Below are 288358 nucleotides of genomic sequence, written 5' to 3' on the forward strand. Positions count from 1 at the left end.
TGTTCATCAAAGGTATTGGTCTAAAATTCTTTTTTTGTTGTGTCTCTGCCAGGCTTTGGTATCAGGATGATGCTGTCCTCATAAAAAGAGTTAGGGAGCATTCCCTCTTTTTCTATTGATTGGAATAGTTTCAGAAGGAATGGTACCAGTTCCTCCTTGTACCTCTGGTAGAATTCGGCTGTGACTTCGTCTGGTCCTGGCCTTTTTTTGGTTGGTAAGCTATTAATTATTGCCTCAATTTCAGAGCCTGTTATTGGCCTATTCAGAGATTCAACTTCTTCCTGGTTTAGTCTTGGGAGAGTGTATGTGTTGAGGAATTTATCCATTTCTTCTAGATTTTCTAGTTTATTTGCATAGAGGTGTTTATACCATTCTCTGATGGTAGTTTGTATTTCTGTGGGATCGGTAGTGATATCCCCTTTGTCATTTTTTATTGCATCCATTTGATTCTTCTCTCCTTTCTTCTTTATTAGTCTTGCTAGTGGTCTATCAATTTTGTTGATCTTTTCAAAAAACCAGCTCCTGGATTCATTTATTTTTTGAAGGGTTTTTTCTGTGTCTCTATTTCCTCCAGTTCTGCTCTGATCTTAGTTATTTCTTGCCTTCTGCTAGCTTTTGAATGTGTTTGCTCTTGCTTCTCTAGTTCTTTTAATTGTGATGTTAGGGTGTCCATTTTAGATCTTTTCTGCTTTCTCTTGTGGGCATTTAGTGCTATAAATTTCCCTCTACACACTGCTTTGAATGTGTCCCAGAGATTCTGGTATGTTTTGTCTTTGTTCTCACTGGTTTCAAAGAACATCTTTATTTCTGCCTTCATTTCGTTATGTACCCAGTAGTCATTCAGGAGCAGGTTGTTCAGTTTCCATGTAGTTGAGCGGTTCTGAGTGAGTTTCTTAATCCTGAGTTCTAGTTTGATTGCACTGTGGTCTGAGAGACAGTTTGTTATAATTTCTGTTCTTTTACATTTGCTGAGGAGTGCTTTACTTCCAACTATGTGGTCAATTTTGGAATAGGTGTGGTGTGGTGCTGAAAAGAATGTATATTCTGTTGATTTGGGGTGGAGAGTTCTGTAGATGTCTATTTGGTCCACTTGGTGCAGAGCTGAGTTCAATTCCTGCATATCCTTGTTAACTTTCTGTCTTCTTGATCTGTGTAATGTTGACAGTGGGGTGTTAAAGTCTCCCATTATTATTGTGTGGGAGTCTAAGTCTCTTTGTAGGTCACTAAGGACTTGCTTTATGAATCTGGGTGCTCCTGTATTGGGTGCATATATATTTAGGATAGTTAGTTCTTCTTGTTGAATCGATCCCTTTACCATTATGTAATTACCTTCTTTGTCTCTTTTGATCTTTGTTGGTTTAAAGTCTGTTTTATCAGAGACTAGGATTGCAACCCCTGCCTTTTTTTGTTTTCCATTTGCTTGGTAGATCTTCCTCCATCCCTTTATTTTGAGCCTATGTGTGTCTCTGCAGGTGAGATGGGTTTCCAGAATACAGTACACTGATGGGTCTTGACTCTTTATCCAATTTGCCAGTCTGTGCCTTTTAATTGGAGCATTTAGCCCATTTACATTTAAGGTTAGTATTGTTATGTGTGAATTTGATCCTGTCATTATGATGTTAGCTGGTGATTTTGCTCGTTAGTTGATGCAGTTTCTTCCTAGCCTTTATGGTCTTTACAATTTGGCATGTTTTTGCAGCGGCTGGTACTGGTTGTTCCTTTCCATGTTTAGTGCTTCCTTCAGGAGCTCTTTTAGGGAAGGCCTGGTGGTGACAAAATCTCTCAGCATTTGCTTGTCTGTAACGGAGTTTATTTCTCCTTCACTTATGAAGCTTAGTTTGGCTGGATATGAAATTCTGAGTTGAAAATTCTTTTCTTTAAGAATGTTGAATATTGGCCCCCACTCTCTTCTGGCTTGTAGAGTTTCTGCTGAGAGATCAGCTGTTAGTCTGATGGGCTTCCCTTTTTGGGTAACCCAACCTTTCTCTCTGGCTGCCCTTAACATTTTTTCCTTCATTTCAGCTTTGGTGAATCTGACAATTATGTGTCTTGGAGTTGCTCTTCTCGAGGAGTATCTTTGTGGCATTCTCTGTATTTCCTGAATTTGAATGTTGGCCTGCCTTGCTAGATTGGGGAAGTTCTCCTGGATAATATCCTGCAGAGTGTTTTCCAACTTGATTCCATTCTCCCCATCTCATTCAGGTACACCAATTAGACATAGATTTGGTCTTTTTACATAGTACCATATTTCTTGGAGGCTTTGTTGATTTCTTTTTATTCTTTTTTGTCTAAACTTCTCTTCACGCTTCATTTCATTAATTTCATCTTCCATCGCTGATACCTTTTCTTCCAGTTGATCGCATCGGTTACTGAGGCTTGTGCATTCTTCACGTAGTTCTTGTGCCATGGTTTTCAGCTCCATCAGGTCCTTTAAGGACTTCTCTGCATTCGTTATTCTAGTTATCCATTCGTCTAATTTTTTTTCAAAGTTTTTAACTTCTTTGCCATTGGTTCAAACTTCCTCATTTAGCTCAGAGTAGTTTGATCTTCTGAAGCTTTCCTCTCTTAACTCGTCAAAGTCATTCTCCATCCAGCTTTGTTCCCTTGCTGGTGAGGAGCTGCGTTCCTTTGGAGGAGGAGAGGCACTCTGATTTTTAGAGTTTCCAGTTTTTCTGCTCTGTTTTTTCCCCATTTTTGTGGTTTTATCTACCTTTGGTCTTTGATGATGGTGACATACAGATGGGTTTTTCGTGTGGATATCCTTTCTGTTTGTTAGTTTTCCTTCTAACAGTCAGGACCCTCAGCTGCAGGTCTGTTGGAGTTTACAGGAGGTCCACTCCAGACCCTGTTTGCCTGGGTATCAGCAGCGGTGGCTGCAGAACATCGGATATTGGTGAACCGCAAATGCTGCTGCCTGATCATTCCTCTGGAAGCTTTGTCTCAGAGGAGTACCCGGCTGTGTGAGGTGTCAGTCTGCCCCTACTGGGGGGTGCCTCCCAGTTAGGCTACTTGGGGGTCAGGGACCCACTTGAGGCAGTCTGCCCATTCTCAGATCTCAAGCTCCGTGCTGGGAGAACCACTACTCTCTTCAAAGCTGTCAGACAGGGACATTTAAGTCTGCAGAGGTTATTGCTGTCTTTTGTTTGTCTGTGCCCTGCCCCCAGAGGTGGAGCCTACAGAGGCAGGCAGGCCTCCTTGAGCTGTGGTGGGCTCTACCAAGTTCGAGCTTCCTGGCTGCTTTGTTTACCTACTCAAGCCTGAGCAATGGTGGGCACCCCTCCCCCAGCCTCGCTGCCACCTTGCAGTTTGATCTCAGACTGCTGTGCTAGCAATGAGTGAGGCTCCATGGGCGTAGGACCCTCTGAGCCAGGTGCGGGACATAATCGGGTGTGCCGTTTGTTAAGCCCATTGGAAAAGTGCAATATTAGGGTGGGAGTGACCCGACTTTCCAGGTGCCGTCTGTCACCCCTTTCTTTGACTAGGAAAGGGAATTCCCTGACCCCTCGTGCTTCCTGGGTTAGGCAATGCCTTGCCCTGCTTCGGCTCATGCACGGTGGGCTGCACCCACTCTCCTGCACCCATTGTCCGGCACTCCCCAGTGAGATGAACCTGGTACCTCAGTTGGAAATGCAGAATTCACCAGTCTTCTGCGTCGCTCACGCTGGGAGCTGTAGACTGGAGCTGTTCCTATTTGGCCATCTTGGCTCCACCCCCAACTTTTTTTTTTTTTAATTTAAACTTCTGTATCTATTTAGTAAGTATATTTCAAGTTATTCATTCTCCTTGTCTTGAACATATAGATTGTTTTGCTTTTCTGTTATAATTATCCTGTAATAGAGTTTCAAAGATGTCTACTATTACACATGTGGAGAAGTTTCTCAAGGTTATATACTAATTGTGAAGAGCTTGTTCTTGAGATAATTATACTCTAATACAGCTAAACATATAGATGAGTATTTTTAAATAATCAGATGGCAATTGGAAACTTTTTTTTTTTTTTTTTTTGAGATGGAGTCTTGCTGTGTCGCCCAGGCTGGAGTGCAGTGGCATGATCTCGGCTCACTGCAAGCTCCGCCTCCCGGGTTCACGCCATTCTCCTGCCTTAGCCTCCCGAGTAGCTGGGACTACAGGCGCCCGCCACCATGCAAGGCTAATTTTTTGTATTTTTAGTAGAGATGGGGTTTCACTGTGTTAGCCAGGATGGTCTCAATCTCCTGACTTCATTATCCGCCCGCCTCGGCCTTCCAAAGTCCTGCGATTACAGGCATCAGCTGCCACACCCGGCCAGAAACTTTAAAAGAAGTAGTAACTTGTGGTAATAACGTTCATCTCAATCCACTAAAATCCAACTTCATTGGATATTGCTAAATCACTTTCCAAGGTGAGTGTTTATGCCAACATATATGTAATGTAAAAGTATATGAGCTTCTGAAACAAACAATAAATGTATTTTCAACTTCATCTTCTTTGGACAGGAGTTCTTTTGACTAGTAAAGCCATGTTAGTAAAGACAGCAAGTTGTGTGGTCTTACATGCTTTCCATTCTCAACTAAACTGTTACATTCTTGTTTCTTCTGTCTTGAGAATTACTTAAGTGTCTTTATGTACTCAAATAAATATACCTGAAATTTTCTCAATTATTAATCTTGTATTTCATCTATAGTAAAAGCTTGGACATGATCTAGTACCTAAGAACTCTGCTATGGTCTGAATTTTTGTGTTCCCTCTTTCCTCAATTTAAGCATTGAAATCCTAACTCCCAAGATGATGGTGTCGGAAAATGGGGCCTTTTGGAAGTTGATCAGGTTATGAGAGTGGAACCCTGATGAGTGGGATCATTGCCTGTGTAGAACAGGCCAAAGAGAGCTCATTCACCCCTTCCACTATGTGAGGACACACAAGAAGGCATTGTCTATGAATCAGAAAGTGGCCATAACTAGACGCAGAATCTGCCAGTACCTTGATCGTGAACTTCTCTGGCTTCAGAACTGTGAGAAATACATTTCTGTGGTTTATGAGCCACCCAGTTTACTGTATTTTTTTAGTAGCCCAAAAGAAGTAATAATTTTTAGGTGTTTTGTGTGAAAATTATTTGTTCTTTTAAAGACTATTACTGTAAACTTATGTTACAAGCTTGTCAGTGACAGTTCTCAACACAGTTTCTCTCTTTATTATTTGAGTACCACATTTGTGGGACATTATATTATTTATTTGCACATATAAAATATTCTTCACGTGTATACCAAATTGGCAAGAAATATGTGTCTGTAAAATAAATTTTAAAAATGTTTTTATGAGCAAAATTAAAGACAAAATCCACACCTTACTCTTTAATAAATTATACTCCAATACAGCTAAACATGTAGATGAGTATTTTTAAATAATCAGATGGCAATTGAGAACTTTAAAAGAAGTAGTTATTTGTGGTAATAACATTTATCTCAATCCACTAAAACCTAAATTAAATCACAATAAAGCTTAGCAATGTAATGGTATCAAATTGGGTGGGACACATTCTTTTCTTTCATAAATGAAATTACTGCATACTTACAGTATGAAATACATCTACTGAACATTTCAGAAAATATTGCATCTTATATTTTCTTTAGACCTATTTTATATATAAAATTTACTGTATTTGGGGTTTGAAAACAAAATTTGCACACAAACCAGTAGTTTTTATAATCATAGAACAGTAATGTTTGCATTTTATTATAATACAACCAAAATATACATTTAACAATTTTTAATTATTTCATACTACAAGACTACATTTCTTTTAAAATAGCAGAATTATAAATTCAAAATTGATTGCTAACCACTGGCAATACCAGAATTAAATTACATGATTAACTATGGCATCTGACAGATTTTGCCCTTTCCCAAAAATCGTCTATCTCAAACACTTTCCATAAATACTTTATACTACAAAATATTTAAATGAGAGGTATAAGTCATGTGTATGATCCTGTCTTTGCACTCCTAATGTATGGAATCTGGGAATCGATTTTATTTTACCTGACTTGTAAGATGAATTATTTAAAATTGTGATCATTTACTATGATAAAAATACATCTCCTATAAAAACACTTCAAATATCTTTTTTTTTTTTTGGTTTGTTTCTAAATTATCCATTCCCAATAAGGTTAACCAATTCCAACATGTTTTCTAAGAAAAATGTGACATTCTAAAGGGAGGCTATTTCAGTTTTGATTTCCATTTGTATTATATAAATAAATATGAAGTATAACATTTAAGTTTAAGAAAATCAGTATTTAATGAATGCTCTTGTTTATTATTTTTTGGACAGCTGAATGATATCAAGTTGTTCTTGGAAATTTAATTATGATAATGAAAACAAGTGACTACTAATAACTTATTGTTTAGCTGAGTCTGTAAAATTCAGCAGGAACAAAACATACTAGAATATGAAGAACCAAAACATGAACCAAAAGCAAAATTCAAGAGTAAGACCATTTTGTAGCCAGCAATATTGTAAACAGCATTATTTTAGCCAACAGAATGATGAGACTTTATGAATTTTAATTCTTCCACTACTGTTGTGGCTTTTGCAAATTACTAAATTTCTCTGTGACTACTTTTCCATTTCTTAAGTAATTTGGTTGGTTTCCAAAAGTCAATAATGTGGATGTAGTGTTTTGAGCTCTTTGGAAAAAAGGACTCTACATAAATTAATTAGACAATTCATTTCTAAATAAAATCTTAAAATTTACAATAAGTTGAATGTAAATGAATGCAGACATGCAGGATTCAATTTAGCAGCATAAATTGCTGAAATGAAATTCAGAAAAGAACACACAAGGCAGACAAAGACAAAAGTATTAGAGACAAGAAAAATACGAAAACATGAGTAAACAGGCATTTTAAGGTCCCCTCCGCAGAGTCAATTTCTTAGCATATTTGAAACCATTAACTATACTTTTCTTTTTCATTATTTTAAGGCAAATTTGATAAAACAGTCAGTGGTGAGGAAGTATATAGTGTGTTTGTGGATTTAATATATTCATACTCTTTCTCTAAATGTTCTAGACAACTAAAAAGCTAAGAAAAAAACACATTTTAGATGTTCTTTATCTTTAAAAATACACATAAATATTTGTACTCTATGTTGTTTTTTATTGTGTGAAATTTTATCTTACTAATAATATTTTTAATATATTTTAACTAATTATCATAAATTAAGAGTATTGTATCCAAAGCAGCCAGAATATTAGATGTGGTCATAAAATAAGTTTCCAAATTTTGTCTGAATAACTAGGATTAGAAAGAAGTAACTAAAAAATGGTTTGGACATTCAAATTTGGATAGAAATAAAATTTATTTTTATAAGTCAATCCTAATGCTTGAGCTTCATGTAAATTTTCCAAAGTCATTCATATTTTGATCATTACTGTCGGACCCACAAATATTTGGAAATTTTTTTTAAATTAAAAATGTTCCCACTTAATTGCTTTGAGCTCGCTATGAGTTCCTGGAATATTTTGTCCAAGTAAATCTATAATTACAAACACTGTTGTTCTGCTATTCAGTTAGAAGTCTGATCATGCCACACTGTTCTTCTGAATTACTTTTTAAATGAGTGATTTGTTCTGGTTCACTTTTATTAAAATTATTCCTTAGCTGTTCCTTATAGTGAAACACCTACAAATATTCATCAATATAATATCAAAAGGGAGTACTCAATCTCATATATCAGTTTGACTACTTTGAGATAGGTAAGCAATGCAAATAAAATAAATATAACAGAGAGAGAATGCTCTCAACATAGAGCCACAGATCTTGCATTAAGTTGCCCTCTAATCACAGGGTTTTCTCACAGACTTTTCTTTCAAGATATGTAGAATGCATGAGAAACGAGCAATGTCTGTTATTTCATTTTCTGAAAAGCTGCCTTCCATGTGAGGAAGTGACTAATTTTTCATTTCACACTATAAAGGGCGTGAAAAGGCAAAACAGAAGAAGGCTAAGGGTTCTGTGTTACAAGAAGGAAAGGTGAGTTCTGCTTAAACAGACAGGAAACACACCATACATATTCAGAGGGAAAGTCAAATTGAAAACATTTGAAAGTACTAACAAAATATGAAAGATGTTTATGTTAATATTGTGAGTTTGGTTCTTTTTACATGTAGCAGGCTTATTTATTGTTAAATTACAGAAACAATACTACAATTACAACAGATTAACTCAGCAATGAGAAAAGGTTGAGTGAAGATGTCAAAGAGTTAATTTAACCCTTTCCGTTGTTAAAATTTTACACTTGTTCTGCTATTCAACAAATATATATCCCCACTCCCCAGAAATGTCATTTTCTTAATTCTCTGTGTGTTATATATTGTTTTCTCCTATTCACTCAAATATAATCACAAAATCCAATATACAGGAGAGAATAAAGGCAGTAAAAAGAAATAATATACAGAGTATGATAAATATTTTTTAAAAGAGAGAAAATATATACTGAAATATCATTGGTTATAAATAAAATATGTCTACTCTTCCTATGATTCTTCAGAAGAATTTATTTTTCCTCAGATTTTGCTAGCAGTTTGTTATAATCTAGATTTTTTTTAACAGATGAATTACAAATTGGCAGCTACTTATACTCTAGTGAAAAGAGCTCCATTACATTACTCTCACTTTATTTGTGATTGTTCTTCCTTTTCATGGGGATATGAGTTTTCCCCAAAGCCAGAATTTATGGCTGTCTTTCCTTCTGTCTTCTAACAAATCCCATCTGCATGCCTTCCCATCAGGATGCATTATACATCATTATGTTTTCCTTGTTTTATTAAAATATTTTCCCATATCTTATTAAAACATTTATTAAGCATTCTGTCCCTGTAGAGCTTAGCATATACTCTAAAAAACACATAACTAAGCACCAGCTTCTCTCTGTGAACCTGTTACTCCTGACTAGTCAATAGAAATCCTGGGGGAAACATTAATGCCCTTCAGTAAATCAATGTTGTAGTACACTAAATTTAACCCCTGTGGCCAGAAAGAAATAATGCACCTCTCCAAATTCCTATACCATTTTCCAGGAGTGAATGGCTCACTGGGAAAGTTCCTGTTGATAATGGGAGTTGTCTTAATTTGTGTCTGACCTCTTATTCCCTACCACAAGGTAGCTGGTTCTCAATAGGAATGATATATCTGTTCATAAGAACATAGCACAACTGCATGGTAAATTCCATGCTTAAAGGACATTTGAGGGAATAAAGCACCTTATACACTATCAAATTCGGGGCTTGCTTAGCTCAACTATTTACATGACAATAAATTCCAAAACTCAAAACATAAAACATTTACAACTGTAAACCCCCTATTTTTAGGATAATTCTTATACTTTGCTGGTGCAAGATTTGTTCTTGGAAAACCGGTTCAAACGAATTTTTTTGCCCTTTCTTATATTCATCACATATTGTCTTATTCAGATTATTGTCCTGTGCCTTAGCAAAATTCCATGGGAAGCATTTATGAATTATTATAAGGGATATACAAAACAGAAGGCAATGTTTTTATAGGTAAGGAATTCTTTTCTTTAAATTAAGTAGAAAACTACGTGGCCACAGCTCTAGGGAGCTCATCCAGGTCTCTGTGATGTCTTCGATTTCGTTTCTTCTTCATTTCCTGCATGTGCTTCCACTTTGGGCCCCCCTTGTTTCTCTGTCTCCGCTTCTCCCTGTGCCACATCTGTTCGCAGTACTGGTCGAGGCTGAAGTTTGGGCTGCTAAGGATTTGGATGTAGTCTTTGTATCTCAACCGTGACTCAGCCAATAGATCCTTGACCTGCCCCTCCTCATGCTCTGCCCTCTGGGTATTTTCCATCTGTTCATTCTCAATGACGTTCAAAGTCAGCTTCACTATGGTGTGGATGAAAGTGTGCTCCTGTGCTTTGCAGTAATACATCCCAGAATCCTTCTTCTGCAAACTTCGAATCAGTAGCCCATATTCCGTTTTGATGATTCTTTCATCGGGCTTCAACTGCAGAATTGGAAAAATGTAAGTAATAAATTAAACACAGAGAGAGCTAAGAGCAAATGAAAACAGGCTACATAGTTTTACTTAGATGAACATGAGAGACATATTCATTGTCTCTCTGTCTCTGTCATCAAGCATAATATTGTCAGCCATAGTTAAAAAGGGTAAAAAAAATTCAACTAAAGTAATAGCCCCCAAACTATATCCTTAATTTTTCACATTTGAATCTTAGTAAGTCTAACTGAACCTTTGGAATGCAGTTATTTTTTTTCTCTCAATATGCAGATAGGAATGAAAAACTGTGAAAAGTAATGAAAAACTGGAAACCATCAAGTGACCTTCTTTACAGAGATTTCATATACAAATCACTATATCAAGATCATAAATTAGCACCTGAAATGTGGAGCAAGAATGCAACATTTACAATTGTATAGAACACATTGTATAGAAAATGAGCTTCAGTACATGCTACTACCTATAATGTAGAATAGAACAATAATTCCAAGTGGAATTTACTGCTTTCCAGATATCACCAAATACGTTATGTGAGTAGCATATGAAAGCCATAAATGATGACGTCTTTAAAGTCAAACCCAAAGGTATGGGTATAGTCTTTTGGATGTTAGAGCTGTAATTGAGTAGGACCCTAGTCAGAAGATTAGCAACATTGAAAGCTGAATTTCTCTCTTTGCTGTGGATTGAATTTTCATACTGTATATATATGTGATACTTTATACTGTCATTTGTGGAAATATTTGCCATGCCTTTGTATGCTATGACATGGTAATGTGATTTCAAGTGTGAGAAAGCACAATGAACACAAAGAACTTCTACTGAAATGTGATGCTCTCCAGCCTTTGAAGCATTATTACTAAAAGACAATTCTAACATTAAGCTTGACTGGCCCATGATATGGTGTGAATAATGAACCTATCTATCTTCAGTAAAACTAGAGGCATGTTTACCCACAAAAGAGCCCTGCTTAATGTGGAGTATTGTTGAGTGGCTCAGCATTAAGTGGAATAACAACAACAACAACAACAGCAACAAAGAAGTTCTGGAAGATTTCCCAGTTTACACATCTGCCCCTGTATTGTAGACTTTTAGATGATGGAAATCAAGGAGGCATAAAGATGGCTAAATTAAATTTATTCACAGTGGGTGGATTGTACTCTGCATCTTTATGTGAAAAATATGTAGGAAAAAATCTCCCCAATTCTGGAAATATGAGAAAAGGAAAAGAAACATCTCTGGCTACCAGCCCAGTTAACTAACAAGTATATGGCAAGCCACCCTCTGTGCCAGAGAAGTGCAGCTGGCAGGGAACCATTTGAGGCCAAAGGCAGGTCACAGCTCAGATCCCTGGTTAATGAGGCTGAATGGTCTCCAGGCCTGCCTTTGCTCTGCACTGAATCCACACCATCAGAGTTTTGTTTGTTTGTTTCTCTTATGTTGCCTATTTGGTAAGCTGGATGTGGTATTCTTTTTCTTATGGATTTATTCTTAAAGCCCAGACATTTAGAAATGCTATTGTAATACAAACTAACTTTGAATTAATTTACATTCTCAGAAACCATAGAAGTCTCATGCCTAAAATAAATGTGAATTTGAATTGGGAGAGTTCTAAATGGCCAATCTTAAACATAAATGACAATCTCAAATTTAATACACTACGTATAATTGTTTTTTTCCCTTAGATAATTTCATTGTAATTTTTTAAAATTTAATACACTTTAGGTCTCAAAATGCTAGCTTCATAACCTAACCTTCTGGTCTCTACTCTGTTTCCTATGATGACTCACTTTTCTTCCCCCATTGGTCTCCCATCTATCAAGTTGGTGGCACAGCATATGGTGTGTTTGGGGGATTAAAAGCAAAGCTCTTTGAAGGTTAAAATGTGAAGTATTATTAGCAACATTACATCCTACTGCCATGCTGCTTGAGAGGTAATATTTTGAAGCCTTTATTACTGTAATTCTCTTAATAGAAAATGGCCTGAGGTTATTAGCATGACAATCAAAGTGGATATCTCCACTTCTAGTTCATCTCTAGATTTCCTTTACATAACTGGTACTCTTGCTTATGTTTAAATTACATTTAATGTGGCCTTTAGAGATTGTCACAGCTCTGACTAGGACTTTTTATTGTTCTCTTTAATCTTCTGACAGGAAGAAATTATGACTTGATCTCACCCATATTGTGTAACACTTCATCATTATTTTTGCTATTATCTTTTTGTATCCTGTTTATGTTGTTGTACTTTGAGGTCTGGTTCCCTTCCATCCTTTCTCCTCTAGTTCTGTCCCCACAGGACTCAGGATTCCATAAACACCTGGCATTCCATTACACGGTCATGATCTTTCAACTTTCTTTTCTTCCGTGGAGTGCTGGATTTGTTCTTTGGTTTTTGACCTACAGATATCATACTTGATTTAATAAATTTTCAGCTTTCTAGGTCTAACTAATGTCTGTTAGATCATTTAACTATTATTTTTCTTGCTAAAATTTCAATAATATGCTTTCAGTAAACTGGCAGCTCTAATAAAAGACATTTTGAACAGATATATTTACAGAGAATTTTTGCAATTTAGAGATAAAAATCTGTGACCCAGAAACTAAGTAGTTGATTAACATTTGCCTACTTTACAGTCTCTTTCTCTGTAATGCTTTCATTCTTTGCTGAAATAGGATGCATTATGCAGACTGTATCTCAACAGTGAAATGTCAGCACAGTCAATTTAGAAAATTCAGCTCCTCAACAAAGAGATAATGTAATCTCTGGCCATTGATTTAAACTCTTGGAATTTTCTCCACTCTAGAAGTGATAAGTAAAAACTGCTCAACTTTACAAATTAAAACCACGTTTGAGCTGGGGTCGACTATCCATTTGCCTAATGTGAACAAGGATAATATAGCTGGCATTATTAAATGTAGATCTTCAGTGAAGGGCAATTCATCTAACATGAGAAGAGTAACATGGAAGGGACAAAGGACATTTAAGTATTAAGCAGCAGGTAAAGGTCAGGGACTTTATCTCTTATAATAGCAGCCTAATAGTAGTTCTTTTACAGATAATTCACCTGTCAGTTCTTTCATAGTAAAACCACTGCACGTGCCTTGGAAGAGATCAGGGCTTCAAAAATATCCCCTTTCTCTAACAAACACAAAATATTCCTAGAGGGAAATTAGGATTAAAAAATAAAGAAAGCTCCTTGTGTGAGAAAACAAATGTCTGCAAAACTGTTGCAAAAATTTTTCTGTATTTAAGAAATAGACTGAAAAGTTTTCTTATTTAATTTGGAAGAAAGGAAAATGAACTGGAATGGAATCATTTGTATACATGTTTTTAAATTTATCAGAGTTTACTTACATGACACTGTATATCATCCATCTATTAATATACCACAAAACTGACAATTAATATTTTTAAGTAAACATTAGAAAAAGGAAAACTTACTAAAGGGGATGCTGGAGCAATGAGCTCGTTATTAAAAAGAAAAAAATCAAATATACACATACCTAAATAACTACTAGATTAATTTACTATCTTTGGGTACATATAAATACAATATGCAAAATGTAAAAAAATCATAAAATAACTAGAAAAATATATAATTGCTGTCTCATTGGGGAAGGAGTCTTTAAGCATAACAGCATAGCAGTCTTTAAGCATATCACAGAACCATAAATCAACAGATTTGCCTATGTAAAACATAAAATGTGTTGGAAAGTCAGAAATTACCAGAAACAAAAGAAATGTAAAATAAAATAAATGTATAATATGTATAACATTAAATTATTAATATCTGTAATATATAAATGACTTATTACAATTATTATTAAATAAATATGCCAATATAAAGTAAGCAATGACAGACAAGACAATTCACCAAATACAACTGAAACCAACAACCAAGACACATAAGAAGGTAAGTTCACATTCACTAATATTCAAAGAAGTAGATATTAATGCAATACATTTTTTCATATTAAACTGATAAGGATTTTCTCAAATTGTGAACCATAATTTTGCCTCAGGGATTCATAACAGACACTAATACAGTGATTTTTATGTGAAATTAGCAATATGCTGTTGTTTATCAAAATCCATAAAGATAACAAATGTCTTTAACTTATTTATTTTACTTCTAAGATTTTTTTCCTAAGAAAATAGTTAGAAAGCAGAGAAAGACTCAGATATAACAAAGTTCATTATTATTATTTTAAGCAGGAACATGATCTAGTGAGAGAACACCTGGAATACCTATGGATAACTACGGCATCAGGGTAGGATGCGTGGGAGACAGAAAAAACATGGAAGTGACATTAAATGATAATGGCAAATGCTCACAGTGCAATGGTGAGTGAAAAAAAAGCTGGAATAGACATCAAAATATTATTTATGCTTATCTACACTTAGTGGCCTCATAGTTCTTTTATGTGTTACTGTAATTTAAAAATCATTTATATTGCTTTTAGAATAAAAAGAACAAAAATAAAATAAGGCTTACAAGTGGAATAATGCAAGTATTTGAAGATATTTAAAAATGTTATTAAAATGCACAGAGAAAATATAGTATGGCCTTGTTTACTTATTCAGATCCCAAAAGTTCAACAGAAGCCTGGGGACTGCCAATTGACTTGCTAGTTATAGCATAAACATCATCAATTTTAAGAACAGTTTTATAAGAAAGTCAGCAGATAACTGACTCATGACCTCCCGTACAGCACCCAACTGTGAAACAGCTCAGTAAGGAAATGTTCTCCTCCTGGCAGAGAATAACCTGGTGACAGCCTCTGTGCCACAGGAGATCATGGTCCCTCCCGCAGGCTGTTTTTGAGTGGAGGAAAGATTCCAAACTGTGACCTTATGGATAAGGAGCAGAAAGCATCCTGCTGGGAAAAATGCTTCAAGTATAATCTGGATATTGCCCTTTTCCTCAGCTCAGGAAGCAGTATTGCATACCCTGGACAATGTGAAACTCTCTATTTACAAAGATAAATGAAAATACCAGTTGAAATATTACAGCAAAGATACTTTTAAGTAAAATTCGATTAGTATTTCTGCTCCATTGAAATTCATGGAGCATGGTACCATTATGAATATATAATATACTTTTAAAAGGTAAATTAAAGTAATGCACAGAATTTTCAAGAAAATGAAAGATGTGAGTGCAAACAACCACAGGCAAATGTAAGTATCTAGAGCTGAGAGCTGAACTCAAGCAGAGGACCACATATTTTTAAAAATCAGATTAAATTTCCCATGAAGAAAAAAGCCATTTATTAAAGAATTATATTTAACTGAAAAGCAATTATCCAACTTTATTCGCTATGAAATTCAAAATATTGGTTTGTGACACTTAAGATTAAAACATTGCAATGTAACAAAAAATCTGCAAGTTAAAAAATTTCAGTATCGTTCTTTCAATATTTCTTGGATAGTAAGTAAATGCCTTATATTTTGAAATTAAATAATCATTTCTGTATCAAATAATATTTCAATATATAGGTAAAAAATGGGACCTTTAAAATAAATATTCAGTGTAACTATGAATCTGCCATAATCTTAGGACTTATAGAAGTCAGGAATGATGACGAATCTAGTTTTATTGGCGAAATTTGACTTAACAAAGCATGAAGTTATTCCTTTATTTTTGTATTAAGTATGTAAAGAGTTAACATTTAGAAAAAGTTATTCTTGTAGCTGTTAGATGAAGAGAATTATATTAAATTCTTCATGTAACAGTAGAGCTATATCTTTAAATTAATTTCTTATGATAAAATTTGATTTTTTTACTTGAAGGTTTCTTAACCTCAGCAGCATTGACGTTTGGAGTGAGATTTTTCTTTTACTGTGAGGGACTGTGCATTGTAGGATTTTAAGAATCATCTCTGACCTCTACCCAGTACACACCAGGGGCACCCACTTGGCCACCCACCCACCCAGCTGTGATGTTCAAAAATGTCTCCAGACATCGCCCAATGTTGGCACTCTGGAAACAAAATTACTGGAGGTTGAGATCCACTGTTATGTACTAATGTTTGACTTAATTACATGTACTATTTTAAATGTTTATAGACTTTTCAATAAGGCTGATATTTTAGAGAAATTTGATCTATTTATATAAGAGAGAAACTCAGTTCTAGAGAAGTTATGATCTGCTCATGAATTCTCAGGAGTCAAGCCAAAGGTAGAACCAGTATTTTCCAAACACATGATTAGTACCCTTTCCTGATCCACATGTAAAATACCCTCACTAATAGGGTATCTGTAATTTTATATGCATATTTTACAGTTGTAAGAGCCTCTTTTTTGAAATTCTACATTCTCATATGCATTTTGCACTTAATTTTATAGTAACTTTTGAATTTATTTTGTTCACTTAGAAAATTGGGGGCTCAGGAACATTACCAAAGGTTTAAGGACCATGTTTCAACTCAAGATATGCAGTTCTGAATCCTGTGTTCATTCCATTATTCATTATAGTGTCCTTAGTTTAACATGTCTGGATACTTATCTAATTTGCTCATATAATTTGATAAACATAGATATTTCTGTTTTAATATAACCCTCAAAATGTTTCATTTCATGATCTAAATTAAACACAATGTGAACTAAAATGTAGTCACTGTGCTACTGTGGGAAGAAAAATACGGTGTTCTTGTTATTAGTCAGGGATTTGTTCCTAAATATAGGCAATCTATGAAATATGGAATTTGGAAAAAAAATGTAAATTTCTTTAAAAAAATCAGTCTGCTTTCAAATATATTTTACGAATACATTTGTGTGAAGTTGGCCTATTCTTATCTCAAAGCTATTGTTACCTTTGGTGTTAGTGAGTAAAACCTGTTATTTTTTTAATCAAATAATGATGAGAGTAGCATACAGAATTAAAAGTTGAACATCTCTCAATCGTACACTATTTCCCTCAAAGTGAGTATTCTTTGATGACAACAGCTTACCTCCTCTCGATGCTCATCCCCTGACCTCTGGATATACCATTTAATAGTTGCTTGTTGGGATTTAGGTATACATTCCAGAAAGGTTGAGTTAAATTCAATGCCAAAAATCACCTTTTCATCAGCAGTTTCATGACTAATGCCTGGAAAGCAAACATGGAATAAGAGATTAACCTTGACCTGATTTTAAAAGCAATGGGAAAACAGACTGATTCAGAACAGATGCCATGGGGAAAGAATCATATACATTATTAAAGAGAAAGGAAATTCATGTTATAATATTGTTACCTGAGACAAATATTACACAACAGATTGATTTTTAAAATTTGATCCCTGTATTGTAATTTTTATTCTTTGATCAATATATTAGCTATTTGCCCCTGATTTTAAAAAATAGTGTTCATAATATCAAACTCTATATATTGAGATTTTTTCTTTGAGCTGAATAAATCTTTTGCATCTTTTAGTGCTTTAATACTTTTTTGTTAATATAAAATATAAACAATTTTATAGATAGTTCTGGAGGAGCAGTTTGCTTTAATTTAAAGATAATTTCTATCATGAATTGGTCCACAGAGCTGATCAGATAACAGAAAATTTTGATATCAGAAAAGTAAGTTATAGTGATCTGCACCTGATAAAATTCTATGATGATGATGATGAGCCAGATGCACTAATACTCAATATCTGGGCCTTATCTGTATTAATCTACCATTTTTTTTCTTTTTTATACTGAGGGTTTTTTTTTAACCCAATATACGTTTGCTATGAGATAGTTACTAGGATGCTTAAAGGAAGTGTCTCAGACACCTTATTCTCATAAATCAATGCACCATCTGAAATACATTCCATCTAGAGTAGCCAAAGGCTGTGTCCCTTGTGTGATCTAAGAGCTCTAGCTCAAATTTGATCAAATAAAAAATGACAGCTGCTCAGCTTGGCCCAAATATGCACTATTTCATCATATATTCAGATATCTGAATTTTACAGATTGGCTTACTTAGCACCATAGACATCAACTAGAGTAAGGTTTAGGGGACCAAGTGAATCCTAAACCTAAGCATACAAACGAGCAGCAAATGGCATAATTGCACATATATTAGTTAGGCTTCTTTTCAAGAAACTTATTTTGAATTTATTTGTGTTTTATCAGCAAGGATTAAGTCAAGCATGCTGACACCATTATGAATTAACCTCATCTAACCTTCAAAATGTGTGGATTCCATTTAAAACCTGTAGTCTATCAACTATCTCCACCAATTCAACAGATTATAGCTGTGATTTTTACAGTTAATAAATTCCTAATGCACAGAAAGATCACTGGTGCCAGTCATGGAAAAGAAAGACATGCACCGTCTTATAATAACAGATACAATTTTCCTGAGAAAGGGATTTTGTCAACAAAGTAGGGGACGATGTAGGTTGATTGTTGGGATATGGGGCAAGGGTTCAGGAGAAATGCAATTAGACTGACTTAACCAAAGAATTGGTCAATTTAGTAAAAGATAAATTGGTGAAATCAACTGGAAAAGTAATAGTGAGCTCATTATCTGAACTCTTTTTTCAAATTAATAGAAATAATGTCTGACATCTCTGCATCAGTTTCACTGAAAATGAAAATGAATTTATTGTTACTTCCAATAATGTTTGTTTCACTTTTGAATTTTAAGTTTTCCACTTTAAAAGTTTTTAAACGTACATAGATGTATGCATATTATATACACATACACACACACATACACACACTATCATACACAAAGGTTAAGCATCCTTAATTCAAAAATCTGAAATCCAAAATGCTCCAAAATCCAAGACATTTTCAGCACAGACATAAACCACAAGTGGAAAATTCTACTTGATAGTTGCAGTCAAAAGGCAGGGACACAACACACAGTTTATGTGTGAATAAGTGTAAGAAAATGATTGCTTATTGGTAACATATAAATTCAGAGTCAGGAATGATGGTGATGCCATGCAACCACAGATTGTCCACATTGGTGGCTGAGAAAATAACACCTTTACTTTCTTATGGTACAATGTACACAAACTTTGTTTCATGTACAATATTATTAAAAATACTATACAGAATTACCTGAAGCCTATGCGTATAAGGTGTATATGAAATATAAATAAATTTTGTGTTCAGATTTGGGTCCTATTCCAAGATATTTCATTATGTATATGCAAATATTCCAAAATCTGATAAAATGTGGAATCCAAAAACCTTTTGGTCCCAGGCATTTCAGATAAGGAATATTCAACTTGTTTGGTTCTATCATGACCTAAATTTTAAATGTGTAAAAGTTATATACAATAGTGTTTTGAAATAGTTAAAATAGCTTCTTATTACATGTAAGATAGTTGTGGAGTATTTTTTTTTCCTCTAGATTGCAGTCAAAAAAATTTTTATAGTAAAATGCCTAGAATACCTCTTTATAATAAATATATAGCTTGTCATTAAAGTGCAAGATTGATCTGTTTAATGTTGTTGAACTATTTTTCTGCATGTATTGCTGATTTTATGTCATTGATAATCATGCAATTTTGTAGCTTTTAACAATTAAAGCAATAATGAAAGAAAATAAAGAAGAAAAGAAACATCTTTGCCCATTATTCAAGACTTGACTTTCTAATAAAATGCAGCACACATTTATGGTGGATTAGAAACAAGTCATTTAATTTGTAAATATCATTACAATCTCTACTAACTCCCACAATTGATTATTTGCCTCTAGTGTTTCATACTCCAATCAATTTTCTATACAGGTGTCAATCACTTTTATTTAAAAAGAAACAACTTTTCTGAGCAATATGAAATAGCTCCTAGCACCTATAAAGTAAAAAATAAAATTAATAGAATCACATAGACCCTTTCACAAACTTTACCCAATCTATGTGAGGTCTTTCTGATTTTAATTATTGTTACTTCATTTACTTTATAAAATCTAACTTTCTCCTGAAGGTATAGCTCAAATGCTATCCATCTGAATATCCTTCCATTTACCTGTCTATTACACAACTGTTATTGTGTGCCTAACATACTAACATCATTTTAGGTGCTAGGATAATATGACAGGACGAATATGAAATTCACTGCCCTCTAGAAACTTACATTCTAGTGACATAGACAAAGTAATCAAGTAAATGAATAAAAAAGGAATATCTGCTGCAAAACAATAAAGGAGATCAGAAAATACCGAGGGCAAAAAAAATGTATTTTAGATGAGATGATCAGGAAAGGTGTCTCTGAAGAATTAACGTTTAACCATAAGATAAATTGATATAAAAAGATGGAGCTAAGTAAACATCTGAAAAACGAGTTCCTCAGGTACAGAGGACAATGAATGCAAACATACATAAGGCAGCAACCCATTGATGCTTTTGAAAAAGAGAAAGCTACTAAGTGAATCTAGCAACAGTGATGTGAGAGAGGGTCAGAGTATATACTAGCGATCAGGTCAAGAAGCATCTTACATGCCATAGGAAAGCTTTCCGGTTTTTCACCAATTGTTCTAAGAAGCTATTGAAAAATGTTGAGTAAGGGAGTGACATGCCCTGACTGAAGTTTTTAAAAAGATGACTCTGGCTAGTAAGTGGGTTATACAACTAAGTGGGGTACAGACAGAAGTGGTGCAAGTGTGGAGGCAGAGAGATCAGTGAAGTAGCTACTGAAGAGCTACTGTGGACTCAGTTAGGCTGGCATCTATGGGTATGATGAGAAGTAGGAAAGCTTGGCCATGAGCCAGAAGGACTAATTGAGAGGTTGGTGATAGGATGGGAAAGAAAGAAAATAATATAAAAGTGACTTCTAGCTGCTTTTTGACATAAGTAGCTGGGTGAATTGTGTGCAATTTATTAATATAGGAAAGTCTGCTGAACAAATAAGTCTTGAAGAAGATAACAAGAATTCTTTCTCAGACATAAGTTTGAAATGCTAATTAGGCTTTCAAGTGGAGCTCTTTAGTAGGCATGCAAGTGTCTGTGTCTGGTACGTAAGGGTGAGTTCAGAATTGGACTATGAATTTGGGAGTGAAATAGCCTCTGATAGTGTTGAAATAGACAATATTAGGGAGTGAGTAGACAGAGAATGGAAAAGTGGCTTGGGACACTCCAATATTTAAAAGGTGAGATGAAAAGGAAAGTTAAGAACACTCAGAAGGCAGTCTGAAAGGTAAGAGGTAAACCAGAAGGATATGGTACAAGGGCACATAGGTATGCTGGAATACCATTTCTCTGAAAACAAAACAACAAATAACCTAATTTGTAGCGTTTGCTGATTTTGCTGTTGTAAATACTCCCACCATGTCTGATTCAAGCTTTCAGTGGTTTAAAATCAGCTCACAAAATTTCAAAATTTTAAGCAACCAACTTATATGAGGCCACATGAACTGGCTCCAGCACACAAATGCATGGAAGTCAAAAGAAAGTGTTTCAAAGAAGAGGGAGTTAGAGCTTAAGTAAAAATGAGAACCGAAAATTGGCGGTTGGATTTGGCAAGGAGGAAATTGCCGGTGACCTTGACAAGAATAGATTGGATAGACTGATGATGATGATTATTAGAAAAGACTGTGTGCAGTGGGTTATAGCATGAATAGGGTATGGTAAAGTGAAGACAAAAATTGTGAGTGCCTAAGGCGGCAACTACGTTTTGTATCAGTTTCTTTGTAAAATTTATCATTTGACATAGCATTTATTTTACTTGTTTTGGTATTTATTGTCTGCTCTCTCCCCCAACACACTCTTGAATATAAATATCGTGAATGCGCAGATTATTTTGTTGTTTTCTTTGTTGTTCATTGCTGTATCCTCAATACCTATAATCATCCCCGATAAATTTCATATTCATATGTAGATAATTGCATATGTATCGCACAGTAATGATTGCTAACTAAAACAACGGACATCACAATGAATCACCTACACATTAGAACAAGAAGCCAAGCACACTAATCTGGACCAAGGCTTATTTTTCAGAAGAATTAAGTTATAAGTTAAAAATAACTGTTTTGTTTTTAAATCAAGCAAACACTACCAGACCACCAGTTATAGATTATGAAATTTGGGTTATTTACATCACTGGTAGGGTGTTTAGTAACATTGTGATAAATGTGCTCTTCTTCCACCTGTTCGTGTGTGTGCGCGTGTGTGTGTGTTTGGTGTGTGTGTGTGTGCATGTATTTTCGATCTTAAGGCAGAGCTTGAGAGTGTAAAGTAGCTGAAGCTCTGGAATACATACTTTTATAGATTTTTTTCTCTGTTCTCAGACTCACTCACCAGGCCTCCTCTCTTTTCCCCCACACTGGCCTTCTCCTTCTTTCAAGATCTTCTATTCTGTGATTAATTTTTCTAAACAATACAGCCTTTTGGTGATCTCTCTTTCACTAAACTCCCCTATCACTAATTATGCCTTATGACACTTCCCAAAAGATTCATAAGCTCTCTAAGGAGTTTCTTAGTCACATAGTATACCCAGGACAATTACATGCACATGGAAGTCGCTTAATAAATATTTATTGATTAAGTGAATATATGATTTGATAGGTGAATATAAATAAAGTATAGACTACCTAAAAACTTCTTTCTAATAAGACCTACACTTTTACCAGACTTCTGGGAGGTCTATTTGAGTTTACTCTAAATGTCCAAATGTTTTCTGTTATATCCTGTTTTATCTCTAATAGCAGTTTTCAAACTTTATAAGGATGGATAAGGTAGTAAAAAAGAAACAAAAGCTACAGTTTAGGAATTTTAAAAGACATATGAAACAAATAATGATATAACAAAGGATTATTCAATTAGGCACGTAGACAGGGGTTGATTTATAAAATTTCCTGTTGCTCTTCCAGAACACATGCATTACACAAAATGGAGATATTCCTATATAATAGATGGTTTAAGTCATATAATAAAAAGATACAAAGAGTGGGCTTAGCATTTTAAATGGGAGAAAAAGCATATCAGAGCTGTACTTACTGTCTTCGATGTCCCAGCACTGGGTGATTGGGTCGCCATATTTTACATCTTGGCGTCTAGCTCTCCTGCGGAAAGGGGATTAAACCTATTAGAACTTCAAGCATGATTACCATCATATAGAAAGGCTACATCTAATACTAATAACAGTGGCAGATGCAGTACTATGCTTGTCTTACAGTTCAACTTAAATGCAAGTCAATATTCCAATCAATCTAACATTGATTTAAAAAACTACTGGTAATGAGGTCCAAATAGAAGAAATCCTTTTCAGACAATGAGATGACATGAATTTTATTTAACTACGCTTCTATTTCTCTATTTTTTTCACAAATTATTCAACAAAAAAGGTTAAATAAAAATACAACCTAGGTTTTATATAATTAAAATGAGGATAGCTACTCTCTTTAGGAACTCTCTTTTTCGTCAGTCATTGAGAAATAATAATATATAAAAGCATTCAGTCAGTGGCTAGGAACATATACACAAATACAAAACACCTTGTCATGTAAAGATTCATTATTGCATAGATTTAATTAAGCAACAAACTAAATACTGTAACTTGAAATAGAATTATAAATTCAGTATGGTATAAAAGACTACCTGTTATTTCTATCTGCTGATGAGTAGCTCAAATTGTTTTTCTCATAGTTATGATCATAATAATAATGATAAACAATGGCTTTTGTATTACATCACATATTTTCCTTAAAAGAAAGGAGTAATTATTTTATTTAAAAAAATCCCTGCTACATCTAAGCAGGTCTTACACTCTTACAGCATACTTTCATTTGCTTTGGCTATTTTATTTTGTCACTTCAGAGTTCAGAAAAGTACCAGTAAATGTTCTGTGATATCTATAGTGTTCCTTGAGGGTAATGCTGAACAGATGACAACAGATGACAAGATTCATCCATTATACACATCTTTTGGCTCACATGACATTATGTTAGGTAAGGGAAAACATCACAGTGGCATGTCTGAAAGATCAGAGATACAGTCTTGGGAAATACAAGAAGAAAAAATTATGATGGTATAAGGTACATAGGTCAAGAATGTTTTTAAATCTTGGCTTCTTAAGGAACAGGGTCAATTCATCAAACTGAAGGTTTATTACCAACTAATGAGCATTCTTGTTTTTCAGCTTCTAGGAAAGCATTCCCCAAAGACTATAATGAGCAAGTTCTTGGCCAAAAACCATAACAAAATGTGGGTGACTTTTAACTTTTAATTTCTAATAATCATATGTACCCATTTCAATTTAATTCATGGATTTCAGGGAATATAAAATGTTTTCTAATTTTAAGTAATATTTGCTGTTGAACTATACATTCAATTTGTAATTTCCTAGAATTTAGAATTTGAGAAATCAATAAAATTCCAAAAAGAAAAAAGTGTACTTGTGGTAATGAGACTAGCATGTGCCTGTTAGTTTAAAAACAGACCTAAAAATAAATTTGCTTACGTTTCACATACAGGAAAATATACTTCGAATACTTTAGAAAATAATGTTACTATAATCAACATTTTAAAATAATTAACATAGTATATTTAGCTAGCATCAGGCATATCGATGGGCATTCATATTGTTTCCAGTTATTTTGCTATAAAAATAATGCTGAAATAAACATTCTTGAACATATAACTTTGTTGTACTTTTGCACATGTGCATATAGAACAAATTCCTAGTTTGGAATTGTTGGCTCAAAATAGCATTATTTCTAAGAGCACATAAAGCAATGAACTACAAACAGCAAGGAAACCGTTTGTTGTTTAATTATATGAGTGGCAGAAATTGACCAAGTTATAATTATTAGAGTAAAAATAAAATTATACCAAGTCACTAGGCTGCACTGTGGGTTTCATACAATCTGTGCTTGTACAATCATATATATTTATATATTATTTGCAAAACAGTAGGCATCAGTATATACATATTTAGAAATAAGAAATAAGGAAGGAACAATTATAAAAAAGGCAAAATAGTGAATAAAAACAAACCTTTAATAGTGCTTGACATAAATGAAAGAAAAGAATATATAGAATTTATTAAAATTGTTTGAAGTTCCATATTTCAGAATTTCAGAGCATCTGTTTTACCCTCCTTCAAAATTAAGTTTTATGTAAAAATATAAAAGAACATTTTGATTTTAATATTCCTTCCATAGGACATGTTAGTAATATATTTTCTCTTTAACTTAAACTATAAGACAAGGCATTAATGTGAGATATTCAGCTTGTAGAAAGGAAGGCTTTATATTAACTCCATGTGCCTCTTACCTTTTAGAAGTAGGAGCATATCGAGAGCATGCATTTCCATCCCAGGCACAGTAGGGGTCTCTGGCAAGACAACAGTCTGCGCAAGCTTTCCCATAAGTGTCGCATCTGTGCAAGGAGAGCTGAACCAATCCATCTCGGGAACCAATGTACAATTGTTGCTGCAAATCGGGCAAAACAAATGAATTAGAAGCATCTTTCAGACTAGTCTTAAGAATTTCCTTTTCTTGAATATAACATAATACATATAAATCTGTTTCTCTGGGTGTCCTGCCCATTGTAAACACTTGTACAGAAACATAATGAGGAGTAAAATAAGTCAATCATTTCTATCCTGGTTAGATGGTAGTTTGAAGATTTTGATGCTGAAATGGACAGCATTCTACAAGCTTGGCAGTAATTTCAGAAGGTCAAAAACCAGCTGCTAGACAGGAATTAAGATGTCAAATTCTTTCTCAATACTAGAAAATGTACTTTGAGAGATTATGTCCAGCACAGATGCTATAGGCAAAGCTCACGGTCTTCCCAAGACTTCCCATGGCTCCTTATATAAGAGACGACTGAAAATAAATTTATAAAGCATTCCCCTGATTTCAATTAATCATTTCATTTGTTATTAAAGTACTGATCCTTGAAAGAATGTGAGTTATTAGTGGGAGAGAAAGTATTTGTTATCACTCTGAAGGAAGTATTAAACAGGCTTGAGGGATGCTATATCACAAATGAAAGGCTGCATGATACTGAAAAACCCAGCAAACAAAATCACATTTTCAATATAAGTCCTGAAAGTAATGCATTGCTTCCCTTATACATTCTTTTGAGTATCTGTGGTAGTAGCGGTGGAGGGGGAGGGGTGATACAAGTGAATAAGCCACAATCTGTGCCTTCAAAGAACTCATGGTCCACTCTAGTGGACCATTTCAAGAATTAGAGGGGGGATATCCATGTTAGAAATAGGTATTGGCATAATAACATAGTACTCAACTTACAGAAATGGGTCTTACACCTCTAGCACCCATTAAACTGTCAGTTAAGACTTCCTAGTTGCTAAATGCAATGAACACTGTTTAGTATTTGTTTTACTGAAATTCTCTATACTGTTTGACACTAATGACTATATGTTCCTTGAAACTTTCTCTGCTTTCTATTCTCCCTCTTCATTTCGGATTAAGACATTTGTCTCCTTTGTGATTCCTTTTTTTTTTTTTTTGCATTAAATGTTGGGTTTCCGTCTTTTTGCTTCTTATTTATTTACCTTTTATATTGTACAAAAGACTTAGATATATCTTGAAAACAATATAAGTATAAACGTAATAACCCCCCCTAAATCTACTCCTCCTGCCCTACCTTGGAGAGTAGCACTCTCATCCACCAAGTCATCCAAGACAGAAATCTGGGAGTTGTCTTTGAATCTTCTTTCTCTCACACTCAGTCTGTCATCACTTCATTTCCATTCTCTCATACAGAATTTTCTAATCTATTTCCTCCCCTCCCTTGCTACAGCCACTAACTTTGTTTCAGTCCTTATCACTTCTTTCCTGGATTACTTGTAAGTGTCCTATTTCTGCTGGCTTTGATTTTGTTTTCCAACAACCCCCATCTCTACCCCAGTACCCAGTCTATCTTCCGCACTGCCACACCAGACTGATCTTTCTAAAAAGAAAATCTTATTATAACACCCTCCTTCTTAATCATAAATGTATTTTTGTTTGTTTGTTTTCCTTTTCAATGGCTTTTTTTTTTTTTGAGCCAGGTTCTCACTATGTTGCCCAGACTGGACTTGAGCTCCTGGGCTCAAGGTATCCTCCCATTCTAGGCTCCTGAGTAGCTGCACTACAGGTGAGCATTATCCAAGCATCCAGGGGTTTTCATTGTTTTTAAGATATGCTGCTAAACTTCTTAGGAGGATATATAAAGATATATAAAGATGTGCCTAATCTTGTTCTGTCTTACTTCTCCAGATTCATTTCTAGCCTTCCTGCCCTTTGAACACACATATGATCCATACTCTAATTGTACACAAACTTATTACAATAAGCTATAGTCTCTCACTCTTCACACTTTGGCAAAGATTCTCCCCTTCTGGTTGGCATATGCTCCTCCATTCCATTCTCCTTTTAATATATCTGGTTAACTATGACATCCTTCATAATTCAAGCTGTATGTCTCTTCTTTCAGTTATCTTTCCCTGTTCCTTCTGGCTCCCTTTAGGCCACTTTCTTGTCTCTGTCTTTCTAGACTCTCTTATTACTGTGCAGTGTAAGTGTCTTCCTTTGACACTCAGCTATACTGTGAGCTTCTGGAGGTTAATGGCGAGCTATGTTATTCATTCATTCATGTACCCTCCAAGCACCTTAGGCCTTTAAGAAATAAATGATAAGTGAATGAACAAATAAATGACAAAGCCCTGAAGAAGAAAACTATTTAGATAATTTCCTAAAAAAATCACTCTGCCATACGAACAGTAATAGATTAAGTCAATTTTAGCAACACCTTGATGTTGAACATGTCATATGGCTTTCTTAAATCTTGGGGGTGCAAATAGAAATAATAGTGCAGTTTGAATCTCTTGAAACAATTGTAATTTGGAATATCATATCAGAGAGTTATGAAATAATGTTAAAGATTATTACTATTATTATAATTAGTTACCATTTACTTTACACTTATGTGCCTGCTGTCTGTTTAGAATGTTGTATGAAGCATCCTCTTTAAACTCCCAACAAACTCTGGAGGTGGATATTGTTTTTCTAACTTTACTGTTGAGGAAATTGATTCTGAGAGTTCGATATTATGTGATATGTGGAAGGTTGGCTGTTGGGCTGCCACCACAGTTCATATTCTAACTCCTAGACCCCCAGATTAAAAACCCTTTGTAATGGTTAGGGTTGATATTCTACATGAATGTCTAATGGGCTTGATAGAACGACATTCTCATGAGCCTAGGAAAGTGAGTTCAGTTTTTAAGATCCAAAGGAAGGGGAGAATGCATCATTCAATTAATGAAATTTGTCTCAATTTCTCCCAAGGCAAGGCTGAAACAATGGTCTCTAATGAATTACAAGAGAAACAAATAATGTTTTAAATTTCTTAAAATTTAACTTCCAATTTCAATGGATTTTTTTTCAAATAAAGTTTGATTCAAGCAGCCCATTGCTTTTGTGATTAACTTTCATACAAAAGTTAAAAAGTACCTGCTTCAGAGACAATTCCATGTTCAAGATGATTGATGAGTGCTGAAAATAGAAGTTAAATGTCAATAAAGATAATCATTAACAGGTTTTTATATTAAACAATATGTTGTTTTATCTGATGCCATATATCACTGAAGTAAACATCAAGTCTGTTACATAAGGAAATAAAGTTCTTATTGTTTGCTATTTTCTTCCAAAATGTAGTGATTGTACCTTAACAAAAATGATAAAAAGTTATTTTGTAGTATCTTATTAAAGATAAGTGACTTAAATGTATAGGAAAATACTCTGCATTGAAAATTGTTCCCAGTTACTCACAAGTGTTCTTCTTCTAAATCTGCTTATCTTAACTGCTTCCATATAAGTCAAACTAGTGTTGACAAGAACATCTCCATAATTATTTATTACCTCTTTCTGCTCTTACTTAGATCAGTGTTTCAAAAAGTTGTTTAAGTAGCAGAGTTTTGAAAAGTTATAGTGCTCCTTGTGGATGACCATATTCTTTACGGAACACTACACAATAATGGTGCACATGATTTCATGATATGAACTAAGGCTAGTTTTGTTTGTAAAAAAATATGGCTCAGTGCATGCAAGATAAAATCAGAAACATGAACACAAAAGCTAACAAACTAAAAAGGACAAGATGGCTTAAAAAATTTTCCATCTACCTATCATCTGTCTACTATTTATTCATTTAGCACCAGCTCATATTTACTAATTGACAAGCAGTATTAGATGTTAAAGATTTAAAGAAATATATGAAAGAAAAAATTTCAGTGAGAAAGTTCTATCAAATAGCATTTTTGTTATCAATTTTAAAGACATGGCCAAACTTATCAAATTATATACATACAATATGTTCAGTTTTTTGTTTGTATCTCAATTATACCTCAATAAAGCTGTTTTTACAATAAGAAAAGAAAACAAAAACTGGTCATTTATGTAATTTTAACAGCAGAATCCAAGTAATTCTTCTTGACCACTGTCTAACACCATTGAACGAGACTTGTTCTAATGTGCTTATGTGTGTTATAGGCACTGTATTTTTGGCCTCTGGGTTCACACTTATGTTTGACATCTGGCCTTCCCCTAGGAACCACCCAAGATTTTGTTTTGGTAGACACCAGATAGCAGGTCTTGTTCTTGTTAACTCCCTGACCACTATTATCATCACAACGTAAACAGGATCCTGTGGAACTCAGCATGTTAATTAACTTGAGCCCCTCACAGAGGAAGGCTTTATTCTCTTTTAAAGCATTATTTACATGGAAACAATCCATTTTAATAAACTGTCTCAATAAAAATGTTATAATAAACAAAGCATATTGTTAAAAAAGTTTTTCTGAGAAAAAAAGTATTTCAAATGTTACAATCAGCAAATAATTGTAAACTTAATTTTACTGAGGATTTACAAAGCATGCCACAATTGAGAGTTATTGTTAAAAGTCAAATACATTCTCCAAATCTGGAGAACTATTCTTCTAGATCTACTAACTCTTTTTGCCGGTTGAGAGGAGTTTAGCATACATGAAGACTTACTATGATGCAACCTATATATTTTTTTAATTTCCTTACAGAAAAGCAGGGACACATGATTTATACACTGGTCTATTTTTCTCAAATTCAATTGGGGAAAAATTGAAAAGTAAAATTTATAAAGTAGAAAAGCATCTGGATAGTAAAAGAGACCCCAGGCTTTCATTTAATGTGGCAATTTGTCTGACTATATGCTTAGAGAATGCAGTAATGAGAGGCAATCCCGGGAGCCCTGAATTCAGCGGTATTCTACAGAGGAAGGTGAGTCCCATTCCTAGTCGCTTATAAAACTTTTTCCACTGCTTTGGGAAAAGAAAACTAAGAAAGCTAATTTCAAAGGCTTCTTCAGGTAACCTGATGATGTATTAAAACAAGGGTGCCCTGTAACAAGCGCTACTCAGTTTCAACATCTTTTCTCCTGGCACTCTGGACTGAGTCTTACCTTGAATATCTGCAACTCCTCCAGCACTACCTCTTCCATATTCCACTTTTCCTTTGAAATGCTGACAACTTTGAGGACAGTTCCAATGTCTGAAAAAATGCATAACCCATGATCCCATTGTTTCTATCTCAAAAATTAGTGGTAAGCATATCCCTAGAAACCTGCAAATCATTCCCCTCACTTCTCTTTAAATGCCTTTCAAAAAACAGATTAAATGAAACATGCATGAAGTGAAGCTGAATGTTTAAGTTTTGTCCTCCCAAAATATAGCTTTTAGCTAGTAGAACACCCATTTATAGAGAGAATGTTAAAGGATGCATATTCAGAGTATATTCTTAACAAAAGTAATATATATATATGTATAATTTAAATATTGTTTGAAACGTTAATAGAGCAAACGTTTTGACCTTAACTTAAAAAGTTAAAAATATATTAAAATAACAAATTCTCTCTCTTCCTTCCATGTAATATATATTTATTAAGTAGTTATTATATCCAATTCACCATGAAAGACAGATATATCTTCTTTTAATAATGTTGTCAAATGAACAAAAAAATCATTGAAGCTATCTGAGGGAAATTGTAGCTCACTCTTCAAATGTATTCTATCTTCAGAATCCTTATTAATAGATGAGAAATGGAAGGTTTGTTTAAAATTATTTAAGTTCAACTTAATACAAGGTTGATAATGCAAACCAAAAATTGACATTTAAAAGAGGTATCTTAAATACATCATCTTACATTGAAATTAAATGAAGTGTCAGGTTAGTACAGAAAGAAAATTGAAAGAACAGTTTAGAAAAAGAAAAAAAAATCCCACTTTAATTTATATAATATAGGCATTTTTAAACTTCTGAGCACTGGGGTTGGAGTATAGTAACATATATAATAATGATCCTGTTTGCACAAAATAGTCTGAATTATTTAATTGTTTTTAAATAACTCTGGGATCTTTAAAGAATATTAAATGTACATTTTTCCAAATGTCAAACTTAAAAACCTATCTTAGCAGTCTATAATTTTCTCAGTAAAGGTTAGATAGTACCACCTAGTGGCTAAATGACATTCATTGCAGTGAACTGTTGAAGACCTAGTTTTGGGTGGACAGTACAAATTAAGCGTCAAACTTGTGGGAATTAATAGCAACTAATTAATTCTACTTTTGACCTTTCAACAGCCGTCTCTTTTGTCTTGGGAATATCCCTTATTTTTCTGGTTTGTGGAATTGCCATCTTCAAAATAATCAGGTTTGACAATCAATGACAAAGGTCCTCTGATTCCGTCACACACATACTTCCTAATAAACCTAACTTCTATAAGATCCATAATTTTTAAAAATAAAATTATTCTAAAATTGTTTTGAACTCTTAAATATCTATTCTAATAAAAAGTCTTGTTTGTTGAAAATTCTTAATTTTTAATTCTTTATGAAATGCTTGATCCACTAAGTTATATAATATGATATGGAATACAGTGCTTTTGTTTTAATGATACATGTTATCTTTACTGCCATTAGAATTCCCATGACATTATTAGCTAATACTTTTACTTTTTTTGAGATTAAGTTTTTCTTTTTATAAAAATATTTTAATAATTTTATAGTTACTGAGTTGACAGACAAAGAAAAAATACAATGGGCTTATAAACTGAGTCTAGGAAATACATTTTAATGCACAAAATTCAAGAAGAAAGATAATCTCCAAGAAGTTTCTATTTAAAGGTCTTCACAAAGTAATGTTTAATGTTTCTGAAAATCTATCTTAAGTCAACTAAGTCAGTGATTCTCAAAATCAGGTGAAGGAATCTTTTGGGAATATACTTGCAAAGAGAGGGAAAGGCAAAGTTTGAAAATAAACATTACTTTGCCCTACTTGTTTAATTGTAGTTCAAAATCATTCAACAAATATGTATTGAGCATGTAATGTAGAGCAGGCACATTGCTGTCAAATACATTCTGAAATCTCAAATATGAAGTTGGGAGATATTTATGATTATCAATTAAAAGCTACATAATTTTAAGAAATGTTGACAAAGTTTTATCTAATAATTACTCATTTTTATTTTGACCAATAAATATTTTTGAAGTTTTTCTTCTCTTTGTCTAATAATGAAAAATTCCTTTTGAAAAAAATTCTAATCTAGTTTTAGCTTACCTGTTCCAAGAAACATTACATCGTACTGGCCATCTTCTGCAATGACATGATCCACCACTATCTGTGTCAGTCTGTAATCCACATTGATTCTCTTGAACGTTGGTCCTCCTGCAACTGGGTATACGGACTTATACATCACAGAGTGCCGCTTTATGAAACTGATGACATCATCTGGAAAATCTCGGGTGGATTTAATCAGTGGGTCATAGGTTTTGCTTGGACACTGAAAAGAAATGTGGAGGAAAGTAAAGACATTGTTTATGCACCTGAGAAGTTCACATTTATTTCCAATAAAGTTTGTATAGCTTATCATCAATAATATTAAATGAATGGACAACAGAGTCAATATGGAATCATGTGTACTTGTAAATAAATGCAGCGTGCCTCCAATAAATTTAAACCCAGTTTTCTCCTTCAAAAATTTTCTAAATTACATCTGCATGTTTTAATGTTTCCATAGTGAATTCTTTTCTTATGAAGATTATTTCTTCTGAAGATTGTTTCTAATGAAGATGTTTGAAATCTAACTTGAAATAACTGTTAAGAAACTGATCTATAAACATGAGAACATGTGGAAAGCCATTATTTTCAATTTCCTTTGAGTAATTTATAATTTCAGTTCAAATGAAACCATGTTTAATTAAAAAATAAAAAAGGAACAAACAGTTCACAAAAATTAATTTCAAAGTATTTAATAGTTTGAAATTGTAATTATGTAGTTTCTTTTATGATTAGTGTGAAAATTACACTTTGAACAATTCAACAGCTCTTCTCCTAAAGAGTCTGCGAAGAAACCGTTAGGGAATTTTATACTTCTTTCTAAAATTGCCTTGTGTGCCTTTCAGCATCCACTAAATCAATAGTTAGCATGACCTGCCCCCTGGTGGTAAGAGTAAAAAGTTCAAAATGGTTCAAATCAAATGAATTTTATGTGCCTTTATCCAAAAATAAAGGGGAAAAAACACCTTATAATTAGACTTTTTTTTCCAGAAAATATCACCTCTCCCACATCCTAAATCTATTTTATGTTTAAACATATTGCAATTTAGGAAGGTACCTCGTATAGAACGATTCTTTTATCACATTTGAATTCTCAATGGACTAATGCATTCTTTTGGAGAGGAAAACTTTAGTCAATTGATGCAGTCATAGAGAATAAAATGATTGACAGTAAGGACAGCTTTTTTTAATGGTGCTTTTCTTTGTTTCAGTTTTTAGAGAAGTTGGAAACAGTCTCCATGGAACTGAACCATTTAAACTTGGCACTAATTAGAATCATGCCAAGGCTCCAAAAACATAATGTACTTCTCAAAATATTCAAGAGGGTCATTCTTAGGGAGCTGAAGATACTAGAACTAGTCCCAATATTTGACTTTGACCCCAAATTTTATACCAATAAAATCATAATGGCTCATTATGAATTAGAAGAAATATCAAAGAGGTTGTACTAAAAGTCTGTTAATGTTTTTCTATAAATAATTTAAGAATATCTTTACCTTTAACAAAAATTTTCAATGTCTGGTATTAAGAAACTGATACTTTCTGGATATTTAGTTATTTGTCCCAGGTCTGCACCAGAGAGATTAGAAACGTCCTAGAATATTAGCCACTTTGCATTTACTTAACATATTCTTAACTGGATGTTGGTCTAAAGATCTAAGTCTGCACGTTCAGTCATTATTTCCAGCACTTAACCTTCAGCCAAGCGGAATCCGTCAACTCGATAATGGAAGAATCTTGCATTAAATAGATTAAGCAGGGACTCAAAATGGATATGGAGCTCAAATAATACAAAGCTCTTGTCCAATTATAGGCTGCATGTTTGAGGCTCAGTCAAAGACAATTCACAGTAGGCTTATAATGCCTGTGGTTCAATCTGGTTGGTGTATCATTAAAATCAAACCCAGAGCAAGATTTTGCCTGCACACAGTTTTTAAAAAGCCCTCCAACTTAAGAAAAAATCACTTTTGACTTTGCAGCTGTAGTTGTGCAGTAGCCAAAGTTTTCAAAGAAATAATATCATGACATTCAAGCCGTAGTTTTTGATATCAAATTGTTAAATAATTAGAAATTTTAATGCAAGAAAGTATAGCTGAATGAAAATATGAACACTTAGAAAAAATAAATATGAATTTTCCTCATTGCTCCGACAAAAATGGTGTAAGTGTAATAAAATCTAAGGCGGAAAAAAAGGAAGGAAAACCTGGTTTCTATTGACTATAAAATGATCTTTGAAAATATATATTTTTTCTTATGGCAGCTTTTCCTCATGGCATGTTGCCAGTGTTTGGACAAGATCTTTATCCTCTCAATTGCTATGCATGATATCTCAGGTCTGCGTCTCCACTATGCTTGCACAAATGAAAATGATTTGGTAGAGTTACTCTCTGAGGTTTAGGATAGTACAGTTTGAATCAAACATTGTTATTTCAGTACATTCAAACCAGTGGAATTTTTGCGTTGATATCATATAGCTGTGCTGCACACAGATCTAAAAATAATGAGATGCCAAGCAATGTATGTAGGTAAGAGTAAAGCAGGAAAGAAAAATTTCGTAAAAGAAAAGAGAAAGTGTAGGGAAATGCTACATCTAAAGCGGATGGTCATTCATATTCAGTTATTTTCCATTAACAAATTCTAGAAAATTCTCCCATGGCAGCTATACATCTCAGGTATTAGAAATCTAGTGGGTTTTTCTCTGTTATGTATGTACTTTTAATTTCTAGGTATTAACACAGCCCACCTGAACATACCATACGGGGACATTTATTTCTGCCTCCAGTTTTCTTAATTTGCCAGATTAGCTCCTAGGAGAGTAGGAAATAAATCAGGAAACTTATCTGTGTCTCTACCCGCTGTTGTAAAATACTCAAAGACAGTATTCTTCTCTTGTGCTGGAAATATTAATACCAGCACGAAAGAAGAAGAGAAAATAGAACCTGCCTAGACACACCCTGAGATGAAAGTGGAAACCCAACAGCAACAAGCCCTGGTTCAGGGCCTATCTCCCATGGCTGGCTGCCACAGCTGGCTAGGTGTGATCATGTTATGCTTGGCAAGTCCGTGTGTTTGTCTAGGGCCTTTAGTAGTGGAATGGGAAGCAATGGATAAGAGGAGAAAAATGGTTTTTATCCAAAGAGAGAACTTTTCCCCTTGGCAAAGCCCCAGACAGCTGTCAAAGGTTTTTTTCTCCCCGCAGCTTCAGGCTATTCTCTACAGGTTGCAGTTTCCTTTTAAACAAGTCAGAGGAATGACTAATGTGAGGGAAGACATGGCAAAAGAAAGACTGAACTAGGCTTTCATTTTCAGAAGCCTGAGTTTTATTTACAGAGTAAAAATGCAAATGTAACAGTTGCCGTCTTATACCTCTGCTTATTCATCGAAGAGTCAACCTACAACAGATAAAGGCAAGGAAAGACCCTGTATTAAATATCAGAGACAAAGAGGCCGGGGCAATCATATAGAGGTAATTTCTCTCCTTCCCTCTCCCTCTCCTTTTCTTTAAGGTTCCCTTTCTCTTAAAGGAATTTCTATGCCAGAAAAAGCAAAACACTATTGAACATAGTAAATAGCCTGGGATTTGAAGAACTTCATTTTAAAAGCAAATTGTTTGCCCTCTGGAAAATAAAGCTGAAAGCCAGTTGGGAAGGTTAATTTCTTTTGGAAGCCCCTTGACTATCTGCATTTTAGGGAAACATGGCCTACACACAGTTAAAGGGAAATGATAGTGATATTTTGTGATACATGTCCTTTAGTGTAATCTGTTTTAGGAATCTGGACTCAGGATATCCAGAGTCTAGTCCTGCCTCTGCTTCTCCCTTCTAGAACCAACACCAGGAATGAATGAACAGAACTAGAGATATCCTCAGTAATTTAGAGAGATGATAAAGTAATTGTTATCCAATAAGTGGAAGGTGATGGAGTGGGCAAATACTAAAGAGAAAATAAAACTGTGAATTCAATATGATAGAGAGACATGAGTGAGCCACTGATGCCTAAAATGAGATATCCCCAAAAGTTTCCCACAGATTTTGAATTAATTAGGAAAGACTTGCTTAAATCAAACAAACAATAGCAATAAGATGTTAGCTACATTCCTCAGGTACACAAATGGGAAGATAGTGTGAGACACTATGAGAGAATTCCTGCATCATACTCTGTAGTTTTCAGTCTCCTTTGGTAAGACTATCATAGTCTAACACTAGACAAATTAATAGAAAGTTCTGGATATTATTTTTGAATTACATTTTTTTCTTTGGTCAGTTACACCTATGTTTGAAAGTCAACTGTAAAACATGTCTTTTAAAACTCTTACTTAATGGGATCAGCACAGTTTGCAATTAAAATCTAATGTATGAGGTTAAGAAATACATATATTCTGAGAACCATCAGCTCTTTAGGAAAAGAATGTATTTAGAATCATGCTAAAGCTCAAGTAAAATAGTTTAGGTGGGGCAGAAAGAGAAAACAGGGTAGCTAAAAAGTTTTGAACTTGTGGAATCCATGGTTACCTCAAACCCCTGCTGTTGAGAAGATTAAGCAAGGTAAAAGTTGGAATTTCTAAGCAATATTCCAGTTCTAGTTGAAGAACACATTACATACTTCAAGTCCACTATGGAAACACAATTGTTGATATTATGTATTATTATCCTATGATCTATCTTCTCCAAGATTTACTTCTGTAAAGCAAAATCAGAAACCAAGCTCAGGCATGGCAGTGATGCCTTGATATGTTAGAGTAAAAAAGACCTTTCTACAACCGAATGGTATGCCAGGGCCCAGAGCTGGTTCAGGGTAGAGCATTTGTAAGATGAATTTTTCAGTGGACCCAGAATCAAAAGAACTTTATAATTTTTCAATGACTCTTACAATGTTAGAAAGTCTAATGATTTAATGGGAAATAAATGACTGTCAGACACATCTACACGTACATCTCAAGTTTGGAGGTTTTATCTTATAGCAAAAAAGAGGAACAATAAAGGCCCTACAGCAAAGAGAGGAAATTTTTAGCATTTACCATTGATTTTCTCCAGTGAAAACCAATGTGAGTTGTACATATGCGGCTTTTTGTTAGACAAAGATTTGAAATCTTGCAGAGGGAGAGATATTTCATTATTTTACACTGGTGGTAGTTGAAAATTTTTTTTCTTAATAAAGTTTTACAGAATATTCTTAGTCAAGTTTTGTTAACCAAGATTTATAGGATATTTTATTTTACTTTATTTTCTCACTAAAAGGACATATTATATTCAGAAGTAAAACCATGGAAGACAATTAGCAGGAAGAAGGAGGTTAGCTTAGTGTTTTTGATGTTTTATGTGGCTTAATGTTTTTTTTCCCAACATAAAAGGAATATTAAACAAGGGTCTCATTGAACACAGCAGCAGCTTTTGGGGTTCTGTGTCTCACTTTGCAATCTGAGCTGACCATGCACACAAACATCTGTGTCTAAGTGACCTGCAATTGGTATTGATCTTGGCACCACCTACTATTATATGGGTGTTTTCCAGCAAGGAAGAGTAGAGATAATTGCCAATGATCAGGGAAACTGAACCATGCCAAACTATGTCACCTTTACGGATACCAAACAATTGATTAGTGATACTCCAAATAATCAAGTTCCAATGAACCGTGCCAGCATGGCTTTTGATGCCAAATGTTTGACTGGGTGCAGATTTGATGATGCCATTGTCCAGTTTGATATGACATATTGGCCTTTCACGGTGGTAAATGATGCTGGCAGGCCCAAGGTCCAAGTAGAGTATGAGAGAGACAAAACGCTGCTACCCATAGGAGGTGTCTTCTATGGTTCTGACAAAGATGAAGGAAATTGCAAAAGTCTACCTTGGGAAGACTGTTACCAATGCTGTGGTCACAGTGCCAGCTTACTTGAATGACTCTCAGCATCAGGGCTATCAAAGATGCTGGAACTATTGCTGGTCTCAATGTACTTGGAATTATCAATGTGCCAATTGTCGCTGCTATTGCTTACAGTTTAGACAAAAAAAAAAAAAAAAAAAAGGTTGGAGCTGAAAGAAACGTGCTAATCTTTGACCTGGGAGGTGGCATTTTTGATCCTCACTATGGAGGATGGAATCTCTGAGGTGAAATCTACAGCCAGAGACACCTACTTAGGTGGAGAGGACTTTCACAACTGAAATGTCAACCATTTTACTGGTGAGTTATAGTGCACACATGGAAGGACACCGTGAGAACAAGAGAGCTGTCTGGCGCCTCTATACTGCTTGTGAACTTGCTAAGCATACTCTTCCAGCACTGAAACCAGTACTGAGGTCAATTCTCTTCATGAAGGAATCCACTTCTATATCTCCATTAATTGTGCCCAATTTGGAGAATTGAATGCTGAGCCTGTTCTGTGGCACTCTGGACCCCATAGAGAAATCCATTTGAGATGCCAAACTAGACAAACCACAGATTCCTGATATTGTCCTTGTTGGTGGTCCTAATTGTATCCCCAAGATTTAGTAGCTTCTCCAAGGCATCTTCAATGGAAAATAGCTGAATGAGAGCATCAACCCTCATGAAGCTGTTGCTTATGATGCAGCTGTCCAGGCAGCCGTCCTATCTAGAGACATCTCAAAATGTTCAAGATTTTCTGTTTTTGGATGTCACTCCTCTTTCCCTTGATATTAAAACTGCTGATGGAGTCATGGCTGTCCTCATCAAGTGTGATGCTACCATTCCTACCAGGCAGACACAGACCTTCACTACCTACTCTGACAAGCCTAGCATGTCATTGCCAAGGATAAAAACCTACTTGGCAAGTTTGAGCTCACAGGCGTACCTCCTGCACACCATGGTGTTCATCAGATTGAAGTCACCTTTGATATTAATGCCAAGGGCATCCTCAATGTCTACTCTCACTGATGACAAGGGCCATTTGAGCAAGGAAGACATTGAGCCTATGGTCCAGGAAACTGAGAAGTACAAAGCTGAAGATGAGAAGCAGAGGCACAAGGTGTCATCCAAGAATTCACTTGATCCCTATGTGTTCAACATGAAAGCAACTGCTGAAGATGAGAAACTTCAAGTCAAGATTAACAATGAGCACAAACAGAAGATTCTTAGCAAGTGCCATGAAATTATCAACTGGCTCGATAAGAATCAGACTGCAGAGAAGGAAGAATTTGAACATGCACAGCAAGAGCTGGAGAAGTCTGCAAGTCCATCATAACCAAACTGGACTAGAGTGCAGAAGGCACGCTAGGAGGAATGCCAGGGGGATTTCCTGGTGGTAGAGCTCCTGCATCTGGTGGTGCTTTTCAGGGCCCACCACTGAAGAGGTTGATTAAGACAACCCAACTATAGATGTAGCATTGTTCTACATAGTTAAAACACCGAAGAACCCAAATTTGTAGCAAATTCTATGGCAGTTTTACGGTCGAGCTGCTATACTAAATTACTGGGCATTCTCAATACTTGAATATGGAACATGAGCGCAAGGAAAGGAAATAACATTGCACTTTATAAACATTGTATTGTAAGTGGAAAATGCAATGTCTTAAATAAAACTGTATTTAAAGTTGGCATCAAAAAAAGATTAAACAAAAGAAAACTAACCACAACCTCCACCCCTGAATAAAAAAGAGATTTTGAGCTGAAAATGAGCATTTATTTAATGTCTCTAGTGTTGGACAGTGGAAGAGGCAATGCTGGCGTGAGAAGTCCAGTCTCTAGGTACTCTACCCAGGATGATTCTTACCATGTTATGATGTTCCTTAAATATGGCTTTGTTTCAAATTTTTGAACCAAGAAATTTTCAGGAATGCTTAGAATCACCATTTTTCACCACCTATTTTTTTTGAAACTACCTAGATAAAAAAAGTAAAAAGAACAGGCTTTTCTGATGTTTGAGCTATTAATAGAAATTATCATGCATTTATGTTCATCAGTGTCCACATAGTAAAACAAATTTATGAAATATTTAAAAAGTACCTATAACTACCTCCTTTTATTTCCCACCAAAAAATGGAGACTTAGTTGGGAAATTCACGTGTAAGCTTTCATCTGTAAAAGTAAAACTAAAACAACTAACATTTAACGCAGTAACAATTTGGAAGTAAATGGAACTTAAAAAGGAATCATTATTTTTACAAAATCAGACATTTAGTAGTTATTTAAAAATGGTGGCAAAATGTTTCAAGCAAAGTAAAACATGTATTTTATATTTGAACTTCAAAAACAAATATTTTCTCCTCACCTTTTTGATAAGGGAATGGTTTAAAACTGAAACTCACTTTTGAGGAAACATTTACTAATACTTTACACTTATGCATACATCTTAAAAATCCCTTGGCTACACAGAATAAAACTGCAGAGTACATCAGTTATAAAAAACCAACTATCAAGTTGGAAATTTTCTGCCTTTACAAATCTTTCTTAGATTCTGGGTTTTCTAGCAGTCTGTTATTTTGGGCTGGATTCAATTTGGTTTCTATATCTGACCTGTATGATTGATTCACTGTATCATGGACTTTTTAATATTTTATTTCACTTGGAACTTCTTATTACCAAGACCTGGCAGGGCAATAATGATTGAGAAAATCCACCTGAACAAAATATGGCTTGTTCAAATATTCTATTTGGACACCAGAGGGCAGAAGAATCATTTGAAGTGAAGGAATTCTATAATATATCCTTTTGCATCCTTGCTTTTCTAGGCTTATTAACATTGCAGAGCAGTGATGTCATGGTTAAGCTAGGAGTTTAGGTTTGACTTTTTTGTGAAAGAAGTACAGCGTTCTGTCAAAACCAAAAACTTAAAGTAAGCATGACACACTGAAAGTTGTAGTGTTTATTTAACTGAGTGATAATGTCAACAGAAGTCTTACCACTGAGAGAACAACTTACAATTCAATCTTAATAGCAATACAGATGCAGAAAATGTAAAAACAATTTTTTAAAAAATAATCTACGTTAAAGCTTTAACTTAAGTGTAATATGGCTTTTAGTAAAGGTTCTAACAATTTCATAGAAAGCAAAGTATTCAGCAATACTTTTATTAAAGTAAGATGTGTTCCTCTGAATTGCAGTAAGAGAAATGGTAAGTGTAGTAAAGTTTCAAAATTCATTATTACTTGTGCAGAGAATAGACAAATCTCTGGAAAAATAGCATAAAGTTCTGTTTGGTTGCTCATTTGTTATCCCTTTGAAGGTAGAACAAAAGGTAGGTTAATGGCTTTTGATTTGGAGTTAAGTAGAGTAAGTTTCATTCCAGTCATAACAATTCATAAGCTGTGAGAGCATGAACATATGTTTACCTTCGCTGGGCTTGTTTCTTATCTATAAAATTGGGATAATAATACCTACTCTGTGTGTTTGTTTTAAGAATGTAGTGAGATAACGTATAAGGGCTTATCAGAGTGTCTGGATCATAAGAAGTGTTCAGTAATGACTTTGATCAAAATATTCTGGATATTTAGAGAGATAGAATCATAACTTTATGTAAACAAAAATTACTGAAATTGGGCTGCTTTTAGAAAACAAATAAGAAAGAATGCCAGGAAATAATGTAAAATTCAATGCAGCTAATTTTAGGTGGGACATTTGGCAGTATATCAATCAGATAAATATTAGGAAATAAGTGCATATTACAGAATATTAACGAATAGAGAGAGAAGACTGATCAGAAAATTCAACATCCCTCTTCATTCCACTGTTTTTGGCAATATGATATTGGGAAAGTTATTTAATTATTCTGGGTATTCATTCCCTTCCCTGTAAAATGAGGGTGAATTACGTGGTCTTTATCATTCACTCCAGTTCTTACATTCTCAAATTTTACAGGCATAGTTTATCTGATACGCTGTGAAATATAGTTTCAATGATTTAATGTGTAGTGTTATTAATGGTAAAGTGTATTTGCATAACAGATTTTCACATCACATATATGATGCTCCTAAATTCAACATCAGTATTCTAAATATAAAACATAATGTAGAAAAGCACACTAATAGCATTGAGTGCTAATAAAAAACAAGATGTTGTAAAAATGACTGAAGAAGCAATGAAGTAAAAGGCTACCTATCTATGCATGATTTTAGACATTTTCAAATTTGGTCACAGTGATTTCAAAGAGAATACATAAGTAGCTAGTTATTTGGAAATAGCTGATGTCCTTAGCTACCACGGATTTCTAGATAAAGCTTGCAAACATGTTAGTAGAAATGATTGTCACTATACTAACACAAAATCAATTGGATAGGGTTGATCAATAAAAATATTTAAAAATACCTCAACATTATTAGTCTCATACTAATAAATTTATATTATGTGGTTTCTACTTATCTAAAGAGAGCATAGATTTAACAGTTTAACTCAGTACAACCAAAAAGAAAATCCTCCTTCTTTAACCGCAACTGTAAAAATAAATAAATTTTGACAGTAACTGGCATGTTTAAAATCTCTTTAAGTTCTATAAAAGGACATAATATTTGATGAAAGAGAGTTTTCTTGGTGGAGTCTTTCAGAAGGAGACTTGGTCTTTCTGTCTCTATTACTGATTACAGCCTTAATAGGGGCTACGGTGGAAAGATTCTTTATTAGGCATGGTTCTCAGAGCTCAACTTCAGGTGCAAATGTGTTTACATATTTTTAAAGGCATAAAAATTGTATGATAAATATTAATGTTGAGAAAAAATTGAGTAATTACTTCCTTAAATGACCCTTCTTTAGTCCTAATCATGCTTTTGTTTTCCCAAGTTGTTAGAAAGTAGAAATTAAGTATTTATTTGATGGTTTAGATGCAGGCTATTTGCTAAATAATTTTGAACTTTTCAAGACAATTTCTTACAGCATAAAGACTATATTCCGAGTAGTCGGCAGAAGAGACCAGTATGTTGAACATAATTTGGTGTTTATTTTCTCATTGATGAAAAACACTTCCCACTGACATTTTTATTTTCCTACTTTCGGGGAGTCTCTTACTTATGTTTCAGAGAAGTGTCTGTGTGCTTATGAGGACAGTCATGTAAAATGTGAGTTCTCTTTAAGCCTCGCATGACATTCACAGCTCTTTTAGGCAGCAGCAGGGAAAGCGGTGACAACCACCACTTGTAAAGCATCTTAACTTACACTCGAGTTGGAAAATAACGTAACCAGGATGCATCAGCATGTAGTCATTTTGATACTTATTTTCTATTTCTGAGTATTATAGGACTCAACTGCTGGGTCTACATATGCAAATAATTTTTTGTTGTTGTAATTAATGTGAATAGTCTCAGCTTCCAATTCATTCTCCTATAATATCTAGATAATTGAAAAAGAATATGGCCTGAATGGTGACAGTCTTTATTAAAAACAAATAAAAACAAACAAAAAACCCCAAACCAAAAAACTCATGTAGTAAGAAAAGGCTCAGAATGTGACAGTCTATAATATTTAACCCCAAAGTATTAACAGAGTAAAATTGATCCTTCTAGAGCTGTTTTCCCAATTTTAATCACACACACACACACACACACACAATCTCCCATGGAAGGTAAAAATATACAATTTAACATTTTTGTAGTGCAACATCATAGTGTGAGAACTAATAACTGGGAGTTATTGTAAGAACAATGACCTTGAATTTACAGTATGATAGTAAATAGCCAAGAATTTGGAGTTTGGGGTTGAAACCCAGCCCTATCACTAATTAGCTTTGTGACCTTGGGCAAGTTACTGTACCTGTTGGTGCCTGACATTCCTCATCTGTATAATGGAATTAATAATAATAGCATGTGTTTCATGGGATTATGATCAGTATTAAGTAAGTTAATGTTTGTAAAACATTTAGAATAATATCCCCATATCCTAAGTGCTATATTACTATTAATATATAAGCAAATGAAACGAGTAAGTACAGCTGTGATATTCAACGAATAAAAAATAGTTTAAAAAGCATTAGAATGACCTAGGCCGGGCATGGTGGCTCACACCTGTAATCCCAGGACTTTGGGAGGACGAGGTGGGCGGATCACCTGAGGTCAGGAGTTTGAGACCAGCCTGGTTAACCTGGTGAAACCCCGTCTCTATTAAAAATACAAAAATTAGCTGGGCATGGTTGTGCACACCTGTAATCCTAGCTACTCTGGAGGCTAAGGCAGGAGAATTGCTTGAACTCGGGAGGCAGAGGTTGCAGTGAGCCAAGATTGCACCACTGCACTTTGGCCTGGGCGACAGAGCGAGACTCTGACAAAAAAACAAAAAACAAAACAAAACAAAACAAAATTAAAAAATGGGCTAAGTACTTGAATAGACATTTCTCCAAAGAAGACATACGAATGGCCAATGGGTACATGAAAATTATTCATCACTAATCAACAGAGAAGTTGAAAACAAAACCACAATCAGATATCACTCCACATCTGTCAGGATGGATAATATGGATAACATCACAAAAACAAAAGATGAGTATTAAGGAGGATGTGGGGAAATTGGAAGCCTTGCACACTGCTAGTGGTAATGCAAAATGGTACTGCCACTATGGAAAACAGTGTGGCAGTTCCTCAAAAAATTAAAAATAGAACTACTACATGATGCAGCAATCCTACTTCAGGATATTTATCTAAAACAATTGAAATTAAGATATCAAAGATATATGAGATATTATCACTCTTAGATTCATTGCAGCACTATTCACAATAGTCAAGACATGGAAACAACCTAAATGTCTGTCAACAGATGAATGGATAAAGAAAATGTGTGTGTGTGTGTATGTGTGTGTGTTATATGTATACAATATATCTAGGATTATATATCATATATCCTATATACATATATATGAGACGTATCATATATAAATGTATATATGATATATGATACATTTATACATACAACATACATATATTTATATATGATATATGCATCATATATGTATATATCTATATACAGGTGATGCATATATAATATCTTTATATGTGCATATAGATATCATATATATGGGATGTGTGTATGTGTATATATATAAAATGGGACTGCATTCATCCTTGAAAAACAAGGAAATTCTGCATACACTATGCAACAACATGAATGAATCTTAAGGACGTTATGTTGAGTGAAATAAGCCATTTGCAGAGAAATAAACACTGCATGATTCCACTTATATAAGGTATCTATAATAGTCAAAATAGTAGAATCAAAAAGCAGAATGGTGGTTTCCAAGGGCCAGGAGGGAGCAAAATGGGAAGTTACCAATCAATGCACACAAACTTTCTGTTAGCTAAGAAGAATAAGCATTAGAGATCTGCTGTACAACATTGTACCTATACTCAACAATAATGGATGGTAAATTAAAAAATTTAAGGGGGTAGGTCTCATGTTAAATGTTCTTATCACATTATTAAAAAGAGAGAAAATTTAAAAAATGAGTCCTGAAAATCATATTGTTTGAAAAAAAACATGTTTCCACAAACATCGTTATTACTTTATAATCAAGTCAGAAACCATCCTTGAAACAAATTTATATTGAGGAATTATTAGGGGGAAAATAGAGATGGTTGTATAGCATACTTCCCAAATTTAATTAAGTTATATAGCAGGAAGATGGAAACAGAATTCGGAAAGCATAGCTACCAGCTGGTTCTCCTTTTAGAATGAACATATGAAAAGATAATATTCAGTAAAACTTGAAGAGTTAAGTCAATATTTTTCTCAGATATTTTGGTAATTATTTTATACCTCTTGGTAGTAATATTCAGAATAAATCCAAAATGAAAAAAAAAACATTTTTTCCTCTTTAATATTAGGTCAATAAATAATCCTGATGTTAAAATAACTTAAACTGTCACAATAATATCAACAAACGTTTTAAAAAACCCTTTACTTAAAATGCATATAACAGCATTTTGAACTGCAGTTGTTTTTTTGTTTTAAACAATTGTATAAACTCTAAAATACATTCTTACTTACATCATTTGTGCTTTAAACATGATTTATACTATTTGAAAAAAATTTTTGACTGAGGGTTTTCTAAAATTCCTTTCCCATTTAAAAAGTGCATGTTATTCTAAGGTACAATTAAGTGAAGAAAAGATAAATGCATACCAAAAGAGAGATAAATTAAGTGAACCATTATGATGTGTTCTTTTCAAAGTAGAAGTGGGGATTAGAAGACTTGAGCTATCTGCAGAGCTGTATGTGAGAAATAATACTTCTTTGACATTTCCATCTAATTTAGAATAGCTGTCATTCTAGATAACTAAATCTTTCCAATGATTCTATAAACATAAACATGTTGGGGATAAGCTCCACATTGTCCCCATGGTTAGATCCTTATGACATAGTCCATTGTTTCTCAAAGTAACTAAAATTCTTACTGAAATGTTAAATTTCAATGAAGGATGAAAATGCTAATACTTCACTTCAAATAAATAATAGTTATTACAGCACATGTGGCTCTGGTGAATAGCAGAATTTATTACAATTAAATTAAGAATTAAATATGAGCTTAAGAAAATAATTTGATTATTAAGTTGGATACATACTGTACCAGGCCGTGGATAAGGAATTCTCCCATCATACTGCACCCAACGATGGTCTGCACTTTCCTTATGAGCATATGGACCATTAAAAACTGCTCTGATGTCAGCCATGCTATACACACAAACAGCAGAGCCTTTGAAGATGGAGCTGGAAAAAAAAAAGCAACATCATTCAATCATTCACTGATGAATTCAATAAACATTGACTGAGCACATACTATCAGCAGGTGCTGTGGACAAAATTTACTTAGCACATTAAATTTGATGGGTACTGTAGACACAATGTGCCTATGTCCTCAAGTGGCTTATAGCCAAGCAATTCTAAATAAAGTGTAATAATAACTCCATCGCCAGTAAATATAGTAAGCAAAGTAGAACATGCATGGGTACCCAGTATAGGGCAGCCAGCTAAGTTTTCAGGGAGGAGGTGTCATCTAAATTGGCACCTGATAGATAAACAGAAATTATCTAAAACAATCACTGGAGGATAAAGAGGAATATGCATGAAAGAGTATTATATTTATTTACATGTTCTTCCATTTTATTTAAAGTTATTATGGCATAATGCCTTCCAAAGGCTTACAAAATAAAAAGTGACATTATTTACTTATTAAAAAGAATTATTTAAATATTTGAATAATAATCCTCTCATTTGTTTTCTTACAATGAATGAATATCCATAAACGTTAGTTGCTAAATGATATATTTATATGATTTTTATTAAACTGATTTTAAAATGTTGAAACAATCTTTTTCTTTTTGGTCCTCCTTGAATTTATGAGTTTATGTATTACAGTAGCTCATCTGATACTTAATTATAATTACACAGGATTAGAGAAAGTATTAAGAGGCAAAAAACTCCAAAGAAATTTTTTCAAATTTTTGCAAACTAATAAAAATTAACACTATTCAGATGTCTTTTTTTGCTTTATTTCTAGAAATTAAAAGATATTTTCTTTGAGTTGAAAAGTTTTAATCATTCCCATTTTCAAAAATGAGATCGCCCTTTATGATCTAAAAAATATATTAAAAATATTAGCATTTCCCACCTATGAGTGAGAACATGCGGTATTTGGTTTTTTGTCCTTGCGAATAGGTGGGAATTGAACAATGAGAACACATGGACACAGGAAGGGGAACATCACACACCGGGGCCTGTTGTGGGGTGAGGGGAGGGGGGAGGGATAGCATTTGGAGATACGCCTAATGTTAAATGACGAGTTACTGGGTGCAGCACACCAACATGGCACATGTATACGTATGTAACTAACCTGCACGTTGTGCACATGTACCCTAAAACTTAAAGTATAATAATAATAATAATAATAATAATAATAATAATAAAAACTTAGCATTAACAAATAAGCTAATGATTCTCTAGCATGGTAACTCAATTATTAATATTCTTGGAATGATATTAATGGGAACCTTTGAGAGGTAATGGTAAATAGGTAGGTGGAAGAAAACTAGCTGCTGAGAATGGAGGTGGCATTGCCACAAAAATCACAGAATCTGCCTAGGATATTTTAAAGGTATGATGCCTCATGCTTAATGGCATTGCCATTATTGCAGGTTAATTATGTCTTCTTGTTGGACAAAGGATATGACATACATTCCAATGTCACCTTGGTCTTCAGGATGGCATTAAAAACAAAACAATAAAGTATAGGAAGAACAAAGAGCTAACTTGTAACTTCACACTCTGGGTGGGCAGAAACTTAATAGGAGAAAAAAACGAACTATCTTGGGGCTATATTTTCCTGGCACATATCCGTGCCTTGTGTGTGGAGCACAGTGACTTCAAAGAAAGTTCTGCAATTGGAAAGGTGCCAAGAGAACTAGGATTGAGATACTTGACTAGAGGCACTTCTTGTACCTTTTTATATTAGGATATAAATTAACAGGAAAATGGAGTCCAAAATAGCAGCTTCCTAGGATATCTTCTTTATTCTCATATTTAAACATTCACATTCTGTATCTTATAATTAACCAAATAGTATTTTGTTTTCTGATTTATTCTGAACCAATAGTGCATTTCAGTTTATGAATAAGGTATTGTGAACAAAATGAGGATTGTGGCACAGAAAAAAGTTAAACTATATTGTTCATATAAAATAGATTAAAAATTTATTCACTAGGAGGCAGTAAGACCTTTTCTTCAGTACCAATATCAGTATCTTCAATTCCTCCTATACTGATGTCAATATACATTGATAAAGTCTGAGAGCAGAGCTGTGGAAAATGTGAAAACTATTTCCAACAATATAGGCTGTAACAGGGAACAGGAGAAAGGGTGTGCTTTGAACATAGTCAAATTTAAGTTACTGAATGTTAAATAAAATTAAGTCTGTAGGGCCCCCATATTCTTTGAGAAAGTTTCATAGATGCTAGTACAACTTGTTTTGTTTTGTTTGAGATAGAGTTTTGCTCTTGTTGCCGGGGCTGGAGTGCAATGGCACAACCTTGGCTCACTGCAACCTCCGCCTTTCAAGTTCAAGTGATTCTCCTGCCTCGGCCTCCTGAGTAGCTAGGATTACAGGCGCCCGCAACCACACCTGGCTAATTTTTTGTATTTTTAGTAGAGATGGAGTTTCACCATGCTGGGGAGGCTGGTCTCAAACTCCTGACCTCAGATGATCCACCCGCCTTGGTCTCCCAAAGTGCTGGGATTTACAGGCATGAGCCATCGTGCCCACCGATGCTAGTACAACTTTTAAGGAAGTCGGAAGGTCTCAATGATAAGTACAGGAAAGCATTATGCAAAAAGAAGACAAAAATACAGGAGTAGAAAACATGAAATTGTCTTCACTTTCAGTTTTATTTTTACTGCTAATAGTCCGCTCCTCTTTGAGGAAGCGATGAAAACATTCTTTGCCTAAATTAGTAAAGCAGTGAAATAGTCATAACAGCCACACCTGTCTTTGTAGGGTAACTGGGAAATGATAATAGGACAGCACGTGATGATGTTTTAAAGGTTAAGAGTGTCCCATCTTATGATTATAGCCTTACCAATGAACTTAACCATTTATCCACGTATTTCCTTAGTACTATCACTATGACACATATCATGTAAATACTTACTATGATTAATATATATGCAAACACTTTTTTTTTTTTTTTGGTGACAGGGTCTCGCTGTGTCACCCAGGCTGGAGTGCAGTGGTACCATCATGGCTCACTGCAGCCTCTACCTTCCAGGCTTAAACAATCCTCTGACCTCAGCCTTCTGAGTAGCTGGGACTACAGGCATGTGCCTCCATGCCCAGCTATTTTATTTTTTTACTTTTTGTAGAGACTGGGTCTCACTATGTTGTCCAGGCTGGTCTTGAACTCCTGGGCTCAAGCCATCCTCCCCTTGGACTCCCAAAGTGCTGGGATTATAGGAGTGAGCTGGTGAGCCCAGCCTGCATATGCCTTTTATACACAGAAAATTTATTTTGGGACTTTATCTCACAGATACGTTTGTTCCTATGGGGAAGGCATATGCACAAGTTTAGTCACTGAAGCATTATATGCAACAGTAGGCATTTGGAAATAACAGAAATGTCCATGTTCAGAGGACTGGTTAAATAACTTGTGGTAATCATTATAGCTAATGCTATACTGGCTTAAAAAGAAAAAAAAGAATTTTTTACACTGATATTAAATGATTTTTAAGGAACACTAAGTGAAAAGGTAAAATGAAAAAAAATGTTTACGATATGCTACTACAAACGCAGGGACAAAAAGATCCTATAACTATATTGGCTTGCTTACATATACAATTCTCTGAAGCATTAAAAGCATTTTGTTGAACATACCTGGTTGTAGTAAAGACTCCATATACTACAGGATTTCTTTCATCTCTTGTGGGGAGTAAATAAATATCTTCTATTAAAGGGGAAAAATAAATATTTACTCTTATTTTTCAGTATTACATTGCTTTTTTGTTAACACAACTGAAACTCTGAAAATCTAAACAGTTTATACGATGAACAGAGGCACTATATTATGCCTTGAGAAATCAAATATAAGATTGTTTTTTCTCAATGACTATGTATGGTATAGTACAATTGATAATCTCCAAGGTAGTTTCCAATTAGAAATCTGATTTCATAGAAAATATAAACCAAAAAATAAGTAATGTTTACCCTCTAGTGTAAAAAAATTCTGTCCTATAATTGTGTCAACTTAGTAATTAATTTGCCTGTTTTTTTTTTTTAATGGAGTCTTGCTGTGTCACCCAGGCTGGAATGCAATGGCACAAGCTCTGCCCACTGCAACCTCTCCCTCCTGGGTTCAAGCAATTCTCCTGCCTCAGCCTCCCTAGTATCTAGGATTACAGGTGCCCACCACCAGCCTGGCTAATTTTTTTTTTTTATTTTTAGTAGAGAGAGGGTTTCACCATGTTGGCCAGGCTGGTCTTAAACTCCTGACCTCAAGTGGTCCAAACACCTCAGCCTCCCAAAGTGCTGGGATTTCAGGTGTGAGCCACCACACCTGACCTCATTTACCTATTTGGTAACAATAAGAAAATAGCTACCCCCAAATTAGTGCCGTATTGACAGTAAGTTATGTGCAAATAATATTCTTTAAAAGATTAAGATGTGAATGTGCTTAGATACAAAATGAGAGGTCATCCACGATTACTCAATGTATACTTTAAGTTGGAAAATACACAATACTGATGAAATAATTCCATGATATAGATTATCATTTTTACATTACATGGCAAAAATAAGAACAAGTTCAAGAAGCTAAAAGCTAATGATGCTAACATTATACACAAACAAAAAAGAAAAAAATCATTGTAGGACTTGGAAGGAGTTTTTGAGGGAGTGAAGAGGAGAAGTGAAATAGAAGAAGCTGTCTACTTCTTCTGATTATTCTTTCATTAACAAGTCGGAGGGACAGTGTTCACCAAATCTCCTGTACTTGCCAGCAGAGGGCATCCGTGGAATAAGGAATCCAAGATTTTCCTACCTATAGAAGGTGGCTCCTTTCAAAATGAAAGACTGCATGGAGAATGGATGAACTGTGTAGTTCCAGAGCTCACACCTTTCTGTGTCTTGCTGTAGTTTTGTTTCCTTCACTTACTTTGAGGACTCTTACAAAGAGAAGAGTTACTGCATTATGACGTGTGCCCAGACCTAGAGCACTTCCGTGTACTTTGCGTGTGAATTTTAGTAAGAACCACTCCTGTAAGGTTTGCTCAGGTAAAATTAATCAGGCATTTGGAGCCAAAGGGAAATAAATGCCAAGTTACTTAATTAGGCAGTAAGGCCTTTCCAAGAAAGAAGGAAAGAAGGAACTTACGAAGCTCATCAAAGTAAGTATCTGCCCCATCACTTCCAGGAATTGAGCAAATCAGTCTGGCCTTAAGAAAAGTCGTCCACTTGTTTATCAGGCTGCGTTGTCCTCCTACATCATTCTGACATGAAAAAAAAAATAAAGATAAATATTTACCAACACAATTCTACCACTCACTAAAACTGGTGGCTATTACAGGTAGTGTCTTATTGATGTCATTGTTTACAAAGACACTGAACCCAGATATTGAGTCCTTGAACTTTAAAATAAGGAAAAAGACAGTATTAGCCCTCAATATTAAATGTTTTTCTCATAGTTAAATGAATTAAATACAAGCAGTTCAGCTCTATTGGATGAGTAGATGCATACAAGGCAATGGTAAAGGCAGCTTGAAATCAAATCCCACCTGCCAATTTTTTGCTTCATGACCTGCAAGAGACTATTTTTTTAAGTCTCTGTTTTCTCACTGTTAAAAATGATAAATCTCTTGAAATACGGTTAGTTAATTTTTGTTGTTGTTTTTCAGAGATGAAGTCTTTCTATGTTGTCCAAGCTGGAGCGTAGTAATTATTCACAGGCAAGATCATTGCCTCAAACTACTGGGCTCAAGTAATCCTTCCACATTAGCCTCCTAAGTAGCTGATACTACAGGTGCATACCACTGAACCCAGCTGAAATATGGTTGGTTTGATGAGTAAATGGGGAAAAAAAGTCTATAAAATGCTTAGCATAGTCTCAGGCAACTTGAGTTCAATGAATGCTGGTACTGGCTTATATATTATTTATAGGATTAAAAACAATATTTGCAACCTTTAGCAATATGTCTGTTTATAGGCTTAAAAGTCTTTTCCAAATTTAATGTCTTACTAATTAAACATCCATGCAACATAAACATATGCGTAATAATACACATATAAAAACCATCCTTTTGCCTATAATCACAGCACTTTGGGAGGCTGAGGCAGGAGGATCAGCTGAACCCAGTAGTTCAAGACCAGTATGGTCAACATAGTGAGATCTCATCTCTACAAAAATTTTAAAAAATCAGTCATGTGTGGTGGGGTGTCCCTGTAATCCCCGCTATTCAGGAGGCTGAAGGAGGAAAATCACTTAAGCCCAGGGGGTTGAGGCTGCAGTGAGCCATGTTTGTGCCACTGATTCCAGCCTGGGTGGCAGAGAAAAACCCTGTCTCAAAAGCAAACAAAACAAAAACAAAAACAAATCTTTTAAAGAATATTTATCTATATTTTCCATACTTTATTTTTACTCTGAAATGGTTCATTAAAAATGTTCTTTAAGCATTTAGTAAAACATAAACACTTAAATCAATTACACGATAAACAGAATTACACTATTCAATAATTCAGCATAAAAATTTATATCCTCATTTTTAAATTAATATGTACCTGTTGATATGGTTTGGCTCTGTGTCCCGACCCAACTCTCATCTTGTAGCTCCCATAATTCCCACATGTTGTGGGAGGGACTCTGTGGGAGATGATTGAATTATGGAGGCGGGTCTTTCCCATGCTGTTCTCGTGATAGTGAATGGGTCTCACGAGATCTGATGGTTTTAAAAACAGGAGTTGCCCTGCATAAGCTCTCTTTGCCTGCTGCCATCCAGGTAAGATGTGACTTGCTCCTCCTTGCCTTCCGCTATGAATGTGAGGCCTCCACAGGCATGTGAAACTGTGAGTCCAATTAAACCTATTTTTTTTATAAATTCCCCAGTTTCTAGTATGTCTTTATCAGAAGCGTGAAAACAGACTAATACACCTGTGAACACTGAATAAGTATGATTTTTCATTCATTTAACCCAACTAGCTCTGCTGTGCTTATAATAAGACTAATTTATTTAAATTACTATTGAAGCCATCTTTTCCAATAATTTATTTATATTTATAAATTATATAAAATCATTTATCCTTCAATCTATGTTCTGTAAAGTTAATGAGAAGTTAACTGTTAAGTTTCAAGTCTGAATATCTAGAAACTTTCTTCTTTAAAGGCATTTAAATGACTACGACAAACAAGAGAATTTGAAATCTTATAAATACTATGCTTGAAGAAAGGGGGAAGGGGAGAAAGAAAGGAAACCAGAGACCAGAGGTATCTTTATAGCCTTAGCACCTAACACCAAGGGCATCTATGGTATGTGATACCCAGAGTGAATCATTTTTTACATTCCTTTCCCACTAAACAAAAGATACATTTTCAGTAATAGTTCTGTAAAACTCAGGAATAATTATTATTTTCCTTATTTGCTCTTTAGGCTTATAACACACAATTTTAAAATAATAACTTTGAAATTTAAAAGCAACAACATTCAATAGAATATTTCATGTAAGAACGAAAAATCGGCACTTAAGGAACAAACTATCACACCTCCTAGTTTGCACTATGTCTCACTGTTTTAAATTTTAAATGATTCCAAATCATTATGAACTCACTCTTGGAACATGTGTGCAGCTGAGTTCATGTGTGCTGGAGGCTGACTATCCACACAAATATCCATGTATACATATACATAATAGATACACAGTAGTAAACCACAGTTTAAAATCTAGACCAACAAGACTCTTTTATGATTAGCATATTGTCACTGACACTGTTTACAATTACTGGCATGTGGCAATAATAAAAAGCACAATAATTTTTAGTTGGTTTTTGAATAATTTTTAATTCTTGTAGACAATGCACTCCCTAAAATTCCCTCTACTCAACTCCCGATATGTCACTAAATCCCTATCGCTGTTGAATGAAGACATGACTAATAGTTAATAAATAAGAATAAAACATAAAATTGAAAAAAATTTTCAGAATGGTATAGACTAAGGGCCAAGGATTTCATTATAGTGGGAAAATGGCAAAAGCTTCACTGAAGAGTTGGGTTTAATGCTAACTTTTTACAGTAATAGATGGGACCAAACTACATATGTAGAGATTGGTTCAGGTAATACGCTCTGTGCTGGAAACTAGAGAAAAGGACAATGGGTGGAACAATCCAGGACATCGAGGAGAATCAGGATAAACTGTGTTTACCTGAAGACTGAGATCAATTAAAATAGTGAAGGAAAAAGTTACAAAAGTAAATTGGGGTAAGATCAAGGAAAGCTTTAATGCCAGGACAAAGTGTCTGTATGTTATTAAGTGCACATGAAGAACTACTAAAAAATTTAGTAATTGGCAAAGAAGTTAAATAATCAGTTTCCTTTTAAGAAAATGTATAATATATTCTATATAGTGACTCTGTCATAAAAAGCCTGTCGATAATTGCTCTTACATTTATATTTTATATACAATGCCTTTATTATGAGTATCATTGTTAAGAAATAAAGTATATTTCAGCCAGTTATTGGATGATTTCAGATGTCTGCAGATGCAGACATATTTATCTAGATATGACCTGTTTTTAATGCCAATATCCTCATTTATGAATAGATATCTGTACGTTAATAAGAATAAGCAAAAATATTGACGCTTTCTCCTAATGTAACAATGAGTTCTGTGTTCATGTATAGTAGGATTCCAGTGAGAAGATGTATATCTGGAATTATCAGAAACTAAGATAATTTTAAATGAATTTAAAAATGTAAGATATTTCCCCATCTTTTTCATGGCTCTTGATTTAGATCTGTTTAAAGTAACGTATCTAATCTTTACATTTTTAAATCAGCTTTCTAGTTGTGCTAAGAAGAGCACTAGTAAAAACATTTTTATTTTAATGAATTCTTATATATTGATAGTATTTATTAAATTTTCTTTGCCTAAATTTGTATATTTTGAGAGGATCAGCAGTGAATACTAAAAATAATGTTGATTCAATAAATATAAACAAACATATCAGTGATCATGAATATAATGCCAGAGACTAAAGTTTGTCTTACCCATCACAGAATATATGCTGAAATTATTTTGTTATGTGAATACATATATAATCAGAATATCTGCTTAACGACATTCCTTTAACAGGCATATACAGTATTCATAAAAATGAGCAATCGTATCCTCTTTTAAACATTTTACTATGTAAAAGTGACAATAAATGTTCATTTTCAAACATTTCCTCCCTTTCTATTTACAATTATCACTGATATTTAAGGTAACCATGAGAACATTCTAACTAGCAGAATAATCCCATCTAGATTTGTAGGACAGAAAAGGGATTTATACTGTACTGCATTTCTTTTAACCTGACCAAAAAATAGAAAGTTTTTGAACAAAATAATCTTACCTACCCATCCAACAGCCTTCTCTAGCCCCTCAGGAATAAAAAGATAAAAAACCAAGACAAAACAAAACAAAAAAATCCAAGCCAAAGATGAAAGCCACCTGCTGTCAGAAGGGAAGCAAATACAGTTCCTGGGATAATAGCACTCAGAAATGGATTATAAGCATTTAATGACTGGATAGTAACTCTTACAGACATCCAGAAGCATGACCTGAGATGGCAAAGTTCAATTCACAAGGAGTTGTATTTCTCCTGTAGGGAAATGTCAGTTGGGCTGACTTTGTTGACCAGTTTCTCAGTCCCTGGATTTGTTTGCATATCCACACAATCTCCTCTAAGAACTTTAAGCCCAGAAGAGGGCTGAAAGGGAGGTAACCACTTTTGTACTAAATTTTCACCTCCTTGCTTATTTTTGTGAAGTTCTAAAGAATATAACCATCTCACGAACACAATAGATTTATCATTAAGATGTCAAAATCAGCAGTTTTTAGTCACCAGGCACTTCTGTGGGTCTCTACACTATTTATCATTCACTTTTTGTAGTTAAGTGTTCCAAAAGCCTTGACACCCTCTACACAAAGATGCAGATGAAAGTAACAAAGAAAGTATATGTAAACAAGCCTGATCACATGTGTTCAATTTGGGTGGTAAGTACAGAGGGTGCCTGTTTTCCTGTACTTGTTATATGTTTGCAGTATTTCTTAATTTAAAATGATTAATTAAAAAAAGAAAAAAAATTAAAGACAAAACAAACCACAATTTGCAATCCTTCAGCAGCTTTAAAATATAGTACATCTGAGTCATTTGATTACATGATGGCTGCATGTTACAAATTACTAAGATCTTCTAATCATAGCATCTACTGATAGGTAGATCAGACCTAAAGCAGGGTAATATGGCATTACATTTTCCTTCTACTGTCCCAGCAAAACTTAAACCCTTATAAATCTTACATAGACATGTAAAGTAGCTAGCAGCTGTCACACATGAACTTTTATTGAGTGTGCCTTTTGACCTTTGGGTCACTATGCTGGGTTCCTCTGTTAAACATGATTTTATCTGTATATACCATCCTCTTCAAGGATCCCTCAGTACTTTATAAACATTGTCATTTTAACCTATATATTAGATAACAGTGGCTTTTGGAAAATGTAATAATTGACTTTCGGCTCCTATGCTCTTAAATCCTGAAGATTTTGTAAAATCAGTTTACTCTCCAAGACATTTGAAAACAAGTATTTTGTTAAGCTACTAATTCGTATGCAGAGATTTGTAACCCTATTCATGAGTTTAAGTTGAAGGACACCAGTTTCAAATCAATAGAAACTGGATAATGACAAAGTTTAAGAACTTTAAAAAATAGTTGATGCTGGAGTTAGAGGTTATAAATTATTCTCTGCTTAAAATTTAGTTCTTTTGCCTAATACTGCTCTTCTGTATCTTTGTGCAAGCAAGAGAATGAAATTCTCAGACACTTTGAAACCATGATATATGCATCCTTTGTGTGCCCCACTCCCTGTTCTACCCATTAATAACACTTATGCTTATAGATTTTAGTTTGAATTAATACTACTCACCTTCTTTTGAAGTGTGATATAAATACTACAGTATTATAAATTAAGAAAAACCTATTCCATTACCCAAACTAACACTGAGGCAAACACACAGGCTTTCTGTTGGCCATTTTTACAAATTCAACAAATAAGATTAGGGAAATTTAATACTTTTGTCTTTTTGATTTAATGCCTGTTATATTTCAATCCATCATTCATATTCTTTGCTTGATTTGTCATTTATAATAGATCCCACAGCAACTGTCCAATCTACATCTATCTGTGTTGTCTCAATCTTCAGTGGGTTATTTCTAGAAACAGATTTTAGAAACTTTCTTTGAAAACTTAGTACAAATGATCTGCATGGGGCTGTATAAATAAATAATAATGATAAGGATAATCCAAACTCAGGGTGGCCTATTCAGAAGTTTGAAACTATGACCATGACATGGTAGAAACAAAAAGTGAAACCTGGCATAAGCCCCCAAGAGACTCATTAGAAGTGTATGCCTTATATTGAACTATATTACTATATTGTGAAGATCTTAAATGAGTATATTTTGATACATTAAGTGAACTAATGGAAGATAGTGAAGTTATGCTCATTAAATCAAATGAAACAAACTATGTTGAACTACCCTTTTTAGCCTGTGGGTTTTCTTTTGCAATACTTGCAATGCCATAACTATGTTTCATGTACCTGGTTCATTGGGATTTTTAAAAAAAGGTCTGACCACTAAAAAATGAAGGCAAAAATAATAATATGAATTTTAAAAATACGGTTGAGAGTTTTCACATAACTATATTTGGCAGTCAACTCCGGTAAGTTAAGTTGTAGAAACAAATGTAGAAACAACTGTGTAACATAGAACATGTAGAAATATAACATGTAGAAACAAATATCTCTTCACTTACTTTCTTTGGCAACTTAAATTATAAGCATTTTTTTAACATAAAGAGAAATTTATGGATACCGTTTCTCTTTACCAGAGGAAGGTCTATTGGCACTTGCTCTTTACTGTTTTCAAAAGTTTTTTTTTTCCCACTTCTGATACTTAGGAATCCCCCCAAAATTCTTGACATATAATAACATAGAGTCCTTTACCTCACCTACTAATAATCTTGAAATACTTTAGATGAAATAAAAATATACAAACTCAAACATCTAAGGCAAAGGATAGAGGAGAAAAAAAAAGAACAACAAAAACTTTTGTGGCAGCTATTAAACACACTAACTTTTAAGGGATAAATTCTATAGAGGCTTTCAAGGCAATTTTTTTTTTCTGAAAAATACACCTAGTATTTAGAGACGACTATTTGTGATTTGCCGTTAATGACTAAGCAAATAGAAGCGGAGAACATGTTTTTCTAACTACTTCAGAAACTCATAAAAATTATTGGAAATACAGGACTGGTGTAATACACTATCCTGAACAACTCAGTTTCTAAGATTTAGCACATTCAGTTAGGTAAATCTAGGAATGTTAAGCAGTCCTTTTCAGGTAGAATCAGAGTTCATTCAATTAAAAAAAAAAAGCTGTAGCAAACAGTATAAACCCCTTCCTAGGAATTTCTCAGACAGGAAAACAGATGGAAGTGAAGCAAAAGCACATCTGTAACTCGTGGGCACTAAATCTCTCATTTAGGTTGTAAGTGACATGCTGAAAGTAAGCACAAAAACCACAGCTCAACAGAGATCAATAAATACGGAAAGTGTCATCGGCCTAAAAACACAAATCTTCAAAGGCAGTAATTGTCCAAATAGGACCATATATCAAAATAGACAATGCAAGTGGAATTGAAGCAAAGGGCTATTAATGAGACCCCCAGGCAAGTTATGTGAAAGGGCCATCCAAACTGAATTCCTGGCATGGGGAAAGGAAATACTGCAAAACAAAAAAGAGAACTGGCATAACCTACAGCTGGAATCTGGAGTAGACTTGCATAAGTATAATGGGCAGCTCTTCCAAAAATGAATAGAATTCAAAAGTAATGCAAAACAGCCTTGAGGTGAAAAATTGCAAGCAAGTCTCACTGAAAGAACTAGTATTTCCACCCATTGACTTAAAAGGTGGGTCTTGAAGGGAAACACACACACACACACACACCCACACACACAGACAGAGTAATAAACATCAGACAGACATAAATAATGTATTTTGAAAGTACTAACTTGCAAAGTAAATAGACACAAATCTTTTCAGTGGGTTTATTTCATGTGGTTTTGCCTATTCATTCAATTAGCATTTAATAGCTCATCACGAAGATCTGTGTTATTTACCATCTATGAGAGCAGTTCTTTGGGGTGTAAGTTGCACCATTTTGTGCTTGAAGATATTGACTGTTTCACAAAATGAAAGAACTGTAGAGCTTGACAAGGACTTTAGAAATCCTTCAAGGTTACACAATTTATTGGAAAAATAGAGTAAGTAGTTTGACTGGAAAGTAGGAACACTACTAAAAATAATTCATTAGGAAATGTGCTCTACCATGTATAATTATAAACATATTAAGTTTAAAAGATATTCTGTGGATGAAGGCACTTATTCGCCTCAGGCTCTCATTGATCAATATTGCCCAGTAAAATTATCTTTTAAGTCAGTTTATTTATTGTGTCTCTCTTCATTGATACCTCTTGACCAAAATTTGCATTGTTCAAATCATTTATGCAACTTTCTCCAAATACAGCTCCAAATTACTTTGACTATGTTCAGAAATAAGATCAGTCTTCAAAGCACAAATTCTCCTAAAGATAAAGAAAAATAATAATGTAACTTCAGCCTTTAAAACTAATAAAATGACATATCTCTTTGATCACCTTTGGTAACTAACCTGCCCCTAACACTGCAAAATACACACACCACTACCATCAACACCAACTTCTTCCATTTCTAAGCACAGGTACGCTGATCTGGCTCCAAATGTATGTGTGATGTGTGTGTATGTGTGCACATGCATGTGTGCATATGTGTGATTGTTGGGATTAAATTCACTGTAGTGTGACCAGATATTTACATTATTTACATGTCAATCTCTTATAGTAAATTGTTACATGCTTGTAAACTTAGATATCTAAGTTACCCTTGTTTTTGGCACCTTCATCAGTTATCTGTCACATCCAAATTCATATGATCTTATTAAAGCCTTACATTTGCTTGGTAAAATAGTTATGGAAGCAATAGGTGCCTGGTGTCCTCATTTTTTAGGTTAAGAAACTGAGAGAATGGGAAGTAGAGCAAAATGTAAGCCTAGATCTGATTTTAAGTTGAACATTCATATCATCCAGGCAAAAGTCATTGATGATATCATTACAGCAAAATCTAATACCTAGTCTTTAATCATAATCTTACCTGACCTCTTTTTGATAAGTGACATTTTTGACAACTGCTTTCTTCTTGAAGCAATCTTTTCCCCTGACTTGTGACAACACTCTTCTCCAGTTTTCCCACTCAGCAATGACACCATTTCCTCTCAATTGCCTTTGCAGACACTTTTCTCTTCTATTTCCTAAATGTCATTGTCCCATTGGATTCTATCCTTGCCCTTTGATCTTGCACTACAAATCTTCCTGAGTAATGTCAGGCACTTCCATAACTTCAAGATCTGCCAGTGTACTGCTGATTTTCAAATTTATGAGTCCAGAGACTACTGAGCCTCAGGTTATATTTTCAACTGGCTATTGTGCCCCCATATCTCAGAACCACATCAAGTTCTTCATATCCAAATATAAAAATCTGTGCTCATATTTTTTTTTGTTATTTACCATCTCATATCAAAATATATCTCTTTGCACATGTTCCTGGTCCATGTTGTATCTTCCAGGAATCACAATTACCAAGGATAAAAGGGTACTTGTCTACAGGGTAGGTATCAAAATCTCTATGATAGGAGCAAGAGAATTAAAATGCATTAAAAATTTAGCTCATGAGTCATGCCAGTCATATTTGAACACTAACATCTACATGGCGAGTGTATTGGATAGTGCAGGTGTAGAATATTACCGTCATTATAAGAGTGCTCTATTGGTCAGCCCTATGTATACCAGGCAAACAATAAAAGAGCAGTAATAAAGTGAGGACTTTATAGAAATCTACATATACATCTACATATACTTTCTATCTGAACTATCTCTTGAACTTACTCTTAGTGCTTATCTCTTTGTTCCTGTTATCTTTAGGGAACAACCTAACAGGTCTCCCAGTCACAAATATTTCTCGATCCAGATACATTCTTCAAATTGCTGCTAACTATATTTACCTATCTTGTCACTTCTCTGCTTAAAACATTTTATAATCCCTCATTGACTACAGGATAGAGTTCACACTGACTAACATGGAAACAAAACTTCTTATCAACCAACTTACCACTCTAATCTCAAAAGTCATTGCTCCCCAGACACATCCCTTGAATTCCAGTTACAACAAGATTTCACTGTTCTATAAACAAAAAATAAAACCAAAACTAAAACCAAAACCAAAACAAAAATAAAAACGAAAAACAAACAAACAAAAAACAACTGTCACAACGCTGCCTGAAATGCCTGGCCTCTATTCCTTAGCGTAGTCCCACTTCCTCATAGAACTCAACTAAAGCACCACTTCCTTCATACAATGTTTTTGGGCTTCACCGAATCCCTAGAGTTCTTAGCTCATAACTCTATCACATCACATTATGATTATTTGTTGATATATCTATTGCCCTCACTGTACTAAAAGCTTTGAAAGAAAAGGGACAGTGGTTGATCATCTACACTAATTGTCTAGTATAGTGCATTTTGCACAGAAATTATTTCATATTTTGTTGCTGTTGTTGAAATAATTAGATAATAAAATAATAAACAAAAGAGTTATAAAATTGAGAAGATTCACACTTGTTCTGAGAATAATCCTTTACCCATTTTTATATAATGTTTCTCTATTGCCAAAATCTTTTCCCCACCAATCACAGTATACTACTTAGTCTAATAGTATCTTTGACAGGTCAATAAAACTAGTTTTACAAGTCAATAAAACAATTGTTTTTCAGTTAGTAGCTGAAGATGAAGGGAGCTCTTAAATTGTCAGCAGTTCTTTACTGTGCTAACTTATTCAGTGAAAAATGAGAACAAATGAACTATATCAGCAAGAACAACAAAACCTGAGTATTTCCAAATATGTTCTGTGGGAATATGCTGGTGGAACAAATAGAATAAAGGACTCTCATGTTACTAAAAAATCTTTGTAAAACTCAGTGAAGCATACACAGTTTACTCTTAGTTTCCTCTAACATGATCTGTTGCTTCTTAGATCTTTACTTGTATCTACTGAACTCAATTTTGTTTCATAGCATAGATGTGCATCCTGTTATTACTTGTCAAAAGAAAAAAACAGTATTATAATGACGCTGGGGGGAAGAAACAACAGAAAGGAATAATAAGTTTCAAATAATGTCAAAATAATCTTTTTTATGTGAAAATAAGATCACAGCAACAATGATGCTGAGGTCTTTTTTTGTTATTGCTAAAGTTGTTATTGTTTTGTAGGCCATCTTGTCATATTTTAAATAAAGATTTTAAGTCATTTTTCATGTTGTCAGTGAAATCTCCACTTGAAAGTGTTCACTTTTTGCCACAACTTAATCTTAGATTATTAAGTTAGAAACATGGGCAGCATGTGATGCAACTGAGAAACTGCAAAGAAAGCATTTAGAACCAAAATATTGTAGACATTTGACCAATGGATCATATGTATAGCGAGAAATTCTGAAGATGTGCTCATTTAAAAATGTGATTGAGTAGAGATACACTAATTAATGAAGAACCTCTTTTTTTAAAAAATAAATTCATCCATCATATATTCTTTTTTGATGTCACAATTTGTTAGCTTTTTAACCAAGAACAATAGCATGACAGAATCTTGCTGTGTGGCCTCAGAGGTTTTGTGTGTGTGTATATGTGTGTGTGTGTGATGAGAAAACTCATTTACAACAATTTTCTCTGCCTTTCCAGTTCTCTAGGTGTTTTTTCATGATATAAATAAAATATTACATGGTTGATGTTTAGAGAATAGGTTATAATTTTAATATAGGAATTTATATATAGGACAACTAGATTTTTCTTTAATACACTCTGAGATTAACTTTCAGTATATTTATACTAGGGTAAGACATTACTTTGTTATAAATACATTTCTATTAAATGGATTATATTTATCAAGAAATAAGCATTGAACTGGTGCACAAAATATATATTTACTTGCTATATATATTCATCAGAAAGTGACTCTTGAAATTCATTTAATTGATTGTAAATCCCTTATTCTTTATTTAACATAGCTCATTTATACAAATAATGTCAATCCACAACACAGCTTTTCAGGGTCAGGATACTGTTGCTATAAGGCATGCTTCAATACACTAACACATTAGGACTACTCCAAACAACAGGCATTCATCTCTAGGCAAGAGGCTTCAAGAGAAATTACTGTGAATTCTTAGAGTCTGAAAGAATGAGAATGCTTTTTAGAGAATCTGTCCCCTGGGGGTGAGGGGATCAGTGGGAGACAGCATTATTGGCTAGGACACTAGGTAAAGAATGATCTGGGCTCACAAGTTGGCCTCATTCAAAAGCCATGTTTTCATTAGCACTTTTAAGTGCAATGATGGTTTGTATTTCTGTCCCTGAAAGTGTTCAGAAGCCTGAGGGTACAGATTGAAAGAAAAACGTGATAGGTTCAGATAGAAGAAAATGAAAAGTTTGTACAAGACCAAAGAAAGCTTCCTGCTGAGAGTATTTATTAACAGCTCTTCCCCTTAATAACTGAGTTGATGCTAAAGGTGTCTATTTAAGAAAAGTTATTTCAGTGGAGACAAATCTAAGCAGAAAAATAATATACTGAAGTTAAAGTATGATTCTAGTAGCAACATTATTCCATAAAGCTTGTATTCAGTCAAATGAGAGCTTTGATGGCACAAAATGGAAGCCTCTCATAGAGTATCTGTGTTTATTTATAATTTACATAAAATGGCAAGATTAAAAACTAATTGCAGTATTCTTCAAAATAAATATTGTGCATTGTGGTTGTTTGTTTTTTCCTCTTTACCTCATTTTCTCTCAGAACCTAAACTAGATTACAGGTCTAGAAAATATTTAATAGAGTAATAATGTAACAAAATTTCAACTGATTTGATGCATGTAATGATATATAATTTTACATGTGTGACGTGCGTGATGATAAAAATGTAGAATATACATCTGATGATGCTTAAATTACTCTAGGGATTACGTTAAGTTACTTTCATTTAGATTACTTAACATTATATAAAAACATTTTAAGCTCCAGGGATCAGGACAATGCAGTGATGTTACTGGGAATAGCAATCACTGGCAAAGGAATAGCCCTTCAATAAAAGAAATAAGCTGCCAAAGATGTGTAACTCACACCAGGGCAACAGTTCAGGCACTGTTGGAAAAATAAACTGTAATGTTTGAAAAATGTGAACTCTTTTCTTTTTCTTTCTTTTCTTCTTTTTCTTTTCTTTTCTTTTTCTTTTTTTTTACATTTGGATCTCAAAAATTACACATCTAGGGTAGTATGAATCATACCATTTATGAATAATGAGCATTAACTTTGGCTTAAACCTTGCCAAAGTTTTTTCATATATATATATATATATATATGTTTTAAGTAAAATATATAAATATATCTTGCCTTACAAACTCTTCCAACTCGAGAAAGGATGGTTTTATCGGAGGTACTGCCTTCTTGAGATGATTCACGAAAGAAGAAATATATTTTATCATCATCTGGATTGTAGGTGTCTGGTATGAAGAAAGTTCCAATAAATTTTGCTCCTGTTTGAAAGAAAAGAAGCTACAAATTAAGATACTGAAACAATCCAGTCATCATAGTTTGATGATATTTCCACGTAAAAGCAATTAGCAGTAGAATTTTTAAAAAATGAACTATAAGCCAGATGTGGGAAATGAGATGTGTATACAAATGAAGATGACACAATGTAGAAATATGTATCAGCATAAAGAGGTACTGAACAAGTTCTCCAGGAATTCCAGAGAGCAGGTGAGAACATGACTAGACTAAATTGCTTGTAGATCTTTTCAGATATGGAGATGCTATCATTTTATATTCTCTTTCTATATAATGGAGTTTTTAACCACCATGTCTTTCATAAACGGCTTAGGAAATAGTAAAAATCTAGCACTGATTTTGACATACTGTGATGTATTAATACTTTGATGAATTTTGTGTAATTGCCCTAGGGGTATAAAAATGGAAACAACCAGTAGTGTTTGGTTCAAGTTCAATATAGCAGTATAGGCTCTAGATAAACTTTCTGAATTTATCTCTTTCACTGCCACTCACTGGAATGGTGACCTTTGACACATTATTTATCTTTTCAATGACTCAATTTACTCATATGTAATATAAGACTACCAACGTCATCTACCTAATAAGATAATTTATATTATTATCAAGTGGATTTATATGTGTATATATATAGCATTTATATACATATAGCATATATAAGCATTAAATTCCTTTTTATATGTGTATATATGCTATATATATAGCATTTATATAACATTTTATATATATAGCATATATATAGCATTAAATTTCTTTATACAACAAACATTTAGCTTTAACACCTCCAGTATTCCCCTCCAAAACAATTTTTTACAGTACAAAAGCCAGTATTTATGACAGAGTTCTATAAAATCAATGACTGAATAAACAGAATAAGGCTATCCGTGGTATATATTAGTTGAAAGGTAAAATAAATAGCACTTGGAAAAATATCCATGCTTTTTCCTCCTCCCACCTCATTGATGTCATACTGAAATTTATATAGCATACATATATAGCATATATATATATATGTATAGCATTTAGCATCAGGCAAAGGCTGGTTATATAATAAGTATTTAATAAGTGTGATTATTATTAAGATAGTTATGGGGCTGATAAGCATTATCATTATGATGACAATATACAGGGGTTAATAGAAAATTGAGTACATCCATGTACTTGTAAAAATAATATGTCATTATTAAAAATTTAGTAGATCTATAGGTACTGACCTGGAAAGATGGCCATAATATATGTACAGTGTAAAAATGTTTGCAATATGATGAACCTCTTTTCACTGTATCACTGAAAAATTTATTTGGGTTTCTAAAACCTTGTTTAAGAGGTATTCAGCATTTTAAGTCTTGGTTTTAAATAATTGTGAATTAACCAGGTAACAGATGCATAATAGGATGATACCAGTTCAGAAATAATTGGATTAAAGCAAAGAAGACAGAGAGTATGGTTATTGAGAAATGAAGGAAAGACTTCAATTAGAAAATATGTGGCACCTGGAAAGAAGAACAGAGCACTGACTTTTTAAGAAGCAGAAGCAAGAGAAAAGAGAAGCCAAAAAGTTTTAACAGAAAAATAAATTGGCGGGAGGTGAAAAAGATCAATATTGCCTTTTCTAGAGTTTTGCCTAGAGCTCTGATTGCTGTGCGCCCCAGGTGTTATGAAAATCACTCTCCTGCAAATGTACAGCAATTGGCCAATATCCCAATAAAGCTTCACAGTAGCCTTCTTTAATAGACAAGTTAATGTTGGGGCTGGGTGTGGTGGCTCACGCTTATAATCCCAGCACTTTGGGAGGCTGAGGCGGGTGGATCACTTGAGGTCAGTAGTTTGAGAACAGCCTGGCCAATATGGTGCAACCCTGTCTACTAAAAATACAAAAGTTAGCCGGGCACGGTGGTGCACATCTGTAATCCCAGCTACTTGGGAGGCTGAGGCACGAGAATCTCTTGAACCCAGAAGGCAGAGGTTGTAGAGAGCCGAGATCACACCAGGGCACTCCAGCCTAGGCGACAGAGACAGACTCCGTCTCAAAAAGAAAATAAGTAAATAAAAAGTTAACGTTGGATTCCGAGTGATGGGTATTCAGTCAATATCGTCTCAGCCTCTCTGGGTTGGCCCTGTGTCTCCCATCCAATCTCTTCTTTGCTTTAATGCAAAGCTTTGAAAGGAAAAGAAAGGAGGGAAATACATTCATGAACTTTCTTCTCCTTATTCTATATTATTTTCCTGTTTTGTTTGTTTTGTCGGTAATTTAGAGCTTCAATGGACTTTTATATTCTTGATAATCTCACTTTGGTATGGTTTTTCAAAAATATATAAAAATAAAATTTTAGAAAACCACATAAAGTATTTAATTTTTTTTCTAATTAATCTCAAATTGGCAAGGCCCATTAAAAATTCCATTCAATGTCTTCCCCAACCCCCGCCCCAGCCCTCTTTCAAATTGTTAGTAAATCACGAATACTTGGTTTTGATCACTGAGCAAAGTAAAAATCTCTTTTTTTTTAATCGCAAACCAACACTTCAGATTTTTTATTTAAACATGTTTTCTTTTAAAAAGCACCTCTTGGTGTGGCTCACACCTATAATCCTAGCACTTTGGGAGGCCGAGGCCGGCAGATCACGAGGTAAGGAGATAGAGACCATCCAGGCTAACACGGTGAAAGCCCATCTCTACTAAAAATACAAAAAAATTAGCTGGGCGTGGTGGCGGGCGCCTGCAGTCCCAGCTACTCAGGAGGCTGAGGCAGGAGAATGGCCTGAACCCGGGAGGCGCAGCTGGCAGTGAGACAAGATTGTGCCACTGCACTCCAGCCTGGGCGACAGAGCGAGACTCCATCACACACACACACACAAAAAAAGCAACTCTTTGTGGGATCAAATTGTTCTATAAATGTGAGATTCGGGTTTCTGGAATTCAAGAAAACAGAGAAATAATGTATTTCATTACTATTATATTCAAGGAATTTAGTGCAAAAAAAGAAAACTATTTGAATTAAATAATAAAAGAATGAATAAGAACTGACACTCTATATCAAACCAAGTATGATCTGGATTAAGGAAATATTGACAAATGGTCAAGACATGGCTAAAGAGAATGCATAGCCATGATTTTTCCACTGACTTGATATTACAACAATGAACAGAGAAAAACAACCAACAGTGGGCTCCCACAAACACAGACCAGGGATGAATAATAATCTTTAGAACTTTTTGAATTTACAGATGCTTAAATCCAGTGCTGCCAAACTGGATGGAATTCTCTAGCTGAACTGCCATGTGTATTTTAAACATATACAAATACAAAAATAAATAAAACCTTATCTATATACGGGATGGGAAAAAGATACATTTAGACTCATTAACTCAAGGTCAATAATATAGTTCTATGTATGTATATATGGGGGCGTGGGGAATTAATAATAAATTCTTAAGTAATTTGAATGGGAAAAATGTATAAAACTGAAACTATGCAGAAATTATAGGAAATGATTGGATTTCCTTATCTTCACAAATATGTGGGATTACATCGGTATTAACATGAGTAGAATTTATTGTAGCACTTGCATATAATTAATGTAGAACTTACACATGCAGCATGATGTCCCTTGAAATTTTAGTGTCCTGTCAAACCTACAAAATGATTGAATTGAATTTATAATTTAAAAAATAACATAGTGGTACAAAGTGTAGAGAATCTTCTCTCTAGAGAGAAAATGAGAACTCAGTGATTCGAAACAGAAAAGCACAACAGTTAAAAGGAATACCAATATGAAGGAGAGAGTTGCTTATAAAGCTTTCCTCAATCACTCAAATGGGAGAAGGGGTTCCATGAGCTGATTGTTTTTCACTTGTTTACAGAGTTTAATTAAAAGAAAAAAGAGCAGAATAATAAAATAGAACATAATGATAAAAGAAGTGTAAAAGGGGTATAAATAAATATGGCAATTCATTGTCATAATGCAGAAATGCATAGGAAAACCCACTTCAGATATGAAAAACATCATCCAAGTGTTGACAGGTATGGCTATTTGAAATGGCCAATAGGTAGGCTATGATACTAGTCTGCATTTCAGAAATTTCAGTATGACATCAATGAGGTGGGAGGAGGAAAGAGCATGGATATTTTTCCAAGTGATATTTATTTTACCTTTCAACTGATATATGCCATAGACAGTCTTATTCTGTTTATTCAGTCATTATTGATTTTATTGAACTCTCTCTTAAATATTGGCTCTCTTGCAAGTACTGTAAAAAATGTTTTGCAAGGGAATACTGGAGATGTTAAAGCTAAATGTTTGTTGTATAAAGAAATTTAATTATGAGAAAAAGAGTTAGTGTCAAGTAGTGCTTTATTCTGTGATTTAAATAGTAAGCATACTTGAGAGTTAAAAATAAATACAAGTTGCAAGCACAGAGTTTATTTCTTGCAGATTCTGTTGAGGTCCGGTCTTAGAACTCTGATGTTAGTATTTTATGACAGAAACTCTTTCCTGATTTGCTGCCAAATTTGGGTAAAAATAGGTATCATTTAATCAGTGCATACTTGATCAATTAAACAACTTAAAATTATACCATTAGGCACCTGGGCTTTATTATAGCACATTTTCTCCATTTGGCACTTGAGTACATGCCCCAGTAGGAATGCAGCTTGAAATCATGCATTTTCAGATGAACTTCTAGCATGACACCAAGAGGCACTGCCAAAAGAACATGGCATAAACTCATGTGGCCTGCAGCACACACTACTTCCCTTTCTCCCTATGAATCTCTTTTCACCCAGATGAGCACACTAGCATTATTTAATAGATAATAAGTTCCTAACTTCCTTTTATTACTTCTTATAGTCTCATTTTCCTATTATCATTTTTTGATGTTCTCCTTTCATGTGGAAGGAGAGTTTACAGACAACAGATCATCCCAAGAGAAACTTCAAATGAAAACTGTCTCCATATGTTAAAAAAGAAAATTTAAAACAAAAGTTCTCATCTATTCCAAGAAAGAAAACAAAAACATCTGCATGCATCTGAGGCGTTAGTGTTCGCTTTCATCTTCCAAGTGGTCACACTTCTTAGTTTTATCCTAAAATTGTAACAAAAGCTCAACTGCATTTGAGTAAACACCCTAGTTTGCATCTATATTCCTATTTCCTATATGTTTTAAGATTAAGTTGATAAATCAAAGTGTGGAACCATCAAAGACTTCATTTAGAAATGCCCATAAAAGTACCGTAAAAAAAACACTTTTTACAACTTCAAATGAAAACTGCCTCAAAGATGAAAAAATTTCATCTTTGCCATTTTGTATCCTCCTCGTAAGGTATTTGCTAGATGGATTAGTATCTTAAGGAAGGAATCAGGATTCCTACTTTTTAAGTCTTTAAACTGGATTAAACAGTCCTAGAAAAATTCTGAGAAGGATCCTTGCACTGTTAAGCGGTTAGCTGATCTCACTCTGGTTAATGCCAAGTGGGGCACAGAACATAATACGCCATGCACACCTGTATCAAGAATTTTAAACCCCCTAAGTGCTTCGGTGATAAAAATGGATTTATAAAAGATTCATGTAGCATCATATGAAAAATGATAACTCTTTAGAATCTGCATCTTAACAGTTAAATACTCACTTGTCGCAGTTCATCTGTATTCTCTCCCCTCCCACTCCTGACTCCAGACAGATGACTCCATTGACTTTGGACCATAGGCTGACTGTATCTGGAAAATCGCCCATTTCTCATAAAGGACAGAAATGTTCTCTGAGCAAGCCAATATTTTGTCTTAGTCCATCAGATCCCTCTTCATTATAAGAATATCATCATTTCTACAATTTCTCCCCTTACTCTGCCCTAGTTTCTGTGGACTGGGGAACTCCTGAATGACTGAATCTCCTGAAGCATTGTGCTCTTCTAGCTCTGGCCTGCCTTTCCCTCAACAAATATCTGAATGGCTGCTTGCACTTTCCCTGCTTTCCCTGGCTCCAGCCAGACTGCCTAGGTCTCCCTCATTGCTTGCGGAACTCCATCTTCTCTATCTGTCCCTGCTTCCTGCTACCAGACCCACATCCTTGGTTTGCTGTTGCCCTACATGGCATGTCCATATGTCCCAGTTTGTAGTGAGGCTGCAAAGAGCAGGGGATATGCCATCAAAAGAGCAGATTTTGAGCCGATGAACTGTATTATACAATGGAAATGATACAATATCAGGGGCGAGATACACATATTCGAGCTTCAATCTCACCTCCGCTAGCTGTTTAACTATGAACTATTATCTGACATCAAATATATCATCAAATGTAAAATGTAAATAGTAATTCTCTCAGGTTTATAACAGTCAATAAAATAGCACTTTAAAAGTGCCAAAGATAGGACTAGCATGGATATTATATAAAATAATTTTGAATGGGAAGAGATGAGAGATGGGGAGATCAGTTAGTAAACAATAAAATGGTGGCAATAAACCAGAGATGAGGTAATGAAGACCTATAGGAAAATGGTAACCATAGAAAGAACAAGGTCAACAGATATTTTCAAGGAAGTAAAAGCTCTTAGAAATAGATTAGATAAAGGAGAGGAAGAAGAGGAAGGAATCAAAGATAACTCCAAGGTAACTGGGTGGATGAAGTTAAGAAAGTTAAAATAGATAAAAATCAGAAAATGGATATTGAAGGACAGGTTTGAAAGAAGAAACAAGATCTATAACATTCACAAGATTTTAGACTTTAAATCCAATTAAAACAAAGGGTCATTAAACCACTTGTAACAACCTTAAAGCAATTTAACAGCACAATCAAAACTAAGGCTTACATATCTTGATTTTTATATAAAACAATAATCTTTTTTCTTTTAATCTAGAATAAAAATGGAAGTCATCCTAATAAATTATTTTTGAGGCCACTTAGTTACAGGAAAAGGTTGGAAATACAATTTTAGGAAACACTGGAACACAGGAAACAGTTGAAACTATTCGGATGGATGAGCTCACAGAATTATGAAGTGTAGAGGGAGAGAATGAAAAGGCAGTCAATAATACAAAATGCTAAAGAGATAGTAGAGAATCACACAGCATTCAGGTTTTAGCCTCACTTCTACCTCCCACTGCTACCTTCATGGTACCACATGATAACTAATAATGATCATGATGATATTGATGCTAATTCAGCTCTTAAAATTGTCTTCTAATAGACTTCCCGATATGATTTAATTTTATCCTTATAATGCCCTGTGAATAGATTCTATTGTTAATAGATTCCACATTTACAGACAAAGAATTTGAATGGACATTAAAGTTTGACCAAAGTCACCATTCAGGAATTAAGCACAAATAAGTAAGTTCCACAGAATCAATTTTAGTCTAAACAGGGACACTTTTAAGAGTAAAAGAACAGAAGCAAACTGAAAATGTCCTGGGCAAAGTAGGTCATATTATCACCCTGGCTTTTAACTGCTAAGCAGTCTGCCTTGAATCTCCTAGAACCATAAAAGTCAGTTTTTCTGCATCATAATTATTTGCTTGAAGTCAGTCAATTGAGACTTCCTCTACCATTTGTCTTTTCTCCTACCTTCAATTTCTTCTATTCTACTGGCTTCTTTAATTGCAAAGTTTTCCCAGCATACAAATCTCTTGAGCTCTGTCTCATGTCCTTGGATTCTTCTATTTACAAAACAGTATATTCTCTCTCAAATATTCTTTGCAGTATATTCTCATATACTTCCACTACCTTTGTTGCTGTCCCTTTCTCATTTCCCTATTTTCATGCAGTGGCCTCTTGTCTCTCTGTCCTCATCCTTCTTTAGTCTTCCATTCATGCTATTAAAAAACATGCTATTGTTTTTGTAAGTTACCTTTAGAAAAACAAAATTCTGACTCCTTGATTAAAAAGTAAGCCATCATGGTTTCAAGATAATATTTACAGCTTTGTAGCCTTGTCTCCTACTCCCGCTTTATGCTTCAGGCTGAGCAAGGCGTTCATCATCCCTGAGGTCGGTGACCCTCCCCTATCTATCTATGCAGGCCACAAGGGTAGAGTAGCACCCAGTAGGCAATAGGGTCTCAGAAGTTGTTTATTAAGGAAATTGTTAAACCAATTCAAAGGCTTCCTAATCTCTAATCTTCTTCATACAGTACTAAAAATAGCATATCTAGGCAAATAATAATTGAATGCATATTTCCTACATTTATTGTATTGACAATGCTGCTGACTTATTAATGAATATGTTACAGTAATGGAAAAAATATTACTGTCTTTTAGAAGAGGAGAAACATGATATTTGCCATCCCAAGACAGAGATACAATCTTATACTTCATTTTAAGCCATAAAAATATCTTTTTACTCAAATAGGTATCTAAGCTATTCTATAGGTGACATTTAAGAAGTTACTCTCAAACCAAATAATTCCACAAAAATCTGACAATGCACAAAAAGATAGCTTTGCTTTGCATGTGTGTTAAGAAATTAATGGGTAATCACGTAGTCATGGATATTCTATATTTGTTTTCCCTTTTAAGACTACCTATTAAGGGTACTTTTTTTGGCTGATGAGAATCACATTGTTGTATAAACAAATAGATCTGGAGTTTTTGACTAAAGAAATGTTTTCAAAGTGTTTTTCCTTTTGTTTATGTTGTCACTGCTTAAAAGGCACTGAGAGATAGAGAGATAGCCCCTAGGAAATCTCTACCCTCGCCTCCTTCACAAAGGCCCAATATTTATTATGGGAATGAAAAATGCCTGCCTGCTTAAATTACAGTGTTATGTCATTCTGCCATGCAATGGAATAAAGTCACATGTTAGAGAATCATGATAAAATTTTATCTGTTGTAAGGCGGTGGTGGGGAGTGGGGTGGAGTTAGGTGCCTTGTAGTGTTCCTTGGATTAATTAAATAAACTCATTTATAATATTCTTATGTTTTTTTAAAAATTTGAAACTCAAAATATTGTATGATTCTTAAAATAGTAATCAGACAAAATTATGTCAATATTAATATGCTTAAAATTTTGAAGAGAAATGTCTTAACCCAAGTGTATATTATTTTTAAGCAACAGAAGTTACCATTACAATCTAACCCGAGTTCATTGGGCTAACAGACAGTACATGCCTTGGTCTTTACACAGACTGCAAGAGTAAGATTGCCTGCTTGAATTCTCACTCTGCATCTGACAAGTTATAAGACCTTGACCAAATTACTTCTCTGTACTTCAGTATTTTTATAGCATAATAGTTTATGCGTATTAAAGAATAAAATAATGATATATCCCAGATGTCTTTGTGAATATTTAAAATATTAATTAGAGCACAGAAGAGTGTTGAGGAATAGCAGACACTCAATAAATATTATGTATTACTATATAAACAAAAGGTTTTGGAGATTTTCTTAGTGGGGAATTATTTCAAATGTATTTTATAATGTTGAGCTAAATTAATTATTCCAAAACACATTTGAATGAATAATAATACACTTCTTATCTATCTTAAACCAAAGCAAGACAATCAAAAGTAAACAAAAAAAAAATCACAAACCATTGAGCCAGTAGTGCTCTGAAATGTCAGTTCTGATGTAGTGGTGGTCATGAGTAGGCCCAAGGGATCGAGTGAATGCAGTATCTTTGCCAAGGAAATCAGAAGCTGTTCCAGAGTAGAGGTACTCATCTGAGAGGGAGAAAAAAGTACACAGAACTTTTAAGAGTACAGCAGTAGATGCTATTTAACATGTACAAATTTCACAGCATGACACCAAAGATGTTTGTTTCTTACTATCAGAATGTATTGTTTCATAAATTTCACAGATTTTGAAAATTTATCTCAGTTGAAGAAAAGATAACTCAATTTACTTTGGTAAGCTGATGCTGAATACTTGAATATAAACAGGCCAAATTCTCTGAATTAATAATTGCACATGCATTAGCTTCCCTTTTGAATAAATAATAAGTGTTTCCTCTTTCTCTACTCCCCACAAATACTTCAAATAAATGTCATAATTAAGAGTTCCTCTTTAGAATAAGACACAAAAAATATGAAAAGCTAAATGCCATAATGGGGAATGGATTGTGTGATTAGTATTTACTTAACTGACACAACCTCAATGACCACAAATTTTCTTTGCCTAACCTCTGGTGAAAGGGAGCTTTCAGCACTGAAGTCATTCTTTGTAATTATAACATGTTGCATTCCTTGTAGCTAATCATGTCTCTAATAGTTCTGATAAACAGGAATTCTTGAAAGGGGAAAGATGTTGCCATTACTGCATACCAAACTTCTTTGTTCTGTTATTTGTGTAAAGTACATGTTCTGTTTCACCAGAGACAGAAAGGAGCAAAAGAGAGAAGGGGAATGTCAAGGAGAAAAAGAGAGAGAAAGGAGAGAAGAACAAAGAAGACAGGAGAAGGAAAGGGAGGAGGAGAGAAGGGATGGTGAGAAGGAGGAAGAAGGGAAGTAAGAGGAAGAGGGGGAAAAGAGGAGGCAGGAGAAGGGGAGGACAAAGAGAAAAGAGAAAAGGCAGATTAGAGAGAGGAAGAGGATGGAAGGAAGGGGAGTGAGAAAAACATAAGGGAAGGAGAAGAAGGCAGCAGGGATCCATGTTCCCTAATGTTAGTCAGGGTGTTGGGAAGGGGCGGGGCGGAGGGGCAGGAAGAAGGCTGTTCCTGCAGGAGAATATGTTGTCTCTTTGAGAGCTAAACCTCTACTATTTCAAGAAACTTCTTAGTCAACCACTTTGCTTTACATTTAATAGAACAATGTAAAAAATGGCAAATCCCTACAGAGCATTTAGACTTTATAAATGCCTAAATATGAGAACAAATACATTGTTTTATCACTGAAATTTATTTTTGCTCAGAAACATATCTTTAAAATTCTGCCTTGTATAAGAAGGGATTAAGATACTTTCTGTAGCCCCTGTTTATATCCATCTAAATAAGCTTTCAATGAACGATCAGGGATAATTCAACCTTAAGAATGAGAATAGCTAACTTCTAAAGGAAATGTGCGCTCGCACACACACACACACACACACACACACACACAGAGAGAGAGAGAGAGAGAGAGAGAGAGAACTCCAGCTATGTAAAGTAGACATAGATAAGGTACTGCTTCCATCCTCTTACAGTATTTCCCTACAATGTATCAGATAAATGGCAATATTTCATTGTGGGCATATTTTTTAAAAAGAATAAAATAATAACAACAAAGACATTATTAAAAAGTTTGGTAAAAGAAGTGAACTGTCACTTTGAAACCTATAAAATTGCAAGTATTTGAATGTTTTGTTAGGAAAAAATATATTTCAACACAAAAATTAGATCTGAATATCCAGGCTTTCGAACTTCTTCCTTGTCCCTAAAATTACTTGGAGATTCATCAGGAGAGTAACAACTGCCGCCAATCTATTGTTTTGTTTTGTTTTTTTATTAAGGGTATGCCAACTCCACTTCACAGAGCAGAATCACAAACCATCTATCTCATTTTCTGAGAATAATGACTGATCATTAGTCACATAATTTTCAAAAAACACAAATACACACATGCTGTCACTTCAAAGCAAAATCACTAGTTCTCACTAAGTGAAAATTAAAATGTCATGGTGCTTCACTCTTATCGTCTATTCAAACATTTGACAGACAAGTTAAATAGAAAGAGACTGAAGTCATGAACCAAACCAAGACAAAAGGAGTCCTTATAATGGTTGAAATTCAGAAGTCTTGCCGACATTCCTTGGAACAGACTTCAGACCACACAGTATTGCTTCTTTGAACAAGATAGTTGTCTCATAAGAGAATTTAAGATGTATACAAAGTGAGAGAAGACTAGCTATGCTAGCATAAATTTCATGTTTCCACTGATATAATCAGGTTATAGTGAAATTGCAAAGGAAGATGTTATAACATTCTATTATCTGTATTCTGTAGCTTGATTAATTTGGTTTAATTTACCCACATATGGAATTGCCAAATTTAATTTCTATAATAAGTCAGATAGGGAGATATTACAACATAAGAAAATCCCCAGACATCTAAATATAAAATTATAAAACAAGTAATTATCTGTTCTTTGACATTATAAATATTCAATCAGAAGTTAATTTAAAAAGTAACTGTGCAGACACCATGGATTGCTGTGGCCTTCCTTTAGTGAGAAGGATGCTCAGTACAGACAAATTTGGCACTAAAATAATGGAAACAAATGGCTTGTGGAAGATTAGTAAAAAATTACCTTTAACTCAATAGGAAAATGCGGTTCAGTCAAAAAATAACTCTTAGAAAACCATTTAAGGATAAGAACTGCCTGTCATTGATCTTACCTGTCATTACTGAAGCAAAAGGCTGCTGAGGATCGAAAGGACATTTCAGTCTGCCAGACTCCAAATTATGTGTGTCTAGTTTGAATATAATATCCTGTTATGAGAAATATTAACACCAGTGAACTTTTAAAAAATATTACAAACAGTAAGAATGTGGGAGATACAAACTAAATTCCAACTCATGAATTTGATAAAACTAATTGAGCATATAGCATGTGCATGATGCTGAACTCCTTAACTTTTTAGCAAATATATCTGGCAAGACTTAATAACCATGTTTTGGTCTCCCTTGGCCCAAAGTGGCAATATAATACTGAGTGAATTTTTCAAATGGAAGTAGTAATGTACTCATCAATACATTTAGTCTCCACAATTATCAATATCGAAATCACCACTAAGAACACATATTTCTTGAGCTTTCATGACTAACTTATTGAGCCTAATAAAACCAACTTCATCTTTTAAGAAATAGATTTGCTATAATAATCATACTTTCAGGATAATGATTACAATTTATATAACTAAGCATCTTCAACTATGTCAAATGACTTAAACCCTGTAATAGTTTTTAAAATTATAGTAACATAAAAGTGTTCTAAGGCGGGCAGTTCATTTTCAAGTTGTTGATACATCTGGGTAACAAAAAAATCCTGTTGTAGTATTTCACTATGATGAAAACACTGTACACATTAAACCACATAGTTATTTTGGCTGAAACATCTATTTTTATAATAGTGGCCACAGACAGAATGACATTGGCAGACTTTTAGTATTTGGGAAAATAAATAACATCTTAAGTTGAACTTTCCAAGAAAAAATATGAATGTATAATGAATATGGCCCCATGAGATTGAGTGTTTCATAACAATGACAACACTACCATCCAGCAGAAAGGATGATGACTCACTCTGTGTATGCACTAGTTAGAGAAATCCTGCACTTCAGACATTCTGTCTAGGTGATGTATCTATGAAGTTATATCAGAACATACATGTAATAAAAAAGGACCATTCAGTGCAACTTATGTAGAACACAAGCAATAAAGCAAAAGGGACAGAGAAAATTATGTGTTATGTTGCACTTCAGATCTTTGTTTTTCTTTTGAACAAGACCAATAGTAACTATTGCCTCATTTAAAAAAATACTAAACACTAATAGCAATTTAAATAGCCTGGTTAAAAATTTATGGTTCATAATTTTAAGTAAACACACTTTAATACAAATAATAATGGTACCTTTATAATCTACTGGAAATAGGAGATAACAAGAAAGCAAGTTTCCTTGAGCCAGTCAAGGACTCATACAAGAAAATAATATAAAAAATAATGGATGATTCCATGTGCTTCCTGAAATAAACTGACTGAATTAATGGTGCTCTATATTTTGAGACTTCAACTTTATAAGATTGCTTCTATGAAGTTCCTTATTCTTGATTAATTATGCAAAAAGCACCTGTCTGAGCTACACAGATGGAAATATGGGCAGAGAAGTAAAGATGATACAAGTAGGTAGGAATGCTAGTAAGAAAACATTTATTTACCACAACTCAGCAACATTATTGTCAATATCACGCCTATTTAAAGATAAGATCTGCAGCAGCACAGGGGAGGTCCCAGAGGAAATGATACCAAGCCAAGCATTAAACAGTTTTCAAGTTTTCCCAGCACTGTGGGATACAAATATTATCTTATAGAAATATGTAAAATATACATATTGTGTACATCCATGCCTCTTTACCTTTCTGTGTTTCTGTTATCTAGAAATGGATGAATGTTAAGTCACTAGAATGAAGCAAGTGCTATGCCAAATAGTATACAATCATTTTCTCATTTTATTCTCAAAATAACTCTGTGAAATAGTTACTATTATCATTATTTTACTGAATAAGCAGAAGCACAGAAAGTTTATACAGTATGCATACAGCCATGGAGTTAGTAAATGACTGGAACCATATTTCAAACTCTGGCCATCTGTCCTCAACTTACTATTAGAAGTTGTTGACAGCAGCACTGACTTCCTTCCTAAATTCCAGCTCCAGTTGCCCACTTGGCATGACCTACTGAACATGCCACAAATGCAGAATGTGCAAAACTAACTCACCATATTTCCCTCAAACTTGCTACTACTCTCACCTCAATAAATAACACCACTCTTCAACTCACTGGCAAAGTCAGGAATCTGGGATTCATCTTAGCTTTCCCTGTTTCTTCCCATTGCCCCAGCCACACTGCATAGCAGTCCCTGAAGTATACCTTTTTCCGCTCCTTTTGTGTATTGCTGTTCCCTCTTCCCAGCCACCTTAGGAGGAGCCTTATTTATTTGAAAATGGAAGGTCCTTCTAAACTCCCTCTAGAAGTACAATGATTTCTTGGGACTAATGATTCATTAAAAAAGTTAACAATTTTCAAGCAGGGCTGCCATACAATTACCTGTACGCCAGACCAGCTAAAAACTCAAGGTTCAATGCCCCTGTTTACCCATAATTCTCTTATTCATGGAACTTGTAAATTTGACTGCCCCAGGGCTTCTTGACAGTCCCAAGCTACTAATTAGCTCCATCTAAATCTAAATTCCCTTTCAGCACTTGTGACTTTTTTTTTTTGTTTGGAGACAGTCTTGCTCTGTGGCCCAGGCTGGAGTGCAGTGGCACAAGCTTGGCTCACTGCAACCTCCGCCTCCCGAGTTCAAACAATTTTCTTGCCTCAGCCTTCAGATTAGATGGGATTACTGGCGCATGCCACCACGCTCGGCTACATTTGTATTATTAAAAAAGACGGGGTTTCACCATGTTGGCAAGGCTGGTTTCGAACTGCTGAGCTCTGGTGATCTGCCCACCTCAGCCTCCCAAAGTGTGAGCCACTGCGTCCGGCCAGCACTTGTGACGTTTAAGGAGCTATAAAACACTATTTGCCCCCCTCAGCAGGTTGCGAGTTTGGCCTCTATCCTTAGGCCTCAAAACACACTCAAACTGTGGGGCTATATCACATAATTACACCCTATGCTATGAGCTAATGTTATATATTACCCTTCATCAGAGTTAGACAAGAGAACATTACACCACCAACAAAGAATGATGGATTCAAGTTACCAAGTCTCCTAGTGGCTCAGAAATTTAACTGTCAGGGTTGCTTTATTTTGAAACAGTTGAGTCTGGGCTGGTTAGACAAGTTGGTTAGAAAGGAAAATCCATCCATCCATAGTTGTGGGTTTGATCTCTGTGTGAATCAGCTAAGTCAATGTTAAGAAACCTTTTCCATAAGCCCAGACTTTACTTTCAAAAACACAGCGAATTATCCTGCAAATATGTGTGGTTACTCACAAAAAGTACAGTCATGCATCACTTAAAGACAGGGTGTGTTCTGAGAAGTACATCGTATGCAATGTCATCATTGTGTGAACATCACAGAGTGCACTTACACAAACCTAGATGGTATAACCTACTGCACACCTAGGGTATATGGCATAGCCTATGGCTCCTAGATTACAAACATGTACAGCTTGTTACCATTGAATACTACAGGCAACTATAAGACAATGGTAAGCATTTGTGTATCTAAATATATGCAAACATAGAAAAGATACAGTAGAAATAGGGTAATGTAATCTCATGGAGCTACCATATTGTATGCAGCCTATTGTTGATGGAAACCTTGTTATGATGCACATGACTGTACTTACATAAACATGAGGATGACATTGCACATCACCAAGAAACAACTGGGGGCACTTGTCCTAAAGCTCAGTTGCTCATGCTTGCTCTAGAGATAGACTGCCTTGATTCAATTTGTTGCAAGACCATTTATTAGTTGGGTGATTTAGCATGTAATTTATTCCATTGAGACTTAATTTTTACTAACCTGTAAATTGGTAATTATAATGACACTGGCTTTATTAAGAGTGTTGTGAAATTCCAAAGCAATAATCCATGTGAAGTGGATGGCATGAAGTCCATAACACGAGGACAGTAAACTAAAGTATTGGTAAATAATTTAATTGCAAAAATATGCATGTTTTTCACTTATTAAAGCACTCATTGAGATCTGGAATACATGACTCCTAATTAATACATCCTTTATTTCCATTATGCCAATTTGGTCCAGCTGAAACAATAAATTCATTGTGCCAATGACTATACACTTTTAAGAAAATTATTAAAATATTCTTTACTTAGTGTCCACTATTATACATAACAGGTCAACTTTATTAGATGGGAAAATGAAATTATTTATATAATGCAATTCCACTGCAAGATCTTATGGAAAATGAATTTTTACCAATAGCAACATATTATGTATATCTAGTTAAAAAGGAAAGTCAAGAGAAAATAAAGACATACATGGAGCCCATAGAAAACAAACACTTTTAACATTTTACACTATTAATTTTTATCATCCTGCTAAAAACAACTTTTAATAGAAAAAACATTTTTATTTGGTAGATCAAGTATATGGTGAAAATGATAGTCCATAGAATGGCTAGGAACATGAGTTACTATATCGTTCATAAACTATTCATTTTTTGTTTTGTTTTGTTTCAAAACAGGATCTTACTATGCTGCTTAGGATGGATTTGAATTCCTTGGCTCAAGGGACCCTCTGACTTCATCCTCCTGAGTATTGGCATTACAGGCATGCACCTCCATGCCTGGCCATATATGTTTCAGTCTTTATATTCAAATCTGCCTGTTTTATGTCATAGGAATTAAGTAGTAATGTATTACAATAAATTATGCTTTTCATGCTTTTTCATTATATTACCTCCTTGTAGACTCCAAGATCAATATACCCACATATTGGATGAAATGCTCCAGTTCCACACACATATATGTGAGTTTTGTTATAGGGCTGAAGTACTCTGATGAAATTTGCACATTCTGTCTGTTGGGCACAAAAATTAAAAGCATTAACACACAATTCAGGTTTTTGAAATATTATCATTTATGCCACCGTTTTCCAAAGTAGATCAATCTTCAAAAATAAGAGCACAAATGAAAAAAGATTTATGAGAAATTCTAGACATCTGTTGTAGCAAACGAGGCAAGACAAATATAGAAACCATGGTATAAAGGAGTAGCTTTTTAGATTTTTGAAGTTATAAAACCATTGAACTAATCAGAATTAGGTTAATTAGAATGCAAGTCTATAGTGGTACTCAGTGAGCCCTAGAGAACGGATATAAACAGAATATGAATTAGACGTCCATATTTAAAATTTTCTCTTTTTTTTTTTAGAGATGAGACCTCTCTGTGTTGTCCAGACTGGCCTCAAACTCCTGGGCTCAAGAGATCCTCCTTACTCAGCCTCCTGAGTAGCTAGGACTACAAGCACCCACCACCACACACACCTGGTATCCTTACTTTCTACAAGAAATACATAGAACACAAAATTTATCATGATCTGTTGTTACCACATAATTTATACCATATAGTTACTACTGTTTGCAATGTCATCCGTCTCAGCTACACTGAACAAAACACTGAACACAAACGTGCATCTCTACCTATGTATTCAATTCTTATTGACCAGATGCCCTACCACTTATTGCCATTTATTTTCCAGTGTTACAGAGCCTCTAAAAATCAGATTATTTCTTGATAATTTCCATAATCTCTGTTTTTTCTCATGGACTTTTTTTACACCAAGTCAAATTTTTGAAGAAATTTTTGTTTCTTTCTGTTCTGCATATGCTTATGCCTAAAAATATTTCTTTATGTCATCATTATCTTTAAAACTTAATTATTTCATATGCTTCAGATAGCAGTAAATAGTGGCTCTCTCTCTTTTTAGAGTATTAATTCTTGTTATTGTATATTATTTTCAACCTATCTCCTGCAAGTGATACTCTATCTTTACATAATTGTTACATGCAATTTCTTAACCATGGCTTCATGATTCTTGGATCCAATGACACCTAAGTAAACACTGGGCTGGAGCAGACTTTTATTCTAGGTTGGCTTTACCCAGGAGACAGGCAAGTGTTGGGTTATTAAGGAAGTTGGTAACCTGAGAAACCACTGGATTGCATAGAAAAAGTCCAGTTTCTTTCTGCCCAAGTGGCCATAGGTTACTCACCAGTCAGGCATGGACCTAATGGTCCACTGTTGCTGTTGGGGTTCCTAGGAGGAATATCTTAAAAAACAAACAAATAAATAAAAAACCCAACAATAGACAATAACCTAACTGGTAGGGTGGTTCTTAGAATGAAATAAAATTTTTTAAAAAGGCAGACAATGACTTAATGATAGGATTGTTATGGCTGTTATGTAGATTAAGTGAAATAATATAAATTTAATATTTGTTTATTCCTTACCCTGATTTTGAGCTATACAAAATACTAATATCCTAGTGGTTGCTTTGATTTTAAAGTGAATAGCTATGTCTACAGATCTGAAGATCTGAGGTACAATGTTTCAACTGGCATATATATATATATATGTATATGTATATATACATATATATATATATTTTTTTTGAGACAGGCTGCTGGAGTAGTGGCGCGATCTTGGCTCACTGCAGCCTCCGCTTCCCAGGCTCAAGCAGTTCTTCAGCCTCAGCCTCTTGAGTAGCTGGAACTACAGGTGCAAGTCATCAACTCCCGGATAATTTTTGTGTTTTTTTTGTAGAGACAGGGTCTCGCTTTGTTACCTAGTCTGGTCTTGAACTCCTGGCCTCAAGCAATCCTCTCTCCTTGGCCTTCCAAAGTGCTAGGATTACAGGCATGAGCCACCATGGCAGGCCGATACTAATAGTTTCGAACAAACAATTAAGACAAAGTAATATGAGAAAAGATAAGATAAAAGTATGAAAATGTACATGATCACCAGGTAAATTTTATTGATGACCTCATGGCTAGAGTAGGAGGTTTTATAATCCAGCCTTTGCTCACTCATGCTCACTTTTTGAAAAGATTTTTATTCCTTGGTTTTTCCTGCACAAAGACATTGGTACATAGGGGAGAGTATGCAGGGCAGGGAAGAGTAAAATCATATGGCTGGAGTGAGGGAGGACTGACTCACCACCAATTAGTTCATCATTTTTTCAAAAGCTCAGTTAGAATTTAGAAAGTAATTTTGCAAGATTCTGAAATAAATATTTGGATAGGGAAATATAACTCCCTTTCCAGATTTTAAATTATGGAGTCAAACAGATTAGAAGCTACCAGTGATGCAGCACTGTTTATAAAGACAAATATGGTCCAGGGCAACATTTTATACACAATGGGGATATAATTTTGGTGATTATTAAAAAAAAAACAAAACCTCTGAATCACACCTATTTTATTTCCTTTCACTTTTCTAGGAGTATTTTATTAAAATGGTGCCAGTCCTAGAAAGTAGACTAATATGCCAATTTCCTGACTTGACAAGGCATACCTCAGATTAATTTATGAAATTCCTCCCTTCTGTCTGATTGGGCTGACATGGAATAAAAAAAAAAGTATGTGTGAATCTTGAATTATCTGACACAGTTTACAAAAATGTCAGTTGTGCTCAGTCAAATTTTTCTGTAGGGAAGTTGAGAGAGGATAGTTCTCTAAGCAGCCTAGAGGCAATAGAAAGGCCTTGGCTGCCTGGGCAAAAGAAATCTGTGAACAGAGATCGTAAAAGATAAGGTCTCCCACTTTAAATTTTACCTGAGGTTGACATTTAAGCCAAACAATACTTGTTGCAAAAAAACTTTACAATGACTTCCCTTTCAATTCATAACTTCATTTTTTAAGTCTCAGAAATCCTGTGTTGTTTTATTCTTACACACAAAGTTTCAAAGATTTGTTTAAATAGCATGATCAATAATTAACTTGATTTAATTCACTTAGTGACCTGCAAGGCTATCAGTGATAGTGTAATTCTGTGAGGCATGAAGAAAGATAACTTTGAGAAGCAGCCTTTGTAACTTTCCCTGAAAGCTAATTTGTCAGCTATTGCCCACAATGTTGATCATTGCATGTGACCAAACAATCCAGGGAGTAATGTATTCAACTTAGGACAAGTATTGAATTTCTCATTCCTTCCTTTATTCCTCCTACCTACATGGCTTTCCATAGGCCCTAGCCTACCCCCACTGGAAGAGAAAGAAAAAGGGAAGAGGGGGAGGAGAAGAGAGAAAGAACCAAAGCAAATATCAACTTTTTAATTATCTTAAGTAATATTAGATGTTTCAATATTTCATCTCTCATATATATTCATACATATATAAATAACTAAATAGACAAGTATAAAACTGAATTCATACTTGGAGAGAAAAAAAGCAAAAATATATTAGTCTATGCATTAACACTTAGAATTTTAGTTTCTCCCCAGATACCTGGAAAGATAATAGCAAAATAGAAGTACTTGTAATTCTCAAGACATATGTAGGGTCCAATAAAATCCAAAACAGCTTTATATCTATTCTGATAACTGACTTACAGTAGCTAATTTTAATTTATTTATGTTAAATATTAGAAGATAATAATGATTTTGGAATCTTAACTGGTTTTATTTTTAATGTGTGTTGCAGAATATTGTCATCATCAAACATTTTTTGACTTTTCACCTATCTCTGTCTCTGAGCTACATGTTAGGCTTGTCTAGAAGTTCTCAGACAGGATCCAGGATGCAGAGATCAGTTTAGGTCTTAAAATCTTTAAAATAGGGCTGTGCGTGGTGGCTCACGCCTGTAATCCCAACACTTTGGGAGGCCGAGGTGGGTGGATCATGAGGTCAGGAGTTCAAGACCAACCTGGCCAAGACAGTGAATTTTCTCTACTAAAAATACAAAAATACAAAGAAAAAGAAATAGCCTGGCGCTGTGGCAGTTGCCTGTAATCCCAGCTACTCAGGAGGCTGAGGCAGGAGAATCACTTGAACCCGGGCAGCAGAGGTTGCAGTGAGCCGAGATTTCGCCACTGCACTCCAGCCTGGGCAACAGAGTGAGACTCCGACTAAAAAAAAAAAAAAAAACTTTAAAATATTTTAATAGATTGTTAGTACTTCAAAATAAAAATGGAAAAACTCATATATCACATTTATATCTTAAAAATGAGAGATCTAACAGTGAAGATTTCTACAGAGCAATAATCAGTTACGGTAAAAGTGCAAAAGAAAACATTTTAAAGAAAAAGATAAAAATGACTATTTAAATAAAGTGTATACATCAAATACGGTAACTGATAAAGTGATAAAGAATATGTTTTTCACGAGTGGAACAGAAGGTATTATACTGTATGTATACTCTATACATATTTATGTTATACAAATATGTCTATGTATACGTGTGTGTGTGTATATATATATATGTTTTATAAGTCTGTAAATAATCAGCACGAAAAAGGCAAACAGGAAAATTAAAAAAATATGGGCTGCAGGGATATGCCATTTAAAAATTTTATTTTGCAATCATATAAGATGTTTAGTGTTTAGAGTAATGAAAAAATTTCAAGCTAAAACAGCAAAAATAATTTTCTTTTTATTGGCAAAGAATAAATATACATATTTTATTCATTCATATGCATTTGTATTAAGCATTAAATGTATGTTGTATTCAATATTAACAATGGTATAATAGGTAAACACACCCTCCCTTGATCACATACTGCTGGTAAGAGCATATGAGGCATAAACTTTCTGGAGGGCAATTTGGCAATATGTTTATAAAAATTTTTATGTCCTTAACTAGTAAAAGTCTACTCAATAATCGAAGATATTCACAATATTTACATAAAATTTTTTCATGTACAGTGTCATTTTCAATAGTAAAACTGGATATGTACCAAACTTCTAACAATAGGGGATTGATGAAATAATACATAAAGAAATGCAGTGTAACTATTAAAAGTAGTGTTATAAAAAAGAATTTAATGACATGGGAAAATGCTCATGGCAGTCTGTGAAGTAAAAAAAAAATAAGTGTTTTAAGTGACTATGTATACAATGATTTCATACTGAAAATTAGTAAATAGATAAGATAGAAAAATAAACATCAAAATGTCACCAGTTATCTCTGGTTAGTGTTCATGGGGGAGAGGTATTTATAAATGACTTGTTTTTCTTTTTTTGCTTGTATATAATTTGCCAACTTTCTACAATGAACATTCTATTTTAGTTTTAGACTTTCTTGAGAGAAAGAAAGGAAGAAAAAAAGAAAGTGAGAGGAAGGAAGGAAAGAAGGAAGGAGGGAAGGAAGGAAAGAAGGAAGGAGGGAAGGAAGGAAAGAAGGATATAATCAAAAAACTGAAGTTCCGGAAGACGCTTTAACTTTGTGTAATGTCTGTGTGGACAGGCTGTGCCCCTCTGTGGCTGAGCTGACAAACAGAGCCCAGGCTACCCTCACCCTGTGGTTTCTTTTGCTTGGAGTAAGCTGTTTAACCCACAATTATATAGTCAGAACTAAAGACATTTCTTTAGTTACTTTCTTTTGAATAACTTTCCTCTAAATAGAAGCAAAATACTACCAAATATCTTTCTGTCACCTCTACCCTTCTTTGGATTAAACTGGGGACTATGTTCAACAAAGTGGAATAGTTCCCTTTTGTTTCCTCATCTTCTACTATCCCCACCCCAATTAGCTAACTTTCATTAGGGTAAATAATTCACTGTTTTGCAGTTACATAGTACCTTTGTGTAAAGGGACAGTCTTTCCAAACACTTGTTAATCCTAAACACACTCTTGGGAAGTAGGTAAAAATTACTAGAGAGGAAGAAGGGGAGAGGGTAATGCCAAATGTAATAAAAGATGTCAATAAAACCACAGAGCTGTCTCAGTTTTCTGTCGGCCAAAATCTATGTAATGCTGTTAAAAATGAGGATCTATGTTCTGGTGATATTATAGAAAGAAATAACTTGAAGGATATAGTTTTTGGATCTTATATGGATATTTTATAATGTTATGTAAGAGCACAGACCTTGGAGCAAGCTTTTTGGATTCAATCCCTGGCTTTACTATTTACCAGATGCATGATATTGGGCAAGCCGTTTAAGATTTTTTGCTTTAGTTTTCTCATCCAGAAAATAGAAAATAATAATAAAATCTAGCATATAGTGTTGTCATAAGGATTAAATGAGGTTATAAATGTAAATCATTGAAAACAGTTCCTTGAACATGGTAACTGCTACAAAAATGTTAGCTATTATTAGAAGCTCTAAAATGAAACATTATTTTAAAGGAACAAGTTAAAATGAGGCAAAAATTAAAAATTATCACTACATGATTCAACATCAAACTACAGACTTCAGCAAAAAGCAAAAAGCTCCTCATATATTTAATCCTGGGTTAGCAGCAAATGTGTTTAAAGGTTAGAGGTGGTTACTAGCTCACAATTATGACTGAATTGGAATAATATGTTCTATATACAGAATCCTACATGGTCAAGGATATCACCTCCAGAAAAGTTTATCACCATTTGCTTTAACTTAATAAGAGGGGCAATTAAGTTACTATGTAACTGGAATTAGTGAACATACCCAAGTGAGAGCACTGTCAGAATTTAAACCTTCACTGATTGTTTGACCTTGACTGTTTATCCCTGATCTGCTCCATGGGAAAACCATTTTACTGGAGTAAATTGAAAACATCCTTTTCCTTCTTGCCTCCTTATCGTATACTCAACACTGGTGAAACACAAATACAAAAATGTTCATGCTGGTTATGCCATGCTTATACTGTCCATTAAATGACATAATTTGAAAAACTCTCATAACCAAACCATTTCATTCTCTATGAGTGTTCAGTAAAGTATTGGTGCTTTTGCAGACCTGGGTACCTGTTTGGTGTTGGAATATTGAACTGGATGAAGATACCAAAGCCGTGGGAGGAGAAGAATACATTACAGAATAGTTTAATTCCTTTCATTTCTAGTGACCGAAATGTAAAAACTGTTTCCCATTGCATTTTATGTTAACACTCCCTGATATATTTCTGCTAATATAAATATGCCTGAAAGGATGACATTTAATTATGTTAATAACTGAATATAAAATCAGGGGTCACCACAAGTTTGTTTTGTTTCATTTCAACTATTTTGCTTTGTATTTACTATGTAGAAGTCATCATTTGAGCAGTATCTGTATCCCCCATTAGATTGAAAGCTCCATAAGGACAGATATGATGAGTTTCATATACATATTTAGGATCTCTAAAAATATTTTTTGAATAAATGAATAACAAATGAGTGAACTAACCTGTGTCTGAGATTATTAGCCTTCTGAGCGTCCCCTCACATCCTTAGGCGTTATGTGTCATATTTTATTTCTATCACATTGATAGAGGATTCTTTAATCTATTCATCCTTTCATATAACAAAGACTATTTGTTATTATTTAATATGATGGCATAACTGAGCTTAATACCCCCACATTATTGTGGTTAGAGGTACGATTAAAGGATGATGCAAAAGAAGCCTCAAGATGTCTATGTTTCTGCCCCAGGTTACGACCTGTTTTCATCTTGGGTTACAATTTGAATGTGATTTATTTTGCCAAAAAAAAGGAGCAATTCTCCCCATTACCATAATGCAAGAAGTCAGGACAGAAGACAGAATATCTGGCCTGAATCAGAGCACACGGATGAGGAGAGGAGCCAGTCAGAGTCATAGTCCTCGTTGCTGGAGATAAATCAGGTTACACGATTAGAGGGAGCATGCAGGACAACTTGGACAGTGCAGAAATCAAGACAGATAGGACCATACCAGAGACAAAAAGTCATACCTAAGGGTTTTCTCTGCTCTTCAAGGCAGCTTAAACTAAAAGTTTCATTAGTACCCTCTATTTGTCTTTTATGAGTTATTTTATATAATCATTATTACTAATACGTAAATTTCAGAGGAAGTAATTACTAGTTCTTACGCCAGAATGCTGTCATTCATTATTAACTAATTCTTATTGTTCTTTCCATAATGTCACCACATAAAGGAATTCTTATAGATATTTTAAGTTTAATTTCAACTCAGTTGAAATTATGTATCAATTCTGTGTTTGTGATGCTAAAATAACTGAAGGTTTTGTGTACACTTACAAAAATACGTGTGCGTAAATGAAAAATACATGTTCCTAGAAGTACAATCTTTTGGATGGTTTATTTTTGAATATTTTAATGTGTTTCTAATCTTTTTTGTGACAAAAATAATATTCAGAATTAATACATTAGAAAGTAGAGTGTTTCTACATTTCTTAAATTTTATAAATAATATCATGGCTTTTGGTAAGATAGAGATATTTTATTCCACATTAATATTCACATAGAATATGTTAGTTTAGTCTGAAAAATAATACACTAATACCATTAATTCAGTAAAGCCCAATATAAATATTTGCTATCATATCAGTAGAAGTTTTACAAAGATAATTGTTAAAGTTTTATACTTACATTGGCATCTTTCCCAGCTAATTTACATAATTCCACCCGTTCCTTTGCAGCAGGCCAATAAATCTGCAAAACATTTCAAAGTATGTTACAACCTGAATATCTGAAACACCCTAACACTCTGCAATTCTGCTTAGAGACTGAATGTGTGAAATTGAAGAATGAGTATTAAGCATGTTGTTAGAGTCAATGTGGGAAATTTGAGATTTAAATATTTCCCAAAGCCACCCTGAAAGTTTCTAAAAGAAAAGTGTCTAGTACTATCCATTTTTGTGAATCTTCTAGTTTCTATTTTAATGTCTGTAACAGTAGATACATTATGTTCAGAGGTCCATAAGCTTTATCATGATGTCAACAGAATTTCACATGAGCATTTGCCTAAATAATAGGCTGTATGTACCATGTTTTTCTGTGTTTACTCAGAGTAGTAGTACATTATAAACATGTGCCATGAAGTGTTAGAAACAACTCTCTGTCAGAGCATAACTTCTTTCTCCAAGCCAAGGACCAGTGTGAATTTGTTGACAATATTTAACATGCTTGGAGCTCAGATGCATCTGCCACTTAGCTAAATGTTTTATAAGCATTCTCTTACTTAAATTTCACAATGACCCTCTGAGATGGCTGTACTTATTCTTCCCATTTTGAGATCAGAAAACTTAGTCACATAGCCTTTAAATAACGTGTTGAGGACCACAAAACTTATGGCAGAGCCACAGTCTGACTCAAAGTCCATCTGACTCTTGAACTGGGGGGGTCTCAACCATTACATAAGTCAAGGGCTCCAAACTCATTGGTTGATAGCTTTCAATTATGCTTCACGATCTTGAGTTCAAGGCTTTTTTCTTTCTTTCTTTTAAATTCTGTCAGGAAGTTTTTGTAGGAATTCTGTAAGAAACTTTTTGCAAAATAGAGTTTAAGCAGTTATGTAACTCCATTAGCTTACAGAAAGAAATGCTCTCTGTTAAGCTATAAGCAAGAAGGAACAAGAAAAGCAAGCTCTAAAATACTTATAATATATGCTCCAGGAGTTCTGGATAGACTTTTATTATGTTTCTCACCAATGGTAGCAGAAAATATTTTAATAGGTGACAAAAAAAGAAAATATCCTGAGGGAATACACTGAAAGAGACTTGTTAAACCTGGAATTAACAAAGGATTTAGAAGTCATCAATGTTTATATGATATTATCTTTGTGGTGAAATTTTAGGGTTTTATGTCTCTAAATAAAGAACAGAGTATAGCATTCAAAATAGACAAATACAATGAAATTATTGAGATTTTAAACCGGAGCAAGATTGTTTTCTTAGAGAAGATCTTAACATTCACAAATTACAATCCAGATATGTATACAGGCAGGTGGTGGAGGCAGCAGGAGGCTCAAGTGATGAGCTAACCTTGAAAAGGTACACAATGCCGACTAGAAAATGCTATTCATTCAGAAATGGTTTGAATCACTGTAGTTCTACTATCACACAACTTTAAATAGTAGCCAGCAGTCAAATATCAATGAGCTTCAGCAATGAAAAGCAATATGAATGGAAATTAGCAACTCATTATTAGGTCTAAAAAGAATATCTCCTCAAATTGCAAACCGCACATCTCGCTTTAGAATAAAGTTAAAAGCAACTAAAATAAAATGGTTACATTTCAGGTGTATAGGTGGGTGGATTTAGAAAAAAGTCCAGCCAAAATGGGAAACGAGGGGAAGGATGACTTGGAGGTAAGAAACAGGTTATCTACCAGATTCTAGCATTTGTGCTTGAGGGTGCATTTTTCAGGTGTTTAACAACATAATTAAGAACAAGAGAATAATGTAAGTTAGTAAATAGATTAACTAAAATGGGCAATGCATGGACCAATGGACAATGGTTCGTCATAAACCCAGAATCGTGAAGCCATAACTTAATAATCCAGATGGAACACTGCAGCTGGCCCAAAATTGGAACGTTTCTTCAAATGTTGTTTGTTTGTTATTTTTGTTCTGGTTGTTCCTTTGTTATTCATCATTGCTGGCAAAAATACTGGACTGAGTGCTTCTTAAAAATTGCATCGGCCGGGGGTGGTGGCTCACGCCTCTAATCCCAGCACTTTGGGAGGCTGAGGCAGGCAGATCACGAGGTCAGGAGATCGAGACCATCCTGGCTAACACAGTGAAACTCTGTCTCTATTAAAAATAAAAAAAATTAGCTTGGCGTGGTGGCAGGTGCCTGTGGTCCCAGCTACTCGGGAGGCTGAGGCAGGAGAATGGCGTGAACCCGGGAGGCGGAGCTTGCAGTGAGAGGAGATTGCACCCCAGCCTGGGCGACAGAGCAAGACTCCATCTCAAAAAAAAAAAAAAAAAAAAATTGCATCTTGAATTCAGAGTCTTTGCTTTAGATATGAGCTTATGAACTCTCAAGGTATCCTCTCACTTTTTCCCCCCTCCACTGGTCCAATTTTATTATTATTTTTAATTTTGGTTAAAAACGCATAACATAAAATTTACCATTTTAACAATTTTCAGTGTAGAATTCAGTAATGTTAAGTATATTTACATTGTTGTGCAGCCAATCTCTAGAACTTTTTCATCTTGCAAAAGTGAAATGCTGTACTTGCTGGTTCTTCAATATTACAGTGATTTTACAAAGGACAACTTTATATCATTGGACTGAAAATAGTACACAGAATACTTTTCCATAACCTGTCAATTGATTTAATATTTTTAATGCACTCAAAATATATTTATTGATGCAGACCTTGTGCCTAGGAAAGGTTTTTTTTTTTCAATAATATTTTCTTTTTTTTTTCCTTTCTTTTTAACTTTTACTTTTAAGTTCAGAGGTACAAGTGCAGGTTTGTTACACAGGTAAACTTGTGTCATGAGGCTTTCTTGTAAAGATTGTTTCTTCACCCAGGTATTAAGCCTAGTACACATTAGTTATTTTTTCTGATTCTCTCCCACCTTCCACCCTCCACCCTCCAAAAGGTCCCACCGTGTGTTGTTCCCCTCTCTATGTGTCCATGTATTCTCATCAGTTAGCTCCTACTTATAAGTGATGAGAACACATGGACACATAGAAGTCCATTTTGTAAGTATTTGGCTTTCTGTTCCTGTGTTAGTTTGCTAAGGATAATGGCCTCCAACTCCATTCATGTTTCTGCAAAGGACATGGTCTGTTTCTTTTTTTATGGCTGGGTAGTATTCCATAGTGTACATGTACCACATTTTCTTTATCCAGTCTACAACTGATGGGCATTTAGGTTGATTCCATGTCTTTGCTATGTTGCCAGATTAATATTTCTTTGAGTCATTTCAGCATGTAAGATCCTGTTCTTTTTTTGTTTGTTTTAGATGATAATCAGGTTTAATCACATTTAAGGAATACATGTAAGGCAAATACCTATAGATTTTTTCAAAATTACATATCATACAAATAATGTAGGAAACAAAAAAATATAAAACTCTTTCATATTAAGTAAATGAGTCTTAAAAAGGATAAAGGCCATCACAGGGTTTTATTTTTTACTTCAAATCATAGTATTGGGTGATTGAGTTAAATTAAATTATGAGATAAATGATGCCTCCAAAATTAAATGTGAATATATTCACTAGTGCTTCTAAGAGGAGGGGCTTATTTAAAGAATGACAAAATGTGGAAGCACTCTTTATATCGTTTTTGAAATCTAAATAAAAGTTTCAAAGTTAGCACCAAGTAGTCACTCTTCATTAACTATTTGTTCATTAGACATATAATTATGAAAGGCCTTCTGTATGTCAGCCAAGGCATCAAATTGAGGTGCTTCGGTCTGAGTTAGGATGGGAGATACAGAGTGACAAGAGAGTACACGGGATGAAACCACCGTGCCCAGGGAGCATTGTGGAGCGCTTACTGGCAGTCTCTACTTTTGATCCTCTGTTTTAAAGTACTTGCTCTTAATAGTTTCAACTCTAATATAATAGTTTGGTTTAGCTAGATAGTTTCAACTCTAATTTTGTCTCAGGGACTTGACACTAAAATAGCAATTGCACATATATTCTCTTTGTAAAGGAATACAAATCTGTAAAAGATGCTTTAATGTTTTTGTTGTACATTTTCAGTTATTGCTTATAAGTCACATAATTGTAATTTGAGTTGCACCATCCTAGTTGATGAAGCCATACAACTAATTACAAGCTTCAGAGAACTGACTTTTTGATTAGCAAGTAAATGTTATATACAAGCACAGGGATTATGAGATAGGATCACAAAGAAAATTTTACTTCTTAAAGTAAAATTAAAACCTTCAAAAATAAGGATTTATTGAAATTATACATTGGCTTATTTTGACACAATGCTGCCAAGGTTTAGTCATCACTAACAGAATTATCTTAAGCAAAAACAACCTATGATATATCTGATTGTCTTTTAGACTCTAAACATTTACTTAGAAGGGAAAAATAGTCATTATAGCTGTGTCAATATTGAAAAGATGTCAGTTTAATTATGATTTGTGGTGGATTTTTTTTCTTACTTACTACCTAGTCATTAAAGAGATTTTTTTTAAATATTCGTTTTTATTCCTAATTGGTAAAGAATTTAAAGAGACAGAATTTCCCTTAATTCAATCTAAAAACACAAAAAACAAGACAAAATCATTTTTAAAGATCCACTCTTATTCTTACATAGAATTGGCAAAATTTTCAATAATCTTTTGAAGTGTTATATGTATATATATATCACATTATATATAATGTTTATATAATGCGATATATAATGTACAATATACGCACATATATAACAGCATTCCACTATTTTCATATTTTTCTAGTCTCTTTCTCTCTCTCTCTCTCCGTGTGTGTGTGTGTGTGTGTGTGTGTGTGTATAGATGCATGTGGAGGGGGAAAATAGTAAGAGAGAGAAAGACAGAGACACACGCAGTTATATAAAGGGAAAAATAGAGATGTCAACTATAGGGTGATTGGGTATAGAATAAGATATATTTCACATACAGGCTGAAGTTCCAGCATTGTTGTACAAGAGCCCAAGAGGTACCTGTGTTCCTTGGATTATTTTAGTGGCCTAGTCAGTACACTTTGAGATTGCGTCACTATTAGACAAAAGTCACACCATATAGTTAAAAATATAATGTCCACATTGTCTATTAAAAGTCAGCCCTCAGGATCAATAGTTAATATGAACAATTTTGAGACAGTGATTATTAATATTCTTACTGCCTTTTGAATTTATCAGCAATAAAATGCCACATAAATCTTCTTACACTGTAGTGTGTCTTGCACACAGTATCCTAACATATTAAAAGTTGCATGAAACAGCACACAACAAAGCACATGGCCCTGTTTCTAAAAGCTGATGCAACCGTATTTGTCCTTTAGAAAGTCATCCACAGATATTTTTCCTTCACTTATCAAAGAGAGTCATACCAGAAACAGAGATGCCATTGCCTAATGGCCAGATTTTAATTGCTCTGAAATATTCCCACAAAACACTAATTCTTAACTAACCTTGTGCTGATGCACCAGATACAGATTTTAAGGATATAATTTTGGTGGGTTGTGGTCTTTGGGACCTTAGAGCCTTGATATCAAGGACTGCAAATATGCAGAGAGCTTACTGTTGCTGTCTACCCACGTGCAGGAGACATCAGAAATCAAATGGAGATCTTTTCTGTGGATCCAGAAGAACCTAAGAATTCCTCTCAACTTACTTATTCAGGGTATAGCTAGTAATTGAACAATTATTAAACAATACTTGCAAATTGGTTTTAATTTGAGTGCTAATTCTTACAGATCTAGTTGATTACAGAAAACCGGCAAACAGAAGTAAATAAATTTATAAAATGTCTTCACTTGGAAATAAGAGTTTATGGGTCAACACTGTTAAACAAGTATGTCTCATAAGCCAGTCCTCATATTCTATAATTTACTGACCCACATTAGTATATTTATGTTGCCTTTATAGTATTTCACAATTGATTATTTCCAAAGGATTAATTTTTTCATGCTAACCTTGGAAGGCTCAAATATTATTATCTAAACATATATCTGTATATTTTCTTTTAGAGTTGTATAGCTTACTAGTATGAAAAGAGACCATATTACTGAAATAAAAATTGTCTTCAGTGCCTCCTTAAATAGGCTTTGTGCATAAAGCTATAGTTTAAACATATTCTTAAAAAGATTTAATAATACTTTTTTATGTAAATATAGTGTAACCTGTGTGAATTTAAAAATACAAGCTGTGATCTAGTTATATTGATTTTATTTACTTTTCTCTGTCCAAAATCCAAAACAACTTTTTGTCCTTTTAATATTATTTTTACTTCACTTTGAAAAAATACTTAGAAGGGACTCATAAAATATTGCAGTATCCCTAACAATTGTTGTTTCATTCATGATTTATATAATGAATGAACACTTATCTTTTAGTAAGGTGAAAATGTCAGACAATTAATTTTTAATTATTCAGTGTTAGGCAAGTTACAGAAACATTCAAATAATGATAAGACTTTATAACAACATCCAAAGGAAATTCTAATTTTATCTGCTCTTTGTTTCATCTTTGGAGAAGCAATTTAATTGACTCAAGTTAGCAAGTGCAAGGTCAGTCAAATGCCCCTCGGCCTAATTCAGAGATGTCAAAACAACTGAATGAGACACACAAAAGGAAGTTGAAACTTATTCATAAAACCTAATTAAAGACAAAAATTCAGAACCCTTGAGATAGTGGCCATCTCTTTCAAAAAACAGGATACAAGTTTTTAAATGGCTTTAAAGAAAAAAATGTCACTCTGAATGCTATATGATACAAGGATTTGAACAACTAAAAGAGCAATGGTTACTCTGGGTTCCCAGGACAGGGAGGTGTTTTCCTGTTGCAAAACAAGAGCAACAGCGCCAAAGGTAAAGCTTGCGCAGTGGGTATTGGCCTGGCCTAGATAGAAATTGTTACAGAAGGGAAGTTTAATTCTCCATTTTTGTTTTGTTTTGTTTTGTTTTAGATTTTTATATAAGGGCAGGCCTACAAATTTTCCAAGAAAATGTGCTTCAATACAGAAGATGGAGTTCCAGGCAAAGTCTAAAGTGGTCTTTTCCATGATTTTTCTGCATGAAGCCTTGGGTGACAATTGTCTTTCCCTTTCCCTTTTCCCGACTCAGCTCAGAAGCCTCGCTTGCATTTTAGCTTTCTTCCACGAATCATCTCTGTCTTCTACTACACTTTTGCTTATCACATCCATTTGCACTTTCTTTTTCAAAAGTAAGTTTAGTTTGAGACCTTTTTCCAGGTGTAAAGATCAATTAAATGCAGTGCAATCAGAACACGTGAATGTGAGTCCCTACTGCATCGCTGCTTGGTTTGTGACCTTAGGTAGGTGTGAATCTCAGCAGCCCAGCCTTAAAACACAAATCATCTCCACCAAGTTAATACTCATTTGAAAGAAACTTGCAGTAAACATTTCTTGAGCTTCTTTGTGTATGCCATCTAATGCTGCTCTTTAAAATAATACTTCATTATTATCTTCTAGGTAGAGCTTGTTCTACCTAAAATACATCTGACCTCTTCTAGATGATCCCTTCTTATAAATACCTGTCAATTTTATTATCATCTCCCCAGAAAGGTCTTTTCTAATAACCAATCTGAAGTAGTTTCCCAGGAACACCACACATTTTTTAACATAACACTTCGCAATAAGTGCTATTTTATTTGTTTCCTTTTCTCCATTAACTCTCTATTCCCAAATTGAAGACACTATGAGCATGAATGTCTGACCTGTTTTATTTTTCACTATATTCTCAGCATCTAGAAGAGTACCAGGAATATAGTAGAACCTCAATAAATATGTATTGCAAGGCCGGGTGCCATGGCTCATGCCCTGTAATCCTAGCACTTTGGGATTACAAGTGAGGTGGGCAGATTTCATGAACCCAGAAGTTTGAGACCAGACTGGGCAACATGGCAACACCCTGTCTCTATTAAAAATAATAATAATAAAGTTAGCTGGGCATGGTGACAAGCACCTGTAGTCCCAGCTACTCAGGAGGCTGAGGTGAGAGGATTGTTTGAGCCCAAGAAGTTAAGGCTGCAGTAAGCCGAGATCACATCACTGCAGTCCGGCCTGGGTGACAGGAGTGCGAACCTATCTCATAAAACAAACAAACAAAAAAACACCTACAAATATGTATTGCATGAAAGAGAGAGAAATGCTAATATACCATACAAATTAAAATAAATCTAAGAAGTCCACGAATGGTCAGTAATTTAGAACCTGTGGTCCAATTACTCTTGCGGATGGACTTCAAACTTTTGTAGTGAATACTATTCAACACCTCTAATCCATGACTTACTGAAGTTTAGCAAGCACTGATGTCTGGTGTCAAGGAACATTGCTTTTTCTTCCTACCACCTTTAGCACCTGGCACAGAATCTGGCATGGTGAGCGCTCAATAATTATTCTTTGAAAAGTAATCTGCAGAGTTTCCCATAGAATTGGACACAGAGAAGGAGTTCTTGTGAGAGTTCTGGCGAGGTCTGAGCAGTCTGACAACATCCTGACAGTCCATTACAGTGACCAGATGGGACCTGCACATCAGCACCCGGGCTAGGGAGCCAGCACATCCATGAACGAGTCGATTGTTTTAGCTCTGTAATTACTAGACAGCATATGCTCGGCAGGCAATGGAAACAGATTAATCACATGAAACTAAGCAGTGTGCCTTATACCAAAAGTTAATTTATTAGGATGTCCACATGCTTTCCAAGTATTTCTATTTTCTTAATTTCAAGTATTAAATAAGAATTAAAAGACTGACGATTTTGTTTTACAAATAATTTGATTTTAAGTGAGAAGGTTATTTATTCTTTTCTTTTCCCACTATGTAATAGACTTCTTAGAAGCTAAAGCATTAGACAGAATTGTCTTACTCAGCCATAGAGTAAGTTAATAGAACTGGAGTCAGAAGATCATTCCGATTTATAATAGTATTTTTGCTTATACTTAATATCAAACAAGCAAGTGTAGAGTCCTCATGTATCAAAACTCTTGTTCTAGACTTCCTTAAAGAAAGGGAAATAACAAAGCTCTTTTTATGTTAGACAAAGAAGGGTGTTTAAATATTCCACTGGAAATTATTATATGTGAAATTATAAATTCATTTAGGTTAGTTATTTTCACAATATAAATGCTCAAACATAAGGGTGTAGCATTACGGATTTCAAGTAATCTTTAAAATTACATGCAAAAAGAAAGAAGAAAGAGAAAGAAAAAAAGGAAAAGAGAAAAGGAAAGAAAGAAAGAAAGAGAGAGAGAAAGGAAGGAAGGAAGGAGAGAAAGAGAAAGAAAGAGAAAGAGAGAGGGAGAGAGGGAGGGAGGGAAAGAAGGAAGGAGGGAGGGAAGGAAGGAAGGAGGGAAGGAAGGAAGGAAAGAAGAAAGGAAGGAAGAGAGGGAGGGAGGGAGGGAAGGAAGGGAAGGAAGGAGAAAGAGAGAAAGAAAGCGAACAAATAAATGCTTGAATAATATAGACACAAAAGCAGTACTCAGCTTGGTAAGTCCTACGTCATTCTCTTTGTGACCCTTTGCTTGCGTCCTGGTTTAGAGACTTGTTCCATCCCTGCAGGTTTGAACTGCTTCCAAAATAAGTAACATTTTCGTATGGAAGGATCCCAACAATTCATTAACTCAAAAGTCCAACTAAGTAACATAACCAAACAGAGAGTATTGCATATTTTTTTTTACCATCAACTATGACTCCATTAAAAAAAAAAAAAAGAGCGAGAAAGAGGGAGGGGAAGACTTTCAGCTTGTATACATTATTCCTGAAGTTTACATAGAGAGGGCTCTGGATTTTATATGAATTATTACTAGGACTACTTAAGGCTGGCTGAAGTAGAGAATGTTCACTTGTAGTCAAACTGACAGTACTATGTCGTTTCGAATAATTTGTTTAGAAACCATGGGTCCTTAAACCATATTGTACAAATGTCAAACACATTCATTATTATAATGTCTACACTGAACAGGCTTCTAATGCATCACTTGTAAATGAATGATAAATAGATATAAATGTCTATTCACAGTTGGCCACCTTTCCGAAGGACTATTAAAGTTCTTCTTTTATATACTTTCTCTGACTCAGGAGATAGAGTAGGATGTTAAGGGCTGGGGCAGGAAAATGCAGCTCCCTTAATTTAAACTATGAGAAATCTACATACAATCACTTCTCGCCTTTTGGCTAAGATCAAGTGAAAAATCTACATACAGAATAGACAATAGACTCTTTTCTGCTCCATTTCTCAAACATATTTTTCCCCATTCGAACTGAACAACAAACCCCAAGTTCCAAATTTAAATGTAAACATTTTAGATTAACCAGTTAACATTAATCCAAATTTTACTCATCCGTCTTGTACTAGTTCAAAACCATGAACAACATGTAGTTGTTTTCCTCTCTCTGTATTTCTACCATATGTGATCTGTCTCATTATTTTGGACATTTAAAATTTTCTAACTTTCCTTGTAACTGTATTATGCCTTGTCTCCCTAACTAAGGTTAGAGCAATGACAAGATCTGAGTTTTATATTCTATTACAATATGCTTAGTGCTAATAATAGATACTCAATGGATTTTTGTTGAACTAAATGAAAAAGAAATGCTGGCTCAAGTAGAAGGGCAAAAGAAAAAAATATTCAAAGTGTAGTCACTTATAAAGTATCCCAAGTTTTATTTCTATAATGCATATTAGTTGTTTCGGCTGCAGAGACTGACAAAACCAAACCAATAAAAGTGGCATTATTTTATGTATAATTACACTAAGATATATATTAAATGATGCTTAAGTCATATTTAGTTATTTGATTTTTTAAAAAATATGTTTTCTGTACATTAAATATTTAGTGAATAATGCTAAATACTATGACTATAGAATAACATATTATGTAAGTCTTTGAACCAAGTTATAAGACACTCTTTCTCATCAATGTCACACCCCTAAAACAGTCAAAATACTAAAGGGAGAAAACATATATGTTTTCACCATAATTAAAGAGATTTGCAGCAGACCAGATTTCATGAAGTTTATATTAAATCATGAATCGAGAAAACTTTTACAGAGGCAAATAAACTCTTGTACAAGCAAAATAATTATTTATGAGGATTAGCAGATTTTTCAATTTTTACTACACAAGATGAAAAAAATACTGGCAACAAATACTTTCCAAGGCTATCTACTGAAAGAAAAATAAATTCTTCCAGATAATTTTCTTGTGAACTAGCTAATCTTTGTAAGTCTTTCCAAATAGGCAATATATACTTCTTTTTGTTTGGCTGAGAAAACTTTTATGTTTCCCTTGGGTTACCTGTGTTAAATTGAAAAAGAAAAAATCAGTCTTCTAAGTCAATTAATTTTTAAAGAAAGTTTGTTTTCTGTTCCCTCTGTAAGTGTAGTATTCGAAGTGTTTCATTCCTAAATATTCCTTCAACTTGAGGTGACTGATATAAGCAACTTATAGTTACCCTCCTTTCCTTGCAAGTTTGAGAGTTGAAACTAATATATTTCTGGCCAACGAGATGAAAGAGAGGGTTTTGCAAAAGTTTTTTTGCTCCTAAAAAAGAGATATAAGTGATGATCTATTTTTCCATTTATATTTCTTTGTCTGGATGTGACCCATGAAGACTGTGGCAGCCATCTTGCTACCAACCCAAAGATAATGCCAATCCCAAGAGTGGCCTACAGAGAAAGAACTGGGTCCTCGATAACATCATTAAGCAGATGATATTTTCATCTTTGTCGTCACTCAAACTCTGAACATATTCATATTATATAACAAATTTTCTTATTTTTAAGCCAAATTCAGGTGTCTTTTATTCTGTTAGCTATCTATTCCACGCTAATTGATAAAAGTAATATAGTGGTTTCTTACTCAAAAAAGGAAAACTAACAAAATCACAAATTCAAAATTTAAAGAAACACACTACTTAGTGTATTTTATGTGTCAGACATTGTGCAGTGTGCTAAAAGAGAATCAGAAGTGCATAAAAATCATCCCCTTATTCAAGGAATGTATAATGTGGATGAAGACATACTGACACAAATGAATACTGACAACACTATCAGCTAGGACATCTGACATTGACATAAATATATAAAATGCTCCTGTAAACGTGAAGAACACTTAAATTTCCCGAGGGTGAGGTGAAGCCTTGGAGAGCAAAAGGTGAAAAAAATATAATTCGATAAAGCCTTTCAAGAATGAAGAGCAGTGAAATGAGCAAGAAAGTGAAATCCAGGAAGTTTTAGAAAAGGCATAGAACTTGATAGTAAATTATTTATTTTATGAAGAATAAACAGGGTGCTTTGGGTAAAGGAGAAAGGGGGTGGGGAGAGAGAAGCAGAAAATAGAGTGCATGTGAGAGAACAATGAATAGTTAACAGTGAGACTGGAAACAGGGTGGCAATGTGCTAGGAAGAGCCTTAGAAGTCAATACGAAGAAGCCTGGAGTTTATTCAAGTTCCTAAGAAAAACTGCCAGAGTTGTACAAGTGAGTGAGACACATTCAGACTTTTAATTTTGTGACGATAACTCTTACGGTTGTGGTGAACAGATTAGATAGGAGAAAAGGATAAACTAAGTTAAAAATGGTATTATCACTCACACTAGAAAAATATATTGAAATATTTGCCACATTATCAGCTTGGCCTGTCAGCTGAGGCTTTTGCTGGGACTACGTCACAGCTCAATTCTCCCTTTGCCTAATACTGCTTCCTAGCTTTCCTCCCACTGGGCTGATTCCAAGAACACTCTCTTATGAGCTAATCTTCATCTCAGAGTTGGCTTCTGGAGAAACTCAACCTACAACAAAAGTGTCATAACTGGTAAATACAGTTCTTGATCCATGTCCTTCTCTTGCAATGTGATCACTTCTGGTTCTGATTGTTCCATTTTGATCTAGTGTTGGAGGAATGGACTGTCAAATCAATGGGCATCATCTTTCCAGACCCCGTCCCAGAGAAGGAGTCCACCAGTATTCCCTAGCCGAAGAGAGGCCTTATGGACCAACTTTGGAATCGTTAAGCTTCGGGATAGTTAAGTTGTGAGGTGTCACATCCTTGCAATGTGTGCTTATACTTGCTTTTAAGTCTAAGTCCCTATAGAAATAGTCCTTCCTCTCAAAAAAATTTTCAAAAAAGACAAAAGGTCATAATATCATCCATCTTCTTTTAATACCAGAGAATTTAAAAAACAAAGAAATAAAAAACAACTCAGTCTACTTAATTTTTATTTTCTAGATAGTGGAAATGTTCCCCAAAAATCTAATTAATTTTGACTTTCTTCCTCTGCAATCATTTATTTGTCAAATATTTACTAATTATATACCTGCACTATTCACTCTAGTAGACTCAAAATCTAGTCTAAACAAGAGTAAAGATAGTCAAAAGATATTATTAAATGATTATTACAAAATGAATTTTGTGAAGGATTTTGCTATAATTTCTGGTGATTCTGCACTAAATGCCCATGGCAAATATGAATGGTAACGGCCTTTTTTTCAATAGGCACAGCCTTGTTTGTACAAAACCTCCAAGTTCACATATATTGCAAATTTTGCTAACTTCAATTGAGTATTTTCTACAGATTTTTTTTTAACTTTCCAAGGGAAAAAAAAATCCCAACCAGTCACTGATAACTCAATTATATGTTGTAGATTGCTTTAACCCTAAAGAGTACAAAGGACAGCCTTCAGCCCCTCAGAGTCCCAACATGTGTGGTTTCCTCCGCAAAAGAGTTTGGATCTTTGCCGAGGGGCACTGAGCCAATGAAAACCAAGTGGGTCTAAACCTAAAGTACTGCATTTTGACACTTATGTGCTACTGTGGAGTATCTTTAGCAATAGAGTGATTTATATAAATTGGAATGGTGGATACCTATATAACATAAATTATTACCTTTGCATACATAATCCCCTTATGAATTATACATTTTATAGAGATATAAAGAAATATCAGTTATGTAGATAACATCTAATTTCATAATGTATTCATACAACTTTATTTTAATAATATCATAAGATAAATTGATACTTCATAAACATTTACTTTTTAAAATATTAGCACATTTCATGCATGGAACATTGCCAAAGAGAGATTTGCTTAAAATAGTCACAGCAGGAAGTTACAAGAATTTATTTTAAGCAATGATCTAATACACACAGTTCAGATAAAGGGAACTTTTCTTCCAATCCCTGAAGGCAGAGAACAGAACAAGAACAAATTCCCTTAAAAGTATGAATTGCTTTTTGCTAGTATGGTAAAACTGAGACATATTTGGAAAAAATGCCTTTTAAGCGATGCAGCATTTCTTAAAGCAAAATTGCAAAGTTAGCTAAGATATTTTTCCTTGGCCACTTTCATAAAACACGTCATCCCCTGCTAAGATATTTACTGAAAATTAAGATGTTACTTGATGCCATCAATTGGCTCGTACTAGGAGTATGAGTATTTTTAAAAGAAATTCCTGAAGAAAAAAAACACAGCCTTAAGAAAAAAATGGAATGGAGCTATAATTTTAGATTAGAATGGAGGACAAACTTTCAAATTCTAGTACATAATCAACTGCTTATTTTATTTTATGTTAAACAATATCCAGGCTACCAGATAACTTTAATTTTTTTAAAGATAATCATATGAGGTTTTTAGTGTGTTTGGATTAACAGAAGTCAAAAACAATTGCTAGCAGTATTTTAGCCCTCATTTTTTCATCCAAAAACACAGATTACATGAAATGTATGTGTATACATTTGCAGAAATAATTTCTTTATTAAGTATGAGCCTTTATAAGAAATAACTCCTTTTCCTTTGGTAGGCCTTAAAAATGTGTGAAAGAATTACTTAAAAGTTAATTGACTAAAAACCAAATATCATTGTTCTATTTCAGAAGTGAAGTAATATTACTACATAAGAAGATAAATATTTTGTGTAGACTAAAGCCCTGAGAACAAATAATTCTAAAATAATTGAACAACTGATATTTGGCTATTAAATCTCACAATTAGAGGGTTAAAGTGGTCATTGTAGATTAATACTGTATGTAGCTTCAAAGTCCAAAGTCCTAGGATGGCCTATAAATAATTCTCTTTGAAGAAGAAGAACTCATTATTGGTAACTATTGAATTTAAACCGTGCAACTGCTCCTAATCTTTTTTTTCAATACTTCTGACAAAGATGGGTTAAAAAGACAATAGAAGATGTTTCAAAGATGCAGAAGAGATCTGATATTATGTAATCTTATCAGCCATTCAATCTCTGCCAGTCTTAGCATCTATCTCTGCTTGCATAGATATTGATATTTGCTAAAGTACTAGTTAATAGACAATGTCTAAAGTGTGGCACCCTTTCCTCCGGGTTTCACACTGGTGGTTGAAAATGTAGGACATAGTAGTAATTGCCTTAAGAATTTTAAAGTACTAGTGTATGTTTCTTTGTCATGGTGAGATTGTCTTAATGAACCCACAGTTGGGGAATTATTTATCTTTACTTGCTGAGGGTGATTGACTTGTAGGAGAAACCTGTTCAGATGTGAAATGAGAGTTCGGAAAAAGCAGTATGGTGTTTGTTATTATAGCCACATTATCATTTGAAAGTATGCTTATTTGTGAACTGAAAGTTAATAAAATTTAATTTTACAACTATTGTTAGGGTATAAATATTCATTCTTGATGTATAACTAATTTGTCATTTCTTCAGTCTCAAACTTTCCATTTCTATTATATGGCCTAGTGTATATTAACTAATTTTTGATGTTTTCATTTATATTTTCAAAGCTTTTATTATATTTATTCACTCTAAATAAAGAACATGCATATGTACTTAAATCCATAAAAATCCAGAATGTGTATCAGAGGCAATATATTCTTTATGCTGCTTTTTGACATGTATGTGATGCACTGCATTTGACACTGTGTCCCTTAAAACAAAGCAAAACAAAACGGGAGAAGAAGAGAGATGAAAATAAATGAATTTAACCAAATGTATATATAAATATACTGACCTTCTTAAAATTTTTGTTTAAGTCAACCAGACTGAGTAGAAAGATGTGGTCTTTGGCTCCCAAGAGCAGCCTGCCTCTTTCCTCATCTAAGAGAAGAGTTTGAAAATCCAGTCCTTCTGATGAACCCAAAAAGGGAATACAGCTATTTGAAAGCAGCAAGTCTATGGAAAGCAAAAAAAAAAAAGAAAGGAGAAAGAAAAAAGAAAGAAAGAAAGAAAGAAAGAGAAAGAAAGAGAAAGAAAGGAGAGAAAGAAGAAGAAAGAAAAAGAAAAGAAAGAGAGAAAAGGAAAGAAAAAGAAAGAAAGAAAAAAGAAAGAAAGAGAAAGAAAGAAAGAATTAGTAATAGGCAAAATATTTACTTGCCTAAATATACATATTGTCCCACTTTGTAAATGAATACATACAGCATAAAAGGGCCAATATAGCTATATGTTATTACAGTTTTCAACGTAATTATTTAGAAATAGATGTAATATATTATATTTGTACCTTAACACAATATTTATGTGTGAAAAACACACAGTATTAAAATGAATAAAAAACATGTAAATATACAAAAAATTAAATACGAAATATTTTACAACCCTGTGTTCACATTCTTAAATTATCATTTAAAGCATCTATATATATTAATATTTGCAAATCTATAAAATTAATTAATGTATACAAAGTAAACATCAAATCAAGTGTATCATAAATCTCTTAGCATTTTTTTCTACTTTTTAAAAAATACACTTTTTTTGGAGCGGTTTTAGGCTTATAGCAAAACTGAGAGGGAAATACAGAAATTTCCTGTATACTTCTTGCCCCACACATTCATAGCTTCTCCCATCATCAACATCCCCCACCTCAGTGTTATAATTATTACAATCAATAAAGCTACACTGGCACATATTAATCATCCAAACTTCATAGTTTAGGGTTTAATTTTGGTGTTGTATATTTTATATATTTCAACAAAGGAATGATGACGAGTATCAACCATTGTAGTATCATATAGACTACTTCCACTGCCTTAAAAATCGTCTGTGCTCCACCTATTCATCCTTCTCCCCCACCCCTCCCCGTGGCAATCACTAATTTTTTTACTGTCTCCAAAGTTTAGCTTGTTATAGGATGTCACATAGTTTAAACCATACATATGTTGCCTTTGCAGATTGGCTTCTTTCACTTAGTAATATGCATTTAAGTTTGCTCCATGTTTTCATGGCTTGATAGCTCATCCTTTATTAGTGCTAATATTTTATTGCCTGGATGTACCACAGTTTATTTAAATTTTCACCTACTGAAGGACATCTTCGTTGTTTCCAAGTTTTGGCAAGTATGAATAAAGCAGCCATAAACACCTGTGTGGAGGTTTTTGTGTGGACATAGTGATATGGTTTGGCTGTGTCCCCACCCAAATCTTATCTTGAACTGTAGCTTCCATGATTCCCAAATGTTGTGGGAGGGACCCGGTGGGAGATCATTGAATCATGGGGGTGGTTTCCCCATACTGTTCTCATGGTAGTGAATAAGTCTCATGAGAGCTGATGGTTTTATAAGGGGAAACCCCTTTCACTTGGCTCTCATTCTCTCTTGTCTGCCACCATGTAAGACAGGACTTTTGCCCTCTGCCATGATTGCGAGGCCTCAGCCATGTGGAACTGTGAGTCCATTATACTTCATTTTCTTTATAAATTACCTAATCTCAGGTATGTCTTTATCAGCAGTGTGAAAATGGACTAATACGCATAGTTTTCAACTTTGTTGAGTAAATATTATACTAAGGAGCATGACTATTGGGTCTTCTGTTTAGATTTGTGAGAAACTGCCAAATTGCCTTCCAAAGTGTCTATACCACTTTGCATTTCCACTAGCAATGAATCAGAATTTTTATTGCTCCCTATCTTCATTAGCATTTGGTGGTATCAGTGTTTTCGATTTTGGCCATTCCAATAGGTGTGTAGCAGTATCTTATTGTTTCAATTTGTATTTTGTTGATGCCATATGATATGGAGAATCTTTTCATATGCTTATTTGCCATCTGTATATCTTCCTTGGTGAGATGTCTGTTAAGGCCTTTTGTCCATTTTTAAAAATTAGGTTGTTAGTTTTCTTATCATTGAGTTTCAATAGTTCTTTGTATATTTTGGATTATAGTCTTTCATCAGATATATCTTTTGCAAATATTATCTCCAGTCTGCAGCTTGTCTTTGGCCCATCCTAATTTTGATAGTATTTAGATTGATGCCTGTGTTTGGAGAATTGAACTTTTTCTATTTCATATGTGCAGAAAGATGTAAAGAAAGAAACTGAATCCCAGAAAATGTACTCTGAAAGAGATATGACCCTGAACCAGTAATCCAGTAATGATATCAAAAATTTAATGCTAGAATAGACCTTGAAATTAAATTAATGCAAATGCATAGTTATACAAATGAAGCTCTTTAATCCTTTTCAGGTGAAGTCACATGCCCTAAAGTTACAAAACTACGTAGCAGCAAAGTTGATAATTGAATTGGAGTCTGCAGTGTTGATTTTTCTTTTTTTTTTTTGACACTTCTCTTTAGGTCCCAATTCTTTGTTTTATTTATAATTGTGATATGCACAGACTCCTATAAGTTATCCAAATCCTTTCACTAGATTTTACCTCAAGTACTTATGATATTATCTTATTTTTTAAATCCTAGAATACTGAATGCTAATAAGGTAATAATATTCATCATTTTATTAAAGCCCATTATATGCGATCTGACTTTTAACCAATTCATTATTTAAAAGTAGCCTATTATTAATTGATGAGAAAGATAAAAAGAGATAATGTCTAGGATATAGGCACTAAGGTAATTCTAAAAAGTATCATGGCAGTTCTAACCTCTGTAAAAATGATATTTGAGTCCCTTAAATATAATGGCCATATACTCCGTCTATCAACAATGGGCTTTATTATTATTTCATATTTTTTAGCATTTCCTTCCTTCTTTTTTTCTACTTTATAACGGTTAAATGTTATTTCTCTTAGTTTCTAAGCTGGGTTTTATCTTAGTTTTTTACAATGCAAAAGGCAGTATGCTGAAGAAGACATGATATTTGAAATCTCAAATGAGCGTGACTTTACTGAACATAAATGTCTTACTAACATTTATGGATCATGCTTTGTGTATTGGATAGAAGTCTGAAATTGATACTAATTATTTTTCTATTAAGCTAAATACAACTTCAATCATTTTTCAGACTAGAGACCCAATGGTGTAATATTTTTTAGCAGTTCCGAATGCAGGGATAATATCCAACAAATACGCCATACTGATTGTAAAGTAGAACTGAGAAGAATGGAACCAAGATAAAAGGTAAACGAATATAATCTAAAGCCTTAACAAGAAAATGCATTTCACACAAACCTTATTTCAATCAGGCAATTCTATGTCTTCCATGCAATTTCCCTTATTTAACAAAGACTGAAATCAGCAAAATCAAAAGTATGTAAAAGCATTCCCAGGGGTTTATTTTGACCCAACTAGTAGAGTAAGTAGTTTATATAATCGAAATCCTTATTGTTTCAAGTGTCTATGAATAATATTCAATTATTTTGAAACATGCATTGCATTGTTAATTACAAAATGAAATATTACTTCTCATAATGAGTAAGAATATGAATTTTAGGTTCAGGCCACAAGAGCATTATCCTGCCTCCCAACTCACTGGCTATGCAATCTAGAATGAGTCACTTAACCTCTCTGTGTCTCAGTTTACTCATCTGTAAAGTGAGGATAAAACCGGAAATGATGTGATAAGCCATGTTGGTGTGAGGAATAAATGAGTTAATGCATGATCAGCATTATGAATAGTGTCTGGCACATAGTAAGTGCTATGTATCTATCAGTCATTATAATAACAATGATGTATTTTTAAAAGTCTATACCAAATGTATAAAAAGGAAATCATAATATTTCCCAACTCATAATAGTTCTCATGATGATTCAAGGAGGTAATTTATATAAAGTTCTTAGAACCATGCTTGGTAGATAGGAAAAGTCAATAAATATTGTTTTGAGTATGATTATTAAACTCTACTTTGGGCCAAATAAGATATATTTAAAAAGCATGTATCTTATCTTCCATTAAATCAGAATTAGTAAGATAAGAACATCTCTGCATTTTTTATGATAATGGAATAATATTAAAATGCTATTAAATCCACAAATATTTATAAGCATTTAGTGTGTATTAAGTGTTGAGTATGGGGTTAAGGTCGTGAGATTAGTGAGCCTTGTCTGCAAGGGGCTCACAGATCAGTGTGGAAACAGTTATGTATATAAAACACAACATACGTGAAATAAATTCTAATAGAAGTATATATAAAATGTTAAACCTTTCAAATAATTAATTATACATCACCTTCTAAAAGGAGGTGATATTTGAGCACAGCCTTGAAAGACAGATAGAATTTTGAGAGGAAACACATAAAGAAAAATTTGTTCCAGACAGAATGAACACTAGGCTGTACAGGAGCACATGTTACTCCAGGTTGCACGTACATACTGCACTTCTACTATGTCTCCTACTCTGGAGTGTGACCTCTGTCAGGGCAAAGACCATGGTGTAATTATTTTGGAATTCCCAGCACCTAGCTCAGAGTCTGAGACAAATTCAGTGCTTAATAATTATTTGTACGACTGAGGAAATGTGCTCTGCTGAAATATAGGGACTATGTTGGGTGGAAATAAGTGAGACTAGACATAAAGCCAGCATCTAGATGATTACAGCCTATGATGGCAGGTTGAAGATTTTGGTTATTATGTAGGTGATTTGAAGCTACTAAAATGTTTTATTCAGAAAAGTGGCAACAACTATAGCTGAGTGTTACAAAGATAAGTCTGGCTAAATTATTCAAGTGGATGAGAATGGGGAAAGGTGGGGTCAGGAAGACTATCCAGAGGTTCTGAAACATGGTGAATCCCTGAATTATGGCAATGAGAGGAGGAAAATGTTTAAGAGCTGTTTATGTCATTTTTTTTGTCTTTACTTACACAGTGAGAAAAATAAATATAAAGTTGATATAGCCACTTGCTTTATTTTCTTTCATCATAACCAATTCTATGGGGTTTAGTTTCAAACCAACTTGACAAGAAAAAACAGCTGAAAAAACAGTGACTAACCTGGGGTATTATCATTTCCAAATGATTTAATATTGCCCTGTGACAATGCTAGCAGCAAAACGATTAAACATCCTTCAACAATTCATTGTAGCCAAATTAAATAATTAGATTTAGGCATTACATATTAAAATTTCTTAGGCTGACACACACATTATGAAAAGACTTTGGGACAGGGATTGGAACAAGTTCCCTCTTTTCCAACCAGCTTATCTTTCTTGTATTTCTGCCAAACCAAGCAAAGTCATTTTTGTTTCCACAGGATTATCAACCAAAACAGAAAAAAAATTGGTAATTTTAGAGCCTGTATCTTAACACGTAAAGCTAAGACACTCAGTGGATTTCATAAATCAGAAACGGATGCTGGCTCTGCTGGTTTCAAACTCATCAAAGTTGAATAATAATAATTTGGCAATCCACTTCAGAGCTTTTTTAAAAAAATTCTAAACTGGAAATTCTTGGGCATGCGATTTTTGAGATTGTCCATAGTTTTAAAGCTTTTTGGACAGGAACTTTGTTTTTTTATTTTTCCCCTTGGGTAAAAGGGTGAGTGTGTTGCTTCACACGTGCCATTGAGAGGAGGCCAGCTCTGTGCTTGGTTAAACAGCCCCACCCTTCCTCGGGATGTCAGCAGCACTTACCTCTAGGTCCTAAATGACTCCTTTGTTCTATCTCCCTAAACCTTTGACCTAATCCACCATAATTCTTCTTTTTCACTGTTCCTTTTAGCAGTGCATTCTCCTATTACCTTGTTCCCAGTTAACTAATCTTAATCACCCAGATGTTCAAATTCCCACTTTTGTTCTAGCAACACAGTTTTGGAAAAAACTACAATCTCATTATTTCCAAAATTAATGAAGCAAGGACACGATTTTTTATTTATCTACTTGCTTAAATATAGAGATCATTGCATATTACGGATTTTGATGGATGGATGACACAGAGAAGATGTTCTTGACCCAGTACCAGTAAACCACCATGGGACAATGAAATGGTTCCGAGGATCGAATTTCATATAAACAACATGAAATTTTCACGTTTGTATGTATGTGTGCATTTTTTGAAGAGTTTCTTCATTTGTCTTTATTAACACCTCTTGATATCTTACTGGAAGTCACAGGGAAAAATATATGTTTTCCACATGTAGTTAGTAATCATATTTAAAATAATTTCCGATTGCTAGCACAAGAAAGTGAGTCACTACCCTCCCAAAATGTGACTTTTGCAGGCAATGACTGACTCATCTAAGAACACCAGGTATCTGCACATGCTGGAAAGACATTGATTACAAGTTTGACACACTCCTGTCCTCATGGAACTCACAGCCTAGTGGAGAGAAAATGTTCATCCACAACAAAAATGAAAATATACTTGTGACAAAGGACAACCATATAACATAGTAGACCATTAAGCATCTCTAATAGTAAAATGGAAATATCTTTTTATCTATATTTCCTTTAGCAAGCCTAATAAAATGAATCTCCTAATTGATAGCCAGATGCTCTGCTATTTAAGGGGAAGGATAAGGATTAGGTAATCTCTGCTCTTATTTGAAATACTTTTGTTCTAAAAATAATTCTTTGTATCTCCCTTTTAGTGTCCCTTAATACAATTGTTCATTCAGCCTGGGGAAACATTTGACCCGATGGTCTATATTCTTCCTCTTCACCCCAGAAAGGAAGGGAGTGGTGAGTCATATTGAATCTAATAAATTTAGGATTAAGCAACACAGACTTCCTCAGTATTTGAGTGTTAAATGAACAAGATCCTATAACCTTGAAATCTTGCATTTATTGCCAGAGATCCCGAACTGGGTGGATTTGTCAGTTTCTCTCACGAGAAGACTACATAGATTAAAAAAAAAAAAGAAAAGAAAAGAAAAAAAAATGCTTCCCACATCCTTTAAAGAACATTTTATGAAAGACAGAAATTCATGGGGCTAAAAAGAAAATCAGCTTTGGAGAAGCTTAACTTCCAATGTATTCCAATCTAGCGAGTACAATTCCTCAGCAGAGAAACTTCACAACTAAAAATAGATCCAGATCAAAATACAGTCACCTTTCCCTGCCATCTCAGGATATTCAGCACAAATTATTGCCCTACCCACTTTTCTTTTTCCTTCAGGAAATAGCAGTTTTATCAGCAGGGCTATTCTCATGTTTCTTTAGTATAGTCAGATCTCCAATGTATTCTCTACAAAGCTGTGTAAATAAAAACGTTTCTCTTTAAGCCTTTCAGCATCCTTTCTATTTCTGCCTTCCCCCTAAATTCAGCATTTCTCCTCTGATCTCTAAAGTTCCAGGGCTTTTTATGCTGAGTTAGTATCAGAGCATCATTTCTATGGAGTGCCTTCAAAGCTTCTGCCCATAACTTCCAGAAATACTACAGCTTTTTGTCCAAGGCAAGGCATGGATTCTCTCTTAGATTTAACATTGGGAAAATTAGCTCATCTTAACTTGGCATCAGCTGACCTCCAATATGCTTTCTGAGGCTTGAGATCATGTGAAAACGTTCTGTTTATCAAGATAACTCATAATTCCCCTTTAGCAACACAAAAATACCTATGATTCTCCACTGTGTACATTTAGTCTCTAAAGCTAATTGTTCAAAGCATATAAAGAAAAAATATTAGTCAAATCTAAAAGCCCTACCAAAGACTGCTTCAAAATTGCAGGTGAATATTATGTTATTATTATGCTCTCTTAGATATCATTAAGCTATCCACACTAACCATTATTTCCTTGCAAATGCAAGTCCAAATCAGAAAGAACACAAACAAATCAAATTCTCTTGCTTTTCTGTGATGGAATGTTATAGATCATTCTGTTCATTGGTCTTAGAACATTACCTATATCAATAATAAAACAGATGATATCACATAGGGAAACATAAATTAGAAACAAATTAAGCTTATTATGTCATGGGGTCTGTGTTATTGCCAAGACAGGTTGTGGAGTAGGAGTGTGGCAATTACACATGGTCACATTTCTATCACATCCTTACTTTTAAATTACATTTTGTTCTTATTTGGCCAGCTTTCAATAGTGAATGCTTTATATAATCCATCATTGTGAGATTTATCATTTATAGTTAACGGAGTAAATTCATACTTTGAATGAGTCCTTTTAAATTTTCAAAAGCTTTGCTGGGATCTTTTTTCCTATTGACCTGTAAAAAAGTTAGTATTATAAATATCTAGTACATTTCCAGAAAAGCAATGTCAACGATGGAATAAACTTCCTGGAAAAAAGTTGAGAGTATCATTCTGAGCACGATTGATACTACTTTTACAATTGCTTCATAGCTTCCTTCAAGTTATTCAGAATTTCTCCTTCTTCAAGTTACAAAGAATGTTTAAAATTAAATGCCATGTCACACATATTTGGTATTTGTTTCAATCAAGTATATAAATTTAATGTAGAAAACATCGGAAGGTCTTAACTTAATACAACATCTATTATTGACTCCAAATAATAGACAAATACGACAATATGACAAGACAAATAATTCCTCAAACTAAGATCACTATAAATTAAGGAATAAAGCAAAAAGTTATGTGTGTAATATAAAACAGATAACATTATTTTATAACAATATTATTTTATAAAATTAATTCTATTAAAATCAAGTATATGTACATCAAAAAATAATGTTAAAAGGCATATGTGAAACTTCTCAATTTTGACAGTCACAGCTGAGATGTCTCATGCCATCTGTAGTAGTCTGACCTCAAGCTGCTGTGAAGAAATACCCGAGTCTGGGCAATTCATAAAGAAAAACTGGTTTAATTAACTCACAGTTCTGTGTGGCTGGGGAGGCCTCAGGAAACTTACAATCATGGTGGAAGCCACCTCTTCACAGGGCAGCAGGATGAAAAATGAGTGCAAGCAGGGGAAATGCCAGATGCCTATAAAACCATCAGACCTCATGACAACTCACTCACTATGAGCAGAACAGCATGGGGGAAACCGCCCTCATGATTCAATTACCTCCCACCAGATCCCTCACAGGACACATGGGGATTACGGGAACTACAATTCAAGGTGAGGTTTGGGTGGCAACACAGTCACACCATATCACCATTTGTATTTCCAAGACTTTGAATGTGTCTTCTCTTTTTCTTGGAAGCTGTTCAAATCACACCCTCTCTCTTGGTATTATGAAATTTAAAATAATTTGCCAGAATATATATGTGTGTGTGTATATATATGTAAAACTGATCATTGATCATTGCTCATACTGGGCACTCAGTGTGACATTTTATCTAAAATTCAATTTTCATAGATTCAAGAAAATTTCAGTTTGGCTTTTCATCTAAAACAAATAAATGTCAATCATCTGTGAGACTTTTCTCTAGGTTTTCTCCAGATGAAAGTTCTTAATCACTTGCCCAAGGAGCATCATCTGGTAAAGGTGTGCAGAGAATTTGCATCAGAACTTGCACATACACTTTCAAGAGGGAAATTTAAAAATATCATCATGTAATATTGTTCTCTTCGATTTCAGGTACTATTCAGCAGGTATAAGCAATGAGAAAATGCTTTCCATTTTTACATTATCTTCCTTAGTTTCTCTCCCATAAATTGTTAGTTCTCTGCTGATGACTTCAAAATACACACCCACAACCCCATCATCTCTCCCAAGTGTTGCAGTTTAGAATTTGCCACAGCTTGCTACGTATTGTCAATTTTTCCTCCAATCATCTGATCTCATTGATTTTAATGACTTCAATGAAATGATCTAATCCTCAGGCTCAACATTTCTGAATCACTTTTAGTTTTTCTTCCTTACTCTTCTTTCCTCTGTTTATATAATCCATCACTTTAAGTCTGTTTAACCCCCCTCACACAACATCCAGCTAAATTTAAAGCCTTATAGATTCTATCAAGCAAGTTTTCTATTCTCCGTTCTTGAATATATTTATTCCTACTGCCCGCCATATTACTACTTCTCTAAATTACTGTAACAGGTTCATAAATTATCTTTTGCTACACCTGCTCTCCCACCAGTCTCTCCCACGTGATGCTGCCTATTTCATTTTCCCCCAATCACAATTAAATTAGGTCAATTTCATGATGAAAATACTCCAATACCAACATATGCTTCATTGAATAAATTTTAAACTTCCTCCAGTGCTCAAAGTTCAATTTCATATCCAAATTCTTCTAAATAATTTTAAAATTTTGGTTTTATTTATACTATGGCACTGGTATTTTTGCAATTATTTTGTCTATTTATTTTGTCCCTTAAAAACACTAGAAGCCCTTGAAGATAAGAATAATGTCTAAATCATTTCTGTATTTCAACACCACCTCTTATACATAAGTCTAATAAAGCTTTAACTCACAATATTTTAAACTACTGATTTTTGTTTGCCTTGGTTTATCTACCTTTGATCTAAATCAGGATTTATTGCCATCTTATTAATAATTTAGAGAAGTTAATGTGCTATTTAGAGACCCAATTTTGATAATGCTTTGCAGTCACAAGGGGTTCCTTTTCTAATCTTCATATTCTCACATGAATCAGGGGGATCCCTAGAACATTACTTTTCAGGGTGTAACATGCATTCGAGGATTCTTGTTGAAATACAGATGTTTTTGTTTAGAAGTCACAGAGTATGTCTGAGATTCTGCATTTCAAACAAGATTTCAGATTTTGCTGATAACTACTGCAGCTTGAACCACACCTGGAGTAGAAAGGTTTAAAATACACTGTGCCCCTGTTATTCTCAGCTTGCCTGCATTAAAGAGCTGAATTCCTTCATTCTTCCTCACGCTAGAATTTCTCTCAAACCTTTACCTCATGGTGTGTGTTAATTTATGCAATGTGGCCACAGTATTTTTTTCTGTTACAATTCTAAATTGGTCAAATTTGTACATCCCTAACTAGCTTATTCCTTAATTGCTAGAAGTGATCAATGACCTGTTTAGTTTAAACCAATGATATATAAGCTTTTTCCCCTCAGCTTTTTTTTCATACAAAGAAGTGAAGTACAATAATTTAACATGCATTTACTTGGAAAAAAAGGTGTCAAGATGAGGACGCATTGTAGACTTTCATTTCAAATATCTTTGCTGTTATCTGTGGTAGCAAAAATTCTACCTAAGATGCTCAACTACAATTATATTCTTAAATACCTTAAATATTCTTCATATATTCCTTCAATTAATTAAAAACATGTATGGTCTGTCTTTGAAATCTGTCACAACCTCCATTTTGTGGTTTGTAACATCTGAGGAACTTTCCCATTTATTATTTAATTTGATCCCCAAGAAGAACTTAATTTCCAGATGAGAAAACCTAGACTCAGAAAGACAATTAATTATTCTAATGGTACATAGACTGTTCATGTCACAGAAAGAGCTCAAACCTATCTTTATCTTCTAATTCTAAGCCCCATCACCCATTACAGCTATATTTTATATTTTAATGTTTAGCATTACTTAGATAAACAAGATTCTTTTTCAAAAGTTCTCTACTTATATTTCCACTGAATATTCCGACAGGTTCACTTCTATTGCTTCTTCTACTTCACCACTCCATCGGGATTACTGAAGTATTTATCTTAATTTCCAAACTGTTTCTGGCTCACTGTGGCTTTAGTCAAATAAACCCCTTTATGACCATCTTTATAAATAAAAAGGACTTTCGTTCTAATTTACGCCTCTTTTGAATTAGTTGGATTAAAGCAGTATGTTTAAAGGATTATTACAAAAATGCAAACTGTATATTACTAGTTCTTAAGAAATCAGAGAAGTGTTTTTCAAATCTTCTGTTTAAAAAAGACCTAAGGACATTATTTTTAAAACTGTCATTGAATTTATATTCATACACATGATTGGAAAAATCTCACTGTGAAAATTCCTTTAATAAGGCTCAAGAAATTAGAGACAAATTTAGGGAAGTTGAATTATGAAATGAGCAGTTGCACATAAAAACTTTTGCTCCTCAATAGTTTATAGAATAGTAAACCAATTGCTTACAAGATCTATTCAAAAAGAGTTTTCCACCAAAAGATAGTTGACTGGATTTTATCCCAATAAAAATTGCCTTTAGACAAACCATGCCTTTTCTAAAATTATTTCCACATTTATGCAAAAACAAAGACACAACCCAAGTGCCTCAAGGCTGAGCTCTCTTTTACCCTGCTAGGAGAACATAGATGATCACTGTAGCCCTTAGTGATTTTTATGTATCTTCTTAATTCCAGGAAGGCTTCTTGTATGTTTTCATGGCAATAGTGCATCATATATTATCTTATATTATTTTGTCACTTCCACCACTCTGTGAAGCTCCATAGACCAATAATGTTTAGAGCAATGTTCCATATACAATGTTAAATGGATTGCAATTATTATCATATAAAGGGGTTGCATACAGGTAAGTTGTATTAATAATACAAACACAATTTTACTAAAAAAGAGTGGGCTTAGATCTAACATCAGTTTTTTAAATTATCTACTTATGTGACCCTAGCATTATTATTTAATCTTTCTGGATTTCTGTTTCCAAATCTTTACATATTAATCTCCTAAACATATATAGTGCCTACAGCCTGTATCATATCATACTTAAACATTCCTCCTTGAAAACTTTTTTATGTTTAACCTAGCTTTCCTTCTAGATAACAGTTGCAACTGATAATGAACAAGATGCATTTATTATGCAAAATAAGCCACTTTTATTAATACATGTTCTAAATGTACCCTGTTTTTAGGAAAAATAATCTCATCAATACTGTCTTCAATAAGGTGTAGATTATCCGGCATGTCTCCTGTATCACCAATTATTCTTCTTCTAGATTATTTCAATTAAAATACAAATATGCTGTTATTTCTTGCATTAAAACAAGTCTCTTGATCTCTTTGCTTCTCCAGCTAATGCCTATATCACAATTGTCAAAAATTTCCTTAAGAGAATTATCTATAGTCAATGTCTCCAGTCCCATGCTCTCAAGAATCCATCCTAATCGGGCTTTGGCTGGCACACTCACACGCTGCTTTTATCAAAGTCAACAGTGAGCTCTGTTAAATTTAATGTTACTTTTTAGTTGTCATCTCTCTAGACATATTAGCTGACTTTGACACCACTGATTATCTCTTTCCTTTTACTTTTTTCATTTAACAACTTCTATACTAGAACTCCTAATTTTTCTCCTATATACCTGGGCATTACTTTTCAGTTCACTTTGCAGTTAATTCTTCCTTTCTCTGATCTCCTGACTTGATAGTATACCAGAAGCCAATCTTTTGAATTCTGCTTCATCCCTTAATTATTTCACAGTCTTGTAGATTTAAAAATTTCTATATGTTAATGGCCAAACTCATATCTCCAATTGACATCTCCGTGAACTTCAGGGTTATATATGTACTCAAATGCCTTCTTGGCATCTCACTTAGGTGTCTAATACCCTTCTCAAATAAAATATGTCCACTTGATCTTCCCACAAAACGACTTCTTCCACAGTATTTCCCACTTTAATTAATGGTAGCTCCATCTGTAGACCACAACAAAACAAAACAAAACCACAAAAGCCATGGAGTCATCTTTGACTTCTCTCTCACTTTGTATTCAGCTCATCAGCAAATCCTGTTGGCTCTATCTTTGTGTATCCACTCCTATCACTTTGTGCCACTGACCATTAATTCTCACATGAATTATTACAATGGCCTCAAACTTGGCTCCCTATTTCTCGATCTCTTTCTTTCTGTGTATTGTCAACATAGAAATCAGAATGATTCTATTATTCTGAGAGTCAGATCACGTCCGACTGTGCTCAAAATTCTCCAGTGGATTCCCATAATACTCAGACTAAATGCCAGCAGTAGAAGATCTAATCCCTCCTCTCTCCTGTTAATTATCTATTTAGTCAATTTTCTTCTTTCTCCCATCCCACTATTTGTTTAGCCATACCATCTTCTTTAGGATCCTTACACATGCCAGACACACTTTCACTCCAGGGCCTTTGCACTTGATGTTCTTTCTGCAAAAATATTCCTGATATCTGCATGACTAGCTTAAGCATTTGTGAAAATATTCTCTCAGTAAGCAATTTCCTGACCACAATATTTGATTACTACATACCCACCACTACTGAGCTCCCTGTCTTGATTCATTTTTCTCCATAGTGCTGGTCACTTTCCATCTTGCTAAATAATTCACTGCTATATCATACTGAATCCAGATAAAATACATATTATTAGATGTATCAAAACAAATCAATATAAATCAAACAAATCAAACAAGTTTAGATGAGTTAATAACTGACATCTCTACTTGAGACACATGCTTAATTTCACAGCTAAATAATTTGTAAATTACAGAAAAAGATATAGCCTTACTTATTCATTTTTTAGAAAATTCTGATTAAACAAAGAACCATTCTATCGGATACATTAATCCCTAGTTACAAGATAGGCAAATAAAAATTCAAAAAGGAATTTTGAAGTTTTTCTTGTCAATGAATATACGTTTAAGAAATGTGGGAGGTTCAAAACATAATTACTGCTATTAGAAGTTATTGAAAATAGCTTGCTGCTAAAGAACTAATGGTAAAACCTTGTTATTTTTTATATCTTAATATTTATCCTCTTGAAAATGCAATGTTTTCCTCAAGGGCATGGCAAGTTGACAATAACATGGGCCTTGAACTAGACAAATATAAGCACACAGCTTGGTTGTGCTATTTAATAGCTTTTTGCTTTTGGACAAGAGATTCAGGGTCTGAGCCTCAAGTATCTTATCTATAAAATAGGTATGAAAACAATGGGTATAAAAACAATGTTGTGAGACTTATACATGATAAAGTCTGAATAGTGTACCTGGGCCCAGTCATTCTCTGGCTTTATAGCCTTGATAGCACTTAGCACTGTCTGAAATGATATTCACCTGTTTGTTTGCTTCTTCACTGTTTGTCTCCCTAACTGAAAAATAAGTTCAAATGAGACAATGACTTTTATCTAAAACAATGCCTGGTAAATAATGATTCCTTATTACATATTTGTAGAATGGGTGAATATATGGTAAATATTAGATGAGTTACTTTTCTTGCTGATGACTTATACCTATCTCATCTTCTGGAGTTTTCCAAACAAATAACATTACAGACACCAGTGATTCCTGAGTATAAATATCCCCAACACATTCAAAGTCCTTAGTGATGATGGCGAGATAGAAAATACATTATTGTGCAATTTAAGAAGATCATCTCTCAAAAATTATTTTTACAATTGCAGCGTAAACTGTAGAAGTCACTATGAGAAGCCCAATTTGTAGGACAATATTTATAGTAATAATCATATAATACGAAACCTGGAAATATAGAACATTCTGACCTCCATGATTCCTTACTTATTATTCAGGAAAAAAATTTGGTAGTCATAAATATGCAAGAATTCGCCACATGAACTGAAGGGACATTTCTTTGCACAACAATAGAATCAAACAACCAAGCTCCTATGGATTCAGAGGTTCTAAGTTAAGTCTTCATTAAAGAGTATTATTTGGATAAAATGGTTATTACAACTCTATTGTTGTTTAAGAAATACTTTAAGAAATTCCTCAATGGGCCGGGCGCGGTGGTTCATGCCTGTAATCCCAGTACTTTGGGAGGCCGAGGTGGGCAGATCACGAGATCAAGAGATGGAGACCATCCTGACCAACATGGTAAAACGCCATCTCTACTAAAAATACAAAAATTAGCTGGGCTTGGTGGCACGCGCCTGTAGTCCCAGCTATTCGGGAGGCTGAGGCAGGAGAATCGCTTGAACCCAGGAGGTGGAGTTTGCAGTGAGCCAAGATCGTGCCACTGCACTCCAGCCTGGTGACAGAGTGATATTCTGTCTCAAAAAAAGAAAAAAAAAGAAAGAAAGAGAAAAAAGGAAAGAAATCCGTTAATATTATCTTGCAGCTATTCCAAGTAGCTAACTACTACCAGAGATACTGCCTGCAACTTGGGTTTACACTGAGAAGGTATGAATTATGGAAAGCAAAGAAAACAAGGCTAATTTTATGCCCATAAAAGTTAATTATTTTTAAAACCAATATTATTTTTTATTTTGGCTGATTATTTTTAACCTCACATTCTACCAGTGTGTTAGTGCCCAAGAATAACCTTTCAGACTCTCAATACTATCTAAGCAAAGGTTAGTGCCAGCTGATCTCAAGTCAATAAGTTGTCATGAGAGACAAAATGAAAACGTCAAGGGAATGTTGTGAAATCTTACTTCAGAAGCAGGAACGTGGTATATAAGCAATTTGCCCCACCATAACACAAAATTAATGGTAATTTTTGTGTCATAGCTTTTTAAAATTCAGGAAAAGAGTTTTAAAAGGTGGTATGGCAGGATTTGAGCTACTTTACTTCTAAAGTGCTTGATTTTATAAAGAAGAGGTAGATAGGAAAACTTGAAATTTTTGGAAGTGAATGGGAAATATACGCTTCATAGTGTTGAACAATTGTGATTTCCAAAATGAAGACTCTGCATTCTTTAAAATGGTTCAGCATTCCTTAAAATGGTGTGCTGTGAGCAGCAAAGGATTATCAATAATTCTCTTAACAAAGGTGACTACTCTATTATTAGCATACAACCTAGAAATGACTAGCCCTGGAGAGCTGGTAGGGAAGTATGGGTGTGTGCTGAGGGTGTGTTGGAAGATATCTAGGATTTCTATCCTGCATTCAGTCTCTGCTTCTGATTACCAGCCTTTGACATGCAGACAACCTAAAACATCTGAAAAAATTATAAATTTGAAACGAATACTGAATATAAGAAGCATCAAAAGCGTAGAGCTTTTTGCGTTTAATCCAAGAAAAACATATCAATTCTCCTTATATATAAGAATAAGGGCTGAGATGAATGAAAATTTAGAGAAAGATAAATAAAACAAGATTTTTAATCCTTACAGAGTTGGCTCTAAGGCCAAAAACATACATTAATACAAGCTATTATTTTCAGATGATAATTTATACATTTGATTTAATATTAATAATCACTTTTCTATGAAATTTTGATTACAAAGACAATTTATCACAATTGACTTTAAAAAAATAAGTTTAGCAAAGGCCATAAAATCCTACAAAAATCAAATAATCTTTTTGGCTACCCAGTGATCTTAAAGAGTACATGTAATCTTCTTCAACTTCATTTAATGTTTACAGTTGAAAATCACATAATCAGTTTTGGTCAAATATCAGCATGATGATTCTGTATATTTATTCACTATGACAGGTAAATGCCTCAGGAAAGAAATACTTATGTCTACAGTGAGCGAGAGGGCTAGCATCCTAGGCTGTAAGTAGCCTGGGGTTGACTCAGGAGTTGAACCATGAATTAAATTTGTGATCCTGGCAAATTGCCCAATCTCTCAGTATCTCGGTATCCTCATACATAAGAAAGGGGTGATAATACCCATCTCACAGAGAGGTAATGAGATAATTCACACTCAGTCCTTATGCCAATGTTTTGCTCAATATGAATCTTCAGTGAATATTATCAGTTATTAAAATTTATTTGCAAGTGTGATGTTTGCATTACCCACGTTTGTCAATGCAGTGTTTCTGTGATATTCACTGTATTAAAGAAACCGGAGTTTCCCTTTTTATGTCTTCAATTCCTTTAGTTCAAACTTTCCATATCTTTTTTTATTCCTTGGATTTTAATATTTGTTTTCTATTCTTTTTCTTTTTAAGGCAATATTATATATAGTCAAATGGACAGACCTTACATGTGCAATTTAATGAGTTGTGACAAATCTGTACACTTAGGCATTCAACATCCCTATCAGGATAGAAAACACTTCTATACTCTCAGAAAATTTCCTCTCATGCCCCTCTCAGTCAATCCTCTCTGCCCCCCAACAACAAAGGCAACTGTTATCATATTTTTAAACCATTGATTAGTTTGGCCTGTTCTAGAACTTCAAATGAATGGTAAGTGCATGTTTAATAGTATAAGAAACTACCAAAAAAATTTTCCAACTTAACTCTTGCATTAGCAATGTTTCCAAGCTTAAATTTTTCCACAGATTCACAAATATTTGATATAGTCAGTGTTTCATGTTTTTAGCTATTCCAACAGATATATAGGAGTATTTCATTGTAATATTAATTTGTATTTACCCAATGACTCATGAGGTCCAGCATTTTTAAGTGTTTATTTGCCATGAATATGTTTGTGAAGTGTCTGAATAAGTACTTTACCCTATATAAACTTGTTTTTTATTATCAATTTGTTTCAGAGAGAGAGATATATAAAACTATATATGTATATATGCACATATACATATATAAATACATATATGTACATACCTATATAAATTGTATATATATTTATACAAATGTATATATTTATGTATATTTATATATTATAATATATTTATAGATATTTATATAAATGTATACATAAATATATACATATACAATTTATATAGGTATATATTTACATATGTATATACATATATAAATACATATATATACACCTATATAAATTGTTTTATATAGGTGTATATATGTATGTATGCATGTATGTATTCTGGATTCAAATCTTTGCTCAGATATGTTTTGTGAATATTTTGTAGCTTGCCTATTCCTCTTATTGATGTCTTTGGTAAACAGAATTTTGTTTCACTTATGCTGATATCTAGTTTAAAAAGTATTTATGGTTATTGTTTTTGTGTCCTAAGACATTTTTGCTTACTCTGAGGTTCCAAAGATATTATTCCATGTTATATTCTAGAAGCTTTAGTATTTGAGCTTTGACTTTTTGGTCTATGATCCATCTTGAATCATTTTCTGTGTATGGTATAGAGTGAAGATTGAGGTTCATTTTTTTCCATGTTGATATCAAGTTGCTCCTGCACCATTTGCTTTCCACACTGATTTGCATAGGTGTCTTTTATAAAAAGTAAAAGATTGTATAAAAGTTAGTTGTGGCTGTTTGTGTTTTACAGTGATATACACAATACCTCCCATGCCACAGTTCCTTACATATGTGACTTCAACACTACTATCATTGAGAAATATAGTCTTTGTGCTCTCCTTTTAAAATTGAGTAAGGCTTTCTCATGTTGCAACCAATAGAATACTCTGGAACCAATACCATGTAACTTCTGAAGCTAGGTATAAAAAGGCAATGAAACTTCCTCTTTGTTTGTTTAAATATACGCACTTGAGGCCCTGAGCAAGCCCAAACTACCGAAGTGAAAAGACTCCCTTGGAGAAACCTGAGGATACATGAAGGAAGAGATGCCAGCCAGATCCTTACTGCTACAACTGCAGCCGTCGTCTGATTACAACTCCATTAAAGAGTACAAACCAGAACCACCCAGCTAAGCCTTTCCAAATTCTTGACCCAGAGAAACTGAGGGATATAGTAATTGTTTTATTAAGGGAATGAGTTTTATGATGGCTTGTTATACAGCAATAGTTATCCAAATTACATTTTGGTTTTAGAAATGGGCACTGCCATAACAAAACCTAAAACCTTTGGCTTTAAAGATTATCTTTTGGCCAGGTAAGGTGGCTCACTCCTATAAGCCCAGCATTTTGGGAAACTAAGGCAGGCAGATTGCCTGAGCCCAGGAGACAAGCCTGGGCAACATGGTGAAACTCCATCTCTACAAAAAATACAAAAATTAGCCATGCCTGATGGCTCATGCTTGTAGTCCCAGCTACTTAGGAGGCTGAGATGGGAGGATTACTTGAGCTTAGGAGGCCGAGGCTGCAGTGATCTAAGATCTTGCCACTGTACTTGAGTGTGGGAGACAGAGCAAGAGTATGTATGTATGTATGTATGTATGTATGTATGTATGTATGTATCTATCTATCTATCTATCTACCATATATATAGATACTATATATAGATACATATACATAATACATATAGATATAAAAATATATCTTTTTGTAGATAGATATAGATATAAATATATATATATATCTTTTTAAAACAATAGAGCTTGTAAGAATTTAAAGATATAATCCCATGATAGTCACACAAAGAGCATAAGGAATACAAAAGAACTTTCTAGATATGGCTCCAGTTTAATGGAATATCTTATAAATTGACATGTAAAAACTCAAGTGTTCTTTTTATTGGATGATCCCTATTTCTCTGTCTTCAGGTTTACTGAATGTTGTTCTGCTATCTCCAATCTTTAATTCATGCAGTAAGTTTTTAATTTCAGATATAATTTTCATTACTGGAGTTTTCATTATTTTTGTTAATACATTTCACTTATCTATTGAGATTCCATATCTGCTTATTCCTTTTGATATCATTTTCTTTTAAATTCTTGAACATATTTATGATAGCTATTTTAAAATCTTTGTCAGCTAATGTGAACATCTGCATCACTTCAATTTGCCTTCCATTAACTGCATGTTTTCCTTGTTATTAAATTTTCCTGTTTTTTTGTATGTCTAGTATGTTTTTATTGTATCTGGACATTATGGATATTAAATTGTTGAGAATATGGTTGATTTGGGTTTTCTTATTTTAAAAATTGTTGAGATTTTCTTCTGGCAGATATTGAGTTTACTGGGAGATCATTTCAATCCTTTTGAGACTAAGTTTCATGTTTTTTAAGGCAGGACTAAAGTATCCCTTACAGTAGGAATAGAACAGCTGAGCTCTTATAATGTGACCCTTGTAAATTTGTTTAAGTTCCTCATAGATGCTTTATATTAGATGTTTGTCAGGTGCATAGTTTGCAACAATTTTCTCTGATTCTGTAGGTTGTCTGTTGACTCAAGCCTGCTTACTCACTGTCAACTGTTGACAGTTTCTTTTGCTGTTCAGATGCTCCTTAGTTTAATGAGATCCAATTTGTCAATTTTTGCTTTTGTTGCAATTGCTTTTGGCAACTTCTTCATGAACTCTTTGCCCATGTGCTGAATGGTATTGCTTAGGTTGTCTTTCAGGGTTTTTATAGTTTTAAATAAACAACACCACTAAAAGGTGGGCAAAGGACATGAACAGACACTTTTCAAGAGAACACATACATGCGGGCAACAATCATGTGAAAAAAAAAAAACTCAACATCATTGATCATTACAGAAATACAAATCAAAACCACAACAAGATACCATCTCACACTATTCAGTCAGAATGGATATTATATAAAAAGTCAAAAATAACAGATGCTGGCAAGGTTGTGGAGAAAACGGAATGCTTATACACTGTTTGTGGGAGTGTAAATTAGTTTAACCATTGTGGAAGACAGTGTGGCAATTTCTCAAAGATCTAAAGACAGAAATACCATTAGAACCTGCAATCCCATTACTGGGTATATACCCCCAAAATATAAATCTTTCTATTATAAAGACACATGCATTTGTATGTTCATTGCAGCACTATTCACATTAGCAAAGACATGGAATCAACCTAAATGCCCATCAATGATAGACTGGATAAAGAAAATGTGGTACATACATACCCTGGAATACTATGCAGCCATAAAAAAGAACGAGATCATGTTCTTTGCAGGGACATGGATAGAACTGGAGGCCATTATCCTTAACCTACTAATGGAGGGGAAAAAATACTGCATACTCTCACTTATAAGTGGGAACTAACCAATGACAACACGTGGACACCTAGAGGGGAATAATACACCCTGGGGACTATCAGAGCATGGAGGTAGGGAGCAGGGAGAGGATCAGGAAAAATAACTAATGGGTACAAGTTTTGATACCTGTTTGACAAAATAATCTGCACAACAAACCTCCATGACACAACTTGCCTATGTAACAAACCTGGGCATGCACCCTTGAACTTAAAATAAAAATTAAAAAACAAAATGACCCTTGCAGCATGTCACATGAGTGCCCCAGGTTTGGTAAACTTTTAAAATTCTGGGTGGGCAGAACTGCTATATCATTCAGCACTCCTTGACCTCCAGTATTTCAGCTCAATATCTTGGCTTAGCTCACAAATTCCCCGTTTGCCCCAAACCCTTTCCGAGTCGCACCATTAAGTGAATTTTTTTTTTTTTTTTTTTTTTTTTTTTTTAGAGACAGGGTCTTGCATACAATGATGCAGTCCTAGCTCACTGCAGTCAAACTCCTGGGCTCAAGCAATCCTCTCGCTTCAGCCTCTTGAATAGCTGGGATTATAGGCATGTACAACTGGTGGTTTATTTCTTTCATCTTTGCTGCCTATTGCTCAATATCTAAAAATAGTTGCTTCATGTAGTTTATCTAGTTGAAGAGTTGTTTATGGAAGAAGGTATAATTCAATACTATTTATACTGGCAAGGTTAAAAGCCTTGACTTTTTTTTTAATTTATAGCCTAAACCTTACCAAAACTGTTAATGTTCACTTGAAACTAAGATAATTTTAGGGGAATGACAGAAAATTGAATATATCTATGATTAAGAAATGGAAGACATTCAAATACAGGTTTTAGTTATCGATTGTGGCCAGGCGAGTTGGCTCACTCCTATAATCCTAGCACTTTGGGAGGCTGAGGTGGGCAGATCACTTGAGGTCAGGGGTTTGAGACCAGCCTGGCCAACACGGTGAAACCCCATCTCTACTAAAGATACAAAAATTAACCAAGCGTGGTGGTGGGCACCTGTAATCCCAGCTACTCAGGAGGCTGAGGTGGGAGAGTCGCTTGAACCCAGGAGGCGGAGGTTGCAGTGAGCCGAGATCATGCCCTGCCCACCAGCCTGGGCAACAGAATGAGACTTCATCTCAAAAAAAAAAAAAAAAAGGTTTTAATTATTGATTAAATAAGACATCAATGAATGATATTTCATAATGTGATCAATTTTTCCAGATAAAAACGTCCTAGATTACCAAAAAAAACTTCCAATTTAAATGAGTTTGATACATATAAATACGTAAGAACTCAAAAATACATAAATTATTGTTTAACTCTTTAATACATGACATACATTCTGTACAAATACCAACATATAAAATTTATAATGGATATAATGTGCTAATTCAACTTACTCTTAGATTTGACATCCAATTTGCTTTTATTATTGGTATTTCGTTTGTCTATAAAATGTCATCTTAAAGATATCAGAGGATATTCAAATTGCCAGCATAATTTTTGCCTATCACATTGAGAATAAAGAAGTTTTATTCTCCCTACATCCCTTTTATTTCTTGAGGTATTAATGAAGCCCAGAGTACTTCAAAAAGGAAAACTAAAGTAAAAACTATTTGGGCGTGAAACTGGACACAGACACACACAAAGATGACCAACCATAATTCATATAAACTTTGCTTTTATATCAAACATTTAAAAACAACTAGCTTAGCAGATTTCATTTCTTAGAAAATTGTTTCATCTTTTTTATATTTAAACCTTTCACATTGTCTTTTTCTATTACCAAATACATATATAGTTGAGAACTTGAAGCTATCCTGCTGTCTTAAATTCTTTTTGAAGATACCTTACTGTGTTTTAAAAAAAATCCCCTCTAACTAGGAATAAACTAGTAAGAGTTATATGAAATTTGTTAACATTTTTCTATTTTTAGGAATTTATTTGTTTTAACACCAAACTGCTTACCACTTGCAGATCAAATTGATTATTATAAATACTGGGCTGAAAAGGGTACTTGAATAGCTTTAGCGTCTTTTTCCTCACAAAAATGAGTAATTGGGCTTCGTGTTCTATAATTCTATTTTTATGAACTGATGCCAACATAATAAACATTTCACAGAAGTCAATATGCTTTTCTAAAGAGAAAAAATATAGCAATCAAAAAAGACATTTGAAAATCTTAATAAACAATTTAGAAAATATGTATATATTTACCTTTGTAGGTTAGCTTGAGTCTTGGAATATTTTGCTTCGAAGTGCCAGTGACTGGAAGAAACAACATGGTCATGCTTAGCATCATCAAAGCAGGAAAAAGGTGAAAATCTTGGCTTCTGGCTTTAAGTCTCTCATCTTTATTAGCATTCATGATGAAAACAATGTTCTCTTTCAAATGGTGTTAATTTAATCTAAAAGAGAGTAAAAAAAAACACAAACTATTAAGGTATCAGCAAACTGACACAGGAACAGAAAACCAAATACCGTATCATCTCACTCTTAAGTGGGAGTTGAACAATGAGAACACATGGACACAGGGAGGGGAACATCACATACCAGGGCCTGTTGGGGGCTGGGGGGCTGGGGGAGGGAGAGCATTAGGAGAAATACCTAATGTAGATGACAGGTTGATGGGTGCAGCAAACCACCATGGCACGTGTACACCTATGTAAGAAACCTGCACGTTTTGCACATGTATCCCAGAACTTAAAGTACAAAAAAAAAAAAACTATTAAGATAACAATTGGTAGACTTTCCTCAACTTACTAAATTATAATGTTCTGAATGTATATAGATTTTTAAAAATAATTTTCCCATCGTTCTTGTTTTACTCTTATAGAAATGAATCAGAACTGGGGAATAAAATTAAGGACTGGCTTTGCTCAGATGTAGAAATAAATGCACCACAAGAATTTAAACTATTTTGTTATTTAACATTTTTTCCTTGACTAAAGTTGTTTTTGTGTTTTGTTTAAGCAAATATCTGAAGAACCAACTTTTGTCGAAACTTGAATTATTTGATCAGACGAGACCACTTTCACTGGTAGAAGCCTATACGTGCCCCATATCATCCCCAAATGAAAAGATCCACCAACTAAAACAGACAAAAGCTGTCATTTTGAGACAAGTTCTCTTGTTTCTGAGTTTAGAGACATCTAAAAATTACACTTAAATGTGAGAAACTAAATTTAATTAGGTCAGGGCCCCAGTATAGGTGTTAGGCCTAGAACAATGCAATGTTACCTGAAACCTGTATTATTCCACACAGGGAAGTAATGAATAGAAAAACAAATTCCAAAATATAAGGGTTTATAAGAGGGAGGAGGTGGTAATTAACTGGGTTGCCATAAAATAGGCTAACTTGGTTGTTTTCTGTAAGATGTAGAGTAAATCAAAACACGTATTCCAAACTAAGACTGGTAACAAAAATTACAAATCATATTATCAAGCATTTATATGTTCCCAATACTTTTTTAAAAGTGCTTTACATAGATTAAATGATTTAATTTAAAAACAGCCATTAAGGGTGGGTAATTATTTATCTCACTTCACCGATGAAACAAAATTGAGGTACAGAGTTAAATAGTTCTTCCAGGGGTACATGGCAAGTAAGAGATGGATCAAATCAACACATCATCAGGACTTTAGCTAGAGTCTGCTTTCTTCACACCTAAGTCTTCCGGTGCTTTGCATTATGGTAGAATCTAGTGATCTTCAGCTCCTGCCAGAGTCTTCAACTTCTCTTCCATGTTAATTAACTTACTGCTGTTACTAGGAAATAGGCCACAGAACCAATAATTTCTTTGATGATAGATTTATTGGTGATAGTTTTGATCATAATAAAAAAAGCATTAGACTTTAAATAATTTTGTAATTAGTTAACATTCAAAATAAATATTTTATGCCTATATTGTTTAGTTTTAAGAGAAGGCCTAATAAGGGTTGAATTTTTCTTAAGTGAGATCAGCTCTTCAGTGTATTAAAATGTCTCCCAGACTTTGAATATCAAGATTTCAGTTACCTTAAATCTCAGTAGTTAAGTCAAGTCTTGGGAAGTAAAATAAAATCAAATTTTGATGTGTATTATGTTTATACATGATAAACATTTAAGGATAGACCTCAAATTTTATGCTGCATTTCTTCATGAAATGTTAAACATGAGTGCTTAATAAGTTGTTTCATCAATCATTACATTTCATTACATTCAAAGATACCTATAAGGAATACTAAATTATTCTTTGTATATAATCTGTCAACATTTAATTCTTCTTTTAGAAGGTTACTACATATGCATATAAGTTGGTTTAGATTCTCTTTCAATCATGTTGTATTAAATATAACAAATATTGCATATTTTATTCACATTTAATTGACGTTTCCTGAACGTTTCACCTAAATTAAATAAAATTTGAGAGACAACAGGAATGTCTTTCTGACCAAAAAGACCTACACCATCAGCAGCCCTTTATGAAAATTTTAGTTTTAAAAACTTCAATTATGCTAATTTTAATATATAACACTAATAAAGCCTTTTTAAAAAAATAACTTAAGTCCTAAAAATTATATTATTTAACTGCCAGTAGGAACACATTAATGCCATTGCCACAAAACAGTCACTTTAACTGATCTACAGAAAAAAATTTATCAGATTAGATTTGAATATATGAGTTTTGAATCATTCAATCTCAATGCATTCTTGCAACTTGTTAGTTTTAAAAGTTAGTTTTAACTTGTTAGTTAGAATACCAGTATTCTTTGACTTACAGATTCTCCTTAAAAACTTGCTGCTTTTATACAAATTCCAATACAAGTTTTAAACATGTATATATTTATATGTTAATAAAGATATATTTATATAACTTGTGATGGTATTTGAATATATCTAACATATATTCACTTATATATATTCTTATCAGCCATTGGCATCATATCTAATCGCTGACCATTTATAAGGTGAGGAAATGAATAAGATTATTTTTCTGAAGGGAATGGTTGATTATACACAATAAAGTACCATAAAATAAATTTAAAATGGAGACATTTATGATACGCTATGCAAGATAACTCAAAGGAGTATCATATAGGCTTAAACAAGACAAGTATACTTTCATGGAGGACAGAGAAAAGAGACTGGAAAAGCAAACAGAGACAGTTCCAGAAAACAGTGAAACCTTGTTAAGGATTCCTGAACAGCAAGGCAGGTTGCATGATAGACTTGGTTATATGGCTATGAGAGGGAAGAGAATGTGGCATAATTCAGTGGCATAGAACAGAAGGACACCACAGAGAATCTTGGGCTAACTCTTAAATTTGGCTCTGAATATTCTGGTACCTAATACATTAGGACTCAAAACAATGCATATGGTCACTTCGTACTGCCTTTTGGTATTGATCAAGTGTGTTGTTCCACCCACATTCATCAGTGCTTCTCCAATCGCATTATCCTGTTCCTTCCATTATTTCTTGTATTCACATTATTAGCAAAGCGCTGATATCTGATTGCAGCAGACTCACAGCTGTGGCATACAAACATGTATTCTCCCTCCTACCCATACCCTCTAAAAAAAGTGAAAGGTAAAATGAATGCAGAGACTGAGTATATTAAATTTCTCATTACACTTTTTTTTTGAGCTTCTGGACATGTGAAATACCTTTTTATGACATGTAACAATGCATGTAACGTGAATGTATGTTTATATACATAGGCAAAAAAGAGGGAACTTTCCATATGTGCATTTTATTAGCAATAATGACCTCAGTGCAGGACATTTCCTGGGAATCAATGACTAGTTGGGGTTAATGGCCCTTGGCTATGCATTGAGATACCTACTCCTCCAACTGGTCATTAATCGCTAAGACATGCCCTGTGCCTCTAACATCGTAAGTTAAGAAGATTGATGTTTTGGTTTTCAATGAACAGTAGTAACACTGTTCCTTGTAACCAAACTCATTAATATTGTTAAATAAGTTAAAAATCAAAGCCCTGCTTTCCTTACTACTAAGACATTCTGAGAAGTGCCCACGTGTGCTGAACCTGTACTTGGAGGAACAAAATAAAGTAAAAATGGTGAAACTGCTGGAACTTAAAAGCCTTTATATATTTTTCTACTATAAAACAGTCAAGACCTACAATCTACTGGTCCTGATTCTTTGTTTTTCTTCCCAATAATCCTATAAATTCAATAGTTAATCCTTTAATTGAGATAATTTATGGGTTAAACGTCTTGCCAACAACCTCCTTCCTACTCTATTGATATTTTGCTGTCTTCGTGTGTGTGTGTGTGTGTGTGTGTGTGTTGTGTGCACATGTGTGTGTGTTGTGCATCTGGGATGAATTATGGAGAGAAGTAGGTGTGATTTAACCAAAAGTGGGTGGATTTAGTGAAATGCATAGGTTATACTGCATGCTACTGTCTGTAACAAGCTTGACCTGGAGCCAATTAACTGCATATAATCTATTCCAGATGCTCCCTGATAGAAACAGCACTCTTGGGAATCTTCAGATGTGGAGCCAATAGGGAGTTTTCTGATTATGAGAGACTTTTACACACTGTTCCACTAAATCAGAGATCCAAATGCATAATCTAACCTCAAGAAGGCCTTGTGCCATTTCCCTAAGGAACACAAAGAGTCCAGAACTTACTAGATGGATGGTAAAATTTGTTTGAGGAGCAAGAAATATGAAATTTTACATGTGAACTTCATTGATTTGCTTTATTTATTCATATGCATTTGTTCCAAAAGTCATTAAGCCAGGATCAGGTACTATTAATGTGAAAAAGTAGCTTCTATGCACGGAACAATGATTAAAATATGTAAGTCTTCTTGCATGAAAATCTAGAACACTTAGATTTAGGATTCTTTCTCAAGTGTGAGTGTGTGTGTGTGTGTGTGTTTGTCGTGTGTGTGTGTGTGTGTGTGTGTGTGTAGGTTGGGGAAGGGAAGGAAAGAACCCCTGATTTTTTAATTTTATAAAGAGCTCTTTGTTCTTTATACCTTAGTGGTACATATAAGGTCACTTGAGAATGTTTTTTACCCAATTCAGAAAGCACAAGGAAATATGCCTATCTCAGCATTAAAAGCAATATCTGTATTAACTCACTTTTGCCAAATTGCTGCTCCTATTTTGAGCTATTGTTTGATTAGATGGTTTTCCTGTAGGGTGCACATGACTGATCAATTATTGGTAACATTACTTCCTGGCATGCCTGTGGACAGCACAACAAAGAGGGATTATAGAAAAAAACTCGAAAGCCAAAGGGGTAACATAGGCAAACACGGAGAAGCTTTATGTTACAGGGGGCTATTATTTATTCCATTGATCAAGTGCAATAATATCAAAGTAGGATTCAAGTGGTATGTGAAAAGGTCCACAGGAAAAGAGCTTGGAATGCTAGAACTTTCACATAAATTTATCCTATCCTTTCTAAGTTTCCTTCTGTGTATTTTCTAATAGGCATATAAAATATCCTACTACTTTAGTAAGATAGCAAGTATTTGTTGAAAGACTAATTGTCCATTGTCTTCAGATGCCATGAATTCTCCATCAATTGATATATTCTAAAGGAGTCTGGAAGGCCATCTGACTCCTCAGAGATCATGAAGAGTCTTATATTTGATTAAATGCTAATCTACTTCCAAACCTCTTTATGATGGCCAATGATATTTTTCCACACACCAAACAAATTACGATTATCATCAGAAATTAGATGATAATCAGAAAATAGAGCTGAGCTAAGCTATTTGTCAGTAAATATAAATTACAGTACCTACATTTTTATTTTGTAGCGGTTTAAACATTATGTTTGCATTGCTAAAATACACTGAGAGTATATAGTTTATAATCCCTGTTCAACAAAGCAACACTGTTAACATTTTACTTGGGTTTGCATGCCTTATAGCCATGTACTAAGAGCCAAATAAAATTCTGTAAGATCTTACCTCTAATGAATTCAACAGAAAATAATACAATTGTGAGATTTTAGAATATATGTGTGTAATCTCTTAGGTTTAAGCCTTGTGGGTTTCATTTTTTCCTGACCATAACAGTAACAACAAAATAATTTTTAAATTGTAAAGAGGTCCCAAAGAAACAAAGTGCCTCCAAGGTCTAAACTGTTGAAGTTAACACATTTATAAAAATTTAATAAAATATTACTGTGAATGACTTTATTTATATTCATTTTCCTCATCCTAAATCTCACATCAATTTGCTCTTCAAAGCAGCAATTGATACTTACCAATTTGAAGGGTCAGAGAAAGTAGTAACAACATCATCAGAGTTGACCTTTCTTCAAATCAGATTAATCGACAGCCCAAAGTTTCAATATTTTCCTTTTCAAATTCTTATACCCTCGGGAGCATTTTAACTCATGCAACTTTTCATGACCAAGATAATCTTATAATATGCTTTTGGAGAATTGTAGAACATTTTGTCAAATTTTAATGTCTGCACTCAAAACATAAATCGGTTGTTTTTTAAAACTCAAAAGCATCAACCTCAAATATTCTGATATGTGCCTCTTAGGTATATCTGCTTTTTTTTTTATGAAGAGACTTGAATAAAGCAGAGTAGGAATTATTGAAAATATGAAAGGAAAATTATTGTATTTTCTTGGAATAATGAACTAAGAATTAACTATGTTTTTATTTATTTTATTTTATTTTATTATTTTATTTTATTTTATTTTTGAGGCGGAGTCTCACTCTGTCAACCAGACAGGAGTGCAGTGGAGCGATCTCTGCTCACTGCAAGTTCCACATCTCTGGTTCAAGTGATTCTCCTGCCTCAGCCTCCTGAGTAGCTGGGATTATAGGCGCACGCCACCATGCCTGGCTAAATTTTTTGTATTTTTTAGTAGAGATGGGGTTTCACCATGTTGATCAGGCTGGTCTCAAGTTCCTGACCTCGTGATCCACCTGCCTCAGGCTCCCAAAGTGTTGGGATTACAGGCATCAGCCACTGCACTGGGCCAACTATGTTTTTATTATTGAGATATGCTTATTTCTAATTTAGTCAAGCCCTTTTATTTTTTAGAAATGTCATTTTTATCAAAACTAAGCAATATTTTGGCAAATATCCAAAATTTTTAATTTATTCCTTTCTGAAATTCACATTCAGTTATTCATTCAGCTGTTGAATTATATGTCCATTTAATATTTCCCCAGAATTTATAATCTATATCTAATATTACAAATATTCTGCCTATGTGAAGAATGGATTTGAATTTTTAAAAATTGATTATTCATAATAAAATGTACAGAATATTCTATTTTATAACCAAGTTAGTGGCTCCATGGTCTCTGTATCAGCATAAATAATTGTGTACTTGGAAACTTGTTTTTCAAAGCAATACAGATATTTTTATGATATATATATATTTTTTTCCTTTTTTTTTTTTTTTTAGAGATAGATAGGGTCTCACTCTGTAACTGAAGCTAGAGTGCAGTGGCATGACCACAGCTCATGGCAGCCTGGACTTCCTGGGCTCAAGTGATTCACCTGCCTTGGCTTCCTGAGGAGCTGGGATTATAGGCATGTGCCACTTGCCCAGCTAATTTTTTTTTGTAGAGATAGGGTCTCACTATTTTGACCAGGCTGGTCTGCTCTTGAACTCCTGGCCTCAAGTGATCATCCTGCTTCAACCTCCCAAAGTATTGGGATTACAGGCGTGAGCCACTGTGCCTCACCTACTTTATTATATTTTAAAATATTATCATGGTGTTTCTTTCAGCAGCACTTATTCTAAGGTAAGATCAATGCAGAGATGCATGAAGAGAAGAGCACAACACCTACATAGGAACGACAGATAAATTTGTAAAACAATTTCTTTTTATTTATTGACATGTGTGGTAGTCATGTTTTTCACAATCTTCATATGTATATTTTAATTTTCTAATTAAAAATATTTACTGAAAAAAATTAGTTATGTCAAAGGAGGAAAAATTGAAATTTTTTTGTTATTTAATACATATCTTATCAGACTGTGAGATGAGGGTTTCATCTTATCATCAAAACAACATACAGAAGTTATAGTTGCCAACATGTAAAAATATGTAAGCCTGCTTATACGCAACCACTTATGTATAGGAAATAGCATTTCAATAAATTCCTACACTAAGACTAAATGATAACATGGGGTTATACCTACTTAGTTTAGAATTTTAAGGTTGTAACTACTGGAAAGCAGTAAATAATTATGAAGTAATTAAATTACATTTTTGGATGTATGCTGTAGGACAATATAAGGATTCTTCATAAAAATCCTAACCTTTTATATAAACGGATAAAGAAATGCCATCAAATCTACCAGCAATGCCCATATTTAACAGCAAACATTTAATCTAAAAAAACTGCACGTAGCAGGAAAAGTATGACCTTGAGTTTCATATTCACATAAATTCTCCAGGAACACATGTACTGTTAAGATCAAAACACTTATAATGAGTTAAATGAATCCTATATAACCTAATTTTATTTTTTTTAAAAAGGTATGCTAAATTTATTAACACTATTTGTTTCTTTCTTCACTATTTAATGAAACACCTTAGGGAAGTAAACACCCTAGGGAAATAGGAGAAAAAATTTAAATAATTTTCATAAGCATAACGCTATCTGGGAACACAAATAGGCAGCATGTAAAAGGAACTTAGCATCACATGTGGAATTTAGGAACCAAGTCTTCATATCAGATTTGAATTTCATGGTATTTGACCAAACTCAGCAACTATCAATAACTAACATTTTAAATTCAACAATTGATGATGACTTATGCAATCAAAAAGGGCAGATTTTCTTTCAACAAATGAAAGAATTGTCCAGCACTCTTAGCAGTAATAGTTATTTAGTGAACGTTTTTTATATTTCTAATGATAATGACATATGTTCATGCATTCCATCTTGTTTTAACATGCTTCAAATGCAATTGTTCCAACCCACTTGTATTTCTAATTGTGTCATTATAAGGTAAACATTATAGAATAAGTTTGCACATGCTCATTGTTGGGGCCTTCTGGCCCAGAAAAGAGCTGGATGTCTGGAAAATCGTTATCCCTAGAAGAAATCTGAATTTTGCTATAAATAATTTACCAGCTTCTACCAGAAATTCAAAAGTTCTCGAATCCCTGACTCAGTAAATATTCCTATGTTCGGTTTAACTCTGCTATTGAGAAAGTTAAAAATAGCTTAAAACAAATATATAAGTTTTATAAATAAATTGATATCATAAGTTCCATTATTTGTACCTTATATGACTGCCTTGTCATACAAGGTAAAAGAAGTTTCTTTTAGCTACACCTCCACATATCCCAGGTCATATCTTCCGTAACTCTTCTGGGACATGTCAAAACATACTAGCACGGTGGTTAAACGCACAGGCAAAAAGCCAAGGTCTGTCACTTGCTTTCTGTTTATCCATGGGCCAGTTACTTCACCATACTGTGGCTCATGTTTCTCACCTGAAATTGTGGATAACAAGGGTATCTGATTCCTTCGTTGTAAGGACTAAGAAACCATGATGTAAAGCACCGCACCCTGCCCAGTACACAGTAAGTGATCCATGAGTGTTAGTCATTTAAAAATCATTATATTCAATTTGTCTTAATTTTCTATTAAAACTCGATTTAAGGACAAGAGAAAATTATGGTTTTAAAGACAATTCATGATTATCTGAAAGTACAAGTACAGTTTGTAAGGCCCGTAAAGCAGAGTTTTCAGGAAAATACTATATAACATCCAAGAGTATGAAAGCAAATGAAGAAAATAATTTTAATTCTTTGAGATCATAAACACAAAGAAACAAGCAAGCAAATAAATTCCATTTGTATAGTTTAAACGGGGAGAATGAAAGTGATGGTTTGAATCTGATTATGAAGGATATAACATAATTGTATTTGGAGCACCTCTAATGCTACTCATTTAAATTAAATCACATAATTTATCAAGAAAGAGAAAATAACTAAATACCCGATCAACAATAACCTCATATAAAACTTTAAAATCAAAGTAGAATAAACATTGGTGAATAGTAGTACTTGACTTTTAAGATTTTTACTTGGATTAAAAAGATTAAAAGAAGTATGCTTCCCTTAATGCCTTCTCCAGAAAGGATACTAGCTTCTAAAGGGGAAAACAAATTTTAAAAATCTTGTGGATCTTGTGAAATACGAAGATATAGTACATTCAATGGTATTTTCAAAGTATAACAATAATGTATGTCTGCAATTCAATATATCCTTTGTATTGAATCTTAACAGGTGGTAATTTTAAAAAAAGTATGCATCTATGAGACTTAATTCAGTGTTCTAGTCTCCATTCCCACACCTAGTATTTAGTTTTACAACTAGTATAGTATGGTTTAAAGGTGTAAAGTTTTTTTAACAAACTCTTTATTAATGTTTTCTGTTTTCAGCTTTCTTTAAAATTTATTCTTCCTAAATATGATGTCACTTAGGAACCTCACATAATTTATATTTTAGTAGTTGCTGACCATTTTTGAACATATGTCTGAAATTATTTTAGATAGTTAATTAAAATAATTTTTACATGAAAAAGAATCATGTTTAAAAACAGCTATATTTGTTTATGATCAATTTTTGAAACTATTTTTACTTACATTAAAATTATCATGTTTTTACCAAGTATATTTAGACATCCATACCAGCTTATAAAACATAGTTTTGATCAAATTTCATTTATAATACCCTGTGATTATATATCAAACATAGCAAAACTTTCATAAATAGCAAGAAAACAAAAATTATTTTTTTGACTATGGAAACTCGTAAAACAGTGAAGCAATGTCTCCTAACTTAAAACATGGCAAAATTGGATATCATATTGAGATTGAATTAGGTTTTGGTAGGTTAAACATAAAAAAATACTTTTAATAACATTTAAACCATTTCAGATCTTGAACATGCCAGTATTATTTGTAACAGTTTTCAAAATTACTATATTTGTAGCATACCAAGAGTTGAAGTTGTCTCTGCCACAGATTCAAAGAGCTAGTATGTATCTTAGAACATCTTAATATTTCTGGTGGTTCTAACATGGACTATTAAAAGAACATATTAAAAAATACATATTTGCATAAGGATGAAATGTTTCTCTAGCATGAACATTACTGTCCTCAAATAAAAATTAATAAAATTAAAAATTAATGTCAATGTATTATATAATTCCAAATAACATAATAAAATGTAGAAATATCATCTCATAATTAATACAAGTTTTATACTATCTTTATACATGCCTTCACATGAATTTATTATATTTTAAAGTATGACCTCATAACACTCTTTTAGAAACATTATTTGATGTACTGGACATGCAATATAGAAGCATAATATGGATCTTATTAAAGAGCTTCTATCATTAATGCTGAATTCATCTCTTTTACATTCTCTTAATACGTATAAGGGAGTAGTTCCTGGACTAATATATTCGTGTTCAGAAAGTAACTTGCAGTTCCCCAGTGCATACGCAATACGTATAGAATGAGTTGGGGTATTGTCTTGTGACAGTGAGACTAATAAAGTGCCAGAAATTTCAGCTTCTTTATCAGGCAGCCACATATTTATAAAAAAAAACTTCTTTGGTCTTCCTATGTAGATATGTTTTATTTCTTTCTTCTTTTTGCATGACTGTTCTGTTGAAGTCATGTGTTGAATATTTGTGCTATCTAATTTCCCCTCCACCCTTATCACCCTCCTTATCTAGTTCTCTATCAACATAGTAGTATCAGTTTCTGAGCTGTGTTTAGTCTCATCCTTATATCCTCAGCTACATCTTAAAAACTGGACTTACATGAATATTAAAAAGTGCCTCAGTCAGGATAAGCAGGGGATTCCTGGGTTGAGCATACATACAGCTGCCGATGGATATTTCTCCATTTTTATTTTTTACATCTTTCCCTCTTGGAGAAAATATAATACCCTTACTACATGATCTCAGAAGTTGACTTGAAAGCTAGCACGATGTTCTAAAACTAGCGCAACGTTCTGAATTTTTAAATACAGAGTTCAATTCAGATAGTCTCTCAAAATCCTCAATAATTAAACTTATTTGTTTTTACCATGTGTTATAGCAACTGAGATAAAATTCTTGAATTTTCCAGGGATTGCTCAGCCTACTGGTTAAAAGTTCAGTCTCTGGCTATAAGATGATTTGGTTGTAATTTCTATTTTGTTACTTATCAACTTTTTCCTCTGAAAGAATTCACTTAATTTCTTTAAGTCCAGTTTCTGCATCTACGAAATAGGATTATCAGTTCTTATCAAATATGATTGTTGTGAGAATAAAATGAAATAATGCATGGAAAGCACTTAGTATCTTCTCTGGCACATAGCTAGCTCTAACAAATGTTAACTTAATGGTCTTCCATTTTTACATGGACTATGATAGCAAGTATTTTCTAAAGATAGTAAGTAAATATGAAACTTAAAAGGAAGTCTGGAAACTCCCATATTCTCCTATCATATTTACAAATGTGTTTGTATAATTTGGCATTAAAATTCTCAACTCCCATTCCACAGTGTACATGTTTTTCAATGCACAATTAGATAAGGTCCCTATTGCAGTATTAACAATACATTATTTTCCTCCGAACTTCTAATTCATTGAGCCCCTATGCACTGCCAAACTGAAATCCTAATAAAAAGAACATACTTAATTGCTTTATTGGATGTGGAAATTGTTAGACTATACAAAATAAAAGGCAGAATGAAAAATATTTTTTTAGAATTTTCAACTAGAGACTACTAAATATGTTTGAAGAAAAGTCTATGAGGGAGGTCTTGGAGCTGATATAAATGCTTAGAAATGGTTTTGACAGAAAGCCAACCTAAAGTTATTTTTGAAGGCTTATTTGGATATTGTAATAACCAAAAATGTTTATGCATATCAAGAAATTTAGTTTTAATTACAACTTCTGTACTTTATTTTAGAGTATTCAAAACATGAGTTGTTATAGCATAATAAAAATAACAGTTTAAAATATATTTCCAAGTGATAAGTAGATCATTCCCTAAATCTTGCAAGATTTTCATTTGTACCTTCCAGAACAAGCATAATCTCCATCTACCGAAACATGTACTTTTACTTCTTTTGAACCACATGAATTCGGGATATCTATTACATTTACCACGGTATCCCCAAAGCTTAACACAGTCTCTGGTATGGAGTCAGATGTGAGTATTTATTTATTAAATAAATGAAAGAAGAACTCAGTCTCATCTTTGCTTCACCAGCCCACTTCTTTGACATATGATGGAGAAGCTTTTCAAATCTCTTTACAGCATCCTTGTGTATAATATCATAAAAACTCAAAAACCTTGTGTCTCCCCAAGTGTCCAAGGAACATATGGGAATGTGGGGACTAAACTAGAAAGAACTATAGATGTTATAAAGATTCATACCCTCCAAAACGGGAGGAATAACTGAGTGATTCAGGGACATTCTTTGTAATTCTGGGTATCTTTTTGCAAGTTTTTAGAACCACATTTTTTTTTTCTAACATCACTTGAGAATATCCTAGAAAACCCCTGTGTGTAGAGAAGGGCCACAAGATAATGGTAAGAATTTGAACTTTGGAGTCAGACAGGCTTGATTATGAATTCCAGTTTTACCATTTCCAGGATAAGATTTTCTTTGAAATTTAGCAGGTAATGGCAACTTTACTATGTTTTTGCATTTGAATTAATGTACTTTAAAATCTGTATCTACATAGTACTTGCAAAATAAACAATGGCTATTATGACAATTATTTCTTTCTTTTTGATACAATTATTTCTTATTATAGACTAGGATAGTTCCTTTCCCTCAACTGGTTATGGTTTGCACATGAATCATGTTGGTAGTTATAATTCAGAAGTGAGCAAATGCTCATTTAACTGTCGCAAGAACAAAAAACCAAACACCGCATGTTCTCACTCATAGGTGGGAACTGAACAATGAGAACACTTGGACACAGGAAGGGGAACATCACACACCGGGGCCTGTCGTGAGGTGGGGGTAGAGGGGGAGGGAAAGCATTAGGAGAGATAGCTAATGTAAATGATGAGTTAATGGGTGCAGCACACCAACATGGCACATGTATACATATGTAACAAACCTGCACATTGTGCACATGTACCCTAGAACTTTAAGTATAATAAAATAAATAAATAAATAAACATTAAAAAAGAAGAAAAATTAGAAAAAAATTAATTAGAAAAAAAAAACAATTTGGAAAGTTTCGTCAAGTTTCTCCCTCTTCCTATCCCTGTTGGCTCAGTTAAAAAAAAAATTATAATAAGAAAATGATATTTCAATGGGATTATTTACTATCACGTTTCTACTTCTCCTTCTCTCTTCCTGTGAATTGTTGAGTTGTATCCAGAAGACAAAGCATAAAATTAAGTAGAATTTAAAGACATATTTGAGAACTATCCATTAAGCATTTATCCTGTCTATACAATTCCCACATTTCTAGAAAATTCACAGCACAGACCTTTTCCTAAATAAATGCAAACCCAGATTAAAAAGAGGATGAGAGAGCAATGTCTAATTGGTAAAATATGCAAGCTACTCAGAGGAAAAATGTAGAGATGTAGAGATTATTGCTATCTTGGGTAAGAAAGAATGTAGAGTTCAATTGTAATAGTGCATGCGTGTGTCCTTTGGAATGTCAATGAAGAGCAACGAATTCTTGATTATAAAACAATGAGAAAAAGATATCTTTCTATCCTTGGCACTTCAATAAATCAGTTTTTCAGACAATGCTTCAGCAAAATTCTTGTACTGCATTATCCTCATAAAATCAAGATTTCTCCTTTAAAAAGTTGACTTGTGTACTATTTTACTTAATCATTCAACAAGGGCTGCCAACTTCCAGGGATTATCATAAGCATCAGCATTAAGTATACACAGAACTTTGATTTTCCAAATATTGCATTTGATTTATTTAAAGCAAGCTTATATCATCTATCTATTGATCAATCAATGTAGCGCAAAATGGTAAAGTAACATATTAAAAAACATTTTTATAATCTGTAAATGGTATTTCAAGATTATTTTAGTTTAAAACAATTAAATTATACAATTGTCTACAATATGTTTTTATTTAAAATATTAAAGGAAAGTAAAATCATTATGCATTGAAAGGCATATTATGCTTTCTCTTGCTAAAAAATATAATGTGTATCAACTGGGAAAATACATTTTTATTTTTTACTATTTACAGATTTTTATTATCATTTAACTTGAACAATTCAATTCTGATGTTTTATATAAGTGTCAGATTTTCCAGTTACTCTTTGATAAAGAATGCAAAGGGAACATGAACAGGGATCCACCATGCTTTAGCGGAAAGTGCTCTGAGTTAAGGGTCTAAAGACATGACTGTAGTCCTGGACATCTTATTTTCAGGAATTCAATTAGCCACTCAGGGTCAGGGTTTTTTAATGTAAATTTAGTATGTTGATATGTCATCAATATAACAGGAATGTGACTTATGTAGTTTTAGCCAAGCAAAGTGTCTATGAATATTTTTTAAATGATTAACAACATACATAGACTTTTTTCTTTAAAAAGAGATTAACCTTTTTGACTTAATTCAGTTTTACTTTTTCAGGGATCAGTGTTATTAAATCTTATTTACAGCAGAGTCAGATATGAGAAACTCTGATTTCAGATATTATAATTTATTTTTATCAAATAGAGAAGTAACATGTATTACATATGGTACATATGATATACATAAAAGGCATATATGATGTGTATATATGTGATGTATATATATGACATAGATATGACATATATAGTATATACATAGGGTATATACAGGATATGATATATAAGACATATATATGGTACATACATAGGGGTGTGTGTGTGTATATATATAAATCTCATATATACTCACACACATAACACAGACACTACAGGGATATGGCAAGGGAATATCTGCTCTTTATCAAAGTTGTCATCAGTATTAATGATACCTTTAATAATGTACATGCTATTTTTTACCTACGATTAATTTTTCTACTCCATTTTCATGCCACTAATTTAGCACCGAGTTCCTCTGATTGAATGCCTGGGTTGCTACAATTGGTATTCTGGACTTGACCCATAGACTTCAATCCTGGAAATGGATAATTTGTTTTCTGTACTTGTTTTCTTCAAATGTTTGCTTTCATAACGCCATCTCTAATTTGAAATATAAACTCCCTAGGTTGGTATCCAAATCCCTTCTTTAACTACACAAATTACTTTCCTTATTCCTCAATGTGCACTCCCTGTTCCAGGCAAAATAGTCAATGAAAATAGTCAATGAACACATCCCATCTAAATTATATTCATTTCCTTCTTCCTCTGTGTGATGTTCTGCTGTCCTGATCCAACCTTATCCAAAAAACATTTCTGGGTAAGTTCGAGGTCAACACACTCACACACTTTCTACCAGGGTAACTACAGCAGATTTTTCTCAACTACATCGACTTACAGTCAAATTTTCTTGCATATGGCCTGAATTTTACATGCCTCTTAACTCTCCAAAAAATTTGGAAAGATGCTTAGGCACAGAAAATGTATACTCTCTTAAATCTACTTCAGATAGCCCATAGAAGCTGAATCGGCTCAAAGTAAAAGCATAATAAATGTTTAGTAGACAGATAAGAAGTCAAACAATTATATAGAGGAAACATAATAGATATCTGCTGTTCTGACTCATTAAACAATTAATTAATTTTAGGAATAAAATGTTCTGTAAATTTTATAAGAGCAATAACTGATATTCTTTTTTAATTCATAATTTTATTGTTATTTTTTGAGACAGTCTCACTCTATCACCCTGGCTGGAGTACAGTGGCACGATGTCTGCTCACTGCAACCTCTGACTCCCCGGTTCAAGAGATTCTCACGTCTCAGCCTCTAGAGCAGCTGGGATTACAGGTGTGCAGCACCATGCCTGGCTAATTTTTGTATACTTTAAGCTTTTTTTCTTATTTTTTTGTTTTGCTTTTTGATTATATAAAACATTTACATAACTCAAATATCATAATTATATTACATGCGTATTAACATGAATACCTTTCACCCCGTTCTTTCCATTTTGTGCCTCCCTGCCCTTTTTTAAAATATATATAATTTAAGTTCTAGGATACATGTGCAGAATGTGCAGGTGGGTTACATAGGTATACACGTGCCATGGTGGTTTGCTGTACCATCAACCCGTCATCTACATTAGGTATTTCTCCTAATGCTATCCCTCCCCTGCCCCTACCTGCTGACAGGCCCCGATGTGTGATGTTCCCCTCCCCCTGTCCATATGTTCTCATTGTTCAACTCCCGTTTTGGAGGTTGCTGGAAGATCAAGATTTGGTTTTGGATATGCTCTGGCTTTCTATTGGACGTTCACCTGGCAACATTGAGAAGGCAGCTGAATTAAAGTCAAAAGGTGAAGGCAGTAGTCAAAGATAAATGTATAATTTTGGCAGTCATAAGTATAAGGGTGGCATTTATGAGAGGTGAGATTGCCAAGGGAAGAAATTCAGATAGAGGGAAAAATAGGTGCAAGGACTGATCCCTGGCACCCTCCATTATTCAAAGGTCAGAGAGATGAGGCTGAACCAGCAACTGAGACTGGTAAAATCTACTTGTGGAGAAGGACAATGAGAAATATGTAAGACTCTGGATTCCTGTGAAATCTTCACAGGAATCAGAAATCAGAGGAAGATAAAGTGATCAGCAGAGCCACTGGGTTAAATGTTACTAATATGTCAATAAAGTAAGATCTGAGCACTGATTATTAGATTTAAACAGTACTAAAGAGTTATGCAATGTAGCAAAAATATCGTTATTCAAATAGATATATACATTTATATATACTATTTTATCTTCACAATGAAAACATCATTTTATATCAGCAAATGCTTTTAAGTTAAGATTTATAGCATCCTGAAATCCATGTAATAATATTTCTGTCTTTTTCACAAAGGGACTACAGATGAATGCTATTCTTTAAGAACAATGCTTTTGAACTTATAATGAAAATGTTTCTAAAGAAGTGAATAAATATTATTTATTATAACATTTAATCTAACCTAAGATGTCATTTTAATATACTTCATTATTTTATGTCTCACTAAGAAAACAATCTTGTCAATTTTAACTATGACATGGCATTGGTTGTAGGATGCCATTGATTTCAGAGATATTGAAGTGAGAAAAAATAACCATTTTAAAACTTATGAAATACTATTGTATTTTCTTCTTTTTGTGACTATATTAAGATGTACATTCTATTTCTCTATCAAAGAATTAGACAAATGATAAATACTGTTATTTACAGTGCTGTTGCAGAATAAACAACTATTCTCAGCACACAACAAACACACCTAATAAACACCTTTTACCTCCCTGAGTAGAGGGCAACATTGTAAACTATTATAACCACAGAAAAAGTGATCAAAACAAGTTAAATTAGATAAACTTGTTGCATGCTGTCATTAATTATTACACATGCTACTATTAATTACATTAATATATTAACAATATATTACTGCAGACTATCATATAATTTTCAAAATGTTTATATATTAGCATATTTACTAATATTAAAAAATTAAGTTTATAAGAGCATTTATTTAATGTTTTTTAACATCAATAAAAATGTTTTATTTTACTCAATATAAAATAATAATTCATTTATTAAATAAGACTTCTGCATTTTCTCTTTTCCTCAAATATGCAAAACTTTGATTGTGACAGAGTGAAAATGCACGGCATTAGAAATCATATAAGTTAAGATCTGGTTTACATCCAGCCAGTAGATGTTGGTAAATTATTCTATTTTTGTGAATTACAGTTTTCTCATCTTTAAATGAAGGGACTAGTGATGATGGGATTTAAGGTGACTTACTGTTCTGATATGTACAGGATCACTTACATTAAAAAGAAAAATTGAGACACTGTTGATCATAGTCACTTCAAACATCAGCACAAATTTCTGTCCAACATTTTATAGCAGAGTTTTATCTATATCTATATCTATTTATCTCTATATATAATATGATATTTACTCCCTATAATCTATAGCCTACAACCTGCAAGACACGAACACATTATTAAGTGCTTCTGTTAAGGAGTCATTATTAAGAGATAAATCTATTTAATACAAGTTTCTTCTGGTTTCCCTGGGGATTGGCCTAATAATGAATGAATTAATGTATATTTTACTGCTGTTTCATTATTCCATTAATAATAGACTGTGATTATTATAAAAGTAGTTTTTTACATTCTACCATTAAAAAAATGGTAGGTATACAAAAAGAAAATCAAAACACCATCTTCCTATCAACACCTCAGTTAGAGATGATCACTGTTAAAATCTTCTTTATTTTTCCCTATTTTCTATGCATATACATAAATGTATTTTACAACAATGAGATTATATCAATAATCTAGTTTATAAACTACTAATGAGTTAATTGTTTCCACTTTACTCATCACTGTGTTTTCATTTTATTTAATATTCAGTTCACATTAAAAATTTCAGAGATGTTTCAAAACTGTTTTTATAGGTGATTTGTCCAATTTGACATCTAATTCTAAGCACATTATAACTAGTTGCAGCACTATCATTTTTAATATAGCACACATATTAACCCCCTCTCTTATTTTTCATGACATTAACTTGTTGAAGAGGGACAAGTTCAAGTTATTCCTTTTAAAATGCTTTAACCTCTTCAGGAATTTTAACATTGTCAAAAACTTAATAATTTATTTCAAAACCATATGTCAACTAACTGCACAGTATGCCCTATTTCTCAGTTTTTATTGGAATCCAGAGAAAATTAATCATTGTACTATTGGGGATTCTGTGCTAATATTAAAAAAAAAGATTGGTGTCTTGATCTTTCTCCACTGGAAGAAGGACATGATGCATGTCCTCCCTGGCACAGGATCACTGCCCTACATGAATGAGCACAAAGTCTTTCTAAGGATAGTCTTAACTATTACTGAAATTTAAATTACTTAAGTTCCCTTCTTTGTGATCTCTATAAATCATTTCTGGCACATATTCTTTCACCCATCAGAGCAAATCTAAATAAGAACATGTTCCTTTCGGGCTGAATAGTACCAGTTTACCTAAATTAATGTTTATTTAGTATCTAATAATGTTTTCTATTGAGAGAAACTGGGCTCTGTTTTCTCAAGGTTTTTGCCAAGTCTCATAAATCTGGGAAAAGGCAGTCAGTGTAACCCCTACTAATAACCAAAGTGGCCACACACAGAATAAACAAGGGCCCAGTTTATAAAGCCTTCACTGAAAGACCTTCTTGGAGTAAATTTAGATTTCTCAGTATTAATTTATGATGTGTGCAATGCACTTTGCACTCAAAAAAAGAGAATAGGAAAAAGAGTTAAAAAATGCATTTAACCAAATCTTTAATGCATTAAGGTACTATTTAAATTTAATAGCCAGCAAAATAGAAGGTAAGAGAAAAAAAAAACCAAGTTTCTGTGAACTATACAGAAGTTGGCAATGCATTTTAGTTTTGATGTATTAAAATTTCTAAGCAATTATTGACATATATCAACATTGCTGAAAAGGACAATTCGCTCAGTGTCTCTTACCAATTTCTAAATTACTCAATTGCTTATTTAATCAAGGTTTGAGATATCATCTCTTTACCAATATAATAAATTTCTGAACCAACAATATCTAGTAAAACACTGAGAAAGTACTTAGTTTTATCTACACCCTCAGTATCAGCCAAAGTTAATTCCATATGAATTTTATTGCTTTAAAATCAAAATTTATTTCTCTAGACATGAAATTATAACCTTATTTAAAACTCAATAATAAAATCTTTCTAAAGATGTCATTATTCATAAAAGACACAGATTACATCAGGGAAATAAGGCATCTAGCTCACGGTTGTCCTATTTTTATTTAATCATTCTCCATGGCAATATGGCATTTTCCCCAATTTGCATTGGATATGGATCTCAAGAGCAGAATGTAGACAAGTTTTAGGAAGAAGAATAAAGGCTTTGGATATTTGTTTTATTTCAGAGAGTCCAGAAAGAGATTCTTTAGAAGAAAGCAAAGAAGGATGGCATTTTTTTTTTAAGTGTCTAAAAACCTCATCAATGTTTTCTTTAATTTTATGGCTCCTCTTGCTTTTACACTAGAAAGATTCCCAGACTAACCACATGATGTGAATGGAATAACCTTTTCTCTCTTCGGCTGGGTGATGGTTTCTCAAAATAAATACAACCCATCTTATACTTTTTCTTTTCTGAATATGTCTTTCTTGAGCCATATCCATGAGTTGAAAAGACTTTCTCTGGGAATCCCAAATGCTGAGACAATGCCATCTTAATTAGGAAAAGTAATGTCAAGAGCAATTCTACCTTAGACAACTTACTAAACTTTTTTATCTTTTCAATAAATATGCCTTTCATATGTTTACTCATAATGCAATAATTATTTCTAATAAGACAAACTTACAATTAGTTATTCACAATAATGACAATGAGTACCTATCACATAGCTATCATGGTACAACACACAATTAGGTATGAAACTGATATGACATAGTACCTGCATATAAAATCAGGTCATATGAGAAAAGTGATTAGCAGAATGTCTAACATATATGCACTAAAGTAAATGTTAATACTTTTATTATAATTCCAGTGATTTCAAAGTGATTAAAAATAAGAATAGCATAAAAATATACAGTCATGCTTTAACAATGAGAATATGTTCTGATAAATTTGTCATTAGGTGATTTCGTCATTGTTCGAACATCATAGAGGGAACTTAAACAAACCTAGATGGTACAGCCTACTACACATCTAGACTATAGGGTATAGCCCATTGCTCCCAGGCAACAAATCTGTACAGCATGTTACTGTACTGAACACTATAAGCAATTGTTACACAATGGGAAGTATTTATGTATTTAAACTTATCTAAACATAGAAGAGATACAACAAAAATAAAATATTATAATCTTAGGGGAACACCATCCTATGTGTAGTCTGTGAGTTGATGGAAAAGTTGTTATGCAGCACATGACTGCAATATATAGTAATATAATCCAGTTGTATAATATTGTCTAGTGCTCTCTAGTAAAAATATAATACGAGACATGTATTTTTTTTTTTTTTGAGATGGAGTCTTGCTCTATCACCCAGGCTGTAGTGCAGTAGCATGGTCTTGGCTCACTGCAATCTCTGCCTCCTGGGTTCAAGCTTCAGCCTCCCGAGTAGCTGGGACCACAGGCATGCGCCACCACACCTGGCGAATTTTTGTATTTTTAGTAGAGACGGGGTTTCGCCATGTTGGCCAGGCTGGTCTCAAATGCCTGACCTCAAGTGATCCGCTCACCTCTGCCTCCCAAAGTACTGGGATTACAGGCATGAGGCACCGAGCCTGGCCCGAGACTTGTAATTTAAAATTTTCTTATAGTTATATATGAAAGTAAAAAGTAACAGATAAAACCAATTCTTATATATTTAATCCAATATATAATCATTTTAACATGTATACAATATAAAATTATTAATCAAAAAACCATTTTCATGCTAAGTCTTCAGATTCAGGTGTGCATTTTACATTTTCAGTTTTTCTCTATGTGGATGCTGAATTTTATTAGCAATAAAAATTGGTTTGTATTCTGATTTCATAAAATTTACAACTAAAAGAGGAGATTGAATTTACTCAAGTTGTTTCAAACAAATGTAAAAGTTTTCTGATAACTGAATCGAGTATCATTTATTAAATTTAAATTAATTAAATTAAATAACATAAAAGTTGAATTTAAAGCTAGCTTTGAAACTAAAGCAAGATGTAAATACCCACACACTTCATCCTCTTCCCCAGAGGTAGAAAATATATTTTATGTGAGATAGAGGGGAAAGATTCTCAGAATAGAGATATATTTTTTGCCTTATGCTTCATGTAATAGAAAAATGAACACAATTCTCACAACCATCAGGATTTCCGTGAGGATCTTTATCAGGGTTTCTAAGAATTTATACACATATATACATTTTTTTCCTTTGGGAACTGGCCTGCAATATCCAACATTTAAGTCAGCCTGGAGCCCAAAATTAAAGCTGTGTTTGTTCTTATTTGTTCTCTTCCCCTTGCCTCTAGTATGATATGTCTGAATGGTGTAAAGCAAATAATAATATTTCATAGAATTTGATTAGGATTTATTATATATTCCTACTTTAATCCCAGCCCAATGATTAACATTTCAAAGATAGAGAAATTGTCATTATAAATTAATCTGGCTTTGGTGTCCACTGTATTTATCTAAGGAGAACAAATAAGTTTCAGAGAGAAATCCTGGAGCAGCTGGATGATATACACAGTTCTAGCTTGGCTTTATTTGTGTTTGGTTTGGTTTAATTTTATTTGTTTATAAAGGATGGAGGAAAAATAAAATACTTGAAACCTCATTAGGAATGTTTCAAGGGCTCTGAATTATGAATAGAAATGAGAGCATCACAAAAATCTAATTCCAAATTTTTAAACTCTTTCTGGAATGATGCCATTCAAATATGGGAATTATGTTGACAGTGTTTTTTTAACCCTTATTTTATGCCAGTCTGGCATAATACATGTCACAAAAGATGTGTTAAATTTATTATGTAAAACCAAAGAAAAAATGCATGAATGAAAATGTGAAGTCAAATATAAAGTGTAAGGTGACTTACATATGATGGTTTGAACAATATATCAAAAAGCCTTTAATGTTTTATTGGTTTGGGGGGGATAGACAAAAGTACAATATTTAAATCAAATAATTATATAAGAAGCAGAAGCTGGCATATTTTTATGCTATCATTGTTAGTTATTTTTAGTTATTTGGTATTTAAGTACTATATAATAAATGGGGAAATGCCATTCTAAAAGCTATGTTGCTGGAATCTTGGAAGACTAAATCTACAACTCATAGATAAGAACTCCCATTAAAGGAACAGGAAATTATCAGGAATCACATCTTGTCACCAAGCAAGATGATAGAGTATGTTTAATAATACAAAAAGCCAAAAAAAAATCTGGTGGAAAGAAGGATCTTTATTGCAGAGAAATTATAAGGCATTTGCAAAGAGAAGTGATTTCTTATTCACAAATACAAAAGTTTGAGATTAAAAACACACTGTCATCCCTCAAGATTCGTGGGATATTGATTCCAAGATCCTTCTTGTATACCAAAATCTGCTGATGCTCAAGTCTCCTATATAATGTGATGTTGTATTTGCATATAACCTACTCACCTCTTCCCCTATACATTTTTTCTTCTATAAACTTTAAATCATATCCAGATTACTTATAAAACCTAACACAATGCCTACACATAATTTCATTCCCTTGGATTCAGCATACAAATTAGTGGGCAGCAAATTTAAGTTTTGCTTTGTGAAACTTCAGATATTTTTTTTCCCAGATATTTTTGATCTATAGTTGGTTGAATCCACAGGTGTGGAGCTCACAGATACGGAGGGCTAATTGTACATATAAAGAAAAACCAATTGGTATAAATAGATAATTCAATCTTTCTTATCCAATCAACTTTATATTTGTATGACATCTTACAGTTCTTTAATGAGATATATACACATATGTATACATATATGTATTTTTACACATACATACAATCACATTTCACTTTTACTAGTAAAAATCCTTAGCCAGGAGTGGCGTCTCACGTGTGTAATCTCAGCACTTTGGGAGGCTGAGGCGGGTAGATTACTTGAAGTCAGGAGTTCCAGAGCAGCCTGGCCAACATGGTGAAACCCCATCTCTACTAAAAATACAAAAATTAGCTGGGTGTGGTGGCGGGACCTGTAACCCCAGCTACTCGGGAGGCTGAGGAAGGGGAATCCCTTGAACCTGGGAGGCGGAGGTTGCATTGAGCCAAGATTGGGCCACTGCACTCCAGCCTGGGTGACAGAGTGAGACTCCATCTAAAAAAAAAATATATATATATATATTTTACTTAACAATTCTGCAGTTAAGATATGCAATTGTATTGGTAAAAAGAAATAAGTCATATTTTCGAAAGAAAATAAAAACTAGCCTAATAGCAGGTATCACAGATAAAAGAAATGGAGAAATAAGACACAAGCACCAGTCTTCTGTTTACAAATATATCTTTCAGGAAAAATGTACAATAAAATCTCCAGATATGTTTTGATGATGACAAAGCAGAAGACTCCAGTGAATGGATGCAGGCTACAAAAGGATGCTGCAGATTTGTGGGGATACTCAAAGGAGTAGCAAATTTAATATGAACAATTCAAGGGAGTAGCTTCAGGAATAGAAAGTCTAAAAGAAAGAATGTTGGTACAGCAATTAGGAGGAAGTAAGTGAACCGGAAAAACATAGTTCGTTCCTCCAGAGAATGGGCTCATCTTTCCGTATACCACAGTATCAACATGAGATGGTCACAGTTCTAGTCACAGAAGTGGAATTTTCTGTCCATCTTTCTTTCTTTTCTTTTTCTTCTCTCTTTTTTTTTTTGAGACGGAGTTTTCCTCTTGTTGCCCAGGCTGGAGTGCAATAGCACAATCTTGGCTTACCGCAACCTCTGCCTCCCGGGTTCAAGTGATGCTCTTGTCTCAGCCTCCTGAGTAGCTGGCATTACAAGAATGCACCACCATGCCCGGCTAATTTTGTATTTTTAGTAGAGACAGGTTTTCGCCATGTGGGCCAGGCAGGTCTCAAATGCCTGACCTCAAGTGATCTGCCCACCTGTTGGTCAGGCTGGTCTCGAAAACCAACCTCAGGTGATTCACCCACCTCGGCCTCCCAAAGTGCTGGGATTACAGGCTTGAGCCACCATGTCTGGCCTCTGTCAGTCTTTCTAATAATCCCTGTTTCTAACTATCTGTAAATATATCTATCTGTAGATGTGCTGTTAGCAACCTGGTTAAAAAGCAATTTAATACCAGTAATGAAAAATACAATGTCTTGATCAATTTAGAAGCAAAATCTTGTATCTATAAATATATTTTTCTGATATTTAGATAACAGAATTTCATGAAAATCTTAAGAATCAATTTTTTCAAGTACCTTATTATTTAAATATTTTTTATTTATCCTAATGCTTTAGTGTCATTGATATTGTTTCACTTACCTATATATCTGCTAATTTATTGTTTTCTGATCTTGTAGTTATATATGAAATAACCAGACTCAGTCCTGGATATACAACATAGAAGAAGTACCCTTCCTATTATTTCCTAACAGCCTAATTCATTTGACCAACTCCCTGCCTCATCTCCCTATCAATTTTCAGCAGTCTTTCAACTGGGAGTGCACCCTGTCCCTAACATGCCAGCCCACTCCACACTAGCTTTGGGTTTCATTCTCTCAAACACCCACTGCCTAGTAGGTGTAAACAATTTCAACCAATGAACAAAAGTTAATCAAATTATCTCTTCTATGGTCAGAGATCACAATGACAATCTATTTAAAGGTATGGAAACTTGATCAGCAAAGTAGGTTCTAGGAAATGAAGATTAAAAATAAACGTGGAAAAAATGAATAAGTAAAAATTTGAATTTAAAATCACAAGTGTCAGAAACAGCTACTAAGTATCACTATTAATGATGATCATTAATTAACTCTCCCTGAGATCTGTGAGAATTCTCTGTCATCATATCTTGTTTTCCTTTTCACTTACAAAACAATTTATATTTTTTACTATTCATCTTAATATGACTTGTTTTAGTGTTCTGTTTTGAGCTTTCAGTGTGGACACTGATGGCACTCACAGTTTACTAAGCAGGAAATGGTTAACATCATCTAGTTCAAGGACTCTCATATTTGAGTTCTTCTAATAATCCAGATAAGATTTCTACTAACGTCCTTAGCTGAGAGTAAATACACATTTCTATAAGATACTTGTTTTTAAAAGGAAACAATGTTTATATAGTTAACTGGGTTACTGAAACACAAAAATGAGATAAAATGAAAAATTAGTTCAAACCTCCTTCCTTGGAGCACCCCCGGGTTTCTTTGCAGTTAGGGTAGACTCATGAGAAGATATAGTTCTCTTCTCAGTACAATACATCTCACAGGAACTGTTAAAACAAGTAGCTCTTCTGAATATAGTTAGAAACTTTGAAAAAAATTAGTTAAATCAGTCGCAGTAACATCAGATAATGTCTCTAATTATATATGTGCGGTGTGTATATGTGTGTGTGCATATGTGTGTGTGTGTAGATTTTTTTTGTTGTGGGTAACAGTGCTATATAAACATTTATATTGCTTAGTATTTGAGAAACTTTCAGGTGATTTTAAGCTTTTAAACAGGTTAAGCTTTTAACTTAAATTTTTTTAGAACTTTAGAAACTTTTTTAAAAATAATGTTTTATTTTTCTAACATTTACAATAAAATAAATGAACAGGAAACACAAAATAAAACCATTTGCACAATAAAAGGTATTAACAGGAAACACAAAATAACACCAAATCTTAAAATGTTATGTCAAAATTTAAAATGTCTTAATAAACAGTGATAATATTATTTTCTTAAAAATACAAAAGTAACACTTGGCCAGGCGTGGTGGCTCATGCCTGTAATCTCAGCACTTTGGGAGGCCAAGGCAGGTGGATCACCTGATGTCAGGAGTTCAAGACCAGCCTGGACAACATGGTGAAACCCTGCCTCCCCAAATAAATAAGTAAAAATACAAAAAGTTAGCCAGGCATGGTGGCACGTGCCTGTAATCTCAGCTACTTGGGAGGCTGAGACAGGATTGCTTGAACCCAGGAGATTGCAGTGAGCCAAGATCGTGTCACTGCGTTCCAGCCTGGATGACAGAGCAAGACTCTGTCTCAAAAAATAAACAAACAGCAAAAAATGAAAACAAACAAACAAACAAAAACCAAAAGTAACACTTGCCTCAAACAATGATGATGGTCTCATTTATCATCACTGTAAGTGCTAACATCAAATTTTCAGTCACAGACTTTGTGATATTATAAATCCTAGGGAATATTTGCCATAATGGACTGAAAAAATCAGAAAACAATGAGATTAAAGAAGGTACTGAGCTTTTATAGTAGACTTACAGTGCTTCCATTCACTTCCACCATGTCAGAGGCTACTGGACTTCTCAATTAAGATTCAGGGGCTACGATTAACATTAGCATCTAATAGTCTAACACTGTGATTCCAAAACTATGTGCAAGACACTCTGGAGTAATACAGTGAACTCATCAGGAATGCTGTAAGATATTTTAAAATTTCAAGATAAACACAACAATACTCACTATTTATCAGACACTGTATTAACTACTAGTCAAGCTATTTCTTAATTTTAACATTCAAGGGGGTTACATTCAAGGGGTCATAGCTATGTGAAGTTGGGTTCTTAGTAAAGCAAGTATCCCCAAAAGTCCTCATGGAACAGGTACTAAGGATCTCAGTGTTCAATCTGATTCCAAGGTTTGAGAAGTTGTATGGTGCCCAACACATACGCACTCACCATTAGTAAGTAATTCATATGTAATTTAAGAATATTTAAATTTAAAACATGTAAAACTTTTTTTTGTTTTAATTTATGTTGTCAGGACATAAATACTTATTTAGTTGTTTGGCCTTAACTGTAATAGTCAGAATTCTTGGTATTTGTTTGTTGGCCTAGAGGTGTGATGAAAAAAATTTTGAGCTGTTACGGTACTAAGAACTGAAAATCTTGGAAAGATATTTCTGTTCTAAATACTTTTCTAGAAATATATATATATAATATATATATATACACACACATATATTTACAGGGATATATATATACACATACACATATATTTACAGGGATATATATATTTTATATATATATTATATATATTTTATATATATATAATATATATATATGTCCCTGTAAATAGAATCACTTCCCAAATCAAACCTGAAACCTGAAGGAGAATTTGTGTATGCAATGTACTAATCAATTTACTGCTTACATCTTAACGTTCATTTTAACTCCTTTACTCTTCAGTATCTTCTAGCTTTTGCTACATTTATACCTAGAAGATTACAGTCATCGCAGCTTTTCTATATTTCAGTTCTCTGAGTTTATGTATAAAGTAATGAAGTAGGTAAGACCTGGCATAACAATGCCCTTATTGTGGTGCCACAATTAAGCCACACTGGAAAGGATCCAAAGATGACTTTCTTTACACTGAATTCCCTCTGTGGTGAATGGTGAATGGTATTATTTTGTGTTTCCTGTTAATTCCTTTTATTGTAAATGTTAGACAAACAAAATAATATTTTAAAACAATGTTTCTAAAGTTCTAAAGCAATTTAACTCAGTTAAAAGCTTAACCTATTTAAAAGCTTAATATCATCTGAAAGTTTCTCAAATACTAAGCAATATAAATTTTAAACAGCACTGTTACCTACAATAAAAAAAATCCACACACACACACACACACACACCACACATATATAATTAGAGACGTTATCTGATATTACTGAGACTGAAAGTCTAGTAAAACTATGTAAAAAAAATTGCTGCAAAAACCCTATGTAAAACTGAATAGAGAAAGTGTTGTCAACCCAAGAAAATGGTCCATTTTCTCATTCCTTAATTTGGGCTTGTATAGTCTGTCCTCATTTCTTTTTTCATTCTTCACTTTGGAAATCTTCAAAATAAACCAGGTAAACATCTCCAAGTTTATACATGTATAGAAGATTTCTGGAAAATTTTCCCAACCCCAAATTAAAACAAAGCAAACAAAAACAATGTGATACTCTTAACAAACAGTAGCAGATTATTTTCAAAATCAGTTCCAGAAAGAATATAGTTCTTAATCAGAACTAGGGAGTTCTTAATCAGAACTAGGGAGTTCTTAATCAGAACTAGGGAGTTCTTAATCAGAACTAGGGATTAGACAATATATATTTCTATGCTGGTTAAAATAGAGCACCGTAGTTGATGTGTGTATGCATATGTGTATGCATGTGTGTGTGTGTGTGTGTGTGTGTGTGTGTGTGATCAAGGTATGCAATTCTCAGTATATTATAGTGTATTTAGTACTATTTCTTTCATATTCTCAAAGCATCTTGTACTGGTAGAGCTTTTTGTGGTAATATTTTCTGTTTAGTTCATCACATTGACCTGAAAGTTCTAGACAAACTTAAACTATTATATTAGAAGAAAATTTTAAATTCCTATTTTAAAATTCCAAATTTTAGACTGTCTGTAAAAAAAAGTTTTTTGACCTTACTTTGATAAAAATAATGAAAAAGTCCACAAAACTTTTTTGCAAGGAACATCTCTTACAATTGTATTATATACCTTGAGATGTTTTCTTTATTTTCTAATTATAGAATAGTTCATTATCTTATAGCTTCTTGGCTGAATATATGAAAAAATTGTTTAAATTTAATAATCTTTGATTTCATAACCACTGTACAATTTTGTCTCCCTTTGATTTATTAACCATTTATCTCTGCCTTGTCTTGTTTTTATGTTTTATTTTATACCTATCCTTACTTGTAGGACAATATTTCTTTGTTCAGAGTGAGGGTTCCTTAATCTTTGGTTTTGATTATTTCAAGTACCTGTTAAACAAATCTTACGGTAATGTGTAAATAAGTAATGAATGAATTACCTCTTACTGATTGTTAGAATAAGCCAAAGATGCATGTAAAAGAATCACTGTGGGCCATAAGCAAATAAAAGAGGTATCAATATTTACAATTAAATTTGATCTCCGATCACCAAATTAAATTATATGGTAGTCAAAAGACATCATTGTTCTTGCCCTAAAATTAATAGTTTATAATCTGAGGACAACACTATGTCTGATTTGTGGAAGAAGACAAGTTAACTACGATGAAAGTTAACTACGATGAATGTTAATCACAATCTTATAGTAAAAGAAAAATGAGAGCTATTAATTATGCCTATCAAACAATGAAACAACACAACAATAACAGAATATGATGTTGATTTTTTGCATAGTAATAACTAAAAATAATAGAGCATTGCCAAGATTACATACAAGCAATGTGTCTTCAAACATAGATGAATAATCTCATCAAAATAATTTATATTGAAAGAGTATATTTTAGAAAACAAATAAAAACATGTATTAGGATTAGAAACTGATAAATTACTTGGTGCTTACATGGTGTATTTTGTTATTCTATACAACAAATAAAATAGTAGAAGGGACTACCATAATTGTTCATCTTTAGTTCTGGAGCTAAAGCAAAAGTAGTCACTGATGCAAGTCAAAGTCAAGTCTAGCAGCCTAAGGAACTGGGACACTGTGACATGTTCAAATCAAGCAATCACAAGAAAGCTATGCCTGCTAATTCTGAGAGAGGTAAATAACTATTTGCAGATGATTCCTAACCTAATGGCAATGTTATAATGTATATTCATCCCTTGATACACACCAAAGATTGGTTCCAGGAACTCTGCCATTCTCATATGCCAACGTGTGCAAAATTTCCCACAGTCCTCCCTGCAGAGCCCTACTATACAAAAAGACTGCCTTTGGTATAAGCAGGTTTTGCATCCTGAGAATACTGTATCTGTTTGTTTGAAAAAATAAACTCTAATATAAGTGAACCCACCCAGTTTAAACTCATGTTGTTAAAGGGTCAACTGTATATAACTAACAGGACTCAAAGAATTACAATTACTTTATGCTATTTTTGTTTCAAGAGTCATTAAGATGATACAGCAGAGACCCAATCATTATTTGAATTCCAACATCTTGGAGTGATCATGTCTAGAAATAACATTGTATGTAGTATGGACATAGATTATCCAAAGTTTGCCTTAACAAACTGTCATGTAGAGTGCTTCCTCTCCAATCACATCAGCCCAAGGACAGTGCATTAGAATTATTCAGAGAAACAGAACAAATAGGAGAAATGCATCTATCTATCTATCTATCTATTGAGGTTTATTTAAGAGATTGGCTCACATAATTATTGAGGCTGATGAGTCCCAAGATCTGCAGTTGGTAAGGTGAAGATCCAGGAGAACCAACAGTGTATGTTCAAAAGCCTGGCAACCAGGACAGCAGATGTTATAGTTCTAGTCCAAGTGTAAAGACCTGAAAAACAGGAGAGATAATACTGTAGTTCCAGTCCAAACACTTTCAGGTTCCAGGACCAGGAAAGTCAGATGTTTCAGTTCAAGTCCAAAGGCAGAAAAATAAATATCCCAGCTCAAGACAGCCAGGCAAGAGGAAATTCCCTCCCACTTGTGGGAATGTCAAGCTTTTTGTTCTATTAGGTCTTCAACTGATTGGATGAGACCCACCAACATGACAGACGGCAATCTGCTTTACTCAGTCTACCAATTCACATGTTGATCTTATCCAAAAATGCCATCTCAGACAAATCCAGAATATTTTCCCAAATGTCTGGGCACCCCATGGCCCAGTCAAGTGGACACATAAAATCAACCATTACAGAAACCCTTATCTGCTCCTTACTGCTTACAGTGCCTTACTGCTTGCTTCTGCTTGCCTAACCTCCAAGCCATCATATTTCCTGTGCCTGCTAAACTAAGGAATGTTCAGACACTACAGAGAATTCCCAAGTTCCAAACTCTCCCCAAGCCCAGTTTCCTCGGGGCTGGCTAGGACATACATTCATCAAAGCTCAGTTATTAATAACTCTTAGTGGTTGACAACATTTACCTTTCAATAGAAATCTTATTTTATTTTTTAGAAAGATGGAACAAACATGGATGTTCCCATGGAAGGGAGCCTCAGGGAAATGGGCAGCGAATCATACTCTTGGTATCCCATCAAGCCTCACACAAATCCTACCATGTTGTGGGGTGGGGGTTGGGGGATGTCTGTTACTTTCTCTTTCTCTGTACCAAGGCCGACCAGACATTTACTTATTAACACCTTGGAAATGAACATGTATGAAATGCACTTGCACAGTTTGTGACTTTTATTGCAAATGAAGTAATGGTCAGGATGGCAGTGATTTGAAATACAGTAGAACAGATTGTCTCCTTGTTTATAGGAAACTAGAAGTGCAGTATAAAGTGCACTTTGTAAATGTACCAGAGAGAACCATAAAACTGAATAAGTGCATTGACTAAAATACAACACAAGGTGATAAGTCTAGGTTGGCCCTAAATAATAGACAACCATAAAAGATAATTAGGTTTGAACACATAATCTAAAGAGAAAAGAGTAAAACCTTTTTACAAAAAATATGCATAAGTCTGAAAAGAATTTAGCTAAGCTCAGATGTCATTATTTTTAAAGGTATTCATTTAAAGATAAAGCATAACTTGTCTTTCTATATATAAAGAATTGTGTCATGTTATTACTGTCATCTCCACAGTTTTTCAAATTGATTGCTTTAAAAATAATGTAATCATCTTGCATTGCAAAGTTTTTTCAAACATCTTATTATAAAAAATTCACACATGCAGAAAAGTTGAAGTATACAGAAAGCATCTGTACACCCACACCTAGATTCTACACTTTTTTTTTGACATTTGCTTTATTATCACACTATGCATTCCTGCCAGTCCATCTGACTTAAAAAAAGTTTTTCAAAGCAGGACAATGATATCCATATACGTTACCCCTAAACACTCTACCAGAATAAAAATTTTGTATTTTCTCTTGTAAGTTAAATATATATATTGCTAAGAGATAAAAATATATAACTAAATAGATGTCTTACTGTGCACTACATCTCTTGGATGCTAGTTACTTATCCATTAGAGTTTAGTGCTTATGAGGCTATCGTCTTAGTTTTAATCTCCCTGATGGGTCCATTAGTTATTTTGTTTTCCACAGGTACATATTAAACCCCTTATAACATTTAGTCATACTGAAACTTAATGTATTTCCAGCAGCGGTGTAACATGCAAAAGTACACAAATCTTAAATAGTAGACAAATCAGGGAACAGGCCCAATAGGTGGTGTTAATTAAAGACATTTTGCAAATGATTCACTTATACATTTAGGTACTATAAAACAGCTTATTTACCTTTTAGAGATGTCACACATACATATATTCATGTTTTATTTTAGTTATATATTTATTTCTAATGAGGGTTAGCTCTTCAACAGAATGCAAATTATAAAACATTTAATATTGCCAGAGATAATATTTGCATTTATCATAGAGCAACAAGTAATGAGCCCTTGATATCTCATGAAGTTGTGGCACCTCAGTCAACAACAATTAAATGCCGAGCTCTTGAAAATATGAATGAACAATATGACTTATGTCACACTTACACAATTCCCTTTATTTTAGCTGATGTGCTTTTAATTCCAAATGTGCACTGGCCTATCCAGTTATTAATTATTTTTATTTTTCTTCTGATAATTGCTAGTTTTATCACCTACTTGTTACATATATACATATTAGCTTAGAAGTGTAGACAAAATAATGTTTTAATTTATCTTGCATTATGCTGCAATATAAGTGATTTTTTTTTTTTTTTTTTTTTTGAGATGGAGTCTCGCTCTGTCACCCAGGCTAGGGTGCAGTGGCAAGATCTCGGCTCAATGCAACCTCCACCTCCCGGGTTCAAGCGATTCTCTGGCCTCAGCCTCCTGAGTAGCTGGGACTACAAGCGCATGCCACCACACCTGGCTAACTTTTGTATTTTCAGTAGAGACGGGGTTTCACCACATTGGCTAGGATGGTCTCTGTCTCCTGAACTCATGATCCACCCCTTCGGCCTTCCAAAGTGCTGGGATTACAGGCGTGAGCCACCACACCTGGCCACAAGTGATTCTTAAGATAATAAATCAATCTCCAACTTCAATGTATTGCCTAGAATTCTAGAGCTTGATTCTTCCAACTTAAAGGAATAATCGAATTTTCCAGAGTATAAAGTTATAAAAATCACATTTCAGAAAAATAATATCTCTTTAAGACCTATGGTCTTAACTACATTTTAATTTGGTATTGAAAAATTTTAAGAATTTATCCTAATTTATGAGCAAATTTCATCCCCTTATGAGTTGCTTACATTTTCCACACAAGTCATCATCAACAAGCCATTTATATTCATGAAATACAGAGGACACACAAAGAAAGAGAGCTGACACAGATTAAAAAGTAATCTTTTAAACAGGCTCTTTATGAAGTAAATCAACCTGTTTACCAAAAACACCACAAAATACCATTAGCATAACAGACAGTAAGAAGAAAATAGTTATATCAAGCAAATATCTTATAGCCCACAGACACTTTATGGAAATCCCCACAAGAAAAATAAAACAAAAAGTAATGGTTCTAAACATGCTTTGTTTGGAATAATGATGCCATTAACACTTGGCACTACAGTGCCCAAATGGAAGTGTGTTTGCATAATGGTTTACTCTACTCTTTATAAAGATAAACACAGAAGGTCACTGTGCAGAGGCTGACATGCTTCAGGAATAAATGGCACTTTGAAATACAGAATGTCTCACTGTTTCTGGCACAAGCCTACCTTTTTAGTCTGATTAAAAAAAAATAGACCTAGAGTTTTATTCTATTTTCTTGTTTTTGTAATAATAAAATTTCATCCTTATTTGCTTATATGGATAAAGAAAGTCAATACTAAAAATGTGGCAGTTAATAAATAAATTATGTTAACAATATCAAATACGGTAACAGTTTTGATATCAATGTTAAAATATCAGCATAGTATAATAAAAATAACATGTATGAAAGATTCTGGTTATATTCAAAATATTAACCAAAAGATTTTTGTTTCTCCAAGTGAGACTAAATTCCTGGAAAGATGCTTTTATAAGTTGACAATTTGGTATGCTTAACCAGCTCCCTGTTGTACATTTTATGTGTCTTTTCTTCACAGTTTGACCCTTGCCTACACTTTATGTATACTGTCTAAAATGTGCTCCCTATAATACTCTGATGTCTGAGCTTTTCGCACCATGTCCCAATATGATCTCATATTTCTCTTGTTACTTGTATTTTGCAAGGCTTATAAGTAAATAAATTGCATCAGTTTATGCCATACATACATCAACATTGTTTGGGGAGAACAAAGCAAAACAAAACAAGCCAACAAAGGCTCTGCTGGGCAGAGATGTAGCTCCTCTCCTCAACGACACCCAACAGTCTTCATGTTTTCACTTCAGTCGCCCAAAGCACATGGATTAGTATCATTATTGCAGGAATTCAGGGACCCTGAACCTAGGGACCGGCTGAAGTCATGGCAGAAGAACATAAATTGTGAAGATTTCATGGACATTTATTAGTTCCCCAAATTAATACTTTTATAATTTCTCATGCTTTTCTTTACTGCAATCTCTGAACATAAATTGTGAAGATTTCATGGACATTTATCACTTCCCCAATCAATACCCTTGTGATTTCCTATGCCTATCTTTACTTTAATCTCTTAATCCTATCATCTTCGCAAGCTGGGGAGGATGTATGTCACCTCAGGACCGTGTGATTATTGCGTTAACTGCACAAATTGTAAAGCATGTGTGTTTGAACAATACGAAATCTGGGCACCTTGAAAAAAGAACAGGATAACAGCAGTGTTCAGGGAACAAGAGAGATAACCTTAAACTCTGACTGCCAGTGATCTGGGCAGAACAGAGCCATATTTCTCTTCTTTCAAAAGCAAATAGGAGAAATATTGCTGAATTCTTTTTCTCAGCAAGGAACATCCCTGAGAAAGAGAATGCATCCCTGAGGGGAGGCCTCTAAAATGGCCGCTTTGGGGACGGCTGTCTTTTATGATCATAGCTGTGGAATGAAATAAGCCCCGGTCTCCTGTAGCGCTCCTAGGCTTATTAGGACGAGGAAATTCCTGCCTAATAAATTTTGGTCAGACCGATTGTCTGCTCTCAAACTCTATTTCCTGATAAGATGTTATCAATGACAATGCCTGCCTGAAACTTCATTAGCAACTTTAATTTTGCCCTGGTCCTGTGGTCCTGTGATCTCACCCTGACTCTGTTTACCTTGTGATATCTTATTACCTTGTGACACATGTGATCTCTGTGACTCACACCCTATTTGTACAATCCCTCCCCTTTTGAAAATCACTAATAAAAACTTGCTGGTTTTGCGGCTTGGGGGGCATCACGGAACCTGCCCACATGTGATGTCTCCTCCGGACACCCAGCTTTAAAATTTCTGTCTTTTGTACTCTGTCCCTTTATTTCTCAGACCAGCCAACACTTAGGGAAAATAGAAAAGAACCTACATGAAATATCAGGGGTGAATTTCACCTGATATATCATCAGAATTTTTTCTGTTTCACTAAGATCAGAAACTCAGAATTTCTGGCCCTTTCCACAAATTCCTCATTGTGACTTATTTCTCCCCTTCTCACTGACGGCGTCTATTGTGTCTAACTGCTTTGCTACCCACATCACTCTCTTTACCATCACCTCAGCTACTGGTGGGACCCAACACCTTTAGTTCCTCAACCCCTTTCATCTGTTTTTTCCTCGTACTTATCTTAGACCCTGATATTCTCTTATTTTGACAATGACTGGCTGCACTTTCAGCTAAAAATTTGTAACCTAGTATAAACACATAAATCAACTGTCAGTAAGGGTAGAGGAGGGTGTTAAATTGCAGTTTCCAGGCCATCATCTTCAAATTTTTCATTGCAGCAAGTCAAAGAGGGGTGATAAGGAATCTGGATTAATCATGAAAACACTCCAGGTGGTAGGACAGAATCTACCCCTTTTTAACAGTCATTGACTTTAAAATTGGTTCCCAAATCTAAAGTGCCAGACTCAAATTTTCCTCTAACTCTAGTCCTCATCTGTCTTTATTACCTAATTCATGAACCATTACATTATTTTCCATCTTCTGTCACTTCCATCCTCTGGTCATATACAAACCACATGTGTACTCTGAAGGTGTTTTGATGCAATTGATTTGGTAGGCAATGGGGAGCCATGTGTTGTTTTATAAACAAGAAAGACAAACTTTTCAAGTGGTCAAGGTTCTTCTCAATATTATCCAAAAATTTATTATGGCTTTATCTCTAACTAGGCTTCTAATTTGTGAATAAAATGATGTCTTATTCTCACTTAATCATCGTAGTGCTGAACTCCACTCCAGTTATGGGTGAGAACACAGTGACAGAATGTAAATGATTTGATGTAGCTGCAGAGCTATTCACTTTGACAGCAGGCCATCTAATACCAGTGCATATTCTTTCCTTCACACTGTCCTGCAGATAGTAGGATTTCAGTAACCATTATATGACTGGAGGAAGGAAGCAAGAAAGATAGGAAAGAAGGAAGTGAAGCAAGAGAGAATGACCAACTAGTGTTCAAGAAACACAAGCCATAAGTTCTACGGTAACTACTCCAGAGATATCATATATACCACATCTCTCCACGAACTATATCATTTGTGGATTAAAAACTGAACTGTTATTTTATTGAACTGCAAACAGTAATACTGAAAATAATATATATCTCAATTCCACTTTGATAAAATTGAGTTTTTAAGCCTAACAGGATAATGTCAAGCTACTTATTGATCTGATAGAAAACAAAAAGGTAAGGCATTATATAAATATAAGTAAATACGTGTTTTTTTTTACCATTGAAGTGTGAACGAAATTGATATGGTTAAGAGATGGATGAACATGCAGTCAGAGTGACAGAGATTACTATTAACACCAGCATGAAAGTATAGGACTGGGAAGATAATGGGTCTGATGAAATATAGAAAAAAAAATAAAGAAGTCAATAAACACATGAATAAGATCTGAGTCAGGCAGAATGAGTAAAATAAATACTATAAAGAACAAGAGAGACAGAGTCATAGTGAAAGAGAGAGAGAAATTGAAACTGAGATTTCCACGATGGAAAAAGAATTAGCCAGAAGGCAGCTGTAGGCGGTTTGCCTGACTCTCTGCCTGTAGAAACATGCATCATCATTCTAATGAGAACCTTAGGGAACAAGAAAACATCATAGCAGCACAGGAGGTAATGGGACCCTCCTAAACAGGACTGGTGGGACTGCACCTGGTGTTCAGACCCAGGCTTCTCATTATCCAAAAGGTGCAGGGAAGCTGGAAGGAGTTCAGAGACATGATGGAAAAATGATTAAGATACAAAGAAAGATGATTTCTGATGGAAGATTAAAGCACTAAAGAAGCTCAACTTGGATGAGCAACAAGTTGATAGACAAAGTACCTCTCTGCAAACCAGCAAAAGATATCAAAACTCTGGGGGAAAAAAGTATTATTTAATTTTTTACTAGAAGAAGAGGTTTATGAAGAATAATTGCAATGAAGCAGAAAAGAAGTCAACCCTAAAATTAGGAAGTGAAGTATAAAAATGCAAGCAATGACTACTTGCACGTATGGAGGAGGGGAATGGATAACATCAGTCGGACAATGTAAATAAAATACAGGCAACTTGACCACACAGGGGTGACCATGATTCTGGAAGACAACACAATCAACATAAAATAAGGAAATATCAGAAAATTAATAATAATTCAAACTCAATTTTCAAAGGGACTAAAAATTTTAGCTTTATCTTCCATGTTTTGTTGTTACACTAGTCTTCACCTGAAATAGTAAATTAATTCAGCAGTTTCCAGAAGGGAACTAAATAAAATCAAATAATTGGTCCTTTTGACATGGCTTACAGTGATTCTTTGTGTTGGTTTGCAAATTAATATTTTAAAATATTAAAATGTGAATGAATCACTCACATAATTAGCAATAGGGGTAAATATAAAATATATAAATAACATATAGATAGATACAGAAATAAATCATAAATATTTTATAATGTTTTAATCATAAAATTGTTCCTCCCTCCCCTGCTGTAACTTTGCAGGGTATGAAAAACCCAGGCACCCATGGCCTCTGGAGGGGCAAAGAAGACAGGGCTGGAACTGAGGATGGTTGCGGGTGGAGTAGGCGGGGAGAGTTGCAAGAAGCAGGAAGAGAGGAAAACAACTACCATTCACGTAGGAGTGAGATGGCTCTTCACAGAAGGAAGCAAACAATTCTTAGGTGGGACTTATTTATCCATATGTTGCATGTACATATAGGCCAATCTGTGTTTTTTTCTATGAATCACTCTGTAATACCCATTATAGGAAGAAACTGAACTACCCACACAGGTATTATTTTTGGATTATGATATTTGAGTTAGCAAAACAGGTATGTCATCCACTATCTTACAACTTAAATATTCACAGTGCCGCATACAAATATATTTTTATTAAAACTCAAAGTGAAGATTTCTGCATTTTAAGAAACATCTGATGCACAATAGAAAACTCTGAAGAAATGAAATTCTCACTCTAGTCAGACTGTCCATTTGTTTTCATTTTATGTGTTTGCTCGTCTGATAAACACTCATCTCTGTGCTTTGAGAGTCAATATAATAATAATCTGTACCTGTTTCGTAGCTGTTCCCAATTTGTAAAACGTGTTTTTTTTTTAATCTCATCTTAATTTCAGCTTTGGAGTTAGATATTCCTCATCCTCTGTTTCACAAGTAACAAAGCAAGAATCAGAGGGGTTTCTGAGCAGCCAAAGTCAAGTAGAAAGAAGGGCTAACAACAGCAAAGACCTGCATCCTCCAACTGCCCAACAAGTGATCCTTCCACTGCACTGTATGTCCTGCGCAATTCATGTACTAAGTCACAGCATCAGTAAACACAGAGTTAACAAAACAGTGATTATTGCATAAAACCACACCCTTATCATAAGTTTGTTGGGAATCATTAAAAGTGAAATTATTGTGAAAGAAAAATGAAAGAAGCAGGTGACGTAGATCAGGTAAAAATTAATAATAACAAAAGTTATTAGCTTAAGTTTCCAAAATGCGTAGCCATTTGTTTTCATTGAATTACCTTTGTTTTCTAAGAATGACATGTCATAGTTGATTAAAATGCAACTCATGCCACAGTGAAAAAAAGCCAGAAATTTCAGGTAGGTTTCAGCATTTAGAACAAAAGGACACTCTAAAGATGCAGTGGAGTGGAGCAGTAAGTGGAAGGAAGAACAATATGGGAAAGGTGTACTGGGAGGGTGAGGAAAACCTGAGTAAGAATGTGGAAAAAGACTGGAAGCTCTGTCAAGTTTCCAGAAACTGAAAACAAGCATATGCCCAAAAGCAAACTTGACAACGTCTTCCTAAATGCACCAAGGAGCAATCTGCAGAACAGAAGGTTCCAGTAGCTGAGAGGAAATACACTTAGCAGAGGCAAACATCATCTTGGAACTGACTGAAAGGAAAATAACATTTAAAATGTTCAGACTCCTTGGAAGACAGAAGTAAAGGAACTGAGTCAGCGACTGAATGTCATAAGGCAGAGGTTTAGAGGCCGAGGACATCCAAGGAGGTGAGCTAACGAGAAGGAAAGACAAGGATGGGAAGTAAGAATATAAAAGAAGTATATACAAATCCAAAATATACAGTAAGATTAGAAAGTAAAACAGAATACAAAGAAAAGAAAAAAAAAAGGCACTTGGAAAGTGGCCTCTCCATGAAAGTGAGCCAATGCTTGTGCAGCAGTGAAGAACTTAAACTCTAAAATCAAACTGCCTGGTTCCACGTTCTATCTTGACAGCTTAGTAGGAGGAAACTGGGGCGAGTTATTTAATCACTCTATACCTCAGTTTCTTCACTTGAAAAAGGAGAAAGTAATATCACCCACCACACAATAAATCAAGAGAATTCAGTAAGAAAATTGTTATAAAGCAAAGAATACAGTGCTTGTCACCAGAGTGAACAGTAAAACATAATCATAATTTCCAAAGTCTTGAAAGATTTATAATACTTCAAAGATCAGAAATGGAATCTGGAAAAAAAAAAGGCTATAAAAATGATCAGCATGATGGAAAAATAAGAAAAAAAGAATCAACTCTCCAACAGAAAGGATAACAGGACAGTAGGAAATAACTAGGTAATTTAAAGATGAATTTTTTAAAGTAATGAATAAAGTGAAAGATGTTACTTAAAATTTATCTGATCCAAGACAATTTACTATGAAAAATGTAAATTCCTGGAAAATGGGCAAAGAAGCCCCTTATTTCTGAAAGACCCAATTCAGAAATCCAGCTTTAATCATTTAAAGTGGCTCACTTATTCTCATTCCCAGAATTGCTTTCAACCAGCCAAATGTTTCAATCCTGATTCAAGTAAATAACCAAGCATTTCATATCTGAATGCTTTTCAGAAACAGTAAGGAAAAGTAATTTTTGCCAATCTTTCAAATATAACTTGAACTGAGTAAAGTTACAGACTCCCATTCTAACAAGAAAAGCTTCAATTTTCATGTTATAAATTTTTATTTTGTAAATGGAAACATCAATAATAAGTAATAATGACCAATCTTTTTTGAATGTTTACTATGAAATAAACTCTACACATCTTATTTCAGACTCTTTTGGAAAACTTTTCAAAATGCTAATTAGTTTGAAATAAAGTTGATGCTCAGAGAAGTGTAGTGAGTGCTTCAGGTCTTACAATCAGTCAGTAGCAGAGCATGGATTTGAATAAAGGTCTATTTGAGCAAAAGTATGCCCTTTTCATAACGTTGCTACATGGGAGCCTTCACTGAATAATAACTTGAACTAAGTCACTACATAATATCACTGTATAATGATACCACCTATCACGGATTTAAACTAGTTATTTAAACTAGTTGTTATTGTTTGTTTTAACCCAAACCTATCTCTATCTGTATGTATCTATACATATACTTATTTATCTAAACTCCTATGAACTTGATAACAAAATTTCTTAAAATCTAAGCAGATAGAGAGCATTTTTGAGCTGCCAATCTTTAAAAAATATTTTTTTGGAAAGGAAAATTAGATTCCCTTAGTCATTATAAGTTATCATAGTCTGAGCATCTCCGCAAGCTGCATTTGATTTTCATGCTTAAAGATGCATGGATTTCTTCATACAACACAGCCTCTAAAGACAAGCCAATTACTTCATCTGGTGCTGAAGTGAAGAAAGTGACTTGACACAATACAGGAGGAAAACTTTCAATGTTGTAGTTTATTGAAAGACTGAATGTCAGCCACTTTTGTGGCACACAAATTTTGTATAATACATTTTATATATTACATTAGGATTTGTCTGGATAATGTTGACAGTAGGAAATTTCAACTTTAAATATTGATTTTAGAACTTAGAACCTGTATAAAACTCAACTCCATTGTATTTGTAGCTGGTAAATAAAATGTGGCCTTTTATTCAAGGAAACAACAGGCACTTAGAGATATAAAACATGTATACAAAGAGCTGTAATTTAGGCAGAATGAAAGTGCTATACAAGAAATATAGAAGATGTCATTTAGCGTTAGGTATATCTCCTAATGCTATCCCTCCCCCTTCCCCCCACCTCACAACAGTCCCCAGTGTGTGATGTTCCCCTTCCTGTGTCCACGTGTTCTCATTGTTCAATTCCCACCTATGAGTGAGAACATGCAGTGTTTGGTTTTATGTCCTTGCGATAGACGAGTTAATGGGTGCAGCACACCAACATGGCACATGTATACATGTGTAATGAACCTGCACGTTGTGCACATGTACCCTAAAACTTAAAGTATAATAATAATAATAAAACTTAGTTATGTAAATTAAAAAAAGAAATATAGAAGATGAATTAAATGGTAAAAAAAAAAAAACTTCTAGAGTGAGATGGATGGGAGATGTAGTAGAATCAAAGAAAATTTCACAGTAGAGAAATCATTTAAGCGAGAGTTTGTGAATAGATAATGTTTCAATAGACACATAAGATACGACATGAGAAAGATGTGATGTAATAGTTTCATGTGACTAAGATAAACACAGGCTAAACTGCAAAGTTAGATTACAACCCAATCATGACAAGGGTATTGTGTTTACACTGGATTCTGCCATCACTTGTAGGAGGGAGTGAATGACACCAGAGGTGTCCAAACAGGCCAGTCACTTTATTTGAGTTTACCTTATCAGGAGAAAATCGTGCTTCACCCACAATAGTTTCATCGCCTGTGATTTTTCAATATCTGAGTACATATGCATACCATCTTTTAAAAAGTTCACAATATATTTCTTTAAAACCAATTCAGGTAATTCCCTTTAAACTAAGAAGGACATCAGTTATTCCTGACAATTATTCTCATATAAAATAGGAGCAAGTATGTGGCATAAGTCTCCTTTTATGGAGAAAATATGTGGTAGAGAAAGCAATCACGCATCTCAAACACTACAAAGTATTTCCAAAGGTCAGCCTTTTACAGAAATATTCAGAGAAGATGTTAAAAAGAAGAGGCAAGGGAAAATGCAGATGGGTTCATATATCTTAAAAGGACATATATTATTCCTAACAAAATTATATAAATATGTATCTGAGTATATAATGCGCTTCATCAATTTTTTAATCAGTAGAGGAAGGTGCCAAGAATACGGTTAATGGCATAAACAGGTTTAATAATCATGAGAATCTAATTTGCTTGGAATGATACTGTTCTTACTTTATTTACTACTATATTTCATATACCTACACACATATACACATTCAAACATGCTATATATATACACGTCATACTTAATGTCGTTGTTAGTTTTGCTTAAATTATGTATTTTTCTACACGATGTTGATCTTACCAAATAAAGTCTTACTAACAATGACAAAGGTTCTTAAATACAATATCCTAACTTGGTTAGGGCTTATGATAAAATGAGAAGAAAAATATGAGTTAGAAAACTAATAAAATAGTTCAGGCAAAAGAACATGAAGGTTTGAATCATGGTGTTGGCAGTGACGATGGAAAGGAGGCAAGTTTTAAGAAAACTTGCTGAAGTAATTGGAAATAAAGAGCAAAGGAAAGTGATAATAATAGTAGCTAACATTTATGAGGTATTACTAAGGACCAGACATTATTCTAAGTTGTGAACACATATTAACTCAATCCACACAGTAATTTATTAAATACTCTTAATACTTCATTTGCAGATGTTGAATCTAAGGCATAGAGAGATAAAGCAAATTGCCCAAGGCTACAAGCTTGTTAGTGACAGAATTGGGATGGGAACCCAGGTGGGACTAGGTTCATAGGACCTGCTCTGTATTGCATTAGAGATGACTGATGTGTAAAGTTCAAATTACTAGCCGTATGGTGCTGATAAAAATAAAGAAAAGAGGTTCAGTGAGTCGGTAAGGGAAAAAATAAAAAATGAAAGCCCCGTTTTATTTTTGACATTTTATATCTGAAGGGCTGGAAGAACTTTAAAGTGGATAAGAAAACATGAGTTAGAGGTTTTGTACAAAGGTGGTAATGGATTATAGCCAAAGCAACTGATCAGAACTATTATCTAAGTGATGGTGTACAGTGAATGTGAATGTAAATTACCAAATTAAACAAACTTTAACTGAAAAAATGTCCTGAAATCAATACAAACGTATTGGCCTTAGAGAAATATCCATTAGGGTGGCTGGAGAAACAGCAGATATTTCATTAGACACAGGTAAACTGAGACCCGCCTGAAGATCATAAAAAGCCAAAACAATATTATGTTTCATCATGCAGGGAGCTATATCAACTACATTGAAATGTCAAGAGTTGAAATGTTATAATAGGCTGAAACATTTTGCTTGAAATGCCTCATCTGGAGGTCTTGGCTGGTTAAATAGAGAAGTGAGGCCAAGAGTATCTGGAAATATGCAGAACAGTCAAGGGTGGTGATGTTCTCATAGAAACATAAAGCATTTCAACGGGAATGAAGGAAAGTAATGAGAAAGCTAGAAGGATCGGTGGTTGTGTTATAAATTTTCACCTTTGAATGATATAATTTACTGTGAAGCTGATACTAATATTGGAGGTCTATTTGTGGTAGATTAGTAAGAAAGTGACTTTGCCCATAAAATTATCTTAATTTATTGTTATAAATACACGAAATATCTTCAAGAAGCATTATAAGCATTCAAGGTCTACCTGTATAGAGGTATAATCAAAAGGCCAATATATTTAAGAAGGAAGGGTGTATTTTCATTGTCAAATCCCCAGTTTAAAAAAATACATCTAAAACTTGGGGAATTATTATTCCAGGAAGGATGGAATTTCCCTCTACAGGAAAATATCTACAACTGAAAGATATAATGCAATAAATAAATACATGATTTAAAAGAAAAATAAGACTGCACATCTGCTTCCTGATAGAATTATGATGAATACATTGGGAAATGTTTCTTTTGGTTTCTATTATTAAAGGTGACCACATCAAGAAAGCATGATATTGTGTAAAAACATTATCTTTCTCTTTGTCCACATCCAGATAACAAATAGAAAATGGTAATACTTTAGATAAGTCTACCTCTCACAGACAAACAGCTATAAACAAAACACTAGTAGGGGTACTCTATACTGCTCCCGTGCATATTTTTGATAACGACATATATTTTGGACTGGAGTGTATATAATAATTGAAAAGTTTGACAGAATTTTATACTTTTCTTATCATAGTCTAATGGCTGAAATAGATTAATCAACCTGTGGCTCTTATTATTTTTTAAAGACAATTACAAATATGTGGAAAATGGCCCATCTCTACCTACAGAGCCTACCCATTGCTTAATATTTGGGTGGTTTGGTGGGGAGAGGATGCAGTCAGACAGTAGTCCCAAGAAAGTTTCATCCTTTCTACAGGCTAGTCAGAACAAGTTTTCCAAGCAATATCTAACAGCAAATACTACTTAACTTTTTATCAATGTATGATCTATTTTTAATTCTTATTTTAAAACACCTCTGTGACTATTAGTTGTCACCATGCTTTGATGTAAATGTCAACAATTTTGGCAGTACAGGCTTCTTTCTAAATTAGTTGTCAACCTCACTAAGAAGCAAAAAGTTTACTCTTGTGGGAATGAAGAGGCTTCAGTTGTAATCTCAGCTCTGTGATAACTCAGTCATGTGCCTATGAGCACACTACAACTAGTGTCTCAGATTGGTGCAAAAGTAATTGCGGTTTCTGCAATTTTTTTTTTTTAAATTTTAATTACTTTTGCACCAACCTAAGAATTGGATTATGAATTACTCAAGCCCAGAGCTATTCCCCTCTGAACACTTAGCACTTATCTTAAATTATATATATTTCTGTGTGTGTGTGTATATATATAAATACATTCATGTTTAAGGAAGGAAAGGTGACAAAGAAAGAAAGAAAGATGAAAGAAAGAAAGAAAGAAAGAAAAAGAGAAACAAGGAGGGCAGTAAAGCGTTGGGGCAGGGGAAGGAATTCAAACCAGCTTGTGCTCAGTTGTCCATGTGAAATTAAGAAATTTAGACTATATCTCAGTTTGCTTTTTTATTCTGAAATACTATGAGTTCATGAGATAAATTAGATAAAAAATATTTTATCATTATTTTCTTATACTATGAGTCCATGAGATACATTAGAAAAAAATTATTTTATCATTAGCTTATTAATTAGAAGGATTTTCAAATAAATATTCTGAAACTGACAGTTTGTCAGGCTTATACTCCAATTATGTCCAAGACTGAAATTAAACAAAACAAAGAAACAAACAAAGAAAAACCTTCAGACACTAGTTCTGTTAAACAAGTTTTAACAAAATGCAGCTTGTTGGAGAAATTCAAAAATTATTTAGTGGATATGCACTAATTTAATATATTTAGAATAAAATTGAACTTTAGAGACACTGCTTTCTGAACACTAACAGGTTGTCTGCTACTTTCACACAGTATATTTTGCTCCTGACATTCTTTTGAATGAAGATAACCTAAAGCGAAACGGGCTGATAGTAAGGAGGCAAAATAGAGTACTTAGAACATTTTCATAGCTTATCAACTTAATGATACAGAGGTTAAAATGTCCATCCTTCCATCTAACACATGTTTTAAATTAAATCAATACTGCCACCTAAGAGACTGATTTTGGATATCTTTGATTGAGAAAAGGATAATCATTTTAAGTCTTTCTGATTCTAACAAAAATTGGAAAAAAAGAGCTGTGGTATCTGTTTCATCATTTATTTAAACAAAAATATTTTACTGATGCTACATACAACTCAGGATTTTAGATTCTTTTTTCAAAACTCTACTTACTTTTTCTTCATTTGAAGATACAAATCAACTATTGATCACTATGCTAGGTATCACACAGAATGAATATGAAATGTGGAACTATCAGTTCTTAAGAACTGATAGATTGCTAGTGAGACAAACTGTCCATATAAAATAGTTTTAAATTTAAATTATTTATTTTGATGTGTGAATGTGTGTTTGTGAATGTGAAAATAAAAAAAGTTCATTATATATGTGATCTGGTTTGGTATTCTGATGGACGGAGAAGGTGAGATGTGATTTGGTTTTTAAAAAATAGAATAGCAAAAGATTTAAAAAAAGAGAGAGCGAGAAAGAAGGAATTCCATTCAGGATGAACAGCATGAGCAATGCTGGGCCCTAAATATTAAACATACATGACAACAAAATAAGTGTTCACTACTTTATTTCACAAAATAAATATTAGTAAGATTACCATTGGTTTCTATTTCTAGTTCTATGATGTATGTTTGAAAGTTGATGCCTGTACAAACCTATTTTCTGTATCTCATTATTTTAGTAGTCTGAAACAGTTATCTTCCTTTAGCAGGAAAAAAGATCATGAGGTATTCTGTATACTGCTAGAATCCAGTCTGACCTCAGACTTCTATGTATGTGGAAAGATATTTCTTGTTCCATTGTGAATTTTGGGAACAACACAACAATCATTTCAAAAAGTGTAATATCAATGGGAAGGTTTGAATCTCAGGGAATCTAGGTCCTGAGAGATATATAAAAAGTTCTATGTCAGGCAGAGTGATTTGAATATAGAATAGGGCAAAATCATAAACCATATGAATATCAGGCAGCTAAGTCTGACATAATAGTCTAATAAATTATTTCTTATAATTTCTCTGGTATTCTTCTTTTATATTCTCATTACCATTGCAATAGTCTAGCCCATATCACATATGTGAAAGGGTTAATTAATCTCCTTGAAAATTATTCATAGGTTCATCTTCCCAAGATACTAACTCTTGGGTTATTTCATTATTCAAAAATATTCAGTGGTTCCCTATCAACTATGGAATAAAATTCAAATTCCAAGTCCTAGCATTTCAAGTTTCTGCAACCAATAGAACATGCTTAATATATACTGGTGAGAAGACATCAAAACACTAGTGTTGACTTTTAAAATAACAATGGTATCAGGCACCAGAATAGATTATTTCTTTATTTACTCTCTTTAAAACTCATTGCATTTTGGATGCAAAATTGTCATTTACCTCTATCTCAATATATAAGTATACTAAGGCTGATACAGTTAAATAACTCCAATTTTCTCAAATAATTAATAGAATAATTATAATTGTGACTCAAAAGTGAGCTTCCTTTCCACCAAAAGACAGTGTACACACTTGTGCATACAAAGTCACAACCAGTAGGAGACGGCATGTGGTGAAATCATAAGAATGTAAACCCTTAAGTGGATGATCCATTGCTGTAGACTAGGGCCTACTGGAAAAGCAACAAGGCTGAGAGTTTAGAGTTAATAATTTATGTGTATTTCCCATTTAAATAATAACTGGAATGAGCAAAGTGAATGGGTCAGTGAACAAAGTCTATAGAGAGAAAAAGAACAGAACCGTGGACAAAGAGAATGTAGTGAGAGGAGGAGAAAGCAACCATGATGGAGCTAGAAAGGGAACAGTCAGGGGAAACCCGGGAATTATGGGGGCCTCAAAATAAGAACCCACATGATAGTCCTAGGATTGTTCCATCTTCCCTACCTGTGTTCATTCCTGGGCTATGGACCTGGAACAACCATTATTACCTTGATCAAGATCAACCTTTTTTTAGTGACCTGGAACTACTCAGAAAACCCACTGTTTGATAGGCAGGTCCCTTGAATAACACCTAAAGGTAATAATTTGAAAAAGGACACCCTTTATGTCGCCCACAAAATAATTAAAAATTAATATTGTTTATCTCATTTACTAAAAATCTCACAGAGAATCAAGCCAGCAAATTTATAATACGTATTCACTAAAGTAATAAATAAAATTACATAAGGAATGAGTGAATTTATATATAAAAAAGGAAAAATAAAACAAAAATGAACTTTGAATTGAATTGACTCAGTTTTAGTCTTTAAAATTGTTTCCTTCTCTTGATTTGCTCTAACAAAATTATCCTTAAGGACTCAGGGAATAGAAAATGACACATGCTAAAGCGGTGTGTGTGTGTGTGGGTGTGTGTGTGGGTGTGTGTGTGTATATGTTTATAATATATATAGAGAGAGACACACATACATATATAGACACACATATGTATGAGTAAAGGCTTCTTTTCCCTCTGCACTAGAAAGAGTACAAGAAACATTTTACAGCAATTTATCTGCAAACATAGGGCAATATTTAGTATTCCCAAGATGAACATTGTAGAGTGATTATTTAGAAATCACTAAATAATTATTTGTGATTACTTAGAAAATATTTAGAGTAATTCTTATGTATCCTATCTCTAAAACATTTCACTTTCTGTAGATAGGGTTTTGTAAATTATTAAAATCTGATATATTGATGAGAACCCAAAAGCAAAAGAGACAATTATGGGAATAGACTAATTTGAAACCATACCAAGAAAAGCATTCAACAAGTATTTTCTCATAAAATAATCAGAACATTATTCAGTTTCACTTCAACTTGCTCAGAAGCTGAAGTGACCTTTAAGTTCAATTTCTGGAAAACATTGATTAACATACTTTGCTGTTTCTATTAAACTGTATTCTAAGGAATGGCCAAGCAGATAAAGCAGCATGGAACAAAGATGTACTTTGCACATTAGATTCCCTACAGATGCAAAAGTTACTCATTTATCTCTGGGTTCTCCCTAAACTTGCTTCTTGAGGGATTAATGCTTAGCTTCTGTTAGGCAACTTGATTGCACAAGTGCTGTACTGCAGGTTCCTACACGGTCCTCTGAAGCCCAAATTTAGGAAGCAAGCATTCTGGGCTCTCTTAGTAACTAGACAGCTCAAGTAGAGCAAGTTGAGCACTGGTGTGTGGTCTACAAACGATCCCGTCTCTGGGCATGAGACTGCACTATGGAGAATGTTTCTGGGCTGAGTTCCAGATCCTTGAGTGAGTGGATGGTGAATTAGGTCATTTTGTTTCCCCTCACTTTCTTATGAGGGAGACTAAAATAGAATATTCTGAAACAGCAGAATAGTGAGAGCATTTAACAAAAGATCCCAAGAGCAATACCTTGTTAGAAAAGGCATAAGGAACAAGGCACAAAAGAAACAAGGTTGTAATCACACAGTGGAAGTAAACTGTGGGCAAGGAGATGGGAATGAGAGCAGACCCAACTTGGAAGGCTAAGTAAATAACTATGCATTGGGTTAAAAAGAGAGAAAGAGAGAGAGAAAGAGACAGAGAGAGAAAAGGGAGAGAATTGAACAAATATACATTGAACATATGAGGGTGGATAACTGGAGTAAAAAAATATTTAATGTTATGAATCCAGTAGTAGATAGTTTAAAAGTAAACAGAAAGATGCTAGGAAATAAGTCTGGGAATTCAGAGGAGGGTGTTTAAGGCTTTTACTACTTGCTGATCAGCTTCTATAACTGGCTGATTCTTCTGTGGCAACTAGTATTAAGGGTTTACTCTGTCCTGGCTTCTTCCTCACATCACTGTAGCATGATCTATTGCACTGTGCCCCAAAATTATCCCTTTAAACACACTTCCGTGCCAAAACAGATGGGATACTCAATTCTAAAACACCATTCTCTTATGAAAGTATATACTTGAAGTAGGCCACCAAGGGGCTGTTCTTTGAATGAAATGGATGAAACTCAGTAGATAAAAAATACAAAAGCAGACGAATGGAGTGGGAATTCGATCTATTGTAATATGCATAGTCTGTTTAAGAAAAAGAAAAAGTAACATACAGCTATTGTAACACGTCATATAGTATTTCGTTTCCCTGTATTAACCCATGTGTTCCCCACAATAACTTTGTGAGATTAGTGTTTTCATGAACTCCAATTAAAAAATGGGACACTGAGATGTAGAAAGTAACTTGCCTGAATCACACAACTAAGAGCTGACAGAGCTAGTATCTGGACCCAGGATGTCTGCTTTCACAGCCCCATAGTCTTAGCCACTGCACCACATTCATTTCCATATTTTAAAGCCCCCATTGAAAATTAAACCAATCAAGGACTCTGACACTTTTAGTTACTAAAGTGAGTGACTGCCTTTATAACTGAAATATTGAGTAATCAGGACTAATCTCAGGTGTCGAGCCAGGGCTCCTGGTGTGCTGAAATAGCTGGGACCCAAGAAAGAAAGGATGGAGATAATACTCTGAACATAACCTCCACATAGATAAAAGCAGGTGAGGAAGAAGGTGATGTAATTAAGCATAGGCTGTAGAGAAAAAAGACCAAGACTACAAATAGGTCCTTTTGTTGATTTGTGTTTGATACTGTAAGGATATGTGATTTAACCCACGGTGATAAAGAATTCTTCTAAAATTGTCTACTTCAGGGCACCAGCCATGTTTTTTCATCTGTGTTTCATCAGTGACTATTACAGTGCCTGGCATGCAGCGGGTGCACAATAAATATTAAAGAAAAGACAAAAGGGGAGCTGGAGTTAGGAGGGCTTCAAGAGCAATATAAATATATGGGAAATATAGGAGTGACGTAAGCTTTGTGATAAGATCCATAGTCCAAGTTGTCACAAGACAAAAAAACAGAGGCATTAGATTCTGAATGGATTAATTTCAGTCAAGTATTAGAAACTGCACTTATTTTGTGCAAGACTTGGCAATATGCTATAAGAATATGGAAAAAAGATACCTAGGTAACAACCATTTGGTTTGTATCCTTGAGAAACAATCTTGTGGCACTAGAAGTAAGGGAGAGGGCAAGAGCTACTGGGGACTGAAAGAGATCTTACAAACAAGTGGGTAGATTTTGAATGAAAAAATCTTTTCCAGGTAAGAGTAAGTGGGTGTTTGTGGGGTAGGGAGTAGAGGCATCGGTTGATGGCTGGGAGAGTTGGTGGCAATAAAATATATAAAATTATTCCAGTTGGAAGGGAAAATCATAGCCAGAGCCCCTTAGGGAAAGAGCACAGCAAAACTGTAGACCCATATGCCTGGTCCACATGGCTAATGCTGGTTTGCTCTGCTTATCAATTTAGGAAATTTACAGTAGATTTTTCTCATCCTAATACACTATCAACTTAAAGCACACATATACTTCAACACTGTCTGTACACAGTTAGTAAAGGAAAACTCAAAATCTTCATGTACGATTATTGAATGTAATAAAGGTTTGCAATTATACAAAAGAATGATTGTTCATTGACATGGAGATGATGGTTTTGTACTGCTAAATAGTAGGGGAAAGTAGGCCTGAATGCGATTGTGATTTTTAATAACTCGAGTGAAAGTGCACAGGATATGAAATGACTGTTCACTGTACACTATTAACTTCTGAAATATGAATCAAAGTACTAGTTCCTGAAATATGAAAAGACACGTGATAGTGACACAACAAAAGAAGGCTTCTAAACAATCAACATCCAGAGACTGGGGCTGGGATAGGGTGAGGAATCCTGTAATATCTTAGCCCAGGCTCTCTGAAGGTTTATTGAGTACACATGTGTAAGCATAGCATTCCTTCTCTTTGCAAGTTATTCTGGCCAAAAACTTGCCCTTTTGAAAACCCGAACAATGAATGCTCTCTGCCAAACCTCATCATAGTGAAGTCTAAGTCAAAAATCCCCACAGTTCTGTGAAATGTGAATCAAGCCAAAGAAAGGGAAATGTTATTCACCCGTCTGTACATCCAGTATAGGTGCTTTTGAACAGCTACTTTACAGGTGATAGAAGTCAATTTCAAAATCTACTACTATAATTTCTTAATTTGTATTAACTTCCATTTCTAAATTAAAAATAATTTGTCTTACACTCTTTCATCATGCAGGTCATTTTTCAGACAGAATAATCTGGCTACTTTTATAATTGGCCAATCTGCTTGGGAAGAAACATATAACAATGAATTCGGTTATGATGGGGAACTATATAAATATATAAAGAGACAAGACTGGAGATAGTGTGGTCAAAACAATGAATTTTGAATTTTAAAATATGTCAAGGATAAAGTTAATATATATAAAACTGCAAAAATATATAAAGAATTCACTCTCTGGTGTGTAAAGTCAAACCTAAAATCTTGTTAACATTTGAGATGGTTATTTTCATTTACAAATAAATTTTTAAAACTAGTACTCTCATTATGATTAAGTATTCACAAGCCATCATGAAGATATATTGATAGAAGTTTAAAAAAAAGAGGTAGACAACATGAGTCTATACAAAAAAAGTGAGTTGCACATACCTAGTGTGCAAATTGAGTATGCATTTAAAAAGTTTTAGTGAGAATATTATATTGCTTCATCCCTCTATTGGATTGAGCTAAGTTGTCAAGACAAGATCACTCTTTAAAACATTTTTAAATTTATTTTGTGTAACAGAAATTAAAACCCAAAATCCAAGATTCTAGTAAGAGTTCAAAGCATATTAGTCATATTGATCTTAGTCTTTTCAGACACTTCTATTGTTTCAGAAAATTCAGTAGGTTATCACCCTTTAGTCACACATTCTGGGATCAGGTTCCATGACTTTTTCCAAACAAGTTCTTGAAATGTGTTTTGTATGCTACGACTCATACAAACTAAAACCAGAAATAAAAAAGCATGCCTAAACTTTCAGCTGTTGCCCCAGTATAACCCAAATTCAGCAGAAACTCCAGTTAACTGTGAAGCACAGAATCAGGTCATTATTAAATAAGTATAAATATAAGGTAAAAATAGTATGACTTTGGTATATATAAAATTATATAGAAAAGTGAAAACAACTTTGGGTCTGACTGAAGGAAAGCTTCCCAAGAGACACTAAAACTCAATTTAAAAAAATTCAGCAATTTGGAACATAAGGAAGAGAAGGAATAATGTGTAAAGTAACATGTATATATGTGTGTGTGTGTATTTGTATACATATATATATAGAGAGAGAGAGAGAGAGAATTGACATTTAGAGATATATCTGTACAGTCATGTGATGTGTACAATGTTTTATTCAAAAATGGATCACATATATCAAGGTGGTCCCAAAAGTATAATATCATGTTTTTACCATATCTTTTCTATGTTTAGTTATGTTCAGAAACACAAATACTTCACACTGTGTCATAGTTGCCTACAATATTCAGTATAGTAGCATGCTGTATAGATTTGTAGCCTAGGAGCAATAGGCTATACCATCTAGGTTTGCGTAGGTTCATTCTATGATGTTTGCACAATGACAAAATTGCCTAACAACATATTCCTCAGAACATATCCCTGTCATTAAGTGATACATGACTGTATAGTGCATGTATTCAGACATGGATGTATCTGTGTATAGATATGCATATATATGTGTAAAATATAATAGGGAGATAGTAAGATGGTAGCCATATTTGCTGCCCACTCTATATTGTGGAACACATGTAAGTTTTAGCTTCTAAAAGTTATTTTGGGGGGAGGTAGAAGCCTCTTGGGTATAATTTAATATTCAAAATAGTCATGGTATATATATTATACATATAACATTTGTTGGAGAGTGATTCTTCAGGCATTTAATGTGGTAGATGTTATTGAGATTGAAAGAGAAAAAAAGAGTAAGTAGTTACACAGTAATTTTGGCAAGAATCTTGGAAGCATAATCATCATCTGGAATTGAAAACATCTGGCACTGATGTTGTGTCTTGTCAATATCATTAAAATAGCAAAGACAGAAGTAAAAAATGCACATATTTTTTAAGTGCTTAAGATTGATTTATAGAGATGACTAATAAATAGCATTTTTTGCATGAGAGCCTATAATTACAATCATAATTTGAAATCTGAATGTTTTTAGTAATTCAAATGTGTTATTTTATTAGAAAAATAAGTAATTACAAGAACAGCTAATTTACAGTATTTATTTATTATGATAGTATTTATTATCAACAGAAAAAATGGCAGCAGAGTGGTAAATGGAAGTAGAGGAAAACATAAGCATTAAGTTGAAAGGCATTGATATGGTCTGGTTCTGTGTTCCACCCAAATTTCATCCTGAATTGTAATCCAAATTGTAATACCCATGCATTGTGCAAGGGATCTCATGGGAGGTGATTAGGTCATGGGGGCAGTTCCCCCATGCTGTTCTCGTGATAGTGAGTGAGTTCTCATGAGATCTGATGGTATTATAAGGGGCTTTCCCCCACTTCTCTCTGCACTTCTATCTCCTGCTGCCATGTGAAGAAGGACAGGTTTGCTTCCCCTTCTGCCATGATTGTAAGTTTCCTGAGGCCTACCCAGCCATGTGGAACTGTGAGTCAATTAAACCTCTTTCCTTAGAAATTACCCAGTCTCAGGTATTTCTTCACAGCAGCATGAAAACAAGCTAACACAGTAAATCGGTACTGGATAGTGTGGTGCTGCTGTAAAGATACCTGAAAATGTGGAAGCGACTTTGGAACTGGGTAACAGGCAGAGGTTGGAATGGTGTGAAGGGCTCAGAAGAAGACAGGAAGATGTGAGAAAGTCTGAAACTTCTGAGACTTGTTGAATGGTTTTGACCAAAATGCTTATAATGATATGAACAATGAAGTGCAGGCTGAGGTGGTTTTAGATGGAGATGAGAAATGTGTTGGGAACTGGATAAAGGTGTCTCTTGCTATGTTTTAGCAAAGAGACTGGTGGCATTTTGCCTCAGCCCCAGAGATCTGTGGAGCTTTGAACTTAAGAGAGATGATTTAGGGTATCTGGCAGAAAAAATTTCTAACTAGCAAAGGGCTCAAGAGTAAACAGAGCATAAAAATTTGGAAAATTTGCCTCCTGATGATGTAACAGAAAAGAAAAACCCATTTTCTGAGGAAAAATTTAAGCCTGTGGCAGAAATTTGCATAAGTAACTAGGAGCCAAATGTTAATCATGAAGACAATGGGGAAATGTCTCCAGGGCATGTCAGAGACTTCACAGCAGCCCTTCCTGTCACAGGCCTGGAGGCCTAGAAGAAAAACGTTTCATGGGCTGGATCCGGGGCCTCCCTGCTGTGTGCAGCCTTGGACTTGGTGCCCTGTGTTCCAGGTGCTCCAGCCGTGGCTAAAAGGGGCCAAGTTACAGCTCAGGCCATTCCTTGAGAGGGTGCAACCTAAGTCTTGGCAGCTTCCATGTGGTGTTGGTCCTGCAGGTGCAAAGAAGCCAAGAATGAGATTTGGGAAACTCTGCCTGGATTTCACAGGATGTATGGAAATGCATGGATGTCCTGGAAGAAGTCTGCTGCAGGAGAAGAGCCCTCATGGAGAACCTCTGCTGGGGAAGTACAGAAGGGAAATGTGGGGTGAGAGCCCTCACAAAGTAATGGAGTAGTGGCCAGAGCCTCCTGTAGGGCCACTGCATAGTGGAGCTGTGAGAAGAGGGCCACCATCCTCAAGACTCCAGAATGGTAGATCCACTGACAGCTTGCACTGTGCTGGAAAAGCCACAGACACTCAATGCTGACCTGTGAAAGCAGCCAGGAGTGGGGCTGTACCTTGCAAAGCCACAGGAGCAGAGCTTCCCCAGGCTTTGAGAGCACACCTCTTGTATCAGCATAACCTGGATATGAGACATGGAGTCAAAGGAGATCATTTTGGAACTTTAAGGTTTAATGACTACTTTATTGAATTTTAGACTTGCATGGGGCCTGTAGCTTCTTCGTTTTGGCCAATTTCCCCTTTTGGAATGGGTGCATTTACCCAATGCCTGTACCCCAATTATATTTTGAAGTAACTAACTTGCTTTTGATTTTCCAGGTGCATATCTGGAAGAGACTTGCTTTGTCTCAGATGAGACTATGGACTTGAACTTTTTTTTTTTTTTTTTTTTTTTTGAGACGGACTCTCGCTCTTTTGCCCAGGCCAGACTGCAGTGGCGCTATCTCGGCTGACTGCAAGCTCCGCCTCCTGGGTTCACACCATTCTCCTGCCTCAGCCTCCTGAGTAGCTGGGATTACAGGTGCCCGCCACTGTGCCTGGCTAATTTTTTGTATTTTTAGTAGAGACGGGGTTTCACCGTGTTAGCCAAGATGGTCTTGATCTCCTGACCTCGTGATCCACCTGCCTCAGCCTCCCAAAGTGCTGGGATTACAGGCATGAGCCATCGCACCCAGCCGGACTTGGACTTTTGAGTTAATGCTGAAATGAGTTAAGACTTTGGGGAACTGTTGGAAAAGCATAATTGTGTTTTGAAATTTGATAAAGATGACATTTGAGAGGGGTCAGGGTCAGAATGATATGATTTGGCTCTGTGTCCCCACCTAAATCTTATGTTGAATTGTAATCTGAATTGTAATCCCTATGTGTTGGGAGAGGGACCTCATGTGAGGTGACTAGGTCATGGGAGCAGTTTTCCCATGCTGTTCTTATGATAGTGAGTGAGTTCTCACAAGACATAAGGGTTTTATAAGTGTTTTTTCCCTCTTTCACCTGCACTTCTCTCTCCTGCTGCCATGTGAAGAAGGACATGTTTGCTTCCCCTTCCGCTATGATTATAAGTTTCCTGAGGCCTCCCCAGCCATGTGGAACTGTCGGTCAACTAAACCTCTTTCCTTTATAAATACTCAATCTTGGATATGTCTTCATAGCAGTGTGAAAATGACTAATACATGCATTAATCTTATTGACACCAGAGAATGGTTCACTATTAGTAAAGTTTTCCACTATATAATTTAAATATAACATTTAAGATAGACTTCATTTTTTTGAGTACTTTTAAATTTACAGAAACATTGAGCAAATAGTACAGATAAGTCTGCCATAAACCACATCCTATTTTTCTTATTATTTATATTTTACATGGTATGGACATTTTTTACAATTAATGAATCAATAATGACAGATTTTCAATAATCAAAGTCCATACATTATTCAGATTCTCTTTGTTTTAATCTGACATTTTTTATCTCTGTTCCAAGGTCCCATGCAGATATTATATTACATTTAGTTCTCATATCTCTTTAGGCTTAGGCTTCTCATGCTGCAACAGTTTCTCAGACTTTCCTTGCTTATTTTGAGGCTTTTGTTTGTTTGGTTTCGTTCATTTGCACGGAGAAGTGATTACTTTCTTTGTTTTTGAAGACAGGTGTGAAGATTACTGATCAGGTATTTTGTAGAATGCTACTCTAGTGTAAGTTATCTGATGTTTTTCTTGTGCTTAGATTGAAGATATGAGTTTGGGGAGAAAGATCACAGAGGTAAATTGTCATTTTAATGCAATAATATCAAAAGCATAAACTATCAACATGATTTACCACCCACTGTTGATATTGACCTTGATTACCTGGCTAAGATCGTGAGATAGGGATCCTCAGGCTTATCCACTGTGAAATGCTACCCCACGCCAATCTTGCTTTCTAATGTTGTTATCCAATAGAAAGAACCAGACACCTTTGGAGAAATGGCTCATTCCAGGACTGGATCAGGGTGAGCCTACAGCATCTTGAAATGACAAAGAATAAAGACATGCTCACAACACACACACACACACACACACACACACACACACACACTGCTAGAGTTGTATTGAAAAGACAGAGGAGCCAATTGAAAGAGCTCCCAGAGGCCAAAGCTGGAAAAATTTGAGTAACAAATAAATAAATTAAGTAGTATTGATTATAACACAAGTATAAAATAAATAACCATGATAGTATGCTAGTATAAATAAGAGATTGAATAAATTAATAAGTAGGGAGGAAAAGACAATTCTTCCATGCACAATAATTTCAAGTAATATATGTAGCTATTCTGCCCACAAGGAAGAGAAGCCTAACTCTACTCCTGAAGTGTGGGCTAAGCATGCTGACCTCCTTCCAAAGAGTACAGCATGGAAAAAGGAGGGGAGAAAAAGAAGGTAATCTTTGTAGCTTATTGAGCTTTGCAAATGAGTGAGCAAACTGAATAAACTGACCAGTGAAAGATTAGCATGCTAGTTAAAGATGACCTGGTTGATGGCTATTAAAATTATGAAACATGAACATGGAACTAAAGCATCCAATATTAATAATGATGGATTGAAAATCATCAAAATTATTAAAATGCAAACATAAACAGTATACTTCATTATAATGTCAGCTTTTTAAAATGACTTACCTATGTATAGGTGTTTACCTATGTATAAATGTCTACTAATCTTAATATCACTCAAGTTTCAAAATAATCTCAAAAGTGTTGCAATTGTTTATCAGCGTATTTCTTGGTTATGGTGAATTCTTCTTTTCTTTTATCTTTTTTTAGTTATTATTTAGGTATTTAAAGTTAGGATGAATTAACGTGGACATAGATTGTGTATACATATCTTTATTAATTGGGCCTTTCCAAAAATTACAAAAAAATTTTTAAAATAATTTTTAATTAGTATTCTTATATACTCTATCTGATCTGATCATTACACTATTCCTGTATGTTATGCATTATCATAAAACTCCCAGTCTCTCACAATTTTTTATGAGGGGTAAAGCCCTAATATTAGAAATAATACTTTTTGCTAAAATCTCAGGGAAAGTAAATTATAAACTCCAAAATCTTTAATTTGACTTTACAGTCAATAAAAAGATTCAAGATCACTATTACCTATTTAAACAGTTGGTTATACTTCAATAGTATTTAGAATTTGTTCAGCATTGAACAACATGAAGGTATAAAAAATTAGGGAAGACAAATTCCTAACCTCAAGATTCTTATTACCTAGTAAGAGATCATAACAACAGAAAAAGTAAAGAATAATACAAATGTTTGAAAATAGACTATTAGCTTGACAGATATGGCAAATGTATAAAAATTAAAAAGGATTTTGGCCATGTTTCCTGGAGAAAGGGAATTGCTTTAAAACCACGTTTTGAGGTGGGAAGGAATGTGATCAATGTTATTGCCCATAGTAAATCATCATTATTATTATTGTTATTATGACTTATTCCACAAATGTGAATATTTGTTTCTCCTTTCAAGGATTATGTTATGGAGTGTTGAAATGCTACTTTACTTAAGTACTCTGTACCACTCCAGATGTTTAGAGGAAGAATAATAGTAACTTTTCAAAACAAGCCTATGGTTACCCTTGTTCATGAAGAAAATTATTTATTAATTGACAAGGATGATTCTGAAGGAACATGTGTCAGCAATGTATTGAACCGCCCAGACAGAACAGCAAAGTTCAGAGTCAACATTTGCTTTTCCAAAATAATTAAGTTATAACAAACAACCCGAAGACATAATATCCATTAAACTAGCACCAGTTAGAATGTCTTCCCCTTGAGATTGAGAATTTGATATTACACAGGCATAATAAAAATAGTAATGAGTTAGCCCAGTAGCTTTGTTAACACAGTAAACAGACACTGAGACACAGAGATGCTTGCCAACCCCCGAAGTTATCTTCAGGGACACCTCTGGTTTATGATAACCCTTTTGATAGTTAACAAATATCCATGCAATGGATTGAGAGCACAGTATGAAGAATAACTGGAGACTATGAAACTTCTTGAATTAATTTAACTTCAACCCCAAACAATATCCTTTTTAGTTTTGGAAAAGAAAAATATGTGAGAGTAAATCAGCTTGGTGACTCAAATTCAAACCTGAAGTCCGGTCTGTTAGCCTGTCGGAAACAGTAGAAGATATGCTTCCTCTGCCTTTCTAGTTGTTTATATTCCTGACCTTCCCTGCCACCAAAAATAATTCCCATTCCCACGCTTACTAGTCTTCCCCACACACAAAAGAGAGATTACAAATTCAGTTTTTCTTTGTGTATTTTTCCTCTGCAAAATATAAAGCAAATCATTAGTAAAGACTTACCTATGAAGGCAATTCTGGTGAAAGGCAAAAGAAAGCCACAGCAATTACTTTTCTATCTTTTATCGTTAGTTTCTGCTAGTGTTGATGATAGTTTCCCGATAATTCCAAAACATTTTACATTGCCAGATACTTTTTCTTAACCTCCCATCTCAGAACGTCAACAGGAAAGTAACCACAAAAGTGAACAGAGTGAACTACAAAAGTGAACCAATGGTACTGAAATACGAAGTAAATTTTTAGGTATTCAGGTCATGAGGACAATAAGTAGACTGAGGAAAACCTAACTAATCTCAGGAAATGTTCTTAATACAACCATGGGATTTCTGTTTGATAAATTCTTTTTCTTTTCTTTTTTCCTTTACGGACATTGTTAAAGAAACTAATAATTCCTGCAAAGGAAAATGAAACCTGTAGGTATGAATAGATCATTAATATCACATACATACGATTCTGGGCTTATCGATTTGATGTGGTTCATTCTCATTCTCAACCATGAATTGCATTTAAAATTTTGAGTGTTCTCCACATGTAAATGATAACAGATACAGATACAGCATCATAACTGACCTTAGAAAGCCCTACCATTAAGTGGGGTCATGACAACTTTCTTGAAGTTTCTGAAAGGAGACCCACACCCAGGTAAAACAGTTCGTATCTCAGTTCGTGCCCTTACTAGCTTATATTTGGGCACATCAAGCAACATTTTTGCATCTCATTTATTATCATCTCTAAAATAATAACTACCTAGATTATTCCCCCATCAATACAATTTTTTTTTAAGAATTACGGTTCTTCGTTAAGAACATAAAAGCCAAAATGGGACAATACCCATTTATAACTCTTTATGTCTTTGTTTTTTTTTTCTTTTCTGTTCAAAAATAAAAGAATAAGAGAATAATGACACTTGTATCATATTGTTGAGGATATTAATTGTGATAAAGTTCACAGCACCTGAAACACAATAGGTGTTTGATAAATGTTTCTTCCCTTCTCTAGCAACTTTCCATTTCACAATTGGGCAAATTCCATTGGAAATTTTGGCAATTCGAATCAGTACTGTTTTACTGTCTGTCAGCCCTTGACCCTACTCTTATCTCGTCCCACATCACCTTCCTGTATTTCCTGGCCTTTCCCTTCCAAGAGCCAAGGTCATTGCCCATCTCCCTGACCAGGGCCATCACTTTGCGCCTGTCAGCGATGGCACCCCTGACCCGTCTTATCTGCTGGGGCGAGTCTCAGAGACTCTAAGACCCGAGTGGGTTAAAGCAGTGGCCAGCTGGGGCTGATCACTCCCAACCCCGATCTTCTTGCTCATCCTCCTTGCTGTCTGGCCTCGGAGAAGGAAAAGGAGAAGGGAGGGCATCACTGGAGTGATGACATGTGTGTCTTCTTGCTCATCCTCCTTGCTGTCTGGCCTCAGAGAAGAAGGAAAAGGAGAAGGAAAAGGAGAAGGAAAAGGAGAAGGGAAGGCATCACTGGAGTGATGACATGTGGCTCTCTCCCTTCTCTGCCCTTCACATTTTTCTTTCCACGTGCAGAACTGGGAAGGCTCTGACCACCCCTGCCCCCGCGGTTGCCATGGTTACACAATAGCAGCAGCACCAGACCCAGGAGATGTCTCAGACCTCTCCTCTACCTCCGCCTCAACCCTTCCCTCTCTGTTAGGAAATCCTCCCCCTCGTCTCTGCGCGCCCCCACCCCGCCATCCCCCGCTAGCGCACACATGCAGGAGAACCCTTTTTAGGCTAAACCGGAAAGTTTATGTCTTCTCCCCTCTTCTTTTGCTTGTGCAAATAGCACTAAGCTAAACGGAAAGTGGTGGGGTTTTGGTGATGAAATAAGAGTCCACGCACAGAAGCTTGCCTTTTATTACCGCTTCGCTCAAGGCGAAATCGCTGAAAGTTCGGCTATTTAACTCCTGTCCCCGTAACTCGGAATCCCGGACACCAGCGGCCCCAGCTGCTGGCGCGCGGCTCTCTTCCAGTCCCCTGGATCCCAAAGCGCCCTGCCACAGCGCGGCGTCTCCTCCTCCTGTCAACTTCCCTCCTTGCACTGTGACGGAGGCAAAGCAACTCAGCCCAGGAGGTTGAACTCGAGTCATTAGAGAAGGAGAAACAGTGCCGAAAACGGCCCGTGCGCTACCAGGGTAGCCCATTAACGCATTAACTCCGGGCTTGTTGGGCAGAAGCCGGGAGGAAACACCCTGGGGACCGCACTCCTGGTTAAATGCCCAGCACGAGTCAAATCCGGCCTTTCCAAAGCGAGCCAAGCCCACTACTACAAAGAGATCCCCCGAGTGTTTTGCCTTAACCACATTTCAGACAGCCAGCTTTGTGGCTGCTGTTTGACTCCAACTTTCCCTCTAAATCTAAAAGGATGCACACTTCCATCAGACGGAACGTCGCGATTCCCCGGCGAGGAAAAAGGCGTCGCCCATTCCTCTTCCAAAACGCTACAACAAAAACCACCACGCTTCCCTTCCTTCTTCCTTGCCCCTTTCCCTTCTCCCAGACCAACAAGGAAAGGAGCGAGCGAGGGCGCAGATGCCCTTTGGTCAAGTCCTCCCCGGATGTTCCCGACCAAAGCGTCTCCAAATGAACCTGCAGCCTGCGGAAGCCGGGGACACATTCATAGACGCTCTCTGCTGCCCAGACCAGGAGGGGTGATGGGGGAACGAGGAAGCCAGGGAGAGAGCAAAGTTCCTGGACGCGTCTCAGGAGGAAAACTTTGTGCAGTGCTGCCAGGCGGAGGCTCGTCAGAAGGCTCCGCAGCTGCTGAGGCGGGGTGGGACTGCGCCCCAGGGGCCGCGCTGAAGCTGGCGCCGCGATTACTGCGCACCGATTTCGCCCACTCTCTGTCCGCTCCCGGGAGCCTTCTCTGTCTCAGGACGGTTCCTTATCTCCCAGACCATGCTCGTCCTCCACTTCGGACCCACAGCCACCCCCAAATCCCGGCTATCCCCGCTTAGCACCGCGGTCTCCAGCACACCCTCCCACTGGAGTAGCAGGTGACCCAAACCAGACTTACCTGCTGTGAACTCTTCTCTCCCTCTCTCTTTTCCTGGTGCCTTTTCAGGGAGAGGGGAACGGGATGCAGGCTGAGGTCCAGCGGCGCGGCAACCCGGGGCACCGGCGCGCGTTCCTCTGAGCCGCAGCCCTGGCTGAGCAAGCGGAGCCGCCGGCAGCCCTGGCAGAGCCGGGAAGCTGCGGCCGCAGGGGCCAGGCCGGGAGGCAGGGGGCGCTGCTGCCTCCCCCGAGCGCCGCGCTAGGACAGGCGGAGAGCAAGGCACCAGCTGGAGCTTTGGGGAGGAGAGGGTGGCGAGGAAAGGCACGCTCCAAACAGGAGGGCGGCTTTTAAGTTTGTGGTGTGACCGCAGCAGCTGTCCTGGGAGAGACTCAGTCTTTCTAAAAAGAGGATGCTGAAAACGCCGGGGATTACCTTTCCCCTTCCGATCTCCTCCCCCAGCCCTCGCCCCCTCCTTCCACTGCGCACGCCAGAACTCCCAAGCGTGCAGAAGTTCATCCCTGCTGCGCCGAGGCTGCCAGCAGCATGGATTTAGAGGTAGCCCTGGCCAAGCGCTGACGGATGTTTATCAGGACAGGGCACCCTATGTGTAAAGCAACCTCTAACGTCTGATCTTCCTTCTGGGTGACTTGGGGACTTCTTTAGTTCCTTCCCTATACCATAAAACCTGTTAAGGGACCCCATGAGGAAGAAACAGGGAGAGTGACCACAAACACCGTCCTAAAAATGCTAATCCCACAAAACAGTACCTGCGTTCCACTATGTAAAACCTCAATCCACGGTTAATGGCCTTGACAAGGCAGGCATAGGGATGAGGAACAGGGATCAACCCTCCGTTAAGGGGCTGGCACCCGATAAAGACCAAACAGGGAGAGATAAAAACGAGTAGAATGTAATCCTTTCTTCCTCTTTCCCTTACGCCAGACCTACAAAGAGGTGTGCCTCATATTCTTGTCTTCGGGAGTTTTTTAGATTTTTGCACCCCTTATTCACACAGTAGGAACTTAGAAGTATATAATGACGAGAAGATCTAAGTTTTGATGAACCTGGAACCTATGCAATTGGAATAGAGGATCCTCTTTAAGCAAAAGTAATGCAGAAATATCTCACTTCTACAGATTCTGCAAAAATATATGACAATGAGAGTTCATGAGGCCACCGTCAGGGACATTAAAAAGGCCTGTGCATTTGGTGAGCCCTGTAAGTTAGGCATTTTTAGCTGCATGGTAAATCCTTTGTGATGGGAAATCCAGGTTTATAGTCACACACCTTGCCCTTAGTCCCAAACATAAATCTGACATGAGGTAGAGACATGGAAAGAAAGCAGCCACGGGATCCTGCATTTGTCAGCTTGATTTAAGAGCACAAGGTGTAGGGTCCCAAAGCTTCCTTAGCAAGTAACAAGAGATATCTTGATTTGGAGATGGTGAACAGACAAATGCAGTAATGGAATAACTGAAAGGGGTGGAAGACATTCTTCATTTGACCTTTTATCTGTGGCAGAGGGCTGAGGGCCACAGAAGCTAAAGGAGTCATTTTAAGTTATAGATGGTTGATGGCAGAGTCAGGCTAAGGAAAGGCTCAGGTTTCCCAAATCTGATCAAGGCTCTTTCTTGTGTCTCATGCTGCCCCATCTCTATAACCTTGGTTTGGACTCACAACCAATCAACCCCACAAAAACCCTCTTTGGATAGAGAAAAAAATTTTAAATCCTCGTAGACTATTTCAAACTATAGCAACTTTTATTTTTTTCTGAATGCTTTATATTTAATGTTATACCACTCATTCTGTACATAGTCATGCAATTGTTTATTGTATGTTTCTATGTGTTTATATTATTTTCATTTGTATATGTCATTGCACTTCCATGCAAATTGCAATGTCATTGTGCAAATAAAATATCTCTTTTTTTCTCCCGTATATGGTGGGTTTATAGTAGTTTTTGATTTTTAGAAAATCTCTATTTTTAAACTTTTAAATAATTTTGTCAGTTTATTGGCCAGAATTTTGTGTTTAACTAGAATTGTGGTTAGCTTTGGATTTCCCATTTTCCTCCTTTCTAAGTTGTAGCTTAATACGCTTAAACCAAATGACACCTTCCTTTGCTACCATTCAATACTTTCCATAAAGCCCTTACAGAATTAATCACTCCCTCCTGTTTTCCCAAAGCACTTTGATTTCACTACTATAATAAGTTCTTTTCATTTTATATTATAATTAGTTATGCATGTGTCTGCATCCCATACAAAAGTGTTGGCTGTTTTGTGTCTTTGTTTCTTCAGCCTCTAATACAATGCCTATGACATTGTATTGTACTGATTTAGTTTGAGATGCTCAGACTTCAAATTTAGACAGAATTTACCAGAGTATCCTGAAGTACCATGAGAAAACAACATCTGGAACGTGAATTCTGTGCTTTCCTTCCTTTTAATGACTCTGAGCACAAAGCAGATGGAATCAACTGTTAATATGTTGCCCAATGTGATGAATGGCCTCAGCTGTGTCCATGGCTCTGTAATCTTCAGGCTGCTTCTCTGAATGTCTTGAATGTGTTAGGTGCTTAACAAATATTTGTGTGTTAAACGAGTTAATATAAACAGTAGAAATAATGTTAATATTCAGTCACTGGATTTATTTCTGAATTTCTAATAACTGTATAGGGTCCCACCAAGATAGTTTTAACAACCCTTTCTAAGAGTTTGAGATCTACTTTCATCAAAAGCAATTTGGTACTCTGTCCTATAGGGCTAATACCCTATCTAAATTCTTAAAATAAAACCCAGTGGGGAAAAAAGTATATTTTACAAAAAGTTTTGCTAAAATACAAGGTGTATTGTGCAGTTTAGTTTGTCTTCAAGGGTGACTATTCAAGATTTAACGAGTGAGCCTTAATTTCACTGAAAGCGATGTGTATATCATCAGTTAAAACCACCTAATTGCTGCTTGTATGCCTGTTTCAGTCCAAGGGGAAAAATACAAACAAAAAGAAAAAGGAAAGAAAACAAATAACTTTCATGTTCTTGGAAACATTATTGAATAAATAAATTGTGTGCCTTCAGAATCTAGGCTATTCTGAGACATACTACTCCTCACCCATCTCTATTTGGGCTCACAAATATAATATGAGTAAGTAATTTTCATTTTATGGTAGTAATATGTGTTAGGCAATATGAAATACACTATTTCTCAAAGGATCACATTTAATGCCAAACGAATCCAAAGAATAAAATTCTAATTGTAGAATTTCAGTAATCATCCATCTATGTTGAGAGCCATGGGAGAAGGCAGCAGGGATGGGTTAGGGTAGAATAGACATATTGTAGGCTTCTCCAATTCCACATATAGCTACCTCTGCCCAGAAGACAGGAGAAAGGTAATTACTGGGTCCAGAGCTTAAATCTAGCAGAAGATTTGGCTGTCCTCTCAGCAGAAGATACTAAAACCAACAAAATCCACAATCCTAGTTCTCTCTGAACAGTTTTATATTCACAAATCAAATGAAAATTTGGTGAATTTGAAAGAAAATTATTGATGAAGGAGACCTCAAAGTTTATACACAGAGGCAAACAAGGAAAATTGTGTTAAAAAGCATGTCATTTTAATGTTTACTTCTCTAAAACTAGTCATACCTTAGTCATACAGAAAACCTCTCTGTCTTATAATAAATATCACCTTATAAACATTTTCTCATATATCAACTTATCAGCACTGACTGATAAGAAATGTTGTTATCCTCATCCAAGAAAATCGGTGTGTATGTTAAGTTACATCTAGTTGGAACAAGTGAGTGCATGAGTTTAAGGCAGCTCACCCAGCCCCTTATCTTCTATTAGCTATTTTCTTCTTATAAACTCCAGGTATTTTTTTCCATCTACTTCATTTGATCGTAGCAATACACTCATCACTGGATCATTAGATATTTACATTATAAAATCATCTGATGTGTTTAATGGTAGGGGAAAAAACACACCTGACTTTCATCTTTTATTTCTGTATTAATTATACATACATAGAACTCTCAGAAGTAAATGTATCCCTGCTTCTCATCATCAGATAAAGACAGAAAACAGTTTATCTTTAGTTAATTGGAATGTAAAACTGTCCAAACTTTGCTTCATACTTTTAAGTTTTAAACTCTTATAAAATCATAAATAATCATAAACATTCATAGTCAGAAGACACCTCAAAACCTTCTATCCCTCATGTTAGACACAAGGAAACCAGGGCCAAGGAAGACATAGTTATCACTCAGCTCCTTATGACTTCTGACTTGATGCCCTCTGTAGAATATTTCACCCTGCTATAGAGACTTTTCTTAAAAAAAGAAAAGAAAAAAAAATCAGCTATTTTTCAAAACTGTCCAAGCCAGAATCTTAAGGCTATATTTACTTAGCTGGGTTGGGGTGTGGTGAATAATTAAATTCAGCAGGAATGTGCTTCAAAATAAAAATAAAAACACAGTCCAGCCTCTTTGGCCCAAATCCTGAGACTTCAGAAAAGAAAATCCTTCTTGACTACAAACATTCACTAGAATTTGGAACGGTTTTCCACGCCTGATATAGGAGTCTATATGGTTGTTGCAGATTGGGATAATTTAGTCAGATAAATGGCTTTTTGTGTTTGATTTGTAACAATGTACTTATATCAATAAACAATCCCCAAGGAAGGATTTTAAGGAAAAACAAACAACTTTCCTATGCATAATATAAAAAATCATCTAGAAGTTTTCTTTTTAAAAATACTTTCATACTACCACCATTCTACCCTTACAGCATGTTTTAGATACAGTGTATTCTTCTAAGAAAATGAGGTTGAGGAGGGAATTCCTGTGATACCCAGCTGAGGCAAGCCTTATTTGTGTATGAGTGACGAAATAAAGAAAAATATGCCCTCTTGTGGCTTATTTGTTCTGGTTCACAATTAATCAACAGTACTCTATTATTTCCTGAAACCCAGACATACCTGTATTCCAAGTGGAATTAAACTATTTCTTTGTGCAGTAACTGGCAAGAGCAGGTCCATACAGACAGCAGGAAGGCATTCCAACACTTCTGCTTTGTTCAAGGTCATAAGCAGCTGCTTAGCCACAATGAAATCAGTATCCCTGAAAAGGAAGATTTTCCAAAATAACCCATAAATTTATATAGATATTATCAAAATCCCTTCCAAATAAATGCATTAGATAGAGTTTCTTTGCTAAATATTGAGGTTTGTTTTGGATAGACTTAAACCATCAGTTTCCACAAATGGGAGAAAATTCATGATTTGCTTTTCTACTATATTTGTGCCTCTACTATTTCTTTGACTGTAAGACATGTTTATTTTTCCACTACGAAAAGTGAAGTGTATAATAAAGCATTTAAGATAATAGTGATTTTCATTCTTGCATATTTTTATCTCCTTTTGCCCTACTTTACTCAGAAATTAGGATGTAAAAAGTGTGTTACATATTGTGGGCTGCAGATATAATTAATTTTATAATATTACAAAAAATGCCCAACATGTTTTTCTAAAACAACAAAAATGAAATGGGTTTAGTGGGGAACAGTTTCTGATCAAGAAAATGACTTTCATACAAAATGTCATTTAAGTAACTTAGTAACTAAGTGAATGTCAAAGGCTTAAAACAAGCCAGGTGGCTAAATTTTTAGTTCAACTCTATAATAATAACTATTATTATTTTTAGTATTATTATTATACAGACAATGAAACTTAAGGTTAAGCGACTTAAAAATAAAATATTTACCATCTGACTGTAATTCCTTTGTTCATTAAGTGAGCTAGTAGGGCACTTCTAATCTTCACCCTTAATTTAGCAAGTTACTACCGAACTAGACCAAATTCTATCTTACTAATCAGAAAGAATAAATGCAATTTCTCAAAGTGCCCAATTTAACGTACGGAGCTACTGCTTTTCTAAGGCACACAGTAACATAGAATCATGTTGCTTTAAGCCTATTTAGTATAGTGAACATTTTGACCTTTGATGCACAGATGTACTTTCATTAGAATTATTTGGAAATAATATTCATGAAAGAGTTTAGGATTTTTAATTTCATTTTAATGTAGTGAATAATATTGTGTCATCATAATACCATTAACAAATTGTATTCTTTTTCTATTTGCCACTTCAATAAAATTATTTTTCCTTATATCAAGCAAAGTTTTACTTTCCAACTTTTATTCTTGAGTTTGTCAAAAAGAAAGTCTACATTAGGAGTCTATGATAACCCATTTATTTTTAAAAATCTCTACTTTTACTACATTTAAAACTTACAATTCTAAGAAAAGAAGATAATTACAAAAGATGATAACATAGCCATTAACTTCTGGGTTTCAGTCCAGCATGTAAGGAGCTTAGCGGCCAGCACTTCATCCCAACAAGAAGTAAAAAAACTGAACAAAATGATGAATCAACAGTTCTTCTTGGATCGCTCAGAGAAGTAAGCTCACGGGGCAAATTCTGTCCACCAAATGGGAGAGACAGACAGGGGGACACAGAATCACAATTTACCAGGACAAAAATCACAGGAACTTTCTTCAGGTGGGAAAACCTGCATGGAAATTCACAAGTTAATGGAGGCTTGGAGTGGACAAGTCTGAGATTAAAACACTCCAGGGAGACCCAAACAAAGGATGATCCCTACATTTTTGTGAGCTTTACATCCTGGAGCTGTAACTGGTCCTCACAAGAAGTATCAAGAAAGAAATGTCCCCTCTGCCTTTAGCAGGGAGAGAGAAAGAAAATAATCATTTAAAAATACTGTGGAATATTCTGTACTTGTTGGCAAGGCTACCTTCAGCAGAAACTATATGACCAGAGTCTAACCTGCTGGGATTTTATCAGAGCCTAAGTAACATGGGAGAAGGGATATACTCAAAGCCAGCCTACTTTAGCCTACCACTTTGCAAGTAGAAAATATTCAACTCCAGCCCTTTCTGGTCATCCTATCCCACATAATGGAGGGGGAAACAAAACAAAACAAAACTGAGAAGCAATGATGAGGTTCACAGTTCAGGGGCACAAGTTTAACAAAAGACTGGGACCTAACCATAGCACTGAAGGATACTTCCTCTTCTTCTGGATCTTACCACTACATTGCTAAAATTTTATTCCTGCAGTTCTTTTTATATAGTATATCATGCCCATCTTTCAACAATAACAACAAAAATTATAAACCATACTAAAGGAAAAAAAAAACGCAGTTTAAAGAGACAGAGCAAGCATCAGAACCAGAGTCAGATATGGCAGGAATGTTGGAATTATCAGACTAGGTACTTTAAAAACCTGTGATCAGTATGCCAAGGGTTTAATGGAAAAAGTAGAAAGCCTGGTAGAGTGATTAATTTTTGTAGATAAGCTTTATACCATGCAACCTTGCTATAATGCTCATTAGTTCCAAGATAGTTTTTTTGTTGATTCCTTCAGATTTTCTAAGTAGATGATTATGTTATCTGCAAACAAAGATAGTTTTATTTCTTCTTTACCTATCAGTCTGTCTCTTATTTCTTGTTCCCATCTTGTTGCACTAGCTACGAGTTTCAGTACTTTTAAAAAAAGTAGTGGTGAGAGGAGATAGCATTGCTTGTTTCTGATCTTAGTGATAAAGCTTTGAATTTCTCACCATTATGTATGAAGTTAGCACTAGGATTTTCGCAGATGTGCTCTATCAAGTTGAGGAAGTTTGCTCTATTCTCGTTTGTTGACAGTTTTCATCATGAATGGGTGTTGGATTTCGTCTAATCCATTTTCTGTATTTATTGATATAATTTTATGTGTTTTTTCCTTTTCTTTTGACTGTTGATATGCAAACAGAAAAAAAATAGCTTCATTGTTTTCAGGTAAACTCAGTCAATGATTTTTCAGCCATTTAACGTTTTAATCATATTTCAATCCAGGGTTCTACAGTTTTTTGCTTTCTCCCAATGGTAGCATTTAAATTCAAAGAGGGCTTAAATAAATCTAGGAGTGGAAGGGAGGTATATTGGTTTTCTAGAGCTGCCATAATAACTAACACAGAGCAGGTAGCTTAACAAGAGAAATTTATTTTCTCACATTTCTGGAGGCTATAAGTCAAAAATCAAGGTATCATCAGGGTTAGTTTATTCTAAGTTCTTTCTAATTGGCGTGTAGATGGCCATCTTTTCTGGTGTTTTTCCATCATCTTTCGTGTGTGTGTGTGTCCTAATCTCCTCTTCTTATAAGGACATCAGTTATATTGGATTAGGTTCCACCCATATGATCTATTTTACCTGACTTACTTTTTTAAAGACCCTATATCCAAATACAGTCACATTTTGAGGTGCTAGGGTTTAGGACTTCAACATATGAATCGGTGGAGGTCACAATTCATCCCACAAAAGGAATGAAGGGAATTTTTTGTTTAGAGACATTTTCTTTCTTCCATTGGCATACATTAAGATGAATACAAAGTCACCTGCTAGGATTTATCTTGTTTTCCCATTGTATCTGTGAAATACCTACAGTTTAGTTATGGCATCCAGTTAAAAATCCCCCTTATTCTGCCCCTTATTTTAAACACTAGGTTCCTTTGGTTAAATGATAGTAAAGGACATTAGTACCTTGCTTCTGGGCCTCTGTAGCTAGCAGCCTCACAGTTGTACCCCATAAATACAGTGGGGTAGGCTTGACCAAAGGTACAGGATATTCTATAATCCCCGGACTTTGCCAAACATTGGGAAACCGAAGAAAACCCATATTTTAATCTAACTTTTTCTTTTTCCTTTTTTTCTTTTTTTTGGAGACAGTGTCACCCAGAATCTGAGTCGCTCTCTCATCCAGGCTAGAGCTAGAGTGCAGTGTCATGGTCACAGATCACTGTAGCCTCGACCTCCCATGCTCAAGCACTCTTCTCACCTCAGTCTCCTGAGTAGCTGGGGCTATAGGCATGGGACACCTCACCCAGCTAATTTTCAACTAATTATTTTACTTCTTCAACTCAGCGCTGATTTTTCCCAGAATGGTCAAACTTCATATATCCCTGAGTAGGGATAGTCTCGTTTTTCACCTATTGTCTTTCTTAACTCTTTTTTTATGGCATATATTATATTTTTTAGAATTTACAAAGTTGAAAACAAAGAGACTTTTTGTGAAAATACTAACCCTTGAATTTTGAGATACTGCTAGGCATTTTAAAAAGTCTATTCAGAAATCTTAAAGTTGAAAGTTGGCTTTGTTTTATTCAATTCCTTTGTCTTCCTTTCAGTAAGTGATCACATAGTTCATGGAACACTTAGTTACACAAAGCATGATGAGTCCTGAGGTAATCAGGAATTGCTGAGATAAAATATTTGTACCTCAAAAATGTTATTCCAAAATGTATGGCATATATAACCAAAGATGCTATTTAAAATTTGTAAGACAAAGATACATAATCAATAGTTTTAGAATAGAATGATGAATGAAATATTAAGAAAATTTAGCAGCTTTTTTCCCCGCAACATTTCTCCAAATAGAATGCATGCATTAACGTTTTGAATGTAAAAATGAACTGACATGCTCACGGAAAATTGGAGACCCGTAATACAAATATAATAAAAGTGAATCTAGAATCCTACCTCACACCCAAACAAAATAATTCCAGAGGGATTTGATCTAACAGTGAAAGGAAAAACAATATCATTTAGAAAACAAACAAACAAACAAACAAACATGGAAGAATATCTTCATGAGCTTAGAGTAGAAAAAGGTAGTTTGAACAGTACACAAAAATGTTAACCATAAAGAAAGAGCTTCATAAATTGGACTGTATTAGATTAATAACTCTGGTCATCAAAAGAAACAATTAAGAAAGTAAAAAATCAAGCCACAGAGTGAGCGAAGTTATTGTCAATCCATATATCTTCACATCCTTTACATATGCAGAATATGTAAAGGATTTACTTGAATGAATGAGAAAAAGGCAACCTAGTAGAAACAGGGAATAAAGACTAGAAAAGACTTTTCATCTAAGGGGTATTCAACAGCTATTAGAGATCCATAAAAATATTTTTTAAATTTTAGAAAAGGATATTCAAAAGTCCAATAACTTTTGCAGTGATCAAGGAAATGCAAATAAAAACCACAATGTGATTCTACTACATACCCACAAAAATGACTAAAATGAAAAAGACAAAATGCCAATAGTTACTGAGGATGGAAGTATCAGAATTCTCGTGTACTGTGGGTGGAAATATTTGTAAAACCACTTTGGAAAACCCTGAGGACTAAACTCTGATTTTTTTATCTTGCCCAAATTCCTGTTTAAGAGGTCTGGGGAGTCATGCCCTACAAATCATAAATTCTCATCAGATTTTTTTTTTTAATTTAACCCTGTATATTGTGACTTACTTCCCAACCTGACTCTGTCATAACATTACAAGACAAGGAAAAAAATGAACATGTTTTATCCAAAAACATGTTTCTTTGCCATATCTTGAAATGGCCCTGCAAAGCTGTCCTTTGTGGGGGAAAATTTGCAACTGGAAAGAATCTCTATTAACATAGCTAGATCTTTTTCTTCCAGGCCCTCCCAATCCTAAAGAGATTAACTAAAAGCCTAGCACCTTTTCAATATCTGAATAGGGAACAGTTGGCATCTATTGCCTCTAAGGGCAGCCACTAAAAGACTTCAAAAGAACCTTGGTCTCCACAAATCTTAACCTGAATGTTTCCTTTCTGTGATCCCAGGATTTTAGACAAACCCAACCAATTTTCAACCAGAAAATGTTTAAATTTACCTGTATTTCCTATAGCCTGGAAACCCCCACCACCCCCGCCACCCCTGCTTTGAGTTGTCCCGCCTTTCTGGACCAAACCAGTATATTTCTTAAATGAATTTGATTGATGTCTCATGTGTCCCTAAAATGTATAAAACCAAGCTGCTCCCCGACCACCTTGGGCAGATGTTCTGAGGACCTCCTGAGGGCTGTGTCATGGGCCATGGTCACTCATATTTGGCTCAGAATAAATCTCTTAAAATATTTTACAGACTTGGACTCTTTTCATTGGCAACCCTTTGGCAGTATAGATTAAAAACTAAATGTTTTAATAACCTATAACCCTGCAATTCTACTCATAGAGCCCAAGAAATATATTTCCAACAAAGAAATGGACAATAATGTTCATGGCAACACTCTCTGAAATAGCCTCACATTAGAAATCACTCAAATTATTCTCAACAGTAGAATGGATGAATATATTGTGCAAAATCCAATAACCAAAAGAAGGTTATACAGCAACAAAAATAGATGAACTGTAACTACACCAACAATGTACATGTCTTTAAGAAAATTAGTAGTCCTTAAAAGCAGACACATTCACAGTATGATTTATGGTTTTCACCATACAAAGCCTTCTCATTTATAGGAATAAACAAATTGATGCTAAGATTCATATAAAAAATAACCCCACAAGATTAGGAGAATTGACTCTTTTTGATATGACTCTTCCAAACCAATAGTAACAACTTCACTCCATTTCTTCAAGTTTCCTTTTTGTCTTTCAAAAATGTTTTAAAGCTTTTTCCCGTACAGGTTTTGTCTGTTTCTTAATGATATCATTACTAGGTATTTTAACTTTATCACTGATACTGATAAGTAAGGCTTTTCTTTCATTATATTGACTCACTAAATATTGTTTTTGTATATAAAGCTTATTGATTCTTGTGTGTTAGTTTTATATTCTGCAAACTTTTGGAATTACTTTATTGTTTTCCTACCTTTATCATGGATCCTTTGGGATTTTTCAGGAATACTATTATATAATTGAGATTAGCTTGGTTTTAAAGGTTTGGTGAAAATTTTTAATAACTATTTCTTCTGTAGAAGTATAACTTTCTATCTCTACTGGGATAAATTTGGATAAATTATATTTTCCTTTGAATGTTATCTATTTTGTTTAGGTTCATCATTTTATTTGCATATTGTTGGGCAGAGTCACTTAATGTTTTAATTTTTTCTTTCCATAATTATTACCACTTGTAATTTATTAGGTTTATGTTTTCTTTCTTTTATGTTTTAATTTGGTTATCTAATAATTATTTTAATTGCTTTTAAAGTTTTTTATTAACTGGTTTAACTGTTTTTCTTTTTTAAAATTTATTAACATTTTGCTTGTCCAATAATTATTTTCTTTTTGCTCCTTTTTTTTTTTTTTCAAGGGTTTTCTATTTGTTCTTTAACTTTTTTGGGAAAATTTACTTCAATCCTATTCCTTCTTTTATTTGTATTACTAAAAATGTAAATAGCCATACATTTTCTTACGATTACTACTTTATACCAATAGTGTCTCAAATGTAGTGTTTTCGTTAACATTAGTTTTCAGATTTTTATTTCCTAATTCCTCTTTCTCCTGTATATTAATAGAAGTTCTTTTTTAAATTTCCGGATAAAGAGACATCATTATTATTTTTAATGTCTAGTTTTTAATTGTGTTATTTTCTAAATCTATTGTAGCTCTGTGAGAAAATATTGCTTGTAATATTCATGGTAATTTTGGGGATTTGAAGGGCCAAATATATGTTTAATTTTCATGACTATTTCTTGTGCACTTGAGATTAAGCCATTTTTCTGTTACCATGTATATTTGCATAAGATTATGTTGCTTAAGTCTTCTTTAACATTATCGTTATTATCATTATTTGCTCTACTTGATTTTTGTATGGAGAACGGTGTGTTCAAGTATTCTGCATTTAGTGTTTTTCAGTTTCCTTTGCATCACTTGTAGTTTCTACTATATAAAGCTAGTTGTTTTGTTAGTTGTTTAGCTATTCATAATATTGTGTATTGTGGTCTTTAGCATCATAAAGTATACCTTTTAATGCCTTTTGACCTACTGTACCTTGTCTGCTATCAGAAATCCAATCTATCTTCTCTTATTTACTTTTTCAAATACACCTTCACCCATTCCTTTATTTTTAGCCTTTTAGAATCGCACCATTTTAAATTTGTCCCATGCATTCAGCATATAATTGAGTTCTAGATTATGAGCCAGTTTGAAAATGTTTATCTTTTGTTTTATCCTTCACTTTTTTCTTGTTGATATTGTTAATTTTGAATAGATATGATTTTCATCAGCTAAAATTGTTCATTCTCATTTTCTGCTTTTTTCCCCACTGAGTTTGATATGGTTTGGCTGTGTCCCCACAATTCCCATGTGTCATGGTAGGAACTCAATGGGAGGTGTTTGAATTATGGAGGCAGGTGCACTGTTCTCATGACAGTGTATGAGTCTTACGAGATCTGATGGTTTTAGTTCCCCTGCACAAACTCTCTCTTTTTCTCCACTGCCATCCATGTAAGATGTGATTTACTTCTCCTTGCCTTTGGCCATGATTGTAAGGCTTTCCCACCCATGTGGAACTGTATGTCCATTAAACCTGTTTCTTTTGTAAATTGCTCAGTCTCAGGTATGTCTTTATCAGCAGCATGGAAGTGGATTAACACAGTAAGTCACTAAAAGTAGAGTGGGGGGTTTCTGAAAAGATACTAAAAAATGTGGGAGTGACTTTGGAACTGGGTAACATGCTGGGGATGGAACAGTTTGGAGGGCTCAGAAGAAAACAGGAAAATGTGGGAAAGTTTGGAACTTCCTAGAGACTTGTTGAATGGCTTTGCCCAAAACGTTGTTAGGGATATGGACAATAAAGTCCAGGCTGAGGTGGTCTCAGATGGAGATGAGCTACTTGTTGGAACTGGAGCAAAGGTGACTCTTGTTATGTTTTAGCAAAGAGCCTGGTAGTATTTTGCCCCTGCCCTAGAGATTTATGGAACTTTGAACTTGAGAGAGATAATTTAGGGTATCTGGCAGAAGAAATTTTCTGCAACAAAGCATTCAAGAGGAGACTTGGGTGCTGTTAAAGACATTCAGTTCTATAAGGGAAGCAGAGCATAAAAGTTTGGAAAATTTGCATCCTGACAATGCAATAGAAAAGAAAATCCAATTTTCTGAGGAGAAATTGAAGCCAACTGGATAAATTTGCATAAGTAACAAGGAGCTGAATGTTAATTGCCCAAACAATGGGGAAAATGTCTCCAGGGCATGATAGAGGTCTTCAGGGCAGCCCCTCCCATCACAGGCCAGGAGGCCTAGGGGGAAAAAGTGGTTTAGTGGGCCAGGCCCAGTGTCTCCATGCTGTGTGCAGCCTAGGGACTTGGTGCCCTGCATCCCAGCCACTTCAGCTGTGGCTGAAAGGGGCCACAGTAGAGCTCAGGCCATGAAAACGGACTAATACACAGTTGTATATGGATTTTATTTTATTCTATCTTTGCTAATTTCTCTTCTCTTTGAATTGTCTCATATTTGCCTAGACCAGCAATAATAGGTAATTTTGTAAGAGAAGTTTGGGTATGTGGATTCTCAAGTTTCTTTGTTCCACAGTATCCTCTTCTTTTGATATACCAAAAGACAGTTTTATTCATAAATGTCTGTCTTCATTTCAGGGGAGGAAAACGATTAATGGGTCTTCTGATTTTGCAGTTCTCTTTTGTTTTCATAGGATGCTTGGTTTCCACCATTTGCTCTCTTCTCTTTTGCCAGCCCCAATTTCCAAGGAATGCCTCCTCCCTAGAAGCTGTGCTTTCTGAAAACTACTAGCTTTGATCGCTTATACTTTTAAGACCCTTCATTACAATTCCCCAGTAGTCCATGCTGTGACTCTTCTCAGTAACTTCCACTAAGTGTGGAACTCTTTCTCTTGAGTCATTTAACGTTTCCTGCTATTGCTAGGCTTCACCACCATCTCCTTTCTACTCAATCTCCTTTTTAATCTTAACCTCAGCTTGGGTTCCAGATCTGACCCTACTCATTTTTGGATGTTTATTTTATTATTTATATGTAAATTAGAGATTTTAGTAATTTCTATCTACTAGTTAAGCTCTAGATCTCAGTTAAGAGTGGTTTTGTGTGTGCTCCCTCTTGTTCTTTGTGAGTTTTTAGAGGCTGTGTGGAAAGCTTTCAACTGCCACTATTCTATGGAAACCCAGAACTGAGTAGGCTTTCCTTTTTCCTTTTCATTATTTATTTATCTATTTATTTTTTCAGAGAGGGTCTCTCTCTCTCTCTGTCTCCCAGGCTGGAGCTGGAGAGCAGTGATGCAATCAGGGCTCACTGCAGCCTTGATCTCCAGGACTCAACCATCCTCCTGCCTTAGCTTCCTGAGTAGGTGGGACTACAGGTTTGTGCCAGGAATAGCTAATTTTTTTTGTAGAGAAGGGGTCTCACTGTGTTGCCCAGACTGGTCTAGAATGCCTAGGCTCAAGTGACCCTCTCACCTCATCGTCTCAATATGCTAGGATTACAGGCATGAGCCACCACACTAGTCTCTGTCTCTCTCTCTCTCTCTTTTTATTTATTTATTTATTTATTTATTTTTTATTATTATACTTTAAGTTTTAGGGTACATGTGCACATTGTGCAGGTTAGTTACATACATATACATGTGCCATGCTGGTGTGCTGCACCCACTAACTCGTCATCTAGCATTAGGTATATCTCCCAGTGCTATCCCTCCCCCCTCCCCCCACCCCACAACAGTCCCCAGAATGTGATGTTCCCTTTCCTGTGTCCATGTGATCTCATTGTTCAATTCCCACCTATGAGTGAGAATATGAGGTGTTTGGTTTTTTGTTCCTGCGATAGCTTACTGAGAATGATGATTTCCAATTTCATCCATGTCCCTACAAAGGACATGAACTCATCATTTTTTATGGCTGCATAGTATTCCATGGTGTATATGTGCCACATTTTCTTAATCCAGTCTATGATTGTTGGACATTTGGGTTGGTTCCAAGTCTTTGCTATCGTGAATAAACTAAAGAGCTTCTGCACCGCAAAAGAAACTACCATCAGAGTGAACAGGCAACCTACAAAATGGGAGAAAATTTTCACAACCTACTCATCTGACAAAGGGCTAATATCCAGAATCTACAATGAACTCAAACAAATTTACAAGAAAAAAACAAACAACCCCATCAAAAAGTGGGCGAAGGACATGAACAGACACTTCTCAAAAGAAGACATTTATGCAGCCAAAAAACACATGAAAAAATGCTCAACATCACTGGCCATCAGAGAAATGCAAATCAAAACCACAATGAGATACCATCTCACACCAATTAGAATGGCAATCTCTTTTTTTTTTAAACACAATTGCACTAAGTTGTTTTTTACTGATGAAAACTATATAGTAGAACAAAAGATACTATATGATTCTAAAGAATTGGGAAATAACTTCTGGATGATATTCTTGCATAGGTAAGAGAGGGTGAGGTCTAATACCAAATTGAAACGTTTTCATAGTAACAGGAAAGACAGTTCATCTGTGGTAAAATGAGGTAGGACAGAATTACGTGCCTGCAAAGCAGGTTGGAAGTAGATGATGTGTCATGAGATTTCAGCAGTCCTCCTCATATTGTCTCTCTTTTCTCAAAAATATGGGATTAAGCTCAGTAGCTGAAGATTGGAGAGGATGTAATGAGCAGAGAGCAGAAATATGCGATAGATATCCAGAAGAGTGTGGGTGTGGTAGTCAGCAAGTTAGCATCTTGTGTGTTTCTGTCTTAATTTATTGTAAAAATGTAAATATATTCTTATAACATGTTATATGCTTAGCTGCATGTGTTTATAGACTGATTAGAGGAAGTGTTAGATTTAACTAGAATTGAAGTTTTTCCATTTCTTTTGAATACAAAAATAATATTTTAAAAGAGACTAAAGATAAAGTTTTATTGGAGTTCAGAAGAAAAACATGCAATCGAACATTGTGCAGAATAGAGTACAGGCTTAACTATATGAATAAAATATTGTTAAGAGGGCTTTTGAGCAAGATCTTGCAGGATGAACAAAATATAAGCACCTGGAAACTGTGTGGGTGGAAGAGGTTGCAAGGTGAGGCTATTTCCTGAAAAATATTTCATGTGAAGCAACTCCTGATGTGAGAATGTCAGCAGTGTTAAAGGGAATCTGAAAATTTGCAATTTTTCTGGAATGAGGATCTATCAAAGTGAACAGTAGGAAACAAGTTTGTAAAAGTAGATGTGGAAGATGTTATGGAAGGTTGTGGATGCCTGACAAAGAAGCAAGGACTTTACAGATTGAGCTAGAGAAATACAGGGGGAAAAAAAAACAAAAACAAAAACTTTGAACCTAGTAGTAATATCAATGCTTTTCTCTTTCAGAAGGCTAATCTGCCAATACCATATGTTAGAAGTGGGAGATATTGGAATAAAAAAATCCTTCTTAGAGATTATTCCATATTCCAAGGTAACAAAGATCTGAACACAAGCAATGACCCATGGAATGAGGGGAAGATTCAAGTATGAGAAATATTTAAAAATTACATGTCCTATATATTCTAGATTAAAATGTGAAAGCAGATTTTAAAATAAATACTTTTTATATTACTAATTTATAAGAAAAAAACACTTTTAAAAAGCTTTGAGCTCTTAAAAATGAATATATAGTTTAACACTGGAAAGGAAGAGACTCTTGCTCGACCAGAATAGACTATTACTTAATTGACCTTTTCTGCCTTAGTCATATGAGAGCGGGACTTTTCCAACTTGCAAAAGGCATTTGAAATCAAAGGAGCATTACACCAAAGAACTTGAATGAATAGACCTTTTAAACTGCAGCTATTGATCTAATACAGTTAAAAAAAAAAAAAAAGCACCAGACTGTTGGCCACTTAAAAATAGCCATCCAATGTCATTTATTGATTTAGATAGACTGAAACAATAATATTTCATAGAATCAGCTTTTAACTGGCAGTTAGTCCTCCAGGCCCAACCCAGTGTAAATCAGCTTAAACTTAAGTACTAAGTAATAACAATTTTAGTGAGGAACCATCTTAATTTTCAGTGTAGGATCATGAGAAAAGGGCTCATGATAGGTATGGGAACTTACTCCCTTCCATATTGTTGATTACTATGTTCATCAACAAGGAGAGTCTTCTTGCACAGTGGTCAAGCTAAAAGGGAGCTGAGGGTACTGAATAGAGGCTTTTAGAAGTACAGAGATCTTTGGAACCAGTGTTTCCCAGTCTGACTCATTTTCTTCCTCTAGCCTTAGGAACCACCCTTCTTGCATCCTTTTTTTCCTATTATCACTCTGACTTCCATTCTTTCCAAATATAGTAAGAACTCCAACACACCATTACAGTTTTCCTTAGAACTCTCTATATCTTGAAATAAACTCAGATATATTTCAAATATCCTAATAAATAGTAACATCAGGAGCTAGAGAAAAAATTAAAGCATTTAAGTTTTCTTTTTGGTAAAAGTCATTCTAATATACGTGAGATGCTATCTCAATGTGGTTTTGATTTGCATTTCCCTAATGATTAGATATTTTAAGCATTTTTTTCACAAATATGCTAGTCATTCATATGTCTTCTTTTGAGAAATGTCTATTTAGATTATTTCTCCATTTTTTACTTGAACTATTTGCTTTCTCATTATTGACGTGTTTGAGTTCCTTGTATACACTGAATATTAGTCCATTAGAAATATGGTTTACAGATATTACCTCCCACTCCATGTGTTGTTTCTTCACTTTATTAACAGCTTGGTGACTGTAGTTAATAAGAATACATTTGTCTATTTCAAAATTGTTTAAAAAGTAGATTTTAAATGTTCTCACCACAAAATAATGGTAAGTAGATGAGGTGATGGATATGCTAATTAGCTTAATTTAATCATTATACAAATATCAAACATCATTCTACCACATAACACTTGTAGAATTATTATTTGTCAATTTAAAAAGTGTCCTTTAATTTTTTTCTCTTTCCCTTTTTACTTTCTATTTTTCCTTCTTCTTGACCCCACCATTTTCTGTATTCCTTTCCCTTGACATCCCTTAGTTAGAATCAATAATTTAAAATATTCCTTTAAGTAGTGTTCAGTCTCTTGGATTAAAAAAAATCAAACCCTGGGACAATTTGTCCTTCTTTTGCCTCTTTCCCCTAAATCATGACCTAGTGCTTATGTAGCCTCACAGCAGCAGTTAAGTACCAAAGCCCTGGAGTGTGATGTCTTCAGCTTCTTCTGTCCTCCAGAACAATATGCATTATCCATGTGGGTGCTGCTTGCCCTGTTAGCTTCTTCATTAAAGTCTGTAATTGGAACTAGTGATATTTTGATTTCATAAGGCCCAGCAGTGTTTCAAAACTGTCTCAGGCTTGTCTCAGCCCTCACTGTTTCTATGAAACTGTCTGAGATCTGCCTGCTATGCCCATATAGTCACAGGTCAGGCAGTTTCCTCTGCATGTATCAAAACAGTTTCCTGCTGTGACATTCTGACCTCCCTGGCAGTCTCTCCAAACTGGTAGCTAGGTCTCTTTAGCTGAGTTCCGTGAAAACTAATGTTTCTGAGGAAAATGACATATCAGGACCTCCCTTACAGAGATCACTGAGTTGACGTGAATGTGCCAGGTTGGTGCATGGTTAGGGGCATAGCCTTCTTCCACCCTAACTTATGTAATAAACTTTCTCCTCATCAGGTTTAAATTGGGATACATTTGACAACATCATGACTCTGCTTTCATTCCTTCTCCTTTCTATTCTCCATGAACTGGAAATTACAAATAGTTTTCTTCTTTTTACTATTTCCAAATATGTGAACTTACCATACATAAAATTCTTTGGCCCAGCAGGCCAAGCTTGACTCTGAACATATTAAAGGATGAAGGGGGGAAATAGACAATTTTCTTTCAGGACAATCCTGAATCACAGTACTACTGCTTGCTGTAAAATCTTATTGTTGAACATCATATGCCTATTGTAGTTCTTTTCCTAGAAATTATTTCGAAAACACTCCAGGGCTCTAGGAAACAGACACTGCTGACAGACCAAGAGACAGCCAAGGCATTTGGCAAGTGAGAAGCACATGAAGAACTTTTAAAATTTCAACCAGTTACATGTTCTTAGGTATTAATGGACTGTCTTGGAGATCTAAAGATTAAAGAAAAATACTCAAATGCTTAAAATGCTCAATTTGGAGAAGATGGCCAGATGATTATCTAGATCACTTTTCTCCACCAAAATGTGGGTGCATCTCGACATGGGCCTGGAGAGGAGGAGGAAAAGAATGGGTACGTTGTGCAGTCATTAAAGTGTGTCTTCAGGCTCGTTGTTTGATGAAAACATGCTGTTTTTCAAATACATATATCCACATGATTGTTATTGTTTCTGAACTTTTGCATAATCAATAATCCTATAATTAATACATTTTCATCATATCCAATACATTCTGCTTCTGCTTTAATTCCTCATTAACAGATTTAATAAGGAATTTGATAAGGATTTGATCTCAGAAAACTAACACCATAGAATCTATTTAAAGAGATTTATGGCATGGAAAATCAGTAATTGTTATATACTTATCAACTTGTCCTAGACAAGAGAACAAATAGTGAAAGCTATGATTCATTTATAAATTAAAAGCTTATAAGATTTTTTTACATCCTTTATTTGTATATTTAGAAAGTGGTTAATGTGACATGTGACAGAATTACTGGTCATAAGTAGAAAGATATCGGGGTGTTTTCATCTCCTTCAGCCAAACACTGTAAAAGAGGACAGGCTTTATAACTGCCTTCTCGTCTGTTTATGCAAGATGTTTCAATGGGGTAGAATACCAATTTTCATACATTGACAAGGAGGTTTCAATAAATATCTAAATACTGTGTTTTTAGATAATAAATACTTAATAACATCCAATGGTTGATTGCAGAGAAAACAGTTTGCCAAAAACCAGCTGTAGAAGAAATTAAAATGATATTTTTTCAAAGTGCAAATGTTTCCCATGATATTTACTGTGAAGGCCCTGCTAATCTTTCCATTTCAGGAAATGTGTGGAACAAAAGGTGTATTAAAGGAAAGTTAAGACCTGGGTGAAAATTCAGAATTTTAAAAAATTTTAAATGTCAATTACATTGCTCTGTTGCCATATATCTAGATTGACGGATTGAGAATTTTTTCCATCGTGATTTTGTGAAGCAGCGGGTATTTGTAAATATAAACAAACATATAAATTAGAGCAATCATGTTACCTTCATGAAAATATTCACAAAGATTTTCTTTAATCATTAAAAAATTAATCTGTGGATTGCTTCAATGAAATTCATCCTTGCCACTCTTCAAGTTATAGAGCTTACATGGAGATAGGTCTTTATCTTGGTCATTTATTATAGGAAAAAAATCATTTAATACATTAGTCATAGCCTTACTATCTGTAATGCACGCTGTCAGTTAGATGAAAATATCTTGTTGCTTTTACTGACTTCAGATGATATTGAACATGTCTTTCAAAATTTTAATTTCATTTGTTTAAATAATATGCTAAATCACTCCCAATTTACTCACATTCAATTTTAAAACTTGAATGTGGTAATTAACAAAAGAAAGTTCAGCAGCCATTAATTACAACATATTATATACATATTAATTTACATAATTGCATTTATCAAGTAACTACCCTAAGTGTAAAATATTGCTTAAACATTTAAAATATTTTGATATATGATGTCAAAACAAATTGAGACATTGCTTACCTTATTTAACCATTGTATAATAAATAAAATTTAAACATCTCTGAATGCCTGAGATTGACAGCAACAAACAGATACAATATTTCATCATCCATAAGATATTGTAAATTTACAATACAATAACTGCAGGAATAAAGAAGCTCTAGTGTTCAGAAATTAGTGCACTATAATGCCAAATTTGAAACAAAATTAACCATTTGATTTTTAGCAAAATAATTAATTTTAAATACTTTAATTTTTTTCTTGTTTTCTAGAAATTCATTCTATGCTTGTGAAATTTGGATTTGGTTTCAGGTTCGGTCAAATTTTGATTTTGCTACCTGCTTATTTGGCATTTGTCAAAATATAAATTCAGCAGATCCTTTGTACAAAATCCAGACATTGGGAATTTGAGCCTGGAGAAGCAGCACTAGTAACTTTGAGGAAATGATAAGCTTCTCTGCACTCACCTGCTCCATCGGATCTCTCCCTGCACTGCCACTGGAAATGTGAGAAAGGTGGGGTGGCAAAGAGAGTAGGTAAGTTAAGGCAGGTATGAGCTGTATCCTTCTCTCACACACATTTATGTTTGTTTATTTATATATAGCTTTATATAGAAAAGAAAATGCACGCATTACTACAAATAATCTAGATATGTTCATTGAAAGAGGGTAACTTAGTTTTAGATTTGAAAGGATCAGGACCACTGAAGGAAGATAAGTATAAGGCCTGTGTCCATCCCAGTCAAGTGCAGCTAAGGACAGTTGACACTTTTATGCCTCGTTAGCCTTATTTAACCAGAGATTAAAGCTACAACATTGTGTATGACCAGCTTTCCAAGTTAATAAGTAGAAATGACAAAATATGTTAATTAAAATCAGTTTATAGCATATAGCATAGTATATAGTATGAAATTTGACAGAATGAACTCAAAATTTAACTACTGATATGATTTATGGTAAAACCAAGTCTGGTATAAGTGGTAAACTACCATTTCTTTTTGTAGTGCATATAGTGTAGAATTTTCAAATATATATACATATGTATGTGAATATATATATACGTGTGTGTATATATATGTATATGTGTGTATATATGTATATGTATACACACACGTACAACCGGTGCTATAGAACTAAAACTTTGTGCAAATTATTGTCATTATAGTTTACATACACAATCTGGTCCACTGGGTAAATACTAATTAGGCAATTGGGAATCAGGAAAAGGCCTCTGAAGGGATGATGGGGAGGAAGAAGGACAGTGGGGACAGACTGAACCATCATAATGCATCACCACTGATTAGATGCTCTGTTTCTCACTAATCGATTACTTAAAAGCTTTGAAGAGCAAAAAGAATTATTATTCTTTATTGATTACTTCCTTTCTTATCCTGATTCCTCTGTTTGCTTTGACATTTTGTAGTGATTCACTTCTTTCTTCCCAAATACAGTTTTTATACCAAACTATCAACCTGTAGAAACTAGAAAACTCAAGCTGTCCAATGCAATACATTAAGACATTTTCAACAATAAATAATGAAATAGTTTTTCAGCTCTTAAGCTTGAAACACTTTATGTGCAACATGTGTGCACATATTTAATTCCCACAAGGTCAATTAAAACACATTTTTTTAAAACGATGACAAAATCTAGTCTTCACTGCAGTTGTCAGTCTTTGTCTTGGTTATTACTAAACCTTGAAAACTATTTATAATGCCTTCAAAAATTTCCAAGAACACCAGCAGTGGAGTGATAACTCCTGGGACTACCACAGAAAACAGTGGAACTCTAGGTTTGGAATGTATTGATCCAACCTCCTCATTTACTGATGAATAAACTAAGGGTCAGATCTGTTTGACCAAGGTCACACCATTAACTAATGGGAGGCTCTAAACAACACCCATGTTTTGCAGATTCTATTATAGACCACAGCCTCTCTCAGCAGATGCTAATTAAGTAAAACCATTGCAAATCTTCCTTTGGTCACAAAACCTGGGTCTCTACATTAGGGAAGATAACCTATTAGTTATTCTTTCCTTTCTTTTTCCTATTAAAACATGGTTAATCATTATGTAGTCATAACACAAATAATTTTTAAAGTGAAAGGTTATTGTTAAACTTTGATGACTACATAAGATACATTTTCTTCTTTTAATTTAATTTATGCTTTTAGGGAATTCCTTAAATCATTATTTGACATTCCAAAGTTAATTGGAAATTATCCATATGTGCATAAACATTTTAGGATTATTAGGAGATTTCACACAGGAAAGGAACAATGATGAAGGATTCTATGTAACTAGAGTCAAAGCATAAGTCTGAAATGAATAAAATTATATCAAAGTCTATACTTTGTCCTACATTAGAAACATTTAAAAAGTTACTTAAGACATCTACAATAGATATACAAACATTCAGCAGGATTAAAGATGATAAAGCATTCACTAGAATTAAAGATTGAAGATACCATATTTAGAAATGGAAACTGGTTTATCTATTGTAGAGTAACAGAAGGCGATAAATTCAAAGTTGCTATGTTAGGCTATCCCAATTATTATTGTCTAATTTGTGTGATCCTCAACACCATTAGATGTAAGTAATATATAATATTCAGGCTATTTGACTTATTACTTACTATGGTCTTTAGTAGGATTAGGCTAAAGTATTCTACTATAACCTCCTCTGTTTTTATTCGTGTATTAATGTATCAAATATACTTTGAAAGTCTACTAAGAGACAGACAATATTGTAGATGCTGGAAAGAAAATGGTAAATAAAAATCATCTTTCACTTTATGATTAAGTTGGGGAGACAGATCTACTGTCAAATTAACTACAAAATAAATGTAAAAGGATTCCCTGATTCTCTACAGTTCCAATTTAGTGTCTCATATGGAGCAATTATCAATCCTCTTTAACCAAAGAGGATGAATGGGCTTAAATGCAAACAACAATTTCTGAAAAATTAATTTAATAAGGTAAACGGGTTCCCAAAAGTAGATGTAAATATAAAGAAAGATGAGACCCAATTCTAAACATTTGTTAATTCTGTTTCTGTTCTTCAATTTTCCTCTAGTACTTGCTAGTCTCTGTGAGGGCATTTTCCACATTGAGTTCCCAGTTTTCCCTCTCTCTTTCCTTTTGTTGATATGTATTTTAGAGAGGACTCAGGCAGCCCACACTGTTAGATGAAGATAGAAAGCCTGAATATTTTCTTTTATATTGATACTTGAATTATGAACATAAGAGCAGTTCAACAGAACAGAATTATGTTTGCTGTTGAAATTCTTTCTTCACTCATTGCTAGGTTTGGGGCATCTATAGCAAAATGCAAACTAACAATAGAAAGACATAAAAATGTATTTAATATAAATTACAAATGCATGAAAGGCTTCAGAAATAAAAGCCTAAATAGACAAGAAAACTGTGTACTGTTGATGCTTGAACAACACAAGTTTGAACTGTGTGCGTGCGCTCTTCTGCCTCTGTTTCCCCTAAGACAGCAACACCAACCCCTCATCTTCCTCCTCCTCAGCCTACTCATCATGAAGATGAGAATGAAGATCGTTGTGATGATCTACTTCCAGTAAATGAATAACTATATTTTATCTTCCTTATAATTTTAAAAATAACATTATCTTTTCTCTAGCTTACTTTATTATAGGAATATAGTATATAATACATAAAACACACAAAAATATATGTGTTAATCAATTGTTTATGTTATCTGTAAGACTTATGGTCAACAATAGGCTGTAGTGATTAAGTTTTTGGAGAGTCAAAAGTTATCAGTGGATTTTTGACCATGCCTGATGCCATCACTAATCTCCTACTTGTTCAGTGGTAAACTATTTTTTTACTTAGGCTTAATAAATACTTGGATAGTCATGGAGAAGCATGCTTGGACAAATGAAGTATGATCTAATAGTACAAATGGTATAGGGGAATTTAGCAAGGCCTGTTTGTTCAGATTCTTCTGTGTTTCTGTGTCTTCAGAAAATGTTCCTTTCCTTCCAGTATAGGGAGGGCACCTCTCAAACGAGGGTCTTATGATTTATTTCAGGGGAGAAGGGCAGGAAAAATTCAAAGTGACTTTCCTAGATTTTGTTACCTGCTTCTGATGCTTTCTCAAATGCGGACATGCCATATTTTAGAGTAACTTGTCTTGAACCCCATCACTGGAAAACCCTTCAGCCTTGGAATAGCAATGTGTACCTGTTAAACTTGTATTTTTCCTGAAACAAATTGCAGGGCTGATCAGTTCTTCTTCAGAGAAATATAGTGCCTATGTGGTTTCTTCCACTTATCAACTTTGTTATCGACTCAGGTTAAAAAACAAGTCTGTAAATGCATGTGCATGCACCTGTGTGTGTGTTGCGTGTTTGTATTATTAGATGTGAGAAAAATGCTTCTTTTTAATATTAAAATTTTATAATGCTGAAATAAATTAAGCTTTGTTTAATGATTTACTACAGATAAATTTTTGATATTAAAACTTCAGCTCTGGTAGCAAGATTTTCTTTTAAAATCTAATTTATAGATTTATATTAGTGTCTTCAAATAATGAACTATTTACTCTTTATTTTTAGGTATTTTATTTCCACTCAATTTATAGCAGTTTTATGCCAAATGATTACATTTCAGGCAAAATATCTGCTAAACGAAACTTCATGCAATAATGACTTGTACAGTGCATTAGACTGAATGGTACACTTAGCTAAAATATTGCCCAGAAGAAAGCTTATTTTGTCAAATATTAAAAGAACAATTTTCTATTCATTCAGGTTTATTCTAGAATTTATAAATTATCAGTTTATAAAAATTATATTAGAATACATTTAGGAATTGTTACTGCTAGTACTATTGGACGATTAGTTTTCCCAGGTGTTAAGCAATGTATAGTGCTGATTTTCATCAATCACAATCATTATATGTTGAACACACTGCTTATGGTCATTGCCTTTCTCACTACCTATTTTATCAGCAGCTAACAAATAGAGACAGTGTGCTTAATTGATAAGCACACACACAGAATTAAAAATTGTCTCTATTTGCAATAGTATAATTTAAAAGACTTTACTAGATTTTTGAATAGTTTCTACAAATGCTAAAAGTACCTAAAACGATACTAAGCTTTAATAGTTGAAATGTATTAAAAAGTATAGTCTTTTAAAATCCAAAATGGTATTCTTCACTTCATTTATATGTTATCAGATGAGCTAAATATTAATTGCAAGAAAAAAACTACTTTCCAATAAGTTTTAAGTAAGGCCTTTATTGTTATTGATTGATTACTTACTTGTTTTTACACACTTATCTCTTAAATTCTGTATCTCCAGGGAATGATTTTCTAATTATTCAGTGTGTTGATGGTTGTCATGCATCTGCCAGTGTCTGTATTTCTTCACAGATGGATAAAGGGAATTCTCTTCAGTTCTGTGTGATCCTTTAAGAGGACAAGAGGGGACAGTTTCCTAGGGCATTAAACAGAAACTGCTATCTCTTTAATCACTTAGTGTAAGTGCATGAGGTCTTTCACCTCTGTGACCCACGGTATTTGATTAGTACTAAAACTGCATTTGATAAGTGTGTTTTATTTTTAATTTTCATTTTGTTTGTGCATTATTATGCTAAATTTAATTTAGTTTACATCAGCAACATTTCTAGATGTGGCTCTCTTTGGCTGCCTTTCAGTCTCATGGGCTATATAAAAAAGTACATAAATTATTAAGTTTAGCATCATTGAAAACATGTGCATCTATGTAAAAATGTCATACATTCAGTGTGGCTACCATCTGTGGTTATGGTAATATAAACCCATAAACGTGCACAATCCTATATATTGATTCAAATAAACAAAATCCACTTGGATCCATAACCTGATATTGTGGTTTGGGTAGGTACCATTTTATTCTGTCAAACATCAAATGGGAAGAGTAATAAAATACACATATTGTTTTGGTTAGTTGACACTTCCCTTCTCTAACAACCGGGATCCACTCTTTAGAGTGAAATAACTAATTCAACATTGTGGATCAATAGCACCAAGGACTTTTCTTTGGTGCTAACACTAGTCATCATTGGAAAATATGCTTTAGTTGTACACATATTGTAATAAAGTGTTTGCACTATATTACTAATTGTACCTAGAGTGACATCTCTATACCATTTAAATTAGGGTAGAAGATAGAGAAGAAACATATGACACCCAGAGAGGAAGATATGTAATTTTAGCTGGAAGGAGGGAATGAGATGTGTATCTCTTTATTAAATTATTTTAATTAATTAATTAATTTTTTTGAGATAGAGTTTCCCTCTTGTTGCCCAGGCTGGAGTGCAATGGTGTGATCTCTGCTTCCTGCAACCTCCACCTCCTGGGTTCAAGCAATTTTCCTGCCTCAGCCTCCCGAGTAGCTGGGATTATAGGCACGTGACACCACACCAGGCTAATTTTGTATTTTTAGTAGAGTTGGGGTTTCACCATGTTGGTCAGGCTAGTCTCGAATTCCCAACCTCAGGTGATCCACCTTCCTCGGCCTCCCAAAGTGCTGGGATTACAGGCATGAGCCACTGTGCCCGGCCTGTTTTTGGCTCTTATAATGATGATTTCAATGGTTATTTCTACATATAAACCCAATATCGAGCATTCTAAGGACTGATCAAACTATGTATGTATGTACATTTCACTTGGGTTCTTTTTGGCCTCTTCATATGGCAATGATTTTGCAATATTTTTCCTATAGAAAGAGTAGGAAAAATAGTTTCCCTATCGAGGTTATTTAATATTTATATTTTATCACTGATAGTTTAGGAGAGGTCCCTTTAGCTTGTATTATAAACTTTAGGATTGTTGTCAAATTTGCAGTAAATTCTACCAAGTGTTCTTCTTCTTTCTTTCTTTCTTTTTTTTTTTTTTTTTTTTTATAAAAGCTTTATGGTTTCTGGACATTTCAGATTTTCTTGGACTGTGAAGACTGACTAATCTCAATTGCCCTGCACTCATTAACTAGGGCTTTAGAAGTTGTCTGTGCAAATCACAGGGCTTGAAAAGTAAATTTCATTAGTTTCATGTTGCATTCACCTCTGGAAAGACCCTATGAAATAGGTGTTATTGTTGTTCTCATATTAGAAATAATGAAACTAAGACTTGGAAGCATCAAGAGATTGTCTCTTAGTATGACAGAGCTAGTTATCTGGAGCAGCTTGAATTCTCGGCCAATTTATTCAATCTGATTTCAAGTCATTTGTATTAAACTACTTTGTTCTATGCCCTCCCCAAAACAAGATCTGGGATCAGAGCAAGAGACGGAGAACTGCAATCTTTTTTCTCCCTCACCTTCTTCTTTGAGTAATAGTTCTCAAACTGTTAATCTCAGGATACTTTTATACTCAAAAAATTCATTAAAGGCCCCAAGTTTTTGTTTCTGCGGATTATAACTACTGTAACAGAAATTAAAATGGAAAAAATTAAATATACATTTATTAATTCATTTGAAAATAACAATAGTAAACTTACTACATGTAAATATATATTACACTTTTTATGAAAAACATATATTTTCCCAACAAACAAGACATTTCGGGAGAAGAGTAGAACCATTTTACATTTTTGCAAATTACTTTCATAGCCTTTTCAGATAATTATAGATAATTTTCTTCAAGATTACACTCAAACCTGAAAAATAATAATTTCATAAAAGCTAGTTGTAATGAGAAATTTAAAACAATTGGCCTATTTTGCACTTTTAAGGTTCTTTTTCATAATATAAAACTTTTCATCTGGAAAATATTGGTTCTTTGAGTTATGCAGACCTTCCAAATGTTAACATAGTTTATTATATAATGGCAAACTATCACATTCATTAATATTATCATTGATCTCATCAGAGATGTCTTAAAATTACTGTGAAGCTCACACTGTGGATATAATTTTTCCAAAGTCCTAATTTTTGCCTGAAAGCTCATTTATCAAAGACAACACATTTTTATTGAGGATACAGGTTTACTTCATTCATTTTTGAGAAAGTTTCAGCCAAATATTTAACTCTAAATTATAGGGGTTTTTTGTCAGTTGTTCTTTCAAGTAAAAATAATTTTACATGAAAAAACAAGTGACCAGTTCAACTTGTAACACAAATAAGAGTGTTGTGTGTGTGTGTGTGTGTGTGTGTGTGAAAAAATCATTGTAGTTTGTTGTGTGGCAAAATTGTTTTGGGCAAATTTCCCACTTTACTACATACAATATTTAAAAGCATGTATACAATTGTTGAAATTTAGTAAAATTAATATTTTTTACTGTCTCACCAAGGAAATTCTGAAATTAAACTGGCTTTTTTTTTAAGTGCAAGATGGCAAAGAACACAATGACTGCTCTTAGAATTTGACACCACTGTTTTCATTGGTGCTAATGTGCTGGTAGTTTTTCCCACCATTGCTTTTGTGTTATCAGTGCTAATAATGTTAACTAAGTAGGACAGATAAAAATGCAAGAAAAAAATGGAGTAGTGTTAATTAATAAAATATGTTATTTTTATGGGTTTTACAATGTCTATGAAATTTGTTGTTTTCTGTAATTGTAATTTATTGAATTTTTTCTCATTCTAAATAAATATTTAGTTTTGTACTTAATTTAATATTCTTAATACTGAATTCTTAAGATCTCCCACCCCCAAATTATATAAACTTCAGGCTCCAAAAAACTTGGATTTGCCCTTGAGTCTCTGTAGTCATTAAATTAAATAATCTATTTAAGATTTTAGTGTGTTTTCTAATACAAAGCATTTTATATAAATGTTAACTATTTTATTATTCCTAATGCAAAATAGAGCCACATGATTATTTAATGTTGAAAGTTTAATAGCTTCATATAATTGCACATCATATATAACGACATAATACAAAGCATTATAGTTCTGTACACAACATCTTTATTATTTTCTACTTATCTGCGCTTCTCTAGCTATAATGCTGTGACTGCTTATTACATAGAGGCCTTCAAACCTTAGGCCAAACTTGTGCTTATTTGTGTTCTGTTTAGCATCGCCCTCAGTGATAGGGGCATATGCCTGTTTCCAAGCCAGACTAATATATTAGTCACATATTCATCGAATATTTATTTGGCACTGGCTACATGCTTCAGTAATACTCCTGGCCTCAAAAAAGATAAAGGTGAGTGATAGAAATAGGGCCCTTGTCCTCACAGATCTTATAGTTTAACAAAAACAGAGATGGGAGAGTATAAACAAATAATTAAGCAACTAAGATATGTATTCTGGACACTTAATTCAAGGGACAATGAAGAAGGATAAGTGAAGGAAAGTTGGCATCATAAAAAAGTGCAAGATTTAGCCAATGGACTGGAGGATAAGAGAGTGTTCTAATTCCCAGGAACCAGTAGATAAGGGCCCTTTCGTTGTGATGTTTCTTTGCTCAAGAATGCCCTTTGCCAATAAGTGCCAGCAAACACCCATTTGTTTATGAAAGGCCAATACTAATGTTCTCTTTTATGAAGCCCATTATGACTCTACCAAGTAATTTGTTTCTTTGATATAGGTGTTTTCCTCATTTATACATGGAGATAATCGCCTTTGATAAATGTTTAGTGCAATGCCTGTCACAAAGCTGTCATTAAATTATTGTTGTTATCATTTATACCACTGTCATTTACATCAATATAGTTTAACAATCTCAAGTACTCTCTGGTGTCATCATTTTCAATTATCAATTGCAACATTCACAGCATTGTATGCTTCAATAATTATTATTAGTTAAATAATCATTTTGCTATTTACAGATTTGTCGACAAAAGTGAAAGTTACTCCTGGTCATGGCCGAGTGCCTGAGTAATTCCAGGAGGGTAGGAGTCTCAAAGAAGCATAAATTGTTCATTTGAGATGAAAGGATATTCAATTATTCTGCACTGATTGGGTTTCTGAGATAAGAAACGTATCATTTCTGAAGAAAGATGTCCTTTAATTGGATAAAAAAGGCAGGAAACTATATGGTCTACAGACCTTTCTAACTGTATACTTCTTTGAATAAAAACTATCAAAATGTATTCTTAATATATATGTATTTATTTAAGTGATGGACATGTACCAATACATTGTACACATTATAAAACATTCATACAATAGGAATATATAAAAAATAATTTTTGAGCCATATTTTGATGTACTGCCTTTTTAACTTTATTATTAAAAGTGTACAATTATTTATCTTTGATGCGACTCTATATTTCAAATGGTCTTGAAATTTTTGGGTATTTTTATATAATTTCTCACTATATCTCATGAGATTATAATTGACTTTACATTACAATGTGCAGTTTGAAGAGTTTATAATTGAAGAAGGTAAATCAGCTCTTTTTGTGTGTTTTACTTGTGTTTGCATTATGTAGTAGTATACACATCAGTCTGAGCTTTAACAGATAATTTATTTAATTGGCCATTTACTTTAAAGAAAAATTAATACATACAAATTGTAATATTGTATTTCTATCATGAGCAAGCCAATGACGCCTACCTTTTTTGGAGACCAATGTCTTAGAATTTTATTTGTCATCTAAAATTAGAAACTATATTACAAGATTTCAAAGCAACTTTTAACACTCAGCAGGCTTGTTTAAAATGTGGGTATTCCCAGGTTCCAACTGTCACAGATCCTGATTCAATAAGCCCTCAGTTAGCTAAGGGATATGCATATTTAATGTATCACTCAAGTTATTCTGATACCCACTTAAAACTAAGAAGTAGAAGATCAAGCTTCTAGAAATGAGCTACGCACTTATTTTGAAAACTCTCCCCTTTGTTTCTTAACCATGATTAGTGGTAGAACTTTTAAATAAAAAAGTGGCCCATGTTCTCCTCTTGGATGGCAGCAAACAATGGGTGTACAGCTTAGATTTCCACATCCTCTGTATGCCCAGGCTTGTGGGTGAAGAACCCTAGGTGAAAGAGTTTGTGGTGGCATCTGCCAGAGGAAGAGAATGTAGATTGTTCTCCAGAGCCCACAGAGGGAAAAAAAAGTAAAGAAAAAGAAATAAAACCAGGAGTCCTTGGGGAAAGAAGAGGTACCTATGACTAAAATATCAGAATTGGTTATGTTGGCTTCACTGCCAGTGCCCTTAAATGTATTACAGCTAAAAGTGAACACCAATTATATTTTACTCATGTTTGTATATCAGACACAATTTTTACCTGATTTATGTTATTAGTACATTAATATAAAATGAAAGACTTTTTTTTTAGCAATACATTACCAATTCTATAGTTACTCTTTATCATATGGCAACTATATGTGATTTCAACTTACTTTATAAATGGAATATATATAGTAAAATTAATTAGATTATAACATCTATTTTAAAATAAGATTTCTAACAGAAGGATACAGAGTCATAACAGATGGAACCACATACACGCACACACTCACAGGAGAGCTACTCTAGGTCCTGTAGGAGTCTTTCAAGGATACGGTTATGATCAAAATATATGCTTGCCATTGAAGAGACAGTGTTGCTGGTGAAAGATTTTCCATAATTCTAAAATTATACACGCAAAGTATGTTATTTTACTCCCAGCAATATGGTTTAACAATCTCAAACTTTATGAAAGAAAAATCAATAAAAAGTTATTGTGTGAAGTGTTTTGAGTTATAGATTATTCACACAGAAATATAGAATCTATTTAAGTCACCTACAACAGGCTCATAGAATGTTTTCATTAATATTATTCCAAGTTTGTTGGTAGGAAATGTTAAATAAGCAAGGCTTAAATATGCTATCTGATATTAGCAAATTGTCAGTCAATTTGGAAATTGTCAGTAATCCCCTCCACAAATGTTTGTTTGCTCCTAACTGTAATAATAAAAAAATCAGTACTTTAAAATATTTTACTTTAGTTTGCCTTATTCTTCAAGGTATCATATTCAAATACAACTGGTATTCTGTCCTAGATGTTCTGAGTCAGATCTGGATACCATGTGTTGTCGCTGTGTCTCTAAACAATTCATTCTGTCACTGACACTTTGGTTTCTTGGGCTATGTCAACAAGCCAGCCTAGAAAAATTTCCATAAAAAGTACATATGGGTGGCAGAGTTTCAGGTTCCTTCTTTTTTTTTATCTCTACACAAATTTCTATTTACCGATTTATGTTAAAATTCTAGGCAAACCTCTTCCCCAGGGGGAAACAAAAAATGTTTATTGGCACTCTGTCTTCTCTCATTTCAATTCACAACTTATGAATGGGTCAGTCATATGATTATCGGGAGAACTGATAGTGGTCTCTGATTAAAAAAAGTCTGAGATTATAATGTCAGTTCTGCACCTTGCTTACTGTGTAACTTTGGGCAGCTAATTAAACTTCTCTGGATTTAGCTTTCTAGTGTGTAAAGTTAGGAAAGTAGTAACACCAGTCTTTAAAAGATAATATATATGTTATGGGCTTTATCAACTCTGAAAAAGACTACAAATTTAAAAATAATACATTACTCTTGCCTGATAAACAAACAGTGCTATTTGAAAGACAACTGTCTAGACAGTGTTGACAGAGAAGGAAAGGAGCTCTCATTGTTTCTTTGATCCAAACAGAGTTATCTCTTAAACTGATGGTACAATCAGTTGGTTCAGGTCAGAGGGGCCTGGCCTGGGCCCAACTACATAGAATCATGTTGCACAAAATGCAGGACAAAGGGTTCAACACAAAAGTGGATCAGAGCAGTGAATAACTCAGAGCAGTAAACTGAACTTTATTTTTTTATGGGGTTGGGGTCAGGTATAACAGTGATGAGGGAGTCCAAAGGACCTTGGCCTCAGATCTTTTCAAGCGGGCGTGTGCTCCAATGTCATGACCCCAGAACAGAAACAGACAAAACTAGCATAGATCCCATTGAACCACTAGGAAAGGAATGAAGAGTCCATGTGTAAACTATCCATTGTTCAACTAGGCAATTTTATTTTGGACAGTGTTTGCCTAAACAAGGGAGAGAGAATAAGGAAAATATAAGTAAAAAGCAACTCAGTAAAGAATATGATTAAAAGGCACACCAAGATGCAAAAGTAGGGGAAATAGAGATTTAGGTAACACTCTATCGTTTGAAGTAGAAACTGCATCTTTTTAAAGGTTAAGACTTCAATATATCCTCACTTTACCACTGAGAAAACCAAACTTTAAAAGAATAGATCAGATACTAAAGTTTACATACTGACCAGTATTCAAATCCATATATTCTTTTCTGGTGTCGAACACTGTGTTCCTGAAACCTGTGTTATCATATCTGAGATGATTGTCAAGATGTTCTCATTTGGTGCTCACCAGTGATAGTATTTATTATGTTTAGTGCTCTCAAAACACAAGTAAATATAAAACAGATAGCTAAGTGTGTAATAGCTTATATTATAGTCACTCACATGAATCATACACACAGACACTTAACAGACAAACAAGATGTCTCATGTATAATGTCAAATAATGTTATGGGTATCTTTAGGAGAAAGAAAAGGAAAAATCTCTCTTAAGATAAACTTAACAATCAATGCTATGAATAGAACAAAAACTGTGAAGGATTAATAGCATTGACTTAAATGTCAAATTCTCCTTTGATAAAAAAACCATAGTGTATAATTATAGAATTTCAATCTAGATTGTTTTATGACACTCAAATTTATCACACATAGGTTAATATGTATATTAACCTAACTTGCTATTGAGCAAGTCTTTTAGGAAGGCAAGAAACACATAATAATCATTGCATATAATAAAATTGCTGAAGGCTGCAGTGAGGTTTAGAAATCCCCAATCAAATTTAGCTGTCTATTCTCAAGATGTGTACATTACCAGACCAATTTTCTTAATACATATTTTTACTTCTAGAATATACGCCCTAAAAGTTAGCAAAACATCTGAAAGTCTTTATCTCTTGCAAACTTATTTTGCTACCATTTACTAACCCTGAGAAGTTAAACATTTCTTTGTACGTATGTTTTTGAAGGTGATTTGATATTTTATTTAAATAAAGCTGTTATCAAAGTAGCTAAAGGTAAAATTGGAATTTTGCATTTAAATTTCGAATTAACATGAAAAAAAAATCCAAGCTGGGTGTCTGGTAATATGCAGAAAACTAATCATTCCAATGCAATGGCAATGAATATAAGCATAAAAGACTATAAAACACTATACATATATTACATATATTTGTGTACGTACATAAATATATGTATATAGTCTGTTATTTTCCATGTTTGTTTTGTTTCCCACTATGGTTTTTGTTTTAAAGATGGATTCAGGTAGTTTATTTTTCTGTGTGTGGAGTATATTCACTGTTTTAAAAGTATGGCCAGAATTAATTGATTTATTTAAAGTTAACTTAAGAAAATATTAACCTCCCCAACCTCAACTGGTCAAGGCATAAGCAACCCTCCGTGTCTGCTTCACCGAAAGGAAGGCATTGCCCTGCACTTCAGTCTTTAGCAGAGATACTATACTGTACTAGGAGTTCATCATCAACAAAGAATGTGACCCTCAGCCAGGACCTAGGAGATAACTATGAATTTGTACTTCTGCTGTCTCCACCATGCTATTTAGTGGAGATGAGGAAAGGACTTATGAAAATATCAAGGTCTCTTGAAAATTATTTAAGTGTCACACAGAGTGGGAGAAAATTTTCGCAAACCATGCATCGGACAAAGGACTAATATCCAGAATCTGCAAGGAAAACAAACAAATTGGTAAGCAAAAAACAAGTAATCCCATCAAAAAGTGGGCTGGGGACATGAATAGATGATTCCCAAAAGAAGATATACAAATGGCCAACAAACATGAACAAATGCCCAACAGCCCAACATCACTAATTGTCAGAGAAACGCAAATCAAAACCATAAGGCAATACCATCTTATTCCTGCAAGAATGGCCACAATTAAAAAAAAATAGATGTTGGTGTGAATGTGCTGAAAAGGGAACCCTTTTACACTGCCAGTGGGAATGTAAGCTAGCACAACCACTATGGAAAACAGTATGGAGATTCCTTAAAGCACTATTAGGTTGGTGTGAATGTAATTGCAGTTTTGGCCATTTTAATGACAATACCACAATTACTTTTGCACCAACCTAATAAAATTAGAACTACCATTCAATCCAGCACTCCCACTACTGGGTATTTATCCAGAGGAAAATAAGTCATTACATGAAAAATAGACTTGTACAGGCATGTTTATACCAGGACAATTTGCTATTGCAAAAATATGGAACTAGCTCAAAAGCCGATCAATCAATGAGAGGATAAATAAAATATGATATATATATATATCATATATTTGTGTATGTGTGTGTGTATACACCATGGAATACTACTCAGCCATAAAAAGGAACAAAATAATGGCATTAACAGCAAGTTGGATGGACTTGGAGATGGTTATTCTAAATACAATAACTCATAACTGGAAAACCAAACATTGTATGTCCTCACTTATCAGTGGGAACTAAACTATGAGGATGCAAAGGCATAAGAATAATACAATGAACTTTGGGGACTCTGGGAGGGGTGAGGGGGGTGCAGGATAAAAGACTACACATTGGGTACAGTGTGCACTGCTCAGGTGATGGGTGCATCAAAATCTCAGAAATCACCACTAATGAACTTATCCGTGTAACCCCCGTTCCAAAAAAGCTGTTTGAAAAAAAAAAGTCTCTAAGAAATAATGCAAAGAAAAGAACCACACACTACAATTCCAAAGCTGGCAGGCAAAGGCAGACAGACACAGGAAAAACAAACTGGAAACAATTTTTATTATATGTTGTCACATGGCAATACTACAAATATATCAATTTTCAAGTGAAAAAAATTATTTAAGGGTCAACAGTTTATTTGTGTAACTTCTTGATAACACTTTATAAAGAAAGCTACATTATTTACTTAGAAGAGCACTGGGATTATTTTTGTAATTCCCATAACACACACACAGGTCTACTTATAAAATTGCCGAATATTAGAGCTTGAAGGAAACTTAGAGATTATTTTAACTTTGTTTGTATTTGTAGGTGAGGAAACTGAAGTACAGAGAATTTAAATAACTCTTCTGAACGCCTGCAGCAAATCTTGAAGTCCTGAGGCCAACTCCCTGTGCTGTATTCTGCATTCCAGAGCACAATTCGTCTTCTTGGATAAATGGTAGTCCAACTTGCAACATAGACTGCATCACATCATTTGTTAATGGAACTATGTAATAGGAAAGTTATGGCTGAAATTAATTTTGGAATTCACCTAATGGAATTTATTACTTTGTAGGTAAAAAAAGTGAGGTCAAAAAAAGTTGTGTAAAATGAAAAGGAAACTGCCTAAAGTAACAGTGTTAGATGAATGTGCATATTTTATCAACTAGTTCAGCATTAGCTGGATCATGTAACAACCTTGTCATATCTAGGCTCATCTTTTTGTTTTGAGTTGTTTAAGTGTCATCTTCTTAACTTTCACTAGAAATGGTCCTCTAATTATCTTTCACCCTACAATACTAATAAACATATAGTCAAATAAAGTTGGCAAAACAGGCAGCCTTTAAAAGCAGAGATGCCTATTCTCAATGGCAATATTTTTAAAGCCTTGCTTTATATTGATAAGCATAAAAATCTCATTTTCTTTCTTCCTTACCAAAAGATGCGTATATTTATCCAAGAAGATTTTGTCCAGTTTCATTTTGAGCAGTTTGTATCATGAAAACAATACATTTGTTTCATTTTCGAAATACAAAATCATTATGTTGTCTATGCTTTTCAAACCATACAATCTGTGGAGTTTCCTTTTTGAGAATCACTGCTCCTGATTTTCATATATATATATATATATATATAAAATACATATATAATACATATATATAATACATATATAATACATATATATAATACATATATATTATACATATATATATTATACTTTAAGTGCTATTTTCTAGTGAAAATCAGAACAAGCTGTGTTCTTCTAATCTGTGATCCTTCCTCTTATCTTTCCTCTTTTCCTGTTTTCTTTTCCCCTTCTCCTTCCTCTCTCTCTCTTCGTGAACAATTCAGATCTCCAGCCTTTAGGTGATATGGGGCACAGTAAGAAAGGTACACACTCACTTGGAGATGCAGCCTGGTGGGGGGTGTTAGAAGCCTATGTTTAATGAGGAGGTCTTCCAGGTGGAGTGGCTGGAGTGGCCTGGTGTGTGGGGCATCAGTATAAAGTTTGCTGAACTGGCTATTAAGAAATCATACTTAACCAGATTGAAAGGTTAAAAGATTTTCTAGATAACTATCAGCAATTTTGATTTAGGTACATATCCTATCTTAATTGACAGAAAAATTGTGATGAGCCACCTACAGACAGCTAAACTAAAAGAGCACCCTGTAACACACGCCCACTGGGGCTTTAGCTGTAAACATTAACCCCTAGACACTGCTGTGGGGTCAGAGCCCCACAGGTCCCTGCCTGTATGCTCCCCCAGAGGTATGAGCAGTGGGGTACTGAGGAAGCGAACCACACCCCCCATTGCACCCGGCCAGGGGGACAAGGGAATCTTTCCCATTTCAATTTCATGTTACAAACATAATTTCTTAGGAAAGATTATATTACCTTGAAAGTTTTACATACTATACTTTACAAATACAATAATATAAAAATCTAGTATATGGGACTATAAAGCCTCCACATTGCACTAATTTTCTAAATTACACTTACGACTTCTCTTTCACTAATCCATCATTAAGCTATCAAAATCCTTGTTTAGCTCCTCCCCATCAAATTCCCATAGTTTTAAACAAACACGTTATTAGTACATTTTCTTATAGTATTAAGGCTGTTTAACATTCCAGGGCTTTCATATGTTTTATTCACTCTCTCCACTGTAAATAGTCTTTACCAGCTTGAATTTATATGACACTTCGTTCAACAAAAACTCTTTTTTTCTTTTGCTAGTGTGCTCATGAGTTTAGTTTCAAATGAATCTAACACATACTCCTTTCATCCTTGTTTTTGAGGTTTGACAAAATAAAATTGCAACTTCATGCTGCAGGTAAAAATATTAATAACTTCAATGTTTTTTCAACTTCAATCCAGAGATAATGCAGTATCCATATTTTTTATAAAACTAGCATATATGCATTCTTATTAAATGACATACTCATTGTATGGTTGGTAAGCCCCCTTTTTTACTTAAATATGGAATTAAACTATGAAAGATAGCAAATTTTACTTTGATTTTTGTGGTTGTGGAAACACATTAGATAACATATTTGCAGGTTTTGTGGTACTTGTGGTAACAACAGGATTGTGAACTCATAGTTTGTTTTGGTGGATAGTCACATTCAAGAGAAAGGCAGTTTTCCAGTTTCAACATTGAAAAGTAAGATGAGGATTTTTTTTTTTGTTAGTCTTCATATATAAGAAATGTCTTTGTTGCAACAAGTCAAAGTTGCATAAAAATAATTAGTATTGTTTACAGTGAGGGTTAAACACAGCCTGCTTTATGGAATAGAAACTTCACTGACTACAAGGCAGATATTTTCAAAGTGCATGCCACGTACTTCTTTATTGAGTTTATATTGTGGAAATTTATGGTACTGTAAAGATTTATCTATACATCAGTGGATAACTGATGGTAAATGAAAAGCCCTGTGGTTTCTTTTAAAGCATGTGCATTAAGCGCAATGACCTTTACGTGCTTTCAAATAAAAATAAGATTGAATTGTAAAAGCAGTAATTGAGATCCCTTTCCACGGTTTATTTTCTTGAAAAATGATATTGAGTTAATTGACTCTTCTTATCCTTTGTATTTATATTTTTTGCTGAATAGTATTTATTCTGCTGGAAAGTATTTCTGTAAATATTATAAATGTACTCTCTATGAAATATAAGGATTAGGGCTAAACTGTAAGAACATAATAAAAATATTCACATCATTATTCTTTGAAACATTGTAAACCTACATGATGCCATGGTCTCAATGTTTGGGTCTCCCATAAATTCTATGTGGAAAGGTAACCACCAATGTCATGTTAGGAGATGGGAACATTGGGAGGTGACTGGATCATGAGGGCAGATTGCTCATGACTGGGATTAGTGCCAGTATAAAGGACACCCCAAAGAGCTGCTTTGCTTTTTCTAACATGTGAGGGCACAGAAAGAAGGCACCATCTATGAACCAGGAAACAGGCCCTCACTAGATGTTGAATATGCCAGTACCTTAATCTTGAATTTCTCAGCATCCAGAACTACAAAAAATAAATTTCAGTTGTTTATAAGCTACCCAGTTAATAGTATTTTGTTATAGCAGCACAAACAGACTGAAATATGTGGCATCTAATTTGAAAACATGCATGACAAATATACAAAATATATGTAATATATGTATGAATATATTTAATATCAGGTCTGCAGAAAAAATTACATTCTTTTAGTAGAAAACAAATGTATGACGAATTTCATAAATTAGAATTCTGTGTACTATTTCATTTTGAAGAAATTTTCTAAGTTGGACCTTATTAATCATAGTGCAATTTCTTCCAGATTGTTTGTACAGTATTATAAAAATCTCTCACTCCTTGTGGTCAATCATATCCATGGCAAATCACATTGGAACAAAGATTAACACTGGCAATAATTATATGACTCAAGTAATTTAGAAAATAATAAATTGTTCTTGCTTCCTCTGTTAATTTTTATATTGATCAACTTGGTATAGAGACTAAGAAAATATTAGTTTCTAATATTTGTTATCAAAGTATATGACATTGGCCAAAAGCACGTTAGACTGTACTTTTTATAAATTTTATGAAGAAAAATGACACATATCTCTCTTAAAACTGTGACTTGTGTATCTTTTACTTTTTATGTGTTTGTCATACTGACAGATATTTTGAGGTTTTCTATTCTTGTTTATCTTGTCAAACATCTGCATGAAAAGCCAGTAAGTATTCTGCACACTACAAAGTCATGGTTAAATAATTTCAAACTGTGCAGATAAAAATCGGGAAAGAAACACAACCATTCAGATATTTTCTACACTATGCCAATTTTCCGAATGGTAATTTCATTTTCATTTTTTAAAAAATATTTTATCATTCACTAAGCGGTATGGTATGTTTATTAAAAAATACAACAAATCAGAGATAGGAAGGGAGATATGTAAGACTTCACAAATATCTACTGGTACACAGTGATCTAATATTTACTTCCAATGTCAGATCTGGAAATCTCATCAGATAACCTATGTTGATGCCCTCTAGGCCATAGAGTCAAAATTCTGTTCTTTCTTTGTGTAATCTCTTGATTGTATTCCTTCCTTGATCACACACATTTTCTGTATTTTTTTAACAAAAGAGTTGGTAATCCATAATTTTTCTCATCCTTTATCTTATCTCATCTGTTTTTCTTATTGTTTTATGCCATCTTAAAACTGCTATTTTGTGATTTCATTGTTCATGAAAGTCATAAGAGAATTATGAAAAAGACATAGAGAGAAGAAATCATGAACACATTTTTAATTCATTGCTCTGGGATAAGAAAGAAACAACGACAAATAAAACCCATTTAATGTCTCTGTCTTGTGGCCTGTTTTTAAACAATGTTGGTAATCCCAAAGGACAATTAAGTAGCCCAGTTTATAAAATGCTTTACCTAGCACAGCATACTCTGTAAGTTTCCATAAAGTGAAAGAACTTCTAGACATTGTTTCAATGATTTTTTTTCTTTCAGTCCTAAGTAAAATAAAACCTCAGTTTATCACCTTGTCTCTGAAAACTGCATTTCTTATTTTCATTGTATTTATTTACCATAAGAAGATATACTAAGTTGTAAAATGGAGCCTTTGCATGTTTAATAAAAAGAAAATACATGACATCATATTTTAGAAATCTTGAAACTACATGTAATTGTAAGCCTTCAGGAGATAAACAACTTCAAAAAATTATGAGACAAAATTTTTGTCTTAGATTCTGATATCATCTCACTCAGAGTACTGCAAATGCTTTTTAAAATATAATTGAAAGGTTACATTAATAAAAAAACTGTCTTGGTCCATTGCTATTTTTTTAAAGTACCCTCCAATAACTGAATATTTTAGTTCAATAAAATTATTTTAAAAATTCTCCATATTCAATAAGAGCATTTCATGAAATTAGGGTTTCTACACCATTGGATTTTATCTACAAAAATGGTCATGGCTCTAATAACTATTTTTTATAAAAACATTATTGCTAAACTCCAAAAATTAACTAAACATTATTGCTAAACTCCAAAACTTGTTTGTTAACAAGTGTCTAAATTTAACATGAGTGTAACTTTAAGTGCCCTTGATGAAAAACCAAAGAAAATAATAAAATTTCAGTCTCATTTTATCTTAGCAGCATTCAAAATGAAACACTGGAAATGATTAGATACAAATTCCCTTCTAATAATAGAACTTTGCACATTTTGCATATTTTGCATTTTCCCCTCTACTAACATGTCTGATCCAATTTATTTCTAATCCCTTGCTTCTCTTTTTCCTGTTCTTCATTCTTCATTCTGTCTCAACTACCCACTTTGCCAGCCTTCTACTTACTTTTCATTCCATCTTTTTGAACCTATTTTTAAATGTAAGTAAGCTCCAATGTACTTCTGCTTTTCAAAATAAAAGAAAAAAACTCTTCTTAACTGCTTTAAATAAAACTCAGTTTTCTTGAATGGTAAAACTCTCACACATTTTTCTTCTGCAGTTTATTTAATGACATCCAATTAGAATGAATATTTTGTGCCTTGCCAATCTCTTACTACTTCCAGATAAATGTGCAGCAAAATAGCTTTGATTATATCCATATTTCTACATCTTAATCAATACTCTCCTTTTCACATTGTTCACTTCTTCCATTCTCTTGAATCAGATTTTTGCTACCATGACACTTCTCTGTCTCATTCAGCCACTCTTCACTCAGCTTTTTAGAGGCTTTCCAGAATCACATGCTTCTGCTTATGACCAGCCATTTCAATAACGGCATTGCTTGAACACTTACTATAACCTTAACCAACTTTACCAATATCCAACTTGGGATATCTCTACAACATGTTTCTGTGTTGTTGATTTTGAGCTGCACTTTGGATTCAGTGCATATACATGGGATCAATCCTTCAAGGATCCTCAGTGTTTACTGTTCCAGGAGTGTTTCACATAATTTTTATATTCTACAATTATTCCTCACCCTCACTAAAACAGTCAACGTATCTCATAACCTACATTGTAGAGCTTGAAGTCGTCCAATATGAAGTGTTTTCATTTCCCTTTTCCTCGATATCTTTCCAGTTTTACTTATTAAAAGTGTATCTCCTATTAATGTGTTGAATCCTCCTTGCTCATTTACTTTGAATTTTAATTTGTTAATATCTATACTTCTTCCATGGTCTTTAGATCTCCTCTCTTACTTGGCTGTTTGCTCATTTCCTGAATGTATGCTTAGTTCATCCCTGCATTAAAATGTCTTCTACTTTCTCAAACCTTCTACTTCCTCATGCAACCGTTAAACTAGTCTGCTTCCTCTCCATGTCAAAGAACATAATGGAGTAATTTCTACCTGCTTCTTGCATTTTTATAGTCCCATTTGGCTTGCCTTTCATACTCCGTTGCCAAACCAACAAACTCAACAAGAACACCAACTTCCCTCTAATAGTGGGCTTTACTCCCAGTTCTTGAACACTTGGGGCTCAGTTTCTGTAATAGTTTACACTTTCTTGTCTTTGAGGAATGTGTTTTCTTGGTATGTAGATGTTGTTTTCTTAAAACGTTCTTTTCTAGTTCTCTCAGTGTGACTGTTTTTTGTTTTTATTTTTCATTTGTGTCTTCTCAGGTCTCTTCCTTTCTCTGTCTTAAATGTAGACAGTGCCAGGATTCTATCTTTGGCTTTCTCTTCCTTTCTATCCAACCCTTTTACTATGCTGTAGCGTCTACTTTATTGTACGTATCCATCTTGATATGTTATGATTATTGACAAATCAACATCCACAATGACAAATTAATCATTAATTTTCCTGAAATGGATATTCCATTCTTTATTTTTTTAAACTGCTGTATGTTTTTTAGAAATCATCCAAGTGTTGAAATCTCCAAATCATCATTGAATTATTCCAACCCTTCTCGTAAAATCAATGTTTACCTTTTTTTTTTTTTTTTTTTTTGAGACAGAGTCTCGCTCTGTCACCCAGGCTGGAGTGCAGTGGCACTATCTCGGCTCACTGCAAGCTCCGCCTCCCGGGTTCACGCCATTCTCCTGCCTCAGCCTCCCCAGTGGCTGGGACTACAGGCGTCTGCCACCACACCCGGCTAATTTTTTCTATTTTTAGTAGAGACGGGGTTTCACTGTGTTAGCCAGGATGGTCTCGATCTCCTGACTTTGTGATCCGCCCCCCTCGGCCTCCCAAAGTGCTGGGATTACAGGAGTGAGCCACTGCGCCAGGCCTGGGGTTTCTTATACAGTAAGAACATGTGTTAAAATTGTATTCTTTGCATTTTTCCATCTTTTGTTTCATACAAACTTTCTTCAAGTCAGTTAGAGGCATTCACATTGGCTAAGGGAAAAGTGGTACTGTTTTAGGCAGAGTAAAAAGAGGAAAAACATTTTTTTCTTAAAAAATATGGTCACTGTATATCAAAAAGAATGTTAGAGGAAAGTAGAAAATAAAGTTTATGCAAAAATTGTCGAATTCCAGTGAAAACGAAAAAGATTCATCCACTCTATTTAATGGACTAGGAAATAAGTGGATGATTACCAGGGTTGGAACAGAAAACAGATATGGGAATATGATCTGGAGGCAGGAGTGTTGGCTACGAAAAATGAGTGCATTTGGCATTGGGAGGAGGAGTGAGTTGGCCTCAGAAATTAACTGTCCCTCAGCCTATCAGTGCTGGGGAATCACATGGAAGTTAGGCCAATATTTTCTTGTGCCATTATGTCATTATGCATTATGTCATTGCTTGTTAGCTTTGTAAGACTAATTGTTGTGGGGTGTGAGCTCAGGATTGAAAGTTGTCTGCAAATCACCATTACATCATCCAGAAGAACAATCACTTAGTCTGGAACACTTGGCTAACACTCATCTGAATTGTTCTGTTTTTCTAATAATTCAGGACATTTGTAAGAACCTCTAACAAATGATTGATAGATTTCCGTAAAAAAGGTGGTGGCAGTGTAGAAAGAAAATCTTAGTATTTATGCTTGGGCAAGGTGGGATAATATCCTCATGCATACAGACTGTGAAACGAGCATCATTAGCTTGTGAATCTTGTGCAACTAAGTTTTATTGCGGACAAAATAGCACCCCTAAACGAGAAGCAATAATCTCTTTTTCTCTTTTATTGTTGTATCATTTTTTTTCAGGGGATCCCTGGATTGCCATGAGAAAGACTTAGGCTTCTCCTGAAATATTGATAGTAGGAATAACTACTAGCTAAGAGTGTACAGGTGGAGGTTAGAGACTTCCTTAAAATCAAACTAGATAAATGTGAAACTTTTCTAAAAAGTGAAATCTATTGAAACAAATAAACAAGCAAGTAAACTAGCTCTCTTGGGAATATCTGCTGTGCTATGCTGTGCCAACTAAATTGTGGTTCTAATGCAACTTCATGCGTTTATATGCCTGGCCATTAACCCTTTATGAGTCCTTATTTCTGAATGGAGAGGGAGAGACATGGAAAATCATCCTTAAACTTGTCCCTACCCTCTAGCAACATCACACAATCCTCTTTAAATCCTCTTCATTCCCTGAGAAGGGAAAGAAAATCTACATTTAACTTATTAAATTTAACGGTAGACCTCTGCTCAGTGTCAAACATAGTTTCTGACCAAGGAGTAAATATGATTTCATCATGAGGACATTATTTTGAGGAAATCATTTTTCCTATTACTGAAAAAAATGTGTTGATGTTAGAAAAAACTCTTCAATGCCAGGTGAAATGGTTTTGAACAACGGCTAGTGCGAATGAAAAAAAAAATATGTTACTTGAATGAAAAGTCAATTTAAGAAACAGAGTACACTGTTGAAATGCTGGAATGGCTCAGCCTTTGAGATGATTAGTACCCTCAAATGAAACTGGTTTCCAGTGATCAAGTTCGAATGTGTGAGTAGCCTTGAGTAAGTTTCCATGTATAGAATTAGAGAGTAATACTGCCTTACTTCTAAATCCTTACCAGAAGGCGAGGAAACTGCACATATGTGATTAGGCTAGATAATCTCATGAGAAAGCACAGAGCAGAAGATGAGTAGACAGATAAGTACTCTGGAACCTCAGTTTAGTCTGGCCTTCACATTATGTTTACCTGGACAGCAAGTATCCTTGTGGAACTCCTGCCCTCCCATACTTTGTTGTTATTAATAGTGGTGTCAAAAGTGAATAAAGATGGTGTTTGTAATCATTTTGCATGTGGAGATCAGTCTGGTTTTACTAGTTTTATCTGATTGCTAATGTTGAATAAGAGATACCAATACAAGCAAGAATAAAAACAGTAATAGAAGCTTCTCCTACAAAACAATATGCCAAACTTCAAAAATGTTTTCGTTGTGAAGGACAAAGGAAGGTTTTGGAGCTCTTCCAGATTAAAAGAGACCAAAATGACATGGCAACTCATAGCAACATAAGAGCCTGAACTGGGTCTAGATCAGGGGAAAATGCCATTAATGATGTTATCAGGATAACTGTCTATAACCTGAATGAAGAAAGCATATTAGACAATATAATTTTATCAATGTTTAGTTTCCTTAGTTTGATAATGTTAGAGAATGTATTCTTGACTTTTAAGATTACAAACTGAAGTTTTTGGTGGTAAAGAGGAATGCAGTCTACAATGTTTCTCTTTATTGTTTCCAGCATAAAAACAAAACAGCTTCCACTGAAGCTTTTCAGGGTTTTGGAAGCAGAGTGGGTGTGCTCCCTGAGAACCCCAGAAAGGCCGCCTGCCAAGATGAAGGGCTTAATAACTAATTTTTATCTGTTATCTTTGTAGTGTCCCTGGGCAATACTTGAAGATTGCGAGAAAGAGATCAGAACTGGATGCACCTTCAGTAAAGTGCTGGAAGAGATAAAAGACACTAAACTTCCTGAGAGAAACTAAAGTAGTTTCCTATCATACTATCCACTAGAATATTTTTTCCTCGGGCCAGACTGAAGGCAGCTGTGAAGCAGAGCCATTGGGAGATAAATGAGAGATTGAGAGATCAGTGGTCCTATTGCAAATGACCACTGTACTGGAGTTGCTCACCAGCAAAAATCTGAGCCATCTCCACTAGCAGTTGCTTGAGGGCTGCACCTACAGAGCTTTTAAGCTCAGAAAAGCTCAATAAAAGCTCAGAAAAATTTATGAAACGATTATGATGTGAAAACTTTTTACTCTCAATCTTGCACAGAGAGAAAAAGATATCCAGTGTAAAATTAGTTTTCCAAAGAATAATGATAAAAGAAAATAACAGATGTGTTAAAGGAACTAAAATGATCTTGACAGTTGTAAGAAATAATGAAGCAAATAGTATTATTCACTTTAATTATTCCATTTAGGATTTATAGCTTGGCAAAACAAACTGAAAAATAAGGAAAAGGAGGAAGAGTCCCTTTGCATCGCTGCCCAGATTTCTGTCAGATATGTCTAAGCACAGGCTTTCTCAACCAGGGCTGGCTAGCGGCCCTCGGGCTTTCAGATAAACACTGATTCTTAAGGAATTTCTCAGCAGCTTGGGGAGTGAGCAGTTTGCACTGGAGCTGACACAGGTGTGTATGTCATTAACCCCAACAAGATCTTCAGACAGAGAAGCCATATATAACTGTCCTAGCACTGCTCAGTAGCACCTCTGGGCATAGTAAGGAAGAGAATAATAGTGTTGGTGTATGGTATTATTTTCCCTTTCTAGAAAAATTTTCTGTCTGGGATTATCACAACTCTGCTACTATTAGAAAACATATATATACTTATATACACATTATTTCTCTTCCAAATTTTCTTATAGTGGTATGTTCTGAATGTGTAAAAACAATTCTTGTCTAACAGAATTTGAGTGTCTTACCAAGTATGTTGTCGGGGGCATTTATAAGGCAAATATTGGGTGCTCTTGTCTTATTCATCAGTAATTTAAAAATCTAATTTTTCAGAAAAAGATCTAGAACACAGATTAGTGGACATTACAAAAAAGATCATTAGTTTGCTGATTTCACCATATAACTAAGTCTTATCAACTGAATTATTATTTCTCAGAGGGAAAAGGAAGGTAATGTTTAAAGGAGGATCTCTGTTCAAGGGAATAATTTTTCTTTATTCTTGATATCTGAACAGAACCCAGCTAAGGATTTGGAGCTAATTGAAATGGTAAAACGTATAATATGGGTGAAAGATAAAGCAATTTATATTCATAAAGATATTTTAGAAGAAATAGAGGTCATGATTTTTAAGCATAAGTGAAGGAATTATCCTAGAATAATGTGTGTGTCAGAAGGTGAAAATGGTGACTATGTAGGTACAATTTCATGCCAAATATCTGTTTTCTCCATAAGTAGGAAGGGAATACCACCGCAGGTCTGAGTGAAGCCAGTCTTAGGAGCATGGCAGGTTGGAGTTGAAGGGAATAGGAGAGGTGGCTGGCATTTTATTTACAGAAACATCCTAATTTCTTCAATCTCTAAGCTTAAAAATAACAATTTCTCTTTATTAAAAATTTCTTAGTATATGAGTTACTTCTGTACAACTAAAATTTTGTAAGGCCCCCTTTGAGACCTTATGCCATTCTACTTTATTTATCCCCAATTTTCATATGTAACTTCAGACATCCCAGTAGTTAGGTATAAGGCAATTACACATTGACCCCTCTAACTGGCTTTCAGATACCAAATGAGCTACCATGAGCAGAATTATGACCATTTCAAGCTGTTTCCTAGTGACACTACCTGCAACCCAAGAACTCCTTTTTGTAGATCATTATATTTATTAAAACACTTGCATTTGTTGGCTAGATGATTTAATATTTTATTTATTTATTTATTTATTTATTTAGAGACGGGGTCTTGCTCTGTTGCCCAGGCTGGAGTGCAGTGGCATGATCTCGGCTCACTGCAACCTCCAACTTCCCATTTCAAGCAATGCTCCTGTCTCAGCCTTCTGAGTAGCTGGGACTACAGGCACGAGCCACCATGCCCAGCTAATTTTTGTATTTTTAGTAGAGATGGGGTTTCACCATGTTGGCCAGGATGGTCTCGATCTCTTGATTTCATGATCTGCCCACCTTGGCCTCCCAAAGTGCTGGGATTACAGGCATGAGCCACCGCACCCAGACAATATTTTAATTTTTAATGCTTTGTTTTGAATTTTTATAAAATTATTGGTATACAGAAAAATAAAAATAATGCCACTAGTTTTAAAAATCATCTCATAAACTTAATATGATAAGATAAAGCAGAAATAAACAAATATTTGGTGTTTTAAATAGTGAACCTTTAACTATCAATTGCATTCTAATTTGAATTAAGCCAGATAATGTATCAATTTTGAGTAAAGTACACAAGCTAAAGAACAGGCACAGGATGCTAGAGCTAAAGAATTTTAAAAAATGTGTAAAGGAGGAGGCAGTGTTAATAAATTTTAATTTTTATGTAATTGTGTATTAACATGCATTTGAAATAATACAGAGATTTGTTGTATTTTTTACCCAGTTTCTTCAATAACTTTTTGTAATAATATACTAAAAAATCAAACCAAGAAATTGACATTGGTGAAATTCATTGGCATTATTCAGATTTCAACAGTTTTCATGCACTCATAATTAAGGGATTGAATAATTCTTTTTTAAATTAATAAACTTTTTTAGAGCAGTTTTAGGTTCACAGCAGTGTTTAGCAGAACATACAGTTAGAATTCCCATATACCTCTGTTTCTAAACACCACAACCTTCCTCACTATCAACATCCCAAACCATAGTGATAAATTTGTTACAATCAATGGAAGTACATCTACAAATTATTGTCAAAGCCCATAGTTTACATTAGGATTTACTTGAGGTGGCGTACATTCTATGGATTTAGATCAATGTTATAATGACTCCTATCCACCGCTGTAGTATCATACAGAACAGTTTCTCTACCTTACAAATTTTCTGTGATCTGCATACTCATACCTTCCTGTCTGCTAACCTGTGGCAACCACTAATATTGTCATCATAGTTTTGCTTTTTCCAGAATGTCATATAGTTGAAATCATGCCGTATATAGACTTTTAAGATGGTTTATTTCATTTAGTAAAAGGCATTTAAGTTTCCTTCTTGTCTCTTCATGGCTTGATAACTAATTTCTTTTCATTGCTGAAAAATATTCTATTGCCTGATGTACCCCAATTTTTTATCTATTCATCCTATTGAAGGCCTTCTTGGTTGCATCCAACTTTTGACAATTGAGGATAACGCTCCAATAATAAACATCCATGTAATAGCTTTTGTGTGAGCGTAAGTTTTCAGTTCATTTGGGTAAACACTAAAGAATGCAATGACTGGATCTTATATTTATTTTGTAAGAAACCACAATTCCAAGGGAGCTGCACCATTTTTCATTCTCATCCCCAATGAATGAGAGTTTCTGTTGTTCCACATCCTCACCACCATTTGGTGTTGTCAGTGTTTTGGATTTTGGCCATTCTAAAATATGTGTAGTGGGATACCAGTACTGTTTTAATTTGAAATTCCTAATTGCATAAAATGTTGAACATCTTTTCAAATGCTTGCCATCTGTACATTTTTTGATGATGTATCTGTTCAGGTATTTTGCACGTTTCTTTTATCCATTGGTTTGTTTTCTTATTGTTGAATTTTAAGAGTTCTTTGTGTACTTTAGATAACTTCCTTTATCAGATGTACCTTATGCAAATATTTTCTTTCAGTCTATGGTAAAGTACAGCTTATCACTTCTTTCTTTTATGCATTGTACCTTTAGTGTCATATCTAAAAAGTTATTGCCATACCCAATGTCACCTATATTTTTTCCCATTTTATTTTCTAGAGGTTTTATAGTTTTCATTTTACATATAGATCTATGATCCACTTAAAATTAGTTCTTATGAAGGGTGTAAAATCTGCATGTAAATTCATTTTATTGCATGTGGATGTCCAGTTGTTCCATCATCATTTGTTGCAAATGTCTTTATTCCTGGATTGCCTTTGCTCTTTCGTCAAAAATCAATGGGCTACAATTACTGTGTCAATTTCTGGGCTATCTATTCTATTCTACCAATCTGTCTCTTCTTCCTCCAATACAACACTGTCACTATTACTGGAGCCTTCCAGTAGTTCTGGAAGTCAAGTAGTGTCAATACTCCTACTTTGCTTTCCTCATTCAATGTTAATTTGGCCATTTGGGGTTGGATTTTCCATACAGACTTTAGATTTAGGTTGTCAATATCCACAAACTAACTTTCTGAGCTATTGTTTGGGATTGCATTTAATCTGTAGATCAAGTTGGGAAGAATTGGAAACCTGACAATATTGAGTCTTCCTGCACATGAATATAGAATTTCTCTTCATTTATTTTGTCCTTCTTTTGTTTCATCAGAGTTTTGTAGTTTTTCTTTTATAGATCTTGTACATAGTTTTTTAGATTTATACCTCCGTATTTTATTTGGGCAGTACTAATGTAAATAGTACTGCATTTTAAAAAACTTTAAATTTTCTAAATTGTATTTATTATTTTTATAAATGTACTTAAATTATTTATTGCATTCTCGTTGCCATCAGATAAAATATACACACCTTATTAAGGTTTATCAATTCTATTATTTCTATTTCAGTGCTTCTCAAACGTTAAAGTGTGTTAGGAATCACCTGGGGATCCTGCTAAATGCAGATTCAAATTTAGTATGTGTTACGGTTTAAATGTATCCCTTCCCAAATTCATGTTGAAACTTAATCTCCATTGTGGTAGTATTAAGAGTGAGGCCTTTTGGGAAGTGATTAAGTTGTAATGTCTCCACCCTTGTAAATGGATTAGTGCCTTCTAAAAGCTAAGGAACTAGCTTAGGCCTGTTTTTGTTCCTCTTCCACTGCCACGTGAGGAAACAGTGGGGCATCATCTTGAAGCAGACAGTAGCCTTTAACTGATGCTAGACCTGCTGGTGCTTTGCTTTTGGACCTCCCAGCTTCCAAAATGATGAGAAATTCATTTCTGTTGTTTGTAAATTATCCAATCTGTGGCACAGTGTCATAGCAGCACAAATTAACTGACACAGAAAGTCTGCAGAGACACCTGAGAGTCGACATTTCTATGAGCTCCTAGGTGATGCTGACCACTTCTGAACTCTCAATATATGCTTCATAATAAACTAAGGAAAATTATGCTGGAACTGTACTCACAAATGTTAACATTCAGTTGGACTGAAGTTTTTTCACAAGTTCACTGAATGGTTTGAGCCAGTTGTAGTCGATAGCTACTACCTGTTTCACTTTTGCTTCTTTTAACTCACATTGTGCACTCTGGTGTTGTATCTTTAATTTCAAATTCCACTTTCTCATTACTGTTATAAAGGAAAGCGATTGTCTTTTGTATATTAACTTCATATTCTGTAACCAACCTGTAAATATTTATTTTCCAGAAGTTATTTTCTGGATTCTTTTTAATTTTCTACATAATCATGTTTTCTACAAAGATAGTTTTATTTCTTTTTTCCTGTTAGGTCTAGCATTCATTTGTTTTTCTTATCCTATTTGATTAGCTAAGACTTCCAACAAAATGTTGAAAAGTTCTGATGGGAGGGGACATCCCTGTCTTTTTCTTGATCTTAGGAAAAATGCTTTAAGTTTCTTATTAAGTATGATGTTCACTATAGGCTTTTTGTAGATGATCTTATTCAAGATGTGAAAGTCCCCTTCTATTCTTAGTTTGCTAAGGGTGAGTGTTAGATTTTTGTCAAGTGCATTTTCTGCATTGATTGATATGATCATACGATTTTTTTTTCTTTTTAGATTGTTGATATGATGGATTACATTACTTGATTTTCCAATGTTGAACCAGCCTTGCATGGCTGAGATAAATCTCATTTGTATGTGATGTATTATTTTTTGTATATATTATTGGATTTGATTTGCTAATATTTTGTTGATGATTTTTGCACCCATGTCATGATAGACATTTGTCTGTAGTTTAATAATTTCTTCTTCTGGTTTTAATATTAGAGCGATGGTTACCTCATACAATGAGTTTGGAAGTATTCCCCTCTGCTTATACTTTGTAGATTAGACTGCAAAGAATTGGCATAATTTCTTCCCTAAATATTTGGTAGAATTCACTAGTGAACATATCTGGGCCTGGTGTTTCCTCTCTTTAAAAGTTGTTAATTATTGATTAAATGTTTTAAAAGATATAGACCAATTAATATCTATATCTTCTTATGTGAACTTTGGCAGATAATTATGTCTTTCAAGGAATTGATTCATTTCACCCAGTCTATCAAATTTGTGTGCATAATTTTGCTCATAGCATCCCTTTATTATCACTTAAATGCCTGTGGGATTTTAATGCTGTCTTTCTGTCATTTCTCTTATTAGAAATTTGTGTCATCTTTCCAACCCACAGAGTAGTAGAAAATCTTCACAATCTATTCATCTGACAAAGGACTAATATCTAGAATCTACAAGGAACTCACAAAATTATCAAGAAAAAAACAAACAATCCCATCAAATAGTGTGCTAAGAATATGAATAGATGATTCTCAAAAGAAGATATACAAATGGCCAACAGACATATGAAAAAATGCTCAACATCACTAATTATCAGGGAAATGCAAATCAAAACCACAATGAAATACCACCTTACTCCTGCAAGAATGGCCATAATAAAAAAATCAAAAAATCACTGTTGTTGACATGGATGCAGTGAAAAGGGAACACATCTATACGGCTAGTGGGAATGTAAACTAGTACAACCACTATGGTAAACAGTATAGAGTTTCCTTGAAGAACTAAAAGTAGAACTACCATTTGATCCAGCATACCATTTGATCCAGATAGTGGGTATCTACCCAGAGGAAAAGAAGTTATTATACAAAAAAGATACTTGCACAAGCTTGTTTATAGTAGCACAGTTCACAATTGCAAAAATATGGAACCAACCCAAATGCCCATCAATCAATGAGTGAATAAAGAAACTGTGTGTGTGTGTGTGTGTGTATATATATATATATATAGGAATACTACTCAGCAATAAAAGAAATGAATTAATGGCATTTGCAGCAACCTGGATGGGATTGGAGGCTTGTTTTAAGTGAAGAAACTCAGGAATGGAGAATCAAACATCATTATGTTCTCACTCATAAGTGGGAGCTAAGCTATGAGGATGATACGATGGACTTTGGGGACTCAGGGGGGAAAGGATAGGAAGGGTGTGAGGGATAAAAAACTACAAATTGGGTTCAGTATATAATGTTCAGGTGATGGGTGCATCAAAATCTCAGAAAATCACCACCAAATAACTTACTCAGGTAACCAAATACCACTGTTTTCCAAAAACCTATGGAAATAAAAATAAATAAGTAAATAAATAAATAAACTACAATAAGATATCATCTTTCCTCATTTAAAGTGGATTTTATCCAAAAGTAAGGCAATAACAAATGCCTGCCAGGATGTGGAGAAAAGGGAACCGCTGTACAGTGTTGGTGGGAATGTAAATTCATACAACCACTATGGAGAACAGTTTGGAGGTTCCTCAAAAACTAAAAATAGAGCTACCATAAAAAAACAGAAATTTGTGTCACCTTTGTTTTCTGCTTTGTTAATCTGACAAGCAAGTAATCCATCTTATGGACCTTCTCAAAGAATCAGCCTTTGGTTTTGTTGATTTTCTGTATTGATTCCTTGTTTTCATTTTCATGCATTTCTAACTTTTATTATTTATCTTCTTCGGCTTACATTGAATTTAATTTGCTTTTCTTTTTGTAGCTTCCTGGGTGGACACTTAGATTAATAATTTTACATTTTTTCTAATATAATTATTCAGTGCTATAAATTATACTCTCATCACTGCTTTTACTGCATTTCACAAATTTTGATAAGTTGTATTTTCATTTCAACTTACTTCTATACATTTTTAAATGTCTCTGAGATATTTTTTATTGACCTATATGCTCTGTGTGCTATAGAAAGGTATGTCATTTAATCTCCAAGCATTCTGAGATTTTTCTGGCTATCTTTCTGTTATTTGTCTCTAGTTTAATTTCATTGTGGCCTTAGAGCAAACATTGTTGTTTAGTGGTACTGTTGACTTAAACTCTGTTCCTACTGATTTACTGCTTGCTGGTTCTGTCTATTTCAGATACAGGGGTGTCATTGTCTCCAACAATAATATTGGATTTATCTACTTCTCCTTATGGCTATACCAGTTTTTGCCTCAAATATTTTGATGAAGCTCTGTTTTTGGGTGTATAAACATTAAGAATTAACTCTTCTTAGATTATTAACCAAATTATCATTATGTAGTACTGTCTTTATCCATGACATTTTTCTTTCTCTGAAGTATGCTTTTCTATCTGAAATTAAAAAAAAAAAACAAAACCTGATTTTTTACCTTTAGTAAGGCTTGTAATTTTGTCATCAAACATAGACATGATGTAGTAGAGAAAAGGAACTGTGGTATAAGGCTTTAGTAATGTCATAGTAAGGTTTGCGGGGAGAGAAAATGTTATATAGTTTTACGGATAGGTCTCAGGCTTTGTTGAGCCTGTGACTCTGGACTGTTATCACCAACCAGTTCTGCTTCAGTCCTCCACACCACCAAGTGAGGTGAGACAGATAGAGTGGGCTTCAGTTGGGTATTTCCTTTCTCCTAAGTAAGTCTCTGATGGAACCTCAGCAGGTTAAGTTCTAGTAAAATAATTTATCCTGAAGGCAAGCCTTGTTTATGGGGACAGGATGTAATGGCATATTTCAAAATGGTTTGCTTTTCCTTCCCTCTGCTGGAACCACAAAACTTTTTTTTCTCTGTTATTCTCTGTGAGGTCCTGTAAGAGCTCCTGGAGGTAAAGTTCACAAAAGTGTAGGGCTCCCCATGAGTGGAGTTTTTCTCTCACGTATTTGTTCACACTAATTCTCCAGCAACTTGTCGATTCCGGTACTGGTTTTTCTATCCCAAGACTGGTTCGTCTAGAGGTGTCTGTTTGTGGGTTTCTGCTCTGTAAATTGTGATTCTTGTATTTGCCTGTCTGTCTCAAATTTTTGGTGCAAAGTTTGCTCTATGACTTCATTTCTCTGACAAATTTAAAAAGACTTGCTGATTTTTTAGTTTGTTCAGCTTTTTACTTGTTGTTAAGATGGAATAGCAACTTCTAAGCCCCTTATCTGCTGGACCAGAACCCAGAAATCTGTACTTTATTTTTTAACTACAAAAAAAAAAATGGAATCTTCCACGTGAAATGTGAAGTCTATGGAATGTTTTTAATATTTGACTTGCAGTTCTTTTCAGGAACTCATTATATTGGAAAGTATAAGAATAGCTTTATTCTGAATTTATTTTAACATTTTCCTACTGAAGATGTTGCAATTTCAGAATTTCTTATTTTGTAAATCACATCCATACTATCTCATATTGACAATAAGAATATTCAGCAACACTAGTGTTGTTTACTGCATTCAAGAAATTAATTACTAGGTATGTTATGGGGATGTGATAAAGTTACAGTATATATCTTGTTTAAGTATCTGATATACTCAATGTATGTTGTCTTAGTCCATTTAGTATTGTTATAAGAGAATACCCAAGGCTAGGTAACTTATAAAGAAAAGAGGCATATTTGGCTGAAGATTCTCATGGATGATAAGTCTAAGGGCATGGAACTGGCATCTGCTTAGCTTCTGATGAGGAGCTGGTGCTGCTTCATAACAGCAGAGAAGAAGAAAGATAAGTGGACACGAGCAAAGAGAGATGCACTAGAAGCTGCACTCACCTATAACAACTTGCTCTCAGAAAAACTAATCCCTTTCCACAAAAGTGAGGACTCGCTCACTCCTGAGAAGTGGCATTAATCTATTCATGAGGGTGGTACCCTCATCATCTAAGCATCTCCCACTAGTAATCCCCACTTCCACCAACACTGCCATATTGGGAGTCAAATCTCAATATGATTTTCAGAGGGGCATAATCAAACTGCTGCATATATTTTCTCCATTCTTTGTGATTATTTTGTTTATATACTTATCCTTATAAAACATTATTTGCAATGGTGCAAGCCACATATCATTGAATATAAAATAAACTGCAAATCTCTAGGTTGTGATAGTCCAGGAGGTATGTGTCAGTCTAAAGTAGGAAGCAAAAAATAATGACAGGAGTTAGAGGGGTAATATTTTTATGTAGTTTTAAAATCTAAATTATTCTTCTTCCAGGCAAAATCCCGGATGTACTGCACAATCTTTTTTTTTTTTTTTTTTTTGAGACTTTGTCTCACTCTGTTGTCAGGCTGGAGTGCAGTGGTGCGATCTTGGCTCACTGCAACTTCTGAGTCCTGGGTTCAAGTGATTCTCTTGCTTCAGCCTCCTGAGTAGCTGGGACTATAGTCACCCACCACCACTCCCGGCTAATTTTTTTGTATTTTAGTGGAGACTGGGATTCACCACGTTGGCCAGGATGTTCTTGATCTCCTGACCTTGTGATCTGCCCACCTTGGCCTCCCAAAGTGTTAGGATTACAGGCGTGAGCCACTGCGCCCAGCCAGAACTATTTTGTTACTGAAGTGAAACATGAAGTGACAAGTCCTTTCTTTTTGAGGGATGTAGCAGCAATTTATAATTTATAGAGTATGTTAATGGTATATGTAGGGCACATTAAGATCCTGAATCTAATGTGTGAACTTTCAAAAAATACAAAACCTTGAAACAAAAGCATTAAAATTCAAAATCGTAAGGTTGGGAAATGGAAGGGTGTGAAGTTAAAAAGAAGATCATTGGACAATATAGAACTGGAATGATTTAAGAACAAGAGAACCTGCAGAGGCTGAGAATAGAGATTCAGTACATAGATTGTGAAGTACAAAATAAGAAAAATTCTTTACAGAATTGTGCCTGAATAAAGACTGGTGGAAATTTAAGCATAGCACAGTATTCAGACAACTATATGCCTATTTTTAAGAACTAGCACTATGAAAACAAATATTATAAAAGCTTTACTCAGCTATAATGTTCGACTTTCTCAAAAAACTTTCCTCAGTAACATATCTTCACTCCTTTGTATTTACTTCACATTAAATCAAGTTGAAATTTTTATACCCTTTGGTTTCCCATCCTCAGTATACACATGAAACTTCAACATTTATCTTACTTAGGACACAGTTAAGCTTAAATGAACTAGAACTAACAAAGATAAGCCGATTAAATATGTGAGTAATTATCAATCTTTCACATAGCATATTTTTTTCTTTCATAAGATTAAATGGGTACAACAAAAACGCTAGTTTAAAAGCTACAGATTATTTCTCATAATATCTTCTCTTAGTAAGATTTCTCTATTAGAGTTACAATTAAGGTATTTCTCACATAGTAACAAAACATGTATTACTTTCTAGACTTATTATCTTGCCTTTGGCTATATCATAGTTTAAGCAACTAGGTGAGATTGGAAGAATAAAAGATAAACCAGTAAATCTGCTGGAAAATAGTTTGGTAACATAATAGAAATGGCAAAACAAACAAATAAAAAATCTAAGATGTAGAACATACGGATAAAAACCACAAAGTTTGAGTAGATGTTAATGAATATATTTATTATTTGTCTCCATGACAATGTGCATGATTCAATGTCGACATGTATTTATTCATTATGCAAATATATTCATTTAGGCTATGCCATTTTAATTTCAGTCATTAAAACTTTATGTAAGAGCCTTCTTTATGTTTACAATTTGTGCTTTCAGTTTGGGGAAAGCTTCTCCAATAGTATATCTTTAAGCACAGCAAAGATAAGATTATTTAAGGCAGATTGAGTTATTCATTCAGATGAGTTGTAATTTTCACAAATGACAACAGAAGTGTATTTGGAAGTACTTCATACAAAAAGCTATAGAAAACTTTCTCATAACTTTCCAAAAGTTGTAAGAGGCCCTCAATAACTTCATCTTCCTTCAGATTTTTTTTTCTGTGGAGATGTGAATCATTTCCTTCAACTGCAAATGTAAATGTGCCATTTTAATGAGTGAACTAATTGGTGAAAAATGAATGACACAGATATATGTGAAACGCTTAATTGTCAATATTAGTCAGAGAAATAAAAATTAAAACCTCAAGGAGATAAATCATAGTAGATACATTTCTACTAGTTTGTGTAAATTAGATGTGTGAAAATACCAAGTTTGGGTGATTATATGTAATAATGGGAATATAGGGTGTATTGTTACCAGCACTGAAAAAAACCTGATAATATCTAGTAAATTTGAAGATAATAATTCCCTATGACCTGGAATTCCACTCTTTGGTAGGTAACCTAAAGAAATTCTTTTATTCAGGACCCAGGAGACATGTATAAGGATGCTCATAAGCTTGTTGAGATGAGCCTCCGTATAGTAGCATCTTAATTTTCTTGCCACACAAAATGTATAAATAAAATTTGATACAATATAACAGTGAAAAAAACTACAACTACCTGCAACAAAATATAAAAAGCTAAAAAAAAAAAAATGCTGAAAGTATACGTAAGTCGCTGAAAAATTTGGTAAAATAATTTCATTTACTTAAAAGTCAAATATATATCAATACAGTGGTGGCCTCTGGGAATAAATGTAAGGAGCATGAGACCAGGAAGGAGCTCATAGAGAAATTCAAACTTACTAAAAATTTTCTGTTTCTTAAGTTACATCCTGCCTATATTGATTAATCTTTAAATGGCAAGAAATAACACAGAGAATAATCACTGACAGAAGAGATGCACACAAGGTAAGTCTCACATTCACCTAAGCTTTTCCCCAGAAGTAAATCCACACACAGAAACATTTGAAAATTAAGAAAAGTGGAAAAAATAGATGGCTGTCTCATTATATAAAAAATAAATTTCAGGGTAATTCAAACTTACATGTGAAGAGCAAAACTTTAAGTGCTGTAGAAGAACAATAAGAGGTCATTTTGTGGTCTTAGAGTGAGGAAGATTTCTTAACTAAGACATCATGTGCACAAACTAAAAATCCTTGAATATATTAACAGTTAAGTATATATGCATCTCAAAAAATCATTTAAAAAAGAAGTTATTTTGTGAATACCTACAAATGATTTCAAGTTTACATGGAGAGGCATAAGAGCCAGAGTAACTAAATCAACATTGAATAGGAAAAACAAAGTAGAAGGAGTGATACTACCTGACTTCCAGACTTCTTATAAAACTGTAGTAATCAAGGCAACGTAACATTGGCTAAAGAATAGACAGGTAGATTTACAGAACTGAATAGGGAGCCAAGAAATAAACCCACAGATATAGTCAACTGGTCTTTGACAAATAAACAGGGGAAACACAATGGAGAAAAGACATATTTTTCCAACAAATTATGCAAGAACAGCTGGATATCTGGAAACAAGAAAATGAATCTAGACACAGACCTTACCATGCAAATTACCTCAAAGTGCATTATAGGCATAAAGGTAAAACCAAACCATAAAACTTTTAGAAGATAATTGAAGAGAAAATTTAGGTGACATTGAGTATGGCAATGACATAGATACCATGCAAAAGGCATAATTCATGAAAGAAAAAATGTGAAAAGTTTGAAAAGACAAGCCACAGACTGGACAAAATATTTGCAAAAGACATATGAGATACAGGACTGAAATATATGAAGAACTCTTAAAATTCAACAAAAAGAAAACAATCTGATAACAAAAAAAGGGGCCAAGAACTGAACAGACACCTCCCCAAGAAGATATACACAGAGCAAATAAGCTTGTGAAAAGACATCGTAGGCCAGATGTCATCAGTGAAATTCACTTTAAAACAACAATGAGATACTACTACACACTACCAGAATGCCCAAAACTTAGAACAGTGACACCACCAAATGCTGTTGAGAATGTGGAGTAACTGTCACACTCATTCATTGATACTGGGAATGGAAATTGGCATGATCACTTTGGAATATAGTTTGGTGGTTCCTTACAAAACTAAAAATATTCTTACCATATGATCCAGCAGTTGTGGTCCCTGGTATTTACTCATAGGAACTGATAACGCATAGCCACACAAAACCTTGCACATAGATGTTTATAACAATTTGATTCATAATTGCCAAAACTTGAAAGCAACCAAGGTGTCCTTTAGTAGGTGAATATAGAAATAAAACGTGATACATCTAGACAATGGAATATTATTCAGCACTAAAAAGCCATGAGCTATCCAGTCATGAAAAGACATGGAGGAAACTTAAATGCACTTCACTAAGTGAAAGAAATCAATCTGAAAAACCTAAATACTGTATGATTCTAATAAATCATATTCTGGAAAGGGCATAACTATGGAAACGGTAAAAAAAAAAAGTCAGTGGTTCTCAGGATTTAGCAGAGAGGTTATAGATGAATAGGCAGGGCATAGATGATTTTTAGAGGAGTAAAACTTCTGTGTGATACTACAATTGTGGATATAAGACATTACACATTTGTCAAAACCCATAGAATGTACAACACCAAGAGTGAACCCAAATGTAAACTATGGACATTGGGTAAAAATAATCTGTCAATGTAGTTTAATTAGTTGTAACAAACGTACCACTCTGATGGGGGATGTTGACAATGGGAGAGGCTATGCATGTGTGGGAACAGGCAGGGGCATATGGTATCTCTTCCTCTCAACTTTGCTGTTATCCTAAAATCACTCTAAACTATAGTCTTTTTAAGTGTTCTAAAAACAAACAAACAAACAAAAAACCTATTGAATGATGAGATGAGAATGTCACTTTACTGCTGTGTTCTTCCTCCCGAAAACATATAATCCCAGTCTACAAAACATCTGACCAATTATCTTCACAGCAATCAATGTAATCAAAAACAAGGAAAGCCTGAAAAACTGACACAGGAAAGAAGAGCCGAAGGATACCTGACAATTAAAGGTAATATGGTATCATGCATGGGATCCTGGAATAGAAAAAAGGACAATAGGAAAAACTAAGAAAATCTGGATAAAGAATGGGCTTTAGTTAATACTAATGTATCAATATTGGGTTACCAATTACACCCAGTCTACCATACTGACGTACAACTCTAACAATAGACCTCTTCTGAGCCAACTACCCCTTGAAACTACCTTATCCCTTGAAAATATCACACTTTCTTTAACTGATGATCAATTAAAAAACAATTGAGGACCTACCAATTTTCCATTTAAAATAAATCTGTTTACTCATATTAGTGAACACGTGTTATATTTGGTGTTAATCAGAACCTGAACTATATAACTGAAAGAACTGGAAGACAAAAATATAATTTTCCCTATTGTATTCTTAAGATTCAGAACTCCATTTTCTCCCCCAGAAAAAATTCTCTAAAACTGCATCTAGAAGTCTGTAGTAAGTTATATAAAAATTAAATTTTCGATACCTGAGGGAGGAGCCAAGATGGCTGAATAGGAACAGCTCCAGTCTACAGCTCCCAGCATGAGCGACGCAGAAGACGGGTGATTTCTGCATTTCCATCTGAGGTACCGGGTTCATCTCACTAGGGAGTGCCAGACAGTGGGCCCAGGTCAGTGGGTGCGCGCACCGTGCACGAGCCAAAGCAGGGCGAGGCATTGCCTCACTTGGGAAGCACAAGGGGTCAGGGAGTTCCCTTTCCTAGTCAAAGAAAGGGGTGACGGACGCACCTGGAGAATCGGGTCACTCCCACCCGAATACTGCGCTTTTCCGACGGGCTTAAAAAACGGCGCACCACGAGATTATCTCCCGCACCTGGCTCGGAGGGTCCTACACCCACGGAGTCTCGCTGATTGCTAGCACAGCAGTCTGAGATCAAACTGCAAGGCGGCAGCCAGGCTGGGGGAGGGGCGCCCGCAATTGCCCAGGCTTGATTAGGTAAACAAAGCAGCCTGGAAGCTCGAACTGGGTGGAGCCCACCACAGCTCAAGGAGGCCTGCCTGCCTCTGTAGGCTCCACCTCTGGGGGCAGGGCACAGACAAACAAAAAGACAGCAGTAACCTCTGCAGACTTAAATGTCCCTGTCTGACAGCTTTGAAGAGAGCAGTGGTTCTCCCAGCACGCAGCTGGAGATCTGAGAACGGGCAGACTGCCTCCTCAAGTGAGTCCCTGACCCCTGACCCCCGAGCAGCCTAACTGGGAGGCACCCCCCAGCAGGGGCACACCGACATCCCACACGGCAGGATATTCCAACAGACCTGCAGCTGAGGGTTCTGTCTGTTAGAAGGAAAACTAACAAACAGAAAGGACGTCCACACCAAAAACCCATGTGTACATCACCATCATCAAAGACCAAAAGTAGATAAAACCACAAAGATGGGGAAAAAACAGAACAGAAAAACTGGAAACTCTAAAAAGCAGAGCGCCTCTCCTCCTCCAAAGGAACACAGTTCCTCACCAGCAACGGAACAAAGCTGGATGGAGAATGACTTTGACGAGCTGAGAGAAGAAGGCTTCAGACGATCAAATTACTCTGAGCTACGGGAGGACATTCAAACCAAAGGCAAAGAAGTTGAAAACTTTGAAAAAAATTTAGAAGAATGTATAACTAGAATAACCAATACAGAGAAGTGCTTAAAGGAGCTGATGGAGCTGAAAACCAAGGCTCGAGAACTACGTGAAGAATGCAGAAGCCTCAGGAGCCAATGCGATCAACTGGAAGAAAGGGTATCAGCAATGGAAGATGAAATGAATGAAATGAAGCGAGATGGGAAGTTTAGAGAAAAAAGAATAAAAAGAAATGAGCAAAGCCTCCAAGAAATATGGGACTATGTGAAAAGACCAAATCTGTGTCTGATCGGTGTACCTGAAAGTGATGGGGAGAATGGAACCAAGTTGGAAAACACCCTGCAGGATATTATCCAGGAGAACTCCCCCAATCTAGCAAGGCAGGCCAACGTTCAGATTCAGGAAATACAGAGAACGCCACAAAGATACTCCTTGAGAAGAGCAACTCCAAGACACATAATTGTCAGATTCACCAAAGTTGAAATGAAGGAAAAAATGTTAAGGGCAGCCAGAGAGAAAGGTCGGGTTACCCTCAAAGGGAAGCCCATCAGACTAACAGCTGATCTCTCGGCAGAAACCCTACAAGCCAAAAGAGAGTGGGGGCCAATATTCAACATTCTTAAAGAAAAGAATTTTCAACCCAGAATTTCATATCCAGCCAAACTAAGCTTCATAAGTGAAGGAGAAATAAAATACTTTACAGACAAGCAAATGCTGAGAGATTTTGTCACCACCAGGCCTGCCCTAAAAGAGCTCCTGAAGGAAGCGCTAAACATGGAAAGGAACAACGGGTACCAGCCACTGCAAAATCATGCCAAAGTGTAAAGACCATTGAGACTAGGAAGAAACTGCATCAACTAACGAGCAAAATAACCAGCTAACATCATAATGACAGGATCAAATTCACACATAACAATATTAACTTTAAATGTAAATGGACTAAATGCTCCAATTAAAAGACACAGACTGGCAAATTGGATAGTCAAGACCCATCAGTGTGCTGTATTCAGGAAACCCATCTCATGTGCAGAGACACACATAGGCTCAAAATAAAAGGATGGAGGAAGATCTACCAAGCAAATGGAAAACAAAAAAAGGCAGGGGTTGCAATCCTAGTCTCTGATAAAACAGACTTTAAACCAACAAAGATCAAAAGAGATAAAGAAGGCCATTACATAATGGTAAAGGGATCAATTCAACAAGAAGAGCTAACTATCCTAAATATATATGCACCCAATACAGGAGCACCCAGATTCATAAAGCAAGTCCTGAGTGACCTACAAAGAGACTTAGACTCCCACATATTAATAATGGGAGACTTTAACACCCCACTGTCAACATTAGACAGATCAACGAGACAGAAAGTCAACAAGGATACCCAGGAATTGAACTCAGCTCTGCACCAAGTGGACCTAATAGACATCTACAGAATTCTCCACCCCAAATCAACAGAATATACATTTTTTTCAGCACCACACCACACCTATTCCAAAATTGACCACATACTTGGAAGTAAAGCTCTCCTCAGCAAATGTGAAAGAACAGAGATTATAACAAACGATCTCTCAGACCACAGTGCAATCAAACTAGAACTCAGGATTAAGAATCTCACTCAACACTGCTCAACTTCATGGAAACTGAACAACCTGCTCCTGAATGACTACTGGGTACATAACGAAATGAAGGCAGAAATAAAGATGTTCTTTGAAACCAATGAGAACAAAGACACAACATACCAGAATCTCTGGGACGCATTTAAAGCAGTGTGTAGAGGGAAATTTAGAGCACTAAATGCCCACAAGAGAAAGCAGGAAAGATCCAAAATTGACACCCTAACATCACAATTAAAAGAACTAGAAAAGCAAGAGCAAACACATTCAAAAGCTAGCAGAAGGCAAGAAATAACTAAAATCAGAGCAGAACTGAAGGAAATAGAGACACAAAAAACCCTTCAAAAAATTAATGAATCCAGGAGCTGGTTTTTTGAAAGGATCAACAAAATTGATAGACCGCTAGCAAGACTAATAAAGAAAAAAAGAGAGAAGAATCAAATAGACGCAATAAAAAATGATAAAGGGGATATCACCACCGATCCCACAGAAATACAAACTACCATCAGAGAATATTACAAACACCTCTACGCAAATAAACTAGAAAATCTAGAAGAAATGGATAAATTCCTCGACACATACAGCCTCCCAAGACTAAACCAGGAAGAAGTTGAATCTCTGAATAGACCAATAACAGGATCTGAAATTGTGGCAATAATCAATAGCTTACCAACCAAAAAGAGTCCAGGACCAGACGGATTCACAGCCGAATTCTACCAGAGGTACAAGGAGGAACTGGTACCATTCCTTCTGAAACTATTCCAATCAATAGAAAAAGAGGGAATCCTCCCTAACTCATTTTATGAGGCCAGCATCATTCTGATACCAAAGCTGGGCAGAGACACAACCAAAAAAGAGAATTTTAGACCAATATCCTTGATGAACATTGATGCAAAAATCCTCAGTAAAATACTGGCAAACTGAATCCAGCAGCACATCAAAAAGCCTATCCACCACGATCAAGTGGGCTTCATCCCTGGGATGCAAGGCTGGTTCAATATACGCAAATCAATAAATGTAATCCAGCATATAAACAGAGCCAAAGACAAAAACCACATGATTATCTCAATAGATGCAGAAAAAGCCTTCAACAAAATTCAACAACCCTTCATGCTAAAAACTCTCAATAAATTAGGTATTGATGGGCCGTATTTCAAAATAATAAGAGCTATCTATGACAAACCCATAGCCAATATCATACTGAATGGGCAAAAACTGGAAGCATTCCGTTTGAAAACTGGCACAAGACAGGGATGCCCTCTCTCACCACTCTTATTCAATATAGTGTTGGAAGTTCTGGCCTGGGCAATTAGGCAGGAGAAGGAAATAAAGGGTATTCAATTAGGAAAAGAGGAAATCAAATTGTCTCTGTTTGCAGATGACATGATTGTATATCTAGAAAACCCCATTGTCTCAGCCCAAAATCTCCTTAAGCTGATAAGCAACTTCAGCAAAGTCTCAGGATACAAAATCAATGTACAAAAATCACAAGCATTCTTATACACCAACAACAGACAAACAGAGAGCCAAATCATTAGTGAACTCCCATTCACAATTGCTTCAAAGAGAATAAAATACCTAGGAATCCAACTTACAAGGGATGTGAAGGACCTCCTCAAGGAGAACTACAAACCACTGCTCAAGGAAATAAAAGAGGATACAAACAAATGGAAGAACATTCCATGCTCTTGGGTAGGAAGAATCAATATCGTGAAAATGGCCATACTGCCCAAGGTAATTTACAGATTCAATGCCATCCCCATCAAGCTACCAATACCTTTCTTCACAGAATTGGAAAAAACTACTTTAAGGTTCATATGGAACCAAAAAAGAGCCTGCATTGCCAAGTCAATCCTAAGCCAAAAGAAGAAAGCTGGAGGCATCACACTACCTGACATCAAACTATACTACAAGGCTACAGTCACCAAAACAGCATGGTACTGTTACCAAAACAGAGATATAGATCAATGGAACAGAACAGAGCCCTCAGAAATAACACCACATATCTACAGCTATCTGATCTTTGACAAACCTGAGAAAAACAAGTAATGGGGAAAGGATTCTCTATTTAATAAATGGTGCTGGGAAAACTGGCTAGCCATATGTAGAAAGCTGAAACTGGATCCCTTCCTTACACCTTATACAAAAATCAATTCAAGATGGATTAAAGACTTAAATGTTAGACCTAAAACCATAAAAACCCTAGAAGAAAACCTAGGCATTACCATTCAGGACATAGGCATGGGCAAGGACTTCATGTCTAAAACACCAAAAGCAATGGCAACAAAAGCCAAAATTGACAAATGGGATCTAATTAAACTAAAGAGCTTCTGCACAGCAAAAGAAACTACCATCAGAGTGAACAGGCAACCTACAAAATGGGAGAAAATTTTCGCAACTTACTCATCTGACAAAGGGCTAATATCCAGAATCTACAATGAACTCAAACAAATTTACAAGAAAAAAACAAACAACCCCATCAAAAAGTGGGTGAAGGACATGAACAGACACTTCTCAAAAGAAGACATTTATGCAGCCAAAAAACACATGAAAAAATGCTCATCATCACTGGCCATCAGAGAAATGCAAATCAAAACCACAATGAGATATCATCTCACACTAGTTAGAATGGCAATCATTAAAAAGTCAGGAAACAACAGGTGCTGGAGAGGATGTGGAGAAATAGGAACACTTTTACACTGTTGGTGGGACCGTAAACTAGTTTAACCATTGTGGAAGTCAGTGTGGCGATTCCTCAGGGATCTAGAACTAGAAATACCATTTGACCCAGCCATCCCATTACTGGGTATATACCCAAAGGACTATAAATCATGCTGCTATAAAGACACATGCACACGTATGTTTATTGCGGCATTATTCACAACAGCAAAGACTTGGAACCAACCCAAATGTCCAACAATGATAGACTGGATTAAGAAAATGTGGCACATATACACCATGGAATACTATGCAGCCATAAAAAATGATGAGTTCATGTCCTTTGTAAGGACATGGATGAAATTGGAAATCATTATTGTCAGTAAACTATCGCAAGAACAAAAAACCAAACACTGCATATTCTCACTCATAGGTGGGAATTGAACAATGAGATCACATGGACACAGGAAGGGGAATATCACACTCTGGGGACTGTTTGGGGTGGGGGGAGGGGGGAGGGATAGCATTGGGAGATACACCTAATGCTAGATGACGAGTTAGTGGGTGCAGTGCACCAACATGGCATATGTATACGTATGTAACTAACCTGCACAATGTGCACATGTACCCTAAAACTTAAAGTATAATAAAAAATAAATAAAAATAAAAAAAATTAAATTTTCCAGGGGATTATATAAAGAATAGATTAATTTAGCTGAAAGCTTAGTGAACTTGGTTAACTGTCTCTTAGAGTTATGCTAATTTTTACATAATGTTTATTATTTAGTATAAAGCTAGAGGCAAAAATAATTTCAGAGAATTATTAACTCATAATTTAATAACTTAGTCATGCCACATGCGCCTGTTTTTTATACGTGACCAAGATGCCTATGTGAACTCAGAGATGTAGTAAGCTCCTATATTTCAAGCATAGGGTAGGAAAGGACCTCATTTTTATTTGCTACGTCAGAGGTTTATGCAGTATTTGTTGTGGCTATTACTACAATTTTAAATCAAAATTTGGTGTCAAAATTTATGATGTCATGTTTCTCCTTCTGCATTGTGTTGTCATCTTCACCTAAGATGAAAGAAACCAAGAACTAGCCAATAAAAACAGATTTCAGGTATACACTACTGAGTATCTCAGCAACCTCTTTTAATACAATATTAGTGGCTTTAAGAAATATATCATCTAGTTTAAGATCTAGAATAGCAAAGCATCATTTTTAAAAAAAAGAACAAATTTTATTTTTAAAGCAGTTCTACTTTTACAGCAAAATTGAGCAGGATGTACATATACACACTGTCCCCACAGATTCTCCCACAATCAACATTTAGCTCCACACTGGTGCGTTTGTTACACCAATAAGTCTACACTGACACCATGATCAACCAACGTTCATAGTGTAGACCCAGGTTCACTCTTGGTGTTGTACAATCTATGGATTTAACAAATGGATAATGAAATTATTTGCTAAAATAGTATCATAAAAAATAGTTTCACTGTCCTGAAAACCTTCTATGCTCCACCTACTCATCCCTCCCTACTGGCTAATTCCTAAGAACTACTGATTTTTTACTGTCTCCATAATTTTATTTTTTCTAGAATGTCATATAGTTGGAATCATATAGCATTAATGTTGCCTGTTTATATTGGCTTATCTCACTTAGTAAAATGCATTTAAGTATTGATAGAATTGATATTTTGAAAATAATTAAGAAAAAATATAATATAAGAGAAGCAAAGTAAAGGAATTCAGTTTCAAATTTTACCCAAAACCATCCCTACTCTTCTTGCTTCTTTAAATACTGCTCACAAAATGAGACCCAGGACATAACAATATGAAGCTTAAAGGAAGGTCAGTTCACATTTTATTTTTATTTACTTTCTTTAACCGAGGATTGTAAAAAGCCAGTCATCGGTATTAGACACCTGGGAATTATATTTGGTGCTTCTGCGCTCTCCCTTCCGTTATCAAATTGTCACCAAATCCTGTCTCTTCAACTTATCTAGCAGTTCCCATTCTCTGTAGACTAACTCTTCCTCCTGCAGTTCATTTTCTCATTTTTTCTCATATAAGGGACATAATTTCATTACTCTAAATATTCTTTCTTTCTGCATGTATTTTCCCCTTCTATGTTTGGCATTGCTCTTATAGTTAGATAGCTAAAAATCAAAGCCAATATTGCCACTAACTTAATGAAAATAGCAAAAAATCAGCATAATGTACAATGTTCTTAATAATTTGACTGTTTTGCCCTTCATTGTTTATATCCAACCCTTACCTATAGACATGTTAAATTGCCTGAGGTTTTAGGATATTCCATGTTCATGAGTTTATATTTGATGTTTAATTTTAAAATGCAAACTTCATTCCTTTTATCCACTTAGTGTACTCTTATTTATCAAATATACATTCATTCAATTAGTCAACAAGTACTTACTGAAAACTTGCTCTGTGCCAATCACTGTCCTTATCCTGGGGCTATCAAGATGGAATAAGACAGCACAAGATTTAAAAAAAAACCAACAGCAACAACATTAAAATAATGGTGCTTACATTCTAGTGTGGGAAACAAAAATAAATAACAGTAAAAATAATCATATAATTATATAGTTTCATATAATACTAGAAAGTCACTAAATCCTATGATAGAGAATATCTGTGAGCATCTGAGAGACTATATTTGATAGAATGTTTGGGAAAAAGTTTACTGTTAATTGAGCTTACAACTAAATAATAAAAAAATAGCCCCGAAGAATTGAGGGCCAAACCATATAGGCAGACAGAAATATATAGACAACCCCAATACATAGGCCCTTGATGCATGAGGGGGTCAAACTTGTGCTAGAATTGAAGACAGGCTGTGATTGGGTATAGCTATGGAGGGGGAGTGGTATGGGATAAGATTATAAAAGAAAACAAAAGACAGATTATGCAAAATCCTGTGGAACATCATAAGGGATTTACATTTTGCTCCAACTGCAAATGAAAGCCTTTGGAGACCTTTAGGGACAAGATGATCTGATTTATATGTTAGTGGATATTCAAACTGATTTATAGAGAATGAATGGAAGGTGAAAAAAAAGAAATGAGGAAATCAGTTTGTAAGTGATTAAAAGTAGCTTAAGAAAGAGATGGAAATGACTGGAGCCAAGCTAGTGGCAGCCCAGATAGAAATGCATAGATATGAAATATATTACAAAGGTAGATATTAAAAATCCTTATGGTGCCATAAATCTGAAAGATAATACAGAAGGTATGCGGTGTCAAAAGGCGAATTATATCAAAAATAACTCTCAGTTTTATGGGTATGGTAAGTGGGTAAACTATACATTATTATTATTATTATAGTTATTATTATTATTATTACTATTATTATTTTGAGACGGAGTCTCACTTTTTCGCCCAGGCTGGAGTGCAGTGGCGCCATCTCGTCTAACTGCAAGCTCCGCCTCCCGGGTTCACGCCATTCTCCTGCCTCAACCTCCCGAGGAGCTGGGACTACAAGCACCTGCCGCCACGCCCGGCTAATTTTTGGTATTTTTAGTAGAGACAGGGTTTCACCGTGTTAGCCAGGATGGTCTCGATCTCCTGACCTCGTGATCCGCCCCTCTCGGCCTCTGAAAGTGCTGGGATTACAGGCATGAGCCACTGCACCCAGCCGATTATACATTATTTTTAAAATGAGGAATAATGGGGGAAAATCAGGTTGAGCTTTAATCAAGAGTTTTGTTTTGGATAATTTAACTTTTAATTTCCCTTAAGGTATTCTACTCAAAGTATCCAAACAGCAGTTAATTCTATAAATTTGGGTTTCTCAAATGAGGTCTTTGTCAGAGAAGGAAAATTGCAAGATAGCAGCATGTAGCTTTATTTAAAGATGTGGGAATCTCTCCCAGTTAGAGAACGCAAATAAATATGACAGGAGGTCAAGACCATATTTCAAGGAGATTTAATATGTATAATTTGGAGGCAAATCAAAAGAGTAAACTATAAGAGAGAAGATAATCTCAAGAAAGAACAGAATGTCAATCTCTGTTATGTATTCACAATGTCAAAGAGGATGATGACCAAATAATGTCATTTGAATTTGTGAATAAGGACATCATCAGAGGCTGTCATCCCAGTGAAGTTATATAAACTGAAAGTAGACTTGGTTGTGTTGAAGAACAAAGGAGAAGTTTTAAAATGTGTTAAAGAATAAATGAGAATTTGTTAAAAGGAGTCAAGATGTATGAGGCACTTTTAAGAGAATTTCTTTTTGAGAAGGAGATAAAAATCAGCACTATCTGGAGGATGATACAGATAGAAAGAAATATTTATAGAAGGTGTATTCTGGCATAATAGAATTTATGGTGTATGCTAATGGTATTGCCTCATTAGAAAGGATAAATGTGAAGATTCTGGGAAATGTTAGTAAAAACACATGGCCTGCACTTTCCTTTGTTGGATGGTGGGATATTTCCCACTTGGGAAACAGGTAGCTGCATGTTGACTTACAGGTTTGGTTTTAAAAAGATGAAGGAATTCATGTTTGAAGTATAAAGCCATTAGCCACAAGGTTGAGTGAGAAAAGGGAGTGTTCAAGGTTCAGAGACATCATTTTGATTATTAAAGAAGCTCTTGAAATTGTTTAAGGTGTCGATCTTGAGTGTAGAAGAGGTATGAGGAGAAGAAAGAAAATATAATCTATTTACCTTAGAGCGTGGGAATGTAAAAGCTTACTAAAAAGATACAGTAGGACCTCTGTCTGGTATTGTTGACCATAGGCCCTGGCAATGACCTCCGAATTTCATGAATAAAATTTATGATCATGAATTTAAAGTAAAGTCAATTATATCAGCTTCTTATAAGAATTATTTAAAGTCTAAGATGTAAGCCCAGAAGAGATGGATAATTGGGTTCAGGCTCAATTGGGTTTCTGTTACATAAAAGGAGACAAGGGCATTAAGGCTATTTTCAATGTTGTGATTATATTAACAGATCATGGAATTTTAAGCTGGTCAAGAAAAAGAGAGGAAGTTGATGAATAGTGAAAAAAATTGTGAGCTCAAGATCGTGAATATCTGAACAACTATGGTACTCTGGAGTGCAAGAATATGTGAACTGCAAAAATAAAATTACTGGGTCAAATAATAAGATGAACAATTGGAGATCATAGATGTGATATAATTTCTGATAATAATGGTTTTATTAGATATAATGATTAAGTGTTTATGGCATAGAAACTAATGTAACACACCGTTACTTATTGTCCCCTTATTTCTTTTGATAATAAGCCCTCCACTTTTCTTCAGAACACATGGAAGCAAAGCTAAAAACCTATGCTCTTCAGCATCCTTTATGTCATCCTTTGATCTTGAGAATGATTTGTGCAAGGTACAATGAGTAGAATTTATGTGGACAATTTCAAAGTAATGTCTTATAAAAAGAAAACTCTCTGCCCTCTATGTACTAAGTTTCTCCTTCACTATGGACTAGTATGGGGACAAGGTGCTAGCGATTAAGCTTTGACCATGCCAAGTAGGGCAAAACCTAAGGCATGAGAGGACAAAATTTAAAGAAATTTGGGTTCTCATATGATATTGCGTAATTGAGCCATAGTGTCAGCTGTAACTCTTATATGGAGCAAAAAGCTTCAAACTTTTTTGAGCTGTTGTATAGTATGGAGGAATGAGGCAGCTTACTCACTCAGGATTTTCCTTTTGCAATGAAAGTGGCATCTTGATCAGATTAATGGATTAGCCAAAAAAAGAAAAAAAAAAGAAGGAGAAGAAAAATAAGAAAGAAAAGAAAGGGACATCTCGAGGTAGCAGTCTGATGGGGTCTTGCATAATAAAGTCAGCCTAAGAACACTCACTCAGTCCTACTCTGCATGATCCATTCAATGGCTACTTATTCCTCGCTCTTGTGGTCCTTCCAATATTACAGGTGTCAAGAGTAGTAATTATATGTTTGCCTGTTTGTACAGTGATGTTGTATGCCATTCAGGGGCAGAGACCCTGCTTGTTTTTCATCTTTGTAACCTCAATGTCTAGCAAATGAAAAGAGTGATTCAATATATGTTTAAGTGCCAGAAATAACATAAAATTGTGCTAATTGTCAAAATAAACGTGAATGAGACACTTTCTATCCTCACAGACTTTACAGTGTAACTGCAAAACCATGAGTAAGGGCAGCCAGGAAGTGGTGTAGAAGTCCAGCTCAGAAAAAGGTTTATAATTATGTATGATGAAAAAAAGAAGCAGCTATTAATACTGAGGAACCCTGGGATCCATACTCACATCCCATTCATTGCCTAATGTTATGGTTTCCCATGACATCGCACATGCAGTATATCACTCCCAGTTGTGTTTCCCCTATTCAGATGATGCTTGCACCATCCCACTTTCTTCAAAAAGAACTTGGCAATTACATTGGATTCCTCCAACTCTCCCATCTGTAGCCACTTGATTGGTTACTGAGTTCTGTAGTTCTTACCTTACAGATATTTTATACGTCCGTGTGTGCCCTCATGCTTCATTTCCAACACCACTTGTTTATTTCAGGCCCCTAATCTTTCTCCTGTAGATTATTTCATGTCTCTAGTTTCTGGACTCTATTATTTGTCCTCCAATCACCTCCCCAAATTAATTTTTCACATTATTCCAGAATATCATATCTAAAATGTAAATATGACCATGTTAATCATCTGCCTCACAACTATAACAAGTTCTTGGTCAAATGACATATGACATTTATGATCCTCTTTGATTTAGCCCCCAATTCAGCTTCATCTACTCCCAGTATCTCTGGCCAATTTTTACATTTCAACATTACTGAACTACCCCTAATTACCCATCATTATGTCCATGTTACTGTCTCTTTTGTTCTACCTCTTCCTGGAACTTCTTATAGTTCCCAGCAGGCTTCCCCACTACTCCCATTCTTGGCCTGCCTTACTCCTTATTAAAGCATTTCATTTTCCTGAAAGACTTCTATATTCTTCTACAATATCCTGTGTATCTCACTACCTATTGAAATATATATGAAACTATTTGATTACTTAGATGTCTTCTCTTCTAGAAAAGCTATTCAAAGTGTGTATGTAGCTTATTCATTGCTTAAATATAACAAATAAAATGCTTTCAAGGAATTCAATGAAAATATTTAAAATTCTTCATATAGCAACTATGAATTACAACATTAGATAAGAATTTATGTAGGCTCATTAAATTTCAATGAAGACTTTTTATAAGGCATTTTCTAATGAGACTTTAGAAAATCTGGTTAGGATTGTTTCTGTGGTATTTTGTGTTGTTATTGTTGTTAAGTTCTACATTCATCAGAATTTGTTTAGAAAGAATCTTAAATCACATAGTTTTATAATGCTAGTATGCAAGTATATTAAACTGTGATTTCTAGCATGAAAATTCCCAAAGAAACTTATATGTCTATTTTAGGAATTTTTGTCATCAGATTTCATAACACAAGGAGAAAAAATTTTGTTGAAAATATTTTTTGACAGTGTGTTTTGGATGGGTAAGGTTGCCAGTACAATACTGAGCAGAGGTAAAATTAAATAATGTCGTTATGCTAAATGAAGCAAGTTGATCCATGAATAAGAATACATAAATAGATTTTCCTCTCTATGCATAAGGGGGTAGGAGGAATGAATTAAAACTTTCAGGAGATGGGATTGGCTTGGGGGCAACACCCTGCATACCAGACATTATTTTACAACAAAATCTTTATTTATGCTTTACCCTTGAAAATGTAAAATCCTCCTGCACCTTTTGGGTACAGAATGGCATGCCAGTCGAGCCCTGCGACACTGCTAAAAACACATTAGTAAAACAAGTTCTTGCTTGTTACGCTGATAAAATAACAACTTTGAGTGATGACTAAATGTTTCATTTTCCTTTCAAATATTTTGCTACTAACACACCCTTTTCTGAACTATGCCACAACACAACAGCACTGCGGAGCAACAGCATAGTTTTGTGTCTCTTAAATGGGGAGAGTGACCCCTTGTCCTCATTCTTAAAGAATCAACAGCACCTATTGAAATGCTAAACTTTATCACTGACTGACAAGCTTCCACTTAAAAAATCTGTCTTCTTCAAAGGTAAATATGACAACATATGCCCACCCTCCTGCCTGTCTCATAGTCCTGTTGTGTGAAGCTTTCTTTATTCAAAAGAAATTAAAATATGAACCCAAACATAAAGAACTATACTCACATATATGATCAACATTTCTGTGTATACTTATAAATTATTAGATTAGAATTGAAGTGGAATTATCTCCTGCAATGCATATTTACAAAGAGCTATATCTATATGAATTTTTATAGAGACTTTTTTTCATTGAGATAATCAAATAAGAATTTGAGATAACTGTTTTGCCTCATGGATCTCTAAATGTCCCCAAGTCATCCAAAGTACTCCTTAGATATACAGAGAAATATCATAAAGCAATGATTCACAAAACAGAGAAAACACTCAGTATCAAATTAAAACCTATAAGGAGCAAATGGTTCCTTAGAAATATGCTAATTAAGACAATAATAATTAAACAACCATGAGGTAACAATTTTTCATTAATGAAATTGCCAAAGGAAACAAAATTCCATACTGTTGGTGAGAGTCTAATTAGACAGCCCTTGTAAAAAGCAATTTGCTAATATGAAACAGACATTAAAATATTTGTATTCTTAACCAAGTGATTCCAAAAGTGGTAGCTCCATCCTAAAAAAAGAGAAAAAGCTACACTATCATAATATTAATTACAATGTTAATTATTGTATGAGGGAAATGGAAATTAAACTAGGCATGATGGCTTACACCTGTAATTTCAGTACTTTGAGAGGCTGAGGTAGGCGGATGCCTTGAGCCCAGGAGTTTGAGACCAGCCTGGGCAATATAGTGAGACCCCATCTCACAAAAATAGAAAGAAAATAAAAATTAATTTTAAGGCCCAAGATTGAAGGTGACTAAGTATGTTGCCCAGGAGTTTGAGACTAGTCTGGGCAATATAATGGGCAATATAAAGGGACCTAATCTCTAAAATTATGTAGATATTTAAAAATTAGCCCAGCAAGTTGGTATGCACCTGTAGTCTCAGCTACTTGGGAGGCCAAGGTGGGAGGATCACTTGAGCCCAGGAGGCAGATGTTGCAGTAAGCTGAGATTATACCCCTGCACTCCAGCCTGGGGGCAGAGCCACACCCTGTCTCAAAAAATAAAATAAAACAAAATAAAAGTAATGTAATGAATCAATTCTTTACTTTCTCAAAGTTATGACAGGTGGTAATGGTACATGTTTAATAAGAATAAATATTAAACAAAACAAAATATAAGCATAATTAGTAGAATGCAAATTTAAGGAATTAATTAACAGCATTTAATACTCAGTCATAAATGAATAATGACTATGATTAAGTAAAACACATCTATGATGATGTGATAGCATTTAATCATCACTTATTTGATTTAACAAATTTTACATCCTTTTGTCAAATTCTGAAAATAGCTAATTTTACAATGTATTCCTTTGTTTTGAATTGAATGGGGAGAATAGAGCTAAACAGACTTCATCATCAACTTTTAAATTATATGTCCCTTTTATTTTTAATTATTTCTATTCAATCTCTCACTTTTTCTCTTCCTCTGCCTTTACTTGTTTATTCTCTGTAGTCTGTAGTATAGTTCTGAAAGACTGTTACCTTCACACTACACAGGTAAAGAAATTATTATACTCCTTTAGACAATACTCAAATACCACCAAATATTGTCAATAAAATATTACTTAAGAGCTTAAGTGTGTTTCTATTTTTGTTAATCAGTTTCTTTGTCTTGTAGTTTAGCTGGAAATGTTAGCTTTCTTACAAAGGTGAATAATGAGAATCAATAATATGTTCTACTAAAATATATATTCTAATCCATAATCTATTATATCTTCACTTATAAGACTTGATATTTTGCAAACATGCATGAGGGAATATTTTTACCAAAAAAATGCTTACTGCTGGGAAATACAGTAAATGCTATCCCTGTTGTTAATGTCTGCATTTTAATTTTGTATATATACATCAGATTTATGTTTTTGTTTCATAGGGATCTCTAGCAAGATGAAAAACAGCAACAATAATCAGATAATATCAATAATTGTGTTTATATTCACTAATATCAAGATATCTAACTGCTCTTTCAAAGTTCTTTGAGAACTCCCTCAAGGCTTCAGAAAGTTCACATTTTTTTGCTTTGTTGAACTGTGGCAGGTTACTGGCCATAATAAGGACCCAGTGTAGAATTCAGGGATCTACTCCTAATTCTCAGGAGTACATTTCACATCATACCCTATTTACCTAAGTCTCATCTCTCTGGATCACAAGCCAAAGTATCAAAGAGTGAGATTTAGTTTATAAGCATCTTTGAAATACATACTCGTGTTGAGTCATTATCTTCACAGACCTACAGAATGTAGGAGTTAAAGATTATCGAGATCAATCTACCATTCAACAGACAAAAAAATTAAAACTCAGAAGAGGTGAAGCTTGCTGCTTTTTTAATTAAAAGCTATAAATTTTTTTTGAAAAGAAATGTTTTATTTTTAAATGAATGCATTAGTATTGTTCTCCAAATATTTTTTCCTAAATATATATATATATATGTATCTAAATAAGTGATATAAACCACTTGAAAGATAAATATTTCTCACATAAATAATTTAAAAGGTAGCACAAGGGTCAACCATCTATTTTTTTTAGTTCTCAGAGTTAATGGCTTAATGGGTTATCATATTTATGATTGTAGTCAGCATCTTTTTGTTTTTTTTTTTTTAGATCTATCCATTATCTATTATCCATCCATTCTCCAAACTTATTCATCCCAGTTAGATTCAGTCTTGGCAGAGGGTTTGTCATGCCTCTAAAGCTAAGCCAATTTGACTCTTTTTGGAATTTAATTCTCATGTTATTATCTTGGTAAGAGGCCATAATTTTTTTCTCCTCAGGTGCTGACTTCTTTACCTCACCACAACTTTATATTGAGTAGTAAGTAAGTCATGCGTTACTTTCTGTGGAGTGTCACTTCTCAATTCCCTAGGAAATCTCTTTCTATGGTACTTTAAACATCTCACTTTAGCCCCAGCTATTAACAGTAACTGTTAATTTGTAGTTATTGTAACTGTGATGTTTCTTCACATTTTCATGAGTCAACGCAAATTTTCACTAAATAATATATTTATGTTAATACATCTCAATTCATTGATTTTTTTCAATTTTCAGAAATGTTTTCTCCAATGTGAGACTTAAATATTCACTTCAGGTGTGAATTTACTAACACCTGCTTATGATGCTTATGTTTAGTTAATTCAGAAAATGTTAATGATTCATAAACTGGCATAATTTTAAATACTTGTAAGGTGTTGATAAAAATAATCTTTATTAAGTATTTTAATATTCAGCTCCTCAAAAATAAATACGTGAAAGGAAGTCAAGATGGTTAAATAGATGGAGCTAGTAATACCCTCTTCCACAAAAAGGAAACAAAATAGCAAGTATATAACCATACTTAGAATAGATCATATCAGAGAGAACACTGGAACTCAACAGAGAAGTGACCAGAAGCAACAGAAGCCAGGGAGGAGAGGAAAACAAAGCAGCCTGTTTGGCCAGGATCAGCTGGGAGTCTGAGCATCTTCCTAAATTGGGAAATAAGTATGTGAGTGATCCCCAGAAGCCCATATTCCCACCCTATAGATATAAACGGTGAGATAGATTTCAATACCGTAATACTTGGTGTCTTTAACACCCCACTGTCAGCATTAGACAGATCATCTAGACAGAAAATATACAAAGAAACATTGGATATAAACTGCACATTAGACCTAACAAACATTTGTATAAGATTTCATCCCACAGCTACCGAATAGACATTCTTCTCATCAGCAAATGGAACATTCTCCAGGACAGACCATATATTAGGACAGAAAACAATTCTCAACATATTCTTTTAAAAATCAAAATTGTATCAAATGTCTTCTTAGACCACAATGCAATAAAACTATAAATCAATAACAAGGGGACCTTTGAAAACTTTATAAATACATAGAAATTAAATAACATGCCCCTTAACAACCACTGTGTCAAGAAAGAAATTAAGAAAGAAATAAAAAAAACTTAAATGAAAATTGAAATACAACATACTAAAACCTATGCAAAGCAGCCAAAGCAGTATTAAAAAGGTAGTTTATAGCCATAAATGACTACATCAAAGAAGAAGAAAGATTCAAATCAGTAATGTAATTATGAACCTCAAGGAAATAGAAAAGCAAAAACCAACTAAACCTAAAATTATTAGAATAAAAAAAATTGGAGTAGAACCAAATGAAATTGAGACAAAATAATACAAAGAATCAACTAAATGAAAAGATTTTCTTTTGCTTTTTAAATTTCAACTTTTGTTATAGATTAAAGGGTACACATGCAACTTTGTTACATAGGTAAAACACATAATGAAGAGATGTTTTTCTGAATAAATAAAATTGATAAGCTGCTTTCTGGACAAATGAGAGAGAGAGAGAGACAGAGAGAGAATATCCAAATAAACAATATCAAAAATGAAAATGAGACATTAAAACTTAAACCTCTACAACACAAAATATAGTCAAATGCTATAAAGAACTATATATGCATAAACTGGAAAAACTAGAGAAAATGGGTAAAATGAATTAGGATGATTAAGTCAGGAAGAAATAAAAATCCTGAACAGACCAAAAATGAGATAGATTCAAAAATTCTCAACAAATAGTAGCAAACAAAATCCAACATCACATCAAAAAACAATATACCATGATCAAGTGGGATTTATCCCAGAGATGGAAAAATGGTTGAAATCAATAAATGTGATACAACACATCAACAGAATGAAGGACCAAAATCATATGATCATCTTAATAGAGCAGAAAAAAAACATTTAATGAGATTCAACATCCTTTCATAAAAAAAAACTCTCAGCAAACTAGGCATAGAGGGAACATACCTCAACATAATAAACACTATATATGATAAACCCACAGCTAACCTCACATTGAATGGGTAAAAGTGGAAAGCCTTTTCCCTAAGAACTGGAACAAGACAAGGATGCCCACTTACACCACTCCTACTCCACAGGGTATTGGGACTCCTAGCCAAAGTAGCCAGGCAAGAGAAATAAATAAAAGACATCCAAATTGGAAAAGAGAGACATCAGATTGTCCCTCTTTACTGATGACATAATCTTATATCTAGAATAGCCTAACAATTCCACCAAAGGAACTCTTAGATCTGAAAAATAAATACAGTAAAGCTGTGAGATACAAAATCAGCATATAAAAACTGGTAGTTTTCTATACATCAGTAATGAACTAGCTGAGAAGAAAATCATGAAGAAAATCCCATTTACAATAGTTACAAAAAATAAAATAACAAATATCTAGGAATAAATGAATAAATTTAACTAAAGAAGTGAAAGATCTTTACAAAGGAAACTACAAAACACTAATTTAAAAATTGAAAAAGACACAAAGAAACAAAAGGACATCCCATGCTAATGGACTGGAAGAATTAATATTGTTAGAATGACCATACTTTGGTTGTATTGGTCGAAGTGGAAAAAAAAAAAGAAAAAACATACTATTCTAAGCAATCTACATATTTATTGCAATCCCTATCAAATCACCAATGTTATTTTTTACAGAAATAGAAAAAAAAATACTGAAATGTATATGGAAACAAAAAACAGCCCAAATAACCAAAGCAATCTTGAGCAAACAGAACAAAAGCTGAAGGCATCACACTACCTGATTTCAAAATATATAAAAAGTCTATAGTAAGCAAAACAGCATGGCATTGGGATAAAAACAGATGCAGAGGCCAATGGAACAGAATAGACAATCCAAAAATTGATCCATATATTTAAAGCCAACTAATTTTTAATAAAGATGCTAAAAACATACATTGAGGGGACAATCTCTTCAATAAATTGAGCTAAGTAAATTGGATATCCACATGAAGAAGAATGAAACTGGACCCCTATCTATCACTGAATTAAAAAACATCTTCTCAAGAGGAATTAAATATATAAACATATGACTTGAAACTATAAAGTTACCGAAAGAAAACGTACGGGGAAAAAAAACAAGGGAAAACCTTGGTCTAGGAAAATGTTTTATGGCTAAGACTTCAAAAGTATACACAATCAACACAAAAATGGAAAAACGGGTCTATGTTAAACTAAAAAGCTTCTCATAGTAAAGGAAGCAATCAATAGAGTGAAGAGACAACCTATAGAATAGGAAAATAGTATTTGTAAACTATTCATCCTGCAAGGGACTAATATCCAGAATATCAAAGAACTCAAGACAAGGATATTCAACATGACTCAAAAGTAAAAGAACCTAATAATCTCACTAAAAGGTAGGCAAAGAACATTGATAGATATTTTTCAGAAAAAAAGACGTACAAATGGCCAACAAATATATTAAAAAATGCTCAACATCACTAATCATTAAGGAAATTCATATCACATCCAAAATGAAAGATTATCTTACCCCTCTTATAACGGCTACTATTAAAAACGGGGCGGGGGGCGGGGAAGAGACAGCATGCTAGCAGGGATTCAGAAAATAGGGAACTCTTATACACTGTTGGTTGAAATGTAAATTAGTATAGCCACTATAGAAAGCAGTATGGAGGTTTTTCCAAAAAACTAAAAGTAGAAATACTATATACAATCTAGCAATCCGCTACTGATATTTATCCACAGAAAAATAAATCAGTATACCAAAGGGATATCTGCACTTGCCTATACTTGTGCATTTGTTGCATCACTATTCCCACTAACAAAGATTGGAATCAGCCTATGTGGCCATCAAAGGAGAGATGGATAAAGAAAATGTGGTATATATACACAATAGAACACGATTTGGAGATAGAAAAGAATGAAATTCTGTCTCTAATAGCAACATTGATGGAACTGGAGGTCATAATGTGAAGACAAATAAGCCAGATACAGAAAGACAAACTTTGCATGTTCTCACTCATATGTAGGAGCTAAAATGTTTATCTCATGGAGTTAGAGTTGAATGATAAGATATTAGAGATTGGGAAGTATGTGAATATTGGAGGGGTAAATATTGTGTAAAGAGGCTGGTCAATGGTTACAAACATACAGTTTGATAATAGGTATAAGTTTTAGTGTTTGATAGCAGAGTAGGATGACTATAGTTAGCAAGAAGATATTATATATTTCAAAATAGCTAGAAGAGAGAACTTGTAATGACCCCAAAATATAGAAATGATAAAAACCCCACATACCCTTGATCATTACACACTCTATGTGTGCAACGAAATATCACACGTATCCCACATATATATCCCATAATATATCCCACATATATATATTCCAAAATATATCACATATTTATATATATGAGATATATATACACCATACATGTTAAAAAATTTAAAAAATAAAAAATAAATATAAAAAATTAAAATTTAATTTAAAAATTAGATTTATTTAATTAAAACATTAAAAAAATAAAAAATAAAAACTCAGTCCACAGGAAATTTGTAATATAGGGACATAATATGGTAATTTCTATAATAACAATAATTGTAAAATAGCATACTTTTGTTTACTATATTTCAAGGTTTTGAAAATCATTTTAGATGTATAGTATATGTTTCTATCTTCATGCTGCCAAAAAAGGTATTCTATGATATTATAATTATTCTCATATTATGGGTGGGGGAACTACAATGTTTAAAAATTCTTCTAGAGATTGGTGGCAATTTTAAAGTTTTAACCCACACTTGCCTGACAGCAAATCTATGGACTTTGTCTCTAGTCAAAGAAGATATAAATTTGAGATAACGGAAATAAGATGAACTTCAGACTGTTAAATTTAAAACAATCCACATAGCACTTATATGATTAGACATATGAAACAGTAAATAAATTAATCTCTGCAAACTCTAATCAAGACCATCAGGGAGTCAGGATTTGCATGAATGTAGTTAGTCCTAAACATTCTCTTTTTGAAAGTGACTCTGGGCAGGGGGAATGAAAAAGAGGTAGTCAGCCTGGAATAATACAAAGAATTCCCAAGTGGATAGAAATTAGAAGTGCCCAAAGGAGCATTGCCAAGAGTAGAGGGTGTCACATCAAGGACACAACCTGTGGAGACAGGTGTATAAAAACATTCAAGCCTGCTGCCTTTAAACATGTGATACATAACTGTTAACTGATTCCAGGATCACACAGAAACTTAATTATGTTTTCCATGTACCATGACAAAAAAAAATTCTGGACTGTTTCTCTTATAACTGACTAAAATGTAATTGAAATTGGCTTAGGGAAAAAGAGAGTTAATGGATTCGTGGAACCAAAACATCCAGATGAGTAGAATATCTATAAATCTGGATGAGTTCAATCACTCAAAAGAAGTTATCAGGACTTATCTGTCCACCCCAGGGCTTTGCTTTTATCTATATTGGCCTCATCTCAGGCTGCCTTTTCTTTATTGTGGCAATAATGTCCTTTGACAGCTTCAGAAAGTCTTAGGATCGAAGATGCCTTCATCTATTTTAGGTCATGTGTCTAATTATGAAGGCTTTGTCTCTGTCTCATCCAAAGAACTATTAAGCTTAATTTTCTAAAGTGGAACTGAAGTGCTTTAACTAAAACCAGGATGAAAGGAATAAATGCAGACAAAGGCAAAATATGTCTGCTATAGCATGACAATTTTATTTTTCATTATGATTAATAAAACACTATTATGCAATATGACCATCCATTTCAATGAGCAAGATTTGCATGATTATCTGAAAAATGAAGTGCATTTAAGATATCACCAAGATCAAGTTGGGTGCTGTATCAAACACTTATTATACCCCATCCCCTATCTTCTTAGATCCCTGTTTACTCAAATCATTGGTCCTTCTGCTCATTCTGCATCATTTGCTTTCTGTTCTGGGGCTTCATTGACGTAAGGTCTGTGAGATCCCACTGGTCACTTTACATACGTGAGCCTGGAAGTGTAAAGAACGTAACTCCCCATAGGGCATCCCTGAGCAATGGAGCAGGGAAGCCTGTAGATAAACACTCCCCTCTTTTGTCCCTCACATGGACAATTCTTAAGATCCCTGTGGGACTCAGCCCATTTACCATCATGGTGACAAGTTTTTAGCATACCCTTGTTTTGATTGGCGTTCCCTCCAGTTTCATTTTTCCCATTTTCCCCACTCTTGTTCCCTGGAATGACTTCCCAAAATAAACTACCTTCACAAAAGCCATTGTTTCAAGTTGTTCTCTTTGAGGGAAGCCGAGACTGAAAGAGCCAAATGTTAAATTTTGCAATAAGCCTTCACAGACTAAACATAGGTAACATTTATTTAGCACATACATGGTACCAGACTCTTACTAAACACTTTGTATATTGTACAATCACTTTTAAACTTAAAAAAAAAAAAAAACACCCTTCAAAACAGATATCATGATTCCCATGGTGAAGATGAAGTACTATAGTTGAGGAAATATTATACTCACTAGCAGGTGCTGTTGTCAACATTTCCAATTTTTCTCCTACCAAACCAATGATAGGATTTATTTCCCTGCACTTTGTGAAACTGGGCGTGGTCATACTAAGGATGGAAGACATTAAAAACCAATTTCTGAGTCTCCATATTTGCTTTCCTCTGCCACATTGCAGAGGTGAAGACTCTATTATTCTGAGTGTCACTGAGATGAAAGAAACAGATCAGACCCTCTAGACGATCTGCTATGGGCATAAAGTATGAGATAACAAATGTTTATTTTTTACGGCCACTAATATCTGCAGATTATTTCCTTAACTTAGATTCTCTTGAATGGGGTAGGAGTTCGAACTCCAATAATCTGAATCTAGAAATTATTACACCAACTTAATAACCACATAATGTAATAACTATATAATTATTGTAAACCTTGAAATAAACACAGCAATGTAAATAAAATTTAAGTAGCTAAAAAAAAGAGACTTGAAAATGTTCCCAAAAGATGGAATAGTACAGTGCCAGACCAGAATCAAGAATGTGGCAAGATTAGCATTTAGAAACTGATTATACAGGTGGAGCTCAAGGTTTGTTTAGGGGAGTAACTAAATTACGCTTGGTGAGATAGGATTGGAGCCAAAACAGGAAGGAAATTGGATGTCAGACTAAAAATTTTTTTTTAATTTAGGAGTTCACGTGAAGCTATTAAAATACATTATGCAAAAAAGTAAGTATTGTGAAAATACTGAATCTGTGTGAGACATGATTGAAGAGTGCCTGAAGAAAATTCACTTGACTCTAATGCATAAAATGGACCAAAGAAAGTAAGAGCAAATACAAGGAGGAAGAGAAGGAAGAGATGAAAAAGAAAAGAAGAGCAGATACAATGAGGAAATGTAGGAATAAAGTCTGAAATATGCTTCTAGCAATTAGAGCAGAATTATTTAAAAGGGAAACATGATGGTGCTTTTCTATTGAGTGACTACGGGAGAAGAAAGGTGGCCACAAATTATAGATGACTCGAGAGTTAAAGCTAAGTGGTTAGAAGTCAAGGGCGTTATCATTACGAATATTAGGATCCTGGAAGGAGGATAATAGAGGATTAGAAATGAAATAGCTTGAAAATTCTCAACTGAAGCTCAGGACGACAGTTAAGACTAGAAGTATAGAATTGCTATTTTTCACACATTGTCTGACACAGTGCCTGGATTTTGGGACTGTAAATCTTATTTGAATGAGGGAAGTAAGAATAAATAAAAGTAGGTAATTTTTTTGAAGAAAGAACTATTTTGTTTCCCATAAACTCTGAAGGTATGAAATATGATGTACGCTGTTAACAGGTAGAAATGGTTTTCCTGATTTGCTCATGGTGTCTCTAATTTCTAATTTCAGGTTAGCATATATATAGGTCTCAATCACTGAAGACTGAGAAAACCAAAAAGCAGCTCTATTTTTTTTTTACTACTGCAGCAACCATAAACCATCTAAAATTGTAAGAATTCTTCATATTAAAAACTATATCTTAATTGTGTAAATGTCATAGCTATTTCTTGGCTATTTTGTATTTAAATAACATTTTCTTTTTCAAATTTTATGTGAGGAAAAATCCTGCTAATACTTAAATACTTTTGTAGTTAGAGTCAGTCTTAAACGCTTGAAAATTATATTAGTAAAAAAGAAAAGGATAACAGAGAATGTCAATACTAGTGGACTGTGGAAAGAGGGATTAAAACAACACAAACCCATATAGGAAACCCTCAACTGAAGCTCAACATACACTCCTTTGTTTTCCCTTTGTCCTATAGAGGGCCAGAAACCTCACCTCCCATTAAACAGCGAATTGCACATGTCCGGAGGCAGCCTACATAGATCTCCCCAGGCTCCTTTCACATTTGTCCCTAGGGAGAAAAACAATAATTAGGCCCTGCTCAAACAGGCACCCATTAATCTTTTCTGGAAAACAGCAATTTGCAATCATCAGGTGCACATTGAAATCTTATATAAGCAGTTTTAAAACATATTTCTGGAATCCCTGAAAAAATACTATCATTTGGATCTTCCTTACTCTAATTAGGTATTTACTTGAGTAGTCATTTAAAAAGATAAGGTGCAGAGGCAGTTGTATTTTAGAAAAATGGGACTATTTTGCCTCTTTAAAATTACTTAGTTATATCTAAAAGGCAAGAAAAAAAATTTATGTCTAATCTTTCATATCCCAAATCATAGAGAAATTTGATCAATAATTCTCAATAATTTCTATCATTGAGACAAGAAATGGGATTGCAGGGGCCAAGGAAAAACTCTCCCTTCACTCACTGAAGATTCACTGAAAAATCAACTCAGAAAAGGTAGATTAATAAGAAAAAAATGAATACTATTTATCAATGCATACATGGGGAGTATCACAGAGTCATTACTCAATCCCCCAACGTGGTGCAGAAGCTTATGTACCATCTTGAGGTTACAGAAAAGGTGGAGTTCAGAACATGACCCAAAATAGATTATGATGATAAATCAGGTCATAGTGGCAAGACAGGAAGGGAGAGAAGAGGAGCACCTTGGCTAGCAAAGGAGGTGTTATTATGTAGATCAAACCTCACAGGTAGCAGCCCTCAGAGAGAATAGACAGCAAATGTTTCTTTCAGATTTTAAGGTGTCAGACTGTCTGATCATCTCTCCCACATCTGCCCAAGTAAAGGCCTAGCCGCATCAATACAAATTCTGTACAGATGCAAATTTTCTCCCCAAAACAACAGCTTTGCAGGGCTATTTCTGTTTGTTGGTCTTAAACTGCCATCTCAAAATATATATGTAAAAGAAATATATTTTGGGGTAAAATATTTTCATTTCCTTCAGGATAATTGTACAAGGTGCTAATAATACTGAGATGAGAGAGGATGATACTCTCAAACTCTAAGACTTCACAACGAAGAAATGTAAGGTCAGGGCTAAGAGGCTACCAAAACTCACTCAGGGGAATTTATGTCACTGTTCTAATATGTTTCATCTTCAGTTTCACAATAAAATTGGAGGAGGAAAGGATTCACTGAATAAACTTTTATAACTTTTAGTGCATCAACTAGTACCTACAGTTCAAATTTAACATAATTATGCCAAAGTTACATGGCAAAAGAAACAAAAATATTTGACCCTAAAAGATGTCTTTTTTTTTTTTTTTTTTTTTTTTTTTTACATATTTTGAGATACCTATTCAGAGAACTTGCAGACAACAGTAGCCTAGTAAATCTGCCTTTCACAGAGGAAAATTGCATCTGTAGAGGAAATATAGTGAAGTAAACAGACACAATTGAGCTTTCTCTGAGGCCATCCTGCGTCTGGATATAGGAAAGATTAAGTGAAAGCTTGACATCTCTAAAAATCTGACAGAGAAAGATTAAGCAGAGATCACTATCTATTGTTTCTGAGGGCTGCTATCTATGAGGTTTTATGTTCCTAACAAGATCACCTTTACTACCCAAGCCTCCTCTTCTCTTCCTCCAGTAACCTGTCTGGCCACTATAACCTGTCAGGCTTCTCTCTAATCCCCTATTCTTTCTGTAACCTCTGGATAGTATAAAAGTATCAACCATTTGCCTTTCTTTGAGTTTTTGTATTTTGTATGACTCCCTTGCATATGTGTGCGCATAAAATATGTGTGCCTTTTTTCTATTAATACGTTTATTATCAGTTTGTTCTATAGACTCACCTTATCAAACTTTCAGGGGAAAAATCGGAACTTCCCTATAAATGGTCAAGTAGGAGACACACCAGAGTGGAGGCTTGAGATCTTGGTTCTAGGTGCCATCCAAAAGACCATCAGGATAGCTAAATCATAGAAAGAAGAGCTTTTTTGGTGATATTCGTTTACAAATCACAAAGAAAAAGTCTTTGATATGGGCTGAAGGTGCTCTCTCTTCAAAAAGGGCCTCATAGGGCCTGTATCACACAGTAGAGTCATACATATTTAGCAAGTTTGGGGGAAAAGTTTTATGTCTTTCTGAGGGAAACCAAGCACATGCACAATGAGTAAACATAACTATGACATACTTTCCATGTTCACTTTGGAGCAGAGTGCTGGCATAAAAATGGATGAAATTTGTCTCTTTACGTCAAAAGGTGAGCTATAGGACACCAAGACCATTTGTGCACAGCCCCTATAAGCTTGCTGAAACTGGTTTAAGGTCTGTTATTGCTTATCAGCAAAGATTGTAAGGCCAGTCCTCTGTCTAATCAGGGTTGTAGTAGTGGTCTGGTTTATAAATTAGAGTTAGGAAGAATCCGATATCTCCTATTGTTAAAGAGTTTACAACTGTAGAAATTTAGGAATTTTCCAAGCCAACTAGGCCCTAATTTTGATCTCAACTCACATAAGTTTCCCTCTGCCATATCTCACTATGTCTGTCACCTTAAGCAAGACATTTAAAATAATCTCACCTTCCTGGGAGTGAATTTCTTCACTGGAAAATTTATATATATATACACACACACACACACATAAATATATTATAGATAATATAATAATGTGTATATAATATATATATAGACACATATATATGTGCATATATCTATGTGTCTGTGTGCATGTCTGTGTGTGTGTATATATATGTGTGTGTGCGTATATATATATATATATATATATTTTTTTTTTTTTTTTTTGAGACAGGGTCTCGCTTCATCACCAAGACTGGAGTGCAGTGGCCTGAATAGGTCTCACTGCAGCCTTGACCTGCTGGGCTCAAGAGGTCTCTTACCTCAGTCCCTCAAGTAGCTGGGAGTACAGCCGTGTGCCACCACACCCAGCTAAATTTTGTATTTTTAATAAAGACAGGATTTAGACATGTTGCCCAGGCTGGTCTCCAACTTCTGAGCTCAAGCGATCTGCCCGTCTTCGCCTCTCAAAGTGTTAAAATTATAGGCTTGAGCCATGGCGCCTGGCCCAGAGATTTATATTAAAGTGATCACATATTTTTTTTTCTCAAAGGGCCAAATATTATATCATTGATTTTTTGTCGATGTGTAATATTTGGGATAATTTTGGCTCCCTAATCAAGTTGCAAATTATTAAACAATGAAAATAGGACCAAAAAAATCTTAGTAATTTTTTAGTACAAAATGGAAATCTTTTCTTAAATATCTACAAAAGGGATGTCCAGTCTTTTGGCTTCCCTGGGCCACATTGGTAGAAGAAGAATTGTTTTGGGCCACACATAAAATATACTGATAGCTGATGAGCTAAAAAGAAATATCTCAAAAAAAAATCTCATAGCATTTTTAGAAAGTTTATGAAGTTGTGTTGGGCTGCATTCAGAGCTGTCCTGGGCCATATGTATGTCGCCCATGGGCCATGGGATAGACAAACTTGATCTACTTGAAGAAAAAAGATGATTCCAGTAGCTCTTACTAAACACTTCACAAATAAGAGAGTATTTACCTGCAAGAGACAAACCACAAAAAAAAAAAAAATCAAGGAAATTATGTGAAGTTGTCTTGCCCTAGTGATTTATTTTTATTTTATTTTATTTTATTTTGTTTTTATTTTTTTTGAAATGGCATCTCACTCTGTCACCCAGGCTGGTGTGATCTCAGCTCACTGTAACCTCCGCCTGCCAGGTTCAAGAGATTCTCATGCCTCAGGCTCCTGAGTAGCTAGGATTACTGGCACCCGCCACCACTACCAGCTATTTTTTTTTAATTTATTTTTTATTTTTTGTTTTATTTTATTTTTTTTTAGTAGAGATGGAGTTTCACCATGTTGGCCAGGCTGGCCTCAAACTCCTGAACTCAAGTGATCCGTCCACCTTGGCATCCCAAAGTGCTGGGATAACAAGCATGAGCCACTGCACCCTGCCCACCATAGTGATTATTAAAATGACACATTAGCAAGAACAAATATAGATTTCCTGTAGGAAAAAAGAGAGATATTTGTCAGACCTAACTTAATGTGTGATTATTTGATGGGTTTCTTACTAAGCTAAACCACAGGAAGAAAAAAGAGGGTATTAAGGAAATTAATGCACCTCTCATATTATTCTCCTAGTGTTTCATTCTATGTTG

At 34.4% G+C, this 288358-nt stretch overlaps 1 protein-coding gene and 1 pseudogene across 3 annotated transcripts; one reads left to right on the plus strand and one right to left on the minus strand.

Annotated features, from left to right (window-relative positions):
- Nucleotides 1-5673: 5673 nt before the first annotated feature.
- Nucleotides 5674-196658, minus strand: SEMA3D (semaphorin 3D). Of its 3 annotated transcripts, XM_016957660.4 has the most exons (19): nucleotides 196280-196658; nucleotides 163282-163413; nucleotides 131534-131724; nucleotides 107613-107773; nucleotides 91593-91655; nucleotides 83010-83129; nucleotides 78253-78346; nucleotides 75477-75605; nucleotides 65782-65924; nucleotides 52316-52430; nucleotides 50821-50890; nucleotides 47024-47168; nucleotides 32538-32760; nucleotides 30385-30473; nucleotides 28404-28445; nucleotides 25213-25370; nucleotides 22936-23000; nucleotides 16966-17105; nucleotides 5674-10002 (listed from the first exon to the last, which is right to left on the minus strand). In XM_016957660.4, the coding sequence occupies exons 3-19, from the start codon at nucleotides 131682-131684 to the stop codon at nucleotides 9577-9579; spliced, it is 2334 nt and encodes a 777-aa protein (XP_016813149.1). In that variant the 5' UTR covers nucleotides 131685-131724; nucleotides 163282-163413; nucleotides 196280-196658; the 3' UTR covers nucleotides 5674-9576. The 3 variants fall into 3 exon arrangements, with proteins under 3 accessions (XP_016813149.1, XP_016813151.1, XP_063671503.1); XM_016957662.4 differs by lacking the exon at nucleotides 163282-163413; XM_063815433.1 differs by lacking the exons at nucleotides 163282-163413; nucleotides 196280-196658 and adding an exon at nucleotides 136416-136505.
- LOC107971525 (heat shock cognate 71 kDa protein-like) lies at nucleotides 38078-39850 on the plus strand (annotated as a pseudogene).
- Nucleotides 196659-288358: the final 91700 nt, after the last annotated feature.

Source organism: Pan troglodytes, chromosome 6 (genome assembly GCF_028858775.2).
Source record: "Pan troglodytes isolate AG18354 chromosome 6, NHGRI_mPanTro3-v2.0_pri, whole genome shotgun sequence".
Taxonomy (NCBI): Eukaryota; Metazoa; Chordata; class Mammalia; order Primates; family Hominidae; genus Pan; species Pan troglodytes.

Excerpts from the sequence above, each read along its gene's own strand:
- SEMA3D (XM_016957662.4), bottom strand. The coding sequence starts at position 131,684 with ATGAATGCTAATAAAGATGAGAGACTTAAAGCCAGAAGCCAAGATTTT. Across the intron at positions 52,431-65,781 it reads GAGTTGGAAGAGTTTGTAAG|AATGATGTAGGAGGACAACG; the intron begins GCAAGATATATT and ends TTTTCATGTCAG. Across the intron at positions 17,106-22,935 it reads GTGCTGGGACATCGAAGACA|GCATTAGTCATGAAACTGCT; the intron begins GTAAGTACAGCT and ends TTTGCTTTCCAG.